At 37.2% G+C, this 288,358-nt stretch overlaps 5 protein-coding genes and 1 long non-coding RNA gene across 8 annotated transcripts in view; 3 read left to right on the plus strand and 3 right to left on the minus strand.

Annotated features, from left to right (window-relative positions):
• The window catches only part of wnt2bb (wingless-type MMTV integration site family, member 2Bb), a 13,369-nt gene extending 11,647 nt beyond the window's left edge, over positions 1 to 1,722 (minus strand). The window contains exon 1 of the mRNA XM_039679066.2: positions 897 to 1,722. Coding sequence (XP_039535000.1) covers positions 897 to 1,255 — 359 coding nt within the window. The 5' untranslated portion in view covers positions 1,256 to 1,722. The remainder of the gene's footprint in view (positions 1 to 896) is intronic.
• Positions 1,723 to 15,362: 13,640 nt separating this feature from the next.
• Positions 15,363 to 28,092, minus strand: LOC148973720 (uncharacterized). Its single transcript, XR_016146509.1, has 3 exons — positions 27,541 to 28,092; positions 24,334 to 24,535; positions 15,363 to 15,514 (listed from the first exon to the last, which is right to left on the minus strand). It is a non-coding gene; the product is annotated as an uncharacterized LOC148973720 (long non-coding RNA).
• Positions 28,093 to 28,225: 133 nt separating this feature from the next.
• On the plus strand, positions 28,226 to 43,410 carry LOC120484020 (Mov10 RNA helicase b, tandem duplicate 1). Its single transcript, XM_039679065.2, has 22 exons — positions 28,226 to 28,631; positions 29,053 to 29,152; positions 31,738 to 31,946; positions 32,037 to 32,275; positions 32,868 to 33,117; positions 33,228 to 33,359; positions 33,493 to 33,655; positions 34,570 to 34,724; positions 35,281 to 35,454; positions 35,554 to 35,701; positions 35,854 to 36,021; positions 36,919 to 37,016; positions 37,110 to 37,207; positions 37,311 to 37,409; positions 37,677 to 37,779; positions 38,853 to 38,970; positions 40,248 to 40,439; positions 41,214 to 41,285; positions 41,378 to 41,503; positions 41,584 to 41,672; positions 41,770 to 41,885; positions 42,549 to 43,410. Exons 1-22 carry the CDS (start codon positions 28,492 to 28,494, stop codon positions 42,608 to 42,610), a joined length of 3,051 nt encoding a protein of 1,016 aa, XP_039534999.2. The 5' UTR covers positions 28,226 to 28,491; the 3' UTR covers positions 42,611 to 43,410.
• A 1,536-nt stretch (positions 43,411 to 44,946) lies between these two features.
• On the plus strand, positions 44,947 to 56,425 carry mov10b.2 (Mov10 RNA helicase b, tandem duplicate 2). The gene is made up of 22 exons (XM_039679063.2): positions 44,947 to 45,190; positions 45,285 to 45,390; positions 47,418 to 47,614; positions 49,069 to 49,307; positions 49,470 to 49,719; positions 49,970 to 50,095; positions 50,862 to 51,024; positions 51,113 to 51,267; positions 51,526 to 51,702; positions 51,820 to 51,967; positions 52,465 to 52,632; positions 52,774 to 52,871; positions 52,952 to 53,049; positions 53,174 to 53,272; positions 53,504 to 53,606; positions 54,386 to 54,503; positions 54,587 to 54,778; positions 54,898 to 54,969; positions 55,068 to 55,193; positions 55,326 to 55,414; positions 55,510 to 55,625; positions 56,206 to 56,425. The coding sequence occupies exons 1-22, from the start codon at positions 45,039 to 45,041 to the stop codon at positions 56,265 to 56,267; spliced, it is 3,054 nt and encodes a 1,017-aa protein (XP_039534997.2). The 5' UTR covers positions 44,947 to 45,038; the 3' UTR covers positions 56,268 to 56,425.
• Positions 56,426 to 58,514: 2,089 nt separating this feature from the next.
• On the minus strand, positions 58,515 to 71,402 carry rhocb (ras homolog family member Cb). Its single transcript, XM_039679056.2, has 5 exons — positions 71,242 to 71,402; positions 61,668 to 61,825; positions 60,874 to 60,994; positions 60,134 to 60,264; positions 58,515 to 59,073 (listed from the first exon to the last, which is right to left on the minus strand). The coding sequence occupies exons 2-5, from the start codon at positions 61,821 to 61,823 to the stop codon at positions 58,900 to 58,902; spliced, it is 582 nt and encodes a 193-aa protein (XP_039534990.1). The 5' UTR covers positions 61,824 to 61,825; positions 71,242 to 71,402; the 3' UTR covers positions 58,515 to 58,899.
• On the plus strand, positions 70,332 to 210,797 carry tafa3b (TAFA chemokine like family member 3b). Of its 3 annotated transcripts, none has more exons than XM_089119577.1 (5): positions 70,332 to 70,507; positions 168,327 to 168,439; positions 202,655 to 202,804; positions 206,506 to 206,630; positions 209,812 to 210,797. In XM_089119577.1, the coding sequence occupies exons 2-5, from the start codon at positions 168,328 to 168,330 to the stop codon at positions 209,821 to 209,823; spliced, it is 399 nt and encodes a 132-aa protein (XP_088975703.1). In that variant the 5' UTR covers positions 70,332 to 70,507; position 168,327; the 3' UTR covers positions 209,824 to 210,797. The 3 variants fall into 3 exon arrangements, with proteins under 3 accessions (XP_088975703.1, XP_088975702.1, XP_039534994.1); XM_089119576.1 differs by lacking the exon at positions 70,332 to 70,507 and adding an exon at positions 91,682 to 91,756; XM_039679060.2 differs by lacking the exon at positions 70,332 to 70,507 and adding an exon at positions 96,703 to 97,198 and having other exon boundaries at positions 209,812 to 210,790.
• The last annotated feature ends 77,561 nt before the right edge of the window (positions 210,798 to 288,358 follow it).

Below are 288,358 nucleotides of genomic sequence, written 5' to 3' on the forward strand. Positions count from 1 at the left end.
GTGTGTTCGTTTTAGTAGCCACTCGAGTTGACTGCCATCTTCCGAGTCCAGACCTCTATCCACCAACAGGGTGCGAATTATGGGGAGTTTGGGGGTTCTGAACCCCATAATTAAAGCTTAAACCACCCCAAAGAAAATAAAAACAAAAGGCTGGGGGTCTCAGTGTATAGCTACTTTCGAAAATAAGTATAACTTTATATTTCAGCAGCGTTGTCAAACAAAAACGGTGTTTTAGTAACCACAAAAGTTAGACAACAAGTTAGTTATTCAGACCGCGCTAGAGAGACGCTCGCAAACAGAAGTCGCTTTCGCCTGAAGATAACCATAGCAACAGCTGCGCGAGCACTCAGGATACGTAGTTACTACCTCTGTACTGTCTTTGTTTATCACTCCATTATGTTTACATGGATAGGACGCATATAATACAAAGACTTTGCTTGCATATAAGACAAAGAGCTTTGTCTAAAATGTATTTAAGATACTTGGCTAACTGTGCGTGCCAATCAATTCAGCGCGCGAGACGAACCTCACCATATTTCGCCCAATAAACTAACGACAGAAATTGCTTTAAGTCAAACACTCTAAACCTAGCCGGCCCTATACTTTAAATGACCATTAAAACACAGACATAATTAAAAAAAACAATGCCCAAAGGTTTAAAACTCTGTTCTTCATTAAACTAGGCTACAGTTAACACACACACTTATAGCCTACCATTGTTATTCAAAGCCATCACTAAAGAAAACACTAGCTATATATCCAACTAACATATCTTTATAAATGTCCAGTCTCCCAAAATGATGGCAGCTCGATCACCAGGAGCAGAAATAACCGCTCGGTTTCTGCGCGCGAGTGTGTGGCAGCGGCGGCGCGCGGGGATGCTGGACGCTACTCACCACCAGGACGAGTCCACGCGCGGCGTGAGGATGAGCAGGAGTAACAGGAACGCGCAGCACAACCTCGAGGACGCACGGGGACCATAGGATGAGCCTGTGCTGTTTCTGATTATGTGTCTTAATCCCGAGCCTCCGGGAGCAGCGGTAGATCTGTTGAGAATCCGGGGCGACCCAATAACTTTACCGCAGCCAAACATAGTTGAGCGTGTCCTCCAGCGGTGATAAGAAAACACGATTCTGTACTGTAGGAAATTGGTATAAAGAACGTTTAGGTCTGCGAGGACCTGCTGAAGTTTGGATTTCTGATAGCCGGACAGATGTACGGAGTTCCGTGCGGACGATGCGCGGACGGATATCATGTATCTGCCCGGATATTAGCGTGTGCCATATAAAAGTATTCCCCGAGATCTGGCAACCGCAGCAGAAATAATCCAAGCCAGACGGCAGGTTCAGAGAGCGCTTTCTTTTCTTTTTTTCACCTCCTCTTGAGAACAGATGAAGTCTCGGTGAGGTGCAATTTGATCAGCAAGAGTGCCAACTTTTCCACTTTTTCTCCCCACGTTTTGCGTTCAGGCAGGGCTGTGAAACACGCGCCTCTCCGTTTTTCCATTGGAGTCTGCGAGCGCTGATAGCAGACTGCGCGAGATAAACCGGGGCGATGAACTGTGCGAACTGCAGACCGAAGGGGTGGGCGACGGGGGGAGAGAGAGAGGGGCGATAGGAATGTTGACAGCCCGCCGTCTCTCCAATCTTATTGGGTAAAGCTCACAGAGACCGGAGCCCCGGGGAAGCTTGAGCTCGCTCGGGATACGCGCCGTTCCCTGGTCAGTGGAGAGTGGAGACACGCGCCACGCTCCTATCACCTGCTGAACAACACGCAGCATCCTTATATACACACTCCGCTGGAGTGCAACCTCACAAACAAACGAGAATAGGGGGGAAATGAGACTACACACTTTAATTTGTACATTTAACTTGTAACATCAATGTCCGTCACTTGTAACAATACAATCCGTTCACTTAACTCGACTTTCGAATTAAATATCCCATAAAGCAATAATAATAATACATTGGTCAAAGGTTATAGGCAGTTAAGACGTTTGCCATAAAATTAATATGTCTATTTTAATGAGTTAAAAAGTTTTACAGTTTGGGTTTGAGCGATGCTCAAATCAATCAATGTTCATTGTTTACATTATAAAGTCAGATAGCTTTTTATTATTTTAAGCGTGCTTTGCTCGTAGGATAGTGTGCAGTTACAAAACCCTTATTATGATAACTGTAGCCAATCTTATAAATTACAATCAAACACTTGAATCCACTCAAGAACGCAGTATTCGCACTGATGGCAGGCGCAATCGTCTGGAGAGATGCGCGTGTCTGAATACACAAGCTCGTGTTTACAGATAAGACTCTAGAGCTTGCACGAGTGCTGCTGTGTATAAACATCGCGCGGATTCCAGTTTCAAAACATCACATAGTTGCCTGTTGCATGACTCTAGATAAGTAAAACCATTCTCTTTATTAATGCAATGTGTAAGATCCACTCACAATGGTCTGTCTTAACTGTTGTAAACACTGCAGAATCCTATGGCGTCACCACTCTTAATGTAAATTATTTAAACCACACAATATAAAGCATTCAAATACCCAGTTCCAACAGTAGCAGCAACTTCAGCTCCAGATGAGGAATCTGAAACACCAAAGACTGCACTTCTGTAACACTTCACTGAGCACTTGAAAGTGAACTGGCGCAGAAATAGGCCCAAATCCCTATTGGAATTGAAACTATTAGCATTATCTGCACTTTCCACCAGGGATTAAATGAACAATTATGTTTAGCTGTAAATCCTGAATTAGGCTAATCTTCTTGCCTGAAATTTTCATTTGTACTTAAACTTCATTTGTACTTAAACTTTAGCCCCTTAGATGCTTTTGTCCACATAAAGCTGGCACTGCTTATAGTCTGTGTGTGAGAGTGAAACAGAGAGGCCTATCCTCTAAACGTGGTGAACATTTGTGCGTGTCAGTTCAGATGGTGATTTTATGGTAAATAAAGAGGAATTATAGAATGACAAAATAATAGTAAATCACATTTTACACTGAAAACAGTGTTTTCACTTTCAATTTGCTAGTCTGACAGTCATTTTTAGAATGAAATGAAACTGAAATGTTATTTGAAGTTAACATTTGAAATTTGAAGATATATACTTTCTTGCTGATGCAGTTTACTCCAGATTATTGGACAGAACAAGGCATTTTGGGAGTTTTCAAATTGAGAAACTATTTAAAGAAAATCAAATATATATATATATATATATATATATATATATATATTGATACACTGCCGATTTTGCAGGTTTTCCCACTTAAAAAGCATGTAGAAGTCAGTAATTTTTATCATAGGTACTCTTCAACTGTGAGTGACGGAATCTAAAAGAAAAATCCAGAAAATCACATGTATTTTTAGTAACATTAATCACAAAACACTAAACAATTTAGTAACATAATCACATTATTATAGTAATTAATTTGCATTTTATTGCATGACATAAGTATTTGAAACTTCATCAGAGAATCAGACCTTAATATTTGGTACAGAAACCTTTGTTTGCAATTACAGCGATCATACATTTCCAGTAGTACTTGACTAGGTTTGCACAAACTGCAGCAGGGATTTTGGCCCACTCCTCCATACAGACCTTCTCCAGATCCTTCAGGTTTCGCAAATACTTAAAAATCATACAATGTGATTTTCTGGATTTTTGTTTTAGATTTCGTCACTCACAGTTGAAGAGTACCTACCTATGATGAAAATGACAGACTTCTACATGCTCTGTAAGTGGGAAAACCTTTTTGGAAAACCCAAACCTTGAACGATTTCTCTTGCTTTGATGGCAAAGCTGAATTGAGCAGCCATTACTCCATCAGTGTAAAATGATCCATCAGAAAATATTCTACATAACATTTCTAATGATCAATGTTTAAAATAGTTGTGTCGCCTAACATTTTTTTTTGGAAATGTGATACATTTTGTTCAGGATTCTTTAATGAATAGAAAGTTCAAAATAACTGCATTTATTTGAAATCTTTTGTAACATTGTAAATATCATTGTCACTTTTAGTGTGCATGACTTTAAGTATTAAAATCTTTATAAAAGATTTAAATATCGTACATACTGTACATACATGCATAAATTAAAGAAATACAAATTAACAAGCACATTACTGTGATTCTGAACATTGAGGTTTGGCTGGATGCAGAATGCCATTACTCCATGAGATCAGCTCTCAGTCATGCTCATGTGTGTCCCTCTCTCTCGACTGCTCTATAATAGACGGAACAGACACTCAAGGTGACCACAGGGTACAGGAACACCTGAGAGAATGAGCTCACAGTTTATTTCTGTACCTGTGTGTGAATCTGAACCTGTGTTTGTGTGACAGGTCTTAACTCTTCATTGTCGTAAGGTTTGGCTCTGTTTCAGGAATGAGGACACTGCGAGTGTCCTCCTGCCTCACTGCTTAGAAGTTCACCGCTGGCTATTTTAGAAAGGGGCTCTGGGAAACTCACACCTGATTATAAAACCTCTCTCAACTGTTCAAGTTCTGTCCAATAAGACATTTAAATTAGTACAGCTCTGTAGGCTACTTTCTGTAAAATGTTGCAGAGTATGTGAATCTTCATCTTAGCTTGTGTGAAGGTTCATGCATGTATGCATGTGTGTTATGAACAACTTGTTCTACCCTTGTTGTACAATTTGGTGTCCCCATTCTTAGAATAGGGAATTTGTTGGGGAGCCTTCCAGACAATGTTACATCAAACAACAATGCAGTTATTTTAACAGCAAATATGTTTTGTTCATATTAAAATAATTTTCAGAAAAAATAGTTTCATTGTTGTGAATAATAGAGATTATTATTGACAACATATAAGAAGTAACAATTTTAACATTTTCTATATAAGGGAAGACAAGTAAATTCAATATTTAGTTTCATCTGCTATTTTTTATTTTTTTTGTCATGAAACCTCTTCAGCATGGTAATGTATATGATGTTATGCATGTTTCTCGTCTTGGCTGAATAGTTCTGCTATGCTACGCTGCTACTGTTGATTTTTACTGCTGCTGCTCATATTGATTATTGGCAATTAATACATTTTAGCTAACTGTGATTTGTATATGTACATTTCTGATTATTTGATTTCCATTACACGAGAGTAGATGTTAAAACTTCATGCTGATTTGTTCTCGGCTTTCGCCAAGAAGATGTCGCCACCTATGCTTCTCCACCCATTTACGCTTCTTTCCAAATGGTGATGTGAATCTCCTTCTGTCCGGCATTAATAGCTGCAGTGTACTCGGCACACACAATGGCTGCAACTACAGTGTGGTCTCCCCAGTGGACCAGCAAGACAACCGTTTGGATTGAGCCGAGTAGGGTTTCTACATCTCTAGTGTCTTCAAGGCACCTTGTGTCCTCAGTGTTTCGTCGATTAGCCCACGACACCTCAAGAGGGCTCACACAGGTACAGAAACAGTGACTCTGGCATCCCAGAGTCACCCCCCTCCGTCCCCCACATAAACAAGCCCAGGTTACTGACCTTTACATCCCTCCTGCTACTGAGGTTGCTCCTTCCACGTAGTTCACATGCGACTAACCACAATCTCTCCGCAACCCAAACATACGCGCCAACCCGTTTGACTAAGGCTGTCGAGTCCCACTGTCTTCATTAAAGTAGGTTCAACGATAAAGTAGGTGGCAACGGTTCCGTATGGCATACTACCTACCGCAAAACGCAATATCTGCCCAAACACCGCCCGTCATTCACGCAATATACACAGGAACGTAATAACTGTAATTAAACTATACAAGTAAACCAACAGACTCTTTGAGTTTTTCAATAATTCTACGAAACCGTAGTGTGGCGGCCTGTACTAACACAGTCTCATCCCAAGACATCATATAACTGACGTCTTTTGACCATACGTCAACATCCGTCGTTTTAGGGTACCCTTTAACGTCAATTACATGACGATCCTGGGACGTCATACAACTGACGCTTTACCTTTAACGTCAGTTAGGTGACGGGGTAGGTTTAGGTCCGGGGTAGGGTTAGGATCCGATAACGTCATCTAACCGACATTAAAGGGTACCCTAAAACGGCGGATGTTGACGTATGGTCAAAAGACGTCCCAAAACGTCAGTTATATGACGTCTTGGGATGAGACTGCGCTGCCTGTACACAGCCAGCCAGATTATTTCCGTCTCAACCACAGCCAGTAGCTGCTCCTCTCTGCTGCTTCACATAAGTTCTTTAATGTGTGACCCAACTCTTGGCCATTGAATCCGATGTCTCTGAGGAAGCGGGTTGTAGAGTGTGCCACAAATCCTAGACAACCCACTTCCACTGAATAAACTTGGACTCTCCATCCTCACTGTTCTGCTTCAGTGGCCAGATGAGCATACCTCAGTTTCTTCCTCTCATATGCCTCAGCATCCTCCCATGGCACTTTTCACTCTATCAATTGAACAATGCGTACTGATCCAGACCACAAAACAATATCTGGTCGTAGGTTAGTGGTGGCAATCTCAGGTGGAAAAATAAGACGTTGATCAAGATCAGCCAGCATTTTCCAGTCCCTAGCAGCTTCCAGTTGTCCTGGGCGAGAATTGGTGTTAACACCTTTTCTTGGTGGTTGCTCACCTGGGCAGAGGAATATATTGTCTTCTGTGTGTAATGTTTTGCTAGAACAGGTGGCAACTTATTGGTCATGTTAACCTTGCCTTCCAATGCTAAAGCCAAACATCATAGTACTTGGTCATGGTGCCAAGTAAACCAACCTTGGCTAAGAGCCACCTTACATCCTGTCAAAATGTCCCGTAATGTGGCATGTGATTAACACAAAGGACAAGAGGGATCTTCTCCTACCCAGAGTTATAAGTTCTGGGGTGATGGGAGATCATCATATTTTGACCTGATAAGGAAACTGATCCTACTCTCTTTCACTGACCAAAGGTCTTGCCAGCCCATCTTGCGTTGTTCCACACTCTCCCATCTCATCCACTCTCCCTACTTGGCCTCGGAAATGGCCTTTATACACCTCATCCTGTCCTCCTGCTTTCGCACCTCGTTGACTACCAATTTCCTCCTTTGAGCTGGGCCTGCCTTGTGCCATTTAGGAGGAGCTAAACTGAGCCCAAAACCCCCTCTTCCAAGCTATACCTGTCCCATGACATCACCAATTTGAAGGGCAGCCTTTGCCTCTACCACAGATTTCTTTGCTGACCACTTTATACCAGTTTTTAACACAGATGCTGCCTCCCTTACACATTTTTTTCGCGTGACTCTACTAAGGTCATTTCCAGTCTTACCTCTACTAAGGTCATTCCCAGTGTGGAACTTCCAACCATTTCCTGATGTATGAACTTATTAACGCTTCCAGCTTATCCACTGTTGTCAAAGAAACCTTTTACATGGAACACCACGGAATATTCAGAGGTTGCCACAGATTGTTTCAACTTCACTGGATGATATTGCCTATTGCTGATATTGACACTTTAAGAAGGCTATTCAAGTTTGTGATTCGTGTAGCCTAATTAAACTGTGAACCTCTTATCTCCGCTGACCAGTTTCTATAGCCTTTTGCTTATTGACAAATTCTGTCATGGCACAACGGATTCTTCCGCGGCCGTACCACGGAATATTCAGTGGTCGCCACAGATTGTTTCACCTTCACTGGACGATATTTGCTGATTTTGACACTTTAGGCTATTCAAGTTGTCTGTGTTTGCTATGAAATGTGGCCTCATTAAACTGTGAACATATTATCTCCCCTGATCAGTTTGTGTATAGCAGTTTTTTGTCAAATTCTGTGATGGCATCACGGATTCTTCCATGGTGAACACACTGATAACCGGATAACTAGTGGCAGGCTTGATCAATCAAACTATCCATCCATCATCGTACTTGTAAACTTCCAAATAGTATATTCTCTACTCAGTTTAAGACATTTTAGATTTAAATCCATTCTGCAGAATTCAGATTTTCCTACAGAATCAGCGAAGAATATGCTACCAAAAAGTCAGCAGTTTTTCACTTGAGCCTGGTTAAATCGTATTGTAGTACATTCTCAATATGAAGCTGCTTATGTTGAAAGTTATAATGCGGAAGTTGTAAATTTGTACATTGTTTGCAAAAAAAAAAAAATGCCTCTCTCACCATGCTGGAATAAGAACCCATCAGCTCACTTTTTTAAAACTAATGCTGATAAAGCAGATGATGCATTCATGACATTTTAATGTTTTTGATAATCATTTAAGTGTTAAAACATTCTGATCTTCTGACCTAATCCAAAATCACACTGGCTCTAAAAAATGCTGAGTTGTTTTAATCTAAATTTGTGTCAATTGTGGACAAAATCAGCCATTGGGTTACATTTTTTAATTTAAAAAAAAGTAACCCAAAGGTTAGGTTTGTCCAAATGTGACCCAAATTTGGGTTAAGACAACCGTGCATTTTTAAGAGTGTACAAATAGACGACCAATGCGATGGATGAGCAGAGCGCAAGTGACAATTAACATGAATCAGCATGTATTCATGGGCATTAAATGAAGTAAAGAACAAAGCATCTAAATATACCTCCACTAGAGAGAAGGGAGAGAGAGAGAGAGAGAGAGAGAGAGACTGTCCATACTGTCATTTGACTTAGACTTTAAACTAATTTATGGTCTTGTATTTTTGGATGGTCTGACAGCATGATGGAATCTATTCACATTCAGACACTCTGAATCTAAATCTCTTTCCAGCTACTGTGCTCACATACAGACATTCAAAGACATTTGTTATGAACCACTTAGTAACCTAAGTGATATAAACAGCCAAGTTAATATTAAATTATAGATTTACCACCACAAATGTACATTTATGCTGTAAATTTAAAAAGATTTACAGCTTAGACTTAGTCAGTGTTGGTGTCTACATGACAGTCAAAAGTTTAGAATATTAACAATGTTTTTGAAAGAAGTATCATGCTCAAATTATTATAACAATTTATCTTAAATAATTTCTATTTTAATATACTTAAAAATGTAATTTATTCCAGTGATATCAAAGCTAAATTTTTAGTATCATTCCTCAAGTCTTCAGTGGCATGATCCTTCAGAAATCAGTCTAATACACTGATTTGCTGCTCAAGAAACAATTCTTATTAATAGCAATGTTGAAAACAGTTGTGCTGCTTAATATTTTCGTGGGGTCTGAAAAAATATGTTTTCAACATTGATAATAATAAGAACCATTATTAATAACTGAACACCAAAAATAATTGATAATAGCCAAGTACTATCAGCATATTAGAATGGTTTCTGCTACTAAAGCCTGTAGTAATGATGCTGAAAATTCAGCTTTTTAATTTCACAAATATATATATATATATATATATATATATATATAAGATTAAATAAAGATAAAACAAACACACATAACATCTACTATTTACTTTAATATATAATAATATTTCACAATATAGATATTTGTTCTGTATTTTGAACAAATAAATCCAGCCTGTGAGTAGAAGAGACTTTTTTAAAAAAAAACATTAAATTAATTTTTAAAATATTAAATATTACTATAAATATTTAAATATTATTTAAAAAGAATTCAGAAGTGATTTCAATTGTTTCAATAATTTGTGAGACTGTGTTTATGTATGTGTGTCGGATAGGATACAACTCAGCATTGGGAACCGCAGATGAGGAAATGATGCAGGAGAGACTCTCTGTCTCTTTCTCCGTCTGTCTCTGAGTCATGCAGGTCACATGTCATGACACATCACCATTTGAGCATTATCTGTCCACTGCTAATTTCTGACCTTAGACTAGCTACTGCAAAAAAGGTGACCAACATTTACAACACACACACACACACACACACACACACACTCACACACAGGATCTGACTAGGCAGGAGAACGCAGCCTAAAATAAGTTCCCATTTCCAGACTGGGCCCCTCACTGTCTGCATCACTGTCTGTCTGCTGAGAGGAGAACAGATGCATATGAAGGAGTGTCAATGCTTTATACTGGACCTCCTCTCCTCTCTGTTTCATATGGGGAAATCTCTCTCTCTCTGGCATGCCGCCTTCCTGCTCAACCAGATTAATGTGTTTATAACTAATTCAGCGATTTCAGTAAACAAGCCCTGGCCCAACCTCTCTCACTCTCGGTCTCTATTTGTTTTCTCTCTCTTACTTTTCCTTGCAAGAGTATTACCTATCTCTATAGTGATACAATAACAAAATAATAATAATTAATTTAAATAATTTAAAATGCACAGAAACATTAGAAAAAATGCAAAGACATTTTCTTGTCCCGCACTGTCACATATAAATGTTACATGTCAGATGCGGTTATTCTGAACTATTCATTGTAGAAACTGGAAAAATGTATTGTAGTTTCCACACAAATATTAAGTGCAACACCTGTTTTCAACATTGACGATATTAAAAAATGTTTCTTGAGCACTAAATCAGCCTATTCAAACGATTTCAGAAGGACTGATTGATCCATCTAAGGACATTGGTTTCATTTCGACATTGGTGGGGACATAAAAGCGGCAGCTGGAACAAATTAAATTGAAAATAAATTCAGCATCAGTGTCATGATTCAGGTCTGTGTTCCCGTTATGTTTATTAGTCTTTTCAGGTGTTTCTAATTAGCTCCGCCCGGCCCCTTGTTATCTTGTTTAGCTTGTTTGCCTATGTATTGAAACCTCCGAGCTTCAGTTGTTGTTTGTCGGTAGTTGTTTCTTTTAGCTGTTTCCTATGTTCCTGTCCCAAGTTCAGTTGTTTGTCCTGGATTACCTTTTTGCTTTATTAAAGTAGTGCTTGCATGTGGATTCTCTCTCTGCTTCGTTCCTACCTCATCAATAAGAATAGCCTATATATAGGCATGCATGCCGTTTTCTTACGTACAGTATTTACTTTGACTTATTGAGAATGTCAATAGTATAACCCATTACAGATGTGTCCAAAATTACAACAGCAGTGGTTTCATAAAAACATTTTTTTTTTCATATAAAATTATTTAGGGACAATTCAGTGTCATTAAATATTGTTAGGGACATGACCCTAACGTACGCTACTAAATTCTATGGCCTTGGATCCATCCACCCATAGTGTATTGCTCAATGTAATGGTGATATTTAGACATGGATCTATTACAGACCACCTCTTACAGCACACCAGGAAGTAACAACCCCAGTGATCTGTATAAGATCACATCTCCTCATTCACTACTCATGTCCAACATGTCACAGAGCCTCATGGTGTATAATATGTGTGTGTGTGAGTTAATGTGTCTTCGTCAGCAGTGCTGTCAGCTCTGTGCAGGGTCAGTGTGTTGATGTGTCTGTGCCTCACTTTCCCTTTCTGTCTCTCACTCGCTCACTCTTTCGCACGGTGCAGGCCGGTTTGTTGAAGCGGAGCTGTTTATTTAGCAGAATTTGCTCTGATCTCTTGCACTACAGGAGAATGCTGAATTCTAAACTGCTGCACGGTCATGTGACGACCTGCACATTTAACCGAGGAGCGAATCTAGGGATATGTGGACCGGACGCCAGCTGGTTTTGAAAGCTGAAACTGATGAATTTTGATCCGAAGTGAATTTAGGTTAAGGCTTTGTTCACACTGCACTCAATTCCGATTTGTTTTTAGCCCCGATCTTTAATAACTTAAAGGGGTACATAACCACAGGGAAAATTAGCTTTCAATAAAATTTGGCTGAAAAGACAGGTGTTTTTTTTTAATCGGTGCTTTAATAGAAAAAGGATGTTGTTTTCCCATGTTTGTAGACGACAGGTAAGAAAACCGTTGCCATATGTTCCATTACACGTTGCTCAGTCTGTCTGAAAACAGACGAAAAAGAGACACGTAAGCTCAATGCCCTGACTGGGCAAAGGAAGCTTGCGTCCTTCTCCTCACTGTAAACAGGCAGGGCAGACAGGGAAATCACCTGAGCTCTGAACGGTGTGTTGATTTAGGCACGCATCTGTGGGATGAATATACGTAATGCCGGAAAGCTTTAGAAGGAACGGCGACTGAAGGCGGCGAGATGTAGGCCAGCGGCTTGCTTCAGGTACAAAGGCTCGTCCTGCAGATGGCTTTTAATCAGACTAGCATTTTCCCCTAGTGTAATATTACACAGTACGAGAGAACCTCTCGTAAGAAAACCCTCTACCGATCTGATCCGACTGTGGGCGGGGATAAAATATGCAGAAGTATAAACTGTAGTTTTCAAGAAAGTCCTGGTGCTGTCAAAAATACGCAGCACGACACGTTTTTGCATCCTCCAGCAGACTTTTGATGCAAAGTGTGCCAACATTTTTCATTACATTATACCAACATTGTAAAAATACAATGCGGGTTGAAAATCGGTGAAGTTACACTTTAAGCATCAACACTGTGCCAAGGCGCATCAGTTGGCATTCAGTGTGTCCACCTTCTTGTGGTATTGAACTAACAAAGTGTGTTAAAGGAAGTACTGAATTTACACATTAATGTTAAACAGGTACATTCAGTTACCACCACTGAATGTCATCATGAATGAATTCAGCTTTTTTTTGTGTATGGCATCATAATCACATTTTTTTTTTTTTTTTAAAGATGAAAAACCAACTTGAAATGTGGTCACTGATTTAGATCTGATCTCAAACCTCATATAATGTAAAAATCTAATGTCATGTTTTTGCAGATTTAGACTGAAAACATCCAAATGAATCTGGATTCCATCCGAAAATATGATTTTTTGCTGCCTGTATGAACAGAGTATTAGATAAGGTAGTTACATTTACAATACATCACTTCATTTCCAGCCATTTATTCAGAAGACCTATAGCATATGACCTATAACATATTATTGATCTATTGAATTTCGCTTGGACCCTACGATTTTACCCGCCCTCCATATAACCCTATTTAGTTTTACTTTATTTAGAGATGCTTTTTCACCATTCTTCAAAACATCTTTTGTATTATGCATAACGAGGTTTGGAAAGTAATGAGGGTGAATGGTGAATAAAACAAACAAGAATTTCCATTTTTTGGGGGGTGAACTATCCCTTTAAGCACAAAACTACCAAAAAAAAGCACTTGGTTCAAATTGAAGTACTGTTTGTAACATGTATGCTTGTGTTTTTGTGTGTGTACACACTCAATAAGGGTTGCACATGATGTTTCAGCCTGGAGGGGGTCAACATGAGAAGGCAGAGTGAGGGAGAATGAGAGTACCTCACTATTCTCTGAGCGATGACACCATTTCTAACTTGCTGCAGGTGTTTGTGTGTGTGTGTGTGTGTGTGTGTGTGTGTGTGTGTGTGTGTGTGTGTGTGTGTGTAGCTTGAATGTAGAACAGCCTACAGGAAAGCTTTGATATTCAAGCCAGGACGGACCTGCTCTACACTACAGATCAACCAGCCGAAACATATTCTGTTTCGATTTATACAAACTCTCTGTCTCTTTTGATGCCTGTTTCTCTCTTTCGCGTGTAAAAACAAATTGATAAGGCCGTATTGGCATGACTATCAAAGAAGCAAAGGATTATTCATTACAATTATGGTTGACTAAAGTAATACGACTGTTGCTGACTTATTTGTTTTCTGTGGTAAATTATATCTCCAATCAGCTGAAAGTTAAATCTGCATTTGTTTATGGCAGTGGTTCACATTTTGTAATCTCTTCCTGTTTTACATTCATTCTTTACAAGCTGAAATATTAGATGAAGTTTTTGTACATATTTTAACAGAAAGGTCATATATGTCTCGGCTCAAACTTCCATGCGGTTTTTGCAGTGGATTTTTGGCATGGTCATCGAGTGAAGTCAATGCTAAAAAAAGATTAACCAGCAGCATCATGAATATGACAACATCATGAAATAACCAATATGCTTTACCAAAACTAAGATTTTAAGTTCTTGACATATCTGGAATGGACTTAATGACTCATTTACAGTTTAATTGTATGCAAATTAATTACTTTTACAAAGTTCAAAAGCATTCATATTTCTATGGATTGGATCTGATAGAGAGATCTGTTCTAACTGCTCATATTTCATCAGTTCTGCCAAATAACACTTCAAGAAGTCATTTTTCCAAAAAAATCAAACTGTTATTCCTCTGAACGATCACTACATCTGAATGATTTGTGTTTCTTTCATCATTCTCCAGAGACAAATGCTGAGAGAGAGAGAGAGAAAGAGATAGGGGCAGAAAGAAAGAGAGATATCGCATTTGGCCAGATTTCTTTACCGTGTGTTAAAACTATTGGCAGGTGATATTAGAGGATTGCAGCACCTTTGTTTCCTGAGATGGTGATATTTCTCTGCTGATGTCATTTTGATGTGATGGAACAGAGTATGTTCCTTTGTCTTTTTCTCTCCGTGTGCTACACATGAGTTGGAAGAACATTCACACCAAAGGTCAACACCCAGAAAGATAGAATGACAGACAGACAATAGAACAGCAGATCAATAAAACGATACATAGATATATAGATGTATAGATAGTACATAAGATTGAACAAAATACAGAGCGACAGATAGAAATAGAACAAAGAACCATAGAACCATAGCCAGAACGACAGAAAACTACGATAGACAGAATGATTGAACAAACAACAAACACAATGATGAAACAAACGGTAGACAGAATGATAGAACAAACGATAGACAGAATGATAGGACAAACGATAGACAAAATGATAGGATGATATAACAAATAATAGACAAATCGATGGAACATGATAGACAGAACCATAGACAGAATGTTAGAACAAATGATAGAACGACAGATAGAATGATAGAACAAACATTAAACTGAATGATAGAACAAATGATAGACAGAATGATAAAAGATAGATAGATAGATAGATAGATAGGACGATAGATATCGATAGATCGATATAACGATAGATGATAGATCGATAGATAGATAGATAGATAGATAGATAGATAGATAGATAGATAGATAGATAGATAGATAGATAGATAGATAGATAGATAGATAGATAGATAGATAGATAGATAGATAGATAGACAGTGTGTTTGTGTGAGTAAGCAGGTTGGACCCTCTGACCTGAGCTGGACTGGTGTTTTCTGTTAGATCGATAAGATAGATCGAGCGGTAGAACGATCTATAGAATGATAGATCGCTAGATAGATCGATAGAATGATAGATAGTTGCAACGATAGATAGAACGATAGATAATTAGAATGATAGATCAATAGAACGATAGATAGAACGATAGATAGAACGATAGAACGATAGATAGATAGATAGATAGATAGATAGATAGATAGATAGATAGATAGATAGATAGATAGATAGATAGATAGATAGATAGACAGTGTGTTTGTGTGAGTAAGCAGGTTGGACCCTCTGACCTGAGCTGGACTGGTGTTTTCTGTACCTGCAGAGAAGACTGACTGAGCATCTCGAATCTCTGGGCCTCGTTTCTGGCGTCTCCTCCTGCCTGCCTGAGTTATGATTTTGCAAGCAGCGTGAAACCGTTCTCCATTTCAAATGAAGTCAGCCGCTGAGAAGGCCAAAAAACTTTTACCCAACTCTGGCCAGAGAGAAAAAGAGAGTGAGAGTGAGCGAAAGATAGGCCACTGACCAGATCACTCTACCATGCCGATCTGCACCTCATACTTGAGTGAAAATCAAATATCTGCAAGATTGATATGATGAGAGGTAATAAATCATTATCATGAAGGAATCATGAGAAAAAAAATGGTTTAAAATGACCAAGATGTGTTCTAAGGCGAGATTAGACTAAGAGAAGAGAGGAAGATGAAAGAGAGAAGGGGGAGGTCGGAGGTTTAGGTGGTCTGGTCTGTTGTAGATTACACAGATCTTAGAGGCCTGGTCGTGCTGTTCCACAGCCCCTAAACCAGAATATAGTCTGCCCCCCACCCACCATGTGCTTTTAATAGAACCCTCGGTGGTCCCTCGGTACGGACCCTTTTTGTCTTGTTCTCTCTCTTTCTGTGATGTGGCTGTTGTGATTTGACAGCTTGTAATGTCAGGCTGCTTTTGCTTGCTGTGTGTTCCTCATTTTCACATACACTTACCGTCTCCTGTCCCGGCTTGATATACAGAGACAAGAAAAAGTAAGCTGTTTGTAGGTTGATTTACCTGAAAAGGGTAAACACTGTGGCGCTATCAAAACACCGCTCTGTTTGTTTGAGCATCTCAACAAGCCAGAAGCAGCAACGTCGGCACAACCAATGGTGTGAGTTTGGGCGGGACTCTCTTACATTTTGAGAAATATATTCACAATAACAAGAAATAATGTGTGATATACACTGATCTATATAAATGACTGGATTGCTAAATGACGTCAAAAAGTGAAGCCACCGCACCATCATATTGGTATTCACTCATATTCTTTTGAATTAATAGGAAATTATACGATTTTAAAGAGAAAACTTAAAGGGGTGATCAACTGAGAAATCAAACTTTCCTTGAGCTTTTGACATCTAAGAGGTCATCATATTATAAGAATATCCTGTAAGTTTCAGAACTGAAAACGGCCTTGTTAGCACCAGCCCCAGCAAACGACTCGTTTTTAAAAGTGGGGAACTATGACGTCAAAGAGGATAAAACACCACCCCTGCAGAAGAAGATCAACGCCTGGTTCAACACGGTCAGTTTAGCCCCGCCCGCCCACCGATTTGCGCATTTCACGCATAAATAACATAGATGCCTACCTCGTGATGACAAACCGGATCGAGCTACCGAGCAATACAAAATATTGTGCAGCGCCTGGTTGCGGAAGAATACAATCGCTGTATATGCTTCCTCTGGATTCAGGACTGCATGGATAAACTTTATTTTTAATGACGTTCCAGCTGATGAGGTAAAACATTGTCCGTCAGTTCGCTTCATTTCACTGAGGATTGTTTTGTAAACAAGACTGGATTTGCAGACCGATTAAGAGAAAAGAACGGTACTGTGCCGTCTATATCGAATCTGACAGGAATTGTGCAACACACGAACTCTGGGTCGAACATGTATGGGCGAATCATTCCGGTTAACATTTTACAACATTGGACGTTTTCAAAACAACTTCCCCCACGTGCACCGACGGGTGAGTTGAAACTCATTATAATATGCAAAACGGTTATCCAGTCACAGCATGTTTTCTTTACCGAGTCCATCAGAGTCAAAGCAGAGGCTGGGTTTGTTCACTCTCAGAAAAAAAGGTACAAAATCTGTCTCTGGGGCTGTACCTTTTCAAAAGGTAAACTTTTGTCCATTTTAGGTGCTAATGAGTAAATTTTAGGAGTCAATATGTACATTTTAAGAGTTAATATGTACATTTTAGGTGTTAATATGTACATTTTAGGTGCTAATATGTCCATTTCAGGAGCTAATATGTACATTTTAGGTGCTAATATGTACATTTTAATTGCTAATATGTACATTTTAGGTGCTAATATGTACCACTAAGGTACCAATATGCAGCCTTTGTTACAAAAGTGTACCTTTTGAAAAGGTACAGCCCCAGTGATGGCTTTTGTACCTTTTTTTCTGAGAGTGTTCCTGTGAGAGTGTTGTGCCTCTCAGACGCCTCCGGTCAGCGTGCGGAATGTGGCTCTCCACTTATCTGCATCTTTTCAAACACTCCCCGCTCTCTGCCGACTCCTCTCGCCCTGGGTCAGTGTCCGCCAGCTTCGATGGAACGCAAAACACAAACAACGAGAGCGTCGCCCTGTCAAGCCGCACGTCTGTTTGTAAACAACTGGCTGCGTTACTTTACACCTCATCACACCCACGAACAGCAAACTGAGAGCACACAGAGAGACACATGCAACACACAACATAGAACAGCACACTGCTTATGTGTGTTGGCATACTTGTGATCAGTGTAGTTTATGTCTAGCAGGCATGTCCATTTCCTCTCTGATCTATGCGGGTTTATGCCGATTAGTGCTGGTTTGGTGCTGTTAAATGTGCTATTTAGCTAGCGAAACTGCTCGACCAACATGCCCAGCAATATTGATGCTTGACACGCACACACACACGCACTCCAGTAGTGTGTAAATCATTTTTCTCCAGCTGTTCTGATTTCTACTACTTGACATTTGTTTCTTTTCACCTGCCAACTCTCACTTTTCACACCAGCCCTTGCTATCAAGTGAGTGTTTGTGTGTGCAAATGTGTGTGTGTTTGCCTATTTCAGGTGTTGTCTGACCCTGTGGCCTTGCATTGATAACAGCAGCATATCTTTGCATGCAGGCGTGTAACACATCAGTTCTAAGATAATGAAAACTCAGTGATCAGTCTTCAGGCAGTCTTTAGCTTATCCTACTCAGTGCAGCAAAACACACAGTTGAGAAAAAATAAAATAAAATGCTGTGCAGCACATCAATCAGTGATTTTTTTTTTTATAAATCTGTTAATTTACCTAAACTGACTAACCAATTCACTAAAACAATTTGGTTTCTAACATTGCCTTGCAGTTTTGCTTGAGTTCAGTCAGTTTTAAATATGCGTGCAATAAAGCACAAAACAGAATATCAGTAAAATATCAGCAAAAAAAGTTTCTGGTCTCATTGACTTCCATGGTATATTTTGCATTATGGAAGTCAATGAGACCAGAAACTGTCTGGTTACTGATATTCTTCTAAATATCAGAAAATCGGCTGAATGGATTCGGATACGGTAAAACTCAACTGTTTACCTCTGGGGGAGTTGTAAAATGAGCCTATTTCCAAAATAAAGTGGAGTGTCCATTTAAAATCAGTTGATAAAAGTATTATTTTACCATAAAACCTGCTGTGATGCTACTGAAAAAATGTTAGTAATGTTGTTACTTTAAACTATTTACTTCAGAAAAATATAAACACTGAACTCAACAAGTATTTTGACTTGCTTTAGTCACATTTGATCACACATTTTCATCAAGCTGATTTGTAGTACATTAATGTACTAAAAACAAATGACAATGTTGTCAAAGCGAACACCGGTCCCACGGATCTGCAAATACAACAAAAATGCTGTACTATGCATGCCAGGCCAGTAGTTGGCGATGCCACTTAGTACAGAGAAACCATTTTCACAAATTCACGGTCATAAAGGTATCTTGCACATTTTCAAAAGCTTGCATTTTCAAACCCCCAAAACGGTTGTTCTGTAAATGAACGGCCAAAACGCATACAAAGTTTTCAGTTTTTAGTTGTGTAAACATACCTTTATTCTATTGCATATATGATAAAATAGCTCTGGGCCTTCTTGGGATCTTTGCTACCTTATTGGTATGTTTATTCTCTTTTAAAGCAGCTCTATGCAGTTTTTTTTACCTTAACTGAATAGCTTCAGAGTTATTGCAATGGTTATATGACTATTTTCGGGTTGAATGTTGTGCGTCTCGAAGTGGCACCGTATACATGCGGTGGTCGAGGCACATACAATATAGACTGCCGACAGTTCAACAGGGCGCAGCTCTTAAAGGGGCCACACCTTATTTCCACTCGTTACAGCTTCCATCCTACTGAACAGGTACCGGTATACATGGGGAGGGGATCCGGCCGTGAGTGCAGAGACATCTCTGCGTGAATGCTATTTACGACTGTACAAGTACTCCACAGCGACTCTAGGGGTCACAGTGTGACAAAAACGAAAATCTTGCAAAGTGCTGCTTTAACAAGCAGATGTTTTGGCATCTCTGTATTTTGCTTTTTATTTGTTCGAGTTCTTCTACCCTCGTGTTGTTGTTGTTTTTTAATCTTCCCATACCTTAGGCTTAAGAATCTCCTCCCTCCGCGGGCCAATTCAAATCACTTATACCAAATCAATACTAATACCAGTTCCTTTGAACTATTTGATCATTTTTCAGGCCTTGTATCTTACAGTAATAAAGATCTTCAATCATGCTGGATTTTACAGTAAAACACATGGTGAATTCTGTGGGTGATGGCCTCTGATTTTGATATGATGTTTTTGTTTTTTTGTACTCATTTGTGATATGTTTGGAAAAAAAAAAACTTTAAAAACTAAAACTAAATTGTGAAATGCCCTACCACGAAGCTTTGGGTCCAGCTGCACTGAATCACTGCAGAAATCATTAGGCCTATTAGCTTTGAGAGCATCTATGCTAAATGACTAAATAAACATCCAAAGATATAGGCCTCCAGATATAAAATGTTCAGTTTTAATGATAACTATATACAGACTTTTCATTTTTGGGTGAACTAACCATTTAATAATTCTGAGCCCTAGTTATGCTAATATGAGTCAATCCACCTTACTCCACCCACCAACACAGACAGACAGGCAAGTCACACATACACTTAAAAAGAGCTCTGTCTTATGTAATGACATTTCTGTAATCTAGAAGCAATCCAACCATTCCAGTAGTACACATATATACTAAACACACACATGCACAAAGCACTCAAATTTACACTGGTGAATCCATCATGCAGTGATATTCTCCATGGTGTGCAGAGTTATGCTGAGATATGTGGGTTGGCTGCTTTAAGCCTGTTGTTAATGGTCGATAGATCACAGTGTTGTAAACATTTTTTTCTGCTCTGGATCCCACTGCTCTGTTCACACAGACGTTTACCATCTATTAGAGCAGAAAATAGTCGAGAGAGTTACATAGAAGAGGGATCAGTCATTGCCACAGAGAGAGTCTGAACTATGCAGGAAAAGGAGCACTGTCACTAAGAGAGGGATCAGCTAAAGTCACTGTCATACAGAGAAATCAGCTCAAATAACTGTTCTTGTCTGTCAGTCATATAATGGAGGTCTAGGGTCACCACCTCAAAGAGCATGCACAGACAAGTCCAAATTAAACACCATTTAATGACTCGTAAATGCAAGGACACATTGATGGCCTAAGACACGAAATGAGCAGTTTGTGTGAGAAAACGAACAGTATTTATGTTGTTTTTACCTCATTACCACGGCCACAAAGCGCCCGCGCCCTCAGATCACTTGGACGTGGCTGTAGAAAAGGTAAAAACGTTATAAATCCTGTTAGTTTTCTCACACAAACCGCTCGTTTCGTGTTATCCTTATTGTCTTATGTTGTTGAATGATGATTCTTCATACAACTTTACTATAGTTCAGAGAAGATTGTTAATTTCTGGTTTCACTTCTGCGAAAGAAAAAAAACAATTATACAACAATGGTTCACTCCTGACATGGATCTTAGAAGATTCTGGCTGCTGTCTTTTCATTAAATTGCCTGTTTAGAACGCAGCACTGCAAAGATTAATGGGGCTAGATAGAATACAAACGGTCTCTCATTGGAGTAGTACAGCCCAAGCTCTAAAATCTAAATTTTTTTGTTTTATATTGATGATGCATTATCCTGTGCTGCAATTGGCTGCTGGGGTTTATTTGTATGTTCCTTTAATTTACCCTTGTGTCCTTTGTGTTTTCCTGTTATCCGGACCCCACCATATAAAATTTCAAATACGTGCCAAAATCACTGTTTCCAACTCCCGCCTAATAAGCAGTATTTTTTTCCTGTTATCAAGGTTAGGGTGGGTTAGGGTTAGGCTACAAGACGCAGGAGCTGGAGGCGGCCGGGTTCGAGCATTTCAAGGTGAACCATCGCTACAACAAAGTCATACCTGACGGAATTCATGTGGAGGAGCTCAATTGGAGAAGAGGACCCCTTCGATGCTATCCTGGAAGAAGTGAAGATCCATTGGCCACCACAAGTATTGTCATGATCTTATATTGCTTTGTTGATTGCTTATTGGATGAATGGGGAATAAACTATTTCCAAAAAATTCTATTTTACTGTTTTTTTGAGGTGGGGTCCGGATAACAGGAAAGTAGCATTTTTTTATTGGTATTCATGCTGTCATCCGACTTGTTATTATTTTAAAAAAAACACAAAAAAATTAGTTCAAATAGAGAGATCAGCTGATCTTAAATCACTGTCACTGAAAAAAGGGATCAGCTCAAGTCATATATAGGATTGGTTCCGATAGAAGGATCAGCTCAAAACAAATTAATTTATTATAAGGGGGATCAGCTCAAAAAGAGGAATCTGCTTAAATACAGATATTAGCAATAGCTCAAGGAGAGATATCAGCTCAAATAGCTGCAGAAATAAAGATCCACTCAAAAAGATACTCCATCCAAAAATGAAAATTCTTTGTTTACTCACCCTTTATGTTGTTGCAAATTCATCATTTACTCACCCTTTATGTTGTTGCAAAGCTGTATGAGTATCTTTCTTCTGATGCACACAAAGGAAGATATTTTGAACAATGATTGGAACCAAACAGTTGTGGGGCACCATTGACTTCCATAGTATTTTTTTTTCTACTATGGGAGTCAATGGTGCCAAACAACTGTTTGGTTCCAGTCGTTTTTCAAAATATCTTCCTTTGTGTTCATCAGAAGAAAGATACTCATACAGCTTTGCAACAACTTGAGGGAGAGTAAATGATGACAGAATTTTTATTTTTGGGTGGAGTATCCCTTTAAATCATTGTCACTCAAATAGGGATCAGCTCAAGTCACTGTGGTAGAGTGATAGAGATCAAAATGACAAAGTTCTGGAGACGCAGCACGGGAGGAGGCCTATAGCCGACTCACCTCTATCCCATGTCAGTTTACAACCCCAACTCCTCCTCATGAATATGGAGGAGTACTCTGGATTCGGACCAAATTCCGATCTAGCAGCCGTCTCCTCAAACAGCATGCCAATATGCATCTACACTATGATTATGTGAACTCATGAGTCACTGTATTGAAAGGGGATCAGCTCAAGGAAGGACAGAGATTTGCTAAATCATTTATAGAGAGAGATATAGTTCAAATCAGCTCAATCAATTCAGCTCAAATCAGTCACTAAAAATGCGTCAAAACTGAAGAAGATGGATGGAAAATCAAATCACTGTCATGGATAGATTATAGATAGATCAGCTATAATCACTGTATCAGAGGACAGAGATCTGGTAAATCATTTATAGAGAGAGATTAGTTCAAATCACAGTCACTGAATGAGGAATTAGCCCAAGAAAAGAGTTCAGCTAAAGTCACAAGCACAGATCAAGAGAGAGATAAAAGAGAGAAATCACCTCAAATTACTATCAAGCTGCGTTCACATTGCCAGTGACACGCAGCAACAAAGCCACATGATCCCATTCATTTAAATGAAGAGCTGGCAATTCCCGGCAACACAGGCAAATGTGACCATTGGCGACAGGTTGTAGGCGTGTCAAGCGATGCGACAAAGTTGAGATTTAACTTTATGCAAATGAAGAGCCACTTTTGGGAGTGACAACCAATAGGAGTGATCCGTCAATAGTTTATATTGTCAGTAGCAAGTTATTTTAGCGGTCAACAAGTTTTCTATAATTTATTATGTCTATGGTACTTTCTTGAAAAAAAAAAAATCACAGTCAAATTAAATCACTGACACTGACATAGAGAACAGCTCGAATCACTCCTCTGAAATGCAGATCAGCTCAAGTCGCTGTAATCTAGAGAACTTCAGGTAGAGATCAGCTCAAATCACTTCACTGAAAAGAGGATCAGCTTAAGGAGAGAGGGATCAGCTCAAAACAGAGTCATTGAAAAGGGTCAAAATGATTAAGAGTGGTCAGCTCAAAACACTGTCACTGATAAAAAGATTGGATTAAATCCCTGTATTTAAAATTGAGATCAGCTCAAGGACTGGGATCAGCTAAAATCGCTCAAATCCCTATCACTGAAAAGGGGATGAACTCACAGCTCACAATTTAGAAAAAAAAAAAATTGCTTAAATCATCATTACTCAAAAAAGGGGATCAGCTTAAATCAGTGTCACTGATAGAGATGAGCTCTAATCACTGAAATTGGGATCAGTTCAAGGAAAGATACATAAGCTTAAAAGCTGATAAGCTCAGGGAAAGGGATCAGCTCATGTCACTGTGATGGATGAAAGTTTTAGTTATGCAAGAAAGAAATCAGCACGTCACAGACAGAGTTACACAGAAGAGGGACCAGACAGACCCCCTTTGATCTATCATGAGAATTTTAGGCAAGTACAACACTGCTCTTAACCTTCTCATGACTCTCCTAGTTTTACTATCTACAATACACACTCACTCACTCAAACACACATAGACACCATAACCTGCACATCACCACTTTGCATTCCTCAACAAACACTCTTTCCTCTCCTCTCATCTCCCACTCTCCCTCCCTCCTCCTTCCTGCTTTCTTTCCCAACACTAAGAGGAAGAATAGCTCGTAAACAGCGCTGTAAATAAAGGTAAAGCTTGTAAACAGAGATTATCAGTCCAAACAGTCTATAAAAATGGAGTCTTAAAGCATCAAAGCCAGAAAGAGATGAGAAGTTTTAACATCTTTTCAGAGGAAGAGACCCAAAACAGACACACACCCTTCATTCAAACTACTTACACGAATGCCTACACACGCATTCTCAGATGCTATACAGCACACTTGGCCTCATCTGTCGTGCACACAGTAGTAGGAGAGCGGCATATATGGCTGGAGAATTCCTCCGCAGGTGGAGATAAGGGTGTAACGATGGAGTGTTGGCCCGGCAGGGTGCACTCATCCTGGGGAGGGCAGGCAGCTGAAGAGGGGCTCTCCAGTCTGTCTGGGTCATAAGCAGGAACTGATAAGAACCTCAAGCATCCTCTTTACCACAGACGGACATACTCTTAACGTCTAACCACCCATGTCACCCGTTATCACAGTGAGAGGCAGATAGGGGGTAGAGAATAAAAAAAAAAACTACAGCATAGGCCCCTACTGATACTCATTTTTAACTGGTCAGGTTTTAAAAATTATATTAGACATGGTAAATAGCATAAATCGCAAAGTGCATTTAATGGGAAATCTTTTATGATTTACAAAACTTCTGGCTACATTTTCTTTTTTTTAAGGTTAAGACTGACATCTAGTGTTTAATATGAGTAACACATCCCTATATACAGGTTCAAGGCAAAATAAAAAATACATTTAGCAGTTGAAGCACTTTCTTTTCAGAAACAGCTTTTACATAAGTTAATGTTTTACATGTTATAATGTTTTACATGTTATATATCAGTAAGCTCATATAGACATAGGGGAAAGATTATTGCTAACACATGTTGTTTTTTGTTTTTTTGTTTTTTTTAATGGCTATTATTGTCACAACCGGCGTGTCTGGTAGGCTATACCTCCAAGTACTCTACCAGGGTGTACAACATCTATTTGACATCTGACAGAAAATGTCCTATAGACGTATTGCAGATGAGCAAACACTCTTAAAAATACGTCTTCCAGATGTAAATATCCCATCAAATAGACTTGCTAGCATTCCTGTAGGCCAGGGGTCGGGAACCTTTTTACCAAGAAGAGCCAAAAAAACTAAACAAAATTGAGAATTTTTTCAAAAGAGCCAGAGCAAAGTTTACACTCGTATATTAGACAAATTTACAACAGTAATAGGCCTATAACAACAGTAGTAATATACGACTTGCACTAGTAGCAGTTCTGGTAGTTATATAACGTTACAACAACACTTTTTTCCACAAAAAAAAATAAAAAATAAAAAATAATTGTGTGTGGGGTGGGGCTGACTAGCTTTCGCGAGACACATAACATACGCGCGTGTTATGCGCGCAGCATGTTCTATGTCGCTCTATTCCGGGAGATGTTAACTAATTTTCGGGCATCAGGGAGACCGGAGACGCTCAATATGCTTCCGGGAGACTTGGGATTTCTGATATTTTGTTCACTGACATGCTGGTTTCTTAGCACACTGGACGAGAAGCGCAGCGCCTCATTTAAAATTCAAACACTTTATTTCCTATGACTCCGCCGTTTACACCTGGCCACTTCAAGCGTTTTCTGAGATCGGATAGCGATCCGATCGTGAAAAGACCAGGTGTAAATCCCCCCCGAAACGCATTTGAGACGGATTTGAATCCGATCGCTCAAACCACTTCAGGAGGTGGTCTGGGCCGCATTCCAGACGAAACTGGACATGTGTAAAAATGCATCTGGTTGTTGAAACCACATGTAAATTTTACTCCTCCCAAAAATGCTAAGAAATAAACGTGTGAGAGCGTATTATAGGCTATATGTCATGCTATTTTAGTCAGATATGACGACGCTACTGCGACACGCATTACCTCAGATGAGCAGCTGAACGCCAAGCCAACGCGCCGCATCGCAAATCAAAGTGAAAGTAAGATGCAGACGATTAACACTACCATAAAAGTAGTCTAAAGAAAAGAAATGATCTTACCAGGACTGTTGCCGCTCTCTTTATTGCTGTCTTTGCTTTTTTTGAAATTAGCCAAAGATCAAATTTCGGCTCATATCGGTTGCTTTCGGTGACGCGCACTTCATTAAATCTGCATAGCGCGTGAATTGAAGATCGGATTTATATCCGTTTTGCAAAAACACATTTATGTGACCAGCGTGTAAATGGAATCGTTTTGATAAATCAGATAGCTATCCGATCTGAGAAAACGCATGAAGTGGCCAGGTGTTAACAGCCCCCTAGGAGTGGTGACCGGCGGCACATTCAGTGTCTGTCCGCGGCGCCCAGCAACGGCTCAGCAGAACCTTGTTCGAAATCCTGCTTTGCCACAGAGCGCCATTTACATAGTTTTATATAAAATGTACTTTTATTTGTATCAAACCGTCGTTAATGTAGGCTACATACTGACTTCACTGTGTGCTGCAATTTATATTTACTTTTACATTCATTTTCAGAAATCAGCTGCTTAAATGAGAATTGCTGAGGTAAAGTGTTCTGCAGGCTTCAACGATTGTATTTAATTGTACAGTACAATTATAACATAGTACAGACATTATCTTAATTCCATAATGTCTTTAGTTTAAACATTACAATATTGCCGGCCATAAACTTGCGCGTCCGGTGTTCAATACCTCTTTAGACGCGGCGCGCGCTTCTCGTCCGGTGTGCGATACTTCTGTCCTAACACGCTTCTCGTCCGGTGTTATGACACCACACAGATTGAGAAACGGGCATCATAAACAAGTGATTAACAAGTGCTGCATGGTGCATCTTAAATTGTCTCTTAATATTTTACTTTTTGAGAGACTTTTTCAGTCAGCATTTGAAAATTGGGAGAGCCATATAAAATCCTGAAAAGAGCCATATATGGCTCGCGAGCCATAGGTTCCCGACCCCTGCTGTAGGCCAAATTGGCGTTCCATGTAGTCCAAATTGAACTTTGAGCTTTATAATTTTACAGATACTATTTATACTCTAGCAACAAAATTACACTAAAGTTTGAAACATGGGATCACGAAGAGGGACCTTTAACAGAATGAGATGAGATGAACACTTTAATCAGTAGGTGGCAGCAGAAGAACAATTATTTTACCATTTCCACTTTCTAAATAGGCTAGAAGTAGAAAAAAAAATGTTGACCCATGGAACAATTGTGTTGACTCTTTCCTTTATGACAATCAAAACTATTTTATTTAAAGTGTGAATAGATTATAAAGAAAGTGGACAAGTATGTGTTTTTTAGTTAGCGACTGATGAAATTACAGCGAAAACTCCTTTCTTTAAATAATAAATAAATGGACTAGGCAGGCCGACACTCAAAACATATTCATAGGTTGTGTAAAATTTACCTGGAGCTTAGACACTGCATTGGTTCGCCATACAGCTGGGGTTAGGTGTCTTGCTCATGGACACCTCGACTCTTCCTCAGTTGGAACCGGGGATTGAACCACCAACCTTCCAGTTTGTAGGTCCACCTAACTTCCACATATATACACACCGGGGACATTAAAGGCTTGTTTACCTCTTGTGAAACGGATACCAACCCCTTTAAGAGATGGCGTGACCACAATTACCAACTGCCACCGGAGCAAAATTGCTGGGGTATATAGCGCTAGGCCTACATATTCCCAATTAGTTTTCGCTGCACTAGTTTTTAAAATAAAACTTATATTTTACCTGAGTTTATCTGCGAATGGGATGCAAGAACATATTTGTGGGAAACACGCACAAGTTACCAGAGTAAAGTTAGCCCTCATGAAATCTTATCAGTTAAAAAAAAAAAAAAAAAAAAACTTGTTCCAGTGTTGTCTTTTTTCAGTTACCCGCGGCGTGAAACACCGTATACTAGGCCTATTTTGTGTAATTGCCTGAATTCCTGTTTATAAGCAAAAGCAAAAGCAAAATGGACAATAGAAATGAAACAGCCTACAGCCATCAGAAACGAACACCGACTTTTCAAGAATTGGTGTATATCTTTGATCTGACCACCAGAGAGCGCACCATGCGCCTGTATGGAGTTTCATAAAATAATGTGCCTTTTTACTTCTTTAATTTATCCTACTAGCGCTCCGGACATCCTGAAAGGTCTCTCTTTAGCAGAAGTAAACGAAGTGTAGCCTATATGTTACGTTTTCATTGTTGAAGATCAAACCGACCATAGATCTTAAGTTTCGTTTCCTCCGTCTTACTTCCGCTGAAACAGCTGCGCTTTCATTTTTAAAGCCACTGTGAATCATAACTGACTCTTACTGTAGGCTACATTACCACATAGCTCACGATACCAACCAACGGCAAGAAGCATGGTACAGAAAAAGCTTTCTAAAGCTGATTTGCGTGCAGTTGGATTTGACTTTATAGAGTGGCTGGAGGAAAGCAACAGGAGAGCCATTACTGATAGAACCACGCTCAAAACAGCCTACAATGAAGAGTTCCGAGACAGGTAATCATTTGACATGTTTTATTTATTTGTATTTATTGCAAATATTAGCCAACGTATTCTTCTTACGTAGGCTACACTGAAATGATCGATATTTGCATTATAGCCTACATTCAAACATTTAAAGAGGAAGTACATACAGTGTAAAAAACATAGATAACTTTTTCTTTCTTCAGAAATTAAATTAACGTTACATTTTTAAATTCTTGATTTGTTTATGTGAAATCAAAGTTTCAACCTGCAATGATCACTTTGAATTTTCTGATAGCCTAGCCCTACTGAAAATTTAGTTAAAACCGTGAAAATGAAATGACCGAAATTAGTGATACATAAGATTAATGGACAGAATTAATGATATTATGAGGCAATTATGAAAACACACAAAGCCTACTTATTTATTTATTTAATGCATTTTTATCCACAGGGATGGAGTCAGAGACCCAAACTTCTCTTCTGTTCTATTTGCAATGCGAATGTGCAAAAAAGCGCGCGTCACCAGAACAGATGTTTACTTTAGCCGAAATGTAAGAAACCTCTTTTTTTATTAACCACTGGCTGACAGTTTGTAATGCTATCGTTGATGTCCATTAAGAGTGATTTAGCTATGTGGTCAATGGCAGTATTATAGTGCTGTTCAGTAGCTAAATTGTGTGTTTTTATTATTATTCTTTTTTTTATTTTTTTTTTATTTTTTTTATAGCTACACAACTATGTTTACTTTTTAAAAAGAGATCTTCTCATGATATCATGCGGTTTGTACTTGTAGCCTAATGCTAAGATAAATTGGGTTTGGAAAGCATAACAGAGGTGCCTGAATTTGAAGCCGGAATAGTTTCATTTTCATCAAACTGCAACCTTTGATCAGAGTTAGCCTAAATGATTCACTTTTATCTCTATATGGCCTATATGGCCAGCTGATGGTACACTCCTTCAGATACATAGTACACCGAGTCATCTATAACCCCTTGCAGTTTTTACATTAGGGTTGATTATCGTTTTGATATATCATATTGGAAGATGATACCAGAAAATCAGTTCTGGCAAATTTATGATATGAGATGTTGTAATAATACCATGTAAATGACCAATATGAGGCTATTGGTGCACAGATGTTATGGAACTCTATTCAGTTTAGTCCGATTCTTGCTTTGTCTAGTTGGTGATTTATTTATTTATTTTGATGCCATAGCTTAGTTTAAAACACATTTTTAGCTAGCCTACCTATAATTATATCTGTATTTTTATTTGCCACTTAGAATAGGTGCTATTTTTATATTATGCCATTCTTTCATAAAACAGCGTAATTTCAGTGTCTTGCGTCAATTCAAGTGTCATATGCTAGGATGTGCTAGCACTGCAATTTATCACTCAAGATTTAAAGATTTAATCAAGACAGTCACAGCACATCCTGGGCATAAACCTCTCTGCTGAATGTTAATAATAAAGTGAGAAAACCACAACAATCTCCTCTCTGCCATTTCAGACTAGGTCAACGATGCCTCATGAGAAATAGTCACGCTAACTGTCTTTGAGGAATCTTTGGAGAGGGACACAGTGAAAGAGAAATACACAACGTGCACTCTGTTGTGTTTTATAGGGACTTTACAAAGACATTTTATTCGATCTGTATAATCCCCTAAACATACCCATCACAGAAAACTTTCTGCATTTTAAATTTTTCAAGCTGTTTTCCTCATCTTTCCTCATCTCATCATTTCCCCATAATGTAGGATTTACACGCACTGAAAACCAACTAGCATGAGTTATTGTTTTTAATAATAAAAGATATAATACCTGCTATGTTAACTTCTTTGATCAATAATTAGTCATGAAACTGGTCATGGCTAACATGAAACCGTGATTAATGGCTTATTGAATCTGGGGAATTTATAACCCTGCAATTAAATATGATCAGATAGTTCTGTCATAAATTAGCTGGTTATACAAGGCTCAACAATAAGGATAGCCTGCTAGTGTGGGGGAATTGTGAGACAAGTAAGTTGATGCTATACAGTCACATGCATTTGCTGGATAGCTGCTGATAATTTTACATTTGTGATTTTTTTTTTTTTGTGAATTTTAATATTTAATGAAAAATTGACATTTCTAGCTATTAAGTTACTGTCAATCAATTAAAAAAAAATCCTGATTAAAGGGATAGTTCACTTTGAAATTCATTTTTGATATGTTTTAGCTTACCTCAAGGGCATCCAAGATGTAGGTGTCTTTGTTTCCACAGCAATTTCAATTTTGACATTTTTCACCTAAACCGTTGTTGTCATATAATGGGTCTATGGGGATCTCCCAAAAGAGCATGCACAGAGAAGTCGAAATTAAACATGATTTAATGACTCGTAAATGTAAGTACACACTGATGGCCTAAGACATGAAACGAGCGGTTTGTGTGAGAAAACGAACAGTATTTATATAGTTTTTACCTCTTTTTAACAGCCGTCAAACTGATCTGAATCAGATGCTCAACTGAACCGAACTGAACCGTCTCCACATAGTTACGCCGGAAGTGATCTCTCACGCGTCTACGTCACACATTGTTTACACGGAGATTTCGTAAGTTTTACCTTTCACTAAACATATTTTGATATATCGAAATCGACTTCCATTGCGATTTCGCGTATATCTAAATATGTTTAGTGAAAGGTAAAACTTTCATCTTGAACATGTTCAAGTCTTTATATATATAATATAAATATATTTATATACTATCAGTATTTATATAATATTTAATTAGTTATTTTCCATTTTAACTTTACTTTTTCAGTTATTTTGATATGCTTTTGTCATTTTTATTATTTTTGATATTGTCATTTCCATTTAACTTTAATTTGTTTTTATTTCAGTTTTAGTTTAATTTTAGAACTTTAGCTTCAACTTTTTTATTTCTTTTTAGTTACCAAAGCAACTTGTATAATGTTTTTCAAGATTAAGTTAACACAGCCTATTTCATTTAAATTTTTATATTTTATTGTATTTAAAAAATAAAAATAAATAAAATACTGTTATTGTTGTATCATAAATGTTGAGCCCTGTCACACTGTAATGTTTTACTGAGAATGGCCAAAGACTGACAAACCTATTGTGGCATTTCCAGGTCCGAACGAGGCCACATGATCAATGGGCCAGACCCCATCGCAGACTGTCAATCCAAGCTAATCCCCTTACTTTGAGTAATGGTAGCTTACCACCATCCGCTAGTGCGCAGGGTCCTGACCCACCATCAGTGCCAGGGCCAGAGAGTGGAGTCAGAGCCCGGAGAAAACTGGCAAAAGACATCCTACGCCGACTGAACAGTACAGAGAGGTGAACTGGCCTCTTTGAACAGTGGATAGAAACCAACCTCTGAAAATAAATCGAAATATCAAAACAGTGTTGCTGCTCTTTCCTCCCCAGGTCCCATTTTATAGCTGATAAGAATGGGGTGCGGGTGTCCTCAGATTTGCAAATAGAGGATGGCAAGATCCAGCTCTCTGTGGAACGGGCAGAAGTTTATGAGCTGAAGCTGTTTGTGGAGAACACGGGTCAAGAGGCCGTGTATTTCACTTACTACACTGCTCTTCACTGGCAGCTGTGTTTCACTCTGGAAGACCGCAAGAAAGTCACACGCAACAATGAACTCCGCCTGGAACCACGTGAGTGCAACCAAACCGTACAGCAAAATGAGAAATGGGTGTTGGTGTTTTTTTGAGGGTACTGTAGCTTGCTAGTGATTTTTGTTGTGACTTTTCCTGCTTCCGAATATGCCTACTTCCATTTTAGATAGTAGGCAAAAAACAGCATGTGAGCTGACCAGTATGTCACTATTCATAAAACAGTACGTGGAAAGTACTGATGGCTGGCGAGATTCCGAACTGTGCATCTAATGTGCACTTTACTATCCCGTGAGGCCACGGAAGAGGATTTGTGAATTAAAGTGAAGCAACTAAACTGGCGCCATAGGTCACATGACAGTCAAGACGCATGGTGGATGTAGTACATCCAGATTAACATTCTTATTACATTACTATATAGAATGTATTTTTTTGTCAGTGGTCCACATGTAGTGTCTACTATACAGTATGTGATTTGATTTCAGACACAGAATTTAATTTGATATATTAGAAATGTATGAAAAATTTGTTTGGTGCAGCGGTTGCCACATGTGCCTATGATGAGTTGGGATGTCATGTTAAGGAGGTTTGAACAGGTTTGAACTCAAACTGTTTCTTTCTCTCAATTTTAAAGGTGAAAAGTATGAGGTGACCTTGAAATTCCAATCAGATGGTATAGGAGTTCATTCAGCCATTCTGGCATTTGAGTTTAAGGAAAATACCCAGGTCACCACCCGTCCTTTCCACATTGTGCGCTTCATTGAGGCAGAGTACAGGTCTGAGTTTACAGCACTACTGGGTCCTACAGCACCATTTAGACATCAGAAGCTTGAGACCTATGAGCCCATGAGGTGCAACATAGATGAGGGCTTTCCACCCGAGAGGTGAGAGGAAAATCCCTCTTTTTAGGAATTATATACACTTCTGTTTTCCCCTATGTTTATTTGTACAGAAATCAATCACTTGCATGTTTTTTTTTTCTTCTCTTTTGCAGTTCTACCCAAATCTTTTTGAAATTTGTACTGCCACTGGAGCCTTACCATCTTCCTTCTTACATCTCTGACTTAGTTAAGATCCTGAAAGTTAACAGTTTCCTGGGTCTCAGAACACAGCTCCAGGAACAAAAGTTAGTGGTCTTAAGCTCCAATTGTGCTTTTTACAGTTGATCTGAGACCTGTTACTAGTCCCTGAATGGTACAGAAAATATGTATAGTAAAAGCCATTGTGACTGTTTTCTCTGTACTTTTGGTGGTTTGTAGGTCACTACTTGAAAGTGATCTGGATTTTCTGAACTACGATAAGCGCTTTGATTTACTTTTGTACCTGGAGGAGGATCAGATGCGTCTGGACATCAAGAGATATAACAAAGAAGATGTGTCCATGGTGAAGGACCGTGAGAACAAACGACTGCTGGTCTTAGAGGTGAGTGGCAGCTCTCTGCCGTGCGTGCGCTATGTATGTTATGCCCAGAGTAGATTCCGGGAGATTTGAACTAATTTGCCAGCATCAGGGAGACGTTATCAATATGCGGGAGACTCCTGGGCCACAGACAATTTGAGGATGTGGTGGGGCCGGGGGAAGTGACGTATGCCGTAAAGCAGTCAAATTTTGTAGTTCTTTTTGTGCTCCGGTTACTACACGAAACCCGAAGTTACATAGTGAAAGTAAAAGCGATACAGACCACGTCAAGCTATGACAGGAATGTTATTTAACCTATTGTAAGTCAATGTACAAAAACAGGGGGCTTTGAAATATATTATGAAGATTGAAAAACTACATAGTGTTACTTTAACTTCACATACTTTTGAAAATCCAGCATTTAGTTGATCCTTATAAACACTTAATTTCACAGTTGCGAACACAATGGCTTTCTTCTTCCTTGAGGGGGTTTGGCGTCACAATGGATTTGTTTCCATGCGGACTGTTAAAGAACGTGAAACACACGTCTCCCGGAAATAGTTTTGAATTCAACCAATCAGATGATGATTTCAAAACTCCTGTAGTGTTTCCCATTTTGTGTGTTTTAACCATCAGACTAGTGTTGGGCACATACAGAGCCCATGGGCATGGCTCTTCATCCAAAATTGAAAATTCTGTCATTATTTACTCAATTGTATCTACTCAAAATATGATGTTTTTCGCTGATAATTTTCAACTCCACTGAAGATATTAAATGGATTACAAAGAAAACAAATATAAATAACAGCAAATGGTTTTGGAACAACATTATGCTTTGTCATATTGGGGTGAACTGTCCCTTTAAGAAGTATTTACGTTTATATTTGTTTGAAAGTGATGCCGTTTTGAGGTCTGTTTGTGTATCTCTTGTGTTAAAGCTTCCTGGCGTATCAGAGAACAGGCCATCAGTCCTGAGGGGAGATCACCTGTTTCTCACCAAGAGTGAGGAGGTCAAGTTCTCAACTGTCACCAAATACAAGGGCTACGTCCACAGAGTGGAACTGGATCAAGTCAAACTGGGCTTCTCCAGAAGGTATGAAGTATGAGGAGTTTATATAAGCCTTTAGGCTAAAGAGCATTTTAAAGGGTCACACTTAAAAATTCCAACACTCAAGGCTTTGTTTTTCCCAAATTAACCTCAAAATGAGAAAGATACATCATCATATTCTGCCCATGTCTTGTAAATTATATAAAACAGAGCATTCAAAACCGACCAACCTATATACATTTAGCGTAACAAAACTCATTTTTGAATAGTAAAAGTTATGTTTGTTACTCTTGTTCAGCAAGGTTTTATAAAATTGATCGCAGTAAAGCAATTTCTAATGTTACAAAAGATTTCTATTTTAGATAGATGCTGTTGTTTTGAACTTTCTATTCATAAAAGAATCCTAAAAAGTGTTTTCCAACAGTTTCAAACAAAAAACATCAGTTTCCAACAAAAACATTAAGCCACACAACTGGTTTCAACATTGATAATAATAAGAAATGTTTACTGAGCAGCAAATCAGAATATTAGCTCATTTTGCATATTTGTTTACAGACCAGTTTATAACCACTTAAACTTTGCGTGTGTTTTATGTGTAAAGGCTGCTTGACGATTTCATAGATAAGATGAAATTCCGTGTGGAGTTCACGGTGAATCGTCTTCCATTGAGACTGCAACACAGAGCTGTACACATGGCGGTCCAGCACAACCTCAGAGATGTGCTGTTCCCCGTGGGCTCAAGGAATGTGACCCCTGTGTCTCCACCTACACTCAGGTCAGTAAGACCCATCTGGACTGAATCTGTGCTACTAAATCATTTTTTAGTGTAACATTATGGAGTATTTCAGCTGGATGTGTGTGTGTGTGTTTCTAGACTATTTGATCTACAGCTTGAGAGGAACCCTGAACAGTACAGCGCTGTATGTAACATCGTGGCCGGTACGTCCAAGCCGGCACCATACCTGGTGTTTGGACCTCCTGGCACTGGTAAAACTGTCACGATACTAGAGGCCATCAAACAGGTAAAACTGATTATCATTTTTAAGTAAACGCACACCCGACAGACACACCTACATGCAAATCATCACATCTCATTCTGTCTGTATGCAAAATTTAATAAGCAGAACGGCTATTGTGATTGCTTTTTTCCCTCGCTCTGTCTTTTATCTCTCAGGTGGAGAGGAATACACCCGATGCCTATATCCTAGCTTGCGCTCCTTCTAACAGTGCAGCTGATCAACTGTGTGAAAAGTTGATCACTAGTAAACATGTTGATGCACGTAAAATATACCGACTCTACGCTAGTTCACGCAATCCAAATGAAATCCCTCAAGTTTTACAGGTTAGTGCTTGTGTGACTTGATTTATTAATTAAAGGTTTAATTGAATTAATACAATAAAAATATATAGAAAATATAAAATAACAGTAGTATATTTTTACTTTTCATTTTTAAAATAAAAACCTCAAACAAAAAAAGTTCCATATGGATTCAATATGGAAAAAGCAGGCTGAGGTACGGATCTAAACCCAGAGTTTTTAATAAAATAACACATTAAACAGATAACACAGAATTCAAGGAACAAAAACTCAACAATTACATACACTGTACAACAACTGACAAAGTAACAAGTGAAACACGAGGGCTATAAATACACAGGGGCAGACAAGCTTAACAAGGTAATGAGAAAACATGGCATGGCACATGACGGAACATACCAAATATCCTCACACACAGGCTGAGATTGTGACAAATATAAATATTTAAGCTTCATATAGCTGAGCATCACTCAGTTTCTAGTTTAACTCAGCTAAAAAATTTCAAGTTATAATTGAAAGATTTTAAATTTTAAAGAATTTTAAATTATTGTTGCATCGCATCATGTTATTTGCAAATTTTTCGCCAGGCTCAATGTTTAACATTTTGAAGAAACATTACTTCAGTTTGAACCACTTGTTCAAAAAAGACTTTATGTCAGAGAGATCGATTCATTATAAAAGTGGGGGAAAGACATGCATGCAGCATTATTAAAAAAATATACAGTGGTATATATATATATATATATATATGAGTTTGACATTGTTTAAGTTGTTTAGATATTCAACCAATTTAAATCTATCAAATGATGTGCTATATTTAATAATCTTACATTATAATTTCAGTAGTACGTCATGGGAATACAGAGAGAGGGAGTTGTTTGTAGTTTTTTTTTATTGTTGACTGTGTTTTTGTGTGTTTAGAACAACAGTAATGTGGACGGAGGAATGATTATCTTCCCATGTAAAGAGGATCTAATGTCCTACAAGATCCTGGTCAGCACTCTAGTCACCGCTGGCAGGTGAAGGGCGTCATCTAATACAAACACAGTACTCTCTAACATGCACACAGCAGCCAATAGGTAAAGACTGTTTATGTGTGTCTGTGTTGGTAGGCTGGTCAGTGGGGGTATTCCTGTGGATCATTTTTCTCACATCTTTGTGGATGAGGCAGGACATGCTGTGGAGCCAGAGACCATCATCAGTGTGGGAGGTGGAACACTTTACAGAATAACACTGAAAACCATCAGACCTTTCAAAAGAGATCAGTCTGTGGTAGCATTTCTCTATTCTAATCATTGTGTGGTTGTGTTTAGGACTGCTGAATGCAGAGACCGGGCAGCTTGTTTTGGCTGGAGATCCCAAGCAGCTGGGACCAATCCTGAGATCTCCTTTTGCTATTAAATACGGACTGGGTGAGATACAAATGAATGCACATACAGTGTACTCTGAGGTAGAATTCCCCTATGCACCCGACTTAAGTTAATTATGATTGGTTCTTCACACTGTCGCCTGAAAAGAAAAGGCACCCTTTTCTTGAATTGAATTATATGGTTTTATGTATCAGGAGGACATAAAATCTGGTCCGTAAATATAAGTTTATAAATGTTAATCCTGCAATAAGAAATGTTTGGTATGTTTAAAGTTAAAAATGTCCTTCACAACAATAAATGTGGTTTTAGGTCTTTCTTTGCTGGAGAGGCTGATGACACAAAATGAACTTTATCAGAAAGGTACTACAGGATATGACAATCGTTATGTCACCAAACTGCTGCGGAACTACAGGTAAAGTCTGAATAATCCAGAGACATCATCTAAAAAAAAAAAAAAAAAAACTATGAATTGACTAGTTGTCTGACTGACTAGCTGGTCTCAAGGAAGCACTAAATAATTGGGGTCCATCAAAACATGTTCACACAATATGTGTTAAATAAAACAGTAACATTATACAATACGGTTTCAATTGCTAATCTTAGCGAACTACATTAGTTTACATGAACTAACAGTGTGACTTGTAATAAAGCATTTATTAATCTTAGTTAGTCAAAACTTACTAATACATTATTAACATCAAAAGTTGAATCTATTAATATTATGTAATGGACGTGAGCTAACTATGAACACAGTTACATTTTCTATTAGCTAACATTAACAAAGATTAACTGCAAACTGTGTTTATCTACTGTAACTATGGAACATACATGTAGTTGGAACAAGCACACTGGCCTCAAGGCTGAACTAACTATTTTGAACTTGTCTGGGGGAAGATTTTGATATACGTAGAGAAAGTTTCCAAAATGTATACTGCAGAAAAATTCCTAAACCTCTGTGTGGAGAAAGGACAGATGGTTATGAATGAGGCACACATACCAGCTAGAGCCATTTGTCTTTTTGATTAAGTAGTTTTGACTTGTAGCCAGTAGTAAAAGACCTTGTCTGCTTAGTAACAGAGAGCTATGCTCAGCAAAGATAGAGGCACAACCCATTACTAAGAAGAAAGACAACAGACCTTGAACTTAAATTTCACTTCCGACCATGAATGAACATGGGAAACGGAGAAAGCTGCTGTGCGTTGCAATTTTTGCTATGTAGACTGGAAAAAGGTTGTGCCTTGGAGAACTTTTAGTCGCAAGTCTTCGGACTCTGAGGACAGCATGCCATATGAAAACTTTGGGAAAGGGCCAATCTGAGTAAAATAGGTTGGGAGATTTTTTTTAAATATATTTTCTATGTAACCCTAAAGTCCTAAAGTTAGACTTGTGTCCGAATTACATTTTAGGGCCACTATAATAAGTCTATTTTTTTTTTTTAAACTCTCTATTAACCATTTTTCATTCATTCTCTATCTCTCTCTCTAGGTCTCATTCATCCATTCTGAAGGTTCCTAATGAGTTGTTCTATGATGGAGAGTTGCTGTCATGTGCAGATGTGATCAGCTCTAACCAGTACTGCAGTTGGGAGCCCCTCCCCAAACCAGTAAGACATCCCAGACACTCAAGCCTGATGAAAAACATTTCAATATTTTGATTTAAAACATTTGTTTTAAATATTTTTTAGAAAGAATAAAGTAATTTTATAAATAATAAAGTAATTTCATTTGCTGGAAAAAACTAAACAAAACAGAAATCTTACTTTAAAATAAATGAAGTACTTGAATTTAAAGTCTGAGATCTAGAATCTGAGATCTTAGTTTAATAATCTTTCAAAGAGAGAGAAAACTGAAGCGCCCTTGAAGCAAAGAGCCAGAAGAAGAAGTGAACAAGGGCAAGAGCATACATACCAGTGTTTAAGTCAGATAAAGAAGGTCAAGTCAACTATCCATTATGTCATACGGTTGTGCAAAAGCTGTGTCGGTATAACCTGGTCAAGGGCAACAGCTGCAGAAATAGATAGACAAAAATTATTGATATACAGATATACATCTGTGCCAATACCCTCACCATGTCTATTACATGATGTATTTCCTGTATTTGGCTGTATTTGAGAGACTGAATTATTGAGACAGACTTATTTCTGCTAAAAGTGGCTCTACAAGCAATTGAATCACTGAAAATATATATAAACAACACTTTTATTTTTGCCCCAGTGAATGATGACAGAAGTTTCATTTTTGAGTGACCCTTTCCTTAAGGTTTTACAGTTGTAGCGCCCCCATCAGTATTTAAGTATAGTTTTAGTAAACATACAGTATATCTTGCTTTTGTCCATTTGTTGTGTCTTTGCTTCATTCTGAAACTCAGGGACATAAAGCATGATTATTTGTCTATGTCACACAAATCTCTTTTCTGGGCATACATGAACGAGGAAAGACTAGTCCCCAATTGAGTCGAGTTAACCTGCATGCGTGTTGTAGATTAAACAAACTACTATAAATGTGTTGTTTTGAGCTTTTCAATTTCTCTCATTCACTTTTTACATGTAGTCAACATAGATTATGGGGCCACACGTGCCTGCAAACATAGCAGTCATTCATGTAAGGAATGTGAAGGCCACAAACTGAGATAACGGTCTTCTTGAACTCGGTTGTATTTCATGGCTACACTTGCTGATTAAGGATGTTTTTATTCCAGAAGAGCCCGTCTCCACATTTTTGTAATGCTGATGTTACTCTGTTAATTTGTAAAGTTCAAAACCAAGGTCCCTTTTTAATCTTCTTGTTGGGTTTCACTTATAATTTTATCCGATTCTTTCCTTTCTCCGATTTTTGTACCTTTAGAGATGACACATTCTGCTCTGGTCTGCTGTTTTTTTAGGGATTTCCTGTGATTTTCCATGGAGTAGTTGGAAAGGATGACAGAGAGTCAAACAGCCCCTCCTTTTTCAATATCTCTGAGATCAATATCATCTTAGACTACCTGAAGAAGCTGCTCCTGACACAGGCCAAGAAGGGCATTGCAAAAATCTCCCCTAAAGAGATTGGTATTATCGCCCCCTACAGGAAACAGGTAAAAAAATACCTTTTTAACAGCTCAGCCACATCAAACCTGGTGCATACCACACACAAAATTCTGCCAATATAGTAGCAAGTAAACCCTCGAAAAAAGTTGTTTGCAGAGATGCATTACCATTGGAAAATTTTGCAGTCAGTATGTTTTTTTTTTTAAATGACATTTGATAGAAGTCTCGTATGTGACAGTAAAATCTCTAATATTGTGAGATGTTACAGTACAATTTAAAATATATATTTTTTATTTTGATATATTTTAAATTGTAACTTATTCCTGTGAGGGCAAAGCTGAATTTTCAGTTTCATTACTGAACAAGTTTACAAGTTACATTACAAGGGTTTTTTTTACGTGTTTGAAAGAAGTCTCTTCTGCTCACCAAGGCTGTCTTCATATGTCTTCAGTGTCACATGATCCTTCAGCAATCATTCTAATATGCTGATTTGGTACTCAAGAAACATTTCTTATTAGTATCAATGTTAAAAACAAATGTGCTGCAAACATTTTTTTGTGTAAACTATGATAATATAACGGTGATAATATAACAAAAAAACAGCATTAGTTTAAAATGTGTATATATATATATATATATATATATTGTAACTAGTCTTCACTACATTTGGACAATCAGAAATGTATACACTTTTTTGTCTACTGTTTTCTTTCAACATAGATTGATCCCCATTATTCAAACAAGTTTTGAATAGGAAACAACTTTGATTCATTTTTTTTTATAATTGTATACCATTTTTCAATATTGTTTTAATTGTACAGGTAGAGAAAATCAGGCAAGGTATCAAGATTGACAGGGAACTTAGATCCTACATTGGCATTGAAGAATTGAAGGTCAGTGCGAGTCTGAGCACTCCTTTATCGGTTCTCATCCTTGTCAGGACACGTGAGCAAAAAATGACTGCTGTACGTGTTGTGTTGTGTAGGTTGGTTCCGTGGAGGAGTTTCAAGGCCAAGAGAGGAAAGTGATTATGGTGTCAACAGTTCGCAGCAGCAAGGAACACTTCACTTTGGACGAAACATTCAATATTGGGTTTCTCAAGAATGAGAAGGTAGTATCTCTCACACACAGTAGACAATACAACACACTGAAGCCCAGAAAATAAAGTTGACTCACAACTCTCTCCTCCAGAGATTCAATGTGGCGGTGACGAGAGCAAAAGCCCTGCTGATCGTGGTGGGAAACCCCATCGTTCTACAAACAGACACAACCTGGGGGAGGTATGTTCATTTCCAACTAACATGAAATGAAATTTTATTTGAATTCTGGACTTGGGAGTTCATTATTATTTATTTTTTTCCACGATTGTGTTTGTAGGTTTATTAGTTACTGCACTGAGCAGAAAGGTTATACTGGATATGATATGTCCAACTTGGAGGGAACGGAGGAGGTTGTTCAGCGTCTGATCGCTCTAAACATCCAGGAGATCACAGGTAAGAGATGGCCTTAAGTAAAGTGCAGTCTTTCGTTTAAGTTCTAGTGTCGTGAACTCGTCTGTGAATTTGCAAAAAGATATATTTGAATATTTTAAATGTATCGTATTTATAATTGATTATTTATTTAAATGGCCCACAATTGTGACATCACATGCTGTTTCCAATGTTTATTCAGTGTCTGTAGTCATTTTGTGTACCTGAGGCATAGTGTGACCGCATATTCATAAATCACCATTTATTGACTTGTCTTTTTTACATAGAGAAAAAAAGAATACATGTGAAATCGATCAAAAGGACAGTAAAGGCATTTATAATATTAAAAAATATTTCTATTTCAAATAAATGCTTTTCGTTTGATCTTTTTATTCATCAAAGATTCATGGAAAGATGTCTCACTATTCCCACAAAAATATCCAGCAGCACGACTGAAAATAATAATAACAATAAATGTTTCATCAGCATCAACTCAGCGTATTTGAATGAAGGATCATGTCAAAGATGAAACTTTTAGACAGTTGTGCATTTGAACCAACACAGCTCTCCTGTTTTGTTTATAGCCTCTTTTTTCAGGACAATTTCTTCTTTCTCTTTGTTGGGATTAAATATGTACAGTAAATCATGTAAACCAAGTGCTCACTATCATATTCTTTCTCCCCCTAGTGGAAACAGAGGAGAGTGTGGTCCAGCAATATGAGAATCCTGCATGGAGACATGAACATTAAAATAAAATGAAGTATCATTATTAAAGCCCCTCCCACTCAGGTTTTCATTGGTATAGCCACACCCCTTTGTGAAGTTACACTGGAAAAGTCTTAAACTTAGATTGATTTTAAAGCTAAAACAGTACTATGAGATATAAACATTGCATTAAATTGGTAATTCATTGTTCTCAGGATATGCTTTTAATAAAACGTATCTGTCTATGCAATAGAAACTAGAAATGAACTTTTTAAAATGTACTGTATACATTATGATCAGAGCCAGACAGTAACGGAGTACATTTACTTGAGTAGATTTTGATAAATCTGTACTTTACTCGAGTATCATTTTTGGGGAGTACTCATGACTTTACTCAAGTACATTTGAGAGGCAAATATTGTACTCTTTCCTCCACTACATTTCTATCCATAACCGCGGGTACCCGTTACTACTTCTAAAAAAAAAAAAGGGAAAAAATGAAAATCTCGGAAACCCTCAATTTATTGTTTCCCTCTCAAACGTGATTGGATTGTGCTGGCGCCACTGATTTGGACAGCCTATAAGCAATCACCATCAGCTTTCCGCCAAAGTCAACTCCATGGTCAGATTTAGATGAGACGAAACCATGGACGAACACGCATTAGGTCCATCCCGGGAATGTGTCAACCCGTTTATTGATTTGATTGATGAAAAAACAGAGAAACTGATATGTACACACAATTGTTAGCTGAATTTTCTTTTCTGATATTTCACATTAATGTAAGCCAAACATTTGCTTTGGTGTTCTTGAGAATGCGGTGTGTTTAACACAATCAGGTTCAAATGTGGGTGCAAAAAAATCAGATGTTTGTCAGAGAGTTGCCATTGTGCTAATTGCCTTTTGGGCAAGTGAGAAATGTTAAATAAAGCAACATGGTAAAAAGATGAAAATGACTTGATTTTACATTCTTCATGGTATTAACATTTACATTTTTCATAACTTCATATTGGACGTTTCTGTACATAAATGTAAGCACTGTGGCAGTATGCAATATTTAGAAAATGTACTGCTGATACTCAAGTAATTTAAAAAAAACAAGTACTTCAGTACTTTTCCTTTAGTAGACATCTGACTGTGTTGAGTAAAATTTAGCAAGGGCTATTTGTACTTTTACTCAAGTAATGAAGCTGTGTGATTATGATTAGAGAAAGCTGAGAAAAGGAGCTGTAGCGGTAGCCTTTTGCCTTGAAAGAGATGGAAACTCCAACACCCATTAGTGCACTGTAGTTTTAACAAAAGCCCTAGAGCTGTCAAATGTTTGCTGACAAATAAACAGGGAGATCTGGGTAACATTAAAAAAGTAAACATTGTTCATTTACATATCGACATGCAACTGAAAATACGGTTGAAAATCTGCAAACTTGTCCTTTCAACTCAGGGCTTTATATGCAATTTTGTTTATATGTTTAGATACATTAGGCTCAATAAATATGAGCACATAAAACATGATTGATAAATCACTGATTACTAAAAATGAAGGTCTTTATTTATTAAAACGTTCAGACAAAACATAGCAGCATTCATTTAATAATGCTTAATAATTTATGGTGATAATGGTTTTGATTTTGTTCCCATTGGTTTGTTTGATTGGTTGGTATAATTGCATTAATGAGAAATTGAACAGGTGTACCTAATAATGCTTTAGGGGAGTGTATATCAATATGGAATTGTTCAAATTTCTAATAGGTTTCATATAAAGCTGTGCATATATGTTTTTATATTAATAAGGATACTTCATACATGTCAAAATAAACATAGCCTACATAAACACATATTTGAATGGGATATATATATATATATATATATATATATATATATATATATATATATATATATATATATATTAATGGAATTGTTCAAATTTCGAATAGGTTTGCTATACAATAGCTGTGTATATACATATCCACATGTTTTTACTATATGTGCATAAATGTCATATATGTTTATATTTTATACATGTACATAGGAAGACAAGCTGGTCTGCCTTCCTTGGCCAAGCCAGTTTTTGGTGATCTCCAAATCAAAGCTGACTGGTGTCTTTAAAAACCAGCCTGTCTTGTTTAAGTGTTTTTATTTTTCAGCAGGGCAGTCGTGTCCAGTATTTGTTATCTATCTGTAGTGCTGCTCTCTGGTCCAAAGGTGGCGCGGAATAAAAAAAAAAGTTGTTTTTTTTAAGTGTATTTATATAATTCTGCAACTTTTGTTTTGGGAGTATACTATCGTCTTATACACTTCATATCGTATTTTCCCATGTGGGACGGATGCGCATATCATAAGTATTCTGTTAACACATACATAGCCTAAGCTTAAGTTTCAATTTCCCTGGAAATAACTCTTCCGCAAAATATCCTGTGCCTGCGGTTCATATCAGAGAGTGTGTTGACCTGCGAGCTCTTTGGGTATTCAACAGAATGAACAGAAGAAACAGGAGTAATTATCTCTCTATAGCCGCTGTGCGCGCAATTGGATTGGATTTCATAGAGTTCATAGAGGAAACAAACAGGAGATCCATTACTGACAGAAACACACTCAGAGACATCTACAACGAAGAGTTTCGAGACAGGTAAAACACTGAAAAATGCACATCAGTGGACGTTTTTATTTTACATTGTCAGTTAAATGAACAAGCATAATCAGTTGCACATTTGTCTTAACAGGGACGGTCGTATCAAAGATCCAAACTTCTCTAGAGTCATCTTTGCATTGAGAAACGGCAACAAAGCGCGTCTTTCCAGATCTGGTCACGTTTTCTTTAACAGCAACGTAAGAAACCTTATTTACCACAAGTCAGCCAAATGATTTATGCCCGTTTGAAGTGGCTTGGACTATTACAGTTGATTATTCTTGTAAAGGTAAACCCGTATGTGACGAAACGTAACTACTAGTAGCCACAAGGACGACAATATTGCCAATACAACAAGAATATAGAATTTAAAATATATTTCTTTCTTTCTTTCTCTTTTTAAATGCAGAAAGTTTTCTGGTTCAGGCGGTTAGGATATTTGATAGTTACATTAGCCTACTTTTATATTATTTAATAGTTCATGTCTATGGAAATTCCCCATAAAACAAACTGTAACACAGGGTGAAATCAAGAAGGGGAAGGGAGAGTTGGTCTGGATCCAAATGAAGGAGGCTTTATGGGCTCGTTTGCTGCGGTCCGAGCCCGAGCGCGTTTTTTCCCGGCGAACCTTGGTGCGTTTGCGTGCATAGCCTATTAGAAATCAGAACGCGTCAATGTAGTGTTTTATTATTATTATTATTAGGCTATATTATCTGCAGTTGGATGAATACAGGTTTAACTGTGCGTGTGTGACATAAGGTGGCGTTCTGCACCGCAGTACATTTTGCGGTATTGCAAACGGACCCTTGAGGAGACAGTGGATTTCCAAATTTGGTGCCCTGATTTCACGCTCAAATTCAATGCAAGAATAGACGGCAGGCTCAGTTTTGTCTAAATCATCAACACTTTCACGTGTTTTATTTAACTGAATACATCACAATAAGCTAAAACGCATGCGCCGGTTACTTTACTTCCTGAACAAGTGCGCACCCTAGTCCGTGCTGATTTCACATTCACGCGAACCGCGGCACGGTGCGGGAACAACCGAACTCAGACCACCTCCTCCAGTTACCTATACGTTCACTTGTCTTGTAGTGTAGGCTATTTGCAGTACAAAAAAAAAAAAAAAAAAAAACTTTGTTTGTAGGCTACTGCACGCACAACTAAGTTTTAAACTAGTTAGGCCTATCCACTCAAAAACTACTGTTACACTTAAAGTATAGACCTACTTTTATACTCTAAAACGTGGGTCAATTTAGTCCCAAGTATAGTACTTCTAGTACTTATAAAGGAGAGATTAATCACAGAGAATTCCACCAGCAAAAAAGTAGCCTACAGCATTTTAAATAATATAGGAGAATGGCCATTAAAGGTGACATGATTCTTACATCATTTTTATAAAGTGATTGGTTCTTCATTTGAATAATTCAGCTAACCTGTCTGTTACTAGGTAAAAGTCATGCGTTTATATTTAGACAGCTGTCTAATTTTGTTTCCCTTTTTGTTTTGTTCAGGCATGATTCAGACACACTTCGGCCCAAGTGTTGGGGACTTTTCCAAAATGTAGTTTTCAGAAGCATAAATGTAAATCCTGTGAGGAAAATAAATTATAGTTATGACTAATTTAAAAAAAACAAATGTTCTGGTAACACTTTACAATAAGGTTCATTAGTTAACATTATTTGACCTATTAACTAACATGAACAATGAGCAATAGGCCTACATTTGTTACAGTATTTGTTAATCTTTGTTAATGTTAGTTAATAAAATACAGCTCTTCATTGTTTGTTCATGTTAGGGCAGTGCATTATTTTTAGCAAATACAACCTTTGATTTTAATCATGTAGTAAATGTTGAAATTAATTAATTAAAATGATTACATGCTGTAGAAGTATTTTATTCTACGCGGTAGTTAACTTAATGATTGTGAAGTGTTACCAAAATTACCTAAAAGGAATTAGCTGAAAAGCATATATTTATTTGCCGATTCCCCATATAGTGTAACAACTCACCTTGCCATAGAATAGGCCTTCAAGGAAAGACAATACTGTTCTCACTGCCTGGAAGTTTTGTGTATGGAGAGTTGAAGAACATACATTTTTCTGTGCTCAGTTTAAAATGTATTACGTATGTAAAGACTTACTTTTATTGTTTAATGTGCTTTGAGATTATGCAAAAAATATGATGCAGCTTAGATGTAGTGCACTCAAGAAAAAGGTCCATCCAGGTCCGGGTGAGGCTGCATGATCAATGGTTCAGACGCTGTGGAAGACAGCAAAACCAAGCTACTCCCGCTCCGAGTAATGCTAGCTCACCGCCGCCTCCTAGTGGCCAGGAGGCCTCCGGTCCAGGCCCAGAGAGTGGAGTCAGAGGAAGGAGAAGATTGGCGAAAGACATCCTACAACGATTGAACAGTACAGACAGGTGAGCTGGGACACTTCAAACATTTTGTCCTTTAACCAGACTGGATGTAAAACACAGGCAAATAGTAATTAGGATTTATCATTATTATTATCTCATTATGGGAAAATTGCAAAAGTGCTTATTTATATAATAACATCTCAAAACCGTAAAGGCCCTTTCACACTGAACGCGATTTTGACGCGCGAATAATTCGCGCGATGGTTTTATTTTTTGATCAGCTGTTTGTGTAATGAGTGCTTCCACACCGAACGCGAATCTGCTGCGGCGAAAAAACGACTTTTATTTTTTTCGCTTCGATGTCGATTTTTGAGGCGAAAGAAAAGGCTTCAGCCAATCATATACAGGGAAACAAAGGTGACGTGACCGCAGCAATGACGGACGGACCTTCTGATTGCTTGTGTGTCGAGTCTGTGAATGAATATCTGAAACAAGGACTGGTGGGACGTTGTGCTCGTTCGTTCGTATCGAGCCCAACCGGGTGTTTACAAGGCTTTTCAGTCCATTTGAGCCTTCAATACGTTTACTAAAAGTGTTTATTTGATTGCATGTAAACGTAGCCCCTGATGAATGGGACAGCTCACCTTCTGCCATATGTTTCTAGCTCCGGTAGTGGGTGCCCCAAACCTTCTTTTCTGCTTTTAAATAAAATAAAAAGCTTGTCTTCACTGGATGATAATGATAGTGATGAAGAAGCTGTGCCACGTCCCGCAAGTCATAGCACTGTACCGCATTTTTTTTGTCTGCATCCTTTTATTTAATCGTCCTTTAAATAACAATTCTACAATTTAAAAAAATGTAATAAGAAAACATAGAAAATGCACAGCACAGACGTTAATGGAGCCATCACAAACAAACAAACTCTTCGTGGAGAGAGTGTTTGCTCTGATGAATGCTGCGTGGACAAGGAACCAGGCAACTGTGGACCTAAAGTGAACTGGTGAAAGTGAGCTCCACCTGCCAGTAGTTACTGCGAGTTACTGACATGCACATAATTAAAAAGAAGGTCCAATCGAAGCTGCCAGATCATCAGACAAACAATATAAATTCAAAATGCACTGATCGAATCCGGTAAGAACGCATTCATCTTTATCTTTCCTAATGGACTTATGTGCTTATTTGAAAATGTGCTATTTAGAGATTTTTATTAAGCCTATTAAAGCATCATGTTAACATCACTTCAAAAAGACATCTAATATAAAATCTATATTTATTCACCTATAGGCTATAATAATAAGTATAGAGTAGCCTACGTTTTCTGATGAAAATCAGGTCTGCTTTTCATCGGCGCGAATGTTTTGGAATGTTTAAGTTCTGAACGTCGCAAATTCGCGTCGCGGCTGATGTGAATGGTTTTGACGCGAAATATTCTCACGCGAACTATTCGCTTTTTCGTTTCGCTTTTCCGTTACGCATCCGGTGTGAAAGGGCCTTAATGCTGCTCTTGTCTTTAACAGGTCCCATTTTATAGCTGATAAGAATGGGGTGCGGGTGTCCTCAGATTTGCAAATAGAGGATGGCAAGATCCAGATGTCTGTGGAACGGGCAGAAGTTTATGAGCTGAAACTGTTTGTGGAGAACACGGGTCAAGAGGCCGTGTATTTCACTTACTACACTGCTCTTCACTGGCTGCAGTGTTTCACTCTGGAAGACCGCAAGAAAGTCACACGCAACAACGAACTCCGCCTGGAACCACGTGAGTGTGGCCGACACTTGACGTACTGATCCATTTGCACCATGTTGTTTAGAGGTTACATTTGAATATATAATATATTCTGGTTTGACTCCTTAAATGTAATCTATCAGAATTGAAGGTTAACTCTTTGTTTTTTGTTTTTTTTTTGTTTTTTTTAAATAGGTGAAAAGTATGAGGTGACTGTGAGATTCAAATGCAGTCATTTTGGAGTTTATTCACTTACTCTGGCATTTGAGTTTAAGCAGAACACCCAGCCCACCACCCGTCCCTTCCACATTGTGCGCTTCATTGAGGCCGAGTACAGGACTAAGCTTGCAGCGCTGCTGGGTCCTACTGAACCATTCAAACCCCTGAGACTCAACATCTCTGAACCCGAAAACTGTAGAGTGGACGAGGGTGTTCCACCTGAAGGGTAAGAGAAACCTCACACATATTATCATGTGATGACTGTTTAATTGTAAATAAAATATCAAATATTATCAAAGTTATTCTTTTAAAATAATAATAAAAAGGAAAATGAAATAAATAGTAATTAAAAATAATACGACATTGAAATATTTAGTCCTGCTCTTTAAAGTTATGGAAATGTAAATACATATTTTAGCTTTATTTATGCTTTTATTTATATGTGAGTATTTTCATGTGTTTTTTCAATGCTGTAGTTATGTTCAGAACTATCTTGAAAGTGTTCTGCCACTGGGGCAATACACTCCTCCTCTTGACATCCCAGTGCTGGCCAAACTCATGAAAGTTGACCGGATCCTCAGAGGAAAGTTGCAGGAACTTCAGTAAGTGTCATTCAAGTGAAATAGTATTATTACCATTTAAAATAACCATTTAATATATATATATATATATATATATATATATATACACTCACCGGCCACTTTATTAGATTAGCATATATATACAGTATATATATATATATATATATATATATATATACACTCTCAGAAATAAAAGGGACAAAAGCTGTCACTGGGGCTGTACCTTTTCAAAAGGTAAACTTTTGTCCATTTTAGGTGTTAATATGTACATTTTAGGTGTTAAAAAGTACATTTAAGTTGTTAATATGTACATTTTATGTCTTAATATGTATATTTTAGGTGCAAATATGTCCATTTTAGGTCCTAATATGTTCATTTTATGTCCTAATATGTACATTTTAGGTCCTTTTATGTACATTTTAGCTGCTAATATGCATATTTTAAGTGCTAATATGTGCATTTTAAGTGTTAATATGTACATTTCAGGAGCTAAGTACATTTTGGGTGCTAATATGTACATTTTAGGTGTTAATATATAGATTTTAGGTGCTTAAATGTACCACTAAGGTACCAATATGCAGCCTTTGGGTACAAAAGTGTACCTTTTTGAAAAGGTACAGCCCCAGTGACAGCTTTTGTACCTTTATTTCTGAGAGTATATAGTATATATATATATATATATATATATATACTCGCTGTGTGTTTCATATGTTCCATACTTATTTTTTGTGTTCCTAGTGTGATGTACTATATTATAATATTCCTTAATGTGTTTGGTGATGTCTAGATCATTACTGCAGAGTCCGCTGAGCTTCCATAATTATGCCGAACGCTTTGATTTACTGCTGCACTTGGAGGAATGTCAGATGCATGTGGACATCAAGAGATACAACAGAGAGCAAGTCACTTTATACAGGGACAAAACTGACAAAACACTACTGGTCTTAAACGTGAGTGGAAATGTCTGTTTTAAAGCACTTCCTGTGTTGGAGATTGTACGTTTTTTTGAGGTCTCTTTGTGTATCTCGTTTGTTAAAGCTCCCTGGTGTATCAGAGAACAGGCCATCAGTCCTGAGGGGAGATCACCTGCTTCTTACCAAGAGTGAGGAGGTCAAGTTCTCAAACGTGACCAAATACAAGGGCTACGTCCACAAAGTGGAACTGGATCAAGTCAAACTGGGCTTCTCCAGAAGGTATGAAATTCAATACTTGGTTGTTGTTGGTTTTTTGTTTTGTTTTTGAACTCAAATTGGGGTGCTGATTCCAAAAATGACGCCTGCTTTGCTCTAGCACACACACTTCCTCACAAAATATGATATGCATTTTGAAGCATTAGGTCTTTTTTTTTTTTGCAAATAACTAGAATTTTTTTCAAGAAGCAGGGCAGTGTGATCAGTCATTTCATCATGAGATGTCTATTCATAGAAAATGTGTTTGTTGTGTGTGTTAAGGTTCATTGACCATGTATACATAGATAAGATGAAATTCCGTGTGGAGTTCACGGTGAATCGTCTTCCATTGAGACTGCAACACAGAGCTGTACACATGGCGGTCCAGCACAACCTCAGAGATGTGCTGTTCCCCGTGGGCTCAAGGAATGTGACCCCTGTGTCTCCACCTGCACTCAGGTCTGTAAGATCCAGAAGTGCTATTAATATGCTATTATTATTATTATTATTATTATTATTATGTTAAACCTTCAGAGGGAAACATTGAGTGTTTCAGCACAATGTGTGTGTCTCTAGACTCTTTGATCAACAGCTTGAGAGGAACCCTGAACAGTACAGCGCTGTATGTAACATCGTGGCCGGTACGTCCAAGCCGGCACCATACCTGGTGTTTGGACCTCCTGGCACTGGTAAAACTGTCACGATAGTAGAGGCCATCAAACAGGTAAAACTGGTTATCAAACACACCAAAGTAAACACACCCCCACCGGGCCTGCATGAAAATGTTATATGGTATTAAACTTGCCTGCATGAAATATTTTAGTGTAAAATATGTGTGTTTAGTGTATGCGTGCTATCAACACGCATAATCGCTTTTCGTGTTTATGAACGCCGTTGACTTAACGTTATTACTGTATATATAAATATATGACTTACCTCAACCCTGTCCCTAAACCTAACTGTCACTGGGCTAATGGCATTTATGACTGTTCCCTACCATCCTAGGAAAGAAAAACATAGATCCCCAGATGTAGATGTACAAGACACGGATGTTAATGGCGTAGACATACACGCGGATAGCTCAAAATGCGTCGAGATAACACGCCACTTGACTCGAAATTGGCGTGTATGTTTACGCAAAAGTCATGATGTCATGTTGGTAAAAGCTAATGCATTCAGTCACTCCTTCTGTTTGTTTCTCTGTTTCTCAACATCTCTCAGGTGGAGAAGAATATACCCGATGCCTATATCCTAGCTTGCGCTCCTTCTAACAGTGCAGCTGATCAACTGTGTGAAAAGTTGATCACTAGTCAACATGTTGATGCACGTAAAATATACCGACTCTACGCTAGTTCACGCAATCCAAAAGAAATCCCTAAAATTCTAAAGGTTAGTGAATACAGAAAAAAAAATTTAGTCACCCTTTATGTAATGCAGTGAAATTCATGTATAGGTGACCAAATGCTATATGGAGTTACTATATGCTAGTTTGCTTTTATTTTGATTGTCTGTGTGTGTGTGTGTGTTTAGAACAACTGCAATGCGGAGGGAGAGATGATTATTTTCCCATGTAAAGAGGATCTAATGTCCTACAAGATCCTGGTCAGCACTATAGTCACCGCTGGCAGGTGAAGGGCGTCATCTTATACAAATTCTATAAACTGATATGATTTTCAGCGGTCAGTAATCACTGTATCTGTGTTGGTAGGCTGGTCAGTGGGGGTATTCCTGTGGATCATTTTTCTCACATCTTTGTGGATGAGGCAGGACATGCTGTGGAGTCAGAGACCATCATCAGTGTGGCAGGTGGGCAACCACTCTCACTCAAATGCGTGTTTACTCTATTTGCCAACAATATGTACTGTAATAAGTCTTATAGTAATGCGATCCGTTTTTTGAATCATTACATTGTCTCATTGGGTGTGTTTAGGACTGCTGAATGTAGAGACCGGGCAGCTTGTTTTGGCTGGAGATCCCAAGCAGTTGGGACCAATTCTGAGGTCTCCTCTTGCCATTAATCATGGGTTTGGTGAGATGAACATACAGACACATCACACACTTGACCTATAAGCTAATTCATTTCATGTTGAAATTATGTTTGCAATGGATTATATTCCCAAAAAATTGCATTATTGTTTACCATCTAAGCTTTAAAGCGCTTAATTATGACTGTTGTAAATAAGAAAAATGGAGGGATAAGCAAAGTGGTGTGTTTTATCGTTTTGTATTGTAATCTGGAGTTGTGTGTCTTTCCTTATAGATGTCTCTTTGCTGGAGAGGCTGATGACACAGAATGATCTTTATAAGAAAGATGACATTGAGTTTGACAAACGCTACGTTACCAAACTTCTTCTAAATTACAGGTAGGACACTTCGGTGTGCGTAGTTCTTACTCACCATCAAATCAAAATTGATAATTCTTATTTTTATGGAGTTTGGCAGTTTATTCAAAAAAATAATAAGAGCGGGACCGCCTGTCAATCACATGCAATTGCAAGAAAAAGAGTCAAAATTGTTTGATAAAAAGTTGCAATTACATATCTTTTTTTAATCCATGGTAGAAATAAGCTTTTTTATTTATTTAGACAAATTTTCAATTATTTAGACTACATTCTAGGTGTCAAGACCAAGAATAAATACAAAAAAAGAATAATAATACAGGTTTTAGAATAGTATGGTATATAATTAAATAAATAGTAAAGATTTTTTATATTGTCTATTTGTTAGTGTTGTGGCAAATAATATATCACTGAAAGAGAGACACATATTTCCAATTGTGTCACTGTTAACTCTTAACTCTGTTAACTGTTGTGTCTTAACTCTCAGAATGTTTTTTAGGCCAATGATGGTAATTTCAACCTTATGTGGAACATTCTTAGACTTGTTCATCATTTTTTAATTGAGTGGAAGTCACATATCAACACTCTTTAACATTCCAATAGAATTCCATATTAGAATAAGGTTTGTGTGTGCTCTCTTATGATGGTCACAAACATATTAAAGATAACATTTATTTCACATTTGTTTTCAGATATACCATGACAATTTTAATATTGTGCATTTGTAGGACCAAATTTTAAAATTACATAGACCATAGTGTGCACTTATTTTATTCTCTCTCTCTCTCTCTCTCTCTCTTCAGGTCTCATCCATCCATTCTGAAGGTTCCTAATGAGTTGTTCTATGATGGGGAGTTGAAGGCATGTGCAAATGAGATCAGCTCTAACCAGTACTGCACTTGGGAGTACCTGCCCAAAAGAGTATGAGACAAATTAAACAGCACTTTAGTGACTATAGTTAAATCAGTTTCCTGGAGATTACCCAGTTTTTTTTCCCCCCTCAGGAATTTCCTGTGATTTTCCACGGAGTTCCTGGGAAGGATGAAAGAGAGTCGAACAGCCCCTCATTCTTTAACATCTTTGAAATCGATATCATCATAGATTACCTGAAGAAGCTGCTCCTGACACAGGCCAAGAGGGGAATCTCTAGAATCTCCCCTAGAGAAATTGGCATCATCGCCCCCTACAGGAAACAGGTGGAGCCTGCTCTTGGACAGCCCTATTCTGTCACCAAAAAATAGCAGTTAAAACACTTCTCTTAAATCTCTGATGGTCTGTACCATCACTTAACTTTCTCTGGGGTTTCATTTCCTAGGTGGAGAAGATCAGACAGGCCATCAGATCAGAAGAGGACCTCCAAAAGTGCATGTGCATTAATGACCTTAAAGTTAGTAGAGACTCTGGTATGGATTTTTATCTTTAATTTAGGACAGGTGAAAACAAAATCATATCCGTCTCCCTTTGTGCATTCTGTGTGTTGTGTAGGTTGGTTCCGTGGAGGAGTTTCAAGGCCAAGAGAGGAAAGTCATCATGGTGTCAGCTGTTCGGAGCAGCAAGGAATACATCACTTTCGATGAAACATTCAGCATTGGGTTTCTCAAGAATGAGAAGGTACAGACCCCAAACTTTACAAGGGTAGTGTAATATAACAAAATGATGTGAACTTGAACTAAGTTGTGTGCTATATTGTGAATGTGCTCTTTCTGACACACTTTAGTCTTGAATTTATGCCTTGTTCTTTAGAGATTCAATGTTGCGGTGACAAGAGCAAAGTCCCTGCTCATCATGGTGGGAAACCCCTTCATTCTGCGCACAGATGAAATCTGGGGCCGGTAATTACTGTACACTTGCAACTTACACATGGATGAAATACAAACCCTGATGAGAAACTGACTAAATGACTTGTGTCTCTTTTGTATTTTTATAGGTTTATTGACTTCTGCTTCGAGCAGGGAGGTTACACCGGGCTTCCTTTTACTAGTGTAGAGGGCATAGAGGAGGTTGAAAAGCGGCTTCTTGCTCTCAACTTTGACGATGAGAATGGTGAGACAAGCTGTAATTATAAACCTTTGGCAGTCACAACACGGCGTTTGACTTAAACCTGTTTTTCATGCCACAACTTTAATGGCTACTGTAGATTTCAGAAATGATCTTTCTTGGGTTAAAAATAATAATAACTTGATTTAGTGTAATACCCTCAAAATACCTGGGAAGTCTTCATTTAAAAAAAAGAAAATTCATTGAGTAGCATGCATGTCTTGATGTTCTGCCAAAAACATCACATTGTGTCAAATTACAAATGCATTGCAAACAGGAATCTTCTTTCCTCCATTTTTTTTTTCAGAACCGGTTGTCAGCAAACAAAAACATATACATCTCCTGATCATAATGCTTCCCACTTTCATAAAGGAAGATCTTGTAGGGCTTTTAAGACTTTAATGAACTAGTCAAACTGAATTCAATCACAGTTAAAAAATTATATCTCAAATAAATATATAACTTTTAATATGGTTATAATTGGCTTCTGCTCAATTTGAAAAGTTACCAGCAATCTTGTTCTATGGTAATTTATAGTTTATAGTTGTGAAAAAAAAACTGACTGTTGTGTTCTTTCTCCCCCTAGTGGAAACTGAGGAGAGTGTGGTCCAACAACACCTGAATCCTGAATGGAGACATGATTACTAAGAGCCAGTCTTCACTAGCCACATCTGTTCTACACCCACCTTCTTTTGAAGCTAGCATTGAAATCCTGGATCTGCCCAATCTAAGCATGGTGCACACTACGATTTTTACTGTACAAAAATACTTTAATCTACTCTAAAAAAAAAAAAAAAAAAAGACCACGTGGACTGATTTTTAAACCACTGTTTTTTTTTTTGTTGATGATATAGTTCATTTTTATTTCTACTTTAAATTACTCACCCCCATGCTGTACCAACCCCGTAAGACCTTCGTTCATCTTGATGAATGAACGAAGATGAACGAAGGTCTTACGGGGTTGGAACAGCATGGGGGTGAGTAATTAATGACTTAATTTTCATTTTTGGGTGAACTAACCCTTTAACAACAAAATCAACCATTTCAAGTCAGACTGTATGATACACTTGTACCCAAAACATTGACTTGGCTTAAATTTCTGTGAATTTAAATGTGTAAATTTCAGGGCTTGCACATAACAGAATTTTAATCATATATATTGATAAAAATGCTTACTCAATTTCGCGTTTTGACGCGAAAAAACAAAGTGACGTCATAATTTTGACACTCTATAAGGGCGTGGTTAACTTTGATTGAAAGCTTGATTGAAAGCTGATAGCGGGGTGTGCCGAGTGACGTCTCAGCCATAGGCGCCATGTCGGACTCGGGTATGAAAGTGAGGCTGTGAGGGATAGACTTACTGTGTTTCCAAATAGGCATCAGCTGTAAAAAGCTGAATAAAGCGGCTAGATTACTTACAATTTTCCACAGCTTACATTGTCGGGAGTTTTTTGTCAACTGACATTTCCTGAAAATATATTTTTCCAGTGTTTCATGAGCTGAACAATCCGAAAAACACATTAAATAACAGTACAGCCCATTGAAGAGATGCAAGTCTATCCCTCAGCCTCGCTTTCTCATTAAAAATCAAAGATGGCGCTGCCGTGAATTAAATAACAGTACAGCCCATTGAAGAGATGCAAGTCTATCCCTCAGCCTCGCTTTCTCATTAAAAATCAAAGATGGCGCTGCCGTGAATGACACAACACATCATACCACCTCTGTATCCTTTCTGAACATTTGTATTGAAATATAAATATAAACTGCACTTACCGACCCTGTAGGAGTTCGCTCCATTTTTTTTTACGGTAAGTTACATTCCACTACTATTTCACGTAGTTTGCACTATTTAGCATCAATGTTTGTGGACAGTGGAATTGCAACAGTTAGGATTAAATCACCTCAGATAAGTTAGCGTCCGAGGTAGGTGGGGGGGTTAATAATGCTAAATCATAAATCAGATGTACGTACTACTGTAAATACCGATGTCCAGAAAAGATTTAAATAGTACGTTGTGTTTAATTTGTCGTTTAATGAGATCTAATATGTCATTGTTGGTGAGAATTCGAGGTTTGTGAAGAAATACATAAATCCAACCATTACATGCACTTTAATGGTCCAGAGGCAGAACTTGCCAAGCCTGTTCTGGGTTCTAATCCGTAGCTACTCGTATAGTTTTTTTCTATCCCATTAAAACAGATTATGTTTATCAGTGGTTGTATATCAAGCAGGGACATTGTGTGCATTACTTTAGGATTTCACTTGAACGAATACAGTGAGTCTCCGCAACGGATTAAAGCACACGTCCGAGTTCAAAATTGGTAGGGACAATATTGACTGTAAAAAGTAGCCTAGTCTGCCAGTCCATCTTGTAACGTTACAGATTGCAGAGACTGCTTGGCTAAAGTCCACCGGGCTCTGTCTCACACAAAGCCTGCCCTTTTACCCATATATGGATTGGCCACTTTTTATCTCATAGTGCATCTCTCTCTCTCACACACACACACACACACACACACACACACACACACACACACACACACACACACATCATCCTGAGCAGACCAGCTAATTTAGTTAGCACTTAATGCTAATTTAGTTTTAGCCTGATAACCATTAAAAAATGATTTATACTTGGCACAAAATTATAAACTTGAGCATTTTTGTCCACGTATATATATATTTTTTTCTTTTGCAAAGCAAACACAAATATGTATAACAGTAAACCTAGTGATCAGACTACATCTATTCCTTACAGCCTAAATTTCATTCACGTAAAATAGATATGCAATCGATCCTTACTAAGGGCAACTCCATTGGACAAAGATGAAGAAAGTTTAACAGTTGAACAGTCCCAAAATCAGCAGTCAAAAAACAGACACACAGAGTACAGGCTGGCAGTTTAAATGAATGATAAATGTATTTTTGCTTCTTTTTTTCAAACTTAAATCACTGAGCATCATATACAGAGGCATAAGAATAACTGTAAACCAGAGCCGAGAGATACAGAGATTTATGTACAAATACAAAATTAATAACAGCCTTTCTTCCAGAGAAGGAAGAAAGGAAGGAAAGTATGCTGGTGAAAAGAAAAAAAGAGAGAAAAAGATGGCAAGGAGGAGGCATTGGGTACTGACACACACTTTGGTTTCTTTATAAATATTTTTCTGTCATCCACTCCTGGATTGCGAGACATGTGGTGCGCAGCAGGTACTGTAGCTTTTTCCTTGGGTCAGTTGCAGAAAGGAACATGGAGGCGTGTGTGTGGGGTGGGGGGGACTCATAACAGTAGGCAACCGCCTCTCTTCTTCCGCTTGCGCACCTGCAGCGCTGCCCTGGTGGCCATCTCAAACACCTCACGCACTCCATCCTTAGTTTTAGCCGAACACTCCAAATATCCAAATGCACTGATCCTGTTAGCCATGTCACGGCCCTCCTCTGGTTTTACAGGTTCCTAAAAACATGTGCACGATGAGAGGAAGCATTCTTTTAGAAAATAAACTACTCACCCTCTCACTAGATTCATTTGTACACTAACAACATATAATAGTGAACACAATGTCTACTAATGAACTGCATTTAATTGATCAAAAGTGCCAATAAAGACATTTATAGATGTTACAAAAGGTTTCCATTTCACTTTCTATTTCAAATAAATGCTATAGACTTCTATTTCAGCTAATAAACATAACTGTCAACATTGATAATAGTAAGAAATGTTTAAGAGTAAATCAGCATACTAGAACTTCACCCTAATGTTTTCATAAAAAGCAAATATCCATTTCAGCTGCCCTCTTATATTTGAATTCTGTGTTGTTTATATTTATGCACCAAATCAAATCATGTAGTTAGATTAATATTAATTTAAAATGTAACTTTTGTAATTGCATACTAATTCAAAGCGAAGGTTACAACACACAATGAACGTCAATAAACATTTCATACTGTAGAAGTATAGTATTCTGAATGTCACATGACTTACAATCTGCCACATTCCTGTAGAGATAAAATCAGGGTTTGAGCTCAGTGAGCATTCCAAGACACTAACAACAATGTTTCTTAGCTACCTTAAATGATCCCCACAACAGTCCCTTTCAACACAAAGTGGCTATTTAAAGTGGTTAAAAGTAGACGAACAATTTGGGAGAATATGATGGATCATTACAGTACAAATAGTGTATACTAAAATCTTCCTCATTAGAAAATAACTTAAAAATGATACATGTATACATTTAAAAGTAATATGACGACTAGCATGGAAGTTTCACTACTGTTTTTTTTTTTTGCCTTACTCTTACAAACAAACCTTCAGCATGATGTAATCCCTGAAGGCAGCTTTTTCCCCACAGGAAACAGCTGCTTTTCCATTTTCCTTTGTGGTTTTAAGAGACAGGAAGTGTCCTGTTTGTTAAGGCAAAGGCCAACAAAAGGCCTCTGCTGTGTCTTATAAACCTCTGTTTCATGTTACTATGGCAACATCTGCGTGTGCACACACACACACACACCTGCCATACCTGTTTCATCTTGATCAGCTCCCTGCGTGTATGTTCATCATTCCGCAGGTCCTTTTTATTGCCCACTAGGATGATGGGAACATTGGGACAAAAATGTTTTACCTCTGGCGTCCATTTCTCCGGAATATTCTCTGGAAGAGGCCAGAACATAAATTATGAAACCTGATGCCAAAGTTAAAATATTTTTAGAAATAATTTAATACAGAAAATTAATGAAATTTCAATATTTAATCATTTTACTTTAATGTAATATGTGCAAGTTGAATTACTTACACTCAGTTAAAACTGAATTTGCTGTGAATCAGGAATTGGAAACTACCAATAAACACTACCATTCAAAAGTTTGGGCTCTTTACAATTTTTTTTAGTCTCTTATGCTCAACAAGGCTGCATTTATTTGATTAAAAATACAGTTTAAAATAATTGTTTTCTATTCTAATTTAAAAATGTAATTTATTCCTGTGATGTCAAAACTGAATTTTCAGCATCATTCCTTCAGTGTCCGGTGATCACGCTAATATGCTGATTTGGTTGTCACGAAACATTTCGTATTATTAACACAGCTTATTTTTGTGGAGAATTTTGATGCATTGTTATTTTTTTCAGGAGTCTTAATAGAAAAATAGAAAGGTAAATAGAAAGTTCAAAAGAACAGCTTAACCTGAATGTCTTTACTGTTCTGAAGTTTGGAGTCAGTAAGCATTTCAATCAGTATTGTGTGTGTGTGTGTGGTTAGGTACCTAAACTATCTGGACTGTCTATAGAGAAACACATCAGAATAACATCTGTGTCTGGATACGACAATGGCCTCAACCGATCATAGTCTTCCTGACCAGCTGTGTCCCATAGAGCCAACTCCACCTGAGAGAGAGAGAGAGAGAGAGAGAGAGAGAGAGAGAGAGATACTTCAGTATTGTTTGTCATCTGAAGGATTGTCACTGGACTTGTTGTCAATGTCAGTGGTCATAAATATAAAAACCATTTATAAACCCAAAGCTATTTAAAGAGATAACTGCAGTTCAAACTGGTGTAGAGGTCTTCGACGACAATACAAGAACATTCAAGTGTTAAGAGGTCTTTTTTTTGTGTGAAATAAAATGTGGGTCCTTGAGCATACAGGATATAGAAAAATAAAATCAACAAACTTCAAATCTTTTAATTAAAAGTTCTGGAACACTGGTCTGGCCAAATTTAACTCCTGAAATCATATTCTTCCTTAACTTATAGGTTCATTTCAATACCGTCGTCCTCTATTTCAAAGAAGCTTACAAGTCCAAACATGAACAAAAATCGTAAACCATTTCCTGTAGTAGTAAGTTCAGATCAGAGGAGCACTCACTCTTGCTGAACCTCTCTTATATTATATCCAGCATGTCTGATCAGGATGACCTGACATTTGGGTTAAAAAGTTGCAGGAACACCCAATTCCCTCTCTCAAACAAGCATACACAGACACAACACATTCTCAGTGCTTCAGTCCACAAAACAAGGAAGAAGGACTGTGTGTGTACAACACTATTTTGGGATAACTGACCTGTTTGCCGTCCACCTCTATGTCAGCAATGTAGTTTTCGAACACTGTGGGCACGTAGACCTCTGGGAACTGGTCTTTACTGAACACAATGAGCAAACATGTTTTTCCACAGGCTCCATCTCCCACAATCACCAGCTTCTTACGAATAGCTGCCATCACTTAAGAAAAAGAAAGAAGACTACCATGAGACATGGTTAAAATTAAATTCACAAAACAAACAGGCTACAATATTCATATTCTGTGATGATGACCCACTGGCTGTAGATTATCCCATTTAGTGCATAGCTATTGAGCAATTAAAAATAAAACATGAAAATTGTATACAACAACAATGATTGCAACAATATTACAACATAATATTTTACCCAATCCAATAAACTTTTTCTAGAGACTGGTTAGCCAACATGTTTAGCTACAGTACATGTTTTATTATTACATCCGGTAATTGTAACTATTCGGAGAAGTTAGAGCCAATTAGCCATTTTAAATATCATAGAAATGCAATGAAATTAAAAGATTGAGACTGAAGAAATTAAAAGACGTGAAAGAAGCAGCGATACGTTGCCATTGACTGCGTGCGATGAGATGTCCAGTTTCGCAGTAATTGTAAACAAACATTTAACAAATAAAAATCAAGTATTCCAAAGAGCCACAAAATATGTCCAAAAATCATTATAATAATTGAGTGAGTGAACCTCTGTTTGAGGAATGAAACATAATAGAGGTTAGCAGGTCCATGATCTATCCACCATTTATGCAGAATCAAGAGGCCAAAATGCTGATCAAAACTCAAACTCAACCCCTAAATAGAATGAAAAAAGTACATTTTGTTTAAGGCCTTATTTGGGAGAAGTTCTTGTATCCACAGAAAGTGAGAGCATGAAGAGTATGGAAAAAATACAGTAAGAAAGACTTTCCTGTCCCACCCTTTTCCTCTTTCCCACAATTTGAAGAAAAAAAAATAAGGACACGATGGCCCAAAAATGTCACAGCCAAACAGCATACACTCACAGACATGCATTTTCTTTAAATAGTGCCAATCTAACCAGTTGTCCACATTTAAGCACAAACACACACACACACACACACACACACACACACACACACACACACACACACACACACACACACACACACACACACACACACACACACACACACGTACAGTAGCCCAGTTAATGCAGACAAGATTTTGGGCTTGCGTGCATGATTCATGTGTGTGAGAAAGTAGGTTGTAGGCTGTGTAGAAATTTAAACTAACACACATGCCATCTTCCAACACATCAGCACTCAGGCAAGCAAGTACAAAACAAAAATCATAGTAATATCACAGAAATAGCCTACTGTTATTTTAAACGTGGTATTAGTCCCGCCCCTCCTCCACTGTGATTGGACCACCAGTAAAAACGCTGGCCGCTCGGCGCTTCAGCGTGAAAAAAAAAAAAAACTCAGTGCCTTGGTACGCTCATGGCGTTTAAAAAACGCGGCACTCCCATTGAAAACAAATGCCAGGCGCATACGACACACGGCCTTAGAATGATTTCTATTTTTAAATAATATTAAAATAGAAAACAATTTGTAATAATAAATTGTAATAACTCCGTAATATTGTTTCTACTGTATTTTTTAACAAATAAATACAGCCTTTGGTGAACAGAGACTTTCAGAAAAAAAAAAAAAAGTGAACAACTTGCAAACCCCAAACTTTGGAACAGTTCTGAGTGTACATTTAAAATACTATCTATAGTAATGAAAGTGTGTGAGGGACAAACACATTACAAAGGTACGCTTTTGGTGCTCTAGCGGTTAATAAACAAAACTGCATGCGTCTTGCAGAAGTCACGCAGGGCACCATAGTTATTTAGAAGACAAAAACACATTTTGGAAGGTAGATTGATGGACTTGCTCATAGAACATTTTTTTTTTAAATTTGAAAAAAAATAAAATAAATAAAGTTACATAGGCCTAATGTAAATGACTCATCATTTGATTACTTTCAAACTAGTTAGGACTGCAGTTTCATAATCAGACATTTTGATTAGAAGTTGTCAGCTTATCCTGAAACAGAGACACCCACACTCTGAACTTGAAAAATCAAAGCGGACAAGTTCTGAGAGAGAGAAAAGAACCGAAGCAGGTCAGTGCTATTCTTAAACGTGCCTCCCTGTAGAGAGAAAGGTTTTCTTGGTGACGGCAGCCTATATTCTCACATGCACAGACATTAATCTCTGTTGCCTTTATCTTAAGCCCTTCAAACACACATTCCCGAACACCACTGGCTTTTTAAAACAGTTGAGAAGAAGTCGAAAAGTTACAAAGCCGACCTATCAATTCACTGAAACTGAAATCATGAGGAAATTCATTTTTTTAGTATAGATGAGAAAATCTGTGATACGTCACACAGGGAATGTCCCACATGCTTGCTCGGGGAATGCTGTCACGTCTCTGAAGGCACAATGTGGAAACATTTCCTTGTCCTCTGGTGGCAAGAAGAGAACGAGCCCACTTCCTGTTCTGACAACTCCCTTCCTGTTCACATGCAGGCTCCTAAAAACATTGTATCTGGTGAAATTTAAAAAAAAAAAAAAAATCCCACAGCTGCTTCTGGGTATAAATGACTGTCAAACCGGAGTAGTGTTTTTTTTTATTTAATAATATTAATTTAGATTATATTTTATAGTTATATATATATATATAATCATATCCATCCATCCATCCAAGTCCATACTGACCCAGGTGTATGTAGTATGTATTGTGGGAAAACATGCCTCGATTATTTTTAACTTTATTTTCCTTGCCTTAAACAATAACAGCTATTTAATATATATATATATATATATATATATATATATATATATATATTGTTAAAAGGCTATATCGTCCAGTGTGAGGGTTCCGTGAAGCGTCTCCACTTAAGTCTGCACTCATCTATCAGACTGCTTGTTCAATGAATTGCTCCACAAAGACCTCAGAAAGGTAGGGTAAAAAAAAAAAATGATATTGTGCTGAGTGATGCCCACTGGCATGGTTCCTGTGAGTCTCCAGGAAGTAACGGATGATGTGAGCACTGGTGAGATTGTGTCTGGTGGACGATGTGAATATATGATGCCTGCAGTGGGAGCCGCAGCACAGAGATCTGTGAAACGTGTCTGAACCTTACAGGCAAGCTGTAAAATCACGCATTCCCTCTCTGCCTGAAGCTCAAACCAACTGTTTGCACGATGACCCTATTTAGGGATGAGCAAAATTACCTAACCTAGTTGGGATAAGCAGTCGCCACTATGTTATTATTGTGGCCAAAAGAAATCACGATAACAATATTATTGATATAACTAGTATAGATTAATATTGAATAATGTTAATAATGCCAACAGTCAAGTATTTTTGTTTGATTGTGTTTTTTGATTTTCTGAGAAATTAATGCTCATAAAAAAAGAAAAAAAAAATAGTGTACAGAGGTGGAGGGAGAGTTTCACAAAAATCACAAAAAGAAAAAGGCACACCACAGCTCCATAAATAGAGAACATGCAATAAATATTTTTTTCTATTCTATTTTTGCCAACTGGATGTGTGCACTTTTGTCAATTTTTTTGCTGTAACCATATGTGTTCAAAACCATTTTGACTGGCCCTTTCTGTAGTGTGGGGTGTCTAACACCCTATTTTTAAAAAAAAAAAAAAAAAAGAAAGAAAAGAAAAAAACTCCCACAATAGCGAGCTGACTTAACTGTTTTTCGGTAGTGTTTCGGTAGAGCTTTCGGTGTGAAACAACACAGCATCATCGCAGCCTTCTTTTTGCCGTTTTATGATGGGTGGTAACCAGTTTTAAAGAGCAATACTGCCACCTTCTATGTTGGACTGTCAACCAGAGTTACTGGAATTGAATTTATAAGTCCAGTATTAACGTTATATAAATATAAAATAATTAAATAAATTGTATCACAATTATCATCAATACCAGCATATTGTGACACGACACCCCTAGTCCTGTATGATTTAGGCTTGTTCACACCAAGAATTATAAATAAAGTAGAAGCACCAATATATATATATATTTCAAAATCAAAATAAAGTTCTATTACTGAGCGAACTACACACACACACACACACAAAGTAATGTTGAGAATTGGGTTTTTACATTATTGCACCGGTAATACTAGATGTATTAGGCTCGAAAACGAACCATGATGACCAATATTGACCAATTATTTTCAGCAGGAATCTTACTGCGCTCGCTGTATGCGTCTGTATGAACAGGTAAAGATGATGAATCTCTATCTCCAGGGAATCTGACGGGAGCTTCAATATACTTAAACCCACTGGAGCACATTAGAAATATTTAATGGGGTATAAGTATTCATTTAATAAGGTGAAGCTCTGCCATCAATTCACAGCTAATCTCACAATTAATGACCCGCAGAGATCATCAGGGGGTCTGTAAGGCCTGAGAGTGAGACACCTCACAGAAACGCACCTATTCTTTTCCCCACTGGATCGCAAACATGTAGGCAAAACTGAAATGAACCAAAAGGGCTTTGTGTTTGCTGATGATGTGTGTCTTCAATATTCCTGAGAGGGGGTCAACCTAGGGGTGTGCGATATAATGATATCAGATCATATCAGTTGTACCTGTTAAGCTTCACCAGAGCACGGACGCACTGAAGCGTTTTTCTGTTTAAATAGTTCAAAGTTACTATATCAGATTTAATGTTATTACATATATAGATAGATTTCTATACACAGGAATAATATTTATTGAATTTATACCCAAATGCGTCAATGTAATAATTATGAGCGCTGGATACTCTGATTTACTCTATGGCATATCATACTTGTTTCTATGTTATTTATATGGACTGAACATGTTTATGTATGGCAAACAAAGCCTGGTCTTGGAATTAAAGAGTACAAAGTCTCTGTAAAACAGAAAGATAAACAGAGATTAAAATCAGAATTTATGATTCAAGTATGAGGGATACTTCTGCTACAAAAAAAAATACTACAAAAAAAAAAAGAAACTATGAAAATAACGCTTAACCTGAAGCCGTAATTTACTGTACACTGTTAACCATAGTCCAGCTGTACACATCTGTATCACTTAGAGTGCAATAGTCAGGTAGTAAATAGGGGAATAGATTTTTTAACTAACTTAAACCTTTAAATATAGACCTACTGTAAGCTACAAAGTTGTTAATCAATGGTATGTGCTTTTGTTGAAGCCATCAGCCTGCATGATTTCAACTTTTTAAATAATTGTGTTTAACATTGGAATTCTTGGTGAAAAATTAAATCTCCACCAATGTGTATAGTATGTCACCAGATGACACAGTGTGTTAATGTGAAAGCCAAATGACAACAACTTGCTTAAACACAATCCCAGTGCCACTTGCTGCAGATTGTAAGATTGCTACAGCAACACTTAAGCTATATTACAGGATTCATTGACCCCAAGGGTGACAGGCAGCCAATCAAAAGCAAATGCCAGACACAAGAACATAACAGCCTCATACTTCTGAGCAGCAGCAGGCCCTTAGATCAGATTCTCCACACGGAAGAAGAGACGAGCACAGAAGATTAAACTCTAATTTAAAGGCCTCACTAGTGTTTGGCTTCCTTATCACACTGAGAGATTAATCAAGGCAGAAAATCTGAAACAAATATAGCAAAACTTTAATTAAAGTTCTTACGCATAAATTTAGGACTATAGAAACAATGATTTTACACTTTTAAAAAAAACTGAGCATTTCTGAGTGCCTCCGATTTCAACTTTCATTCAGTCAGGAATGAAGCAACGAACGAAAGACGGAAGGAAAGAGTCACCCTAGCAAAATGAAAATGTAGCCTACAGATTTTTCTAAGCTAAGGACAGAAGAAGCAGAAGTGTCTGACCTACTTGAATGTTTGTTCATGTTCCTAGAGAGGGTGATATGGAGAGGAGAAAAAAAGGGTGTCCTAATTAAAAACTGTGTCCTCTCTTCCTCCTCCTCATATTTTTTGTCCCTCTTTCTCACACGATGAGGTTGTCATCGAAGACTAAATGAACTGCAGCCCAGAGGGCTCACACTAACCTGAAAACAGCTTTCCATGCATAACCACTCAAATTCAGTGACATAGCACACAACAAACTGATCTTTGAACAGTCAGAAAGTGAGCGAAAAGGTATGGAGGCTGCTAGTTTGGACATGTTTGCTCTATTTTTTAATTTCATAAAAAATGAAATCATTCATCTTTTTTTGTATAAAGGATCGGCTTTCCTTTTCAGCAGAAAAACGCTTGGGAATCCAGGTGTATTGATGCTGACCTCTGTGAGATCAAGGGTCTTTAAACTTATTTAGGACACTTATTTAGGGATGCTTCTTGGTGGTTAAAGAGACAGAGCAGGGAACCCAGAGGGGGATGGGATCAGAAAGAACCATGAGCTGAGATTCAAACTTGGGTCATCCAAAACGCAGTGTTGCCCACAAGACAGCATTCAGATACTCGAAGCAAAGGAACACTTGGATCCACAAGCAAGGACACCGATTTGTTAGTTAGAGGTCATTGTGAGGTCAAAATATTTCAAAAGTACCATCAAAAGTTTGGGACCAGCCTTAAACTGTACTATATTGAATGGCTAATAAAATAGTACAGTTTAAACAACTGCTTTATATTTTTTTAATGTTAATTCTAGGGCTGTCAGTTAAACACATTATTAATGGCGTTAACGCAAACCCATTTTAACGGCAACAATTTATTTTATTGTGCGGGTAACGGCCTTTTTGACCTGACAAATTTGTAACTTTGTTTCAATGGCTTGCACCGCACGAGGACGTTTTGTTGCTTCCGCTTCGTCGACCAAAGCGCAAGCGGATCTAGCTAGACCGGAAACAAAACAACAGGCATGCCGCACACACTTGTTTATATATAGTAGGTTAACGTTACGTTTTGAGTGGATAACGAGCATGAGACGCCGAAATGGATGCCAATAAGATTCTGAGAAAGTTTACTTTTAAAAAGTTGCCAAATGGTTGCCAGAGTTACATTGAGAGGTTATTTGCTCCAAGTGAGAATGTTAGTGTAAAATTGAACACAGTATTGTCAACGTTGAACAATAAAAAAACATTTGCACAAAGCAAACTGATCCACTTTTCCATGTTGATAATAGCATTAAAATGAGAAAAAAAGAAAATGGGACAAAAAGAAAATCAAGAGACATTTAGAATAGATAAAAATGTGTGATTAATCGCAAGTTAAATTACATTAATGTGAAGTGATTAATCGTAATTAAATATTTTAATCGTTTGACAGCACTTTTATCAAATTAGTATCCTTGCTGGTGGATTAAAGCATACCTCTACTTCTTAAATGTGTGATACCACAGGAGGAGAAAACAGCCCAGAGGACACAACAGCATACAGATAGTCCTCCAGGACATCTAGGCCTACTTGTTTTTAGCATGCAGGAAACCACCCTCAAAAACATTCTGCTTATAAAGGCAAACAAACCAACCTCCCTATTCGTCAACACTCAGTAAACACATTTAATATTTCATTTACAAATGTCAGTTCTGTTTTGATTATTTTACTATTTCATTTAGCAGAGTTTGCATCACAAATGTGCACACTAAAGGCTAAAGCACTAAAGTCTGCTTCTGAATCAAACCAGTGTGCCTCACTTTGATTTTTGAACAGCAAGCTGAATAATGACCCATATCGACCTGCACCTCTCATAAACAGAGAGAAGTGTGGCTGCAAGCCCACACCTGTTGGCACTGCTGAGGCGGCACAACAGACGCAGCCTTCCTAGTCCCTACTAGCAAGACTGGCACACTCACTCATTCTTATCAGGTGAAACTGATGCTTCAGACCCTCCACTCTTTTTCTGCATCACAGTCACACTCATCATCAGATTAAAAAAAAAAAAAACAAGTAAATATTACAGTCCTCAGTAAGCCCGATTCTGTCTAGGTAGCTCAGTATTTTTCAAGCCATGGCAGTTGGGATGTAAACACTGTCCTTACATGGAGGAGGTGGTCTGTTTCAGAGAGAATTACTCAGAAATTCCTGCTGAAATGTGGCCTCTTCCTTACCAAACACATTGAGGTAGATTTCCTATAGGCGACTGCTTCAAACACAAACACCTGGATCATTCCTGTTTAACAAGTTTTTATATGAACTAGATGAACATTTCACTTTCAGCAGCCTACAAAACAGACCAAGACCAGCGGTTTCTGTCCAAAACGCACATGGTTCAATGACAAACAAGAAAATCTAATACAAAGTTCTTAGAAATGTTATCATTTACACAAGAGATGGTTTTATATATATATATATATATATATATATATATATATATATATATATATTTTTTCAAAAACACTGATTTTGCTTTCAAAAAACAATTTGGCATGTCACAAGTCGGCATGAAACAGAAATTCTGATACAATAGTGCTTTCTTCCCTGTACATATCCGAGTGAAAATAGCTTTCCAAACAAGACTAAATGTAAAGAAGTGGGGGGGTCATAAAGTACTATTTTTTTCCTTGGTGAATTTTTTTTTTCTAAGAAATAAGTTTTCAAATATAAAATAAAATGAAAATGTTTGTTTATTTGCTTATGTATCTTACAAATGAAACAATAAGAACCAATAATCCCAACCTTCGTTTCATTTTTTTTTCTTTTTTAAGAATTACATTTTTCGTTCCATACTCTCAACATTCTTTGGAATTTCGGTCAGCTGTATTTCGAGGCCCGGTCATGTGACGTCGTCGACATGGCGGCGTTCAGGAGGAGGCGACCAGCTCCATGTACAGTAGAAAAACAATCTTCCCCTCGAAAACTGGAGTAATGTTATTCATCTCAGGTAAGCGTACTTTAATAGTCCTTCAAAGTTATTTGAAAACTTTTACAATTAATGAAAACGTAGTAAGTACCAATTTTATCAATCCCTTCAAAATAATTACCATCACCTCACTGACCCAAAACAAAAGTTTGGCTTGAAACTTTGGCATTACACAATTCTTTAACACGAACCCACACTAAGAGCTGCTCAGACTTGGAAAAAACATGAGCTGAAAGTTAGTTATTTTATTTCGAGGCGCGGTCTTTCGTCATCTTCCAAGTTTCACCAATAAACACTCGGTGTCTGTGTCTACACGAGCGGATTTTAGTGTTAACGTTGATGTCTCTGAAATGATCTACGACATTGTGAGCCTAAACACAACGATGTAGGGAATTCAACAGGGGTGTTGTCTTACACTCCCAAGCCAAATCCATCTGAATCTTGTGCTGTGGTCTAAAGCAAACACTGCGATACCGATCTCTGTGTGAAAACAGGTGGTGTGACCATCTTAGTAAACACACCACAACTTCAGCGACGCTTTTGTGTCCTCATAGCTCACAATCAAAATATTTTCCCTGGCTTTTTAAGAAACACGTCAAGTTGTTGATCTTCATAAAATACGCTTTTCTGAAGCCAACACCTACTTCTTTTCTCCCCGAAGAAGAGTTAACCTTAAACCGTGAAAGGGCTCTTGCTTGTTCCACTACCTAATAAAAACTAATAGCAACGCAAATGCTTTCGAAATCAACTCTTACCTTTTGATCAAACTGAAGTTTCACCGCTGAAGGTTTCCTTTTTTCTCTGGCGCAGTGTGTGTGTGTGTGTGTGTTCAAATGTTTGGCTGTCCGTGGAGAGGACTAGGAGCGCTGCCGTTAGATCCTCCCACAGACTATGGACACGCGCTACTGGTCTGGAGTTGTCTATGCCCAAATGCTATTGGCTCGAAGGGAGGAGCTGGCTGTCACGGCCACGCCCCTCAGCCGTTGAAATAGAATGACATCATTGGCACGAGCGGTGGCAGGGGGTTGAGGTGTGAGCGCAATGCCTGCGACTGCGAGGGTGACCTATGGCAAGCCATTTTTAGCATTTAAAAGCTAAGTTTAACTATCCGGAATTAACATTGCAGATATTTACAACGTCATTCTAATTAATTACATTTTGGATAGTTGGAATTGTCATTCACGATATCGGTAATGTAATTGTGACTAGTCAAAAAGATAGAGATTTCTGTAATTTAGTAATTCACGATATGGGCGTGGGCGCAAACTGGTTGGCAGAAAGAACCAAAAGAATTTAGTTGCGGATATCTGAAATGTTCTTTTTGACAAGGCAAAACTGAATTAGCCTAACAGACATCTGCAACACAAATCCAGTCTAGCTGTTAAATGTTGAAATGGCTTGCCATAGTGACCAGTTGATTGAAATCCAAATGCACCATATGCAGTTCTGTAAGATTCTTCAACGAATCAGTCTATTCAGTCGGTTCCGTTTACTGAATCGGCTTACCAATGTTCGAACATGCTCACAAAACCGGTTTGAATTAAACATTCACGTTTATTGTGTGAACAACTCATTGACCCACTGAACCAAGACAGATCCGATTCGTAATGAGGTGAGAGCTGATCCATATCCACCTCATTTTGCAACGCTGTTTTCTTTGATTGTGCGAGATTTCAGATTTATTAGCCGCCATTTTTAAATAACTAAGAACAGTGCAATAAATGGTCAAATGTGTGCGCTACAAACCACTGTTTATAACTACGACAATAACTTAAAATAATATGAGAAATACCAGTTTACAATATCAAGCAACATAAGCTGTTTTTGTACAGCTAAAAATAACTAGAAGTGAAGGACACCAGAAGTCTCGCACATGTTTGTGCCAGCTCGATTGAAAAGAAAGTGGACATTTTCAGTCAAATAATTTGAAATTTAGAACAGTTTATTGTAAATACAAATATGTTTTTGTTTTTAAAGGAATAGTTCATTTTTGAAAAAGGCATTATTTACCAGAGTAGGAGAACTCGAGTCGCACATTTAAAGCCTAGTTCACACTACATGATCTTAAAACTGTACGGTTCACACTACATGACTTGCTCTCTGTGAAACCAGGAGTGTTCAAGTTGTTAAGGTGTTCACACCACACGACACAATGTGATAGATCCGCGACAGGAGGTAACACACTACTCTGTCACCCAACGATTCTATCTTGTCTACAAACCACGTTTTATCACGAAAAATCCCGCGATAAAGCGAATTGGAAATGATGAGAAACAGCACACGCACCAAAACCCAGCGAAGAAGAACACAACACGCGAATATGGATGTCAGACAGAAACTAGTGCTGCAAACTGTTTGCCCGATGATGTGCTCTGAGAAAAAACGCAAAAAAAAAAAAAAAAAATACAAAAAAGAATAAGAGAGTATGGGCGAAAGAATGGACCGCATACGCGAACAGCAGGGATTGTCTGTGCTACAGAGAGAGTTGGAGGTGAATATAGCATGTTTATATCGGAGATGTAGCTGCATGTTTATGTTTGGCTGACCTGTGTATTTAACTCTGATTGGCTGTAGCTCATGACATCACGTGAGGTTGAGTCGTGCGACAGCTCTGGATATCTAGCATGCTAGATATTTTTCTGGGCTCGGCGACGCGTCTGCGAGGCATCTGCGAGTGTTTTTGATGCGTTGTTGGCGCTTTCATACTAACAGATTGGCGAGCATTCATCACCCACTAATCCCCCACAATTTGCACGCGATAACACCTTGACCTGTCGGCGAGCTCAACAATTTTGCAAATCGGGCTTTAAATCATGTAGTGTGAACTAGGCTGAAGGACTTAAGGACCAAGAGGCAACCTTCCTGTCTCTTGAAACCAACACGGAAGTGCATTAAACTGCAATTCATCTACTGACCACTTGAGGCATTCTGCAGAAGTGAGTCAAATCTGCATCTCTCCCAAGTTAAAATACCCAACTTTTACAGCAGAAAAAAAAACGTTTACAGCCTGAAGCAAAAAGTGGTTTTGGTCAGCTTGTTTTGCCCTTCATTACAATTTTTTTTTTTTTCAATCCGTTTAAATTAGGGAGACCGGGGATGGTTGTAACATGGGTCAGTTATATTAATATATGGCTGATTAATATATAGAGAGACTGTGAATTGAATATAAAAACTTTTCTCCTCTTTTCTCTTTCTCTTTTCTCAGCAAATGCCGAGACCCTGTGCGTGCAATTTTATGAAACTAGATTGTATAACACTACATTATTACAGCATGTCAACTAACACTATTTTACACAATATACAACAGATCATCGAAAGTTACAAATATGTTAATAGTTGCAAACATTTATAGCCTGTAACGTCTATACAGATCACTGCATGAAAACGTTGCTCAGTTCTAATAGTCTGCAAGATCTCAGGTTCACTATTTGTCTGGATACGCTTCATTAATCAAGTTGAGACTGGGATAAGAATCGTAAAAGAGTAAACTGGGAGAAATGATGGATGTCTATATTTAGATTGCCTATAACATGATGTTTAATCACAATGTTGTGAAATTAATTTGGTCCTGCTTTTCTGTTTGATGACAATTGGTAACCTATGATGAACCAACCAGATCTATAGCCATAAAATGACAACCTGGTGTGTAATAAGAAGCAGGAAATTGAATTTGGTCTCAATATTGTTGTAAATAATTAGTTTTAATGCATTGTCTATTTATAGCCATACAGGAAATAAAGTTTCCTTGCTGACTTAGAAAGATAGGCTATTATAAGTTTTCTTATGTTTTCCAGGTGAGTCAGCTTTAAGGATCTTGGTTGCCTGTTTTCTTGGTATGTGACTTGTGTTGCTATGACCACAGGTCTAAACTAAAGCCTTGCCTGTTGTTTGTGTAGTCTATAGCTGATCCTGATGATGAGTCAGGCCTAAAGATCTGCTCTTTTGTTTCTCAGATTACACAATGACGTCATCCGCATGTGTTTCGAAAAGTAGAGTCATGTGTATCACTGAGTGATTGTCTGTTGTGCATCTTCTCTAACTCTTTCTCTGAGATCACAGCTCAACAGAAGCATATGAGCAGTGATGAACTCTAAATCTGGACAAGAAAACTTCTTTAAAAAATAATTTGTCGGGTAAACAAATGTTAAGATTACTTTTTGTCTGTCTTTGCAGTGTTCTAATCTTGCATGTGTGTGACTCACTTTCCCATCATTCTTTAAAATAGTGACACCTAGAGGACATAATACTTCATTACAAGCTGGTGCATGTGCTAAATTGTTACTTATTGCTCTATATTTGTTTGTTATTTTCCAATGAATTGTAGTAGTTCTGTTGGCATGATGCAACACCAGGTCATTACATTGTAACTGGGAGATTTAGTTGATGCACTTGCATGTTATTTTGTTGTAAATGTGTTGTCTTAAGACCTGCAGCTTATAAATATTCATCATGAGTGAATGATAATAAACACAGTAGGGATGTTTAATGTGAAATGATTAAGAGAAATATAAAAAATAGTGCTGTATGTGCATGGTGTGTGTTTGAATATGGCTGAGACGAATTTTAAAATGAATAAGGAGCTGATTATTTGTAAAGCATATTTCTGTTAAAGTATGTATATTTATGTATACAATATTTAATTTTGTTGTCTATAGTTATATACTCTACATTTTCTATGATGTCAGATATTTATGATATTATATTTGCACTTTTTTATAAAATTAAATATATATTTATTAGTAGAGCATTTTTTTAATTTTAATCTAATTTTACACGCAGAACTAAATTGTAATATGCCAGTCACTGGATATTTTTATTGGACTTTTTTGCTCTGTCACACAGAAAAGTAACATTTTTAAGAATTTGCATTTGAGCCAAGTCAATATTTTCAGTCAAATTGTGGGTTATTACTCAAACTGCAATAACATTTCAAGAATAAAATATTCTCTCGTTATTATTTTAAAAACATTATTGGTTTATGACGCTGAGTGTGAGGAGATACGGCCAATAACTACGAACAAAACAATATTTACTTCAGTTTGTTGTCTTCATTATTATTCATTTCCCATATAAAACTCCCACAACAATACTGTGCATATTTCTCTCAGCAATTCAATTGCAATTATCAATTTAAATGTCTGAAAAATGTCTTTGTTCAACTTTAGGCAGATATTATTAAGATATGAAATGCAGAAAGCATGTGATGCAGGGAAAGGATTGGCAGCATCCCTAGGGAAATGAGAATGTAAATAAAATAAAACATTTGTACAGGCAAGAAAATATTACAAAAGTATAGTGCTGCTGCTGACTCAATATGAAGATGTTCTCTGCTTATATGTGACTCATTTGGTTAAAATTTAATTAATTAAATTCTTTTTCTACCATTTTCTTTTTGTACCATTTTCTGTTTAATATTAGTTGTAAGCTTTTGCAAATTAGGGATGTCTTTGTATGATAAATAGTTTTTTTCTGATATTATCCTATAATGTAAAACAAAATAATCCGGTACTGACAAACATCTGTTTGAATGTCCATTATTCTTTTTTCTGTGTGTTTGTGTGTGTGTCTTTATTTCTTCAGCTGAACACACACACACACACACACATAATATTTTATATATATATATATATATATATATATATACTTAGCTCAACTAAGTGAGCTAGAATTGTGAGATATTAACAGAGTTGAACAAACTACACAACTTCGTATATTATTACTCCATATTACTCCTTTACAAGTAAAAGTTAAGACAGATTTTCACTTAAGTTACAGTACAGAAGTAGGCCTACTTGTTTTTAAAAGTACTCAAGTATCAAAAGTAAATAGTGGCCTCAAGATACTAACTCGTGGCCTCAAGATAGTAACTCGTGGCCTACGAGTTACTATCTTGAGGCCACAAGATAGTTATAATTAATTTTTTTTTGCCAAAGTGGGACTAGGGGGGCTCCGTAATATAGTGAATTCCAATGCATTGTTTTATTATTGTTGCGTTGTTGAATGTAATACTTACAGTACTTTATGCCTCTGAATGTCTGCCTACCCTCAATATCAAATTTATTTCTAGAACACAGTTCGAGTAGTGGGATTGAATGTGAGATTGAATAAGTGCACTCACAATGGTTTCGGAAATGGTTGTTCCCTCAAATTGTGCCCTATTTAAAGTGTTTTGGCTTTTATGAATATGTGAGCCTTACTGTTATCTATAAGCTAGTGTGCTCCAAAACAATGACAAAATTTACTTTTAAAAGATCAAACTAGTTAAAAAATATATATAGGCCTATATGGGGGATGATTTCCATGATGTTTTTGATTTTAATGGATCATTACATATTTGGTCTCTATAAAAAGAAACCATGACACAAACCACTAGGTGGCAGTAGGTTGATACAGAACAGGTGCTTTCTTTCTCTTCCCCCCCTCTCTCTCTGTAGCTTTAGATGCAGATGTTTCGAAAGTGTACCTGATATTTTATATGAATCAAATTAAACAGTTAATCTGGCTTGTATAATTTCTTATTAAAGATTAATACATATTATTTCGGGATTATGTGCTGCTTATATATAAATATGGCATTTGAGGTGCCAAAAGACTAATATTAGGAGCAGGTATTTCCCTAAAAATGAGTAACATTGCAACATATGGTAACTGTTAATTGGTGAGCAAAAACAAACAAACATATTTTCCAAAGTTCATTAATATTGTTGTTTAGCAGCTTTTTCAACTTTGGACAGTTTGGATTTCCTCTTTGTCCTTTAGAGTGCAGCTGGTTAGAGCTCATATAATTGCCTATTGTTAAGTGATGATGATCCAGCTGTATGCAGTGCTGTGTGTGATATTATTTTGCAGAACAGAAGGGACACATTAAATTAGGGATCCATAAAAGCAGTGCAGGCATAGAGGGCTGGGAACAGATGTCTGCCTTTTTCCTGAGATAAAAAAAAGCGTTGCTGTTCTATTGTGTTGATACTGATGAATGCCACACAGGTGGGTTTATTGTGAGAGCTCTGCACAGAGAAGAGGAGCGTGTAGTTGACTTTCAACAGCTGGAGAATATTTTTGGACAGCAGAGGATTTGAAGTGATCCTCAAGTGCTGTGTTTTGTGTGAAAGTGTATGCATGTTTTCATTGACATTATGACCTCAATGATATAATGGGAGCCGGCAGATACTTTTGTGAAATTCAATTTTTCAAGGTTTACAAGTGCTTTTATTAGATTATTATATGGGTTCTTTTAAATTTTCTAGTTAAAAGTTCTTGTAGATTTGCTTTTTGTATTCATAAACAGTGGATTTATGTGGGGGGGCCTATACCATTTTCAAGAAAATATTAATTACCCAGTTCTGGCATGAAACTCTGAATGGTGCAGGCTGATATGTCTTTAACTGGTAGCAATCATGTCCTTATCTATTTGGCACACCTTATTGGTTGCTTTTGCATCAGCAGTCAATGAGCTTGCTGCTCAAACATTCAAATTCCTGGCATTGTTTGCTGTTACCGTCTGCAGTTAATTCATGTCTGTTACATGTGCAGAAGCAGTAGCATGTCTTACTTGCTCACAGCAATGTCTGTGAATGTATTCGCAGTAGCAAGTCTCGGTTGCTCTGTAGCGGCAGCGTTGCAGATCTATTCCGCCAAGACCAAAATACATTAAAGCAGCACTTTGCAGTTTTTTCAAACTGTGACCCCTAGAGTCGCCGTGGAGTACTTGTACTGTCGTAAATAGCATTCACACAGTGTCTCTGCACCATAGACAGTATAATAATTGGACAGAGCCATCATTGGAACTCAATTGAGACAAGTGAAGCCCATTTTTAGCGTTTTTTTAGGACTTCCGTTCCTGACGCCCAGACTCAAACTGACTCAAACGGAGCTTGACGACGTAAATGTGACGTGAGCAACCTGTCTGTCTTCTAGTGGCTGTGGCATTAGAAATCTGAATTATTCCCTTCCGAAACTTGCAGAGGCGGAGAGTGGGAGTAGGAGCTGTCCATGAGCTAGGAGCAGGAGAAACTTTTGCTAGGTATTCTGATGAATTATTTTGTCATTTTGCCTCCATGTTTCCCCGATTGTCCGCGGAGCTTCTCCTCTTGTCCATACGGTAATCTCTCTACTGTGCGACAGAGAGTCGCATGGTTATGACGCAATCGTTAGCCTACTTTTACAAAAAACTGCTTCTACTGGGCCATAACATAAGCTACAAACAAGGTAATGGATAATTTTACTCCAAATAAATAATGGACAAATGGGGTCTTCAAATGCCTCAGATGTAAAAGTTATTCACTGTCAAAGTGACGCCAAAATGAATTGGAGTCAATGGAAATGCTAACTCAAGTGACAACATGACATGACTTTTGCGTAAACATACACGCCACTTTCGAGTCAAGTGGCGTGTTATCTCTACGCATTTTGAGCTATTTGTGAATGTACATATTTTAATAACTATTTTCAAATACATTTTCAAATACATTTGCATTTAAAAAAGAAAATAAATAGGACCACAAAGTGAGTTTCACGCCATTGCATATTGCTATGGTTGAATTAAAAAAATGTTTGCTCCTAAAATACCAAACTGACCTTTGTTGTCTGTTTATCTTGACTAGCAGGGTTCAGATCGTAACTTCTGTTATTGTAAAAGCCCCACATTTCAACCAATTTATCCAATAAAATAGTATGTTTGTCTTTGATAAAACCGTTAATCCTTCTTTGGATGGATGTGCTCTTTGTTTCCAATTCTTAAAAGAAAAAAAAAATCCACTAGCATCTTCTTTTACTAAAAGCTGCCTGTGTGAGTCCCATAGGACTTTTTTTTTGCATCACCCCCCAGACTTTCAAATGCCTTGGCTTGATTTTATCCTGATAAGTACAAAAGCTGCTTTTGTGAAGAAAGCAATGCGATAAACAGCGAGCAAGAGAGAGAGAGAGAGAGAGAGAGAGAGAGATTTGTCTTCCACAAGGCCACCGAAACTTAATCCCAGATTTTTGTTGTTTTTTCCTGAAATGCTTTGGATTATGGAGAAATCGGAAACGCAAGAACAGCCGCTGCATGCCACTAGCCGGAGAACAAGAGAAGGATTAGGTAAACACATAGAATTAGAGGATAAGGAAAAGAAGGAAGGATGCAGCGATGGAAGAATGAGACAATAGAAGGATGGATGGATGAAAGGGGCAATAACAGGAGCTTAGTCTCTAAATGAAAATCCTTTTGGAGTGGAAAGCCTGTGAGATGCAGGGATCATGACTAGGAAAATATGTCGTTCACCTAAACCTGCATTTGAGTTAAACATTCATCTTCATGAGGCAGTGAAGATTGACAATCTCAAAATTTTATGTTGTTTTTAATACTATTATTACTTTGTAATCATCGCATTTTGTGAATCATAATGTTTTGAAGATGTGGGAGAGAGTTTGTTGGAGTGAGACTGAAAGTATATGCAATGTACAGTTTCCACTGGGATTGGATATACATTCCATTGTTAATGGGAACCACATGTTCCTCTGGTGTTATGTGTTACTATGGTGATGTAGTTTTTTTATTGGTCAGTAGTATAAAGACTGAGCCCTTTTGTCCGGAAAGCAGGAAGAGATGGCAACGATGCTGAATGAAGACCTCTGTTTGTCTCCTATGTCTTGATAAAAAATGATAAATACATACGAGAGATCTCTTGGGAAAAATCATCTGTGTCTCTTTTCATGAAATGAATTAACAACAAGGGGAAAGCTATTTTTTAAAATCTACAAACTGATCAATCATTTCAATTTATTACATAACTGAGCCATGTCATTTTAAGATGACCTTTCATATTCCAAGCCCTCTGTAAATTGGGTGCTCACTCAGATTGTAACGCCGCAGAGGAAGCCTCTCGTCTCCTCTAATAAGCTGCTGTGCATTTGTTCTGTACAGAGAACAGAGAACTTCTTTTCCGCCACGACCTCATTGTCTGCTTTTCTCTCTCTCTCTCCCTTTCCCTCTCTTACTTCCTGTCTGATTAATACTTCTAAAAAGGCAGAAAAAATTGGAAAATGTCTTGAATTTTGAACTGTAGTCCGCCAGTCTGTCTGTCTTCTTCGGTAACATGTGTCTGTTTTCTGATTATCATTGCCTCTGGTTCTCTGCACATCACCACAGTAATGACCCAGAGCTCATTTCTGCCACAGAACCTACTTACACATTCAGAGTAACTGTGAGTGTGTGTGTGTGTGAGAGAGAGAGAGAAAAAGAGAGAGACTGGGTGAATATAAAGAGGTCTTTATACTGTTTGACAGTGTTGAAATAGTTGACTAAGAGAGGGATTGTGGGTAATGGTAAAGCAATGCTGGGCAATAGTGTAACTACATAACAGGGAAGAGAAGAGTGAGTGAGTGTGTGTGTGATGTTTTAACTAGATTTGGACATGTGTATATACTCCACCATCAAAAATATTTTGAAATGTAATTACAATTTGAAAGAACTTGTTTTTTTTTATTTTAATATATTTTGAAATAATATATTTTAGTCTTGTGATGGAAAAGCTGAATTTTCAGCATCATTACTCTGGTCAGTGGCACATGATCCCTCAGAAATTATTATAAAATGCTGATTTGGTGCTCAAGAAACATTTCATCAGTGTTGAAAATAATTGTACTGTAATATATTTTCAAAAATGTTATTATGTTTTTTTTAATTTTCAAAGTAAACATTAAATTAAGTAAACAAACTTTAAATCTTTTATATATATATATATATATATATATATATATATATATATATATATATATATATATATTAAATTTGAGACTATGGAATGTTTGTGACCTGCCAATTAGCCACTTTAATCCAGAAACACAAGAAGAATGGATCTTTATTAAAACCAGTCATTGATTCGAGTAACTTTTTTGACATTTGTTTATAAAATGTTTTATTTCTACAATATATGGTGTAAAAACGTCTTAGTGCTGCCCTCTTCAGGTTGAACGGTGGCTACTGCAGTTGAATTTTCCTATTGGATGTTCCGTACTTCGTGACGTACCCAGGTTTCAGCTCACCACGCGAGCTACGCCCTTGGCAGTATAAAAACTATCTTGTGTCGTCAAAAGCACTGTAGGGAGTCAGGAATTGGAATTGTGAGTATTGAAAACAATCAGGATAGAGTGTTTTAGCATCTATTTCATCCCCTCTATCTCCGCTGGGGTCTGCCCACTTTTTCAGCATTTTCAAATATTGCCAGTGGGTGGAGTCAGGCTCCGACCAGGGGTTTAGTTCCCCAGGATTTTTTTATTGGTTAATAAAACTCAATGTGTGTTTCTTACGGAGGCGTATTGCATTTACTTGAAGAAAAAAAATCTACTCTGTTTTTCTGAATTAACGAGTTAATTTTTCATGAGAAAAAAAAATTTGCTCTGTTTTTCTGAATTAATGAGTTAATTATTCATGAGAAAAAAAATTTGCTCTGTTTTTCTGAATTAACGAGTTAATTTTTCATGAGAATTTTTTTTGCTCTGTTTTTCTGAATTAATGAGTTAATTTTTCATGAGAAAAAAAAAGTTTTGCTCTGTTTTTCTGAATTAACGAGTTAATTTTTCATGAGAAAAATTTTTTTTGCTCTGTTTTTCTGAATTAATGAGTTAATTTTTAATGGATTTTTTTTTTGCTCTGTTTTTCTGAATTAATGAGTTAATTTTTCATGAGAAAATTTATTTTTGCTGTTTTTTCTGAATTAACTCATTAATTCAGAAAAACAGAGCAAAAAATAAAAATCCATTAAAAATTAACTCATTAATTCAGAAAAACAGAGCAAAAAAAATTCTCATGAAAAATTAACTCGTTAATTCAGAAAAATAGAGCAAAACTTTTTTTTCTCATGAAAAATTAACTCATTAATTCAGAAAAACAGAGCAAAACATTTTTTTCTCATGAAAAACTAACTCGTTAATTCAGAAAAACAGAGCAATTTTTTTTCCTCATGAATAATTAACTCATTAATTCAGAAAAACAGAGCAAATTTTTTTTTCTCATGAAAAATTAACTCGTTAATTCAGAAAAACAGAGTAGATTTTTTTTTTTCTTCAAGTGAATGCAATACGCCTCCGTAGTATGGTCAAAGTGACTCAAAATAATGGAGCAGGTCATATTTGCATATTTAAAAAAATTGTCACATCAGATAACTTCAAAAATATGCTTAAAACTTTAGAAATATTATGACCAGCTATAACAAAAACCTAAGCGCTCCCTTTGTACAGTTTTATAACATTGGCCTATATTGATGGAGGAAATAAGGCTTTGCCTGCCCTTCATAGTAACCATTCCCTGACCATGCCATCACTGCAGGATCCTCCTGGAGAGTTTCAGCACCACAGTACAGAGGACAGCTCCCGCTACTGACTCAGGAACACATGAATTGACATGATCCTGATGCCAGAATAATTGGACATAAGCCTGGTTTGCCGATGAATGTCTATCCTCCACAAATGCCCTTTTGTCAGGCAGATGTTGGCATGGTTAATGTGTGTGTGTGTGTGAGCGAGTGGACCGGCTTTTGAGGAGTCCCAGAGGACATCACCTTTAGCTCACTGTGACTCATTCGCAGCCATGTTCAGCTCAGAGTAGAATATCACTACACACTCCGCTGTGTCTCATACAGCAAACCGCCGTACACAACGCAGACACAAACAGACACGCAGATGCAGCTTTCATATGCTAATGCTGGTATTTTAGCAGTGCCAGTCTCCCCCTCTCACTCTGTCTGTCTCTCTCTGTATGTGTGTGTAAGAATGCCATTATGTCAGTTTTTGGAGGCGGTTTGTTGAATATCAAACAACGTGAGTCATATAAATGGAGAGAAAGATTCTGTTTGTTAGAGCAGAAAGGAGCCGTCATACACACAATGATAGACTTTCAGACCTCATATGTCTTTTAAATTGTCACAACTTGTTACATCATAACATACAAATGTGCAAAGGGGAATATATGAGATAGGATATCAGCATGAATAAATCTGCTGAAAGCATCATGATACAGAAACGACGGATTTCATAATATCCTTACTTTCCTTTTTGAGTAATATGTTGCTCTGAAAATATTTTCGTGGATTGGGGTCTATACAACTGTGTGTTCATCACTGGGCTTTACACTGCTGTTTTATAATGGTGTGGTTTATCTTGACATGCACATGGTGACTGTCGACACGAGCTGGTGAACGTTGCTAATGAGAGACGAGTGAAAGTCAGTGAAGTCATAAGTTTGAAGTATGCTACCTGTAACTGATTTGATGCATCAACGATCAGTTATCAGACAGAAACACACATACAACTTCTCGTTCCTTTTTTAAATGCACACACACATAGGCTTTTAATCTTAGACCTGATCCTATCTGTGACATTAATGAAACATTTTCAGTATCAGACTGTGTGTGTGTGTGTGGCGTTGGGGGATATGCTGTTTATCTCGACAAGCAACTGGTGTAGTAGATCCGTCTGAGCATCACATCATTCCTTTATAAAACACCCATCTGCACTTGCCACACATAGATCTGTTTGGAGAGAACAGAACTGCTTTCAGTGTGTGTGTGTGTGTGTGTCTGGTTTTGCCCACACTGTGGGTACCAAATATCTGCACAAGCAGAGTTAAGCCTGAAATAACTCGCCATCCTACAGTCCTCAGAGGAAAAGTGCTTAATAAGGGAATTGAATAACATCTTAATGAAAATGTACTGGAGCAATAAAGTAGTTTTACATTTAGCAAATAAATAGACGTGGTCATTAAACATCAGATAGAAAGGATGCAGAATAATCTGTATGATGATTGTTGTGTTCTTCACCATCCCTGAGATCAATGGCATTTAGGTATTCTTTATTTCTAAACACCTTTTAATAAAAATATATATAAAACTCATTTGTTTAAAAAGAAAAATTGGCATAAATGCTTTAAAGTTATTTTACGTCTTGCTCACAATTGTGCATACCTGAACATAAACCTTATTTCACATTTTTTTCTTCTTAAAAACAAAAAAACTGACCCTGACTTTTAAACAGTTGTGTATCATGTACTCTCCCTCATGTTTTTCCAAACCTGTGGAACACAAAACACAAAATTACAGATTTTGTAACACAGAATTACATAATTTTAATCTTGGAACACAAAATTACAGATTTTTAGTATTTTAACACTGTTTTACACTGTCCAAAGACAACAATGGACCCAATCATTGTATTGAGAGAGAAAACATGTTACTTGTTTACACATAAGAAAACAAGTCATAGGTTTGTTGTAATTGCGATTTCTCTCTCTCTCTCTCTCTGTGCGCATGCGTGAGCGTCTGAGCTGAACGAGTGTGGAGTGCGAGAGTGCTGGCCTGCGGGCTGTGTGAGTTTTCTAACTTTTCTTCTTTCTTTGGCAAAGTTGTTGGTGTATTTGTGGAGGTTTTTTTGGAGTCAGGGAGAGTAGGTCGCTGTTGCTCAGCGTGTGCTGTCCGAGATGGCAGCAGCATCGGAGAGCATACAGTTTGACAAGCTAACGCGGAGGAATGGCATTAAAATCACGCCCGCGGAACGCTGTTCTATAGAAGACTGCAGCATAGCAGTTGCTCAAGTTGTGGGGTATAAGAGTATTTTGTCAGCATCTAGGATGAACAGTGCGTTTGTTTTTTTCCTAGATGACGTGAACAAAGTAAATGAAATAGTCGCGAGTGGAATTGTGTTGAATGAGTCGTACACACCAGTGATGCCTTTGATGCAACCGGCGAAAAAGATTTTGTTGTCGAATGTTCCACCTTTTATAAAGGACGAAGTGATCCAAAGGGAATTGGTCAGGCACGGAAAAATTGTTTCACAGTTTAAAAAAATCGCATTAAATTGCAAATCGGCACAGTTGAAGCATGTTGTTTCTTTCCGGCGGCAGGTGTACATGATTCTGAACAATGAGAGTGCGGAGCTGAATCTCGCGATGAAGTTTAGAATTGATGATTTTGACTATGTCATTTATGCTACATCAGAGACAATGAAATGTTTTAAATGTGGACAAGGAGGACATCTTGCGCGTTCGTGTCCTGAGAATGTGGAACATGATCCAGGACAGAATAACATTGAAAGTGAGGGACAGAAAGATAATGTGGAGGATGAAAATCAGGAAAAAGGTGGAGAAGTGCTAGAGAATGGTGAACAAACTAATCAAACAAAAATTGTAAGCAGGAGTAATGAGGAAACAGTAGGAGAAAGGGAGTTTGAAAGAGCAAATGATGCTGCTGGCCCTGTAGATGTCTCAAGAGATATTGATATGACGGAGGATGACAGTCTGTTTAAAACACCGACTTTAAAGAGAAAAACAAGTGGAAAAAGTAGAGGGAAAAAAGCTAAGAAGGAGCAGGTTCAGGAAGAACAGACAGAGGAAAAGATGGTTCAAGAAACAATGCCTAACACTGAATACAGTAATTCAGATGATTCAGTATCAGGAAGTGAGTGTGAATCTGTAAGTTCAGTTGACTCAGTGTCTCTGAGAAGATCTGGGAGGAGTGCTTACACCCTTGAAAAAATTAAAGCTTTTTTGCAGAGTACAAAAGGCATGAAGGGAGTTCAAGTACTAGAGTTTTTTCCAGATCGTGAGTTGTTTATAGAGTCTGCAAAGATGTCAATGAAAGAAATTGGGTTGGGGGGTCTCACAGAGCAAGAAGTATACAGGTTAAAGAAAATAGTTCATAAAGTGAGATCCAATATGGTAAATGATGAAAAGGAGGTGTTTTAATTTTTCCTTTTTCTTTGTTAAGTTCTTGTTTTTGTTTTGCTCAGTCTCTTTTTTTTCTCATTTATTTATGAGTAATTTAAGGATGGGCAGCCTGAATGTGAATGGTGCAAGGGATTTTAGGAAAAGAGCAATACTTTATGAATTGGTGAGACAGAAAAAAATTGATGTTATGTTTCTTCAAGAAGTACATAGTGATATAAAAAATGAAAGTGGATGGATGATGGAATGGGAAGGAAAGGTGATAATGAGCCATAAGACTACCACTAGTGGAGGTGTAGCAATCTTACTCAGAAAAAATATCAATCCAGTCTCGTGTGAAGTAGAGCATGTAGTCGGGGGACAGTGTTTGAAAGTACGGCTTGAGTTTGAAAAATTTTCTGTTGTATTTATAAATGTGTATGCACCAGTTTTGGGCCCTGAAAGAGTGTTGTTTTTAAACAAAGTTAGAGATACTGTAAGAAGTTGTAAACCTGAAGAGTTTTTATTTCTAGGGGGTGATTTTAATTGTACGGAAGATGATAAAATTGATAGAAATCACAAAGAACCACACATGCCTTCACAGTGTGTTTTAAAACAAATTCTGAAAGAATGTGAACTGTATGACATATGGAGGGTGTTGAATAAAACACAGAGACAGTACACATGGACACAAGTGAGGGAACGATATGTGACAATGGCTAGACTAGACAGGTGGTATTGTTTTAAACATCATCTTAATATTATTAAACAATGTGCAATTTCTCCTGTAGGCTTTTCAGATCATGGTTTAGTCAGTTGTAATGTTTTTATCACTAATGTAAAGCCAAAAAGTGCTTATTGGCATTTTAATACGGTTCTTTTACAAGATAATTTTTTTCTTGAGGTGTTTGGTCATTTTTGGCAACAGTTTAGGAATAAGAGGTCATTATTTGATTCTTTGCAACAATGGTGGGATATTGCAAAAATAGAGATACAGCAACTGTGCCGTATGTATACTTTCAATGCTTCGAGAGACATTTCCCGATCTCTAAAGGATCTAGAGAAAGAGATAGTTGAAATGCAAAATTTAATTGAATCTGTTAGAGACAGAGAATGTGTCAAAGTTTTAAAAGATAAAAAGAAGATTTTAGATGATTTGTTGGGGGTTAAAGCACAGGGTGCTCTGGTACGCTCGCGTTTTCAGAGTATAGTACAAATGGATGGCCCAACCAGTTTCTTTTTTGGACTTGAAAAGAAAAATGGCCAAAATAGAAGCATGCATTGCTTGTTATCTGAATCAGGCACAGAAATTATAGAGGCTAAGGAAATTAGAAAACGAGCGGTAGGTTTTTACTCAGAGTTATATAGCAGTGGTCACGTGGAGGAAAAGGATATAGCCAGTATGTTTTATGTGAGTCTGCCTAAAGTTTCGGATGAAGCAAACACTGAGCTGGAAAAACCTTTTACGAAAGGTGAGCTGTATAATGCCCTAAAGAGTATGGAGTGCGGGAAAGCTCCGGGGATCGACGGAATTCCTGTTGAGTTTTATAAGGCACTCTGGGCAGTTTTGGGTGATGATCTTCTGGAGGTCATTAATGACAGCGTGGCCAGAGGGTCACTGCCAACAAGCTGCCGGAGAGCAGTGATCACCCTGTTACCGAAAAAAGGAGACCTCACGAATATAAAAAACTGGCGACCAGTGTCACTCTTATGCTCTGATGTAAAAATCCTATCTAAAGCCTTAGCAATTAGGTTGAAGGAGGTGATTGGTGGGGTCATCCATATAGACCAGACATACTGTGTTCCTAATAGATCGATCTTTGACAACATTCATTTAATTAGAGATATTTTGGACGTCTCTAGATCATTGGGTTTAGATTTTGGCCTTATTTCCTTAGACCAGGAAAAGGCTTTTGACCGGGTTGAGCATAAGTACCTCTGGAGGACTCTGAGTGAGTTTGGTTTCAGTCAGGGTTTTATCAAAATGATCGGAGTGTTGTATGCAAACATTGAGAGTATACTCAAAATTAATGGAGGGTTGAGTGCTCCTTTTAAAATTACAAGAGGTATCAGACAAGGGTGTGCACTGTCTGGCATGTTATATGCTTTAGCCATTGAACCGTTGCTGGTAAGAATTAGGGCAAACATTGATGGGTGGAGTATACCGCAATCTGAATGTAAAATTAAGTTATCAGCTTATGCTGACGATATTGTGGTTATGATTAAAAATCAAGAAGAAGTAAACACTTTACAGGTAATTATAGAAGAGTTTGGTAAATTGTCTTCTGCTAAGGTAAACTGGTTTAAGAGTGAAGCCATAGTTGGCGGAAAATGGGAAGGTAGAGGTTTTCCTAAACTACCTGGTGGACTTGAGTGGAAGAAAGGTGGTTTTAAATATTTGGGTGTTTATCTTGGAGACGACTCAATGATGCAAAAAAACTGGGAAGGGGTTTTGGAAAAAACAAAAGGACGTCTAGAAAAATGGAGATGGTTGTGGTCAAAAATGTCTTTTAGAGGACGAGTGACAATTATTAATAATCTGGTGGTTTCAATGTTCTGGCATCGGTTGGCATGTATTGAGCCGCCAAGTGGACTTCTTGCAAAACTGCAGGCTGTAATTGTGGACTTTTTCTGGACTAAGCTTCACTGGATTCCCCAGAGTGTACTCTATCTTCCTAGAGAAGAAGGGGGACAAGGACTGATACACTTGGTCAGCAGAGGAGCAACTTTTCGCTTACAGTTCATTCAAAGACTTTTAACAGGTCCAGAGGATCTAGTTTGGAGAAATGTTGCTGGATCTATATTAAAACAAGCTGGAGGTCTGGGATTGGACTTTACTTTGTTTTTATTGGATTCTAACAAGATTCAACTGAATGGACTGACACCTTTTTATAAGGGGGTTTTTAGAGTGTGGAGTTTTTTTAAAAAGAGAAGAGGAGTTTCTGAGACGTCTTTATTTTGGTTATTAAAAGAACCGACTGTGTTTGGAGCCAGGTTGGATGTATCTAATGAAATTGCATGTGGTTTTGAAAATGTATTGATTGTTTCAAAAAAGGTTAAATTGTGTGATCTGATTGCAGCTGGGGGTCCTGGTTTAAATAACTCACATGGGGTAGTAGCTGGTCTAAAATTAAAGTCAGAAAGATTGGCAAGTAAATTGCTGGAGGTTTTAAAACAGAAACTTACGATGGAAGAAAAGTTTCTACTTGCAAGTTACGGGGAAGGGAAGGTTTCTCCAAATAATAAAGATCCTTTTCCTGAAGTTTTCTTTTCTCCTGATCTTAAAGGAGCAAATGGGTTAATGTTAGAGGACTTGGAAGATGTAAGTATTCACAAGGCTGACCGTAAGAAACTGTATCAAAATTGTGTTAAAGTATTAAATAAGAAAGTTTTAAATGGAAGAGTAGACACTGTTTGGAGAGACAAGCTTTGCTTGGATCATAGTATAAAGCCTGTGTGGAGAGTGTTGTATAAACCTCCTTTGGAAAAAAGAGTTGGGGATCTTCAATGGAGGATTTTACACGGGGCAGTTGCTGTCAATGCTTTTATAAGTGTTATTAATCCTAATGTGTCAAATGGGTGTCCTTTTTGTAAAAAAAGGGAGACCATCTTTCATTGTTTCATGGAGTGTTCAAGGTTGGGTTATTTTTTTGATTTTCTTAAATTGTTGTTTAATAAGTTAAATGAGGTTTTTACTGTTCAGAGTTTTATTTTTGGTTTTCGGTATGTTGCAAAAAATAGAATAAAATGTCAACTTTTAAACTTCATCATAGGTGAAGCAAAAATGGCAATATACCTGAGTAGAAAGAATAAAATTGAAGGATCAGAAGGTTGTGAAGCTGTTTCTATTTTAAAAAACAGGATAAAATCAAGAGTATGGATTGATTTCAAATTTTATAAAATGATGAAGGACTTGACGTTTTTTTCAAATCAGTGGTGTTATAATGATGCAGTTTGTCTTGTTGTAGATGAATTTTTATTTTTTTCTTGTGTGTTACAATAAGTATTAATACATGTGATGTGTGCTGTGGTGACATTTATATTGGAATTGTTTTTAATGTCTAAAGAATTGTAAAATAAACGTTTTGTTAAAATTCTCTCTCTCTCTCTCTCTCTCTCTCTCTCTCTCTCTCTCTCTCTCTCTCTCTCTCTCTCTCTCTCTCTCTCTCTCTCTCTCTCTCTCTCTCTCTCTCTCTCTCTCTCTCTCTCTCTCAGCACCCATACATCAAGTTTTATTTCCATAGCAGTTTTCACAAATCATATTTTTTGTAAGCTGCTTTACAGAAAATAGTGCCTTTATCTTCAGTGAGCAAACCAAAAGTGTCTGTATGGAAAATAAATCATGTAAAAACCACATGGCATGTAAATATTCTACATACCAAAATGTCAGTTTCTTTCTTCCACTCTATGTTTGTGTGTGTGAGGAGGGTATAAGACAGATGGCAGAATGGGACGTGTTGAGGTTTGTTAAATTGTTCATGTCAACACTGAATTATTCTGGTCTGGAGTTGCTAACACTAACAAAGGTAAATTGCTAAACAATCACTATCAATCTGTCCTGAAGCTCCTTTCTGAAAATAATGAGGTATTAAAGAATGTCTAGAATAACATTTTTTTTTTAATTGTCTTGTTGAGGGAGCATAGAAACCTTATTGTGTCTTTTGACATGATTTGAGACATTGTTGGTCATTATAACCAGACAGCAGGATATTGGAATCTAGAAAACCTTCAGTGTGAACAGTTCACTGTTGAACTAAGAGGTAACATTTACAAGTTCAAGAGACTTTTCTGCTTTCAGCTTAAGGGTTGATGCTGCTTGACTGAAATGATGTTAAAGTGATACAATTTATTATCAAGACAATGAAAGCTTACAGTTTTTCTACTAAGAAATGCCTTTAAAAAGCTATATGGAGCTCTTTTTTGATTGGACACCATCTGCTATTTACACATTATGTTCTTATTTATGCAAATGTGAAACCTTGACTTACTGACAGAACAGCCTGCTCATTACTAATGATCAATCCACTGTTTAAAGTGCATTATAAATTCCAGGCTTTTTAAAGCAAATTAATAAATAAATTTCACAGTGTTATTTTTTTTATTAGTTTTAGCCAATTTACAGCTATATAGAGCTCAGATCTGAGACCTGAAATACGGATTTACGTTATCAATGTTATTTAAATAATACATGATCCAATTTCCACCAACAGAAAAGGATGTTTGTTTGGACATACTCAATGTACATTATGAGATATTATTTTCTATTTTCATATATTTTATACTGTAATTTATTCCTGTGATGGTGAAGCTGAATTTTCAGCAGCCATTACTCCAGGAATATTTCTTATCAATATTAAAAACAGCTACATCAAAGTTGATGTCTAATATATTTTTTTTTTTGTTGATGAATTGTGATAACTTTTTTTTTCCAGATTAAAAAAACGAACGAAAAGCGAGCAGAGTCGAGCCGAGCCGAGTTGAGTCGAGCTGGTACTGGTAATGGAAAAGCGCCATCTATCTGCAACCCCCATGGGTAAAGTCCGCGGGCAGTCTCGGAAGCAGCGGGATCCGAAAAAGTCCCCTGATCTACAAACAGGGTGAGGCGGGAGCGGGGCTTTCTCATATTAAAATGCTCGCAGTGCTTACAATCAGCTCCCTTGAGTTCTGATCTAGCATGCCCCACTTCTAAACAAAGAACACACAGCTCATGTCCTTCGTCCCCAGTAATGGAATGGGGCACGGCGAAATACATCTCCTAAACTTTGACATTGTCTTCACAAGTTGTCAACTCCTGGGCTAAAGACAGACTGACAGACAGTTTTGCACACACAGTGATTGACAAGCGGCTTCTGAAGAAAATAAGCTGGTGACACTCTCACGCTAACACAGTCTCATCCCAAAAAGTCATATAACTGACGTCTTGGGACGTCTTTTGACCATATGTCAATATCCGCCTTTTTAGGGCCCCCTTAAACGTCGGTAGATGGCGATCCCGGGCCGTCATACAACTGACGCTTTACCTTTAACGTCAGTTAGGTGACGGGTTAGGTTTAGGGTTAGGTTTAGGTCTGGGGTAGAGTTAGGATCCCATAACCTCATCTACCGACGTTTAAGGGGGCCCTAAAAAGGCGAATATTGACGTATGGTCAAAAGACGTCCCAAAACATCAGTTATATGACGTCTTGGGATGAGACCGGGTTGCTTGCGCAGGTGTTTTTTTATAGAATTAATCACACTGCGTCACCTGACTTTGTCCTAGACTAACGTTTTGCCATGTACTACACCTGACCCAGACACTGGCACATTCCCATTCCCAACACCATGATGCGGCTTACGAGCCGGAACACTAACCAGGTGGCCCTCCTGAACCTGTTTAGCGTATATTGGGAGGAGCAAAAGGGGAACACAAAGAGAATAAATAGAGACAAGCACCACATCTTACCCCAGCAACAAAAAAAAAGCAGACGTCCCAATGGACATAACAATGTAAGTCATCAAATTACTGTAATTAAACTGTTTGAAAGTGAGATCACAAACACAGCTTTACTCTGATGACCCCTTTCAGACCTGTGAAATATACAAGGGCTCAGAGAGTGTGTGTGGTTAATTAATTGTGTGTATAGTTCACATTTAGAAGTGTGTTAGACACAGAGGTGTAGAGGTTTATGTGTTGTGGACTCTGATGAGTGTTGACAGATGAGTTGACACACTACATCACCATCCTTATACTGTCTCCAGGGGTAAAACTGTCTACTGTCATTTTCACTTGCTATTTGCTCTTATGTTTAAATCAGAGGGTGTAATGTTTTCCTAATTTTGTTTTTTGGAACTAAAGGTCCACATTAATCGGTCATTAATTCAGCCACCATATCAGTATCGGACGATATTTGCTCATTTTTATGTTATCGTTATCGGCCCGATAATAAAATTTGGCTGATATATTAAAGCTGATAAATAATGAATTATTTCCTTCAACACTTGACACCTGAGACACTTAGAGTGCGGACTGTTTAACATGATTGATCTTAATTGCTTGAAATATGATTGGAATATAAAATATAGTTAAGTGCAAAATGTGCTGTCATATCGGCTACATGAAAATATAATGAGAACATTATAATTGTGTTAGGGAACGGATTTTAATTGTGAGACTTTTGTTTTTGCAATCAGGCTTTCGAAAATGATATAAAAATTGGAAAAATTTGATTTATCGGCCGATATATCGGTTATCGGCTTTCAAAGATAAAGAATTATCGGTATTGGCCAAAATGTTCATATCGGTGCATCCCTATTAAATAGCACAACTGTACATCAATAATAATTATTTATTTTAATGGTTTTGCAATATAAGGTCACAGAAATTCAGTTGATCAGTCAGAGCATTCAGCGGTCTGACCAGCAGTGCTTATATACGAAACAATTGGCCAAGCAACATTAAAATGGCAGTTTAAGTTAAAATTATTGCTCACTATTTTTTTGTGTGCGTTTTTTACCAAAACACTGAAACCGAAATTTAAGCTTATGTAATTAAATTTGGGTAATAAAACTTTTTATGCTGTTCATGGTGTCATGATAAATGAAACCAGTCATAGTAAAGTTCTTCAGCAACTATGCCTAGCATAATTTGTGGTCACGTGACGTGTGTTCGAGCCCGTTCACATCCCAAAGCGCCATATAGGACGCTTTTGCAAAAGCGTAAATATCCAATGCACATGGCACCCTTTAACGTGAAATGAGACGCAGATATATTTGGGCAGAAGGCGCCCCCTAGTGGTCTAACCCTTACCCAACACCATACCTAAACTTAACCATTAACCGAAGCGTCTCATTAGACGTTAAAGGGTGCCATGTGCGTTGGATATTTACGCTTTTGCAAAAGCGTCCTATATGGCGCTTTGGGATGAGAACGCGTTGTGTGTTCACATGTTGACGTTTACCTGTTGTTAAATAGGTAAACGTCACATTGTGCGACACAATCACTGACACAGTCGAAATGCATCATCGGAGAAGGACTAATTAGTTAGGTAGATGCTGTGAAATGCTTAAAATGAACAGATTATACATTTGGCGAGAAGAGTAGCAGTTCAACCTGACTAGCTGAAATGCTGTCTTGATAGTGTTATATTAAAAATGTTTCCCTTTGGTTTTTACAAATATGACCTAATATGTTGTGTTAGCATATATTTTTGTATTGTGTTATATTGTCATGCTATAAGTGGTGTTAAAAAATATTCTGCATATTAATGAGCCAATTTGTTATGATTTGGGATGTGGTTGGCTGCTGTGGGCCAGAAAGTCCAGGGCCACTTTTTGGTCCCAGTCCGCCCCTGGTAATGATTACAATATAAGGGAAAAAATTGACAGGTTTGTGTGTCAATCCAACACTATCTCACAACCAATTCGTACGAATTTGACGCATGATTAAAAAGTGTCTAATTCGTACTAATTCGTACGACCTCACTCGTACTAATTCGTACGATTTGTCTAAACCCACGTGATGGTTAGGTTTAGGGGCGGGGTCAGGGGTAGGTCATTCGTACGAATTCATACGAATTAGTAAATTCGTAAAATATGTACGATTTAGCAAAATCGTATTAATTCGTACGAGTGAGGTCGTATGAATTGTTACGAATTAGCCACTTTTTAATCATTCGTCGAATTCATACGACTTGGTCGTGAGATCGGGTTGGTCAATCCAAAGATGGCATCAGTCACCCTTCTCTCTCCATCTTTTACTGTCATTTTTATGCTTCTACTGTATGTCTATCTCTCTGACACAGCTGTTAACCCAGCATGGTCCCCCCCTGTTAGCCTTTAGCCCAGTTGTGTCTGTCTAGCAGCGCCCCTGCTGTGAAAGGGTCTAATGCAGACCAAACAAACATGTCAACAGTACATTGACTCTGTCACACATATCGGTCTGTATGATAGGAGATGCCACTCACATAAGATATCAGCAGTAAAAATAGAGCTCTGTTTTGGTCTGAATCACATGTGGGAGATTGCTGAGCTTTATAAGCTTTAAACAATGGCTGACACTCAGATTCAGGTATCCTCAGCGGCTCAACACGACAGACCGGCCCATAAAACCCACTTTGACCCAACAGATGGATTTGATTTTATTGCTGTTCTGAGACCTTCCGGCCTCATCTAATGCTGTTACAGGAAGAGCACGCTCAACTGATCTTAGATCAGACCAAAGACACACTCCGCCAAAGACTCTGGGGAAAAGAAAGAGTGAGAGCAGAGATGGTAAGATGTCTCTGAAAAGCTTGGCTTTGAAGTGTAATGGGAAGCATTAGTTACTTTCAGGTGTAATAAACTTGAGCCAAATGTATCGACAACAGCAAATGCCTTCTGAAAGGCTTTTAACAATGTCTGCCAAATGTCTTTCTCTCTTCTTCTCTCTTTCTCAGTCTGTTCACCTCTCTCTTTCTGTTCATCTCTTTGCCCCATCTCTTTATCCCTCATATCTCGTTCATTCTCTCACCAAACATCTCTAGTGGCAACTTGTCCACCCTACACACAGCGAGCGTTATAAATCACTTAAGAAGTCCAACACATATGTATCATTCTTTGTGACTTCTATTGAATTTCAGCTGCGGGGGAGGCGCTCAGATGATAGAGCCAAGAGTGCTCTGCTCAATCTTCATCTACTGAGGGGGGCTCATTTTGTCAAATGCCTCTTTGGTGCCAAAATGAGACCCAGGTGCAATGGACATTTCACACGATTCAGTGGCAATCATTTCAAATTGTACATTTGACTGAAATAATCAATGATGCTGTCATGTACCTCCATGACCCTCAATTAAAATACATACTTCGGACAAGGCTAGCAAAAAAATAAAAAAATAAAAATAAGATGAATTAATTTAAAATGAGGAGACACAAACCTGTAATTATGACAGATATGGAATTGCATATCATTTTGATAAGGATAAGTTATAATTTTAACTGGGTTAACACATCATGGATACAAAACTTTAAATCTTTTTAATCAAATATTAAAACTGAAGTATACAAAAATAAATAAATACAAACTTATTTATTTCCATTGAGTTGTTATTTTCTTGTGGAGAAATAGAAGAGAAGAGAAGTTTAGGGTCAACTCTCACTTTTAAGTTGCTTAGCATGCATATTACTAGGATATTGGCTTTTTATTAATACTTATAAAGTACATATTAATACCTTTTGCATTAACATAGTCCCTTAATCCTATGCCTTACCAACTATTAAGAAATTAGGAGTTTATTAATGTGTGACTTGAATGTTTGTTCATGTGTTAAAAAAAGTTTCACTATTTAACACATTGTAGTTGATGTCAGCTTTTTATTGTTAAATGTAGTAGGCTAGTTGTATGTAGTTATCAGTTTTTGTGCGTTTAAATAGCAGGTTTAGCTAAGTCGTAAACCACTCAGATGAACCTGTAAAATGTTCAAAAAGAACATAAAGGAAAGAACCGGTCGGCAGGATAGCTTTCACACACGCCGCTGGGTGGCGCTGATTCACTGTGCCCTGTGTTCCTTCTGATATCCCTGGAGAGCACGCAGGGATCGAGTCGGCGCAGCACAGCGATCCAGACCTTTGCCTTCAGCACCGGCAGATCCTGCACAGAGCGTGCACTGTCTCCAGCGCCGACAAACACCGTGACAACAAGCCCAACAGGGTACTACGTAGGGTGATGGCTCCGTTAGAAACATTTCTGTGCTTTTTAAACCAGAAGCGAAAGCTCTGATGTGAAGTTTCACACCTCTCCGTTGAGTTGAGATGAAGATCTGAGACGCTGCGAGAGAAGGAACTTTGCGTCTCCGCGCACCCGGACGCCCTGCAGGGACATCGGGCGCTTGTGTGATCAGAGGACTGAACTTCTTTGCTGTATTTGTGGGTTTCGGACTCTCTCTGACATAGTTGTAGATATAGCAGGGATCCTTTGTTGCGGATTGTTGAAGCCTCTCCGGTTCGTGGATGGAATAACTCATAATGGACGGGTAATGAGACCCCTCTCTCCTACTGGGCAATAATCCGGACCACCGCACTAACAGGTATATGCAGCTTTCATTATTCATTTTGGTTTGACAGAAATTGACTCTTAGATTTGCTTAAATGTTTTGTTCCCCCTCAAAACGTAGATATCCACAAAGAAGAATAAGGTGTTTAGTAGTCCACTGAGTTAAAAATCATTGATCAACTTTGTAAAATAAACAAGTATTGCCTGTTTTAAGTGATCCATGACTATTGCTTCAGTGAGTCATGCATTCGGATCGTGACCGGACGCGGGTCACTGAAACTTAATAGGCAGGCTATAGTCTGTGTGTAAACCCGAGAATCACCCTGGGAGCTTTAAAGCTGGACTATTTTGTGTCAAGCGTGGTTAAGAAGTAATACTAGAGTAAAAAAGGGCATGAGCTTGATGAGTTTGCGTGTGCGCGCGCGCGGGAGAACGAGGGTGTGTGTTTGTTGACGGTGCTTGTCTTCTTACCGCATTAACAGTATATGCCATGTAAAAGTCAGGCTTACCCCTGTAAATCAGCTTACCCTGGTGGTTGGGAACAGAGTAAAAGGTCTCCGGTCCCTGTACAGTGTACACGGAGCCTGGCAGGCTGGCACGCGCATAGATGCGCCGTAACGCACACATACGGCCACCAACGCACTCATGTGAGCTATAGCTACTAATGGCAAGTCCTTTTCATTTTGTCCATCCGTTCCTTTCAAATAAACGGTTCAGCTATCATTAACGACAAATAAGTAGCCTAGTTGGCTGCTATTAATATTAAAGTGTTATTATCGTAATTTCTTATTTACGAAATGTTCCTATTAATAAAATAGTTTTTTTTATGTCATTTGTCCCAGTGTTACAGGCCTGATTTACCTGTCTAAAATTATCCTATATTTTGCGTTTTAGTAAATAATACATTAAACCAGTCATTTTGATTTACACTTGCACTTTACATTTGTTTATACATTTCTGTGCAAAAGTCTTAGTCACATTTGTATTTTCACCCCCACAAAAATGTTTTTTTTTTTTTAAACCAGTTATTTATATCTTTTGCTGTAGTGTGTTAGTAGGAAATTTCCAAACATTCATTTTGCCATAATATTTCAGTTAGTTTTTTGTATGCAGTCTCTGACAACAGCTGGCGCTCCACATTGAGATCTGATCTCACCATCATCATGTCTGTCTGGGATTACATGAAGAAACAGAAAAACTGAGACAGACTAATTTCAGAAGAACAGCGGCAAAGTATCCAAGATGCTTGAATAAACCTACAAGCTAAAATACTAACGTGCCTATGACTTTTGTACAGTACTGTATATCGTATTTATAATGTAGTAGGAACTATAATTTGCCCAGTAATTGCGTTGCTTTGACTGATGTGGTTGGCTGATATAACTCCCTTTAGGCCACAGTGCGCATTTATTCTCCTCCTAACAGAGCTGGTTATGTGTTTGCTGTGACTATGAGGGAGGATGTTGTCGGGAGCAAAAGGCTTAGGAACACACAGATGCCCCGCTGATACTGGCTGCTGAAATAATCCTTTGTGAATCACAGCTGAATGTAGAAGTTTATTTGGTTTGGCTCTGTTGTGTGCAGGTCCTGGATCTACTGTTAGTGTGAGAGTGTTTAACCCGAGCACTGGTAGCGGGATAGGCCTCGCTATGCTGATAAACTCATTCTCACTCACAGGATGGATCTGAAAGATGTTGCCAATGGTTGAAAAGGGGCAATGGCGGTGTGTGTCTGTCAAATCCAGTGATCTGCCAGTCCTGAGACCCAGATAAAGTTTAATTAGCCCGTAGATTGACAGGAAAGAGAAAGATGTAGACAGAGAGGGGCAGAGAAAGAGAGAGAATGTGCTAATTACATTTGATTTGCACCGTCTGAGGTGGAACAATTGGAGACCTTTAAGGGCGGTGTAGTTTTAATGCCCTAAACCTGGTTTGAAATATTTCTTTCCAGTCATAATCATTCTCTTTTTCTTTAGTGTGCTCATCTTTCTTGCCAAGAATTTGTTTGCGATGCTAATGTTTTGTTTACCTGCTGCTAGTTGTTGCTTATTTTTCTCTCATTATCTCATTACCAACTTCATAGACTCGAACTGCACGTGCATTGTGTGTGTGTTTGTGTTTATTAAGATGTTTGGCTGCATTATTGTGTGTGTTTTCACAGGCTATTAACTGTGACAAATAACTGTTACTTGTTGGAAAGGCTGATGTCTGGGTCACAGTGGGAATCTCGGGTTTCTGCAGCTGGTTTGGGTTTCAGTTCAAATGATTTGAGTGTAGTCATCTGACCAGACCCTGTTCGTTCAGTCCCACTAATTTATCAAGTGTGGTTTGAATAATTCATCAAAGCCTTCACAGAGAACCAATGTGTGTAATTATATGTTTGTGTCATTGCGCGTGTGTGACTATCCAGAATACAGTTGTCTGTCCATTTTTATAGTGCTAAAATTAGTTACATTTACACAGTGGAGGTTCACTGTAAAAAACAACATACTGTATGTTTCTACATTGCAAGTTAAGAAATTTTCCATTTTTTTTGTTATAAATTATACAAGATTTAACCAACTTTTTAAAAAATCAGTTTAATGTAATTTAAGTTGAATTACAAGTTGATTGTACTTAAATGATGACAACAGCATTTTTTTTTTCTTGGTGATTATATTTTTTCCTGCAAATTGATTTAAAGTTTTAAATACAGAGTTTTTGCACCTGTTCTCCTCTCATAAGTTAAATTGTTTGATGTGTTTGGAGTGCAATGAAAAATGAAATGAAGAAAATGATTGCTTGATTTTTTTCAGTATGGCATCCGAGTCTGAATAGGAAGTTATATAAAAAGAATGACTATCAACTATTAAATATACATGACAATGGTGTCAAAACATTGGCAGAACAGTCTGTTGTGGATCTGCAGTTACTTGAGAGTGATGACTGTAGGTAGAATTGAGGAAGTGTTCAGTTTATTTGGCAGAACTGGTCTAAAGTTGCAATGAGGTCGATTTTTTTATGCATTAGTTTTCAAGTTTTCCGTAAATGCTGAATTTGTAAGTTTATATACATTGATACCTTCATAAAATGGGTCGTAAATGGATTGATTAAACAGAATTAGTTATACAAAATGTGTTGTTTAGAAGGTAATTTGGAAGAAAGAATGGAGAAGTTTGAAACTTCTGAATATTTATGCATGAAGGTTTATTGGTGATTGGTTATTTTCCGTAAATTGCTTTGTGTGCAGCTGAGCCGTCTGCCAAAGTGTTGATTAATGAGAGAATAACAAAACACCAGACAGATGAAATCTGCACCTTTCACAAAAACAAACACCCTCTGCGTCAAATCCTACATTGTGATCCTATCAAGTGGAATCACACAGAGATGATCTCCCAATGAGAAAATAAGGGCAGGGATGACCACAGCTTCACTCGTCACCTCAGAGTTCACCAGACCTTGTCTGAGAGACGGAGAGAGATAGAGAGCACTTTATTACTGCAGTCTCGCCCTCCTTTCTTTCATTCGATCATCATTTCTGTCTCACAGGACAAGATTAACATTACTGTCATGACACAGCCTCTGCGGGAATCAAGAGATAGAGAGAAAGAAAGTAATAGAGAGTAAGTGACCCCCAGTGTTTCCTGAGGTGAAGCGTATAAATGGATGACTTGCTCAGTCACAGGGTGAGCTGGGTGGATAGGTTGTGTGTTAGCATGTGTGTGTGTGCTGAAGTGTTTATTTATTGTTACAGTGAGAGACAGTGCAATAACTGCCTAAAGAAACAGGTAAACAAACAAAATAAAAAAAATACCCAAAGGAGAATGCTACTCTTTTATGCTCGGGAGACTTGATGGAGTTCTCAGTTATGCTTCATTTTAGTTTCAACTTTATCCAAAGTGTTTCTCCTGAAACGAAAACAAAAATAGACGCAGATGTGGCATACATCTGCAAGAGCATAGAACTTTAAAATGAAAGAGTATAGCATCCCAGAAACATTTGGTCTTTGGGAGAATTCAGTGATAAATAATTGTGTTCATACTGAAATATCTGACATTTCATTGCAGACTTTGGTATGTTATGCACAGTGATGTGAAGTTGTGTGAGTCTTTTTCTCAGGAGAGAAATCAGAAGGAGACGTCAGCAAAGTCTGCATTTGATATCTGAAATTAAAGCTAAAATTGGCTAAACTAAATGAGAATCTAACTTAATTTATCAACCTAAAAATCAACATATAAAACATGTTTGTAATTCTGAGTGGAAATGGACACTACTTACCATTGCTACTTGCTACTTGCTACTTACATACCACAAGCTACTAACAATTACAACAAAACAACTGCAAATAAATGGACAAAGTGAATACTTGGAACCTTATTCAGTGCATGCTGGGAACACAAGCATTTTAAACATAATCACTTAATTTTATACCATTAAAATGTATTCAGATATAAATAAATACTACAAGGCATTTCTAATTTGTGATTGGTACTTGAAATCTTAACAAACTACTTACTAATTACTCCTTATTTATGTACCTTTAAAAACTGTACTTGTGTTTTTGAAAGAGGTCTCTGTTCGAAAAATGTTCACCAAGGCTGAATTTATTTGATCACCATTATGGTACAGTAATGTTGTGAAATATTATTACAACTTCAAATAACTGTTTACTATTTTAATATATTTTAAAATGTAATTCATTTTTGTTTTGCAAAAGCTGAATTTTCAGCTGCCATTACACCGGTCTTTAGTGTCGCATTATCCTTCAGAAATCATTCTAATAAGCTGATTTTCTGCTCAACAATAATTTATTATTATCATCAATGTTGAAAACCTTTTTGTGAAAATGTGATCAATTTATTTCTGTAACTGAATAGCGCACTATTTATATGTATTAAGTTAAAGCTGTAACTTGAACTAAATTATTTAATATAGAAATCCAAAATACAATTCTATTTATTTAACAAGAAAAAAAAATCCCCCCCCCCATTATAGCCATTCACTGTTGCTGTTGATGTTTGAGTGATTTTCAGATCAGCACACCTTACATATGGCCCCTCTGTCCCTGCATCTGTCAAGTGTGTTATAACACATCTGTACACTTGTGATCTAGTTTGAGTTTGAGCATGTGTGAGTATCATAGTGCTTATATAGTGCTTCTGGCTGAGTTTCAGTCTGTGGGTCCCTGATGCCGTGGAAATCCCGAATTCAGGCAAAATAAGCACATCTGAGCCTAATTACACCCAACCCACTGTCTGATGTGAATTTTCACATTAAACACATGAACAGATCAGCCAAAATGAAAGCAAACAGTGGTTAAGGTTTGCTGAAACCCTTTACATAAGAACAGATCCACTTTGAGGTTTATTTTAGGACAAACACGTGTGTGTGACAACCATCAATCATTCAGTTTGAGGTTTTCGCTGGACTAACCTGGACTCAGTCAAGCAGCAACAAGCAAACCAGCTAACGGGGAACATTCTCTGAACTCAGGCTAACGTTCTGGTGAGGTTCTCTCAAAGTTACGAGCAAACATTCGTCCAGTAACATTAACTGAATGTTGAACCTGAGTTATTGGGTCTGAGGTCCTAAAAATTTTAAAACATTAAATAAAACATTAATACATCGTTCATGGAATGCTTTTGTCCTGAAACAATTTAGTTGCACTTTTGTCTTACATTTTTTAAAATGTTACTAATTATCAGGGATGCGTTTCCCGAAAGCATCGTTAGCCAACTATGATCGCAAGTTCCATCGTTATCAGCATAGTTCAACGAGTCGGTGTTTCCCGAAACCATCGTTCCAATGAACATTCGCAAACAGCATCGCAAAGTTGTGTGGTTTGAACAACAGCTCTCGACCTGTGGTTAGAGGCATCGTTTCTATATTGCATCACATTTGGAGGTAATAAATCCTTATCTTGAGCAAAAGAAGCAAGCTGACATTCAGTACAACTGGTGCCTTTTATTTAGAATAAATACAAATGGAGTTTACGTCTTTTAGTTTGTCAAAAGTACCGTGTTTGAAGAGTGCGCATGTGCGAACGTGCTCTACTATGCAAGAACGAGCCAAATATCGGGTCTGGTAATAAAGCAAAATAACTGAGAACAATTAGAATTAGTCCTCAGATTACATGTTTGTAATTTATATTAAAAAATCTAGCCGTAATTGGATCTCAAACAGTTTCATTAAAAGCAGTTATTATTCCACCATGTGCGAAACCAACGTGGTTGAACGATACTTTGCGACAATGGGTTTCGGGAAACAGTCGTGACTAGCTAGTTGATTTCTCCAACGATGCAATCGTACTATGGTAGTGTGGCAGCGAACTATGTCGTTGTACGGGAAATGCACCCCAGAATTAGAGATGTACCGAAATATATATGCAGATACTGATAATTCTTTATATTTGAAAGCCCATAACCGATATGTTGGCCGATAAATCTAAATCGAAATTTTATATAGTTCTTGAAAGCCTGCTTACAAAATAAAAAGTCTCACCATTAAAAGCTATGTCGCAAGCACACAATAAAATGTTTTCATTATAATTGTAGCATATGGCGGACTTGTGCTGCATATGTTGCACTTAATTGTATTTTCCAAACATGTTTCAAGCAATTCAAAACCAGTATGGCGAACAGTGCGCATCTGAATTCACGAGTTCACACTTACATCAATTAAACAGAGAGAAGATTACACGTATTTGGCGTGCTGTCCGGGGGTAGGGCTCCGAGCTCGGAATTTTTGCCCAAGTTGTTGTAAGAGTATTTAAGACAAGAAGTGAGGAGTTGGGGTGGCGGAGGGATGCTGTTAAACTGTCAATGAACTGAGGTAAGTTTGCTGTATATATACCTCTTAACTCGTTGATTGGGTTGATTAACAGAGTGTGCTTCACTCGTGTCTAATTAGGATTGATTATCTGAAAGTGCTCCACATGTGTTTAATTAGGTTTAATTATCCACTGTAAAAATGAACTTTATCTAATCAAAAAAAAAATTGTGGCAACAGATTACAAGCAATATTATTAATTACATTTAACAAATTAGAATTGAGTAATAATTAATCAAATGAATTCCTTAAAAGTTAACCATTTGAGTAAAACTTACAACAACAACCAAAAAAAAACAAATTTAAGTCATCATTATGGTGATCGGTGTTTGTTTTAGGTTTGTTTTAAAATTATGGTTTTCTCCTTCAGATTCTGCTTGTTAACATCAGGTGTCTTCAATGTTGGCAATAAAAAATAAATAGTTCTTAATTAATCTTTGATGTCTGTCTGTTAGTGAGATATTTTTGTTAAATCTTTTGGTGTACACTTTACTCATTTTAAATGGTTAACTTTTAAGGAATATTTTGATTCATTATTACTCAATTCTAATTTGTTACATTTAATTAATAATATTGCTTGTAATCTGTTGCCACAATTCTATTGATAAGATAAAGCATATTCATTTTTACAGTGTCTGAACGTGCTCCTCACGAACTTTTTTAATAAAACATAATGTGTCTCAGTGAAGAGAAATATTTGATTATTTATCGGATTTAATACAGACACATTTTCCTATTGGCCGAATAATGAAAAATGAACCGGTGGCTGATAAATCGTGCATCCTTAATCAGAATTCTCAGAGAACATTAAAACGTAAAGTTGTGTAATGTTTGCATAACCAAAAGGTTTAAATGTTTTAAATGTTAAGAGAACATTAAAAAAAATAACAACATTTACATAAATAAATGTCAATGTTAGCAAAATGATCTTAGAAAATATTTGTGTCAGCTGCAAAGGAAGCGTCCCACTGCACCTCTGTTAAATTGTTTGCTATAATACTTCATTGTTGCATTCTGTCAGTGTTCCCTATTTTCTTTCTTATCTTTCTCCCAATCCTTTTTCTCCTCTCATGTATCTTGGTAAGAGACATCTTTCACTCAGAACAATTTGTTTTCAGTGAACCACTAGGTTTTTCTCTTTGTCTCTTACTGTGTCTAGTTTTTAATTTTCTCTCTCTCTGTCTTTTCTCTGTTGTGAGGGTGTTATGGGAATTCATGCTGGAAAGAGGACTTTCTGCTTCAGGGCTGAAAAAACAATGAATGTCAACTCTTTTTTTTCTCACCTTCCAACCCCCCCTTTACATTCAGTATATTTGAAGTGTACTTGTCTACCTATCTAAGAGGGGACTTTGGTGTCGTTACACACTCACTAACAGGGGACCGCCGAGGGAAGTGGGGACATTTTTCAAGTCCCCTGTTAGCTATGCCTTAAAACATGTTAAAATCAACTAAAAAACGCTCTGGTGAATTTTTTTAACTTTTGACCAAGTGGGGACTAACACATGTGTGTGTGTTTAAGCCCATACTCAGCAGCGCTCCTGTAGGCTGGAGCAGGAACTGCAGTGGCCCATTAACACACGTCGTTCACACTTCTCTATTGTCTGAATGGCTGGCTGTCCCAAAGCCTCTGAGACTGTAGAGCTGCTTAGTTAAGGTACTTTCAGTAAATTTAATAACCCCACGCTAGTAATCATTAGTTAAGCAATAGTAAATGCTTAACTAATGAAAATACAATTATTAAAACACATTATAGATATGCTTTTAAAACAATATTAAAGAATTTATAGCTTTATAGCTGTCTTTATAAATTGCTGATTATTGGTTTAAAAGCATATCTATAATGTGTTTTAATCATTTTAATTCCATGCTTTATTAATGAACAATTTATGATTTCTAAATGAAGTATAGCATTATAAACCATAATAATAAACCAATATAAAGTTATTTAGGAGTTGTCAGTGGTTTATAAGATCACTTAGAAAGTGAGTAAATGATTAATAAACTATTTCAATGTGCATTCATGTATCTTATTATTCAGACATATAGTAATAGTTACTTAGTGTGTAAATACATTTTTAACATGTATTTCTACTGTAATCCAAGGTTAATTCAGGTAGTTATCAACCATTTAGTAGTGGTCAGTTTACTATTTTGTGAGCTCATCTAAAGTGAGGACCTGTTATGCCTTGTAATGCATTTATAAAAGAGATTTCAAAGGCTCAGTTAAATATTTGTATGTTCTTTTATGTTCAAAGTGTTGTGTTTGTTTCCTTTTTCTGTTTAGAAGAGAACTGAGCCTTTAAATCTAATTTATGAATGCTTTACAAGATATAACTATTCCTCACTTTAGATGAGCTGCCAAAAAAAGTTAACTGACCACTACTAAATGCTTAACTTCTTGCATTTACTACATTTAAATACACTTAAGTGATCTCATGAATCACTGACAACTCCTAAATAACTGGTTTGTAAATAATGTTATTCTTCATTAGGAAATTATAAATTGATCATTAATAAAGTATGAAAATACAATGATTAAACACAATATTATGCTTCTAAATAAAGAATAAAGTATTTACACAAGAATAGAGCATTTATAGCTGTATTTATAAACTTCTTATTAATGTCTATTAATGCTTTATAAATTACAGATAAACTATTTACTAATGATTAACTAATGATTAATAGCATGCAGTTATTATGAAGTGCCCAGTGGCAACAGTTCGAAAGCAGAGGCGAGAAGACGCCTCTTATCATTCATAATATTATTTTTTTCTTATTTAACGCTCTCTCTTCATAGATACTGTCTATGCTTGGTTATAGCAGTCCCTAACAATTTACTTGCCATTGTTACTTTTCTTAATAATTTTGTCTGTACCTCAGTAGCAATTCCATACTAACAAATAATACAGAATATCATAACACTTTCGATGAAATTCCTATAAAACATCAGAAGCTTTATGTTGTGGACAATACAGGAAAGTTATTGCTTTAAAAAATTAATTCTCTGTTGTGGCTTTATACTTACAGTATATGATTGGTCCACATATCCCATTTAAGCTTATTGCCTACTGATAAGTTGTATTTGACAAATATACAAATAGTTGTATTTGACTATATTTTACATTTTACAAGCAGTTTTGACTGATATGTGTGCACTGTAAAACAATTATTGTTGGTTTAACTTAAAAAATGAAGTTACCTGGTTGCCTTGAAACTTTACGTTCATTAAAATTGAAAAATTGACTTAATACAATGAAGGAGATTGATTTTATAATCAGAAACTCAAAATATTATGTTATCTGAACCACATACATTATCTAAGTTGATTTGACAGAAGAAACAACGTTATGATAACAAATCATGATTTTTTTTTTTTTTTTTACAGTGTATATTACTTAGTTTGAAAATTACTTCAATTATCTTTTTAACAGTTAACTGGTTTCAATCTTATTTATGGAACAGAAAGTTTTTGTTCAGGATAGGTCATTTCTTCTGTTCTGTCGCTCACCTCCACAGGGATCGATCTCGGCGCCCTCCCTTTACTCGTTCTACATGCTACCATTGGGTTCTATATTTTAATAAGACATGGTGTTGCCTTCCATTCTTATGCTGAAGACACCAAAATATATATACACCTATTGAGAGAAATGATCCGTCTGCTTCCATTTCTCTTTTATTATGCTAAGATGAGGTTACATCTTTGCTTGCAAAAAAATTGTGTCTTTAAATGAACACAAAACTGAGGTGATAGTTTTCCCCACTGATAATTTTAAGACCACCAGCATCGCTTTGAGGAGCTTCTCTGCATTCAGATCTATGCGGGATTAGGTGTGCTTTTAGATGGGCCTTCAAAACGTGATAAATATGAAGAGTTCAGATGCAAAAGCCTCTAAATGCCATTTGAAATTTTCTTCTTTAATGATGAGTTTTATCAAACTTGTATATTTTAGTTTAGTAATTTCACTTAAATAACAATTAATAGGTAATTATCATTGCCATTTAAGTGAAATCACTGAACTTAAATATACAATCTTGATAAAAATGATCGTTCTAGAAGAAAATTTCAAATGGCATTTAGAGGCTTTTGCATCTGAACTCTTCATATCTTCCGTAACTGCATCTAGTTTATCAACTCAATAAAATCAAGCAGAAATATCTCTTTAAGGTATAATTGCAGGTCTCCACACAAGCTAAACTGTACATGATCTAGACTCTAGATAAATAAAATGCAATGGCAGCAGCAAGTCTGGGGAATGCTTATAATTCTCCTTTTGGTTTCAATTATGAACATGTTTCAATTCTTTTTAACAAGGCATATATTTCATAATACAATTATAAAAAGATATAACATTATTTATTAGCATAGCAGCAGTATATAACAGTATATTAGCAGCAATTACACATTGTTCCCTTTACCATCAAACTGGAGAGCCTCTTTTCTGTAATGAAAGACCAATCTTATGGGTTGTGGTCCCTCATATTGGCCAATATCAGTAAAAAAAAAAACAACAACCTTGTTTCCCTTAGGGCTTAAATTACCCAGATTTGTTTATTTTTTTATCATTACATTTTTATCCTGACTGACATCAGGTGATGCTTGTAACCCAATCATAATCTGTTAACCCACAACATTAGAATGTTATATTCCCATTAAATTAAATTAAATTAGAATGCATTTATTTCTAAATACTTATCACTTTTTTAAGCTCTTCACTTCAGCTTCACTGCAGTACATTTCACATTCAAAACGCATTAAAACTACCAAAACACATCATTCATATATATAATAAACCAGACCGTTCTCATCCTTTAACGTCATAGAACGCTATATGCAAAAATGGCGCTATACTACACACATGGCACCCTTTATCATTAATATAACACGCGAACCCAAGTCGTCATAAATCCTTTAGCGTAAATATGATACGCAGACCCTACCCCACACCTAAACTTAGCTCTCACAGCGCGTGTTATATTAATGATAACGGGTGCCATGTGCGTAGTATAGCGCCGTTTTTGCATATAGCGTTCTATATGACGTTAAAGGATGAGAATGCGTTGAATAAACACACACACACAACAGGCAGCAATATGCACTATTTTTTGCTGTTCAGAATTCGTTGGTTCATGTTTATATGGAAGACTTAGACTTGTTTACGTGTTTAGTTAATTCTTAATTTTTCTGTTTTTTTTTGTTTGTTTTTTTAGATTCAGAATATGTTTCAGTGTAAAATACGGTAGAAATATCTTATTCGTTTGTCTGTTGATAAGTTTTGAACTTAAATAACAGTCTTGGAAATAATATCTAAGCATGTGCAAATTGGCCTGTACAGTAGATCAAGTTTTGTTTGCCAGAAATCAATTCATGTAAATTGAAAGATCTCAGTTTAGCGAAGACTGATCGTGTGATCACTGAGTGAAGAGTTTTGAGAAGTTGTTCAATGTTGTATTATGTTCAGAGTTTTAGCAGTGTTGTGTCGAAGTGAAATATGTAGTTTGGAAGATGTAGTCACTGAATGCATTAATACAACTCTAAAAAGAAAAACAACAACAAAAAAGCAACCTGTAATAGCAGCTGCAAATGGGGCCTTATTTATCACTCAGAAAGAATTAGCGTTAAACACATTTACACAAACTCTAGACACAGAAGGATCATATGTTCCCCACATCACACCAGGATATTTCACTCAAAATTGTGAAATATTTCACTCATTAAGTGTTTGATTTACTCATTCAACTGATGTTCAAAACAACTGTGTAGTTACAGTGCTGCAAAAAAATGCAGACATGTTTCTTTATAAAATAGCAGACACAATACCACTGATATTGAAAAAAAAAGATCTAAATCAACTTCTAGGTTTGGGTGAAGTGAGAGGGTCACAAAGACAGAACTAAAAACCTAATTTGTCAAATAAACTCTAAAAATAAAAGATATTCAAGACTGTGGTATAAATAATTGGATGATCTGACCATAACTCATACTATCCTTGATTTTCTAACTTAGGACATTTCCTTTGTGTGGGATTACACCGCCCTCCCCCACACTAATTAACATATCAATGCAGGATGGCTTGAAGGTGTCTAGGTGAAGTGGCCTGAGCGCTTACAAATACAGCTACCAATGTTCAAGTATCTGTGCAACTTCTCAAATAAACTACAATAAACTAGAGAAAACGTTGGGATTTACCCTTCCAAATTTATTTTGTAACATATTCTTTTGTAAAAATGTATTTAATAAATAAATAAAAACAAGAAGTAAACTACTGTTAACTGCAGTTTGTTACATTATCCATGTTTACAATACTGTAATCCCTGGTACTGTCGATGAACAGAAATCAAAAGATCAAGGGACAAATTATCAGTATATTTTCTAGAATCTCGGAGTGAAATGGGCTTATGTGACAAACTGTGGATCATTTAATTTTGCTTTGGAATTTTTTTATTCAATGGCGTCTTTCAATTTACATGAATGTATTTCACACTTAACACAAACACCAACAGAACTTTATGTTCTATAAAGACCAAATTGCACATCTTTACATTCTCCAATCAAAACTGATGTAACAACATGAATAAGACCAAAATTTGCAATATTTATACAGTAATACCATTTTGAAATATAATCTGAATTAAAAACAAAACAAAAAAAACAATTATATTTAACTAAACACCTCCACAAGTGTTTGTGTTAGTCTCAGTTTAATCACCAATTTAATCTATACAAAAGGGGAAAATTAGGAATAATTTTGTGCAGTATTGTAAACATGGATAATGTAACAAACTGCAGTTAACAGTAGATAGTCTAATTCTTGTATTTATTTATTTTTTAAATACATTTTTACAAAAGAAAACATTACAAAATAAATGTGGAAGGGTAAATCCCAGCATTTTCTCTAGTTTATTGTAGTTTATTTGAGAAGTTGCACAGATACTTGAACATTGGTAGCTGTATTTGTAAGCGCTCAGGCCACTTCACCTAGACACCTTCCAGCCATCCTGCATTGATATGTTAATTAGTGTGGGGGAGGGCGGAAAGGTCTCACACAAGGGAAATGTCCTAAGTTAGAAAATCAAGGATAGTATGAGTTATGGTCAGATCATCCAATTATTTATACCACAGTCTTGAATATCTTTTATTTTTAGAGTTTATTTGACAAAGTTGGTTTTTAGTTCTGTCTCTGTGACCCTCTCACTTCACCCAAACCTAGAAGTTGATTTAGATCTTTTTTTTTCAATATCAGTGGTATTGTGTCTGCTATTTTATAAAGAAACATGTCTGCATTTTTTTGCAGCACGGTAACTACACAGTTGTTTTGAACATCAGTTGAATGAGTAAATCAAACACTTAATGAGTGAAATATTTCACAATTTTGATTGAAATGTCCTGGTATGATGTGGGGAACATATGATCCTTCTGTGTCTAGAGTTTGTGTAAATGTGTTTAACACTAATTCTTTCTGAGTGATAAATAAGGCCCCATTTGCAGCTGCTATTACAGGTTGCTTTTTGTTGTTGTTTTTCTTTTTAGAGTTGTATTAATGCATTCAGTGACTACATCTTCCAAACTACATATTTCACTTCGACACAACACTGCTAAAACTCTGAACATAATACAACATTGAACAACTTCTCAAAACTCTTCACTCAGTGATCACACGATCAGTCTTGGCTAAACTAAGATCTTTCGATTTACATGAATTGATTTCTGGCAAACAAAACTTGATTTACTGTACTGGCACATGCTTACATATTATTTCCAAGACTGTTATTTAAGTTCAAAACTTATCAACACAAAAATGAATAAGATATTTCTACCGTATTTCACACTGAAACATATTCTGAATCTAAAAAAAAAAACTGAAAAATTAAGAAGTAACTAAACACATACACAAGTCTTAGTCTTTCATGTAAACATGAACCATGTAAAATGCTTGACATTCTGTCCCCCTCACTTTTGAAATGATTGCTACGCCCCTGATTCCACACCCCCCCACACTCATTTACATGTCAATGCAGGATGGCTTTTTGAAGGTGTTTTAGGTAAACTGGTCTGAGCGCTTACAAATACAGCTACCAATGTTCAAGTATCTGTGCAACTTCTCAAATAAAAACTAGATGCAGTTGATAAACTAGATGCAGTTACGGAAGATATTTATCACGTTTTGAAGGCCCATCTAAAAGCACACCTAATCCCGCATAGATCTGAATGCAGAGAAGCTCCTCAAAGCGATGCTGGTGGTCTTAAAATTATCAGTGGGGAAAACTATCACCTCAGTTTTGTGTTCATTTAAAGACACAATTTTTTTGCAAGCCAAGATGTAACCTCATCTTAGCATAATAAAAGAGAAATGGAAGCAGACGGATCATTTCTCTCAATAGGTGTATATATATTGTGGTGTCTTCAGCATAAGAATGGAAGGAAACACCATGTCTTATTAAAATATAGAACCCAATGGTAGCATGTAGAACGAGTAAAGGGAGGGCGCCGAGATCGATCCCTGTGGAGGTGAGCGACAGAACAGAAGAAATGACCTATCCTGAACAAAAACTTTCTGTTCCATAAATAAGATTGAAACCAGTTAACTGTTAAAAAGATAATTGAAGTAATTTTCAAACTAAAGCAGTGTTCATTTTGACAACAAATTTTGATTTAGTTTTAGTCTTTTGACTAAAATGCCATTTAGTTTGTCATATTTTAGTCATCTGAATTGTTTTAGTCTAGTTTTAGTCAACGAAATTCAATATGATTTTAGCAGCCTGGTCTCATTGTTAATACGTAGGTATTTTAAGTTTTTTGCAAAGATAGAAAACATACTTTTTTGTACGTTTGGATAGATGCTGAAATGTATAATATATATGTATTTGCAACATTTAAAAGTAACATTATTATGTTTTTACAGCTACAAAACGTTAAGTATTTACGTATATTCTATGTCATAAAGATATCTGTATATATCCCTTTTTACTATTTTATGTAAGATCCCGTAACCCTAATCCCAAACCTAAACATAACTACACTGTAAACGATTTCTGTTGTTTTCACAGGATTATACAGTTTTTGTCAACAGTTTCTTACTGTATAATCTATGTACAGTAAGTTACAGTAGAATTTAGTTGTTTTCACAGTATTATTTTGTTTTTTCAACAATTATGTACTGTGCACACAGTTGACAGTATGTTACTGTAGAATTTCAATGCATTCTGGAAAAATTATCAGTTACTGTTAATCTAAATACAGCAGTGCAAACTGACCGCGAAAAACTCGACACACAGTTCCACGGGTAAAATTGCTAGACCTCTAATGTTATTATTCTTACATTAAAAAAAAAGAAATGTAGCACTGGGCCAGTGACCATTAACAGCCTTAATTCAGTGTGCATGAGAGCGCATTTGAATTTTGAAAGAGTTTGTCGTGTCAGTGGTGCCGCTGTCTTTTCTGCCGACCAGGAACTTCTTCATCTGGTAAGTAATAATTATTATGGATTCTTGCTATAACTTTAAAGTTATATAGAATAGCTGACCACAATTTCTGTATTCAATTTAATCTATTCTAGACATTTTACTATAAGATGTACAATTTGACACTCTTCAATGTAACCTAGGGACATGTTACTGTCAATTTAAATACATAAGTACGAAATGACTGCGAAAAATAACCACAACAAGCTGCCATTTTATGAAGAACTCTTCAGTTCCCTTATTCCCTCTGTGAGAGCGTGCAGGCTGTGCATCGCGCCGCTGTCGTCTGCAATGTTTTCGCCATAGCCTACATATGATATATCTGGTTAGTAATTTTATATTTTATGCAAACCATATCAGTTACTTACATTAACGGATTAAGGTTAGAACTGGCCGCGGCATGAACTATATGAAGTTACTTGATTAAATGTGATTTTATTAACATGTATATCATATATAGCCTCTTATAAGGTCAAAATGGTCTAATCAGTTTTGTTATTTACCACGTTATGTCGGTGGAAACGCCTGCACGTTCATTATTCACGTAACTTTATAGGGTTGGGAATTGAAAATCGATAAATGTATCCTTAAATCTGATATCCAAGGTTAGGATTCGGATTAGCCTATTGTTATAAAATTAAAGTTTCGATTCCTCTTATTGATTTTTTCACGCTTATTTTTGTGTAAATCCTGACCTGGAAATCTGCTATTTAAGTTAACGTTAATGTTTACCTCAGTGACAGTCTCTACCGCAGCGCCCAAAAAGTGCAGTTTTGTCCAAATACAAAGCTATGTGTGACATTTACAGTATTGTCTGATATCGTAATTGTTTTTATAACTATGTGTAAACTGACATGTAACGTTACTTATTTGAAGGGAAAGACGCCCTGTCAAGCTTCTTTTGTCATACGATGTAACTTAGTATCACACAAGCAAGATTGACGTTTTCACGTGACCGTAAATGAATTGATTTTAAACAGTCCAACAAACAAGATAGTATTAAGTGAATTACACTTTAGACATCATTTTGTCTGTTTTTGCTGTTTAGCTAAAAAAAAACAACAACAACAAAAACGCTTTTACTGTAAAAACGTCTCGTCTGTTCTCCTTTTCCACAGGTGTGAGCTGTGCATATTAAGAAGACCCCATCCATCTTGACGACCGATGAATTGTAAATCTAATCTAATTGAATTATTCTATTTATCCAACTACTACTACTATACCTTGGCCAAATACTGACCCACTGAGAACATTTTAAACAGATTATTTGCTATCTGTGAATTTTGAACAGATAATTGCCTATCTGCAAGTTGTTAAGAATTGTTCTGGTTCAGTTGCATAAAAGCTTGGATAGAGAACTTCCTATTGCAAATGTTAGAACATTAAGTCTGCATATAAATGATTATTAATACCGTAATGCAAGTTTTTCATGGCACATGTGCATGATGATATTGTTTTGTGTTTAGATTTTTTTAAAGGACACTGGATAACACACTCTAAAAAATGCTGGGTTGTTTTAACCCAACTTTGGGCCAAATATGGACAAACCCAGCCGTTGGGTTAAATTTTTACATTGCATTTTTAAGCCAACATTTGGTTTTGTCCATATTCTACCCAAAAATTGGGTTAAAACAACCCAGCATTTTTTTAGAGTGCAACTTGTCATTTTGTAATACTCATCTGGATTGGTGGTTTACTCGTCAAAGCTAGTTTATACATTTCTCCCAGCCCTGCAAATCTGGTCATCTAGTTATAAAGGAGCCCAAAACCCTTTAAAATCAGCAACAGACCAGTCTGACCAGTTAGACAGTCTATCTCAAACCAATAGACTATCTAGTTTAAGCCCCCCCCCCTTTCTAATAGATTGATCAGATAGCGCCCCTTTAATCTTTTCTATTTTACCTGTTCATAATCATTTTTGCATGAATTGAAACGCATGATTGTTCATGATTTTCATGCATGATTTAAATTGTATTATATTACATTATTATTATTCATGTATTTAATTTTATTCATGTATTTAAATGTATATATGTAAATGTAATGTGTTTGAAAATACACAATAAACCTTGAGCAGTTAAAGCTTCAATTGTTCTTTTTTCTATTTCCTATAGTGCTACTGTGCAACCTGTAGAATATGTAGAAAATCCATAGAAATATTATTTTAACTGTTAAATAATACTCTATTTCTACGGATTTTCTACATATTCTACAGGTTACACAGTAGCACCAAATAAATACAATAACATTTCATAACTGTATAATACTATACAGTATTATTAAAAATTAACAGTGTAATACTGTACTTTAATATGGTAAGAAATTACAGTAAAATAATGTTATTTGATTTTACAGTATGCTTAACAGTACTGTAGTTAGTGTTAAAGTAATTTTATTGTTGAATGAAATACAGCAAGTACTGGATAATTGTTGCCAGTAAGTTACTGTTAATTTGACAAGACATTTTTTTACAGTGTATTTTATACAGAATATAAAAAAGGATAAAACATAATGGACAGATGTGTTGGGAAATGGCAGTTCTATTAACAATATGGCATTAAAATATATTTTGAGCCACCAATCCTACTCCTACCCCTAAACCTACCCCTAACAATTCGTTAAAACTACGTAAACTAACGTTACAATGGGCTATATGCACGCATAAGTTCCGCATTTGACGTAAGGATGCTCGTCCATTTCCGGTTGTGTAGATTAAAGCAGAGGAAAACCGGAGAAAACGGGATTATGGCAGAGTCTTCAATATTTACTGTCCTCCCGTCTTTGAAACGAAACGTACATACGTTTAGATGTAATTTTATATATAGTTATGTTTATTTAATATAATTTTAAAAAGAAGCATAAACACAACGAGGGGTGTCTGTTTTATCTGTTTTTGTGACTAACGTTTCATTAGTATAACCATGGAGTATAAAATTCAATATAAATTCTCGGTATTGCATTGGACTCTACGATCGGCGGAAGTTATCGAGCATCCCTAATGCTTCACCGGAAATAACGCCGTGCATAGAGCCCATTATGAAGAAAAACGTGACTAACAGAAAAGTATAATCACAATAATATATTTATTGCGAAAATGTCAAAACCGCTACCAAAAGCCGTTCACATGAAGATGCTTTGCAGTCGCAGTCCTCTCTGGCAACATTGTAATAGTTTTGTATGAAGTACAAAGCAGAATTTAAATTAATAATCAATGAAAATGTTCATCCGGCTTCAGTTCGCAGCTTCGCACTATTTCAAAAGAACTAAACCAACCGTCACAGTCCTTCATGTCTCAATCTGTGATGAGGCAGGGAAGAGCTAATGACCATTTGATATCTCTGCCGTAAAACACGACGTATCGCTTCTCAAGGGCGTGATTTTTGAATTTGAATTCATCACCAGCGCGGGATTTGACGTGTACGGTTGCTGCTGAGAATGGAGGCGAAGATCACGACTGGATAAAAGGTTGAATTAGGATTTTTTTCTTGTAAACAACGTAGGCTATGGATTCTAAAGATTTGGATTACATCAAACTAATAAAATTGATGTCTTTTGTGAATTTATGTTTTGTTTTATAGGAGAAAACACTTTCTGTGCCTCACGGCAAATAAACTATATTACAAAATGGTTAAACGAGTAAAGTTAAAGAATGTATTTTTAAGGTTTTATAGTGTATTGTTTAACACCATGCAGGCGAAACGAGCAAAATGTTAATATTTATGAGTATTATATCAATAAATGAGACTGAAAACGTAATGAATAAGACAGTTGAATGCAATAGAGTCAAAACATAATGCTACGATTTTAATATGCATAAATTGTGATATGTACAAATGTGTACATCGGTGGATTTGTTCAAATGTAAATAAATTACGTTTTTGTGCTGTCAATAACGTAAATATTTTACATTTTAGTTCTGTAAATACGTCAGTATTATACGTTTCTGCGCATATAAAACGTAATTATATGTACGTATGATAGAACTACACTTTACGTACAAATGCATACGTATTCTCATGAGATCACATTGGATTTTAGTCGACTAAAATATAATGGGTTTAGTTAAATTGTAATGCGTTAATTTAGAATTTAGAATAGAATAAAATGTACAAACCCATACACTCCCGAAGAAAACATCTATTAACCTATTAATATAAATGATTTAAAAGTCTGAACATGCAATACAGATACGGATTTAACTACTGTGATTTAAAAAATATCTTAAAATTAAATAAAAACCACTTTTCCTAAAGTACAACACAGCCTTTTCAATGGATGATATACAGTATGCATTCTTTATAACCATGCATACATCCTTCTTTATTCTTTCAAGCAGAAATATTCTTTGTGTAAATTAAATATAATTAATCCTTATTATACTAAAGCTATTAACAAACTGTGATTGCTTTTCTCTTTTTCTTTGGTTGCTTGATCAATATTAAGGACACAGACCACATTATGTTTGATGCCACTTTCACTTTAAGACGTCGGATTATTTCCAATGACATGCGGATCCAATCGCACTGATGCACATCCGATACACTCACAACTGTTTAAGACATAACCGACATAATTTACATGAATACTGTCCAAAGCGGACATTTAAAGCACTCAATAACCTTGCCCCTTCATATTTATTGGACCTTCTTAATATCTATATTCGATCTCGGACTTTAAGATCGTCTTCCTCGCTCACTCTTGTTCTCCCTAGAACCCGCACTACTTCTATGGGGTCCCGGGTTTTTAGTTTTGCAGCTCCTTATTTATGGAACCTGCTGCCACAGGATGTGCGAAACAGTGAAAGTATTCATGTTTTTAAATCTTGCCTTAAGACCCATCTTTTCCGGCAGGCTTTTATGTTTTATGTGATTTATATATATATATATATATATATATATATATATGTGTGTGTGTGTGTATTAGGGCTGGGCAAAAAAATAGATTTTTCGATTAATCGGTTTTTAAAATGTGGCCGATTCAAAATCGATTCTCAACGGCCTCGAATCGATTTTTTCCATATAAAGGGCTCGCGGACGCGGTGCGGCGTCTTCTCGTCTCACTGCACTAGGCAAGCACTAAGCGCTGCAGCTGTCGATACACACTCGCGTTTAGGAGTCTGGACACGACGAAATATTCACTTGCACAATCGGGCCAGCATTGCATCGTAACCTATGATGGTAACTAACGTTTATAATTTTCACGTCTTTTTAAGTTTTAGTTTAAACATTCAAGCGATATTAAACCATCCCGTGCTCGCGCACTCTCAGAGATGTCTTTCACTGCGTGCACATACAGTAAAGCCAATCCGCCTCAAACAGCTCGCCTGAAACAAACGTTTTATCCCTGGATTATATCGCTTTAACAGTTAAAAACACGCGACATAATGTCAAAACTCTGGTATTGGTGAGTAACCTCGTAAAGACAGTCTAATGTCGTAAATAAGCATTAAACGCGTGTGACAGACAGACAGTACAAATGAGACAGGGATCCGTTCTTAAAGTGAACGCAGCCATATGTGTCTGTCATTAATTCTGTTGAATTAAAACAATAGAATATAGCATTAATTCTAAGCAATCAGAATTAATAGCCTTTGTATTTAATTCAGTCTTGGACTAAAAAGACTATCCAGTGTTATTTTACATTGGATTACTTTATTCAGTTTCTGTAGTATTTCTGACATACCAAAAAAACTCTTTATTCTATTCTATTTATTTGCTACTTTTTTCAGTTTAATTCGAAGATTGAAATCAAGCTTCCATGTGTTACTTAAACTCTTAACAAAAAAACAAAACAAAAAAAAAACATTTAGGTAAGATCAACGTAAAAAAAATGTCTAAATATTTTTATTTTTATTTATCTATATCTATCTCAAACATAAAATAACATAATCCTGTTTGATCAAGCTGTGTGACTGTTCTGACTTTTTTTGCATATTGCATCAAAATCCTGTCTTTTCTTTGTCTGCATTTAGTGTATCTAAAATAAAAAGAGTTTTATATACAGGTTTGTGGCTCTTAAAAAACTTTTGCTGGTAATTTACTCACCCCCATGTCATCCAAGATGTCCATATTTTTCTTTCCTCAGTCGAAAAGAAATTAAGGTTTTTGATGAAAACATTCCAGGATTTTTCTCCATATAATGGACTTACATGGGAACCAGACGGTCCAAGGTCGAAAAGACAGTTAATAACAGTTTCAGATGCAGCAGACGATGAATAAGGGTCTTATCATGCGAAACGATCGGTTATTTCAAAACTTATTCCAAAAATGTAACTTTTCTAAGGACAAATGCTAGCCTAGCTCTATTCTGTGAGGCGCGTTTGTAACGTCACGTAATACGTAATTACGTTCAAAAGGTCACGGGCGACGTAGCCGGAAGTACAGAATCAAAATCGTCCGACATCGCTGTTTTACCTTTTAATTACTTTTTTGTAAACAGCGTTTGAGTTAGTTTGCACGTTCAACCTATGCGTTCAACTTGTAAACACTGACTCTGTACTTACGGCTACGTCGCCGTGACCTTTTGAATGTAATCCTGCTGCCGCCACAGAGTGCCATTTAGTTTTATATAAAGTTTAAATTATTTTGTTGTCTCAAATCGTTGATAATGTATACTGACTTTGCCCTATGCTGCAATAAATTTAGTTTTGCATTCATTTACATAAATCAGCTGCTTGAATGACAATTGCTGATGTAATTGGGTTTTCATGTGAGATTCTCAATTCATTCAGTTAACTGATGCTCTGAGGTAGTTTTCAGACTGCAGACTCAGCAACGATTGTATTTAATTGTACAGTACAATTATAACATAGAACAAACATCTTCATTTCATGTCATTAAACATAACAATATTGCTGGCCATACACTGATGAGAAAGTGAGTCCGGTGTGCGATACTTGGAGTTGTCCTAGACGTGGCGCAGCGCTGCGCTTCTCATTCGGTGTGCGACCCCCTTTACGGATGTGTATTTCACTGCCACTTCAATTCACTGTTCACACACACACACAAAGTCCCCACTTGGTTGGATAGATATCATTCAGAAAGTTCCCTCTTGGCTAGTGTGCAGCGACACTGCTGTGTTAATACATGTATATGTTAGTAATATAGACATGTGTGTGCAATGGCACATAACTATGGCAAGTAAATTGTTAGGGACTGCATAACAAAGCATAGAAAGTATATATGAAGAGAGAGCGTTAAATAAGAAAAATAGTATATATATATATATATACATAATGTATATAATAGATATATAATTTAACTGTAATGAAGACATATTTCACTGCCAGTTCACACACACAAAGTCCCCACTTGGTTGGATAGATATCATTCAGAATGTCCCCTCTTTGCCAGTGTACAGCGACACTGCTGTTAGTAGTATAGAAATATATAGTTTTAGATCGGTAAGATTGTTTATGTTTTTAAAAGAAGTCTCTTCTGCTCACCAAGGCTGAAATTATTTGATAAAAAAAACAGTAATATTGTGAAATATTATTACAATTTAAAACAGCGTTTTTCTATGTGAATATATATATATATATATATATATATATATATATATATATATATATATATATATATATATATATATATATATATATATATAATGTATATAATAGATATATAATGTAAGCGTAATTAAGAAAGATTTCACTGCCAGTTCACACACACACAAAGTCCCCACTTGGTTGGATAGATATCGTTCAGAATGTCCCCTCTTTGCCAGTGTACAGCGACACTGCTGTTAGTAGTATAGAAATATATAGTTTTAGATCGGTAAGATTGTTTATGTTTTTAAAAGAAGTCTCTTCTGCTCACCAAGGCTGAAATTATTTGATAAAAAAAAACAGTAATATTGTGAAATATTATTACAATTTAAAACAGCGTTTTTCTATGTGAATATATATATATATATATATATATATATATATATATATATATATAATGTATATAATAGATATATAATGTAAGCGTAATTAAGAAAGATTTCACTGCCAGTTCACACACACACAAAGTCCCCACTTGGTTGGATTGATATCGTTCAGAATGTCCCCTCTTTGCCAGTGTACAGCGACACTGCTGTTAGTAGTATAGAAATATATAGTTTTAGATCGGTAAGATTGTTTATGTTTTTAAAAGAAGTCTCTTCTGCTCACCAAGGCTGAAATTATTTGATAAAAAAAAACAGTAATATTGTGAAATATTATTACAATTTAAAACAGCGTTTTTCTATGTGAATATATATATTTATATATATATATATATATATATATATAAAATGTATATAATAGATATATAATGTAAGCGTAATTAAGAAAGATTTCACTGCCAGTTCACACACACACACAAAGTCCCCGCTTGGTTGGATAGATATCGTTCAGAATGTCCCCTCTTCGCCAGTGTACAGCGACACTGCTGTTAGTAGTATAGAAATATATAGTTTTAGATCGGTAAGATTGTTTATGTTTTTAAAAGAAGTCTCTTCTGCTCACCAAGGCTGAAATTATTTGATAAAAAAAAACAGTAATATTGTGAAATATTATTACAATTTAAAACAGCGTTTTTCTATGTGAATATATATATTTATATATATATATATATATATATATATATATATATATAAAATGTATATAATAGATATATAATGTAAGCGTAATTAAGAAAGATTTCACTGCCAGTTCACACACACACACAAAGTCCCCGCTTGGTTGGATAGATATCGTTCAGAATGTCCCCTCTTCGCCAGTGTACAGCGACACTGCTGTTAGTAGTATAGAAATATATAGTTTTAGATCGGTAAGATTGTTTATGTTTTTAAAAGAAGTCTCTTCTGCTCACCAAGGCTGCAATTATTTGATAAAAAAAAACAGTAATATTGTGAAATATTATTACAATTTAAAACAGCGTTTTTCTATGTGAATATATATATATATATATATATATATATATATATATATATATATATAATGTATATAATAGATATATAATGTAAGCGTAATTAAGAAAGATTTCACTGCCAGTTCACACACACACAAAGTCCCCGCTTGGTTGGATAGATATCGTTCAGAATGTCCCCTCTTCGCCAGTGTACAGCGACACTGCTGTTAGTAGTATAGAAATATATAGTTTTAGATCGGTAAGATTGTTTATGTTTTTTAAGAAGTCTCTTCTGCTCACCAAGGCTGCAATTATTTGATAAAAAAAAACAGTAATATTGTGAAATATTATTACAATTTAAAACAGCGTTTTTCTATGTGAATATATATATATATATATATATATATATATATATATATATATATATATATATATATATATATATATATATATATATATATATATATATATATATATAAAGTATATAATAGATATATAATGTAAGCGGAATTAAGAAAGATTTCACTGCCAGTTCACACACACACAAAGTCCCCACTTGGTTGGATAGATATCATTCAGAATGTCCCCTCTTCGCCAGTGTACAGCGACACTGCTGTGTAGCAATATAGACATGTATATGTTTGAGCATTATATAATGACACACCCACACACACACACATATATGTGTATAAGTATGTATAAGTTACAAAATGAAGACAAGATTTCACTGCCAGTTCACTTCACTGTTCACACAGACATACAGTTCAATTGCAGGCTATATGAGTCCCCTGTTGGTAAGGTAGACATCGGCCAGAGTTTCAGGTCCCCACTTGGCATGTTTTTTTAAAAATAAAAAAATGCATATTTAAAGTTATATTATGAAAAAAGACCTTAAAAGAGAATTTTGTACGTCATTTTTGTTTCTTCAAAATGACCAGAAACACTAGTCCCCTCTTGGCCAGTGTAGAGTGATAGTCCCCTTTTAGTAATATAGACGTGTATGTGTGTGTGTGTGTGTGTGTGTGTGTGTGTGTGTGTGTGTGTGTGTGTGTGTGTGTGTGTGTGTGTGTGTGTGTGTGTGTGTGTGTGTGTGCATAATTCCAAATGAATAATCAGATATATTTTTTATCTATATCAGTAGTAGCATCACTGTATGCTTGGGTAATTTTAGTTTAAGTGAGTTCTGGCATTTCAGTTCATTAATTACAAACACACAATTGCTTGAATCTCATGATCTGGTCTTAATTAACAAATTGTTATTGTTTGATGCCTGTCTCTTTCAAAGTGACTCACAGTACATCTAATGCCCTGAGGAACTTGGGGTTAGGGTTCTTAATTAAGGGCAGAATGGTGATAAACTGGGGGCTTGAACCAGCAACCCATATGTCAGCCTATAGATCCTCAACCATTTGGCTTGCAACATCCTTTCTTCAGAGCTCAAAGCTCTAGTAATTTAGCTTGTCTATCATGCTGATCTTAAAAGATAATGTGAAGTTTGTAGACGTGACTTAATATTATTAGTATTAGTATGAGTATTATTAGTATAATTTGAGTTGATATACTTTATTTTGTTTTGTCTCTCATTGAGAGGTCTGATGCATGTAGATGTTCTGGGGTTGAATGACTCAAGCTCTGGGTCGGTACATAGAGAGTTCTTATGATTACCAGCCCATAATTACGCTGATGAGAGACCGTTATTACCAGCACATTTGTTCACCCGTCTCATCATTGCGGACCTAACAGATCTAAGTATCTGCTAATGCCCAGCTGCCTACAATAATTAAAATAATTTATTTTTAATTTCCTTTTTTTTATTATATTATTTTATTTTATTTTTGGTTTGCCTCCTTTTTGTTGATTTTTTTTTTTTTTTTGTATGCCATTTTTGTTCTTTTGTTGGTGTTTTGTAATGGTGGACTGTAGGTCTCGCTGGAGGTTCCTTGATTTGCAATAAAGAGCATGGTGAAGTGATATGGATCTTTGTGGCCAAATGCTATTTCCTTTTAAAGGGATACTGCACTTTTTTTGGAAATAGGCTAATTGTATAACTCCCCCAGAGTTAAACTGTTGATTTTTATGTTTTTTGAATCCATTCAGCTGATGTTCTGATATTTAGAAGAATATCAGTAACCAGACAGTTTCTGGCCTTATTGACTTCCATAGTATATTTTTTTTTTCAATGAGACCAGAAACTGTCGGGTTACTGATATTCTTCTAAATATCAGAAAAACGGCTGAATGGATTCGAAAATGGTAAAACCCAACTGTTTAACTCTGAGGGAGTTGTACAAGGAGCCTATTTCCAAAAAAAGTATAGAGTATCCCTTTAAGGCAGTTACTGTATAGAATATTAGTCGACACCGTGAGATTGTCTGTCAACCAATCAGAAGCTTTCAAACATACTGTCACTGTTCTCAAATACTATATTAAGTAAATAGCTTCCAACTTATTTTTATTTAATTTTATGTGAGAATCAAGTCACAGAGTTGACAGTTGCAAGATCCCAACAAATCTCCATAGACAATTTCTCATTCTCATTTGACACACCATATTTACGGCCATGGAGTTACATGGTGTGTATGTGTGTGTGTGTGGGTTGTTTAAGCTCTCTGAAATGAATTTGGACGATGCAGTGCTCTGACGTTGCTCAGATCCCTGGGCAGAGTGAGGCGATATCCCATCATCCTCTGCTCTCAGGCTTCGCAGCACATCTGCAGCCGTTTGATAAAACCTCCATGTATCTTTCCAGTCTTTTCTGATTCTCTGACATGTCACACAGCTAGACTTGCTTTGACTTCACTTTGACTAGAGCGCTCACACACATCAACAGAAAGAGCACCAGAGGAAATGGAGAAACATTTTTCCCCCCAGTTTTCTGTCTTTTGTTTTTCTGGTGTGTCGCTGAGAAAGTTTGTTGGATGCCCTACAGTTATAGTGACATGGTGACAGTATGTGCATCATATAATATGAGCTCTAAAAAAAAAAAAAAAAAAAAAAAGCTCTGCAATTAACCTAGCAGTCAGAATCTGGAAAATGAAAAAGTCTGTTTAAATTTGCAGTTGCTAAAGGGCTGTAAAATATTTAGAGGCCAAATTGTTTGGTTATTTTTTATTGTGCAAAAATTCATATATATATATATATATATATATATATATATATATATATATATATATATTCACTCAATAAATATTGAAATGTTTGTTTAATAATTCTTATTTTTATGATAGATCTTAATATTTGAATATTGAAAGGACAAGAGTAAATTAAATAATTTGAAATGTAGCTAAATGAAGTCATGATAAAAAGTTTCCAAGTCAGTTTTAATGTGTTTAAAGAGTTTAATTGAATGTGTTTTCTGTGAGAGGTTCTCATGTTGCATAGTCAGTTATATAATGAGGTTAAATGCTGATGTATTTTATCTAATGTTGAGCTAGTGTTTCAAGACTAATGCAGATTCATTTTTAATTTCCTCTCTACAATGGGCAACTTCCTGCTTCCTTGATTTTAAGGGCACTTAGGGATTCTTCCTCGCGAAAACACAGAACACCCCCTATACCCGTTCATTTCAAATTTGAAAACTTGAATTATTTATATATTACTGTTGCCAGTCGTAACACATTTCTATACTCACACACAGACGCATAAACACACACTGCGATGAGCTGCAGATTTGGGTGGACTTGCGGCCAAACTCAACTCATTAATTGATGCATGAATCGCTGCTGGAGAACTGCTATCTCCTCCTTCTTTTCCAGCACTCTCTCTTTCTTCACATTTTTCTTTTGGGTGTGTTTGTCAGGGAGGTCGCAGAGGAAAAGATAGAAAATAGGTTTCGGCTCCGCTCAAGAAGGAGAGATTTGAGGAACGGAAAGGGAGGGTGAAGGCAAGAGTTTTAAGCTTTTAGTGGATTTAGTTCAGGAGTGAGACTAAAAAGGAGAGCTCAGTATGTAGCAATGCTTCAATGCGTTAGCTAGCCTCTCTCTCTAACTTTCAGCACTCACGCTATCTCAGTTGTTCAATTCAGTATTCTTTATGGCCATGGCTGGCTTCCAGACAATATTGCCAAGCACTCAGTCAATACAGGAACAGTGTATAGGGAAAAAGAAAACAATTGGTTAACTATAAAAAATGGATGATGGGTGGAGTTCAGTTGAGTACAAAGAAACTGCAGAAAATATAAAAGCATTTTTGTAGATTTAATTGCACTAAATGAACAAAAAAAGTAGTTAATAATATTATTCAAATACATTGATTGCAAATAAGCCTATATAATAGACATATTATATTGGATATACTGTATAATAAATAGCATGCACTGTTCAAAATGCATTGCCCAGTCGTGGTCAGAATTATGGGCACCCTTGGTAAATATGATCAAAGAAAGCTGTGAAAATAAATCTGCATTGTTTACACTTTTGATCTTTCATTCCAAAAAAACCCCCCAAAAAACAAACCTATCATTGAAGTAAAACTAATGAATGGGGTGAGGGGAAGGAGGGGGTTGGGGGTAATCGTATTCATGGCTCCACGTATACTAAATAAAGCAAGGCTGTAGAGTTACATGCAAGTTACAGGAAAAAAAAAAACTATTATTAAATATATATATATATATATATATATATATATGTAAACTATTAAAAAATATATATATATTTTTACAATCAAAAAGTCCTATTCGCTCAGGATTAGTATTATCTGATTTATAAATTACCCCGCCACATCTGAATTCCTGCATTCGCATGGGATAACTGAAGCCTGTGATTTTTCCAACTCTATCTCACGACCAATTCGTACGAATTCGACGCATGATTAAAAAGTGGCTAATTCGTACTAATTCGTACGACCTCACTCGTACTAATTCGTACGATTTGTCTAAACCCACGTGATGGTTAGGTTTAGGGGCGGGGTAAGGGGTAGGTCATTCGTACGAATTCATACGAATTGGCCAATTCGTAAAATATGTACGATTTAGCAAAATCGTATTAATTCGTACGAGTGAGGTCGTATGAATTGTTACGAATTAGCCACTTGGTAATCATTCGTCGAATTCGTACGACTTGGTCGTGAGATCGGGTTGGATTTTTCTCAAATTTACTGACTTATCGCCCGGATATGATGTCAATAGGCTATTGCTTGGAAGTTTCTTTTGTTATTGGTCTTGCTGTATGATATAATATGTTTTTGTTTTTGCTCTTCTGATGATTTTCAGCTTTTACTTTCTGAAAATTGTGTTGTTGTGTATAGCGATATATGAACCAGCACCAAAAATACTACCCAAACACTCCAAACCAGCCTCCATTCTTCGCGAAATATGGATAAAAAGGCGCACATGAAACAAAAACCTTGGAAAAATGATATAGGATCCGGGATCTATGATATATGATCACGGAACTAACATTATCACAGGACCTTGGTGTTCGGTGAAATATAGTAGGGAATTTGCGGGGGAATTTTTACTTTACAAATTACAGACATGGCCGATTCCCACGGGATTAATATCACAGACAAACTCCGCAATTATTACAAATTACTATAGGTCACCAGATAATATGAATCCCGTGTGAATAGTTCTTAAATTTAAGGGATCAAATTATTGACTACAGGGGGACTACTTTTAAATGTTGTTTTTTTTTTATCTCATGATGTCATGATTTTTTAGGAATCAGAATGATATGGTAAAAATTCCAAAAATCAACGAATGTGTTAACATTATATTATGTTTGTACGTTTTAGTTAATATTATGAGTTAACCACTTGACTATTATTATTAACAATACATTTTGTAGAAAAAAGATTTGCAAAAGTCCTCCAGTTACTTTTGCAAAACCCTGGTGGTCTTTGAAAACCCATGGTCTGTTCATCTAGCACAATTATGTCTTTGAATTATCTTCATTTGGGGACTTTTCTTAGCTAATATGAACATATGTCATTATTTGGGATTATTAAAAAAATAAAAAAAATCCAATGAGCCCTATATTTAATATGAAATTACATAGACGTATATAAACATCGGAAAAATATTCAAACTAGCTATCAAAGTAATTTTTTCTTCCCTCTGCTCCAGAGGATGTACTGTATATTATTGTAATATAAATGTACTGCAGTGCTTGCATAAGACTCTCCCCTGGAGGCAATAGCAATTGTTCATTTTAAAGTCATTTAAAAAAATTTAGTTTAAGCCTGAAAAGTTTCTCAAAGAATTACTCATTGTGGATCATTCTCTCAGCTTTAACAGTCATGGCAGTGACCAACAATTATTATTTTTTTGAACCCCCAGCCCCCCACTCCGTGTCTCTTTCATGCATATTTTAGTAAATACATTTTATCCTCTCCTCTCCTCGTCCTCTCCTTCCTTTTCCTCTCTTCTCATTTTGAAGAAAAGTGAATCTCTTAAAAGATGTTTCTGTTAGATATTTTCTGATCTTGATTTTGATACAGATTCTTTCCCGGCAGAAGATCAAGGCATTGATCTCATTACTGATTAATGAGGTTTATAAATTCTATAGAAAAATCTGATGTCCACATCTCTCCGCTGATCTTTCTTAATCAGATTACAAGAATAGTCCGGGTTAAACTCAGTCAAGAGTGTTTGTGGCATAATATTGTTAACAACAAAAATAAATTTGATTTGTTTTCTTTAAAATAACCAGCCATAACCATAAATGTAGATTGTAAGATGTGAACAATATAGTTCAACATGATTTTAGTGTTAGAAAATAATAGAGACACAATTTTGATTTCATTAAAATATCTTATTTTGTGTTTCAAAAATTAGCCAAAGTCCAAATTTGGTTTGGAATGACATGGGGTCAGTAAATTGTGATAGGATTTTCCTTTTTGGGCGAACTATCAATTACATATGGTTAGGTGAACAAATTATCTTTTGAAATCAAGTTTCTCTTTATTTACACACAAGACCTTGTGATAATTCAGACATAGGTCAAATTAGGTTACTTAAGTTAGTTTTATAACTTAAATCTAACTTATCACCCCTCTCTCTCCCTGTCTGCCTCGCAAACTCCCCGTCACTCTCTATCTTTCTCTGCAGCTTCAGTTGTGTTTTTGCAGTTAACTTCTATTGGACATAACATTTTTCAGAAAAGCTCTAAAGTAAAGGCCTCCCAAATCCATAATGTGCTCTAAGCCAAAAGGAGTCATAAAACATTGATTTGGCCACATTTTTCAGAAGAAGGTGTCAAGCGTTTCTTTTTCTCCAACTGCACAGACAGCTTACCATACACAACTGCTCCAGGGGCCATCGCCGGGGAAGAAAAGAGAGGGAAAGAGAGAGAGAAAGAGAGCAAGAGAGGGATGAGCGCATCAGAAAGATTCCATTAGAGGATCATCTGTGATCAAAGACATCTCGCCAACAGATACTTAGTCATGATTGGATTCATTAAAACAGGCCAGACCAGTTAATCAATGCGGATCAGGAGGAGTCCTCATTTATCTGAGGATAGAGCACATGAAATGAGAAAGGCATTAAATTACGATTTGAACTCAAAGCGTCCAATTTACTCGCGCATTTGGATGTGTTATAAAGATCACATCAAGTTACTCCTCGCTGATAATTACATCATTAAATTAAATAAATGACATTTCTGACAGTAAGTAATAGTATAAATCACATGTTTCATTGGTTTAATATGTGCTGTGTCTGCCCATACATTTCAAATATAATGACAATTTCGGAAAATGACAAGAAGGTGGCCCTTTAAGATATGCTGCTTGCTCTATCTATCCATCTATCCATCTATCCCTCTATCTATCCATCTATCCCTCTATCTATCTATCTATCTATCTGTCTGTCTGTCTGTCTGTCTGTCTGTCTGTCTGTCTGTCTGTCTGTCTGTCTGTCTGTCTGTCTGTCGGTCGGTCGGTCGGTCGGTCGGTCGGTCGGTCGGTCTGTCTGTCTGTCTGTCTGTCTGTCTGTCTTAGTTTGCCACAGATCTTGAGCTTACTGTAAGGTGAATTTAGCTCTGAATAGTCAATAGCCAAGATCTGAATAGTCATTCATAGCACTGCTATATGTGTTATTTAAGTTATAAGACAAACATCTATTTCTTCTCAGTGTCTTATAATGATGTCTAGGGAAAAAATGCTTTTCTATTGTTACTGTAAGCACAAACATCGTTACAAAACCTTAAAATCTGTGTAGATTGGCGACGTGTCTTTAAAAGGGGTCATATAATACCATTTTCATACAAGTTCATTTGATTATTTAGGGTCTAAATGAAAGGTAATAAAAGTATTGTAAGAAAACACTCATTTTACCTGGTCTAAAACAGCTCTGTTTTCAGCACGCAGTTTACAGTAAGTGCATGTGTCTTTAAATGATAATGAACTCATCTCACCCCGCTGCTCAGTTCTTTTGGGCGTTTTGACACAACACATGTGGAGTTTTGGCTTGACAACAGTTTAGGGTATATTTTGGAGAAAGAATGGCAGTCTCTGAGGACGAGACTGTGCAATCATATCAGTTTGAACTGATCGGACACAAAACAAGATGACGGCCGCGAAGAAGTTCGACAATTAAGACTCGGAATTGTTGGTTAACGCAATGTCACTTTGCTCTATCTTTGTATGTACTGGCAGGGTATTAGTCAGATACAAACAAACAAAATGTGTTACTGATGTATACGTAACACAATAACCATAACGCGTTGTTCATTATAAACGTGGAATTATGAATTATATTGAGAACGTCATACATAGAAAACATGCCGTAATGTACCCTGGGTGTAAACCAGCCGCATTCATTTTGAAGCGTGCAAGCAATTTGTAAAGATTAATGTGAAGGTTAATAAAACTTTACACACTTCTTCTGGAGGTGCAGCAGGGACATGAATAGTTGATACTGATTATTTTTTCAGAAGCAGTTTCTTAGCAAAACCAGCTTTATACTGACCCTCGTTTATAAAGCAGTCTGGTGAGAAATTATTTGCGCAAATATGAACGCACTGACGTTGCTTGTGGGGAATATTCCCTTCGAAATCAAAACTCAGCAGCCACTGAGTCTTCAGCGATTCGGATTTAGGAACATCAACATGACTGCTGTGTTCATTATTACACCAAAGAACAGAACACCACAATCGCTTAGATGCCATTGTTCTCCAGCGTATCAACAATGGCGGACTATGATGACAGCTCGCTCAGGGTGGGTCTGTGTTGAAACGCTGCTGTCAATCAACAACAGTGTGAGGATCGCCCTGGCTCGATTAGAGGCCAACACACATTTCAGTACAATCAACTTGAAAAAGTGCCATCAATGTATCATTATATGACCCCTTTAAAGGGGAAATGAAGCAGTGAATCAAGTTTACATGATTTACAAGATGGATTTCCAATATAATCAACAATTATATAAGAAACATTACAAATGTAAACATTTAGAAGAAAAAAGGAAAAAACTTTGTATCTTTCGCCGCCAGGGCGCCGCCATTGTGCAGTTGACGTCACGGGGTTGGTTGGCTCAAGTTTAACAGGCTTGAAAATCGCGACATCAAACTGTGTTTACACCAGTGTTTTGACCGCGAACGACTAATGTTAGGTACAGTTATTAGACAAAAATACGACGACTAATGTTATATGTTGACAAACTGCACATAGAAACATTGTTCGCGAATCGCGATGTCTGCCGTCAGATATTCCCGTCTCGTCAACAACATGTAAGTTAGCATGTAACGTTATATGTTAAAGGGGAAATGCGACGTCCATATTTTCGCACTGGTAGTGCTAGTAACGTTAGCTACAGCCTACATATACTAGGAAAAAGTGTCTCCACTCTGACATCCTTGAGGGAAAGCATCGCCGCTTCCACACGTCTAACTCCCGGCACAGCATGGTAAACGTGCGCGCCGGTGATGCAGAATTGATCACGCAACACATGCTCACGATCAACATCTTGACAACAGATGGACTCTGACACGGAGGGCATCGCAGTATAACAGCCACACGGACACCTGGTAAGTTAGCGTTGCAAACCCGCTCTTCGCCCCAAACCACCACCGGCTGTTCTACACAGCAACGTAACTTACATTTTGTTGACGAGACGGGAATATGACGGCAGACATCGCGAATAATGTTTCTATGTGCAGTTTGTCAACATATAACATGAGACGTCGTCTTTTTGTCTAATAACTGTACCTAACATTAGTCGTTCGCGGTCAAAACACTGGTGTAAACACAGTTTGATGTCGCGATTTTCAATGCCCAGAGCCAGTTAAACTTGAGCCAACCAACCCCGTGACGTCAACTGCACAATGGCGGCGCCCTGGCGGCGAAAGATGCAAAGTTTGTTTCTTCTTTTCTTCTAAATGTTACATTTGTAATGTTTCTTATATAATTGTTGATTATATTGGAAATCTATCTTGTAAATCATGTAAACTTGATTCACTGCTTCATTTCCCCTTTAAATAAGATTTTTTTTTTTTTTCTGGAAACAAAAAGTTGCCTATTGTTTGTGAAAAGTAACAAAGGCTTAAAACGTGTTTTTTTTTTCTTTTTTTTTCTCAGCATTAACAGTGATAAGGTTATTATCACAGTTAATAGGTTAACACTGGGATTGTGAAGTAGAAGCATTTACCTGTGCTTGTAGGTTCCATACACAAGGAATATTGAAGTGACAAAAGAGTTGATATAATTGATATTCATTCACTGTAGATATTGGACCACAAGAGCATGTTAAATAAGCTAAACACGCATTAGATGATTTAGTCAGTTTGATTAAGCATTACAGTAATGATGCAGGTTTAGCTAGCCGTACAATGTTTGTGCTTTCTTTTTCCTTACTGAGTGTTTAATATTAATGAGTGAATCAGAGTTATATATCTCTGGTCACATCTGAGCAATTTTCATGATGCATTACACTCAACATATATCCCTAAATAACCTTCTAGTACAGAGCTGAGCCCTACAGCAAAACAAGTTTTTGTAGATTACTTCTAATGCTGTTAAAAGCAATAAATGTTTGGTGAAAGCAGGACATCACATTTTCTCATAAATGAGGAGGGTAAAAATGTAACTGTGGGAAGAGGAGCAAGCAAATGATGAGGTTGGACCAGGCCACTGTCCAGCCGTGTGCTGCTGTTTGGGTCACCAGATTGGGCAGATTCTCTGGGTGGATTATACCCCTGTGTGCCCCCCTATGTGTCTGTCTAGAACAGGATACGACAGCACATGGATAGACCAGCCTCAGACATACTCCATTATACCGCTGAAACTCTATTAGTATTTAGCAGAAGGGAAACTACATTACTACTAATGTAATGATTTTAAGGCTGGAGTCTTCATGCAGTTTTTTTGTTTTCTGTAATTCTGTTTGAATACATAAACTGGAACTATAGGCTTCGGCCATATTAAAAAAAGAAGAAGAATTTTTGTGCTTAGTGTTCATAAATTCATTCTCATGCAGAGTGTTTCTACATACAAATGAGAATGAAGCCTTGGGGTGTTTCACTAAAAAGAACTGGCTAATAAACGTTATTTGTTCAGGAATTGGACTGTGCTGGTTGCATACTGGTGTGTTCTGGATTTACTAAATAGAACCTGCATTTACAGTAATATTTATGAATCTGGGGTGGCAATGCTTTTTTTAGGGGGTAACTCTGCCCCTGTCACACTGTTTATTTCATACTTAGTAAACTGTGCTGGAAATGCTTTCAAATGCACATGAGAGAGCCAGTAATGGAACCGAACGTAATTGTAACTGGTTCTGAAAAACAAAAGGTTTTCGGTTTGCAACCCTATTGAGGTCCACTGTACTTTTGGTTTGTGACTGGTGGTTTTGGTCAGTGATTTGAGTACATGTTGTGTAGCCGGTGAAACTGAGAGTAAGCCTGATACATTTCTGAGGATTGCATCATCATATCAGCCAGAGGTTATTGCACGAAATGACACAAAATGTTTTAGGAGGGCAAATGTCTCATTATTCACTGTCTTATTCAAACAAGATTCTGTCACAGGTAAAGTTTACAATATTTTTTACAATCTTCTCATCAGGGTGCTGATGTGATATACTAGCACATAATGAACTGATGATATTTTAAAAGATAGAGCCCAGGCATACTGATATTATGCCACCTTCCCCAAAAAATGTCATCGCTTCCCATGAGACGTTCCTGCTCTATTCTGTTGCCATATGTGATTATATAATAAAATAAAGCAGGGAAAAAAAAGTATTTTTAAAATGCTGTGATTTTTTTTGTGTCTTAGTTTCCACGTAGTTTAAAATTGGTTCTCTTGTGTTACTCCATGGGTCATGCTTAGTCATAATACATTTTTCAATGTTCATTCTTCAGGTTTTGTTTACTTTTAATTCTGTTAATTTGTACTGTATTTATAAATGTGTTAGATGTGCAGGGTTTTAGTTTGTGCTATTTAAAAACGAATTATTAGCTAAAATTAAGAATTGTCTCGCTTTCAGTTCATGAGTTGTCATTTGATTCAAATTCACCACATTTTACAGGAATTTAAATCGGAAAAACAAGAAAAAAATGATTTTGCTTAATGTATTACTTTTGTAAAATGTATTTTATTTACTTGACATTTTGCAAGACCGATTCATTTTTTGGCGCCATTTTGAAGACTCTGAGGCAAATAAGACACATAGGATAGGATAGACACATAGTGTAGCAGTCTTCAATCATTGTTAATGTACCCCATGATGTGAGTTTGATGAGAAGCTCATTGGTAATGTATTATTTAAACTCACATTTAGAGAAATTATATGAATGTCTTTGAATTTCATTCCATAGTCATACTGCTTTCTTAGAATTACAAAATTTGCATCCCATTTGCATCTTCCTTCAAATTCAGGAATTTAAAAGCAATCTTAAAGTGCCCTTATTATTATTTTTTCAAATATTACCTTTCATGGAGTGTGTAATATAGCTATAATAAAGCTGCACTAACTGCCGAAAAGAGTCGTCAGCAATTCCAATCTCGTACATAGCTATGTAACGATGTAACACATATGCATAATGCCTTCCTTTGCTGTCCGTGAACAACGTCTTTTTTGACCCACCCTCAAATATTGTAGGGGAAGGGCACTTTAAAAAAGCAATCTTATTAATCTTTTAATGGTTTGTTGTGTTATCTCATGATTATTGTTTTAGTTGTAATGCGTTTGAGTGGGGGTTATTAGTGTTGGTAGGTGATAGTTGGGTTAGGTTTGGTTTGGTGTGAGAGCTGGTCAATAACAGTGTCGTGTTTGTTGTTGGTTTGATGTGTTTGTTAGCAAGAGCAGCACATCTATAATCCTGTCACCACACACCATGAAGAACATCTGCTGAATGCTAAAGTACCATCAACTGGCTTCAGGACAAGTCTTCTGCCATCCTCTCCTTTTACCCTCTTTAAGGACATCTTCCACACACACACACACAACTGTATGTGAATGGTGTTGCATTCCAATAATTCTAGGAATAAATCTAATGGTTGGAGATCAGAAAGCTTCTGGTTTGTGTTATTCAGTCTGCCACAGACGCCTTGAAGGGAATTGAGTTTGTGTTTCCATTGTCAGAATGTTTCCCTTTGGGTTCAGAGTTCTGAAAATGATGAACTCTCCGTTTGATTTAATGTGAGAAGGTCGCTGAAGCATCTAATAACACTATTAAGAGTGGAAATAAGGGGCGCTGCTCTGTGATTTGTTCCATAATTCACCACGTTTAGCTGGCAAGGAAACCATGGCGTTTTTGTGAATATGAGAAATCCGAAAACGCTGTTTTGAGAGCGGTTTGGTATGGCTCTGTAAGATTGAGGCTGACATGTGGGTTAAACATATGATCAGTAAAAGCATGCCGGCTGATGAAATGGAGATAGGTTTGTGCCCTCAGCAGTGTGAGATCTGTCAGATGTAGGTTGAGCAATGTCCTTGAAAAACAATCAGATCTTTTTTTCCCCATATGTGGCTGTTACAGGCATGTCTTGTGGCTTCATTGCCAGCTGATGTTTTGTGTTTTACAGCTGTTTCTGCAATGACAATGTTCTTGATGTTCTGAGGCGATAAACCTCGCAGCTTGGAGCACTAAAGTGATATTCACTGTTTAATTAAAGATCTTTACAACTAACGAGGTAAAGATGTGTCACAAACTAAACACACAAAGAAACACAACTGTCTAATAGCATTGTCTTTCTCTCTCTCATGTGCTGCTTTTCAAGTCTTCACTGTAAAAAAATATTTTCATGATTTGTAATCACATTTTTTCTTTTGTAAAATCAACTTAGATCATTATGTAGTTCAGATAACATAATATTTTGAGTTTCTGGTGATTAAATCAATCTCCTTCATTGTATTAACTCAATTTTTCCATTTCAGTGAACTTAAAATTTTAAGGCAGCCAGGTTACTTTTTTTTTTTTTTAAGTTAAACCAACAATATTTGTTTACAGTGTTGCTGCCAGACTTTTGAGGTAAACAGTTGGCAGTTTGTGGAAATTAGCTGGCCTTTGCTTTTCGGCTCAATTCAATTCTGTTTAGTTAGATTAGTTAGATTGAGTTATTAGTTTCTTAGTGTGGACGGCTCCTTAGAAAGAAAAGATGCAAACAAGTAAGAAAACATTGTGCTTCCTTCTCTGGCGCCCATTTTGTTCATTGTTTACACTGAGGTGTGATTGTTTTTGAATGTTACGAGAGGTTCTGTGTCTTCAAGCCAGACTCTTGTGAGATTGTCTTGAATTGCTGTTCTGGCAGCTGCTGTTGTTTTTGTGTTTCTGCACGATGTTTGAGATTATATTATACTGAAGCATCAGCCAAACATCCCAACAGTGGAGAAGCTGAGAGGCTGCAGAGAAGCTTTCAAATCATAGGATCAGAAACTCAGAAATGGATAAGCAGCTCAAAAAGGAAGACAGAGGCTGGTGTGGAATCCTTCCCCAAGTGTCTCTGCACGACTGTGTGTTTATTTCAGCCCTTTCTCTCGTATGCTTACTGCGTAAAGCTCTTGATTCTCCTGCACAAATACAGGAAATGCAAAAAAGTGAGGATATTGGCAGCAGTTTGAATTGAAGCTTTGCAGCTGTCTCCTTCATCTTTCTTCAAGTTTAAAGATGGTTTGTCTGATTCATTTTGGAATTGCTGTTGTTTAGCAGTGAGTGTGTTTGGTGTGTGTGTGTGTGGGGGGTGGAGTAAAATGCTTAGTGTGCTTTTTCTTTCACTATTAATGAAGTATTCCAACGCATTCTCATCCCAAGGCGTTATATAGTGATGCTTTTGCCAATGCGTATACATCCAACGCACATGGCACCCTTTAGCGTCAATATAACATGCTTCGGTTGTGGGTAGGTTTATTTCTGGGGTAGGGTTAGGGTTAGACCACTAGGTGGCGCCTTCTGCCCCATATATGTCTCATATTGACGCTAAAGGGTGCCATGTGCGTTAGATGTCTACGGATTGGCAAAAGCGTCACTACAAGAGTATTCTTCATGCTTGTAGACTCCCTGAGACTGTTGGTGATATTTGATATAGTTTCCTGTTTCCTATGAACTACACTGCATATGGTCACAGTAACAGATTGATGTTAATGTTATGTGAGTCAATTCACCCTGGCACATCGACAATGTTTGCAAACATCCTGTATGTGTGTGTGTATCTGTTTGAGGGAGAGAGAAGGACTGAAGTAATATGTTGAAAATGAACAACCAGCTGCTCTCTGCCGAAAGTGTGGATGGATGTATAGAGAGGATGATGGAGGAGAAACACTATGTAAATTAAACACTCTTCCACTTGACTTCCTGCTGTTTAACTGTGGATCGCAGCAATCAATACACAAGTGCTGAAGACGAAATAATAGCACAACAGGCGCTAATGTTTTGCTGCTGCTGCTGGCGGGACCAACAAGGCATAAGCAAACACATTTTAGACCAAACATGTTAATTGTGCAGGTGACAGCATGATAGTGCTCTATAGACTTTTTGGAAAATGTGCATACTGTATGTACTGTAACAGTACTGTATGTACTGTATGTACTGTATGTAGGGCACGGTTTAGGGCACGGATTTAGAATTATTTTTGTTGGTAATATAAAATAAAGTAAGCTTGATTGATAATTACTTGATAATCACAGCCTTTGGTTTAGGTGGCTTTTGGTTTGCCAAAAAGTTTGTGAACCTGCCTTATGAGTATGAAAACATTAAAGGGATACTCCACTTTTTTTGGAAATAGGCTCATTTTACAACTTCCCCAGAGTTAAACAGTTGGGTTTTACTGTTTTCTAATCCATTCAGCCGTTTTTCTGATATTTGTAAGACTATCAGTAACCAGACAGTTTCTGGTCTCATTGACTTCCATAGTAATGAGACCAGAAACTGTCTGCTGATTAGTGCACACACATGCACCCGGAGCAGTGGGCATTCACTGTGGCTGATTGGGAGTGATTGGGGGTTAGGTGCCTTGCTCAAGGCCACCTCAGTCATTTCCTGCCAGTATTGAGAATCGAACCCACAACCTTTGGGTTACCAGTCTGACTCTAACCATTAAGGTGATGATACACAGGGCAACTTTTTTTTTAGCAATGTTGCTGGGCAATCTTGCCGAGCGATTGTTGCTTGGGCACTTTCCTAATGAAAATGGGCAATACATTTCTATCTGGATAATTTAGATCCGTCGTGGGCACTGTGTCTCATCTGGTTGCCCGTTGATGGCAACATTGCTCAAAAAGTTGCGGTGTGTATCATCACCTTTAGGCCATGACTGCCCCTTGTGTGATGCTGCAGCACCAGCGAAGACTTAGCATTTTGTCGAACAGCTTAGACTTTTAATTTATTTTTTAACCCCTTTTTGTAGTGGTTTCCAATGAGTCCTGCCATAACAGTACATATAGAGCCCTAAGCAGATTGTGTTATTGGAGCCTTTGCCCTCGGCCCCTCTAGATCTGACCTGCTGTCACTGCTCAACAGAGGAGTAACAGTCCGAGAATACTAATATAGTGTAGTTTATTGCGCCAAGGGTTTACAACAAAGACCAGATTCTCTAGATTCTCTAATGGCTGTCTTCTCACAGAAGATGAGAGAGAGAGAGAGATCAGAAGGCAAAAGAATCACTACGCTTATGTTAATTTTTTTTGTTGTTAATTACTGATTTATCTTTATTGTTATTTACTCATTTAACTAATATTATGCCAGCAATTTACTTTTCATGTTTATTTCATTGCATTTTTTTCATTTAATTTACCACATTATAATAATATTATTATTACTATTATTAAATAATATATAATAGTACTTCAATAATAATATTAATTATGCATATAAATTATATATATACTTATATAATAACAATAATTACTATTATTATTATTGAATTAAAATCATAATAATTATTATATAAAATTAATAAGACATAATATACAGAAAATAAAAATAAAATAGAATGCATTAAATAAAAATAAAATTGAACAAAATTAGTGCAGAGTAAACTTTAAAACAAAAACAAGATGTATTAAATTACTGAGTATATTATTATTAATGAAACAATAATAAAATAAAAATTCTAATGGAAATAATTTTGTATTTGTATTTGTAATGTGTCTGTCTCATATGCAAAGCACAACAACAGAAAGTGTAACACAAAAGAATAAACATACAATAAAATAAAAATATTACACTTAGCAGAAAAAATAAAATAATAATCACACAAAATGTGTATTAAAGAACAAAAATAAATATAGGCTATAATGCCTAAATTAATATGATTTATATGAATCTTTAAATGAATTAAACAAATTGTAAAGACTGTACCATACAGGGTTTTTTGTTGTTGTTGTTTAGTTTTTTTTAATGCTACTGAAGCTCACTAAATTGAAAACTTTGGTTGGTGGATGTGCTCCATGGGGTTTTCTAACAGATCGGCAATATGATTTGATTCTCCTAAACCAGAGTTTAATGAGGTCCAGACACCTTCAGAGATTCATTTACAGATACTGTTTTTCTCCAGTCACTGCCGCAGTCAAATATCCATGCACGGCTTGTCAGTATACATGTGGTTGTCAGGCCCATCTGGTGATCACCATGTGCTACTTTTACAGTGAGTTCTGTCGCAAATCTGCGTCAGTGACCTTGGAGCGCAGGCAATGGTCGAAGCTTTCTTCCTCTATCTGTCTCTCTCTTTGAATAAAGAGGATTAGAGCAGTTCTGGACATAAGCTTCCACTTATGTAAATACATGCAAATAAGCCGGTGCTATGAACGGATTGGCCATGATCCAGAACAACTTGTGTTTTGAAAGGATAATAAAAAGTGCCGAAGACAAGTCGGGCCACTTCGCTGCTCTGTGCGTGGATAAATGTTTCTATGCTCTCAAATCCGTGATTACAGTTTAAGCTGTAGAGCCATCAACCTGGAGAAGGATTCTGGAATCGGAACAGCTGCAACGATTCATTAAAAAAGCACCGCTCGAGTCCTGAAGGCCATTATAGGGCATAAAGTGGCAGGTAGTGACACACATGTACAGTATTGGCTGTTATTTTAACATCAGAAAAAAATATATAAAAACGCCAATACATAATCTGAGTATATTAATTAAATTGACTGTTCTCATTCTCATCGATTTTCTTCTGGATTATTTTAATGGTTTGCAAAATTGTATTTCTGATATTTAACCACAGGAAAGGGGGAATGTTTTTAAAAAGTTCACTGTAATCACACTTACAGTGATGTGTTAATTGTACTTATGCTCACCTAAAGGCTTATTAGGAACACCATGCTAATACTGTGTTTGACCCCCTTTCGCCTTCAGAACTGCCTTAATTCTACGTGGCAATGATTAAATAAGGTGCTGAAAGCATTCTTTAGAATTGTTGGCCCATATTGATAGGATACCATCTTGCAGTTGATGGAGATTTGTGGGATGCACATGCAGGGCACGAAGCTCCCGTTCCACCACATCCCAATGATGCTCTAATGGTTTGAGATCTGGTGAGATCTGGTGAGATCTGGCTGTCCAATTTTGGTGAGCTCTTGCAAATTGTTGCCTCTTTTTCTTATTTGTTGTGGAGATGAGTGGTACCCAGTGGGGTCTTTTGCTGTTTTAGCCCTTCAGCCTCAAGGTTGTGGATGTTGTGGCTTATAAATGCTTTGCTGCATACCTTGGTTGTAATGAGCGGTTATTTCTGTCAAAGTTGCTCTTCTATCAGCTTGAATCAGTCAGCCCATTCTCCTCTGACCTCTAGCATCAACAAGGCATTTTTGCCCACAGGACTGCCGCATATTGGTTGGTTCTTTGTAAACCCTAGAAATGTTTGTGGGTGAAAATCCCAGTAACTGAACTGATTGTGAAATACTCAGTGGGCCTGTCTGGCACCAACAACCATGCCACACTCAAAATTGCTTAAATCACCTTTCTTTCCCATTCTGACATTCAGTTTGGAGCTCAGGAGACTGTCTTGACCAGGACCACACCCCTAAATGCACTGAAGCAACTACCATGTGATTGGTTGATTAGATAATTGCATTCATGAGAAATTGAACAGGTGTTCCTAATAATCCTTATCATTTAGGTGTGTGTACAGTTTCCTTTAATTCACATGATTAAGCCTATTTTATTATCTCTTTATTAATTGCTCTACATTGAACACTGTTTATCAGCAGACATGCCAATGAAGCTCTTTTAACCATTCTTATCTCTCTCTCTCTGTTAATTATTTAAGCTTAATGAGATATGTTAGTAAAGGAGGTCACATTTAAGTATATATTTTCTGTAAAACAGCTCCAAGGGAAGAGAAAGAACAGACATACTGTAACTTGTGAGGATGGAGTTTCTAAAGTTAATACTTTTTTTTACTGGAAATCATTCTTGAAGACTTTTTATCTTAAAATTGGAAATACAGATATATTATATAGTGTGTAAAATAAAATAAAAATAAAAAATATATATAACAGATATAATTATCGGATGTAAATTTGGAATTCCAAGGGGAAAAAAAAAGTCAAAAGTTCATAAATGATCAGTAATTTTTTAATTGTTTTTGAAATCTCTCATCGACACTGCATTTATTTGATCAAAATTATATTTAAATTTCCAAAACAATAATACTGTGAAATATTATCACAATTTAAAATAACTTTTATAATATATATATATATATATATATATATATATATATATATATATATATATCTTAATATATCATAGCCTATGTTCTATTAATTCCTGTAATGGCAAAGCTGAATTTTCAGCAGCCAGTATAGTCTTAAAAAAAAAAAGAAGAAGAAGAAGATAGAGAGAGAGATAGAGAGAGAGAATTGTACATAAATTCAGAATAGCAAGAAAAACATAAGAATTGTGAGATAAAAAGTTGCTATTTTATTCCCTTTCGTCCTGGGAACTCCAACGTGTCGTCGGGGCGTTCCCTGATGAATTGGGATCCCAATTCTTCAGGGAACTCCCCGATGACACGTCTTCATTCCCTGTACTCAGGGAACGAGGGTTACATATGTAACCGAGACGTTTTGTCAGAAACAAGCTGCCATACATTTTTACTCTACATAGTTTATCATGTGTTTCATAAGCACAGTGTTGGTTTGCAGTGACAAGTAATTTTTCTGTTCACACTGAATGTAAAAATGATACGCAACAATCAGTCAGTTAGAACGTATCTGTTTTTTTTAACACTGTAAACGATTAGTCCAAACTTCAGTCCGCTGAAAACTTACTGTAAAAAAAAAAGGCAGCTGTGGTGTTAATAAAAAGCACTAATGTACATTACTGATAACAAAATGAGAAGAAACAAAGTTATTTCTGCATAATAAAAATTCTGAAATACAGTATAATGCCATGTTAAACCATGTACATTTTTTTATTTTATATAGTAAGGCTCCTAGTCCACCAATTATGAGTGTAGCATTTTTTCCTGTTACAGTTATGTGGTTACTATTTGGTTATGTGATTTTTTGTGTGATTGACATTCTGTCCTCTACATGTCATTGTAGTTTGACTCTATTTGTTCTTGTTCAATGGACTGACTTGTTCCAGAGCTCATGTTTCTTTAAGATTTCAGTTTTCACACATCCTCTAGAAATATTGATCCTGGCACCTGAAATGACCTGAAACGCTGCCAATTCCCTCGCGCTCTTCTCTCTCTCTCTCTCCTTCAGACAGGCCTGGTCTATCAGATAGTGTGATGTCAGAGCTTAGCTGTGTCTAAAAGCGTTCTCTTGTTCTAGGTGTTGCACATAACAGGGTAAAACAGGCAGATGACAGATGAGTAAGCTCCATTAGCCACAAAGACAGATGGAGAGATTGAGGCCAGGCTTTCACATAAGGGGCCCCTGGTGGACATGATACGTGTTGGTTAAAGAATCAGAAACCCTTCATTTCACTCTACCTCATGTCCATGTACACACACTCTCTGAAGCGTCTTCGCATCTCTTCACAGATCTTGACAGGCATCATCAAATTTCGGATCTGTTATGGCTGGATGACCTGTAAGTCTTGTTAGTTATGGTACACAGCTGTTAGCCTCTCACACTTTGTGAGTCAGTGGCATGTTCTGCTAAAGTTAGCCGAGGTGTTGAGTGTCCCGGCAGGTAAAGGTTTGGCTGTGAAAATTTTCATGGCCTTCGGAGAGAAGACTCACATGAGCTGGGCCATCACTTTACCGCAGGCTTAAATTTCTCCCCATATCACCTTCATCACTCATTTGTATATTTTATGAGGCCCATACACTTAACTCACCGCACAATTATTATTTTTTTTTAAAATATGATATTTTTGTATACTTATACCACCGTTCAAATGTTTGTGGTCAGTAAGATTTTTTTTTTTCTAAGAATCTCTTAAAGGGATTAGTTCACTTAAAAAAATTGTATGTTTTAGCTTACCTCAAGGGCATCTAAGATGTAGGTGTCTTTGTTTCCGCAGTCGTTTCAGTTTTGATATTTTTAGGTCAAACCGTTCTTGTCTGTCAGTCATATATTCCAGGTCTATGGTCACTACCTCAAAGAGCATGTACAGAGAAGTCCAAATTAAACATGAATGCAAGTACACATTGATGGCATAAGACAAAAAACAAGCGGTTTGTATGAGAAAAAGTATAGTATTTATACAGTTTTAACCTCTTGTAACCAAAGCCACGTCCAAGTGATCTGGGAGCACGGGCACTTCGGTCTGTGCAAGCTCCAGAAACCCCCGAAAACAATCTCTTGCGTGTGTACGCCACTCATTGTTTACACTGATCAAAGATTGTAGGTAAGACCTGTCTATGGGTAAGGCGGCTAATTAAAATGGTACTAATTTGCGCTTATCCGGGATGTTTCAACTGACATAAAAGAAAACAATTACGTATGCTCACGCAAACCCTTCTTCACTTCCGAATAGATCACTTCCAGTGCTTTCCGGCACTTGCGCAGATGGTGGCTGTGGTTACAAGAGGTAAAGACTATCTAAATACTGTTCGTTTTCTCATACAAACCTCTCGTTTCGTTTTGCATGCTCTTTGAGGTGGTGACCATAGACCTGCATTATATGACTGACAGACAAGAATGGTTTGACCTAAAAATATCTAAATTGAAACTACTGAGGAAACAAAGACACCATCTTGGATGCCCTTGAGGTAAGCTAAAACATATAAAAAATATTAACTATCCCTTTAAGCTCAGCAAAGCTGCATTTATTTATTCAATAAATAATCTAATTTGTAATTACTAAATCAAACAGTTTTGTGGGATGTATATCCAGGGCGTATATCCAGCTATGTATATATGTATATATGTATATCCAGCTCCCGTTCCACCACATCCCAACGATGCTCTATTGGGTCTAATGTCTTGGGCCCTAAGGAAAACAATAGGGCCTTCGCCTTTTCAAGGCTTGCGTCCTAATAACCGTTTTACAATATATTTTCAAATGTATAATGTATTCCTGTGTTGGCAAATCTGAATTTTCAGCATTTTCAGTCTTCAGTGTCACATGATCCTTCAGAACTCATTATATGCCGCTTTAGTGATCAAAACCATTTATTACTATTATCAATGTTGAAAAGTGCTTAATATTTTTTTTGTGGAAACTGAATTTTTTTTATCTGGATCCTTTGATCTTGTAGAGTTTTGTCTATAATGTTTTGGGTTATGTAAAGACCTGTGACAAAAGGAAGCAACTGGCAGAACACCTCTTCCACGTTTCCGCCATTAATTCAGCCTTAATGATCAGCACGAATAAATGATACAGCTCAGACACATGCAGACAAAACACTATAAACCCCTCTATGACAATCTAATGCCAATTCCTGTTATTCAATCTGGCAGCTGCAGGGTTTGCACAAAAGTTATACTAATTACAAGAGCCCAAATTATTTCATAGAGGGATGTGGGATGTTTCGGATATTGCTGTGACTCTCCTCTGTTCTAATGAGACTCTGGAGTCTGGAACCAGATAGCCACATCTTCCTTGATCTTAGTTTCCCTCCCTTATTAACTCACTCCCATATGATAGGACGTGTGTGTGGTAGAGATTGTATCTTTAAAAAAAATGTGTCTGATTTATCATGCATGGCAGAAGTGTGGCAGGAATTATTCAAGAGACTTCCGTGGACCCCGGTTAAGTGTGCGAGTGTGTTATCGTGCGAGTCCTTTGTCTTTTGAAGCAACCACGCCTGTGAAATTAGCATGAAAGGAGATTTAGTCTCATGCACACTGTTTCATTAAGTATTATAGCAGAGACATTATTAGTGCACCATCCAGCCAGTAATAAAAGCCGGCAGCGTTGGCCCGGGTCCTGAAAGGTGGGGTGAGCGTTCTCATAAGCTCTCTGCAGACAGGAGAGCAGACGGACCAAGCCATAACACAGGTAATTATGCAAACTCTAGTGTTAAAGGTTCACAGTGAACACACAGGAAGAATAGGGGAGAGAAAGAAAGGCACAAAAAGAGTGCGCGGGGCAGAATCACACCTAGTTTACACAGCATGCTAATTAACAGCTAGGGAGTGATATGCAGTGCATGTGGAGAGGGTTGGGTTTATTGAGTCCTTGCAGTCTTAAAAGGTTTAATTTAACTCAACTCTGCAAGGTGAGAGGCTGTTGAGGTTCTGGCTTTTTGCACATCTGTTCTTTGCACACTTCCTGCTTCGCAAATGCTGAGGCGTGGCGTGTGAAAGGAAGCAGGGGGGAATTTGGATCAGGCTGCTGTTATGCTGTTGGTAATGTACTAGTGGGAACAGATGAAAGGATGGATTACGGAGGACAGATTTATAGATGATTATTTACTTAAACACAGAGGCTGATCTGTCGCAGCCATCGTGGTATTAACATGCCACACATTCTGAGACTGCTAGTGGCAATGCCTCTATTTTTGTTATTTTGCATTTCATTTGAGTAATTAAAACGTGTATAAGATTATATGTATCAGATGATTTGAGTGATAACATGATCACTCAAATGACAACAAAAAGATAAATCATTCTGAAAATCATGCTATCTTTTTATGAATGAACATAGACATTTAATTTCAAAATAATACAATTTTGAATGATATTGAATTAAGCAGCAAAAACTGTTTTCAACATTGGAAATTATCATTTAAAAATATATATTCGTTGGCAGCAAATCAGCATATTAGAATGATTTCTGAAGGTCGTGTGACAATGAAACTGGAGTAATGATGCTGGAAATTCAGATTCGCATCACAGGAATAATACAGCCTTAGTGAGAGTAAAAGACTTATTTCAAAAACATTGAAATAATCGTAATTATTGCAAACTTTTGACCTTTATTTTATTTGTATGCATTTTTTTAATGTATTTTCAGCATATCAGTTACATCATACACACACACACACACACACTAATGATTTAGCATAATCATTTTTGTGACAAGTGTATTTATTATTGAAAATTAATTTGAATATCAAAATGTATAAGTATTCAACTTGTGCTTTAGTGGAAGCAAGAAATTCTGAACTTTTGCTGTAAAGTGTACATGATTACTGTCACAAATTTGATATGTGACTTAGAAGTAGGGCAGGATCTTCAATATATTATATTTATTTTACATTTTTTTTTTACTTTTTTTTTTTTTAAATCCTAAAACTTTTTTGTTTAGTTTTACATTTTAAATCTCAGATTTTCAGCGTTCAGTTTTTTTTTCCAGTTTTTAGACCGTTAATACCCTTGTACTGTATACTGTGTATGCCAATTTGAGTAAGACAAAGATAGAGATGTAAGGGGAAGGAAGTGTTTTTGTTGTGTATTTGTGTGTAAGTATGTGTGGATAATCTCATGTGCTCATTCTGACCTTTTCCACTCACATTTTCTCTGTAGATGTCATTAGTTTTACCATTACCATATTCACTGCCCCAGATATTCAGAGCACATATTTATGGATTGAATAAAGCCAAATGTGATCTGAATATGTAAATAATATTTAGACTATCTCTACATAAAAGAAAAACATTAATACATACAGTACAGTTCTAAAGCAGTAATATAATCTACTGTATCAATTCATATACATTTAAAGCCCTGCTCGTCAAGATAAAATATATGGTTGGTAAAAAAAAAAAAGGTGACTTATTCAGGTTCTGTTAAGTTTCATTGTTTTGTTCTGTTTAATTTCTACAGTCATGGTTTTCTGTCACAGTTTTGCCTGTGTTCTAGTTAATTATGAGTTTTCATGGTTTCTGATTAGTGTCTCACCTGTTCCCTGTTCTGTAAATTAGCTTTCCTCATTTAATTAAATGCTCAGTTTTCTTTAGCTCTTTGTTCCGTGTTAACGTTTATAGTTTGTGTGTAGTGTTAGTCTATTTAATTCTTTTTTCTGCATCACACGATGTCTCTTTTCGCTCACCTGTGACAGTCCACTTTAGACATTCTACTATGGTAACTTTGCAACTACATGTCAACTAAAGGCCAATAAACTCTGAGTCCGAAATTTTCGTATTGGCTTTTTCGTGTTCGTCAGCCTAAAAACTCTTAGAAAAAAGAAGACCACCAATTTCCGTCAACCAATCGAATCTGAACAGAGACAGTATGTCTAAGGAATGGACACACATGCACACGCGTGGCCCGGCGGAAGCACTAGGCAAACAGAACAGCTGTAGGGTAGACTGAATACGGTTGAGACATAGGTGCAGTTGAGACACCTTAAATAATTTGCGCATGCCGCAAGCACAAGTTGGGATTTTTGCTGTTCACATGAATATGAGTATCCTCTTTGATCGTGGGAAATTTCAACAATGGACACATCTCTGATCCAAAGATATCTGCAAAAGTTTTTTTTTTTTTCTAAGATAATACTTCCACTTCACCTTGTACACTCCACAATGAATAGATTATTATCCTTATGTGGCTGTTAAACGTAACTGGTATCATCACAAACGTTATTCTGTGCCCTAAAAACTGGCATATTTGAGTCTGGAGCCCTGTGAACTTAAAAAATAAAACTGCATCACAATATATGTATGTTAAGTCTATTAAAGAATTTGTCAGTATTACAGTTATTTTGGGGGAAATTTAAATAATTGCATTGCAAGCTGATTTCTCCTCTTGAGTTGTGCCCCTTAAATTTCTGCTTGTGCTCCTAAATTTTTCAGTCAGGGACTATAGCGCTCCTAGTAGAAAAAGTTAGTCTGCAGCCCTGTGCATAGGATCCCTTTAACTGTTTAATCTCTGCTGTCTCAGGCAACAACTTTTCCTGTCGGCCACCGTAACTTCTGTTGGTCGCAATTCACAATTTGCTAGAGGCCGCTAAAAATTACACGGTGCACCTTTAAATACTGTATAGACTATAGAAAAATGGGTAACACATTATTTTGATGTTCCCTTTTGAAAGTCCTGTTGACAATAAGTAACTTTGCAACTACATGTCAACTAACTCTCGTTAGAGTATCAGTAGACTGTCTGCTTAATATCTGACAACTCTTTATTGTGATGCTCCTCCAACAGACTACTGACTATAAGTAACTTTGCAAGTACATGTCAACTTATTCTATCCCTAACCCAACAATCTAGTGAGAGTTAGTAGAGATGGGTGCAACGTTACTTATAGTCAACTGAATGTGTTAAAGGGACCAAGTGAAACCGAAAAATGCATATTAAACAATAGTGTCTCAGTTATGTTTTGTTTGTTTTGTTATTCACAGACTTTTAGTATGTTTTCATGAGTTTCATGTTTCATTTGTTTAGTTTTCCCTGCTTCTCAGTTGTTTACATTGGTTTCAGCTGTGTTTAATTAATTAGTCTTGTTTGTGCTCCTACTTAAGTTGTACGCTCCCATTCATTCTACGTTTGGGCACGTTCACATTTGGTGTATTTTACCTAACCTATATTGGATTATTGCCTGTTTGGACTTAACTTCGTATATATGAATAATCTTCTTCTGAATCTTACTGTAGTTTGTCTGTCTGCTATGGACACATCATGGTATTGTGACAACTAGTGTAGATTTAAAATCTAAATTGAATGTCTCATGTTAAGTGTATCTTTTTAAATGTATTTATATTATATTTTTAATCTTCTTTTAAATATTTTGGTCAGTTCAATAATAATGTATACAATCTTCTTTATTTGAAAGAATTAAAAGAGCAGTTTCATATCTATCCTTGGTGTGATATAGAAGCAGGAATGAAGCGGAGAGTGAATCCAAATGCAAGCACATTTAATAATGATTAAAAAAAAGATACGAGAGGTAAACCGGGGGAAACAAAGAATTTAAGAACAAGGGACTTAGAACAAGAACAACAAAACAATTACAATGACTGACAAACCACAACTGAAACAGAGTATAAATACACAGTCTAAACAAGATAACAAGGGGGTGTGGTACTGTAAATCTGAGACACTTGTGGAGACTAATAAACAAGACAGGGAATACCTGCAAACAATTAATAAAATGACAACAAGGATCACGTGACGGACAAGACCCACACTGTGACACTTGTATTGTTTAACTGCTCAATGTTGATTGGATATAGAAAGTTATAACAAGTAATACAATACTTTTAGAGAGAGTAATTAGTGCAGTAATTACAGTGTTGAAGATGTAATTATTATTAAAAGCTTGTAATTAATTACTTTTATTTTTTGTAATTTAACCGACACTGGTGCTATACTTTTTTTTTCTTCTGACTGATATAATTTTGAGTCAGAATAGGAAAATTTCCATTCATAAATGCTTAGATATTCTCAGGATTTGCTAATAGTGAGATGTGTGCATAGTGTGCTATATGCGTGTGTGAGAGGGTTCCACTGAAATAACTAAATAACATCATAACTATTTAACGTTTTTAATAAATATACAAAAAGAAGATTTTTTATAAGATAAATACTATAAAATGTAATGCTCTGCATTAAAATATTTCACATTGTGAGTGTTTGTGATGCTTAGAATGTATGTGTCTTATTGAAAATATTACACAAAATACACACACTATTGTACATTAGTAAGTATATAAGTAATAATTCAGCAAAATGAATGATTCCTTATCCATTTGTCATGAATGACTGGAAAAGTAATGGAAAACTCACAGGAAATGCATTGATCAAATGGTGTGGGGAGCTAATGGGACCTGTTTTTTTTTTTTATTACTTTCACAGAAGTAAAAACTCATTCAGCTTCATGATCTTGCATAGCGCTTTTGGCATATTCTGTGTGTTTTAGTGCTGATGCAGAGCTTATTGAGGAGGAGAAAGTACTGCTTGCTTGCTTCTAAACTCATGCATGAAATCCTCCTGAGGTTGATTAAAGCGAGTTTGTTAATGTAGGATGGTTTGAGGGAGAAATCCCTTCAAAACAGATACAGTTAAAACATATTTTACACCACTGTTTGATCTCTCATGTTTAACCTGTGTGAAGAATTATATAATAAAAGATGAATTAATGCTATTTAGTCTAATTTTTCATTAGTCAAATATTGAAAAATAGTTTGTCAATCACAGCCATTATTTAGAAAATGTTTGCTTCAGTTATATTCGGTAATGTTTATTTGCATCTTCTTTCCTCTTCTCTCACCTTGTGTCCTCTCCACATCACGCCTCATCTCATCTTGTCTTCCCTCTTCTTGTCTTGTCTCCTCTCTTATAGTCTCATCTCATCTTCCTGTCTTGTCTGATTTCTCTTATCTCGTCTCCTTATCTCATTTCCTCTCATCTCTTCTCCTCTCATTACCTATCCTTTTCTCGTTTCCTCTCACCTTATATACTTTCCTCTCATCTGCTTGTCTCATTTTTTCTCATCTTGTCTCATTTCCTCCATCTCGTCTCATCTTGTCTCCTCTTGTCTAGTTTTGTCTCATTTCATCTAATCTCACCTCCTCGACTCTTGTCTCCTTGAATCTCTTGTCTTTCCTCTCATTTCGCCTCCTCCCCTCTTGTGTCATTTTCTCCCATCTCATCAGCACTCTTCTTGACTACTCTTACCTTAACTTGTTTCCTTTCATCTCCCCTTGACTCATTACCTCTCCTCTTGTCTCATTTCCTCTAATCTCCTGTCCTCTTCTGTGTGCAGTGAAAGTTGGAATGATCTCCCATTGGGATGTTCCTTTCTGTTTTCAATAATTCATAACTGCATGCAGAGTATTTTTTCTTCACCAGAAACAGACACTGAGCTGCTCTTGCATAAATGATTCAGCGTGTGTGCACCTAGCCCCACACAGTCTCTCATTAACTTTTAAAACTACCCTGAGTCCCATGTTGTTGTTTTTTGGTTCTTGAAAAACCTCCATTTTAGGTTTTGTTCTTGAACCACGGCATTCAAGCTCAGCACCTTCAGCACTAACACAGTTTTTACGGCCCATTTTGATGCTTCAGTGGAGTCATAAACCTTTAGTGCATGTTTTTTGACCAAGAAAGTCTACCCTAAATGCTCAGGGTGAATAAGTACCTGCTAGCCTGGGAAAACCCAGACAACTTCCGGCAAATTTAGATTTGCTCTGAAAGTTAGCCTGACAAAGAGCTCATTCAAGCCCACTTCCATTTCGTTTCTATATTGCATGACATTTGGAGGTAGTAAATCCTTATCTTGAGCAAAAGAAGCAAGCTGACATTCAGTACAACCGGTGCCTTTTATTTAGAATAAATACAAATGGAATTTACGTCTTTTAGTTTTTCAAAAGATTTAAAGTACCGTGTTTGAAGAGTGCGCATGTCCGAACGTGCTCTGTAAGAACGAGCCAAATATTGAGTCTGGTAATAAAGCAAAACAACTGAGAACAATTAGAAATAGTCCTCAGATGACATGTCTGTAATTTATATAAAACAAATCTAGCGTTAATTGGATCTCAAACAGTTTCATTAAAAGTATTACTCCACCACATGCGAAACCAACGTGGTTGAACGATACTTTGCGTCAATGGGTTTCGGGAAATAGTCGTGACTAGCTAGTTGATTTTTCAAACGATGCATCGTATTATGGTAGTGAAGCAGCGAACTATGTCGTTGTACGGGAAACGCACCCCTGATTGGTTTTAGGTCTACCTGCGACGTCCGTTGGTGACGCCCCTCTGGAAATGATTTGTCTATGATGCTTTCCCAGACCATAACTACAACTGAGAATGGTCTGGTTTTAAGTACCTGCACCAGCACTGTAGTGCACTGTATGTTTTATCGTGTGATCTTCATGCAACTGAATCGCACACAATTTACCAGGTGTATAATAGGGGTGTAAATATTTATCGATTCGTACAGATCTGTCGATTATACAGCCGCCGATTCGATGCATCGATGCGTCCGCAAGAGAATCGGTTAATGTGTTTATTTTACCGTCTGTCTATTTTCAGAACCAGCTCCGACATATGCGTACAACTATTACTAAGCAGCTGCGGGTGGCGCTAACCTCGTTATTGTCTTCTACTTCACACGGCTTCAAATGCGTTACTTGCGTTTTACAGTCTGTCTGACATACACGCGGATAGCTCAAAATGCGTAGAAATAACACGCCACTTGACTCGAAAGTGGCGTGTATGTTTACGCAAAAGTCATGATGTCATGTTGCCTAGTGTATAAACGACTAATGTGAATTTCCCATTGGAAAGTTTGAATGCTAAAGTAGGGGAAACAGAAAACAGAAAAAGAAACAGAAGGGGAAAAAAGAGTGAGAGAAAGCTATGGAAGCGAGTGAAAGCGAGATGCTCCTAAGCCATTTGATCATTTCTACCGGAGAATTCCTCTAGGAAATATTTTGACTTGGGCCAAGACACAGACAGAGTTCAAAGTAGCACTTGGTCAATCCTATTTGAATCCATGGGACTCATTTTCGAACAGAGTGTGGATTTAAAGTGGATTAGAGGCTGTTTGGGGCACGCTGAGAGGTTTTCTGAGTAAACCTGATATCGGTGGTCTCTCTCCACCTCTCCCCTCAGTCTCCACACGCTGATTGTTTTTCAAAGACTTTCACGCTGTCCTATTTGCATTTCAGATATATTTCTTAAATTCCCGAACGTGTCCCGGAACCAATCCTGCTTTGGTTCAAAGTGTTGGGGGGACTTTTCTCTCCCTGTAAATCCTGAAAGATGAATATAAAGGCTGCAGATGCACTGTGGAGCTTCACTTTGATCTTGTTTTATACTTTTTTATCCTGCACAAAGTCTTCATTTGTGTAAAACTCCTCACACTGGGTTTAAGAATATCAGCGCTTAGCTGTGCTGCATCAGTGAAGCTGCTCCATCACACACACACAAATGCAGTGACAGAGAGAGTCAGGGGATAGTTGCAAAGTATTGTGTGTGTGGTCCTGGTAAACCCTCATGGGGCCTCAGTGATCCTCTAGGGGGGCTGCGAGATAACTTAAAATTAATTTAAATATATTAATATAATTAATTTATTTTATCTTTTAATGTTAAATTAAAAAATGAACAAAGCACCAGCTTTCTTGTCCGTTTGCCATCGCGCTGTGTGAAATAAAGACTGAAAAGCGGTTTAGAATACCCAATTGTTTCATGGACACAGGATGCGCAAAATACATCTCTTAGTTGGATAAAGAAAACTGGTGTCGCTAATAAAGTTTTGATGGATGATGATTGTAATCGAGGTAAAGACGATTACAGTGACATACAGGAGTCGTATGCACCAGTCTATTATTATTGATGCGCAAACAAATGTGTGTGTGAGCTCTCGGCTTAGGCTACTTTTCGCTATAACATTGTATTTCTGCATGAACAAAGTTCAATATATATTTGCGTAGTTGTCCAAATTAATGTAGCCTACTGTCAGTGTTTTATAACGGATGCTTGCTGAAGAAGAATGTTTTGGAGATGTTTGTGAGGATCAGTGGTCGGTTTATGTACACATGGACATCAGATGCTCAAATATGACTGCTTGTTCTGACAGAGGAACTGTTCACTGATGACATTGACCTGCCTTCAGATTGCTGAGATTTCCACACATTCAGAATTTCTATGTTTCATTTCTATTTTTGTGTGTTTAATAACTCTGAAAGGATCCAAATGCAGTCCTTGGCATCTCCCTTGTAGTCTTGTTTGGTATTGCAGGTATGTGTTTTAGCTCAAAATACCCCATAGATCTTTTTATATAGCATGTTAAAGTTGTCACAAGTTGAGGGTTAGCAAAAATACACCGTTTTGTGTCTGGCCCTTTAAATTCAAATTAGCTGCTGATCCCGACACAGAGGGCGTGGAAGAGCTTGTGTGTGTTAGCAGCTCCGATTACCTCATAGAGACACACACTAAAATAACAGAAACTGTTCTGCCTTTTAGGTTTAAACGGAGTCTGACAAAGAAGGAGAGACTCAAGAAAAAGTGACAACACAGAATGCAACAGGACGTCTCTGAATGGTTATTGATGAATTTGGATGGATCTTTACTAATACCAGTCATTGATTCGAGTAACTTTTTTGACATTTGTTTATAAAGTGTTCTATTTCTACAATATATCAGCCCATTCTCACTCCCAAGGCGTCACCTAACTGACGCCTTGGGAAGCATTTGGACATGCTTCAATATCTGACGCTTTAGGCGCCCTTTAGCGTCAGTTAGATGACGCCCTAGGATCGCGTGTACCCTACCCCCACCCCACACCTAAACCTAACCGTGTCCTCTAACAGACGCTTTCCTCTAGCGTCAGTTAGATGACGCCGTAGGATCGCGTCATGTAAGTGACGCTAAAGGGCGCCTAAAACGTCAAATATTGAAGCATGGTCAAAGGTGACGCCTTGGGGTGAGAATGCGTTGAATATATGGCGTAAAAGCGTCTTAGTGCTGCCCTCTTCAGGTTGAACGGTGGCTAGTGCAGTTGATTTTTCGTGTTCTTCGTGACGTACGCATCTTTCAGCTCACCACGCGAGCTACGCCCTTGGCAAAATAAAAACCATCTTGTGTCGTCAAAACCACTGTAGGGAGTCAGGAATTGGAATTGTGAGTATTGAAAACGATCAGGATAGACTAGAGTGTTTTAGCATCTATTTCGTCCCCTCTATCTCTGCTGGGGTCTGCTCACTTTTTCAGCATTTTCAAATATTGCCAGTGGGTGGAGTCAGGCTCTGACCAGGGGTTTAGTTACCCTTTAACTATCTTAAATTAGCATATTTTGTCATGATAACCTATCACTCATATAGGAACTGTTGTGAGATGCACACAGAGTGACTTTCTATTGCATGTGAAAAGACAGATGCTACAGTTTGAGCTGACTCACAAATGTGTTCTTCTTCAACAACTCTTCCTCTTCTCAACATTGACTGCGTGTTCCAGAGGGCGGGGTTTATGTAAATTTTAGGGCTGGTGAAGTCACTAACCTGTGGGGAATGTCAAGTCCATTCCAGCCATTTGTTTTAGTCCTTAAAAATATATTTATTTAAAAGCAAATATCTCCCTTTGCTTTGAACTTTGAGCATTGTAACTTTGCAGATGTTGTCTACTTAGCCCTATCACCTAACGATTACAGCTCCGTTTACCGTTTTTAGGGTACCCTTAAACGTCGGTTAGATGACGATCCCAGGACAGCCAATAGGCACGCGAGCCACTTTGCCTATAGACGAAGCGGGCGCCATTACTGAGCTGTTGCTGGGTAGCGTTGCGCCATTGTCTCCTATTGTTTTAGTTGCAACTTGCGTCCAATAAACAGCCCGCGATTTACGACTGTCACTAACGTTATAACGTTACCCCTTGTATAATGTCGAGAGGGTAAACAGTTTCCATTATAAATTGTTTCAATGGTGGCAGTAAAATTTCAATTTTGAAGAGAAAACATTGTGAATACCCCGGGTCGACTGCCCCTGTCTGGTGCCGCACGGTTTACACAGATTTCCTGGGCGAGTACAAGACGCGGACATTCGCGTATAATAACAATTATTTAATGACATAAGTAAAAAAATATAATAAATATGTAATATAGTGATCAGCAACATCTCCTCTATTGCTATTTTTTCTATTCAATTAACATGCTATGGTCATTAAATGGCTTTCCTGAGCTAAATGTAACGTTATGTGACATAATTGTTCTCCTGCTGTTATATTGACCTCTTTCCATGGTTTAAAAACACTAATTGGTCGATATTATGTATACTTTAGCTGTAACGTTACCTTACCCTTGCCCGTTGCAATGTGAAAATTAGATAAATAATGGACACAAATGAAAAACATGAATTTGTTTATTTGATTTCATTCATTTATTTATTTATTTATTGTTGCCAAATGGACAGATCTTTTTATAGTTTCCTCGTTGGCAAATGTTAGCCTAGCTAGCTTGCCAAGCTATTTTCATAAATAATCTGTAAGATTGTTTGTACCTTCATCTGTGACTGGAGGCCACTGTCTAACATCATCAACCCAACAAGTCATTCTGCCTGGCTGTAGCTGTCATCGAGGGTGCGTTATCACCGAGGTTTGTTTACATACCGGTGCATATGTCTATGCCGGTGTAACAGCTCAGTAATGGCGTCTCCACAAGATGGCAGCCTACACAGAAAGCTCGTCGGATTCGTCTATTTCTGCATGCTGCCGCATCAAGTTTTACATTAATTCAAAATTAAGGATAATTTTTGGCTTTAATATCTTGTGGAAAAGAGGTTTTCCCCTAGCATAAGATATTACGCAGTACTCGTTCCTTCTTCTAGAGAGAACCGAGGTTACGTTACCAAGTAACCAAGTACATTTTTACAGTAAAAAAAAAAAAAAAAAAAAATCATGTCTTAGGAAAAACCTATGAAAAAATGTGTGTGTGTGTGTATGTGTACACATACTTTTGAGGATGTGTGGCTTCTCCTGTGTATTGCTGTAAGAAACATGAGTATTGCATTTTGTGTGTCTACACTTTTCATGGCTGTGTCATGACAGTTGAACAGTAGTCTCATTGCTCATGGTGAGTGGGCAGGACTGTGCATATGTCACATAACAGTACAGTATTGGTGGGTTTTCTGCTGCCTTGTTATACTAAACCATGTGACTTTTCCTCTGTCTAACACGAGTATAATATACATAGTATTTATTCATATTTTTATAAGCATATTTTCATATTTTGGTTTTATTCATTTTTTATTTTTTAGTTTATTTTTTTAGTTCATACATTTTTTTATTATGTGATTTTTTTGTATTTGGTTTAAATATTCCATTATAACTTTATTTAAATTTTACGTTCTGATTTAGTAATTTTAGTACTTAAATGAAGATGAGAAGTACTACTTTGGCAACTAACTGAAATAAGTCTTTCATCTAATAGCATTAGTGTTATGATTCTAACCTGTGTTCCTGTCTTGTGCGTTCCTGGACTTTTATTTATATAAAAAAAATGGTCTTGATCCATGTTTTGCAGTTCTTTGTAGGGTTAATGTTGATTAGTCTCCACAGGTGTTTCTTATTAGCCATGCCCCATTGTTATCTTGTTAAAGTCCCCGTGAAATCAAAATTGAACCTATTTACTTTGTTAGCGCATATTACTAGTCTTGTGGTGAACAATTAATCCGTGCAAGTGAATATATATTAAAAAAATGTTTTACCTTAGTAATCTTTAATCAAAATCTGAAAAGTTACTTCCGGTCTGGAACGGTTTCTTTTTCTGATGACGTAGGCTTCACAGTTTGGGTGGGGAAACGCTTAACCACTCCCCTCAAACCGTTAGTTTGCTATGAGCGAGAGATGGAGAGGAGGAGCGCTAGAGTAAAATCCTGCCCTCTGTTCAATATTCCGTTTCACTTGGAAATACGTCACTGCACTGGAGAAAAATCGTTTGCAACTTCCGGTTCACGGGGACTTTAAGCTTGTCTGCCTGTGTATATTTATAGCCCTTTGTTTCACTTGTTCTCTGTCAATCGCTGAATGGACATTCCCTGGTTTAGTGTGTTTCCTCCTGTTCTCATCAGTTTCTTTGTGGTCAGATTTTAATAAATCTAACCCTGCATGTGGATCCTCTTACCAGCATGCTTCGTTGCTTGTCTCAAATGTTACAAATATATTTTGTTTTATTTATTTATTTTCAATTACCGATTTTTTTTAATATTTTTTTTTTTTAAATAATAACACTGGTGCAAAGAACCATTTATTTGAGAATTATAAGATTTTCTGTTCTGTAATGAATAATCTGTAGGCTAAATTGACAAATATATATGTTTTATTATATTTAGTTATTTTTCTCTATATTTCTATATCATCCTCTTGCATCCCTCGTGTGTTCCCCGACCCTATTTGAGAACCTCTGCAGAAATGAATGAAATGAATTCAACATTAGAACTACTTGAATAGTGTGGTTGTTTTTTCCCGTCTTTAACCAGTTTGTACAAGCCAAAAAATTCTCCACATTTTTGTCTTTCTCAACCAGCTAAAAGTTGTTTTTTCTGCATTGATGTTCATGGAGTCATAGCGTATTTTCAGTGTTTGTTGACTAACGTTGCAGAGTCCTAATGAGTAATTCTTAAAACATGACTTCATTAGGACGTCTTCCATTCTGTTATCCAGGAGCTTCTCTCTTTCTCCGGCTCTGCACTTCAGTTTGGCGTTGGTGTCCTGGCTGCAGTTTTCTCATTTTTAATTGGTTGTCATTTCTAGTGCCAGTGTCTGATTGAGATCAGGTGTGTGTGGGTGGGATTAAATGGCTGATGTAAAGCATCATATTTATTTGCTGGCCAGGTCTGACCACCTGTTTGGCCCACAGGCACAGAAAGTGAGTCACCCTTTCTAGCTCAGATCTTCATCAGATGCCCGTTACTTGACAGAATCTGCCACATGACAGAGAACGGATGCCAACTCATGGTCATTATTTTCACCAGCACTGTCCCTGCCAGCCTCAACACCTATCAGCTATCAGACTAATAAAAATATCCCTGTGTAAAAAAAAAAATATCCTCCGCCCCCTCTCTTACGATGTCTGTCTTTCTCATTTTAGTAAGTGGCTTCAGTCGAGGGCTGATATCCACCAGTGTGCCGGACATGATTTTTTAGCCATTTAAGTAAACTGATACACACTAACTGATCTTATCTACCCACAACAGAGACATTGTGTTTTTGTGTAGGGGTTATACAGATTACACACCCATACACAGATAAAGAGTCTCATAAAAGCTTCGTGCTTCTAGGAGAAAACTCAACAGATTCTTCTACTATTTTGAGACATGGTCTCTCTTGAATACCTAATCAGGTTTCAAGATAATGGATGGAGGTGCTCTAAGGGAGTTTGGGTCAGTTGACTTGCCCTATCTGGATCAGTATTGTTTTTATCTTCTATATCTTATGTTCATTGATCAAGTACATGTGTTTTTATGTATCACAAATGTTTGTGATGTATTAAAGGTGCTAAATGTAACTTTTCCTCTAAAATGATTCCTTCTAAATGATGTGTGAAGGGGTTGTAATCACACATTACAATGATCCACTTGTCGGGTTTTGTTATTACCTCTGAAGGCCAGTATTCCTATTTCTATGTGAAGTCTCCGGGTCGGATTTTCTGCGAAATCCATCGGATGTTACTTGCATGTGCGCTCCCGAGCCTCTCTCCTTTTTACAGTCTATGTGACGGCACTGCAGCTGACGACATGGAGTCTGATAACACCCAAAAAACGACCTGCCTCCAGCACAACACAGACTCAAACACAAACTCAACATAAATGTAAGAAATGAAACAAAAATGTATCTACTGAAGCTCGTCAGGCCAAACGGGAATAGGATTGACTTAAGACAAAAACACGGACCAATATTGGCAGAGCGTTCGAATTATGGAGAGACCTCGACTATTTTTATTGTGATAAATTACAAGTTTTTAGATATGCCGAAATAATGGTAAACTGTAATGAAATTGCAAGGTAAACTACAACATTCATGAGACATGAAATGAATACAAAAGACTGTTCCAGTAACTTTTATTTTATGTACTAGATCTACTGTCTAACGTCACTCATCCCACTACTATCATATTGTTTATAATACAAATACATTTCCAGACTTGTTCAATACAATAATGTTACTTCCTATGATCTACTGTTTCTGATATTGTTCAGTCGAGTTCACTAACCGATTTCGTCATCATATTATACGTTCACCTATGTTGACAGTGCTGATCGTGAAAGATACATGAATAGTGAAATGCCTTATGGAGCATTAGTTCAACGGCAAGCTGACAAAAGTAGCATATTACTGTAATATTGCAGTGGTAGTTTATAAAAGTTTCCAGCATGCTTTCTCCAGTGTGTTGAAAGTCTCATTGTGGCCGTTGTGTACCATGAGTGCTCGCTCTTGTGTTCCAGCACGAGCACGAGCACTCTTGTAAAAATTGGTTGCAATCTGGAACATCACTGATAGAGGCCGCTAAAAATACATAGAGCACCTTTAATTTGTAAATTACGCGGATTTAAATGCCACCAAAGGAGCAATGTTTAGATGATGAAATTGTGAGAATTACTTTGATAGTCTTTATAAACATTTTGTTTTACAATTTTAAAGGTATATATTTTCATATAATTATATATATATATATATATATACAGTCTTTTTCTGACACTGTACTATAAATATATTCATATTATAAAGGAAAAATATTTTGTTTCCCAAAATGACACTGTATTTTATAGACATTACACTAAACTTAAACCAAATGATAAATATTATTCAGAAATTAAATACATTAAAATGATTAAAATACATTTAAATAAATATATAAATATAATTTATAAATGATTCCAATCAGTATTCATAAAAGGGAGATAAAATATATTTTTTTTTATATGTTTATATGTTCATTTTTAATTAATGCCTTAAATTAACGTTAACTTTGATAGCCCTAAAATGCATGTTGTAAAGGCTTCCACCCCCCTTCAAATTTATTCGTAGAATCACTACCACTCCCTTGTGGCCTGTGCACCGGTTTGAAAATTTGATTTAGCATTTTTATGGTTTTGTGGAGTGTGAAAATATTGATAGGTCAGGGAATAATCTGAACTACTAAATATTTAACCGGGCAGGTCAATTCAAAACAGATTTTTATTTGCCAGCATGACCTGAGATGTCAGTATTGATTACTGCACATTAGGGCCATTGTTCATTGATTTTAAAGACTCCTGATAGGTATATATATATATATATATATATATATACTTATGCAGAGTCGGCGCCAGAGCAGATCTACTGGAGGGGCATTGGGTCATCAGCGGGGGGGCACTGCCGTTTAAGCAAAAAAAAAAAAAAAAAAAAAAAACGAAACACCTTTTATTATTATAATTATTATTTAAAATTATTATTTGTGAATTTCCCCACCACTTTTTGCCAGGGTCGATGTTGTCCCAGCACTTTTATACATCTCGCGGCACGGATGTACCAATACAAATAAATATCCGGTTTACAGAGCATTCATTTGTTAAATAAGAGGCGATATAGCACGCTGAAATGTGTTGTTTTTTAAATCAAGTGATCAAAGTGCTCGTTGACTCGATCTGTGGTGCTGATAAAGTGTTCTCTTGTGTCTCGCGCTGCCACAATAAACATCTTCACACGGACGCGCGCTTGATCTGTTGCGGCGAAATCTCTATTCGTACAAGTAAAATGCACTCAAACATGTCCCTGCTTGACAACCACTGATAAACATAATCGGTTATAATGATGGGGAAAAAAAATATCTAAACGAGTGTGGACTCGAAACCACAATCTCATGCATACCAGTCTAAATTTCTACCACTGGACCAACAACACTTGCGATAAAAAATAGAATTGGATGCATGTATTTCTTCACGTGAAAATTCTTGGCACCAACACATTACATCCAATTAGACAACAAATTAAACACAATGTGCTATTCAAATAGATTGCTGGACATTTGGTATTGTATAGCCTACATCTGATTTATGATTTAGCATTGTATTAGAAACTGTGGTAGGAGGGGCATCAATGAGCGCTAGGGGGGGCACGGCCCTCGAATGCCCCACCATAGCGCCGACCCTGTACTTATGCTTGCTGATATATTAATATATGTAGACATTCGTATGCAGCTTTGCGTTCAGATGCAGATTGTTCCTTTGGGGGGAGAGAGAGGGAGAAAGAGAGAGAAAGAAAAAGGGAAAGTAGAGGGAGAACAGTAGAACTACAAACACATTAATTTTATAGTGCACAAAGCAGCACAGCTACCAGCCTGCAGCATTTGTTACAGGACTGGAAAACCTGTCTGAATAGAAGCAGGGAAGATGAAAGGGGCTTTAGGTGATGGCTGAATATTCTTTGATGCCTTTTGGTCTGTCGGTCATAATGAGGTCTACAATGCAAAAGTTGTATGCAGGAAATGTGTGTGTGTGTGTGTTTATTATTTATTTTATTTATAGATTTTTAGCTAGTGTTTGAACCTAAAATGTTACACAGAATGATGTTAGCTCTCTGACATGGTATGATTGTTTCAGTCTTGGACAAGACCATTAGGGCATGATTTTAAAACATTGCATGAGAAAGAGACACAGGGAAAAAGAAACAGCATGCGCAATAGAGGTTTGATGTGGACATATACTGTATTTGGGTAGAAAATGAAACAGAAACGTCTGCGTGTGATGATGTGACCATCTGCAAAAATTCCAGTGGGACTAATTAAATGAATGAAACAGACACGCGAATGGTGAATAAACTACACTGCAGATTTCTGGGTATGATGTTAGAATATAAGTGACAGTCTGTGGGCCCTATTTTAACGATCTGAAATGCAACTATCAAGCGCAAAGCACAAGTAACTTTATGGGCGGGTCTTTAACTTTAAGTTTAAAAGGGGTTGGTCTAAAATAGCTTTATTAGGTGTGATTTGGGCGTAATAGAAAATAAACCAATCAGACCGTCATCCAACTTACCCTTTAATAGCAGGTATGCATGTTGCATGCCAGATTGTTATTATTATAACAAGCAAGGAGCGGTTCGCCGCGAGAAACCGACGTTCTTGTCAGGGCCGTGAAAGACAGAAGTGACGTTGTATGGGGATGGGAGAAACCCCTACAAAGCAGCGTCGGTTAAACAATATATATTACATGTTTGTGTCTTGCCACTATTGGGCAAACAGGTCTGATCCATCATTATTACAATTCGCCTGAAAAATTTGGGTAAATGTGTAAGCTAGATTTAGGCCTACATATTTTTTACATCTTCATGGACACCACAATGATTTCCCTGGAACTGCAAAATAGCACTAGGGAATGTTTGCGCCAAAACACGCCACCTTTTTGTGTCGACACGCCCAGGGAGTGCAAGTTCATTTCCTATTTTACCGGCGTGCATCTGTGGAGTGAAAAGCCCGCTTTGCGCGGGTGCAAAATAGGAATGATAAATGCGTCAATGTACAAAGTCATTTGCACCATAGATATGTATATAAAGGCTAGATGTGTTACGGCGGAGTTTCCATCGTCATTACCGGCGGCCATCTTGTCACAGGCAAGCTGATGTAAGATGAGTGGTCAGCACGAACACAAATACTCTTATCTCGTTGAAATCTTGACGGATTTACAAACGATTTGGTTTATTACAAACGTTATTAACGTGGCTATAATTATCTGGATGATTATTTATTTATACACTTTTTATTCATAAGTATGCAGTGTCATAACTATCTCTGACGTTTATAACAAAACAAACTGTTTGAAAATCGGTAGAAAATTGAGCAAGTCATGGTCATTTAAATAGTGCATGTACCATTAACACAATGTTATGAGTGAGCGAGCTGCCTGTGACAAGATGGCCTCCAGGTGCAGACGTCGACCTCCATTGGCCAGCAGAGTGGACGACATATCTAGCCTTTATATAGATATCTATGATTTGCACCTACTGTAGAGCCCTGTTTCTTTTTGTGTGTTGGTGTCTGTCCATGCTGTCTGTCTGTGCTGGTTGAAAGATAATTAGTACACTAAATCTGCATCTGACACATTCCCACAGCAACTCATAGACTTCCCTGATCCAGGAAAACCATTTCTAAATCACCTCTTCATGTTGTTTATCTCTCGCTTTCTTCCCCACACACTTTTTCTAACGTTTCTGTTTTTTTCCCCACACAAAATCTATCTCTTTCAATCTGCTGAATAGCTATTTGTGTCTGGAGTTTCATTAGTTTATGTGTGTATTGTGTACCATAAATACAAAGAGGCAAATTCATTATTAAACACATTGATACTAATCAAGAGCAACTCACAGACCTCCATTACAGAACTGCTGGGGGAATAATGGGGAAGAGTTCGCTAAGAATGAACTCTGCCCGTTAATAATGTCATTTATTTTCGCATGCTATTTGTGAGTTGTGGTAGCACCCAATACACTAAAGGAATTATGCAAATCAGGAAATGGCGCAAACATTTTCAAAATTAGTGCTGAACGCCATTTGCACAGCACAATTCCCCATCTTGCAGGCCAATTCTGCATGATTTGAGATTGTGGAGGCTGCAGTAACTACTGTACTACATCGCTCCATTACTGCTGTCCAAACACCTGAATCAGCTCTTTAAAATGCAGAGTCTCTTCAATGTCATGTTTTTGGATTTGTGCCCGGTTATAATGCTTTTCTCCATCATTTGATCTTCATTGGATGAATTACTGTTGCCATGATCAGTAGAAATTATACACAAATTTCTCTTGCTAATAAGATTCTGTTAACCATCCGTTTTCCACAGAAGACTTAATGATGAAAGTGTGCTCTCATTGGCTAGCTGATACTATTACATGCTCTCACATGATGTCTTCTGGCTAAAGCTTACAGTAGCATAACAAACATGGCTGCACACATGCTTACATAGAGTTTGTTTGTATCTTTTGCATTTTCCAATTTCAATTCTCTCCAAACAAAATGCTTAAATCTGTCTGTAGGATTAAAACAGGATCAGGAGTAGGAAGATAAATAATGATTTTATTTTGCAGTTTCCATCGGAACCAATGGTCTATGTAGTTTTGCGATTTAATTTCATTAAACCCAACACAAATATTCCTCAGAAGTTTAAATTATTTTTGGTTATTGTGAAATGTGAGGAGGTTAGAGGAGACGGACTCTGATTATTAAGCCATAAATAAATCCCCAATCGATGTCGTATACTTAAAAGCACACCTAATTCTACACATAACATTTCAACAGCTCTTGAAACACACATACACACCCACCCACACACGTTGTGTTTTCATGTTTTAGACTTTCCATAAATATAATGATTGTATACCTTACAAACTGTATATTCTACCCAAGCGGCAACATTCTAATCTAAAAAATGAAGCCTTCCCGGAAGTGCGAAAAACTGCAATACATCGAAAATCCGCTAGAGGCCGGTCCCAAAAGGGAGCAAATGTCCATTTTAAAATGTCTGTTTTCACAGCATAAATTCATGTTTTTACAGTTTGGTCCCATGGACTTTTATTGTAATCTTCAATATTGTCCGCGTGACTGACAACTGTGAGGGGGGTGAATTTTTTTCTAAATCGTTAGTTTAGATCGTATTTAGATATATAATGTATGACAAATAAGGGCGGTTAACTTTGATTGACAGCTGATAACGGGCTGCGCCGAGTGGAATTTGACGTCTCGGCCATGATCTGACACAACACATCATACCACCTCTGTATCCTTTCTGAACATTTGTATTTTGTATTTCCCAAGATATTCCAGTATGGCGCCGCCCATACCCCCCATAAACAGCCTCAGAACTGTTCTTCAGAAAGTCAGTGGATGACGTCACAGACGCTTTGTCCATATTTTTTACAGTCTATGATTCTACCCTAACCCTAACTCTACCCATCACAGAAAACATACTCGCTTACTAACAAAACCTCGGTTCACTCTAGAAGAGGAAAGTCATTTGGCCCAAATTCCATTCACGTCGCGCTTACTGAGAGCGGATGTAAATCCCCTATGCACTTCACTGAAGCAAGAGTCATAAGAAACACTGTCTTGAATGACAGATGTTTCATGTCCGACAAGTGGATTGGCTTTCATGGCTTCCAAAACCATGGAAAGTTCCCACGTTGGGACTGAGGGGGGTCTGGGAAGATTCAGCCTCTAAGCTCCTTTAAGGAAGCGGATGACCAGATTGTTCTTCCCCAGTGACTGGCCAGTTGCGAGTTTTGTAAATGCTGCTATGGCCGCCACATAAACTTGTGGATGTACGTGGATGGGGTTCTGCCCTTATCCAGTAGCTCTTGAAGGAAGGAGAGAATTTCCATAACCCCGCAGTTTAGGGGTGAAAAGCATTGGGATTTGCACCAGCCAGAAAACAAAGACCATTTTAAGGAATATCTAGAAGACGGCACTCTAGCCTTCTTGATCAAGTTTAACACTCCCTCGGGGAGGTTTGTGGGTACTTGTTGATGGCCCATGCATGCAGGGACCACAGCTCTAGTTGAGGATGCCAAATCGAGCCCTGGGCCTGAGAGAGGAGGTCTTTCCTCGTCAGTTTTTGCCATGCGGCAGTGCTTGTCAGCTGCATCAGACTGGGAACCAAGCCTGGTTTTTCCAGAGCGGAGCCACAAGTAGCACTGAGCATCCATTTTCCCTGATTCGTTAGAAATACCTGAGGCATGAGCGAGATGGGGGAAAAGCATAGAGTTGGCAGCAGGGCCAGACGTGGGCCAGCTCATCCCTTGTCTTGGAGAAAAACTTCAGACAGTGAGCGTTTTCTTGGGACACAAACAGGTCTACCTGCCCTCTGCCGAATGTCTCCCGCAGCAGTAGGACCGTCTGCAGGGACAGAGACCATTCTCCTGCTGGTTGCTGGTTTCTGGACAGTCTGTCTGGTCCCAAATTCAGCTGACCAGACACATGTGCTGCTCTCAATGAGCGCAGATTGTGCTGAGCCTAGACCAGGAGGCGTTACGTTACCCTGTAAAGTTTTCGGGACCTGACGCCACCCTGGTGATTTATGTAGGCCATGTTGTCAGAGTGGACCAAGACATGGTCACCTTTTATTTGGGGGACAAAAAGGCCTCAGCGTGTCGACTGCCATCATTTCTAGTCAGTTTATGTGTAAGAGCTTCACTTCACGTGTAGTAGCACCACTGGCCAAAGAGCGGTCTACCCTCGACCCGCACTCCCCAACCCGAGGTGGAGGCATCCGTGGACACAACTCTCACACTCGAGGAAGTCCCCAGTTTTACACCTGACTGGTACCAGTTGAGTGCTCTTCAAGGTTTCAGAGCTGTGACGCATTTCTGATCAACCTTGAGGTGAAACAGACCAACTTATTTGATATATAATTGTTTAATTATAATTCTTATGATTGATTATTGATAGTACAATTGATCTATTTTCGCCGACCTGGATGGAGAACTGATCATAATTCGTTGTGTTCGGCTTGTCCAAACAGGCCGTTGGTAATTTTTCCCTTATGGGTAATTTTATAATTTGTAGGTGATTCCCCGATCATGTTTCAAGTTATTAAATTTATATTCCTGGTATCTGAGCTAATAGGAATATTCCAGGTTCCATACAGTACCAACGTCAGCCACTATCTGTCAGAACACCCAGACTCAGCCTGAAAGCTACTCTCTTTATAAGTAATTGTATATTGCAGTGTTTTGGTGCACTCAGCAGTGTATTAGAACACATTCAGCGAGAGCATGATGACATTTAGATAGTGCTAGAGAAGAGAATGAGATCCCCTCTAGAAACATGCCGTTTAATAGCCTTTTTGATCAGTGTAACACTCCTGTGCTGATATGGTTTGTGTGTGTTTCAGAATGCAGGAGCGGGCTGTACAGAGGGTGTGCGCGTGGTTCTTGCTGGTGTTTTTGACCCTTCTGTCTCTTTGGGGTCACCTGTCTGATGCCTCTTCTCATCGCAGTCACATCGGTAAGTCAAGGTCATTCAGTCAAAGTTCATTCAGTCAAGCCTGTTGTTGTTGTTGTTTTACTTTCATTTAAACCTACAGCGTTGATCATTTTAATGAGCCATCTCAAGTCAGATTTGGGGCGATATTACCATAAATATTTTCCGTCTGTTTTTATTTTGAGGGTCTGAAGTTTTTGTTTGGTGCTTATATTTGTCTGAACCAGAAATTTGAACAACCCAAAGACAGAAAGCAGTGTGTTTTAGACAGCTCAGTGGTAGGTGGATGCTTAGATCAGCTTAAAATAGTCTAGAGGATGTTCTCTATTTATGAGAAGCACTGATGGACCGCAGGACACTGACGTCATTGGGATCATGTGGAGGCCACTGGAATGTTCCAGTAGAAAGTGCTGCTAAAATTATTAGTTTATTTGTCCTAAGCACTTGTTTCTCTTATAATTATTGAAGATGACATTGATTCTGATTTAGATAATTGGCAGACGCTATTAAAGCTTCTGTTTTTTGGCATGTTAGACTACCGCTCGAAAGTAAAGGCTCTGTATGATTTTTCAAACGCTTTTGAAAGGCAACATTTATTCAAATATTTATCAATATTTATCAAAATACAGAAAAAAAAAACTAAAAAGTAAATGTTGTGAAATATAAGTACAACTTAATTTTTTTTTTCTATTTTTACATATTGTAAAATAATATTTTTTAAAAGATTTTGTAATGGCAAAACTGCATTTTCAGCATCATTACTTCAGCCTTCAGTGTTGCATGATCCTTCTAATATCGTTCTAATATTCTGATTTGCTACCCAACTGTAATTATCATTATTGAAAACATTTCTGCTACTTCATATTTTTGTGGAAACTGAAACAAAAAAAATGTTAAATGGAAATGTTTATAGATATTAAAGATATAGAAAAATAATATTTTCTAACAATGTCTTTTGATCAATTTAACGAGTCCTTGCTGAATAAAAGTATTAATTCTTTCAAAAACAATTCCCAAACTTTTCTCCCAACTGTCTTAAATCAGTAGTAAATCAAATGTAAGTTTAGTTATTTGTTCATTTTGATAACCATGTTGCAATATCTACCTACATTTATAGACTAACTTCTGATGCAACACAGTGCAATTCACACTTTTTTTTAATAGTTTATTTTTCCATTATAGCAAAATGGTTTTGATACGAGGGTGGTAGACCTATCTGTCTTTTCCTGACTTGTGCAGTAATTTTAGGCCACTTGCCTGAAACTATTAATATGAGTTGTTTTTAAAAAATAACAGTCTGACAATGCATTGAGGCTTTTCCAAATGCTTTCGTTTGTGGTGAGCAGATTTCATTTCTTAACAACATGACTCTCTCACTGTGCAAACTTCTCTCATCTCGGAGCAAAATGGAGGTTCAGACTTTTTTTTTTGGAGAGGGTGTAAGGCACCATTAAAAGAAAATATTAAAACAAAGGGAATGATTTGTGAATACATTGCATTTATTGTCACTTTAAATATATATATAATTAATTATACAGCATACTACTGGAATGTATTATGTAGCTCCCTAAAATACATAGTGTCACAAATAGTGTCTCTGTTTACAGTATAGGAGTGTGCACTGCCCATTTGTGAATATGAAATCCGCATGCTTTTTTTTTTGGCCACCACCTTCCCTACAAAGTATTTATTTTTTTAGACTGGATAAGTAGTCCAGAAGTTGAACGTGTGAGCCGATCAGAGGGAGGAAATAGTTTAGACAATCAGTTAATTACACACTACTGCTAACAGGTCAGAGCAAGGTGACTGAACACACACACACACTAAACCACTGGGAGGGAAAAACTAATAACTCTAAACTCTTCTTCCCTTCGAGCAGCAGAGGCTTCAGGGACAATGAGCTAAATGAGAGTGAAGTATTTGTTTCACACACACATACACAGGGAATATAGCCAGAAAGTTTGCTGCTACTGTAGGTCATTCTTTATGAGGCTCATCCTCTCAATAAAACGAATATCCCTAGAGAGAGAGAGAGAGAGAGAGAGAGAGAGAGAGAGAGAGAGAGAGAGAGAGAGAGAGAGAGAGAGAGAGAGAGAGGGAGGGAGAGAGAGAGAGTAAAGGAGGGAGAAGGGCTGCAGAGATCCATTGAAGGGCATAAAAAAATAGAAAGAGAATTGTGGAAAGAGAGACCGAGACAGATGAGTGTGTCATGAGATGAAACGCAGGAAGAGACACAGCTCTTGTGGACGACTGCAGTCCTGAGCTCTCATGCCCTTTGAATGTGTGTGTGTGTGTGTGTCCTGTGCCCTTATGCCCTGTAAAACATGAGTCTACCTGACATCTCCTAAACCTTTCCAGTGTGCCCACCCTAAGCAAGACTCTGAGACCAGTGAGATGGTCCAAAACTATGGAGATCAACAGTTAATTTCAGTTGGGATGGTGTGGTGCAAGGACGTAGATGAAAGTTTTAATTGTGAAAATGTTTAATAGCTGAGCAAACTTTGGAGGAAAGTCTGAAAAACTTTGAATTGGTTCATTGGGAAGATCGATGGAGATCAAATTGTTTAAAAAGAACCAATACACCAATTCAAGTTGTTGTGTGTTTAGCATCTTTTAAATAACGAAATAAATAAATGTTGCTTTTTGTGCTATCTATAAATGTTTTTGACTCATTTTATATATTTATTTAATATGTAGCACTGGTCTAAAAAAATCTGTTTCAGTAAATTGGTTCAGTGAGAAGATTTATGGAGACTAAACGTCAAAAAGAATTGATTCAAAGATTTGAGTAAATTTCTATACTAAATAGTTTCATAACTATATATAGGGAAGTTTGAAAAACGTGACTCATGAATTCAGGTCTCACTGCATAGCAGCTTGAGTTTTTTTAAACACTGCTGTTTTTTGTACAAACTATGTTTTTGAATAAATATAGTGGGGAATACAAACCAGTTTTTACAGTTTAGTGTAAATTTATCTGTCAAATGTTTATCTGTCAAAAACATTTGCACCCTAATTGAGAGTCATTCATTCAGAAAGCCTTTTTGAGCTAGGTACTAACCACAAACAAATACTATTCTGATTAAAATGATATAATTTGATAGTTTCAATATGTTTCCCCCCTTACATATAGCTTCAGTGTAACTGCTATTTGTTGCTTGTACCATTGCAAACTTCTTTTCTAATAACAGCTTTTTCTGCCTGATCTCATGAAAGTGCGTATCTATACCACAAATTTTATTTATCTTGCCATTTATACAGCAAAAATGTTTGTTTGGTTTTTTTGGCTTGCATATGAAACGCAGTTTTCACGTATACGCACTTTATGGTGTGTAATATGTACGCACTCCGCACCCCTATAAGCCAAGGGGGTTACGGTGCGTAGCATATGCACCAAAAAAACCCTCAAAAAAAACCCCAACATTTTTGGTGTATAAATGGCATGAGAAATACAATTTGTGGTATGGATCAGCACTTTCATGAGGTCTTGGCTTTTAAAAGTTGCTTCCCCAACACTGTTTGTGTATTTGAGAGTGTGACGGTCACATTGTCACTGACCGATGGTGCTGTCATGTGACGGAACCGTATTGTTCAGTTTTTATGATTTTTGTCGCTCCTGACCTTGTTTTATCTCCAATCTGCCAGCTCCTTTATATACTCTCTGTCTCTTTCTGTGTGTATTTGAACATCAACAAAGAAACCAGATATTTCTGAGTCACATTTGTTGCCCTGATCTTTGAGATGTCAGTGAGGCTTGTTCAGTTATTAAGGTTTACACTTTTGTGTAAAACATATCAACAGAAGAACTTTCACATATAAGAATTTTTTTTCACTCAGTGTTTGTCAGTATGAAACATTGTTTTTTTAGTTTAAGATCATACAAATTAGATTATATACATAAAATACTTAAACATTTCTTACACACGCACATTATTTTATATTCAATAGATGTTGTGTTGCTACTGTACTGATGTATGAGATCTCATTTAACCAGCATATGAGTTTTTCTGTTTGTCATATGGCTTAAGGTCTTTCTTTTTGTTCTGTAATAACTCTAAAAGCAGGCAATTTCTGTCTGACAAAAAAAAAAAAAAAACTCAGAAACTGTTCACAGTCTGTCCAAGACACCCATATGGCCTGTGAGAGACACAGAAGGAGAATTAAAAATGTGAAACTTTCAAGCATGCTGCTCCGTTTTCATCTGTGGGATAAAACATGTAGGTCACGCCACCATCAAACCCTCCCAGAGCACCCCAGCCTCATTCGGTTTTATTCAACCATATTTTTTCATCACTTTTGGGATTTCGTGTCGCTATTTTTGAAATCATGTCACTTCAGTAGCAAACCTATTGTGTTTAGTTCATTACATATCAGTTTAGTGTTGACATGTTATATTTTCTTTATGAATATTTCATCAATCAAGCTGTGTGTCCAGTATTTTACACTATTGTTCAAAATAACAGTTGCATTTATTTGGCTGCATTTAAAAAAGGCTGCATTTATTTGATTAAAAATACATGTAGTAACAATTGTGAAATATAGTATTACAATTTAATATATATATTTTTTTTATTGTTTGTTTTAAAATGTAATTTATTTGATTTTCAAATAAAGACACGTCTTGGGCTTCGTAAGCCAAGGCGATGGCATCCACTATCCAGTGGGCCAACCTCTGCTTGGAGACAGCCTTCCCTTTCTGCTGGAAACAAAAGATTCTCCGCCCGGCCCTCCACCGGGGGAAGGAGTGGCGCGTTCGCCACCTACTAAAGATCAAGTTGATCCACCTCTGGGCCGCCCGTCTCTGGGTCGTTTGTACCGAAGCTTGCCTCCTGGTTTGGCAGCGGCCTGGACGGGCAGGGTCGGCTTCATACGGCTTGCTCCACGCTGAGCCCTGGAAGGATGCTGCAGGGTCTTAGCGGGAGCGGAGGACGCCATAGGAGGCCGACCTCGGCGATGAGTAGACGGAGGGTATGCGGCCGGCGGACGGGGGGGAGCAGCAGCGGTCCACCAGGGCAGGATGTGCCGGATGGCCTCCGTCTGCTTCTGTGTGGCCGAGAACTGTTCTCTCGACCGCATTGCCGAACAACCCAACCTGGGAGAGAGGGGCATCCAGGAACCAATATTTATCGGTATCCCTCATATCTGCCAGGTTGACCCAAAGGTGGCGCTTCTGGACCACCAAGGTGGACATTGCCTGAACGTGTGGTTTCCTTCGTCGCCCGCCCGAGAAATCAATCAGGTTCAGGATGTGGTGGAGGGTTCCACACAAGCCCGACCTTCTCGGTGGCCCGGGAAAGCATAGCTGCCCATTCTGCACAACGCTACATGTCCTGAAGGGGGTAACGCAGCCGAGTTGTTATCTCCAGAGGACGGAAGCTCCCCCTCCGATGCTGTGATCGACATCTGATCGTCAGTTGGGGCCCCAAAGGAAACAACTGGTCGTTCCGGAGAAGGACCAAGCCGTTCACAAAGGGGCGCTGATGGCAACAGCATTTATGAGGCGTGAGGGGCCCGCGGAGATTGCCTCGACGGGGAAGCCCTCACGGTAATCCTCAGATCACCCTGGTCATGCACCGAAGTAGGCCTATTCTGCGGGGCAGAATAAACGCTAGATCGGGGCATAGGCGAGGGGACTGCACCTGCCTTGAGATAAGCGAGTCTTGATCTCAGCGCTGAGATAGTCATATTCCCACAATGGGAACATGAGCTATCCACAAAAGCTGCCTCAGCGTGTTGAATGCCCAAACATGAGAGGCAACTACTGTGGCCATCTGCTGGCGCCAGGGAATGACGGCATCCAGAAACGCAAAAGCGGAATGACATCTTGAAAAAGACACAGGGACACGCTTGTGTTGCTCTTTTAGTAAAAATAAGAAAGATTGGAAACACTCTTTCCGCTGAGGCGCCCAGGGGTATAGCCGCAGTGTGAATGGACACACACAGGAAAATGGCCACCGAACTGACTCACACACAGACAATAGTGCTGTGAGAACAGCAGCTGTGAGCTGCAATGCAATGATCTCTTTTAAGGTCTTCAAAGTGCTGAATTCTCCTAGACAGAAGTCTCCGAAGTGAAAGACAATATGTGTGTGCGCCCGTTTCCTGTTTATACCCACGCTGCGGGGCGGGGGCGCATGATGCGATCACGCACACCAACGTTCATTGGCTTGAGCGTTGTACAGGGTGCATAAGTCAGGGCACCCCTATGTTAAATTCACATAGAGTCAGGCAGATTTGTATTTTTAAAAGCCAGTTATTTCATGGATCCAGGATAATATGCATCCTGATAAAGTTCCCTTGGCCTTTGGAATTAAAATATCCCCACATCATCACACACCTTCCACCACACCTAGAGATTGGCATGGGGTACTTTCCATAAGATCATCTTTCAATGCAAATCAAACCAGCTATTAGGCTAACTGAAGTAAAACCATGCCAATCTCTAGTAGTGATGGCCGGTTCGTGAACGAATCGTTCTTTTGAACCGGTTCTTTTTAGTGAACCGGTCGAACCAGTACACTAAATCGGACTGAATCGTTCGAAACAGTTCGCGTCTTGCGTCAGCGCTAAACCACAAGTTACTAAAGTTACTCACTTTCAGACATGCCTGACAGTCCCTCCGAATCGAAATAAACCAATATCCATTAGTACATTTTATTCAGTAACTCAAAAAGTTCACTGAACGGAGACATATGCTGGTACTGAGAGAAGTGATGAGCACGAGCAGCTGATACTGCGCATGCGTGTACTACCGAACGTACAGGTACAGCGGTCGGATAACCAGTACAGAACCGAGAACTGTTTCTTTCGGACACGTTCGACATATTGAGAACTGATGAGTTGATGAGCTGAGCATGCGTGCATTTTTTTCTGAGGGACGAAATGTACGTTTCCATGTCTTTAGTTGAACATCAGTAAGTGTAACAAAATAAAACATTTTGGAAACATGTTTATCACATTACTGTATCACTGTATTATTTTAACGATTGTAAATAATGATTGGATTCTAAAACTGTCAAACTACTAAACATTTATTATTATACTAAAAAAATATTTTCAGGAACAGCTCATTTAATTTCTAAGTAACAATATAAATCATTGATGTAAACTCTTGCCAATGTTTGGTGCACTGCTTAGTAAATGTTTATAATGTGTTAACATGACGAATTAAACATGTTTAATTCGTTATGTTAACACATTATAAACATGTATATACTGTATAGGCTACAGAAGGCTATATTGGAGACAGACATGCATCGATTTTTTAGTTTTGTCGACTGTATTCAGGTTTCAGCTCAGCACACAGCTATGCTATGGTTCTCGAGTCGAGAACTGGTTGTTGCAGTTCTTGAATCACTAGTACAGAACCGAGAACTGTTTCTTTCGGACACGTTCGATACGGAGAACCGACGAGCTGGAGATACTGCGCATGCGTGATAGCACCGTCTCTGAACAGAACTTTCTTTCGGCCGGCTGATCCTGTGATGATACATGAGCACGCACGGGTGAACCCAGGACTTAAATGAGAGGGCGAATCGGCGAAATGTAAGTTTATTTAATAACAAATAAAATGATGAAGACCATTTATGCATTTTATATATTTAAAACATGTAAAACATCCGCGTTAGCACATCGCCTAGGCTGCAGCAGGGTTCGTTTTCAAAATGTAAATGTAAGAAACTTATCCAAGATGATTCTGACAATGCATGCTTTTATTTAACTGAAGTTGTGATTACAAATGCCTTTAATTTGAAGTATTTTTAAACGCCGGGATGAAAGAATTGACGTCATTACGTGATGACGTAAAAGAACTGGTGAACCGGTTTTTTGAACCGGTTCATTAAAACGAACTGTCCGAAAGAACCGGTTCGCGGAAAAGAACCGGACTTCCCATCACTAATCTCTAGGTGTGGTGGAAGGTGTGTGATTTAACATAGGGGTGCCCTGACTTTTGCACCCTGTATTTTCAGGAAAAACATTTATTTATTTATGATACATTATTCATTCACAAAGAAAATTGGTGTCCTTAAAGGTTGGACTTTTCCTCATTTTTATAATTAAGGCATTAAGATCAATATCCAAGAGATGATTTTTTATTCCTCTTTTTAGGCAACTTTAGCATGGGTGCCAAAACTTATTCATACCACTGTAGAACTTAAAAAAACATTTATTTGAAATACATTTTTGTAACATAAATGTCTCAGCTCTCACTTTTGATCAGTTGAATGCATCCTTGCTGAGTAATTTTTTTTTTTTGAACATTAGTGTATGTAAGCTGTTTAAAATCAGAAATTCCCTAATTAATCACATATTTTAGTTGTTTTGTTTGATAAATCATGTGAACAGGCTACAAAATGGATTCAATTCACAATTCACTCTGAATCATTTAGAAAGCCCACTCGCACACTGAATTGCGTGGTTTTTCACTCGATGAAACTGATCTACAATCAATTAAATCTACTTACAGTAAATAAGCATGTATTAGATCAAATTACATATTTTAAGTTTTTATATAATGTATAATATATATATATATATATATATATATATATATATATATATATATATATATACATTCCTAAAACTCAGGTAGCTTAGCTTAGGTAATTTTCACTGCTTTAATTTATGCACCCCTTTCATTAATTATTAGCATTCACTTTCAATTTCCTTTAGATTGCAGCACCATTTTACTGTAAGCAACTGGCTCTGGGCTCCATTAGTGTTTGATTATTCAAAACAACATTATTAAGTCTTTTATTTATAATTTGCTGACTATAATTTTAGCGAGAAAAGGAGTGCCTCGGGTCATTTTTAGCACTCTTACCTCTGATTGGTCAGAAGAGGTGTGTGTGTGTGTGTGTGTGTGTGCGCGTGCGTGTATGTTTAGAATGCACTGGAGTAAGTGATTTAAAATCACTTTAAAGTGTTTATGAGTGTCTTAAACAGGCTGTTTTGAGCTTGATGGGTGTTCATGTATTCTATCAGAGCATGGTGTTTAATCGCTGAGCAGATGGCAGCGAGCTCACACTCTCCATAAACAAAAACAGCTTCCTATCCATCAGGCATCCTGACTACCACAGTATCAAACATGTGTTCAGCCAGAATTCAGCATGAGAAAAGGTGCTGACACATTATTCTTTTAAAATAAAGAAAATGGTGCTGATAAGTGTGATCCTTGTGTTCACATTGTGGAGGTGTTATTTTGAGAGAGCTGTTGAAAGGGAACTTTTATATAACTATGCAAAATATTATACCCAACCTGTGAACCTGCTAATAGATTGTGTTTAATGTTAGTGCCTCTAGTGCAGTGAAACAGTACTGAAAAGCTAATACCTTTGTCTTGAAACTCTAGATGGCGTAGGCTGATATGTCTTTAACTTATTTGGTAGCGATCACATCATAGTGCAGCTGATTGGTTACTATCGCATCAGCGGCCAATGAGCTGCGGCTCAACATTCAAACAAATACTGTGTGTTGCTGTTAGCAGTGTTCAGTGTGCTTTCAGGAACTTTCTTCCTTGCTCCAGCATCTGCTACGGGGGTTAATTTATGTCTGTTACATTTGCAGGAGCAGCAGCATGTCTTACTTGCTCACAGCAATGTCTGTGAATGTATTCGCAGTAGCAAGTACCAAGTAAAAAGGCAATGTTATGTTTACACGATTATTTAATAGCCTGACTTCGTCATACTCATGTTCTAGTATGTCTAAAGATATGGACGCAAAGACATGGGCGCAAAGACATGCTTGAATCTCCCGTGGAAATCCACCAGTACCACTGGAATTAAAAACATTATTGCGAGCTTACTGTTTGAATCGAGCTAAGGCAAGCAGAGAGTTTTGAACACTGGCTGGATATGTACTTGCTAAAACATTTATTTTGGATAATTTTTTTACCCAAAACAGCTACGGACTGCAGCTTTAAGGCAACATTTTCATTCAAGTTAAACTCAAATAACAAGTTTTCTTATAATATTATTTTATTTATTATATATTAATGTATGTGTTATTTCAAATCATGATTTGTTTTAATAGTTTTAGTTTTAGTTAACAATAACAACACTGCAAAATTAACCGATACGACTCATCTAGTATATTATTTTGCATCAAATATTGAAACATGGACCATGATTTTTTGGTCATGTGATGTGCGAGAAAGATTGAGGTTTGTCTTTGAGTTTCAAATTGCATATTTAATGTAGTTTGCTTATGCGTGCATTGATCAGTGTTTTGATTTGATTTAAAAAGTGAATAAAAGTGTAATTATTCTGAAACAATCACATACACCATGATCTTATACAGTACATCATAAGTATATCATAAAACAGACACCATAATATTGACACTAAACCCATAGACCTTTCAAAAGATGAATAGTTTGTTAACATTATTCATATTTTTAGACAGTACTCTATAGTAAATGTAAACAAAGGTAAACAAAATCCAAGAGCGGACCTTGATGTCAATTACATTTTTGTCCTTTTTGCAGCTTGAAACCTTTGGACCCCATTGACTTTCATTATATGGACAAAAACAGCTCAAACTTTCTCCAAAATATCTTCTTATGTGTTCCACATTAGAAAGAAAGTCAAACAGGTCTGGAATGACAGGATGGAGACCAAATTATGACAGAATTGTCAAATAAAAGCAAAGCAGCCTATGATTCTATTACACATAGCAGTCTGTGAAGGGTTTTTTTTTTGAAGAGCTTTGGTCAACTGACTAGAGTACAATACAAGAGATGGTGAGAGAGTGTGGCATCTCCTGGGACATTTCCATCATATTCTCACTAGATGGTCTCATCAGGGCTCTGTATAAAAGTGCTGACCCCTTCCACTGGACCTGAGGGAGATCGGTCACACCACAAATATGTATTTGAAGATGCAGATGGAGCCAACACTCTGGGACAGCATGCTGTCCTCTGACATTTGATGAGACTCTGGATGACAAGACGGAAATGAGGAAGAGATGATTGCGGAAGGAAAGAAAGAAACAGAAGCGTGGGATGACAGGAAAGGGGAAAGGTTCCGTTCCTCTCAAATTGGAGTGAAAAAATAACATCTTCAGCCTCAACGGGATTGGACAGCTGTCAAAATGCCACTTTTTTTTCTCTTTTCCCCTCCTTTTGTCTCTCTCGTGGGTCTGAAGTGTATTGGAGAAAATTTGTTTGAGAGTTGGCTGTTTGCACTGGGAGTTTGACTGAGGTGTGTAAATGTAGGTCGGGCTGAGAAGGAAGGGACACTGAACTCTGGATTATTGGAAGAGGCCTGACCATAGCAGACAGGATGTGTGATAGTCATGTCTGGCCATGTTTTCTTCTCGTATATCCCCCCAAGCATCTGTCTGACATTTCAGAATATTTTAGAAAGCCAAAGCCTATATGCATTCTGTTAACAGGACAAGAAAAACACAAACATAAGGTTAATTGGCATATAATATAGTAAAACTATAGTGGAATCAAAACTTCAACAGTATAATGTCAGCATTTTGTTTCAGGCACTGTGACATGAAACAAAAATGAATGCAATGACGTGAGATTCATTAAATGTTTATTTATTTTTTTAATGTTATTTAATTAATTTGGCATTAGTCATGTTTAATTATGTGTTTAATCTATTATTGTTAGTAATACTAATTTGTCCATTTAATGATGTGAAATTCTAATTTAGGTTTGTGAAAATGTAAGTACCCCATGATTTCCCTTTTTCTAACTGGCACTGACTGTTTTATTCTTCAAAAGACCTACAGCAATGCTTTAGTGATTAGCTCCCTTAGGATGCTAACTTATTGGGAATGATGTTTCTAGCCTCTCTTCTCAGACTCTTTGTGATTCCTTGGTGATTATGTTGTATATGAGCCCCAGGCACCTGCCCTTGGGACTTTGGTGTTCCAGAACACACAGCGTTTTACACTGTTCCTCTAGCGTAAGATATTACGCACGTACTTGGTTACTAACGTAACCTCGGTGGTTCGAGCTACATTTATAGGCCTAGGCCACGCCCACTTTAGCAAAAGGTGACGTAGTGGGCGCGAAGCTCCCCCATTTAATTTGACGTCACGAGAAACACTTATTTTACATCCTTACCATGTCTCACACTCTCAATAAGTCTCACGTCTTCAGTGTGTCTGTCAGTGTTGGATGGAGCTTTTTACCTCCATTCAGTAGTCTGTAATTAACGTCAATGCTGCTGATGTCCTAATAGAGACTGAGAGGGGCGGGGGGGGGGGGGGGGGAACGGGTTAGAGAAAACTGCTTTCTGGGCAGATTTTGCGCTCGGCCGTCATTTTACATGAACCTCTCCATTTCACAGTTATCTCCTGTCTCCTGCTACGGTGGGAGCTTAAATAATCTAACACCACACTGTCCCAAAGAGAGCGTATGCTGGAGGACAGCATGCTTTAACAGATTGGCAGATTAAAGGGCAGTAGAGCAGATCGCTCCACCTGCAATGCCACACGCAGACCTCTCGCTGCCAGATGCACAGGAAGGAGACAAGACACAAACCAGATCAGAAGTGAGAATAAATATCCCCTACATGGCAGTTGATCTGAAATGTGTGAGAGAAATATGCTTAAGCTGGGTTTATATTTGCTAGTCCTTTAATATTAGAACTTTAAATATAACACAAATGCTACTAAAATACTAATCCGCTTTTTTTGCCCTAATCCGACTTTAATATTACATACTCTTTCTGGGCAGAGAGAGTGAGAGAGCACAATTCGCAATTGTGTGTTTGTGTGTGTGTGTGTGTGAGAGAGAGAGACTTTTATTGCCGTATTTTGATATTTAATGATGCTTCGATATATATCTGCACAGGAAGTGATGTCATTAACAGCACATTCTCACCATCTGTTAGAGATATAGGCTATTTGTGACACATTCTGGGAACAGGATGTCTAAACGATTACTTTCTGTGCAAGAGAGGTCACTATTGCTCCCAGCCGTACAGCTTTTCAAAGTGATGCATAATCACACATGACAGAAATCTGCTTAGGGAAAACAGTAAACAACAACAACTGTTCAGGCTGGTTCAATCGCCTGACAGATTCAAGCTTTAGTCTTATAGAACTTTTGCCTTAACCGCATACTGTTATTGTCTCACCTGTGTGTGTTTTCAGGTATGTCTCTGTCAATGACACACAGATGACACATTAGCAGTGCCGGCGCTATGGGGGGGCATTAGGGGGCAATGCCCCCCCAAATGTATTTTGTGCCCCCCCAAATTGAATTATGATATAATTTACAAAATAATATCAGTTTAATTTAATTCACATTTCAGTGAGAAATAGTACAAATATATGTCTACAAACGGCTCATTAGCTGCAAATACAATAAAGCCAACATAAAAACCAGTGTGACGCTGTGAGGAAACCCCCCTGCCGCCCCCCCAATCACGCATGTTAATACTTGAATGAAATGATTTTCAGTTGGCGCGACCGCGCGAGCTTGAAAACTCTCCAAAAATGGAAATTAGAAAATGGTTCAATACCACAGTTTCTCCTTACACATCGATTACCCCATACAGCAAGACAACGACAGCCCGGCTTTGGTATTTGGTGCTTCTACCGTGCAGTGTTGTAGTCGAGACCGAGACCAAAGACAGTCGAGTCCGAGTCGTAAGTGTAGCTATTTATCTAACTGTACTGTAATGTTCACTATGTGTTGTCACGTGATGAAACTAATAATTTAGTTGGCCTAGTTTTTGCGCTGCCCATTGTCCTGAAATGTCACTCACTCCCGCCGTGGAGAAACAGGTGTTTAAGCCTATATTTTCTTGTAAATGGAAATTGTAGAATAATATCTGTGTATGTTGTGGGTGTTTTTTATTTGTTAAAGGTGTTAAAGGTTTTATTTGATAAAGGTCTACATGATGCTTTTTTAAGGCTACTAATGTAAATGCTTATGTTAGAACATAGCAGAATAAAGATGAGTAACTTAGCTTTTTTTTTTTTTTCTCACTTCCGCCATTGAGATAGCATATAAACGGCTATTCTGTCAGTGAGAGACTATGTACATGTTCGTTAGCTTTGCTATTATAAAGCTGTGTTCAGAGTCGGTCTTGCAATTTTTTTTTTTGTATAGGCCTATTTAACCCTTGATCAAATTTCTTAAGAGTCGCTCGTCTTGCAACAATGTGTAATGTTTTATGTGTTTATTGTGTGGGTTGCATTACTTCATGTTAATAGCTAACAGAAAAGGCAGTAGCAATAATAAATATAGGATATCTAATATCGGAAAAAAAAGTCCCCATACCTACCTAGTGCCCACCCATTGAAAATAAATGCCCCCCTGCTAAAAGCGGTCTGAAGCCGGCTCTGCACATTAGTGAGCTGCCTTGTTTTCTGCTGCCTAATGAGCTTTATAAAACATCAGCCTAAAGGCGGGCATACACTGTGCGATTTTCGTCCGATTTTGAGCCGAATTCTGACTCGTGCGACTCTTTTTCCTGTCGGACCGATTTTCAGCTTTGTCGTGCGTCGTTTGTCGTGCAGTGTTCGTGCAGTGTACAGGGAGAAACGAGAGGCGATTAACCTCTCACGATCGACAATCGGATGGTCGGATGAATTTCTGGCATGTCAGAAATTTTGGTCGCTCCTCGTGACTATATCGCACTTGAAGCAAAGCTACAAACCGATTGCCCTAAACTCAGTGTTTTTTCCCTCACTGCACCTGCGCGAAAACAGAAGTTTAACCATTTCATCTGCAGCAAAAATAAAATTAAAATAAAAATGAAAAGAGGGAGAGCTTTAAGTTCTGTGGTTCAAACTAGCTACAAATTACTGTTGCTTACCTCCAGTACGTGTTGCAAAATGAATAATATTACCCACCGTCTTCCAAGCCACCTGCGATATGTAACATCTCTTTTATTAATTTGTCAAACAATGTTTTTGAAATAAACCTATTTTCATTGATGATTAATTATTTCAATGTTCGGACATATTATAGACTGTTAATAGTTATTTTATATGCCTATAATTCATTGTAATCGACCTAAATGTTTTAGACAATTTTTAATGAGGAGTAAGTTGTAATATTTTATTATCCTCACAGCACGTTGGTTATGTGCTGTGAAAATATTGCGTGGCAAATTAATTATAATAGCGGATCAATTTAATAATAAAATTAGCCTATAGGCCTCCCCTAATAATGATAATACAATAATACCAATAATAATTAAATGTATAAATTGAAAATGCTAAATCATCTTGATACTAGCAGATGCTTGTTTTGACAATATCCCTGGATACATACACGTAAATAGGCGCAATCCAGGGGGTTATCGCAGATATTACACGTATAGTGTGAGCAGTGAAGTCGCAGCTCGACGTTCGGACCGTACAGTGTGAGCACATAAATCCTGAACTTTGGCTTTGCATCGCATGCGATTTACTCGTTCAGTGTGAGTAGGTACCTTGCTGAAATCGCACAGACATCGCACAGTGTATGCCCGCCTTAACTGATTTGGATCAGTCTGGTTTAAATTTGTTTATTTAAATTGTATCATATGGTATATAACTGTCTATAGAGCTCTTCGCAGGAAGCACACAGGAAAATTGACTTATAACTTAGCATGCTGCTAAGCTAACAACATTGGTAAGGTGGTGCAGATGGAATATTATTTACTTTTTTCTGATTTTGGGGGAAATTTAGCGCACAAAGATTGATTTTAATTACATTGAACTATTTGTGAGTATGTCTTGGTTCGCTGTGCTGTATTAAACCAGGACTGTTCATCGCAAAAGTATTATACCATTGCCATTTTTGCAATCAGCTTTGGCTCATGATGCTTTTGGGGTACGCAGCCCAGAACAATTCTTTTCAGAAGACAGGAAAACACAATATAGATCCGTTAGATTTCCAATGTTACCACAAGTACACATATTTTAACCATGTGTGAACAAAAATATAATTGAATAATTTGCAATTAATGCATATTGAATGTTTAAATGCCTTTCATATATAATGTTAAGGGGATATTATTACCCATTTTACTCTTAGTAATAATTTAAAAGTACAGTTTAGAAGTATCAGTATCAGTATTGATATCGACGAGATCAGTATCGTATCGAAAACAAAATAAGTGGGACGTTTTTGGAATAAATTAATTATTGTGATGGCACTTGTCTGTCTGTTGTGTTTTTCTTTAACCTAAATATATTTTAAGAACGTTATGGGTAAGTTTAGTGGTAGGAGTGGGATTAGCAGCTTTTTAAACTTATATTGTTACTAAAATTGTTATTTTCATACACATTTATGTCCATTGTGTTTTATATACTTTTTATATCCTCTATAAAATATGTTTGGTTTTGGAGATATAATTAGCCTGGTTGCCAGTCCGAACCCCGACTACAACATTTTTTGGTCGGGAAGTTCGGTCTGGACTCGATCCATTGAGGAGTAATTATGATCAGTAAAAAAATGGTCGGGCCAATCAAATTGCCAGGACGGGCTTTATATGATGATGGACGGATGATCTGAAGTTACATAATCATCATGTCATCAAAGAGCGCTTGGTTTGAACTGGTTTACAACAAAGATGACTGCAGCTGGAGAATTGAGATGTATAGATTCCGCTATCGCATCTGTTTTAGAAGAAATCGACATTGCATTCATTTTAAAAGACGAACAGAGAACTGCAATAAATTCATTTGTCGATCGTCAAGATGTGTTTGCCTTCTTTCCTACAGAATTCGGCAACTGTTTAATTTGTCAGCTGGCTCCGATGGTCGCTAAGAAGATGGGACGCAATGAAAACCCAGTTGTCATTGTGGTTTCTCGTTTGGTCGTACTCATGAAAGACCAGTTGTAGGTCTATCCAATTGAGTGCAGAGTTTTTTTTTTATTCCCTGGTTTGATTAAGACATGACTCATAATCAAAGCCCTATGGAGCAGTATCAGACACACATTCTGAAAAGAATATGAGTATGACGAAGCCAGGCTAGGGTATAAAATAAAAGATTTGTAAATAATTATCTTTAGATATAAATATGTAATAATGTTTACATTTGAATGTTGTCAATATGTACGTAAAAACATGTAAAAACAATATGTAAAAACAAAAATGTACGTTTTGTACCTGTAAACGTTACACGTTTATACCTATTAACAATGACACCAGACTGGTAATTATTGACAGTGGATGCAGTATACAGTGTTATTTTACTATTATTTATATACTGTTATATGAATAAATTCTAAAATGTTGTCTAGGTAGCCAGCTCACTAAGTGTTGAAACAGAGCTATTATATCTGTGGAACTCGTAAGGGAAAGCAGGATTCATAAGAACCATCCCGCTTTAATCGGCTTTATACATGCTCCAATAGACACTACAACAAAGGAGCAATGGGCTTGTACTTTAATAGAGAAACAATCTCTTAATGACTGAAGAAAAAGCGAGAGAGAGAGAGTGATGGAGAGAGAAAGAGAGAGTGCACTGGTGCAGGTGTAATTCCATTATCCCTCTCAGTAGTGTAACTGCTCCAGGTGTCTTCAGTGCTTGAGAGCAGCAAGGCGTTTCCTCTCATCAATGCTACATAATCATCTGCGCTAATGAATATAATAACTGCACAAGGGCAGACTGTGATTGGATGATAGCCTGAGATCAGCCCCTCCCACAGATTAAAAGCCTCTTAAAGTGACTCATCCTTTCTTGGTTAATGGACCATCCAGAAGTGGCTGTCGTGATAGCCAGGATACACACTATACACACATACATACACTATGCAGTTTCCAAAAGAAAAAATAAACTTGAATACAGCACACTTTGATCTATTTAATGCATTTAATTTTTTTCTATGACAAATACAAAGTTCTGACATGAAACTCTAGATGGCATAGTTGATAGGTTCTTCACTCAATCTACTTGCAATAACATCATTATGTATGGGCAGAGCTGATTCCTGCTGTATCAGTAGCCAATGAGCTTGCTGCTCAACCTACGCTAGCTTCCCCTGTATAGATCTGATACGGGTCATTCATGTATGCTATATTGTACAGCAGCAGCATGCCTTACTTGCTCACAGCTGCGTGTCGTGTGTGTATTGGCAGTAGCAAGTTGCTCTGCATCAGCGTAGCAGATCTATTCCACCTACACTAAACACATTAACATAGTCATATCTATATCATGCCAAACCTTGACAGAACTATTAGATAAACTGTCACTTTAATAAGTTATTGTTTTCATATTGTTTTTTTTTTTTTTTTTTTTACAGTGTTATCTGTATTTAAAAGTCTCAGACTTTGTAAATTTTTTGTAAAAGAAATCATTTCGCAGCTTACTACCTCAGAAAAACAAAACGATAAAAGAGATAAAACCACTCTGGTTATGTGGAGAGAGATGTAGCTGTTAGAAGAGCATGGCATTGTATAGGGGAGAACACTAGAGAGCAGGTTAAAAGGGTTTTTAATGGGACGCACATATTCCCAATCCATCTAGCCTTTGTTTTTAATACATGCCTCCACAGATGCAGACTGCAATAAAGCACACGGCTGGTGAAACTTGCTCTGGCAGACACATATACAGTGGGTACGGAAAGTATTCAGACCCCCTTAAATTTTTCACTCGTTGTTATTTTGCAGCTATTTGCTAAAATCATTTAAGTTCGTTTTTTTTCCCCCTCATTATTGTACACACAGCATCCCATTTTGACAGAATTGTTGACATTTTTGCACATTTATTAAAAAAGAAAAACTGAAATATCACATGGTCCTAAGTATTCAGACCCTTTGCTGTGACACTCATATATTTAACTCAGGTGTTGTCTATTTCTTCTGATCATCCTTGAGATGGTTCTACACATAGATATCTATATAAAGGCTAGATATCTCGTCCGCGCTGCTGGCCAATGGAGGTCGACGTCAGCACCTGGCGGCCATCTTGTCACAGGCAGCTCGCTCACTGGTAACATTGTGTTAATGGTGCATGTACTTTTTAAATCACCATAACTTGCTCAATTTTCTACCGATTTTCAAACGGTCTGGTTTGTTATAAACGGCTGTAGATGTAGTTATGATACTGCATACTTATGAATAATAAGTGTGTAAATAAATAATCATCCAGAATTATAGCCACGTTAATAACATTTGTAAGAAACCAAACCATTTGTAAATCTGTCAAGATTGCAACGAGACAAGAGTATTTCTTACATCAGATACCACAGAGCCCGCTAGAAAGCCTGTCTGTGACAAGATGGCCGCCGGTGATCATGATAAATACTCCACTGTGAGACATCTAGCCTTTATATAGATATCTATGGTTCTACACCTTCATTTGAGTCCAGCTGTGTTTGATTATACTGATTGGACTTGATTAGGAAAGCCACAGACCTGTCTATATAAGACCTTACAGCTCACAGTGCATGTCAGAGCAAATGAGAATCATGAGGTCAAAGGAACTGCCTGAACAATTTAAGGGGGTCTGAATACTTTCCGTACCCATTGTAAATGAAGCATACATGTTTAGAAACCTGCCCTAGACTAAGAGTGATACCAATCCTAATCCAATCAGCATAACTATTCAAACTGAGCCAGGGGCTCCCAGAGCATTTAAAGACAAAGGCCCTCATTTATCAAAAGTGCGTACAGCAAATTTCCAGCGTACACCTTGCGTACACCCAAAACCACGGTGACTTTGATATTTATCGATATTGACATTGGCGTACGGCACGCTCAAATCCTACACCATCTCAGGAGGTGATGTACGCACGTTTTGAGTCAGTGAGGAAATGCGGAGAAAAATTCCTAACACCACATGAAACGCACTGACAAACTAAAAGATATGATTATGACCCACTGTAAAAAAACAAACAAAAAAACAACAACAAAGTAATTATAAACTTAGGTGTTTATTTTTGTGCAACGTGGACTTCAATGTTTAATTTGTGTGACTTTACCAAAGCATTTGATTTGTAAGCATGTGTATTCCTTGCGAGCCAACGTTTCAGGGTTATTCCTGGCAGGTGTGCAGACTGGGTTCGGTAATGAAAGGCTTTCAATGACCAAAAAATAATTCAGACTGACAAAATAATAAAGAATACATTCTTATTCTTTTAAATGATAATAATAAAACAAATAATAATAACGACATCCTTCTTCTAAATAACAATAAGAGTTATTAATACAAATAATAATAATAATAATAATAATAATAATAGGCCTAAAAGAAGAAAAATATTACAAATTGTCATGCAATTATTAATGTGAATGAATGGTACTTCACATCACATCATCATCATCACTATTATACATGTGACGTGATTGGAAATTGAATGCTAATTCAAAAGACGTGCTGTAAAATAATGCATTGTGGTCATTTCGGCTCCAAGTCAGAGAAGTTTCTCTTCTTTGCCGTCTTCCGTGTGTCCATGGCGTAAAATGAGGGTGTGGGGGGAGTGGAGACTTGAATATTTAGGGGCGTGTTATTCTAATGACGATCGGTTTCAGCCGCGGGATTTATCAAGGGCAGGAATTGCGTACACCTGGATTTCAAAGGTACGCACAGCTTCATAAATCAGGCGGTGAGAGGAGTGTAAGCATAATCTGAAGCCAACATATACACCCGTTTCTACGCAAGAATGATAAATGAGGGCCAAAGAGTCTCAGTAATCTGATTCATTTAACTTACAATGGAGAGACCATGCAGGACTGCCGGAATATCTTGAAAAACTCTGATATTATCATCATTTATACTGCAAAATCTAAATTCAGTCTACTAAACTTTCTCAGTTTATATAACGTACTGGGACCTATATTAAACATTTAACCCTCAATCGGTCCCTGGGGTCTATATGACCCCAATCGACTTTTCCTTGATAAAAAAAAATGGTTTCCTTTATCTGAGTGGAATAAGATTTTGTGACTTTTCCTACAAAATCTATCTATACACACACAAAAAAAACTGGGCTTGATTCGGTTGTTCTGAAGGTGTGTAAAAAAAATGTTTACAAATCTGGTCTTCGGGGTCAATATGACCCCACATTGAAATGAATGGGAAATGTGAAAAAAACTAAATATTTTGTATTCATTTGTCCAAAAAATATATATAAATCCATCATAAATCAGAAAATTTCCACACAGAAATAAAGGCCTACTACTAGAGCATAAATGTGATGTAGAAAAAACATGCTCACTCACACACACACACACACACACACACACACACACACACACACAAACACACGCAAACAAACATGTATTAGTGTACTGCCACAGAGAGCATTTTTTAGAACTCACAAATGAAATCAGTCACAAATGCAGAACAAAGATATTAAAGTGTGAGACCTAATACACACACACACACACACTCACACACTAATTATAGTTTTACAATTTGTTTTACATGTTTTTTGTAGCTTTTTATTGCTTTTCAAGTTCAGAATTTTATTGGAAAAAATGATAGATTAGATGTTCACTCATATTGCTTTTGTTTTCATATTATTTATTTTATTTATTTTGCATTCTAAAGTTAATTATTTATTTTTACACTTTGTTCAATAAAATCAACAATGTGCAACTAAAATCTGACTCCAAGTCTTGTCCTTTAGGTGTGTCTTATGTGGCATTTAGCTATCCTTTTTCTGTGGCACTTTGTAAAAACAGACGTTTCAAAATGCATCAAAAACTACAACAATTATACTATTTAAAAAATTTATAATTTTAAATGTCCTTTCTTATGTTTATATATATATAAAAATTCATAAAATGTATTTCAAAAGTTGTGACAGAAGTAGTAGGCCACATGCAGTAAAATGAATGGCTCTCTATTGCCTCTGCTGGTCAAAACTATTTATTTCTAAAACTGTAAAGAATTTAGTTTTATCTCTAACCAGTAGATGGCGTAATTCTACACATAGCACCTAGCTCAATATCCAGAAGCAATTTAAATTAAATTTTGATCATTATTAAAGTGATTTTTTCATAAAAAATTAAGATTTCATTTGCAAGTTTATGGTGTGGTTGAGGAATTGAGTTGTAAATAGGCACAAAAGTACTTCTTATCTCCCAAAACACAGCATTAATGAATAGATGAGAAGTAAACAAAAAAATATATATATTATTTGTATTATTAAAAATGTATAGTTTTTGTACAATTTCTCTATCAATTGTTGGGGTCATATTGACCCCAAAGACCAGATTTGTAAACAGAAACAAAGACCTTTTGAGGGTATTTCTAACACTACAATGGTAACTTAACTCTATCTATGCATTGTGGTGTGTGTGGTGATCTGGTGAACCCTGATGTGGGGTGGAGCTCAATTTGTCCTCTGAAATAGAGCCTGATTGAAATGGCCATAAAATGACACAGGCTTTAATAGCCATGTCATGAAACTCCCCCTCACAAAGCGGGAGGAAAAATCCGCTCGTAAAAGTGAAATATGTCTCTGGGGATGTTTATATGGTTGGATCTCCAGAGGAGATCAGATGTCATCAGACTCACTTTTCAGTCCATCTCGACCAATGAAAGCAAATATTAGACTAACAGATTATATTATATTATATTATATTATATTATATTATATTATATTATATTATATTATATTATATTATATTATATTATATTATATTATATTATATTATATCAATCAAAACCAGCATAAGACCACACAAAAAAAAAATCATACTCGTTCACACACACACACAATGTCAAGTCTGTATGACTTGTCTGAATAATGTGGATTGCATGTTCAGAATATGCTAGTGCCATTTGCGGAGATATTGTTAGTTACAGTACTTTATGAATGACGTACTGTACGTTTGTGTGATTGCTGTGCTCAACATACATAATACAACACAGACGTTAGCAGTAAGCTGTTCACATAAGATACCAGTCCACAATGATCATGTATAAAAGTTGACAAGTGTATACATTTATAGTACCAATAATTGAATACAAAATAGAATACATTCACCATCAGCAAAGATGTCTAAAAGAGCCTTTACAGAATAATCTTAAAATTAAGATTTTTTCGGAAATAAAATTGCAAGCACTTTTTTTAGGCTAAGATTTAATTTGTCCTAAAATGCAAAAGTTACAGCTTTTGGAAATTATGCACAATAAAAAAAATGTTCTGTTTTTCTGTAATTACCCTGATTTGTTTTCTTTATGAATCACGTCTCACATTTCATGCTCTTCAGGGGCATTACTGTCTCCTTGGTAAGCAAGTACTGTACATTAACAGTTTTTTTTTTAGTTTAATGTGGCCTTCATATAACAAAAATACAGTTCAATATATTAGGTCTAATAAAAAATGACCTCCTGGGACATTTCTTGGACTTCTTGATTTTTTTTAGCTCTCTGCCTTAGTGCAGTGTAAGTGTATTGCTGAGAAATATTTTCAATTGAAATGTTTTCAAACCTACTGACAAAGCGAGATTCTCATAAAACCCATTACCTTCAGCAATGCGTCTCTTTATGCATCTGGTCTTATGAAAAGCCTAACAGTTTAATAGAGAACATGTGTCTGTGTTCACTGCATTGTTTTATAATACCTGCCAGCAATCTGCTAACAGTGTATTACAGTGCAGTGCACAAACAATTCAGGGCACAGTGGCATACCTACCATTACTACACACACACACACACACACACACAGTGAATACAGTGATATATTAAAGCCATCCAAAAGATCGATAATTAAATTAAAGCTTTAGACCTGCTAGTATAACACAGTAAGTTCAACAATAGCGTTGTGCTTTTCTCGCTACATTCCTCTATTGGTAGAATATCTCTTTTAATATTCCTGTCTCTCTATCTGTAGGATACTTCTATGTGTGGTTAAATTTGATATAGAGAGAGAGTCAATCCTATTCCTGAAGATCCTCCTTCCTAGCCTGGCCAATTCTCATTGAGACTTGGGTCTGGGAACCACATGCACAATTTCTCGTATTTGAGGTGTGGTTTACGAATGCCCGGCGCCGTTTATTGGGTGCTAAGAATGTCTATCAAATGTGCCTGTACGTAGCTCATAGCCAATCGTTTCCTTTAGAAAAACACAAGTATTATTAAGTACACTTTAACATAGAAGTTGAAGTTGTTATTTGCATTGTAAATTTTTTGCGCTTTTACTTCACAAGTTGAAAAATAAATAAAAATTTAATTAAATGACTAAAGTCAACAACTTTAATCGGGTACGTGTGCACAGCTGAAAGTTATGCTACTAAAACGGTAGCTGTATATTGATATTGAAAAGCAAAAGAAAACTTAGTGGCACTGTGACAACCACAGTAGTGTACAGGTATACTGACAATATGATATTAATAAATATCACTTATCATTTATAAGTTAAAGGACTTCATCGACGACGATGCAGGTACTATACAACTCCGTCGCTAACATGTCTTGCGACTTTGCGCTCATCCAGGCCTCGGGACTGCCGAACAGAAGTTGGTATCGATAATTCTTTATCACATTTTCTTTCTCGGGACACAGCTGAGCGGCAGATATTCCAAGGTTGACCGCCTCCTGAACTGGTCCCCCATTAGGGCGATTAATGGCGAGACAACAATAACGACTGGGGTCTCGCGAAGTTTAACGCCAAAAACGTCTCTTTTTTCAAAATAAACTTGCATTCTAAACTACTTAAAACAATATCTAATGCTGCATCAAAAGGTAGCTTCGCGTCTGCTACCATGTTGAATACATAAATATAAACAAACTGCGTCGTGTGAGGGATAGATGTCGTCATCGTCTTGCTGCTCCCTCCCCGTTCTGTGATTGGTTCCCTAAATGAGGCGAAAAATCTGGCCATGGTATCCAGACTGCCTTTCAGCGTGAATTGAATCGCTCTGCGGTAAGGCAGTATGGGGAAACCCAGACTACCTCCTTCCTCCAGAGTTTAGATTCAGCCATGCACTATAGCACGTGATTTTCAATTGAACCCCAAAGACGTGATTAAAGGGGTGGTTGATTGCGATTTCACTTTTTTTTTTTCATTTTAAATAGTGTGTAATAGGGCTGGGTATTGAGACAAATTTCACAATTCGATTCGATTTCGATTCACAAGCTTGCAATTCGATTCGATTTCGATTACGATTCGATTCGATTTAATATCGATTATTTTGGATATCAGTTACAATAAATGTCAATTTTTCTCAAGGGAATCAAATCTCTTAACTAATGCTGTAAACTATGGTCTATAAATATAGTCTAGTTGTAGCCTACTAGGCTTCATTAACCTAATATGAAGGTAATAATTAACTGTTTTGTAGCTATACAAACACTTAAATAACACTTTTATTTATTTGTATAATAAGAAGATTATATGAAATATAAACATTTAAATGGTGGCTGTCATAAAAACTTGCCAGATTTATTCAAATATGCATTAAATATTGAAGAACACTAACGAGTGTGGACTAACGAGTTTATGTGGGTTTTCTGAGGTAAATATGACGATACATGACATTGATTACAAGCTGTTTAATTGACGTCTTTCCACGGTTGAAACGCAGATTGAGCGAATCAATGTGACATGATACGGATTTAGATAAGTTGTACTCGATCTTTTAACACACTTTCAGATGCTCATTCATGTTTATTTGGCGCTGTGACTGGTATTATTAACCCGGAAGAGCTGTAGCCATGCTGTTGAAAGTGTGTTATTTTCAACCAGCTGTCAGGTCTTCTGTGTTCGGGCTTCCCACGGACGTTGTAGTTTGTCAACAATGGCTAAAATTCATCTTTGCATTTTACGGAACACAGCTTCCAGAATCTCCACGAATTCAATGCCGGATTCAACTGTTATTAAAACATGAAGCAGTTCCAACTTTAAAACCGAAGGAAGCTGTTGTTGTTGGGCCACAACCTGTAAGTAAGACTTGATACTTTTACTGTAAATGTGATTGCATGTATAATTTCAGACGTAATGTTTTTGTTTTATCAAGGACGTATAAACAAATGCCAGCACTGGCTTTAGTAGCAACTTAGTTAGGCTATTTTGTGTGTCAAACGCATACAAACATTTTGGACCTGAATTTGTAATTATGTACTAATTTTATAAATGTATTTTCCAGGTATACTTTATGACGTAATTTTTCGATTTGATCAAGAATGTAAACCAATGTCAACACTGTTTGTTCAACGCATTCTCATCCTTTAGTGTCATATAGAACGCTATATGACAAAACGGCGCTATACTACGCACATGGCACCCGTTATCGTTAATATAACACGCGCTGTGATGGTTAGGTTTAGGTGTGGGGTAGGGTAGGGTAATCTCATATTACGCTAAAGGATTTACGACGCCTTGGGTTCGCGTGAACGATACGATAAAGGGTGCCATGTGCGGTAGTATAGCGCTGTTTTGTCATATAGCGTTCTATGTGACGGTAAAGGATGTTTAACGTTTAACACAGTTGCCACATGTACACCTAAAGAAAACATAAAGAAAAAGTTTTGTGAATAGATAAACGGTTGTTCATTATATCAATAAAAACAATGGGTCTCATTCATGAAATATTCGTAAATATACGAGTAAAAATGAGAGTGATTTGCGCGTAAAGAGACCTTCCCGAAAACTCTTCTCCTGATTCACAAATTCTTCGTAAACGTCAGATGTGAAATGTGTGTGTTAATGAATTCCAACCAGTCGTAAATGGGATGCGCGTGCACGTTCATTCTCAATTTCCATAAATCCCGCTCATTATATCCGACTGACATCTATATATAGGCATAAAATAACGTGAATCTGAATGAAAAAGAAAGATTTCTTGGATGCAGAAATTGAAGTATTATTATCAGAAGTTCATTCAAAGCGCCACAATTTATTTTCAAGCGTACATAGTGGCCTGTCAGCTCCAAAAAAAGGAAGCTTGGCAGCATATTACAGATGCAGTCAATGGAGTTTCATCTGTTAATCGAACAGTCCCAGAAGTGAGAAGAAAATGGTTCGACATTAAGCTTGACAGCAAAAAACGAATTAGTTCACTTTGGAAAAATCGTATTTAAACTGGAGAAGGACCGCCATCGATCACCATATCTGCTAATACTGGCTCTCATAATAAAAGTAAAAAGAAAAACCGAATGTAATTACTATATAAAATATTTTTTTTCAAAATGCTGTTTAAATATGTACACAATTAAGGCGAATTAATGCAGCCTTATTAATGCGCACCATTTACGCGTGACTGGGAGCAGGTATAGATTTCTTGCGTACCAACTAACATTTGGAAAATACGAACATTTTAATGAATCCGAAAATTTACGCCAGAACTACTTTACACACGATTTACACAAAAATTCGTTCTGCTCGCGTTATTGAGTTATTGAGACCCAATAACTTTAAAAAATGGTATTATCTCGAAAGCTAACAAGCAGCAGTAGCATTTTCAAGGAACATTGTATTGAAATTCGTATATAATAATAGTAGAATAGAATAGAATAGAATAATAAAATGTACCATTCAGAAATGTTTTGTTAGAGTCGTGTTTGGGGAGGATCTGCTCGAATCTCTTCATTGCCGCTTTCTGGGTCTGATTCTGGCTCAAACTGATACGACAGTATTGACACCATTATTTACATTTCACCGGAGCACATGCAACTTTCGCCCGTAAAGGTAATGGGCGTGAAGTTTCCAGACAACTACGCAGTTTAGCCAATTACAACACACCGGCCCAACTAACCAATCTGAACCAATGGGCTATATGCACGCATAAGTTCCGCATTTGACGTAAGGATGCTCGTCCATTTCCGGTTGTGTAGATTAAAGCGGAGGAAAACCGTAGAAAACGGGATTATGGCAGAGTCTTCAATATTTACTGTCCTCCCGTCTTTGAAACGAAACGTACATACGTTTCGATGTAATTTTATATATAGTTATGTTTATTTAATATAATTTTAAAAAGAAGCATAAACACAACGAGGGGTGTCTGTTTTATCTGTTTTTGTGACTAACGTTTCATTAGTATAACCATGGAGTATAAAATTCAATATAAATTCTCGGTATTGCATTGGACTCTATGATCGCCGGAAGTTATCGAGCATCCTTAATCCTTCAGCGGAAATAACGCCGTGCATAGAGCCCATTGCCTGTTTCTGAGGGAGGGTTTTCATCGAATCAGGAAGTCAACCGGACGGTCAAATGAAAGAGGAGAAATTTATTGTCTGTTTAAAAAAACAGACTTTATTGTATTAGCTTACAATAAATGTGAGATGAAATGAAAAAGGCTTTAAAAAAAACACGAAGACATGTTATATTGCACCCCATTAACACAATCATGCAAAGGAAAAAGCAGTAAACCACCCCTTTAATGCTTCATGTTTGTTTGATTAGAGAAGAAACCAAAGCTACATTTAGATTCTTGTACCAACCCTGACACATTTTATTATGAAGCTGTTGTATATTTCATGTTGTCTCCACTGGTTTTGTGTGAACCTCTTTTAAAAGCATCTGTGCCCATGTTTGTAAAATATTTTAGCTCATCTTTGTGCAAGTGTATATGAACATGTTTTTGCATTTGAGGGCTCTTCTTCTAAAGAGTCGATTTTAAAGCTACGCCACAGGGGATGCGCCTTCAGAGACATAATGACTGTCAGCTTCCCCACAGACATTTAAACGAGAAACTGTTTGATATATCAGCGTTGATTGTATACTTATACAGATAAACTGGTTCTTGAAGGTTGCATGTTTTTTGGTTGGCATATCGGAAACTTCCCCATCATCATCATCATCATCATCATCATAAACACCAACATAAATTACAGGAATGTATAGTGATACTGTATATGTCTCAAGTGTTGTCTGTGTTTCTTAGTTCCCCCCATCTCTGTGTTTTAGTTTAGTCCTGTGTCTCAGTTTTCCCGCTACTCGTTTGTGTTCAGTTTCTCCACCTGTGTCTAGTTAATTTGCCCCAGCTGTATCTTGTTCCCATGATCAGTTCTCTGTGTATGTAAACCCAGTTCTCCCTCACTCCTGGTCGGTTATTGTATGTTGCACTTCTTGTATGTGTAGGATTCTTCTGAGTTCATTGATCATTGAAATCCTGTTTATTCCTCGTCTCCTCGTGCTTCCTGCCTACAACCCGGCGTGACAATATGTTAGTCAGGATTTAATTAAGAATGCCTTTTAAATTTGAATTCCTTTTTTCCCTAATTTTTATCAAACTTGCATTTCAAATCGCTATAATCTCTGTAATTGTAGTCATTTTTCATTATTCATAAACATGTTATCATATACATAATACAAAGGGCATTTCCAGAAGGATTACATGATATAAATAATGTCTGAAATGCCAACTATGAAAACGTTTTCATATTTTCATTTTACGGCCCATGATAGAAGAAAACTTAATTTCCCAGAATGCCACTTCACCAAAAGTCTTTAAAATTAAGCAAATTATCAACATAATAGATTCAAATTTTGCCAGGATTTATTTTAGAAATTTACATGAAAACAATTTGGTGGAAATAAAGAAAATGAATGTTGACATTTTAAATTTTGTTAAAGAAAAAATGTGAGAGCCGATAGAGTTTCTGGAAACTCAGTGAGCTGTCTATGTAAAGCCACTAAACACCATGAAGATATCATTAACATACTGAGCAATTAACAGCATCTCTTGTGGCTAGTAAGGTGCAGAATACAAATCTTTTTCTTTCCATCCTGATGATTTCTGATGCATCAAGCCTGTCTCCCTGCCGTCTTGTGGTCCCCCGATACAGGAAAGCCGTTGCCCTCTCATTCCGATTACACAAATATTTGCATTTGGCATTTACAACTGATTTTGGCTGCACTCCCTCTGAGCTATGCAAAGTTTCCCACACGAATCGAAGGTTTTCTGTCTGTAATGACTGAGTAATAAAATTCACCCTTCTGAGAGGATCCAACACTCACAATATTTACATCTTGACATTTCAATCAGCAGAGTTTGATAAGTTGGTATTAAAAGAGGCAGAGGGGAGACCTTACAGAATCTGCCTATGAAAGACAAAATATCACTACAAAATAGATTAAAAATGAATGTGAAAAAAACAACATTAAAATAATAACTATAATACTATTACACAAGTATTTATTTATATTAAATAAAATATTAAAAAATGTATACTATTGAATAATAATATCACATATTAATGTGTTAATAAAATTCAAAATCTGTCTATTCATAAATAATTAAATGATAGACGCAGGACAGAGAGATGGAGAAGAAGGAGATAGTGGGTGGTGAGAAAGTGAGAAATGAAGAGAAAGACGTAAAGAAACAAAACTCCCCTTGGACAAACACAAGCTCTCAGACCCCTGACCCAAACTCCTCTCAGACACTGTGAGAGAGAACAACACCCTCCTTTAAACCTTCAGGGGCCATATTGTGGAATCCCATCATGTTGGGAACACAGAAATGAAATGCCCTGTCACTGCAGATAGTGAGATGCATGATGAGAAAGAATATGGTTGAAAGAGCCGTTTCTCAGCTGAGAGGTCGATCTCTTGGGATGTTTGACATTTTCACATTTTGTGCACACACACACAGTACAGGCTGTTGACCAGCAGCGTCAGCCCCCGTTTTGACCCAGTCACGATGGATTAATCTGATGTGAGGTAATGTGTGCAGAGATTGAATTGATTGGCTGTTTCACCCTGTGCTGCCCATCCACTGAAGGACAGAGTCATTCCTTAAAGCAACATAAAGCATGCTCTGTTCTGGAGGATATTCCATTCCAGCACTTTCATGTTTCAACTAGATAAAGGTCATTCCATTCTAACACTTATGTAACATTTGATCATGTTGGTTGGTTCATCTTAGTACTCCTTACAACACAGTGGTTCCATTGCTTAGCCTGTTCCTCGTGCTCTACTGTCGGTTAAGGTCTTTTCGGATGCAATTGAATTACACAAAAGAATAACTTTTTTTTCCACAACAATTAAGTCCAATTCATAATTTATGTTCAATTAAAAAATATATATATTTTATTAATTATTTTTTACTTGTTTTCTAGAAAAAAATATAACTGCATAAGATATTAAGTTAACTTGTTTTATGCAACATATCTTAAAGTAAGTTTATCTATTTTGTGCTTCTTTTTTAAAGTAAACACGCACAAAAAATGTATTTGCCTTTAGCTAAAAAAACCTTTTCAATGGAGTAGGAACAATAAACTTACTGTACTTTATATTGTTTTGAAACTAATTCTAAATCGTATTATACCCAGTTTTACCCAACCAAGCTAATCTTGTTTTAAGGATGTTTACAAAGCTTTACTGCACTAAAATGAGAAATATATATATATTTCCCCCCCCAGGTTTCACAGACATGGCTTAAGTCTAGTCCCAGGCATGTTTGAGCTGTTTTAAATGAAAGCAACTTGCCCTGACAAATCTTAAAATATGTCAGTGCCATTGTTTTGTCTCAACACTTGTTAAGGCACGTTTATAAAAGCTACTTGAATGCCCTAATTGAACTAAGGCTTAATCCTGGCTTAATCTAAGCCCTGTCTGTGAAACCGGACCCTAATGTTTTGCTTGTTGTGAATCGGTCTTTACTTGTACAGTAATTTGCGTCTCTCTAAACTTGTCTGTCCTGTATCTCTATTATTAGTTATTAGAGGAAGTGCAGCAGCAGAACTATGATTGATATCATGTTATCCAAAACCTACATTATTGACTGACTGGAACAAACAGCTTGTTTTTTCTTAGAAACTAAAGCCAAAAAACGAAGGCACAACTTGCTTTCATGGCCAATAAATCTGGAACAAGCAAGTGAGATTTGGAATAGAGGGCGGAGATTTAGAGGTTTTATTTTGGGCGCTATTAAAAAAAAGCACCCCAAAGCTGCAGTATCGATCTGTGTGCAAGTCCGCATAACTGTCCCTGTACTAAAACTCCCTCCACAAACAGGGATCAGAAGCTTTATACTACCTGACAGTTAGAAGAGTATCCACCTGTAAACATGAAGGCTGAAGCTAAAACCCCCTCCAAACATGAAGGGGCATGTTCAATATATAGCTCAGGCTAAATTTCATCTGAAACCTCTGTGTTTTTTTAGGGTTAAACCCACTAAGCTGTACTGATCCACAATAAACTGTTTTGAATGCTCCAGACAAGGTGGGTGGATTGAGAAAGACCAGGAGCGATCTTTGACAAAAAAAAATTGGAATTCAGACATTTGTTTTTTACTCGTTATCACTATTTTTCTCTTTTCTCTAATAGAACTCTGTGTTTTTCTGCTTTGCAATTTCAGTGTTAACGTTTCAAAGGCATGTCTACAAATTTCAAACACTCGGAAAGAGAAAAACACTTTTCATTGATGTGATATTGAGATAGTGAGATGGTGAAGATCTGTGATAGAATTTCAATCATTTTGATGGCCTAACAAGTAGCCGTCGGGCACCCAGAGCAGTTCTGTTATTAATTTTTTGGTTATGTCTTCTTTTCATCTCTGTGACCCTGTGAGGTTTAATTAAAGTTCGCTAAAAATACCGGGAAGCTTGTGTATGTTTCCTGCATAAGAAAAACAGACCTAGATGATTGCTATCATTTTATCTTTTCACTTTAATAGAATTACACACACACACACACACACACACACACACACACACACACACACACACATATACATATATATATATATATATATATATATATATATATACAGTATTTATTTATTTTATTTATCTTATTTAACCCTCTTATTATCTTCAGGGTCTTTTTAACCCGCAAATGACTTTGCATCATTTTTTTGGTCATTGGTCAAAACACTTTGGTCATTTTTTTACAAAATGTTCTCAAATGGTATGAAACTTACTAGGACTCTTAACACTGTCTAGATCTACCAAAAAAAACAAAAAAAAAACATTGGAATGATATCTGTTTTTATGTTAGCATTAAAAAAAAATGCAGACACTTGTTATCTTCGGGGTCCCTGGAGACCCCACATAGTAAATATACAAAATGCATCATCAAAATCAGAAACAACGAAGAAACAACGCAGATCACATAGACAGAAATAAAGTGGCACACTTCCAACAGTGAAAAAAAAATGCCAAAATGCTATACTATGCATACTGAATGCAGTGCACTGACACATAAACACCTTCCACTGTAAACGAGACTGTATTAGATGAACCACAATTAGTGTTCCTATTTGTTCGTTTTTTTTTTGTTTGTTTTTTTTTGCGACTTTTTTATTTATTTATTTTTTATTGTGATTTTATAATATTTAGATATGAATCCATCTGGAAAAACTTGTGAAAAGATATATAGTTTGTTAGTGACATATCAAATAGCTTATAGTGGAGGTGTATGGCCATCTAATGGTTAAAGTGTTGTTGTTTTTTTAATGTTTATCTTACATTAAATGTAAAATTATCCATGTTATCTGTAAAATTAGAAATCTGGGTCCTTTATAAAGTGAATTTTACAAACAGTAACTGGGTCCTTTATAAAGTGCTGTTTTTTTTTTTTTTGTAAAAAGCCTATTTAAATAAATATTTATTTATTTATATAAATTTAAAAGATATCTAAAATCCTCCAAAAACTGCACACATGTTGAGTAAAAACATTTATAAACAGAGTAAAATACATTTGTACATTATATATATATATATATATATATATATATATATATATATATATTAAATGTTACTGTCTGGGGTCCCTGGAGACGCGAAAGATAATGAGTGTTGCCACAAATCAAGATAATAGAAGGGTAATGTTAATTGCAAAATTTACTAATACATCATTAAAATCACATGTTGTGTTAACATTAGATAGTGAACTGTGAACTAACATGAACAAATGAACAGCTGATTTTTTATTAAATAACATTCATTTAGATTAATAAATACTGTAAAAAATGTATTGCTCATTGTTAGTTCATGTTAGTTAATACATTAACTAACGTTATCAAAGTGTTTCTGAGATTTAAAAAACATGGTGCTGAGATACTAAAATGATGGTGAAAAATTACTTAAATTATATTTTAACTGGTTTTAATGTCATTAAATTGAAATGAAATATAATAAAAAATATATAGCAAAATAAAATGTGTTTCACGTAATTAATTTGATTTTAAAGTAAAATATCAAATTAATTACATGACAAATTAAAATATGTTTAAATTATTTATATTGACAGCTCAACTATCGCTAAAACATAGCTGTACCTAGCGTAATAGCATATGTCTATTGTATGTGGTAACAGACTGTGGTGAAATGACTGACTGCAGGTGTGCCTGTTTAAATGAGATGCTGATTGCAATGTCATTCAGAGACAAATATTCTTATGAAATGTGTGTGTGTTCTTTGTTGCAGTGCACGTGAAGGCTGGCACATGTGAGGTGATTGCAGCCCACCGCTGCTGTAACAGAAATAAGATTGAGGAGCGATCGCAAACCGTTAAGTGTTCCTGCTTCCCGGGACAAGTTGCTGGAACGACAAGAGCTGCACCCTCCTGTGTGGATGGTAAAACAGATCTTCAGATAATTTCAATTCTATTCAGGCAAATGGCACTGGCTTTTAATAATAGCCTAATTCACAAATAGTGTTTGTGCTTAAAATGAATGCTGACTAAATTTAAATACTCATTGAGAGAGCTACTTCAGTGCATTAACTGGAATGTTGATGCAGCTAGCAAATTCGCCCCATACACTCACCTAAAGTATTATTAGGAACACCACACTAATACTGTGTTTGACCCCCTTTCACCTTCAGAACTGCCTTATTTCTACATGGCATTGATTTAAAGGGCATATTGCAGGTTAGAGGACCCAACGAGTCAATGCATAGAAAAACAATGTAGGAACTAGATTTTCTTTAAAATATACGTATAAACACGCCACAGAAGCTTCTGCAGTCGTTTTTGTGAGAGAATTTTACTTCCGCGTCTGAAAATGGGCGTGGCGGGCGTGACGCAATGAGCGGGAGAGCGGTCGATTCACACAACAGGAAAACAATGAATCGCAATGACATTTCGGACGCTGAGGAAATACTCGTATGACGGATCAAGCCATAAAGTTATGAGCCTGCTATGCTAAAGAGATCAGGGACAGGCCAGGATAATGTCAGACAGAATGGTCAGAGAAAAATTGAGCTGTGATGTGAGGAGAACCAGTGGAGAACAGGACAGGTGCCTTTTAGGTGAGAGACGTGCTTATAGTATACACGTTCGCTAACGATATACACTGTGCTCACAATATTGTACAGATTATTATGATCCTATAACAGGCCAGCAGACATTAGTATGTTTAGGGTAGATTTATATACTATTAAATGTATAAAAACTTTACTTGAGTATATTTCTATAGGCTACTAAAAGCATAGGCTATACTCGGGTAAATTTTTAATACATATTTTTCACCTAGGTTATAACATAAACAGAACATTAAAGGTTTGAGTATTTAAACAACCAATTTTGTTTTTCAATTACAAGTTTTATTTAGGGCATGACATTTACCTATATAACACTATTTGATGCCATTGGTAGTATACGACGATCAATATGCTTCGGCATACCATGTTGAACTCCATCATATTGCCGGGATGCTAATCATTTGATCTGAAGTGAACGCTACACACGACCGTGTTTTCCGAGCCGAGAGGAGAAATCCCGTCTCTTCACCTGCTCAAACCGCACCAGGAACGAAAGATAGGCTATATAACACAGTCACTTTTATTGTAATGGAAACTTGTGGACTCGATCTTGAAGTCCTGACAGGCTGGAGTTTTTGCAATCTCCACAAACACAATATTTACCATGACGATGATAAATTAAAATACAAAAACTAACGAAAGCACACTGACTGACGAGCGCTCTCACTGAACACCAGCCTGCTCTCACTGAGCCGAGGCTGCGGCTCCCTGCTATGACGTCAAATGACGCGACGTTGAAAAAAAAGCCGTTTTTACTAGCAGTCCAAGAAACGCTCACTTTATCTTCTAAATTAGTGTCCTTATGTTGTTTTAAAACATTTTAAATCCTGCATTAACTTTTCATATGGTATTTTCATACAAGGTTATCTATAAATTTCGATTTTTTTTTTACCTGCAATATGCTCTTTAACAAGGTGCTGAAAGCATTCGGGATGTTGGCCCGTATTGATAGGATAGTATCTTGCAGTTGATGGAGATTTGTGGGATGCACATCCAGGGCACAAAGCTCCCGTTCCACCACATCCCAAAGTTTCTCTATTGGGTTGAGATCTGGTGACTGTGGGTGCCATTTTAGTACAGTGAACTCATTGTCATGTTCAAGAAACCAATTTGAAATGATTTGAGCTTTTTGACATTGTGCATATCCTGCTGGAAGCAGCCATCAGAGGATGGTGGCCATAAAGGGATGGATGTGGTCAGAAAAAAATGCTCAGGTAGGTTGTGGCATTTAAACAATGCCCAATTGGCACTAAGCGGCCAAAAGTGTGCCAAGAAAATATCCCCCAAACCATTACACCACCACCACCAGCCTGCACAATGGATCCATGTTCTCATTCTGTTTACGCCAAATTCTGACTCTTTAGACCAGGCAACGTTTTTCCTGTCTTCAACTGTCCAATTTTGGTGAGCTCTTGCAAATCGTAGTGGAGATGAGTGGTGACTGCTGTTGTGCATGTTGTGGCTTCACGAATGCTTTGCTGCATACCTCGGTTGTAACGAGTGGTTATTTCAGTCAAAGTTGCTCTTCTATCAGCTTGAGTTAGTCGGTCCATTCTTCTCTGACCTCTAGCATCAACAAGGCGTTTTCGCCCACGGGACTGCCGCATATTGGATGTTTTTCCCTTTTCACACCATTCTTTGTAAACCCTAGAAATGGTTGTGCGTAAAAATACTCAGACCGGCCTGTCTGGCACCAACAACCATGCCACGCTCAAAATTGCTTAAATCACATTTCTTTCCAATTCTGACATTCAGTTTGGAGTTCAGGAGATTGTCTTGACCAGGACCACACCCCTAAATGCATTGAAGCTACTGCCATATGATTGGTTGATTAGATAATTGCATTAATGAGAAATTGAACAGGTGTTCCTAATAATCCTTTAGGTGAGCATATGCATGATTATAAAGATGCAATTGTGCCCTGCATCATTCACTCTTTCTCCCTCATCTCTTTTCCTCACAATCTCTGTCTTTCGGTCTCTTTGTCTCCCTCAGCTCTCTGGCTGTTTCATTTAATATTGTGTCAACACTGTCCACTTGACAGAGAAATCGATCGTTATCTTATTTTGCCTGACTGTAAGCTCAGGAAAAAATAGCTCAAGTGTCTCTACACACAGCGCTCTGCGTGAGAGGAAATGTCAAATAAGCCAAGTTTCACCTCATCTCATGCTTCATTCTTTCTCTCTGAATCATCTCAAATAACTCCTCATCTGTTTGCCATTTTCTTGCTCCTGAGCTGATCCATGATCCTCTGTGTCATATCCTATTTTCCTTTTTTTTATTGTATGTCTTTCCCTGGAGTCCACTTAGCTTAAGTCAAGGTACAAAAACATATGGGGCTTTAATTTTAATGGAATTAATTACATTAATTATAATTAATTACGTCTTTGGTTGTTGTGTCACATCTTGCATTATAATTGGCACGTTTTTAAGATCTCAGGACCCCTGCTCTCCTTTCACATCCCATTGGAGTACTCATTCTATACTGCCTGTAAGTGTGACTTTTGCAGTAGTGTACAGTACTTGTCAGGGAGCATGATTAAATTCATTAATGTTTTTTTAATTAAGTGTTCTAAGCGTGTTAACATGTTAAATCGACAGCACTAGTAATTTAGTTTTTCAGGTCAATTTTCCACCCTTTCTCCAACCCTACGAAATTAACAGGCTGCTTTTGCTATGACCTCTAATGCCCTGTTTTATGATTGGCTAATCTTTGTGCATATGAAATTAGGTAGTTACTTTGCAACGCCCACACCACATTGGGACAAATTTACAAAACAATCCACACTGAGTTGGTTCGGGACCTATACATTTGTAATGTTGAGTTTCATCAAAATGATGCAGAGGTATAGGTGCTACACCCAGCCAGGAACAGCACAACCTTTTGCCTGATTTTTTTTTTTTTTCCCATTCCATGATATGACCCCTATATTCACTGGAAGTGACTGTGTCTTTACTGTTATGTACTAACCTAAGTGGTCTTTCTCCATGTTCCCTGTGATGTGTGTGTGTAGCATCTATAGTAGCTCAGAAGTGGTGGTGTCAGATGCAGCCATGTGTGGATGGTGAGGAGTGTAAAGTCCTGCCCGACCTCACAGGCTGGAGCTGCAGCACAGGCAACAAGGTGAAGACCACCAAGGTTAGTATACACACACACACACACACACACACTGTAGCCTACATGATACACTTCAAAACATGGACTGTCCTTTTGTCCTGAGGATGCAGTGACTTTGAAAGCTGTCAGGGTCATTTAAACTCCCATTTCTGAATGAATAAACAGAAAACACACAAGAGATTAATTTTATTAGATAAAATCTTTGACATTACAGCTTATTGCTGATCTTATACTGCAACACTCCAGCATAAAATACATATCACACACAAATATTAGAATCAGAAGCACATGCCCCCCAGGTTTTTGAGCCAAATGGATTTGAATGCAGCTTCCAGAAGACAAAAAATATATATTTTTACATTTGATAATTAAGACTTTGAAACGTACAATCACACAGGTGTGATTAGAATGTTCAATCCACACAAATTGCATTCGCCCTTTGGCTGGCGCTGAGCCAGCTCATCATATATCACAACTGTACAGTGTTTTAACCATATAATTTTTATTTTATGTTTCTGTCTGACATTTAAATACACATAAATACTTGCAAAAAACATTCATAGTTTGGAAAGAAGACAGTACACTGATGTCTATGGATGAGCCATTAATCCTTTCAAATAGTCTAATTTGACAGTGTGTTTTATTGATATTTAATGATACTTATCGGCCAAACACAACATATTACGCTAGGTAATGGAGGACGTTAGGTTTGCAGGACTTCAAAGAACAGCCTCTGGCTCACAAAAAGCTCTTTAAAATGCAAATGTTTGCCTTTAATTGCCTTTAAAATTTATTTCTATAAGCTACTGAATACGGATGCAGGACTTATAGTCCTAATATTCCTAATAATTTGAAATAGCGCCAGTAAATGCGTTAATAACGTATTATTACTCCCTCCAAGTGCCCCCTTTTAAAATAGCAAGTGCATGACGACCCTGATTAGAACTCATAATCTATGTATTTTTTTGTTACAGTGTTTTTGCATTGATTGCCCTCTGTGAAAAATTTGAGCAATCCTGCCTTAAAATGTGGCTAAAAGAAGGTGTTTCTCAGTATTTAAGAATATTGTCTAGGTAGGCAACTCACTAGATTTTGGAACAAAGCCTCTGTCTTTCTATCTCTCGGTGACCTAATTCTTCTTGTTGTGAACACGCTCTGTACCATACCTTAGGAGTTCATGTGGAGAGAGCCTGAAGTTTGTTGGAACTGACATCAAACACAGTAGAGCCTGATTTAGGGGAAAAAAAGAAGAACAAAACAGAGAAAGAGAGACAACCCTTTTTTTTACCCTGCCAATAAAGCTTCTTGAATCTTGACAAAGAGAGACAGAGACAAAGAAAGAGAGAGACAAGCCAAGCAACAAACACACAAACACTTATGTTATGAGTGACAGATGTGAGGTGACTGACTCAGACTCTTCTCAACAGAAAAAGTCAAAGGCAGAACAAAGCACTAAATAAAATGAAGTGACCAGAAGACATGATGTCAAGATTTATTGTGATCTTTATAGTCACTGGAGAGCAGGGTAAAACGAACTCTTGCCAAGCGGAAAATTTGAGGAAAAAATGTTTTAAATCGTTTTTACCCTAGGAATACATATATATACAGTATAGTATGGCCAGAAATTATGGTACTCATTACATCTATTTATGGTAGATAGTTTTTTCTTCTTTTTTTTTTTCACTTTTTATACGTTTTTTTATACATTGCCTTAAAAAGGAGAGGCATGGTGATTTCATTTTTTTCATGGCAAACAGAATTGAAGGAGTGAGTCTGGTTTGATCAATGACTGATAAGCTATTGTGTGCCACCATACCTCTAATAACACACACACAGACAAGTGATCCATATTTCATCACAGTGAATTCATGTGAGCCTACATGTATGTGATGAACTGTACTTGAATGTGTGTGATGTTTCTTTAGATGAAGTGAAATCTTTACTTTCTAAATGAAAATAGCTACAAAATGAACAGAAGTGTATGTGTGTATGTGTGCTCTACATGTGTATGTGCTCTCTCTCTCTCTCTCTCTCTCTCTCTCTCTCTCTCTCTCTCTCTCTCTCTCTCAAACACACACACACACACATTCTGCCTCTTTTTCTGTGGGTAGATTTTGGTCCTACAATGTAGACTGTTAGTAGTTCTTGAAAACAATAATCTGTGCAAAAATAAATTAATAAAAATAAGATAAATCATAAAGACGTTTGTCTCTTTTGCACAAGCAAGCACCTACAGTATGTTTTGACAAACACCCAAAGCTGAAAACCACCAAATTCATCAATTCACCAATTCATATATAGAACACATATATTGTCATTTTTTTTTTATTGAAAAAAAAAAGAACCCAAACAAATTTTTGTACTTCAAAAATCATTTTATAAAGATTTGAGGGCATTCCCAGAGGGCTTATCAGGTCTTTTAAAAGTAGTTACATAAATCCACACAAATACATTAATTCTCATTACAGATGCATCTGTACCTTCAACCTTCAGCACTTTAACTCTCTCCGAAATGCTTTAATATGAACTCAGTTCTCTATATTTGTATACTCAGCATTGGACCACCTGCTGGTCAAAACTTTTAACCATGATTAATAAGTGAACTTATGCACACCTGTTACGTAAAGCTAAAAGAAAGAATCAAGGGATAGAAGTGCAGGTCTGTGAAAATATAAGAGAGGATAAAATAACTAAGAGTTGCTTTGATCAATTATGGATGTTTAAAATGATTGATCAGCATGGTAACTGTTCGTTCTAAGCCAGCACACTTCTCGCAACATAAAACTTGCCAAATCTGAAAGAGACACTGGGACAGAAAGAGGAAGAGTGAGAGGGTGGATCAAGTATCGGGCATTGTGCCATGGCACTCTCCTCAGTCGTCCCTCTGTGCCAACTTGAAAGGCAAGGTGCCAGGCTCTAAATGAATGAGTTTGCTGGGGCGCCAACTGTTTCACCCACTGCTCCAGTGGACCATGCCCATCAGTAGCCAGGACAACAAGTCAGCGCAGATAAATGTCAAGTATTAATGAAATCTGTACTAACAGAGATGGAGAATCAGATGACTTCCTCCTCTGTACAAAATAGGGCATTATAGTTCATAAGGATTTATATTTTGGGGTTATTGGAGTAAGGGGTGCTGGTAAACAAAGGTGCAGGTGTGTCTAATGGGCAAACCTAAATTCTTTCTCGTTCTCTATTTCAGGTGACCCGATAGTTCTATGCTCCATGGAACCATCGGACCCAACTTTCTGGGACAAAAGTGCTGAAAGTGAAGACTAACTATAGACATCATTGAGCTTCAGCTAACAGGAACACTCAGTATTAGTCATACGAAGATTATTTGAAATCAAAACGTTTGAGGAACAGACTGATCTCCAGAAATATATCCACCATAAACATTAGGACTATCCTAAAAAGTTCAAAAAGTTTCCTCCTCAATGGACCCCCTGGCCTTCCGGACGCTTGATCATCTGGGTGTGGATCTATAGCTGCTGGAATGTATTGGCTGGGGGGTCTCGATGTACGTATGCAGTTGTTTCTTTTTTTGTTTGTTTTTGTTTTATACAAAAGATGTTTGGATCATCTACACCAGTGCAACCCAATGGAGTTTAAGCTCTTCAGCAACATACTCTCCTTCCTTGCCCTTCAGTTCTTCCCAAAATTCCATGGTCATTCCTGCGCTACCTAGTCAGAAGATCCAATCATTCCTTGTGGAATCTTTGAAACAGCATTTAAACATGTAAAATCGACCTTGGCCTCTAATGGACTTCTGTATATTGTTTGTTTCTAAATTAAAGCTTTTCAGCCCCACAGTCTGAAATAACAGAATAGATGTACCAGTATATTCTAGAACATGTAAAAGTGGAATAAAACAAGCAGAATAAAGTTTATTAAGGTTATAAGGTTATCACTTTTATTATCAATGTTTTTATCCAGCCTCGTAACTGCTATTGAGTACATGTGTCAGTATTATATTCAATAATTAAAAATGTGGAAAATATTTTTTCTCCATACTCTGATTTCAGAGGCTGCAAGCTTGTGAAACCTAATGGCTTATTGTGCCACAAATAACATGATTTATTTATTCACTTCTCCTCCACTGCTACTGATACACGTGAAAATAACATAATCAGCATTATATATATATATGTATCATGTTTTCTGACCTTTACGTCTGAAGACAAAACCGCAGTCACTCCAAATGCACACCCTCATGTTTCAAAAGGAACTAAAATAATTCTTTGCAGTTTAAACATTATGCTCTCTGTCTTTGCCTTTCTGACACCAAATTGCATTTTGTATTTGTCTAATCGAATGCTTGAATCTGTTCAATGCGCAATGTCGTTTACTGAGAACGTTTTTGCGCATGTTATCAAGAGATTAGAGAAATTAGCCCAAAATAAAATTCATAAATACCAACCACAGTGGCAGCATAGAGAGGCATAAGGATAGATATTTGAAAGTGAAATGATGCATAGGCTGTGTATGGAGATGCATGCTGATATCATAATACATGATATCATGAAACACACACCCACAGGCGCACGTGCACTGAAGCTCACCGCAGCAGAGAGACTGTGATTTTTAAAATTCAACAGGAACATCGTGGAATAATAATAGGCGCAGCTCACTTCTAAAGCATCTGGGATGGCTGGGCTACCTTGAATCAGTAGGAATCTGGTAGAATACAAACAGGTGAACAAAGCTGAATGCATATTGTTAGACGCACTGTCTATCTCTCACTCGCACATACCAGGAAATGACACGTCACTCAGGGATGTAGGTGTTGAGACTTGGTGCCGATTATGCAAATACAACTTGCAGATTTAATGAAGTCTGACGGCAGAGGGAAAAGGCCAGGAGAGATACCATACACACTCTGACAGCACTGACAAAAATAAAATATGAGCTATATGAATAAATAAGAAAGAAAAAAGACAAGGGAGGGGAGGGGATCGTCACACAGTTGTTGCTTGACTGTGTGCGTGCATGAAAGTGAATACATAATACCCAAATACTCGCATGTATAAATGTGCTGAGATATGACTACTGTATTATGGGTGTGCATAGAAAGTTTGCAGGCTAATGATTTAGGTGAAATATATGTTTACCTGCAGCTATTTGCAAAATATTTTACATTAACATTGGTTTCCAATAGTATAGAGGTGTTCCAAGAGTACCTGATTTTTACTGACTCTGGAGGTTACATAGTTACGCCAGTAGCTGGAGACAAGCTGCTGCAGTTAAGAACAAGTCATTGAGTCATTCAACCGAATTGTTCTCGGACAAAACAAGCAAATGTCCTTATCAGTGAGTCTTTGCATCATTCACTAAACCGATGTGTTGTTAGATAATTAGGGCCCAAGTTGAAAATGAAATGCAAGCGTGAAAATGAATTTATGAAAATGAAATTATGGCGTGAAAAGAGAAACAGGAAGTGTCTTATAACTTCTGCATACATTAACTGATCTTGATGAAACTTCAGCAGTGTGTTCGTTGTAAGATGCCGATCACATGGATGTGACTATTGTGAGTCAAAGTTATAGGGCCACCAACTGGCAGCAGGAAGTGTGTCACTTTCAAAATGCTTTGAAATCACCCTCTTATTTTTACCCAATTTGCTTCAAACTTATGTGTTTAAACTATAATGTAAACACACACCAGATGTAGACCTGTGAAAAGATTATTGATATCTTGAATACTGTTGCCATGGCAATGCATCAAACTTTAATATTCTTTTTGGATGCTTTTGAGACTCGTAGCATGCTTGAAATTGCATGAAACTCGTCAGACACATCACATTTATTAGCCAGTAGACATGTGCAAAGTTTCAGAAATGGGCTTGGTGCTCAGTAGCACCACCTTTTGACAAAAGTGGGGCTGTTCGTTTTATCTACAGTGACAAATATACACTTCTGTATATTGTACTACTCAGATTAGACAACTTTCTAATTTACAGTCATTAGCTCCGACCAACAGAAAGCCAGATATTTTGGTTTGAATGTGTTGATTTTGTTCAATTACCGAACATAAACTCTTAATTTAATAAGAGTTAATTCTTAATAATAAAAATAAATTGCTGGTAGAAAACAAAACTGCAAAACTTCGCAGGAACCTTCAGTACTTTGTGGTAGTCCAGAGCGTACTCCCCTGTGAGTCACGCAGCTATATATATGTATCAGTTTTGACTTCGTTTGAAACAATTTTCATGGAACTTGAAATACTGTGTAAAACGCTGTGTAATATTAACCTATTGTTTATTGGACTGTTATACTGTAAGCAATGAACACATTTAAAGTTATTTGGTTGTTCTGAATTCAGCAGGGCTTTGATTATCTAAAGCCAAATCACATGGTGATTCTTGCATTCTTGCTTTTTGAGATAGCTAAATGCTATTCATGTTATAAATTAATTGTATTAATATAAAGGTTTTACTTTTAAAATGCAAATATTATTGAATAAATCAGCATATAATTACAAGTGCATGATAATCAAAAACATCTGTAGATTATAAATGAGCAATATCACCATCACACACACATAGCTACAAAAAGAGGCAGATGACTGCATACTAATCATGCTTTTTCTGGCTGTATCATGTAAGTGTGTCTCCCACTATTCTGAAGTTTAACATCAATGCCCTACATAACTGTTCGCTGATAAAAACGCATCCTTCCTCATTATTTTCATATCAGCCAGGCAGATGAACAATAATGGAGGAAAGATTAGATAGAGATTGAAAATGTTGTCTTTTGCACCAAAACACTGGTTGGGGCTTTAATGCTGTTCGACTAAATTGTGATGCATTAATATCAATTTCCCAGCACACAAGTACACACACACACACCAAATTATATGTATGTATGTGTGTGAAGGAGGGAGGGAGGGAGGAAGAGAGAGATTTTGTCACATACAGTATCCTGAAGCCTTAAGCAATGTTTGAAAGGACATTGATTTTTCAAGAGTATAGCGGAAATGGAAGGTTTCAGCCCAAAATCGGAAAGTGACGATAAATGTTTGTGACCTGCAGTTGGCTCTTAACATTCTCACAGAAGAGTCTTCCCTCCAGAGACCCGAGAGGGTTGTGGTGTTCAGAGCAACAGAGACAAGACAATAGGTGAATTGGGTGTATGCCACTGACAACAAGGATAAAAGAAACATCAAGTAATCCTGAGGAGAAATCTTTCTGTCTGCTTGTGGGTACAAGACCCTGTAGCATAATAATCTGAGAGGACACCAATATCTTTTTGAGAAGAGAAATGCTGCAAAGCTAAATCTAGGAGATCTTAATAATTCAACTGGCATCATGGTAACATTTATCTGACCCCTCTGTCATTCTGTTCCATATTCCACAAGACACAAACATCCCCATCAAACTAACATGTTTGTGAACATTAATTATTCATTAATAGTAGTACTAAATCTTGTACTGAGGTGGGCTGAAAGAATGTTGTTCGTTTTTTTTTTTTTTTTCCTTTGGGGTCATACTCTGGTGAAAACAATATTGTGCCTTATGTTGGCTACATTGTGGGGACCGAATGGCTCCACAAGGATAGAAAACCCGAAATAACCTACATTACGAGGGCTATACAACAATCCTCACAACGAAATTGTTGTAACAAACATACTAAATAATGTCCTAATGCAGAAAGGTTATGTGAGGGTTACATTTAAGATGAAGGGATAGAAAATATAAATAGCTCAGCATTGGAAATCAATGGAAAGTCGCATTATATAAAAAAAAACAACATTTGTTAACATTTGTTAATCGTGAACTAACAATGTGCAACAACATTTTCAAAGTATTTATCAATCAGGTTAATGTTAATTTAGTGTTCATTGTAAATTCATGTTTGTTCAGAATACATAATAAATAATGTTAATTTATACATTTTGATGTTCAAATGTATTAGTATACTGTATGTTGCACATATGGTACATTTGAATAAATAGTGAGACCATTTTTTACTTACATTTCTGCTGCACTGCAGGACTGTTTTGGCCCTTGGCCAAAATATCTTTGAAATAATTGCTAAATATGTTGTAAACAGCATGGCACAGAGAATATATTTTTTTTTCAAATTGAGCATATGTTTATTTTAAAGATAAAGACACTATCAAACCAAAAGATATTACAAAATACATTTCCAATCTTAAAATACATAAAAAATGCATAAGAAAAAATACTTTTAAAATTGAATTACTGTGTAATGTCTCTCTAAATCTCTCTAAATAAATATCAATAATATTTGATTATATTTTGTTATTCACAATACGTGCTATTTCCTCTTATTTTATGCTCACATTATTATTTACAATTTTTCATCAATTTAATACTTTTAACCCGTTTAATCCCATTTATTTTTTTCTTTTTGAGTACATGCATTGTACTCCTTTGACCTCTTGGGGAGATGGTCTTTCTAGCATACTGATAACTATACTGAACAAAATTAAACGCAACACTTTTGTTTTTGCTCCCATTTTTCATGAGCTGAACTCAAAGATCTAAGACTTTCTATGCACACAAAAGGCATTTCTCTCAAATAAAAATCTGTTTTTTTTTTTAGACTGATCTGAATCTGTCAAAATCTGTCTAAATCTGTGTAAGTGAGCACTTCTCCTTTGCCGAGATAATCCATCCACCTTACAGGTGTGGCATACATTCAGTGTCAGCATAACAGCTAATACTTGTGTTTTTAATTGAAGCACTGTGTTAGTAACGATTGTGACCGTTAACAAATTTACACTCCGTACGAGCGAAATATATATGCAGGAGTATAATTCTCAAAATATATCAGTAGTAGACCCTTTAAAGAATATATGTACAAAATATAATAGTTCTGTTAATTAAGATGTTTTACATACTACATTTTGTAGTAGTGTGAGGAAGACATCTTCTTCTACCGTAGATGTGCAAGCAGGAAGTAAACTGAAAGTGATCTGGTCATGTGATCATTCACACTAGTCACAATATATATATATATATATATATATATATATATATATATATATATATATATATATATTGTGAGGGTAATCCATGCTGAGAATGTTGTTGATTCAGTGACAGACATAAAATATTAACAGCACAAGAGGCTTAAAATGGCAAGTCTAAAATAAACAGCCTCTATCTGAGTCACATCTACGGGTTTATAGGCCAGACTGCTGCTGGCACACATGAAGCTTCCCTTCACTCATCTTTAAGTACCTGAGTCTGTACTCAGATACCTTGACGTTTGCCGAATATGTGGCACTGGCATGCAGAAAATAGTTCAGTATGTGAGGGTTTGTAGTTTCTGATACTCTAATCTGGTCCTGTAGGACTCCCGAGCTAATACGACTTCAGTGGTCACATTCCTTCAGATTCTGCCAACAATCTCCTCTGCTGTGATCAAGAGCTGGAGTTTAATCCTGTCGTCTAATCGCCTAATTAATACTGCGGTTTACGCTGAACTTTATGCTATGGTGTTATGTTGCACTTTTAAGTTTTTATGATGCATTAAATTGAGTTCAGTGGTGCATCTTGGTCTGCAGTTGATGTAGTTTAGTGCTGTCTTGTGCTTTAGTTTATTCATGCAGTCCATTGCTCTAGTCTAACCATGCAGTGTAATATTATAGAATAATCTCATTTGCCCAGTGCTAACACATTTACACACCCTATTTAAATTTGTTGTGATTATCATATACCAGGACACTAGTGCTATTTAGCATCACACAGTCAAGAGTGTGTGTGTGAGTGAACAGATGGCCCCGTCACAGAGCCATTAGCACTGAAGAGGATGAGTACAGAGCAAAACCAGATGAACAGACTGACTGAAAGAGAGAGAAAATGGGAAAAACAATGAGAAGATAAGGGAGATACAAACGATTTAACTTCGCAACTGTAAATGTGGTCCAGAGTAAGACATTAGTGTGTTGCCAAAGTTTTCTGCATTCATCTTTTTACTTGCCCAAAAGCTTATGTTTATGGCAACCGCCGTCTGTGGACCCCCAGGGGTATCTGTGTAAAATTTCAGAGGATAAAAAAAGATGTAAATCATTTTTTTAATTAAATAAAAAAAAAAAAGAAAATTCTGTCATCGTTTACTCATTTTCTGTCATCGTTTAAAAACTTTTCTTTTTTTTTTTCTCCGGTTTGGCCTGTTTTAAGTCAATGAAAAAGTAGCTTTTGGAAAACGCTCTCCAAAGTGGATACATTTGAAAATGACGTTTTCGCATTGTATGTAGACTGTGAAGCCGGAGGTATTTGAAAATGATGACGTAAGTTTAGTCATGTGATTCATGTTGTACCAATAGATATTCATATATCGGTATTGTGCCTTTTACGCTGTTGCTAAAATATGTTACTTTGCACACTCTTCATATCACAGTCCTGCAATTACTAGCATTTGCTGTCCCGCGGCAATACAGGAGAGCAGTTGCGTTTTAGACCAAACATGTGGCGATTGAGTGTGACCTGGACGCATCGGTGATGGTGAGATATTTTGCTAAATAAAATTATCCTGTTTGAAGAATTGCGCGATAACTTTATTTATTTTTCCAACAGTATAATTTGAACAAGTTTAATAGTTTTTTTTTTTTTCCATTTTTTAGTGTATAAAGAGATTGTGTGAAAATTTCGACTAAACCGCTCAATTCATATGGATTAGTTCTCTTTCTCTAGATCTGTTTATGATAAAAAAAGTATAAACGGAACATTCTCATACATGTACAATATGTAATGTATATGATAATTCCACGTACAGATCATCCTGACATACGTCACTCGCGGCAGAAGGATCTTGACAAATAACACACTCTCATCCCAAGACGTCATATAACTGATCGTCATATAACTCTTTTGACCCAGCCCATTCTCACCCCCAAGGCGTCACTTAACTGACGCCTTGGGAAGCATTTGGACATGCTTCAATATCTGACGCTTTAGGCGCCCTTTAGCGTCAGTTAGATGACGCCCTAGGATCGCGTGTACCCTACCCCCACCCCACACCTAAACCTAACCGCGTCCTCTAACTGACGCTTTCCTTTAGCGTCAGTTAGATGACGCCGTAGGATCGCGTCCTGTAAGTGACGCTAAAAGGCGCCTAAAACGTCAAATATTGAAGCATGGTCAAAGGTGACGCCTTGGGGTGAGAATGCGTTGTTTGACCATACGTCAACATCCGCCGTTTTATGGTACCCTTTAACGTCAGTTAAACTGACGATCCTGGGATGTCATACAACTGACGTTTTACCTTTAACGACAGTTAGGTGACGGGGTAGGTTTAGGGGTAGGTTTAGGTCTGGGGTAGGGTTAGGATTCGATAACGTCATCTAACCGATTTTAAAGGGTAACCTAAAACGGAGGATGTTGACGTATGGTTAAAAGACATCCCAAGACGTCAGTTGTATGACGTCTTGGGATGAGACTGCGCTGTGACAAATGGCCTTTCTGAGTGTACAAGTGAACTGTGTGTTGTGCAGAATTAAGCAGTGCTTAAACCACAGCCAATCGGTTCAAATTTAGAACTGCACTGACAAAGGCGATCCAAACATAGTGGGATTTGAGGTGAGAAACCAAGGGGAGATTTTTATTTGAAATGAAATAACACAAATGTCCACGGGACATAAAGGTCATGCTGTGCAGGGGGGAGTAGGTCCAGAGGTACGTGACCTGGAGGTCATTGTTTCTTCAGGGGTCTAGCTATGTCACACCTTCCCTGGATCTTGAGGACACCTTGTTTATCAGCCCATTCTCACCCCCAAGGCGTCACTTAACTGACGCCTTGGGAAGCATTTGGACATGCTTCAATATCTGACGCTTTAGGCGCCCTTTAGCGTCAGTTAGATGACGCCCTAGGATCGCGTGTACCCTACCCCCACCCCACACCTAAACCTAACCGCGTCCTCTAACTGACGCTTTCCTTTAGCGTCAGTTAGATGACGCCGTAGGATCGCGTCATGTAAGTGACGCTAAAGGGCGCCTAAAACGTCAAATATTGAAGCATGGTCAAAGGTGACGCCTTGGGGTGAGAATGCGTTGTGTTTATACACGTGGGAGACCCGTGTCCTCTTAGAGAGACGTGCGGGAGCCTTTATGCCATAAAGTTTATGGCAGTGGTGATGAGGCACTATTGAGTTCAGGTGCGCCTCATCACATACGGGCAGAAGTACGCAGAAACAGTCCCCCTCTTAGCCACCTGCTCCTGTGAATCTGCCGAGACCATCATGATGTGAGGGGAGGCAGACCCTTGGTTGTATTTATGGTTTTATGATGCTATTATTATCATTTGTTTTTTTGTCTTGGATGAAGAGTACAGAAACCAAACGTATGTTTAGACATCTGCGCAACTTATTGTCCATTAACAAAAACCTTCAGTTTAGATGCATTGCTTGAATTACCTCAAAGTCCTCTCTTCCCTCTTCCTGTGTGTGCCAGCCCAATATGAATTGTGAGAGCTTGTGACCTGTATTTGGGTGAGAAGAGGGGAAAAAATTGTCCCATGGTGCCGGTGCTTAATTAGTAAGCCAGAACAGGGAGGAAAAAAGAAAAAGAAAAACATGAGAACAGAGGATGGGGACAGCAAGACAAATGGCTAGAGAACAGAATGATAAAATGGCAGCAATTATATCAGTTCACTGACTGTATGGATCCTCAGAACACATTTATACTCAAGTTTGGGATTTTTGTAACGTATGCACTCTGAGAACACAAGAAAAGGGGAATATTTCAGAGCTGGCCGTGACAGTAACAGCACACCAAGTGACTACCATCAGAGAGAGAGAGAGATAAGGCTAAACTTACTGGAACTCATTCATTTTCAATGAGAATCGGCGATTTGTGGCGACACAAGAGACTGAGATCATGGGCGATGGGATGTGGGTAAGTCCAGCTACAGTATTCAACAAATTTGAGAAGTAGGATTCCTGTCATACAGTATGTTTTCAATTCATGTGTCTTACTAAAGATTTAAACCTAACAATATGACCTAATGATAATAATATTTAACCCAATTATATAAAATATTAGTTATATAATCGTAATCATATTTCACAGTAGTACTGTTTTTACTGTGTATTCACTGTAAATCAATGTATTCACCCTAAATGTTGAATGTAGTGTAGGCTAATTCTTTTAAAAAAAGTTGTTCATGTTGAGGGTTGTGTCACTATGAATGATTTCACTGTTCTCTATGATTTATCTTTACCCACATACCACGATTTTATTTTTTTTAAAATGACGTGTTAAAAACCATGTCAGAAATACTTCTTGATAATCATTCATCTTGTTCATGATGCACTGCTGTAATTTATAAACAAACACTTTCCCATGCAGAAGGCCAATTTTTACGGTAGCAGCCCGAAAACTGTTTAATTGTCAAAAAAAAATGGCATCTTATTTTTACCAGCATTTTGAGACCATATTTTTAAAATCTATTGTCAGCAGTCAACTAATCCAGCAGTTCAAGCAACTACTAGTGACAAACAGTATAGGGACCTGACAACTTACAGCAATTAAACTGTGCTCAGTGTGAAAAGGGAATAAAGTCTGTATTCAGTATATATTTATTAAGATTATTTTTTAAGGACACCTACTGTGAGGTAAACTAGGCAGAGCAGTTCAAGCGTGGTTTAAAAGACCAATTTTTCCTTCACTCTGAACCAAAACACCCCACCAAGCACAAGAGACACTCCAGTGAGAAGATACCGCAGCACAGTAATTTCATTTCTTTTTTTTTATCAGCAGTATAAAATGATGCAGCCTCTAATGGCTTATGGCCCATCAAATTAATGTCTGTCATAAAGCTGCATTCACTGAAGGATTTGGGCTAAAACTGACAGTAACAGCTGCAGTAATTGTACCGCGAGTGAACATTGCCCTTCACTCTCCTTAATAAAACCGAAAATTGCTCATTTTTGAAACATCTATTTAAGCATGATTCAGTGAATAGAAACTGGCAGAGAATTAGTTCTACAATAATTTACTTTGGCAAAAGCATAATAATATCCATGTTGAATTGTTTTTAAGGACAACTTTAATAGGGCTAAATCATGTCTCTAAAGGTATACGAATTTGGAATAAGCCTTTTCTCCTCTTTCTTATTGTTTTAATAATGTTTTCTAGCTATGAACTAATTTATTAGCTTGCTTAGAAACATATCAAATTGATCTGTTTTAAGGTTAAGAATAACCTATGTAATCTCCTCAGCTAAATACATTTTTACCTTAAAGGGATAGTTCACCCAAAAATGAAAATAAAGTCATTAAATAGTCATTCGACTATGTCTTTTCTTCCTTGTAGGCCTGAGACGAGAGTTCAAGAGATTTCCATGACGCATGTGCGAGAACCGCGTTCCTATTCCACTACGTCTTGTTCAGTTCTTGCGCACTACAAGGAAGAAAAGAAATAGTCGAATAAAGTCATTATTTTTGTTTATGTTTTCGCACAGAAAGTATTCTCGTCACTTGATAAACTTATAGTTGAGCCACTGTAGTCACATGGAATATTTAAACATTTCCTTCAATGACTTTCTGGGCCGTCAAGTTTAATCCCTTAGGCAGCCTATGTAGCAGTGATCCACCTCTCAAATTTAATCAAAAAATATCTTCATTTGTGTTCCAAAGATGAACGAAGTTCTTACGGGGTTGGTACAGCATTGGGGATAGTAATTAATGGCTTAATTTTCATTTTTGGGTGAACTAACCCTTTAAAACCACACAAACAATTGGTTTTAATACATTAACACTTTCTGACAAGTTCACCTAATATCACCAAAAAAACATTTCTCCAATTTTTAGATAAAATAATAATGAACGTGTCCCAGAAGCACTTAGAATCCTTACTTTTGTGGTTTTATAAGGCTTGGTTGATTTACAGCACAACCAACGGATTGCAACAGGAATGATTGTTTTTATACAGGTGTCCAAAACATTGCTCTCTGAATGCAACAGGTAAAAAACAGGTATTCCATTGGTTGATCCAATGTTGCTAAGGGCTGGTCAGGAATGGTATTTTTTTCCACAGTATCATCATTGAGCATCAGTGTTATACTTTTCAGGGGAAGTCAGCCCACAAACTAGTAACCTACTTATAGTTGTCTCTGTATATTATGCTGGAATAAAAGAAAGTATTTTAACATGCCAAAAAATTTAAAGCAAATCTAAATCTTTAATGCTTAATTTTGATTACTATGCAGCAAAGAAACACATATTCCAGATGGTCTCCAGTTCATTAAAAGGCCTAAATCTTCTGTGACAGCCGTGGAAAATAACTCGGGCGCTGAGTTTCACTTGACGTTTTGAAAGATTAGATTAATTTATAGGTGCCTCCCCCCAGCATTAATCTACACTTCTATCAGACTCTATCTCTCCTTGTGCTCCTTGTGTGTTTGACGGAAGGTGAAACTATCAGTCAGCGTCCGTGCCGATCAATCGCTTCGATCGAACAGCTGCAGTCGGGCCTATTCATCACCTCAACCTTGTTTTTTTCTTCCTTTTCATCCCTCCTTCCCTTCATTGTCCATCTCTCTGCTCCTCTGGGGATAGTTGTGCAGGTGTTTGACCCCTGTTAAACCAAAATAAAAGCTACTTATTATCTCTCTCAGGATGCGAGTAGAATGGTTGTGAAGATGCATGTCAGGAGTTACAGGGAAAATGGCAGACACGTTGGCACAAGTTTCTAATGTTTGTCCTCTATGTGTCCTGAAGGCAACAAAACCTGTTAGGGATGCTGTAACTTGTCATGAGTTTTGCGAGCAGGGCAGGTGTCCTCTTTCAGGGTTGAAGCCATCCATCTCACTTAAGCACGCGCACATGAACACACACAAGTGCACGCACACACACACAGGTTCTGCTGATGGTTGTGGTCAGAGTTGGTGAACTGTGCAGAGATTCATCCAGCATAACCCTGCTGATTTCAGAGCTTTTCTGAATTATTGCAGCCACCCCCTCATGCCTGCATGCTTTGAGCACCAGGCGCTCAGGTAATTTTACAGTTGCTTGCAAATTAAGGCTGAGCAGAATCAAACTGCATCATAATTGCATTAACTAGAACTAGAGATTTATTTGCAAGCCACACTCTGGAGCTTAGTAGACTAGTTTTGCTCGCTGAATCAGCTTTGACATTTAACTCATATCTCTAAAACAATGCTCCACACACACTTCTCCAGCAGTTTGAGAACTAGTCACTTTACATGACATCCTCTTGAGAAACTCCCCAAAAATGCACTTGAAAAATTAATAATTAATGCTATCTTCAACACATATCTGTCCCATGGGAACAATGCTGTGTGATGCATGTTAAATAGAGTTAAGATATATAAATTTAATAACTCTCTTTTGAAAACCTCTATGCTGGCCAAAACTGCATCACTACTTTGATTGAAAATACAATAAAAGCAGTAATATTGTGAAATAGCCTCATTACGATTTAAAATAACTGTTTTGTATTTTAACATATTTTAACATGCAATTTATTCCTGTGATAACAAAGCTGAATTTTCAGCAATCATCAGTCCAGTTTTTAGTGTCACATGATCCAGAAATCATGCTGATTTGGTGAGAAACATTTTTGTTGAAAGTTGAATAGTTGAAAAGTTCAAAAGAAATTAATTATAAATATGAAACCATAACAATAATTACTATTATTTTGCCTGCTTGATCATTAGAGATTTACAGTAAAAAAAAAAAAAAAAATCAACTTTGTGCTGAAAAATGCAAAGGTTCGTGCTGCTTTGAAATTTTAAGGTGTCAACTTGAATTGCGAAGCTGTGCTAAGTGACAACTTGGATATTTGAGTCCAATATAATTTAACTGCAGTCGTTCAACCTGAAGAATGCAGCATTCAGACTTTTTTACATGATATATTGTAGAATTAAAACAATTTATACCCAAATGTCAAAAAAAAATTACTTGAATCAATGAACAGCATTAATAAAGCCCCAGTCTTACAGATCATTGACAAAAAAAAAAAAGTTGTTTTAGGTTTTAGTGATAAGTTCATTTTACATTTGTCATGTTCAAATCAACTCTGTGGATGATGTCATACGTTTCAGGGTGAAAAAGAATTTTAAAAAAAGTCTTTGACAGAAATGCATGCCATGTATGTCTAAACCCTCTCTGTTGTTCATCGGTCATAACCACAATTTCTGGAAGAGCAATAACTATTATTTTATTAGAGCTATTATGGTTAAATCAGTGAGTATTAATCTCAAGGTTGTTTAACTGGAGGGTCAGAGAGTCACAGGTTTTAATAAAAGAAAGGAGAATCGGCTGAATAGGTAACAGCCTTCATAAATACTACAGAAGCAGTGTAGACCTTAGTATTAAATAAATGGTCTACTAACTTCACAGAACTCTCTCTGCTTTATCTCCTCATTTAAATACGAAGCTAAACCCTAAGGGCCCCTCTCTCGCTCACTCTTTAATTTCACTCATCCCTTTTTTTTAATCAATTTGATTTTATCTTGGGAAAGTTATTTTAATATGTCTACATATTATTTCTTTCTCAGCAAGACTGTGTAACATCAATTATTCAATGACTACAGAACTGTAAAATAGGTTAACATTCATTATGCGCTCACTTCATCTAAGAAGATTAAATTTAAACAAAAGCAGGGACAGAAATTTAGACCCCACCCAGAGAGACATGTTCATTTGCGAACGCTAAAACACCTGTTTTCATTGAGACAAGAATGAATGGGGCAGCTCTGGCCAGCTGACTTCATTAGGCGCTATACGTTATTTTCTGGAACACAAGTTCCCTTAGACAGCTAGGTTAGTGTACCTGCTAATTAGTGTGCTAGCAAAGTTGAGCCATGAAAGCTGAGGTTCATGTTGCCATGGTGCGTGTAATATGTAATGTGAGTTTTGCCACTGGAGTCTCAAGCGGACACGCTCGCTCTGCAAGGGTGGACACAGTGGAGAATCACAGGCAAAGGCCAGGCTAATCACAAATGCTGGCACATGAAGAAGAAAGCACCAAGGGAATGGAAAAAGAGATGACTATAACTGGAGGGTTAACACATCAACACTGGAGCACCACTGATTTGCCGGCATCCGATAATTTACAGTGAGCTGTGTCTGGCTGGCTGATATACCGAGTGGAAGCATAATTCTGTCCGATCAGCCTGAAAAGCCATGGCTGACAGCTTATTGCTGTTGACCAATAGGGGATGTACATCACTCTCTTACTTTCGCTTGTTTACCCTACTGTTTGAGTTTCTGTGCGCTCTATTGTTAGCTTTACCAGCTTTACTGTTTACAATCATTCTCATATTCTCAGTCTTCCTGTCATTGTCCATAAATTACTTCTCTAATTAAATCAAAACACTTCCCCCAGTGTTTACATGTCATTTATGCATTTTACACATTTAAAACATGTTTAAGCTTAACTTGGTATTTCCTTAACTTAAAGAACTTTTTATGTCCTATGGGTTGGATTTTCATTAAAGGGCACATATTATGGAAAATTCACTTTTACATGCTGTTTGATAGATGTGTGTTGGCAGTGTGTGAGCAAAACCACCCTAGAATGATAAAAATCCACCCAGTGTTTTTTTTTTACAATCTCAATAAATCATATGCACTGTCTCAGAACGAGCTGTTCTAAGATTCAGCGCTTTGTGACGTAGAATTGAGCAAGGGGTTTGATTGACAGTGTGGTTGTGGCCTAGACCCCGCCCTCTGTGATCTGTACACACCATCCTCCATTGTTTCAACGACAGCCGCTAATTTCTCTTGGAAACATAAGTGTTCTGTCGTGGACTTGTGGGTTAATCATGTTGTTGTGGCTGAAAAGTTAATCCTCAAGTGTGGATCATCGTCTACTGTTTGCGATCCAACGTCACCTCTAGTAAGTGTATTTTATGATTTTTGAGCAAATAGTAATTTCAGTCTGTCAGCCAATTCAACAACAAATGCGTCTGAAGTTGTTGTCGTCGTAGGATGTCTGTGTATATAATTTAAACATTATTTGTATAGTGTGTAACCACACGTTTATAATTAGGGCTGGGTATTGAGACAAATTTCACAATTCGATTCGATTTCGATTCACAAGCTTGCAATTCGATTCGATTTCGATTACGATTCGATTCGATTCAATATCGATTATTTTGGATATCAGTTACAATAAATGACCATTTTTCTCAAGGGAATCAAATCTCTTAAATGCTGTATATGGGAGTCTAGTTGTAGCCTACTAGGCTTCATTAGCCTAATATGAAGGTAATAATGAACTGTTTTGTAGCTATACAAACACTTAAATTACATTTTTATTTATTTTTAGAATAAGAAGATTATATGAAATATAAACATTTAAATGGTGTCTGTCATAAAAAACTTGGCAGATTTATTCAAATATGCATTAAATATTGAAGAACATTAAGATTATAATGCATATGTAATATGGTGTATATATTTAGCAAAATGCTCCTCTCTGGAGTTATTTAATCTAGCTGACTAACGAGTTTATGTGGGTTTTCTGAGGTAAATATGACGATACATGACATTGATTACAAGCTGTTTAACTGACGTCTTTCCACGGTTGAAACGCTGATTGAACGAATCAATGTGACATGATACGGATTTCGATAAGTTGTATTCTATTTTTAACACACTTTCAGATGCTCATTCATGTTTATTTCGCGCTGTGACTGGTATTATTAAGCCGGAAGAGAGATCAGCGCTGCTGCTTCTCTTAAGCTCCGCCAGAGCGATCTCACGCCACAGCGCCAAAACGCTATTTATGTTTTTGAATTTCTAAAGAAAATAGACGTAATTTGAAAATCGAGACTTTGTTTCATAACAATAGTAAAGATTATTGAGATTTTTTGGATGCGCGCAGCCGCGATACAATGTCCCCAGATAGCAAACTGACATTGAATCAACGTGGAAATATGACATCGAAACAACGTTGATCTGACATTGTTTTGCTCATCGAATTAACGTTGAACCAACGTCAGACGCGTCATTCTTTCAAAACTAACGGAAAATCAACTTGAAATCAACGCGTTGTTTCAACGTTATGAAAGCAAACCAATTTTCGATTTTCATTTAGCTTTGAAGAATGCCGCGTCTGACGTTGGTTCAACGTTAATTCGATGAGCAAAATCAACGTTGTTTCAATGTCATGAGAGACGTCGTTTCCACGTTGATTCAATGTCAGTTTGCTGTCTGGGTCCCATTCATTCAAATGAAACAGGACGACTAATCGATTCTTGAGATTTAAGAATCGATATCGGTTCGTAAAAATGAGAATCGATTAATATCTAGAAATCGATATTTAGGGCCAATCCCAATTCTACCCCTTACCCCTTCACTTTCCCCTACCCCTCCGTTTTGCGCGTCCACGTGAAGGGGTAGGGTTGTCCCAATTCTCTTTTGGTTGGAGGGGGAGGGCTAGGGAGAAGGGCCAGATAGCCCTTCAAACGACGATTTTTCGGGAGCACACTTCAAACGAAGGGGTATGAGAAGTGTCACTGCTAACCCAGGCTGGCTGCCCAAGCAACAAAGGAGACCCATAAATTTAAGTATTTGTGGCTTTAATAAGTATTGTAACGACAAACAATGATTTGCTTTATGTTATATTCAATATTGTGTTCATATTTACGGTCAGTTTCTTCACAGAAACGTTTGTTAAAAAAAAAAAAATCGCTAAAATTACTGTAGTTTGCTAACGATAGTCCCGCAACATATTTTCGTCGTCTCCGCTGTTTCCTGCGAACTTCACAAGATGCAAGAAAATAGCTGTAACCCACGCGACTGAGATAACTGCAGCTGTCGACGGCATCTTGGAAGTTGTGATAAACATCGGCGCATCTCCTGTGACGTAGGCGCTAGCGACGACTTATAATGACGTTTAACGGAGGCGTAGTGGTGTCCCATTTCTTAGGGGAATATTTTCACCCCTACGCATTGCCACTCTGTTTCAAGGGTCAAGGGGAAGGCGAAGGGGTAGGGCTAGGGGAAAGTGAAGGGGTAAGGGGTAGAATTGGGATTGGCCCTTATTACCCAGCCCTAGTTTATAAATATATATTTAAAGATATTGTATTAAAAATTTCATATATGTTGTTCTTTAAGTTAGCTATCTTCTCACATTTGCCACAGAAGCACCCGTATGACAAGTAAACATGACGCTACAGGTCCCTTGCATAAATTTAATTTCGCTTGTACGTAGCAAACTTTATCACAGAATGTCTATGTAGTTTCAAAAAATTGCGCCAGCGTTAGTGTTTGTGTGTCTGTGTGTGTGTTGCACATCCATACTTGCAAAAAGACGCGATTACAACTCTATAAGTACATAAATGTATCAAATAACCATACCGAGACATACTGGTGCATTCTCATTTGATGATAAGTTAAAGGCAGTCGATAGATTACTGCACATCAAATAGAACAGGGCAGTGTGAGTACAAATACTTGAAATACTGGAATACTCTCTAGTGAGCAACTGATGGCACTTCAAGAACTGTCTGTGTGCTGTAGCTATCCCCCACCCCCTACCCGTTTTGTCGTGGAGTGTTTAAGCAAAGATAGCCAGTGGGGATGAGTTCCGTAAAGGCACTGACGTCACCTGGGGGAAGCCAGGTTTCCGTGAGGAGAAATAAATCCAGACTGTAAGACAAGATGACATCATTGAGAACAAATGTTTTGTTATTGAGCGATCTGGTGCTACAAAGAGCCATGCTGAGCGTGGTCGCGTTGACATGTGATGGTGTCACATGAGGAATTGGACAGAGGTTTCCTTAGACGCAGCTCAGGGTGGATGTATTTACGCGGCGGGGGCACCAAAATGGGCCGCCATTGTCGGAGCCAACTGGTCGAAGCCATCGATAGCATTCCCACAATCTTCTAACACCCCCAAGCCCTGATCAATCTCCACTCCTTGACGATGGAGGATCCAGGTGAGTCCTCAGCCTTACATATAATCCGCCTCTCCGACCGCATCTTCTTCGGCGCTTACCGCTTGGTACCAGGCAGACAGGGCATATCAGGAAAGGAGGAATTGATGTCAATAGTGGTGGTGGATGTTTGAAAGACTGGGCATTTAGGAGGCGATTAGTTGTACTAAAAAACTGGTTCGGAACTGGTGCTGGTTCAAAGTTGGTTCAACTTGCGAACCTTCTAAGATCGTGTTTGTTTTTCCACTCACTAGAGAGCCCAGTGAACAACATCGTTACATCACTGTGTATGTCGTCACATGTCTTTGCTTTCCCAGGAAACACTTGTGCCATCTTCAAGCATAACAATTACAATAACCTCGACCCCAGACCCTGATGTAAGCATGATATGATAAAAGAACGGTTCTAGTCTGCTTTGGAACCAATTTTCCTGGCCGAGAACCGTTAGTCGAAACACAAAGAACTGGTTCGCGATTAGGCACTGCTCTGAACCGGCTCTCAAAATGATTTGGTGGAAAAGATTTAATACTGTAATATTGAGATTAGTGCTGAATGCCTGTTAAACACACGATCTATTGATAAAATGAGTAACTGATCTTTGAATAATGACATATTGGTGTTTTCTATCCAGCCATACTTATTCAGTCAGTGACACTAAACTCAAATTATTAAGTCATTTTCCAGAAGCATATACGGATATGAACATCCAAGAGTGATGTTTAAACTGCACCAGAGAGACTGCTGCTATATCTACAGTAGGAGAGAAAGTCTCTTTATATGTAGATGAACATGGGCTGCTTGTATCGTGAAGTATTTATTTTATGTTTTGCCTTGTCTTTTAAATTGTGTTTTGCAGTGTTCAGAGTCAAATCTAGGCCCTAGGCAGAGAGCGAGAGAGAGTGAGGGAATATGAATGGAGTGTTTGTTAGTCAGTACGAGCTCTCTCTCCTCAGAGATCAGACATCATTTGTACGTGGTGCAGCAGTTCATTCATCATTAATTAGCAGAGCCATGTGAAACAATGTTTCTCTGTATTACTTACCTGAGCAGATGCAAGTGTGTGTGTGTGTCTGTGTGTATCAATCTAAGCCTAATTTACCCCAACATGTTTTTGTTGTCAGTGTAAGTGTTTAGACAGGCCTCTGTAAGGATTTCGTAGTCCAATTACACATGCTTGGGTAATTTTAAATTTTTACGCAGAAGTAGTATGTTCGCATTCACACATGCACACACACATAAAGCCTTCCTAACAAATATGTTTGTGACTGTTTTGTGGTTGTGGTGAGTTTTTCAGTGCCTGTATCTTGGTCTAAAATTAAAGAGATTGTTCAGTCAAAAAGTTTAATTCAATAGCCAATATAGCCAATTCATTAATATATTTTATGATACATTGATGAAACACACATTTTTTTTTTTTAAATGAGAGTGAGTAAATAAAAACTTGGTTTATTTCAACATACTGCAAGGGCCAAATGTAAATTTGCTTTGGAAAGAACGCTAGCTGTTTGTAAGCCATTACGTAAAGATGCTATATGTAACATTTCTTCTAAAATGTATCCTTTTTTTATTTCCTGTGTAACATTACACAGGATCACATTACAATGATCCACTTGTCGGGTTTTGCTATTACCTTTGAAGGCCAGTATTTCTATTTCTATGTCAAGTCTCCGGGTCTGATTTTCTGCGAAATCCATCGAATGTGACGTGCATTCGCGCTCCCGAGCCTCTCTCCTTTTTATACAGTCTGTGACGGCACTGCAGCTGACGACATGGAGTCTGATAACACCAAAAAATGACCTGCCTCCAGCACAACACAGGCTCCAACACAAAATCCCAACCCAATCTCACGATCAAATCATACGAATTCGACGAATGATTAAAAAGTGTCTAATTCGTAACAATTCATACGACCTCACTCGTACGGATTAGTATGATTTTGCAAAATCGTACATATTTTACGAATTGGCCAATTCGTATGAATTCGTACGAATGACCTACCCCTTACCCCGCCCCTAAACCTACTCATCACGTGGGTTTAGACAAATCGTACGAGTGAGGTCGTACGAATTGTTACGAATTAGACACTTTTTAATCATTCATCGAATTCGTACAAATTGGTCGTGAGATAGCGTAGCAAAATCCACATAAATATAAAAACAAAACAAAACAAAAAATGTACCTATTGAAGCTTGTCAGGCCAAATGTGAATCGACTTAGGACGAAAACACAGATCTACATCGGCAGAGCATTTGACTTATAGGGAGACCTCCACTATTTTTATTGTGATAAATTACCAGTTTTCAGATATGCTGAAATAATGGTAAACTGTAATGAAATAGCAAGGTGAACTACTACATGAGACATGTTCCGGACAGTAATGCTACTTCCAACGATCTCACTGTTACGCTGAAATTGTTCTGTCTAGTTCACTAACCATTTTTAAAAAATCATTTTATACATACAAGCTGATAAAAGTAGCCTATTATTGTAACGTTGCAGTGGGAGTTTACATGAGTTTCCAGCATGTTTTGTGACGCTTTCTCCGGAGTGTTGAAAGTCTCAGTGTGGCCGTGTACCCTGAGGACTCGCTCTTGTGTTGGAGCACGCGCAAGAGCACGAGCGTTCTTGTAAAAGTTGATTGCAATCTGAAACATCACCGACAGAGGCCGCTAAAAAAATACATATAGCACTTTTAATTAAAATCATTGCAAGAACTTTAGTCAGAACTTTTTTTTTCAAACTGTCCCTTCAATTTTTTTTCTCTCGAACTTAGAAACCAATCAAATTTAAATTTAAATTTAATCCAATTTAAATGTTAAGTGTTCAGTAGTCACAAGTTGCTTTGTGAAGCAACTTCATCAATCACTAAAAATAAGTCTGTCTTAAAGGTAAATGTTTTTTAATCAATTCTGGAAGTCAAACCTAACTCCAGTGTACTGTAGAGTGTGTGACTGATCAACACACTTGATGATCTGTGATCTGTCTATAAACAACTGTATTTAGTAAATAAGCTAAAAAAAAATATCTGCTGCTGAATTCAAAGTTTGAAACAGAGTAAATAAATATAAAGCAGCTTTGTGGCAATACATGCTTAGTACTGTGTGTGTCTGTGGGGGAGCAACAGTGTTTGACTGGGACTGTGTGCAGCATTGAGACTGATTAAACTCAGAAATGAGCAGCTGAGTTTGACCTCTCTTCCAAAGCCATTATTTCACACTATAGGGCTTGGTAACCAATCAATAAACACAATGCACCCAGAGAACTTCAACTGCTCCTTCACACACATGCTCAGAGATTGTAGGTTTGCTACTTTATAAACTATTTATGTATTGTAGGAAGGGTGACACAAATGATTAGATTTGATGTTGCTACCCAAACTCTTGAGGAACAGGTGATGTCAGAGGTGGAACTTAAGTAAGGACTACAGTATGTCCTTATTCACATACTTACACCAGCTTGTCAGGGCTTGGCCAGTTCGGCCTGTCCGGCAGTTAAGGATAAGGATAGGATAACGAGAATTGGATAAACTTTATTAACAAAAAAGCTGGTAACCTATCTGGCCCAGTAGCCTTATTAGTGCACAAGTGTCTAAAAAGGTGGTGCACATCACGTGGGTCTACTTCCACCCAGGGGATGTCTTTAGTATCAGGCACTGGTTGTAATATTTTATGACACTCCTCTAAATCATTTTGTGCCTGAGATCTCAAATAAAAATCGTTTAGCTCATTTGCTCTTTGTAAATTGTCTAATGTTGTAAAAAAAAATTATCCAGGGTTCATGCTAGTGACCAATTTCATTGTTTCCCAAAGTTTTCTTGTGTTGGAAGTATAAAAAAAACGTTTCCAGTTACTATCGTAACCTCGGTTCCCTGAGAGGCGGGAACGAGACATTTCATAGCAATGCTACAAAAAGCCCTCCCTTCTATGCTTTTGTTGAAATCTTATGGGCTAAGACCAGCTTGGAACAGCTGGCCAGTTGTTGTGAAGTATGCAAATACTGACAGGCTTGCGAGCAGCATAAAATGCACGGACACGACAAATGAAGTTTTAGTTCGGGAGGAGCACGTTCAGATAATTAACACGAGTGGACAGCAATCAGCAATCAATGATAAGAGGGTACATATAGACTCAGCAGTCTTACCTCGATCCATTGACAGTTTGCAGCATCCGAAGCGCATTCGAGATGATTTAAACCCAATCAAACAAACCAGTTCTTTAAGAGGAGATCTGAGACGAAATTCCAGACGAAACTGCACAAGTGTAATAAATGCATCTGATTGTTAAAACCACGTACCTAAATTTTACTCCTCCCAAAAACTCTAAAAAATAAAAGTGTGAGAGCGTGTTATAGGCTATGTAATGTTATAGCAAGATGTGATAACAACTGTAACACGCATTCCAGCAGCTGAGCATCTATATAAAGCCAACGTGCAAAGTATTGCAAATCAACGTGAAAGTATGTCACAGAAAATACTCAATCAATCAATCAATCATTTTTTAATTTATAAAGCGCTTTACAACAACCATGAGTTGATCAAAGCGGTGGACAGGGAAAAGAAACAACAACAACATTAAACACAATACAGAAAAGACAGAAAAAAAAAGAAGAAAAAAAACACTTCTATAAAATCATTTTGCTAACCAGCTGTCCGTCCAGTGTCAAAAGCTGATCTAAAAAGATGGTGCTTCAACCTGGCCTTGAACAGGGGCAGCTCCATGATGGCGCGTAGTTCCAGAGGCAGCACATTCCATAGTTATTCCTCATCATTAAAAGTAAAGAAACGAAATGATCTTACCAGTTCTGTTAAAGCTCTTTCTTATTGCGGTCTTTTGATTTTCAAATTAGCTCATCTATCAAATGCAGCTCATATCTGTTGCTTTCGGTGACGTGAACTCCATTAAATCTGCATATAGCGTGGGAATTGAAGATTTATATCCGTTTTGCGAAGACGCATTTGTGAGCAGATTTAAATAGAATTGTTTTGATAAATCAGAAAGCTTTCCGATCTGAGAAAACACATGAAGTGGCCAGGTGTAAACAGCCCCTAATGTGCATTCAAGTTCATCGTAACGTACAGCCAATAGATGGTAGTAGCTGTGACATAGCTATCATTTAGTTCTGCTAGTGTAACGTTTTTTTTTTCAACAACTTTATTGAAAACGAAATTGACGTGAAGAGCATGCAACCAGGGTCTGAAAAGTGACGCCAACAGTACTTTCGAGGAAGCTCTTACATGTAAAACACTGTATATGATTAGTTACTAGCTCGTTACCAAATCAAACTCAATATATTTTAAACTTTACCTTTACCAGTATCGATATGCTAGCTTGATAGTGAGTACTACCAGCCATGTTAGTTGCTTATATTAATAATGATAAAGTTAGGCATTTTATTAAATGTGGTTCGGACATGATGTCACTATGCACTACTCCTCTCTGCGGCGCTGGTAAACACGTCGGTAAAAATATTTTTTTTTAGAAAATTTCTACCTACCATACCTTTGAGGCAGCAAGAATCGTTCACTGGCAATGCAATCCCAAAATACAGCAAAGCTGCAACAGTGGGGAAAAAAATCCAAGATGTCAGAGAGGGAAAAGTTATATTGAAAAAAGTATATAGTATCAATAAATACATAAATGTTTAAAATGGATGTGAGGCATGATATAGCAGAATATGCAGTGAGACAGCTTCTTTCGTTGTGTGTGTTTGCGCTTAAGAGAGTGTTTCATTCATAGTAAAATCCGAAGAAACCTCAGCTCTGTATGGTGTTATTGATCTGATGAGAAGTGTAAGGCTGGACAGAAGTGAAACTGAACCTCAATCAGAAGTGAGTGTGTGGGATTACCAGATCTTCACATCAGAGAGCCGAGAGCTGTAACCAATCAGAGTGCAGTCAGAGGAGCAAAGCCAGGAGTAAAAGATCATCTGGGGAGCACGTCCAAGGAGCAGAGAGCAGTTACTGGAGCACAGAGAAGCAACAGAGGTGTCAGAGAGCTCATGGCTTCAATAAAGCATGAATGAGACTGAATACACCGCAATAATTTAATGTTGCCTCACGATTCTGCCTTCAGCTGTGGAAGTAAGTCTAGATGTCTCAGTGAGAGTGTAATGATGTTTCAGTGACAGTGTGAGCGTGCACCTAAAATAGATCTATTGATCGCAGCACAGCTAGTGTGTTACATTTCACCCCACAACGAGACAGGATTTTATTATATGTAGCTACTCCACAACCTCTTCTTTAATCATCTCATCTCATCTTGTTGCCATGTCTAAATATGTGTGTTTTCTAATGTCAAGAAAAATAAGAAAGTTAAGAGGTAACAAGCGCCGCAGGTCACAGATGAGTCATAGAATCTGATGAGGTCTAACCAATAAATCAGCCACAACGGGCGCTGTCTGCAGAGCCGGAAGTTTTCCGACTTTTTTTACAGAAAGTAAATATCAAGAGGCAGATATAATGGCCTGTGAGGTTAAAAATAAAGTTTCAGAATTTTAACATGGTCAGAGGATTTCATGTCCATCACTGGGAGAAACCTTAGGAGACACAAACAAACAAAACCCCGCTAACAACTGATAAACAGTCATACGAGAGAGAGCAAGAGACGGAGAGATAAATAAAGATAATAAAAGAGATGAATAAAGTAGATAATAAAACAACGATTTTTGAAGTAGCCTACGCTTTATATGAAAACTATTTTTCAGTTTTTCATGCATAAATAATTCAAGATTATGCATGCAAATTCATACATTGATCATAAAAAAAATGGAAATCAATATGTTAAGGTGTAAACAGACAGACAGAGAGACCTTATCCTGAAATAGTTCAAATGATAATGAGGTTTCAAACTCCATCTCCATTGAAGCTCTTCAGTTCCACAGCATTACTCTCTGTCAAACATCCACAGCTGTAAATGTGTGTGAAGCACTTTATCACTGCTGAAAATTTGATACTGGTCCAATGTTTTAATGCAGAGCATGGAGAAATACATCAATAGCACTGTGAAAAAGTGTTAGATTCCAAAGGGACTGTCTATGTGTGTGTGTTGTACTTTAAGATATGTGCTCTCTATCTAAGATAAAGCTTGACACAGCAGATTACATACATCACACAACATCTTCAAATCTAATCACACAGAACTATGACTCGCACACACACACACCATGGAGGACTGTGTGACACTGTGTCATTTTCCTGAACTATATAGGACTTTTAAAACATAGCTTGGAAAGAGAGGATGGCCTCCTTCCCTTATTCTGTAAAAAAAAAAAAAAAAAAAAATCTTTGCTGAGCTTGCCTTTTGGAGATTGTGCTTTCTAATCAGTTTGAGTGTGGCAAGAACATGGTACTTCCCTCTGCCGAGATCTAAAGCTCTGATCTACAGCTTTGAGAGAGAAACAGAAGGGCAATTCACTTTCTTTCTCTCTTCCTGTGGGAGTCATCTGCTTTACACTGATGTATTAGGGGGTTCTGGTGTTGTTGCGAAGTGAATACTCTCTGCGGAGCGTGTATGGGTCTCTGGAGTCTGAGGCTTTGTGATGTGAAGTGGGTCAAACAGGGCTGTTACTGGGAGCAGTCCAGATCTCCGCTGGGGATTCTGCTCCCACGGCTCAAACACAACAGGCTACTGAAGCTAATACCACAAGCAGCACGTCGCTAACACTAACAACACTAACTAACACTAAGTTGGATCACTCCTCCATAGGCTTCTTAAGGGATTGAAACTTGCCGGCGCAGAAAAGTTAAAGATATCGTTAAAATAGTCCAAGTGACTACAGTGGCTCAATCTTAAGTTTATCAAGCGAAGAGAATATTTTTTGAGCGCAAAAAAAACAAACAAAAATAACGACTTTATTCAAGTATAAATTTCCTTAGATTTCACGTAATGTAACTGTACAACTATACACTGTAAAACTATACAGTGCAAATTGGACTGTAACAAACAATAATAATACAGTGCGCAACCACAGTGGTACTGCATCGTTAACATTAAGACTACACACAACTAAATAGTAGTCATTACATTGCAACGCTAACAATAGTAACCTATGACACAGCTAAACAGTTTAAAGAGCTGCCTCAATAATATTACTACCACTACTACTACATACACAGCTAACATGGATTAGACTGCATTGCTAACATTACTACTGATGGTTTAACTTAAAAAAGTAAGTAACCTGGTTGCCTTAAAATTTTAAGTTCATTGAACTGGAAAAAGTGAGTTAATACAATGAAGGAGATTAATTTAACCATCAGAAACTCAAAATTATATGTTATCTGAACTAAATAAATTATTTAAGTTGATTTGACAAAAGAAAAAATGTTGTGATTACTACACTGTAAACAAAAATATTGATGGTTTAAGTTAAAAAAGTAAGTAACCTGGGTTGCCTTAAAATTTTATGTTGATTGAACTGGAAAAATTGAGTTAATACAATGAAGTAGATTAATTTAACCATATCAACTAAATAAATTATTATAAAGTTGATTTGACAAAAGAAAATATGTTGTGATAACAAATCTTGAAAATATTTTTTACAGTGTAATATTACACAGAGCTAATGGCACCAAATAATGTATACCTTGCACCAATAGCACTACAAATACAGACTTAACAGTATGGTTTTACAACACACTGCATATCGCAACAGAACTACTAAACATTACACACAGCATGAGTGTCTATTAGAATGAAAACACTCTGCAGCTAATATGCTTTATGCTTTACTTTAAGTATAATATTAAAATGGTCTGCTGCAAATCCTTATTTCATAAAAGTGAATGTTTCAGCTGGGTGAATTTTCAGTCTTTTATCTTCTGGAATTTTCTGTCTATGCCTTTGATTGTGTTTAATGGAGCTATCTCTCTCTCTCTCTCTCTCTCTCTCTCTCTCTCTCTCTCTCTCTCTCTCTCTCTCTCTCTCTCATGTTTGAGAGCATTTTATGAAACGCTTTTATGGAGGGTTAGCTCCTCATAATGGAGGTGTTTTCCCTGTTTCTCCACGGTCCACGGAGAGTCATTAGTTTACGTAAAGCTCTTGCCATGTGCATTTAGGCCGACTCCCCTACCGAGTTATCTCTGTCCAATTACAGAGCCACTGAGGGCCAATACAGGCATCAGCAATCTGTAATCCTGGTCATACACATCCTCAGCAGGCAAGAAGAGTAAAGGTGATGATACACAGGGCAACTATTTGAGCAATGTTGTTGGGAAATCTTGCCGAGCGATTGTTACTTGGGCACTTTCCCATTGAAAATACATTTCTATCTGGGTAATTTAGATCGGTCATAGGCTTTGTGTCTTATCTGGTTGCCCGTTGACGGCAACATTGCCCAAAACGTTGCCCTGTGTATCATCACTTTGAGTGGACTAGGATTACCGAAATATTTTAATAGGTTAACCAGGTTAACAACCCTTCCAAAATTGATGCTCATAAAGACTTATTAAAAGTTTTAAAGGTCACTGTGAAATTGTCATAAATTTGTCATTGCTATAAATTGTATGGAATATTACCGCTTTTTTAAATTATTTCATTATTTTATACAGCTTTTATTATTTTTTTTTATTTTTGAATGCATGTGCCCTTGTAATGTTTAATTAAAATAACTTGCAGTGACATCTCTACTCTTCTCTAATGACGTTTTTACTGGTGCGAGGGTGGGACAAACTGTCACTCACATGAGATCACAACAATAGCAAACCACATCAAACTTCATTAAACTGCAACTACATCATGACACACAGCATAGATCTCTTTTTTCTTAGCTCTCTCTCTCTCTCTCTCTCTCTCTCTCTCTCTCTGTCTCTCTCTCGGATAGAGCTGCAGATGAAGGTTCTCTTTCATCATTCTTTCTGAATACATTTAGTTTGAGAAGAGATGATTCTGATGAGCAGCAGATAGAATCAAAGACGAGTTTGACTTCACTTAGTTCTCTGTTATTTCATCTTGACCTGACCTCTCATGCAACATCAGAAGCATGCGAATTTTAACACATTTTAAAGATGTTTCTGTTGGAATGTTATGGAAATGACATTCAAGCCATGAGTCATGACTGCTTACAGTGAGCTGTTTATTTCGTTGAGATGTTATGTTGTACAATAAACCAGCTGGAGTATCGGCAGAGCAGGTTTAACCTGTAACTATGGAAACAGCGAGAGTGGTGTGTTTGCAAAGGTGTTTGCTTGTATGGGGTCGGTGAGAGTCGGTTCTGTCCTATTGCCATTCTGTCAATACTCTGCTGTCAGCTGGGAGCTGTAAATCCATTCATTAGTTTCACTATGTGATTTCCTTTCCAAACCTCAGCTACCAACATACACATAGCCAACAATTCAGCTCATACTGAATTATCCAAAAACACAAAAGAGAAAAGTTCACTGCAAGAAATATAATAATAATAATAACAACAACAGATAAATAAAATAAAATATAAAGTGAAATACGTCTACTCTGTTCCACATACCTGAACTTCCTTAAACCAAACAAACAAGCAAACAAACAAAAACTATGACTTCTCCAAGAAGACAAAAGAGAAGTGCACTGCAAAAATAATATCTGTACCTTCTTAAGGCACGTAAAAATTCATAAATTATGTTTATTTTATTCAAACTTCATGGAAAATTGTTTGTTGTTGTTTATTGTTTTAAGTATAAATATCACTAGGATTCTTCAATGCAAAAAAAACATATTGGTTACACTTTATTTTAAGGTGTCCTGGTTACATTGTACTTATTCATTGAAGTACTTAGTAATATTACAACATGTACTTACTATAGGGCTAGGGTTATAAAGTTGCATAATGCATAATTTACTTTTATTACTACAGTAAGAACATGTAACAAGGACACCGTAAAATAATTTGTTTTCAAAATATTTTCCAATGAGGTAATAAAACTAAACATAATTTTATAGGCTAGTCTTTAAAAACTAGCAATAATTGTCATGATATGGGTTTTGTGTCGTCTTGTCTTTTTATGTTCAGTGTTTCCCTGTCCTGTCTGTTAATTCTCCCAGGTGTTTTTCATTATTCCCGACGCCCCCTTGTTATCTTGTTAGCTCGTTTGTCCATGATTATTTAAGCCCTGTCTTTGTGAGTTGTTCAATGTATGTCAGATGCGAACATCGGTTCTTTCTGAATCCTTGTATCCTGTTCCTGTCTAAATTTGTAGTTTGTTAATAAAGCCACACTGCGTCTGGATCCAGCCTCATCGCTATTTCTACCGCATTATGTTACAATAATATTTTAAGCAGTTTTACTTATCAATCTAGCTTTAAGAATATGTAGATATTGCATTCGAAATTTTACTGCAAAACAAACAAAACTAAATATTTTTTGCAGGGTGTAAGGGACCAGATGAAATGTAAAATCTCAAGTCGATTGAGCTGAGGATACTGATGAGCTGAATGGACAGCTGTGAGGTGTTGGGAATGTGTCTGTGTCCATGTTGTTGTTTGTTTGTTTGTTTGTTTGTTCATGCATATGTTTGTGCATTGTGATAAGGAGGAACATAGCAGCTGTCAGCATCACTCCCAAAGCAGTGAACATGGACAGCTCCACAACACTTCACAGGAAGTGAAGTGTCAAACACAAAACAGAGGCATGGCTGTCGGCTCATCATCACATTCACATTGCATCAGTCCCCGTGCATCAAAGCTTCCAGACTCTGGTCTTTTAGAGCAAAGACTACATGCACCACATGTTGCATCTCTAGACAAGAGGATTTGGATTGAAATGCTATGTTTGAAATGGAATAGTGTAATGCTTATAGATCACAATACACATACTTTTTACTTCAGTCGGGTTGATTTGGACATTTTAAATATCCTATGTTATTTTGATTTGAACAAAATTAGCTGAAGTATACTTTAAAGTTACTGGGGAAGAGAAAATATATATTTTGTAAAGGATCATCTGGGATTTGGGTTTTGCACATTTAGTTCTGTTTTCTCAAATTTAGTTAGTTTCTCATTGTGTTACACCTGTATGTTCTGTTTATTTAGGCCCTATAGGGACGCTCCCTTAGCGTGTGCCTCTGAGGTATAAATTAAACTAATCCAATTCTGATTGGTGTTGCGTCAGGACGTAACATGTGACGGCAGTGATGCCAGCACACACATACATTAGCTTTCGCTCTTCAGCAAGCGCTCTCTGTGAAACCATTTGTCTTATTTGGTGTTGCACTGTCTGTTGCAAAAAAAAAAAAAAAAAAAACTCGCTCTAAATGGCGAGTGAACAATACACAAAGTGTGTGCACTGCTGCCCTAGATATATTATGGGTGGGTACACGCATCAGTTGTGTATGTATTGTTGAGGAGCGCAGCACGCACAGGCAGCTCTTGAGAGGGATGCCTGTGAACACTGTGAAGCACTTCAAATTACAATGCTGCGCTCCCGCTTGGCTATTTTTATGATGGCCAGGCTCTCGATCCCCGCCGTTCCAGTAGTACCTCATTGCAGTACATGAGATCCAGGGGGCGGAGTTGGATCCAGATCTACTGGGTGAAGATGGGTAGGATTAGGGTTGGGGTTAGGGATTAGGGTTGGGGTTAGGGATCAGGGGGTGGAGATGGGTAGGATTAAGGGTGGGGTTAGGGATCAGGGGGCGGAGATGGGTGGGTTTAGGTATATGTAATGTGGGAGGAGTTGGAGTTGGATCTGAACACGAAATCCAGTTCGGGTCCCACATCCGGGTTTGCCATTTTTCTCAGATCTTCATAAAGAGATCTCTATCCCTTTAAGAGCCATAGTGATAAGAGCTCCCACATAATAAACATCCAGACTAGAATGTGTGCAATAGAGGCCATTGAGTAACTCGTTAGCACGCTCTAACTGATAAGATAATAAATAACTAAAATAGTTAAGTAAAAACTACCAAACTAAACATTAAAACATAGACTCCTGTAGCCAGACCCCGGAAGTCCAAGTCCTACAGTTTGTTGTAGCAGCAGGAGCCCTCAGGAAAAAGATACTGTCCCACTGTATCTGATGCTTCGGGCCAGTCGATTTCAGATTTCATCTGAGGCCAATTTAAGATCTAAGGCATTTGAATCGTTCTTTGAGGAGGTTTAGGTTCAAAATGCTTACTATACCTATCGTGAATCAAATCAGAACCGAGGACTGGTTTGTCACGATAGATCTAAATGACGATTATTTTCATGTCTGGGTTGAGACTCAACACTCAGAAAAGTGTGTTAGAACCAGCTCAGAAAACTACTTTTCTGGACGTGGTATGGAATTCAGTAACAATACGGGCACATATGTCTCCCGCACTTATTGAATCCATCTGTGGAAATTGTAGGTCTGGCCTCTGAGTGGGCTTAGTACCTAGATGCTGGTCTATCATGGGGTGGTCGAACCCATACTTATCTATAGGGCTCCGTCTATTAGGAGATTATATGACCTCAAGTGGAATGTTTATTTTCCGTTTGGTGTAGAGAACATGAGTTAGGTCCAGTTAACTGCCCAGTGGCTTCAGTTCTGAAGTTTCTTCTAAATAGTTTCTCTGCAAATTTCTCCCCATCCACATGTAAGGTGTACGTGGCAGCCATTGCGGCGTTCCATGCACCACTAAATGTTGGGCCTTTTTGGAGACACCAATTGGGTCATACTATTTCTCCATGGTACATGGATGTTATCACTGACAGCAGGTCCAGGGTTTACATTTACATTTCCTTCCTACAGATTTCCTTCCTAAGACCTGGCGGTATTTTTTAAAGGGCTATACCTAGCTCCCTTTGAATCCCTCCAGTCGTCTTCGCCTAGGACCTCTCATTCAAGATGGCCTTTCTCTTAGCTATTTCTTTAAGGAGACTGGGAAATCTCCAAGGTCGCTCGGGCATTAACGCCAGCTTGTTTGTGGTTTGCCCCGGGCGGAGTTAAGGCCATCCTGCATCTGAGACCCAGCTATATGCCTTAAGTGCAATCTAACATGGCTAGGTCCATGGTTCTGCAAGCATTTCATCCTCCACCTCTTGTGTTGGCAGAAGAAGAGAGGTTCCTTGCTCTGCCAGTCAGAGTTCCGAGTATTTTACCTTGAGAGGTCCTCTTCTTGAAGAAGGTCGACCTTCTGTAGTGTGTTTTGGGTCACCTAATAAGGGGCTTCTGACTAAACAACTATAAGTAGGCCGGTGCGCAATTTGCCTTCAACTTTGCCTGAAAGAGCTCTTTCTACTAGAGGCATGACATCCTCTAGGGCCCTCCACTCAGGAGTACCCCTCCAGGAGATCTGTGAGGCAGCCGGTTGGGCTACCCCGCACACTTTTATCAGGTTTTACAGTCTGCACCTCCCTAGTACGACTGGTGCACGTGTGTTCTCATCCTAGCTGAGTGACTGAGATCAGTTTCACACTAGAGCAGGCCTTTTTCGGTGCGTGGCCTAGTGGTCATTCTTTCCCCAAAGAGTCATTTTCAAGGACGCAGGGCGAGTTCCGTGGAAAGGGAACATCTCAGGTTATGACTATAACCCTTGTTCCCTGAGAAAAGAACGAGACACTGTGTAATTTTCCCACGCCACTCAATGCCTAAAAGCGGCTTGCTTCATTGAGAGGCTAATGTGTGTCTGCTGGCGTGGCGTCACTTTTATGTGCCGTCGCGTTGCGTCATGATCAATCAGGATTGGATTAGTTTCATTTATACTTCAGAGGCGCACACTAAGGGAGTGTCCCCAAAGAGCCATTTTCAACAACTCAGTGTCTTGTTCCATTCTCAGGGAACAAGGGTTATAGTCATAACCCAAGACGTTAGGGATCATCATCCATTTTCCCAACATATAAAATCCTCAGACAATTACAATTCTATGCCTGAGACACTGATACAAATTTGTCGGTTGCTGTTGAGGTGTCACTGAGAGAAATCCAAGCACATCCAAACAAATACACAGATGTCCAATGCAGATCTGTGATCAAAGAAAGTCCATGGAGCAGGACTGTCATCGCATATACTCCGGTGGATATTTTTCCACCATAAGGGACCCATTAGGGACCCGTCTGGTGTATGTGTGTGTGAGCCGGTCTAAATGTGCCTAATTTTCCCTCTTAATTGCCTTGTGTGAAATTCTGTGGGCTTGTACGAGACTCTGATCATGGCTCTTCTCAGGTGCTAGATTAATCTCCCTGAGGTTTCAAAGAAAAGAACTAACACAGCTTACATGTCTCCCAATGTCTGAGTGTGTGCGTTCCTGGCTAAATTGAGCCAGCACAGATAGAGAGTATGTGAGCAACAGCACAAGAGTTTTACGAGATGATAATAATAATTTAATGTATTACTATAACACAAAACAGCAAATATAATTTCACAAACCTCATAAATGCTCATATTAATATACTATGGCACAGTTTGATCAAATGCACTGGACCTGGCGCAAAGAACCCTCAAACATAAACTTGATAAACTCAAAGGGTAAAAAGATGAATAAGCAAGAACACCTTCTTGATGAAATAAATAGTTGCTTAAGTAATCATATTAAAGAGTTCTGTGACTTTTAGGCCATAAATATTAGTTTTGTGTTCAGTAGAACAAAGAAATTCATACAGAAATTAAACAACTTTTCATTTTTGGGTGAGCTATCCATTTAAAGATTTTTACTATAATAAATTATTAAATGGTAGCCTGATGAAAATAAAAACAATAACAACAACATTAAAATATGTTATATAATGAAAAATACAATCATGGTTATTGTTTAGCATAATGTTCATAATGAGGTCCAAATAAGTAAGGTGGAATCAAATTAGCTGGAAACTTAATCACAGCAAACAGCAGTAATGACTGTTATTAAAAGGTAAAACAAAAGCTGTACTCAATGAATTAAAACACTTCTGAAAAACTTCTGAAAGCAAAGCTGCAATTAATAACTAAAAAGTAATTGCTTCATTATAGGAGCCAAATGCTCCCTCCATTAAATGACAACTTCGACTGCAATGTTGACATTATGATTATGTGTACTTTCCCTCCCTAAAAAATCTTTGCTTTGCTTTGATAAAATAACACTTTATTTGATCTACAACTAATAAACTGTAAGAAACTGTAAGAAGCCATGTTTTGGAGCTGCCTCACACGTTTCTATGTGAAATTAAAGTGACATCTGAAAGCAATCCAAGCACACCTCTCTCTCCCCTCAACTAATCTGAGGAAGAATATTGAAAAGGTCATGAAGCTCTATGGGACTTTATTAGTAAACCATGTCTGAACTTCGGCAGACCCGCTGTCTCATTTTCTCTCTGTGTCGAGAAGACTTGGGAGGCATGAGAGCTGCAGGGAATAAAGAGAGATATACAGAATAAAGATTCAACACGTAGCCCTATTTTCGAAGTATATTTCGGGAGGCTGGGAGAAACATTAGCCTCAATTTTCAACAAAACAACTAAACTCTAAGCGAAACCGGTTGACACCAAACACAAATTAATTAATTTCTTCGAGGCCAGGTCTTTTATCCGTGAACAGAAATGCTAAATGAGATTCAGCTCTCGGAGGAAGATCACTGCCTCAGTCAGACCACCAAAAATTAAATTCAGATTCAAGAACAACAACAACACTGGCACAGAACTCCTTGCAGATATTGAAGGAGAAATTACTTGCAGATCAATGGCATCTCCTGAGAAAAAGTTGGCAAATAGCTCTAGATTAAAGGGCTGTGGTGTTTTATTTGACATTTCGTGGGTATTGCTAATTAATTGATAATGATCGAATGCAAATCATATTTAGGATTACAGTCACAGCGTGAGTCATTCAGCTTTAACAGGTTTTTTTTTTAGACGACTCCCTCATTATCGAGTGAGGAGAGGCCAAAGGTAATGCTGAGGATCTCCTGCATAATCACAGCAGGTCAGATTTTGTAAGACTTGTCCTGTGAAAGTGGTTAAATTAAATCCAGGGCTCTCCACTTGCCTCCTTCATCCACACTCTCAGCCTTTCCGTATCTCTCCAACCCCTTTCATGCTCCACGCTTGGGATTATCATATCAAACAGAATGACCTTATTATGAGAGGTAGAAGGATTGAGAAAGGGACACAACCAGAGAGAGAAAGAGAGAGACTGCTAAACCCATTCTGACTCATACCTGTGATCTTTTAATTCTCAAGTACCCAGCCCCACCACACACATATGCATTTACACGTATACATTCTCTCTGCTCTTCCTAATGTGACATAATAAATGGTAAACTTTTACACTTAAAATCGTTAGCCCTGTGTTACCTTGTTCCATTTGTCACACTGTTTTTCTATTCTATCCTTGGTTAAGAATTAATCAACGTAAATTTGGCATTGTGCATTTGCAAACCTTGGGTTAACATTGTTATTTTCATATTTATGGTGGTAATACTGGTAATATTGATTGGACATGTGCAGCATGCAATAAGAAAGCAACCTAAGTTTTAATAACAGCTTGTTACTGTTACTCTGGTCCTAAAACAGTTTGGGGTGAGTAAGTTGCTGTTGCAGTGTTGTTGTTGGTTTAAATAGATTAACCATTTTATTCAGCTGCAATTAATCTTAATTTTTTAAGATGCAATTAATAAAAAAAAAATACAGTAAAGATATTTTTACATTGTAACAAAAGCTTTGCATTTCAAATAAATCCAGTCTTTTTGATCGAATAAATGCAGCCTCGGTGAGCATAATACATTTTTTTGGCCCCTAAACTACACTACTATGTTAGTGTAGTTTAAGCAATCTGTCATGCTTCATGCAAAAAAAAAAACAGAAGTTTTCAAAATATTTCTTTTTGTTTTAAATTTTTTGGGGTAAAACATACCTAAGCTCTTGTAAAACACAAGCATCCAGCTAACACTTCTTTTTTCAAACACTCCAGTTAACACATCTGTCATTCCTTTTCAGCATCAGTTTCCAGAGCAGCATTTCATCATAACCGAGGGTAAAACTTGGTGCTAACCGCCTTCTTCCATTTGCATCTGTTTTATTTTAAAATGACTTCAGTGAAACATTATAGAGAACTCCATCAAATCTCTCAAGCTATAAAAGAGCAACCTCTGAGTGCTAAAATGTTCCTCTGGGAAAGGATGTTAACCTAGGGTTAAGTGTAATGTGAAAAGCCCTTAAGTTCACTTCACATTGCATGCTGTTTGTGCTGCCTGGCTGAGTCTGAACTTTAGTACATTTTACTCTGAATTGGAATAGAGAAAAAAACAATCACTGGCACATTAAAAAAATAAAATAAATAAATAAAAAAAAACTGAAATGTTCAACTAGCTTTATCCAGTCGTTTTTCACAAAATATTGCATTCCTTACAGACAGGGCATTCAACCACACATTTTTACCTTCAGCAAAACAAACAGCAAAACAGCTTCTGGCTAAACACTTCCTCAGCATTTTTAGATTGTCTCAGTGGAGGGAGTTCAGTGTATTCCCATTCAGTCTTCATCATTGGGCAATTATTGCTGGGAGTTGCCCCGGGCAACAAAGCTGCGATTTAAACATTCCCTAAAGTGGGGACACTTTAGCAGGCTCGGATACACACAGCATCAGATGTCAGACTGCTGAGGAGCTTATTTTTTTTAGGAATGGGGAACTATGTCCAATCTCTCCTGCGGATCACACGCCCGTGAGCTCTTGTCCTAAGGCACACATGTTGGCTGCAAAACAGGACACTCCATGAGGACAATGACCAGACCAAGCAGAAAATGATGCAGCAAGGGCTACGTGATGCAATGTGCACTCAGCCGCTGTGTGACCCTCTTCTCTCACAATAGTTCACAGCACTTTATTTCATTTCTGTTAAAGGCTGTATCAGCGATTTCAGACACCGAGGTAACACTGTTTCTTCTGGACAGGTGAGTAGCTTCTAGTTCTGACTCTTTTGTTTGTGAACTGTGTGTGAAAATATAATTCTTTAAAAAATATGAGTGAAGCTCGACTAAACTTGGATAGCTCTAGAGTTTGATCAGATTGTGGGGATTTAGTGTGTGAGTTGCATTTGTTATATGTGTCTACTATGTGGCAACTACATTAGCCTATCGGTGAACCTGTGTGAAGTCACATGCAATGAGAGGCGCTCACACCCTCATGGCATCATAGCCCGCCAGAATGGGCTTGGCTCATGTGTATATAAGCGAGGTTCGGAGGTTCTTTACGCCTTCCCACCTGTCGTGCTGTTACCACAGGTAATATAGAGAATCAGGGAAACGCGCCACTCGGTGCTCCTTGTAGCCCCACGTCATTCCCCCTAAATGCTTATGTACATGTACTGGGCCGCACTTCTTCCAGCCACATATTATACCCACTTATAAGGGCTCCCCGGGCTCGCTAGATAGCCCACTCTGGCAGCTGCTGCAATGCGTTGACAATGATACAAAATTAAGGATCAGTTTTTGGCTTCAATATCTCAAAAAAGATTAATCTTTCCCATAGCATAAGCTAGCTTACGCAATACTCGTTCCCTCTTCTGGAGAGAACTGAGGTTACGTTAGATAACCAATAAGTTTTTACATATTACTATTTTTATTAAAATTTTTCAGTAAAAAGTCCACACACACACATACATGTCGTCAGGGTAACACATGACAAATACAGTGCTGCAATAAACAGAAATGTAAAATAAAAGCAAATATATATTAGCTATAAAACCTATTTTAAATTATACACAAAGTACTTTTTTTTAACTAAACAAGATTTTTAACATAACTTATAGAATTATTTGTACAAAAAAAAAAAAAGAAAAGAAAAGAAAAAAAGAAAACAGGTAAAAGTACTGTTAAATCTATTATATTTCACTGAATATGGTAAGATAATTAATGAACTAAAAGGTTCTTACTGTAATATATATATATATATATATATATATATTTGTTTTCCTGTAAACCCTAATACTAAAATAAGGAATTGGTTTGAGTAGGGTAAAATTAAATTAAACAAATTAGTTCAATCAAATTAACTTATGAGTATTTAGAACTTTTTTTTAGTTCACAAAACTGACACATTTCAAACAATCTGAATTGTTTTATTGTTTTTAGTTTTATGAACACGTTTACAAACTTCAATTTAACTGAAATGGGGCTGGGATTTCTATTTCCCAGCATGCTTTGCCATGACACTCAAAAGGGAGAGTACATGAAATGTAACGTGTGTAAAAAAAAACGTGTGAAAAAATGTGAATTCTCCAAAAATGCATTTAATACCAGTATATTGAAACGTCTTATCTATATCCCCTTTAGCCAGTAGAAAAATATCAGTCTACACATTTTATATTTAAGGGAAAAACACATCCATTACAGATGTGACACAAAAAAATTAACTTTTAGGTGGCAAAATTATAAAAGTAATACTACCCACCGGAAAGAAGGGTTGGCTTTCCAGAGAAAATAAAATATTCATTTTGTCTTATTTTTCGTGTACGCATGTATGAGGGAAAAACAATGATATGTGACAGTTCCCCGTTATGGACACGACTGCTCTGAAAGCGGCACTGAAAGACTGCTTTAAATCTTTTAAAGCACAAAGCCTTTCATTAAGGTGAATTTCGTTTTGTATTAACTGTATCTTAATTTTAATCAATGTTTCATCAACCAATTGACTGGATTTAATAAATAAGGACCCGACTGGAGCTCGTCTCATAAATGAACCGAAACACAGTGTATAAGGCAGGCCTCAAACTTGCCTCAAACACCTGAGAAATATATAGAAAGCTCGAAATTTGTACTTTTAAACAGAACAATTCAAAAAGAAAGAAAACAGACTATTCTCTGCTTATGAAATGTGCATTTCTCTCTGGCGCATTCACTACTGAAAGGATCGCGAGTCAGGTCAAGAAAGACTTTCTTTTGTTTTATAAGTATATATGTTATGTTTATAAGTATAAAATAAGTATTTTTAAGTGAAGACTGTCATTATTTTTATTTTTTTATGAAAACATGTGTTAAGTGAAGCCAAGAAAGACTGTCTTTATTTTATTTTTTATAAAAACATTTATTTTTTCAGGAATTAATTTTAATTTAATTAAGTTAACTTAATGTCAGGAGATACATAACAAGGTTAAAAAGGGGTGTTTTCAGCAGCTGTTGTAACTAATAAAGTAACTTGTAAAGTAACTAAGTTACTTTTAAAATCAAGTAATCTGTAAAGTAACTAAGTTACTTTTTCAAAGTAACTCTGGCGACACTGCTACTGACACACTGATTTTACACAGAAATGAAAATATAACAGTTGCCTTCAATGTCTTTATATTCATTTTTATTTTTGGGCTGAAGTGAAGCAGTTTGCATTTAGAGGCAGCAAAACAGCATGCAGCAAAGCAGCATGCTAAAATATTCTCAGCAAGCTGGGTAAAGCTCCAATTCGCCTGTAACAAATTACCTCGCTCTCCCCTCACACACACAGACACGTTTACGTACACGCTGTGCATTTATTCACATACTGTTCTTTTAATACGCGGGGGTTATCTTGTAAATGGGAGATACGGTATTCATATGCACACAATATCATGTGGAGAATACAAATCGTGAGTCCAGAGAGCCACATGGTCCAGGTCTCATTTGCTCTGAGCTACAGCTTGATTCTGTGAAGGTTTCTGCGGTGAAGGACGGGTTTGAACAATGTTTGTGCGCGAGTTTTAGTGTGACTATAGTCAATAACAGAGTGAAGTGGATATTGGGACAGCAGGAATGAGTGACTGTGACAGTGAACAATGTGAGACCTTGGATAGAGAAACATCCTCTCTCTCTCTCTCTCTTTCTCTCTCTCACACACACACACAAATATTTCACTGAATAATAAATATAAAATAACACTGATTTCACAAATACTCTAGTACGTGCAGTATAGAGACACCGCTCACCATCTGTTAAAGGGATAGTTCACGCAAACGCAACGCATTCTCACCCCAAGGCGTCACCTTTGACCATGCTTCAATATTTGACGTTTTAGGCGCCCTTTAGCGTCACTTACATGACGCGATCCTACGGCGTCACCTAACTGACGATGAAGGAAAGCGTCTGTCAGAGGACGCGGTTAGGTTTAGGTGTGGGGTGGGGGTAGGGTACACGCGATCCTAGGGCGTCATCTAACTGACGCTAAAGGGCGCCTAAAGCGTCAGATATTGAAGCATGTCCAAATGCTTCCCAAGGCGTCAGTTAGGTGACGCCTTGGGGGTGAGAATGGGCTGGCAAACAAGAAAATTCTTTCATTTATGGCATTTAAATGCCATAATGAGAGTTGAATGAAAAATTTTAATGAAAATGGATTTTTCCCCTAGCATAAGATATTACACAATACGAGAGAGCCTCTCGTAAGAGAACTCATGTGACTTTTTTTCTTATTTTAAACTACACTAAAGAAGAAATTGGCTTCCATATACCCTCATGTTGTTGAAAAAAAAAAAACCCTTTGACTTTCTTTCTTCAATTGAACAAAAAATGAATCTCAAAAAATTGTTTTCCGAATCTCAAAAAACCTGTCAAACTCTAAAATGTCAAACCAGCACAATAAAAGTATCATAGAAGTCCACATGACTCATGCACAATATACAATACTTCTTTAATAATGTAAGTAGTGACAATTTTCATTTGTGGTGCATTGTCCCTTTAAGGTATCAGCGCTCGCTCTCTGAGTCCATAACTCAAGTGACAAAACTGATTTAGTGCAGACAGACTTTACTCCCTCAGCCCAGATGCATGGGCTCCGTCAGCGCACACACATGCTCAAAAATGCTCGATGTATCGCAGACTTAACCACACCGACATACAAATCATTCAAATACACCCATCACGCATCTCCTTCAGGCCACTGACATACAAACCCAGCCCAAAATAGATTCTTTCTGCCAGGGATTGTAAATGAGAGCCCGCTCTTTCCTCACAGTGTTGGTTTGTAAACAACTTTATATTCATAAAGATTTTAGCCTTGGAGCAGAAGAGAGAGGGGTTGAACATGAAGGGTGATGCGGCATCAGTGATGTCAGGATTACAAATGAACACAACCGCTCTGTAATGGACATGAAGGGAAGCAGGGCGAGAGAGAGACACAGTCAGCATGTGTATGGATCACTCGTCTAGACCGTGTCTTTTCTGTCTTTGAGCAGATGTGATATTTGTCAAAGTCAGTGGCACTGGGTAGGGCAGTATGTCACAGGAGGTGCGGAGCTGAAGGAACAATCTTTAAGATGAGGCAAGTCCTTAAAGGAAGACACACTGAGATCGTGATGCCTGGATTTATAGCACTTGACCTGCACAATTCCCTCCATACTGAGAAGATCTATCCACTAACCATCATTCTTTACATAAGGCTGCGGGTGTCTTGACCTTTGACACTGATCCGCAGGTCACGTTTGTTAATGGTGTTTTAATAGCATGTCCAGCATGTAAGTTGGAGGCCTAGAGCTCTTTTTTTTCTTAACAATCATCACTTGAGGCGCAAAATAATCATTGCTCTCGTTTAAAATATTATGAAGATGAAAAAATGTCCTACCTTATAATTTCATTAAAGGCTTAAAGGGATATTCCATGCATGTCAAGCTCAATAGACAGCACATAAAATAACAGACACCAAACAATAATTTTCTCTCATCTCTCATTGATAACAAAAACACTGGAAGTAAATGGAGTACAGACTTCATGAAATACTCACTATTTTAATTATACAGCAACAAAATATAAATAATAAGAGTGTTAACATGATTTAAGGTTGAAAAAATCACTTAGTAACCTTTTCTGTGTAAAATTCTATCAAAAGTTCACATGATAACCATGTTGTTCCAACTTCGTAAGACTTTCGTTCATCTTCGGAACACAAATTAAAGGGATAGTTCACTTTGAAATTATTTTTTTGTATCTTTTAGCTTACCTCAAGGGCATCCAAGATGTGTCTTTGTTTCCACAGTAGTTTCAATTTTGATATTTTCAGGTCAAACCGTTCTTGTCCATCAGTCATATGATGCAGGTCTATGGTCACCACCTCAAAGAGCATGCACAGAGAAGTCCAAATTAAACATGATTTAATGACTCGTAAATGTAAGAACACATTGATGGCCTAAGACACGAAACGAGCGGTTTGTATGAGAAAAAGAACAGTATTTATACAGTTTTTACCTCTTGTAACCACATCCACGTCCAAGTGATCTGAGGGTGCGGGCGCTTCAGTCATTATTTTTGTTTGTTTGTAGCGCACAGAAATTATTCTTGTCGTTTGATAAACTTAAGATTGAGCCACTTGGACTATTTTAACAACGTCTTGATAACTAATGGGATGACAAGTTTCAATCCCTTAGAAGCCAATGATCCAGCTCTCAGATTTAATCAAAAATACCTAAATTTGTGTTCTGAAGATGAGGGTGAGTAATTACTGACAGAATTTTCATTTGGAGTTGAACTATCCCTTTAACCTTTTAACAAGGCAAGACATCTCTACATCTCAAATAACCCAGTAGAATGTAAGAAATTTAATTAAATTATAAGCTTCACAATTTATGCTTTTAAATCCTGTAAAAAAAAAAGGCCCTATTCAGTTTTAAGTGGTCCAAAATAACCTCGATTTTGGCTTTCTTTCCTTTTTTGAAGAAAACAAAAGTCGAAATAATTTTTTTGTGGTAATCAACATTATGCCACAAATGCTGCTGTTTTAAACCCATAATATTCTTTAATGCTTTCGCTTTAAGACGGCATGGTGACGCTTATTGATGTCATAAATATCCAGAAATGTGCTCCCAGGGACATTGTACATTACACATTGATGGTCAACTGGTTTCATGGAAAATATTTAGGTTTCCAATCACACAAATAACCTCTTCTGATGATGTTATTCTAACTCAGATGTCTATTATATCTCAAAGTCTGGTGCAAAGATAGGTGATTGTGTGCTCTCGCTCACTCAATTCCAGATGGTGCTTTTCTCTCCAGCTGTCTCTGCCACATCAGCCTTAATGAAGGCCAACGGCCAAATTACAGCCCTCCTCCACTTGTCTATTTTTCTTTTTCCCTCTCTCCTCTTTCCCCCATGCCTTGTTATCACCTCATGTTTGACGCATCCTAAATTTGCCTGTTAACACCTTATACAGAGGGAAATATATATATATATATATATATATACTCTAGTTATCTCCCTCACTTTCCTACCTTCCATTACTCTCTGTTCAATTGTTTTGTACATAGAAACCTGACTGATTTTGGGAGACAAAAGTGTGTATGTTTTTATGGATTCAAAAACTAACTTGCTGGATTTTGGTCTGGTGAATAGTGTTAATTGCTTATTCTTCTCCCGTTGCAGAGCGTCTTTTTGTTTCTACAGCTGTACAAACATGAATTATTTAAAAATAATGAACACATAAATAAATAACCCCCAGTCTGCATTTCAAAGTGATTGATTCACTAGAAGGTGAAACAATAAAATACCTCCCCTATCCAATAACCCTTTATCTTTCCTCGTAAACCTCTTGCTTTTCCCTGGATGAATAGAGGAACCATTTTAGAACAAGTTTGTAGCTCAGCTCAGATTTTATGGATTGAATGAATGGATGAATTTTGGAATGGACTGAGGGGCAACATATTAAACCTTATTTCATACAAGACGGCTGAAATCATTACTAGGATGGAATTATATAAATATCGATATATACTACTGTTATTACTGAAAATTACACATCCTGTACTCCAATTAGGACATACCAAATTTTTTTTTTTTTACATGAGATCAGATTGTACATCTGATGACAGTTTAGGACATGACAAGAGTCAAGAAAGTCTTGCAGGATTCTGTGCTCATGTGCAATGTGTAAAATCTAGAGCAAATCAGGAAACAACAAAAATGTACAGTACAAACACCAGGGGAAAAAATACATTCATGTGGATAAATAAATATAAAAAATAAATTACAAAAATAAAGCTGTTAACTTTTTATTTAAGGCTGCTTAGTACATCACAATCTGGCTTATACTGGGCTTAAACAGCCTATACAGGGCTTATAATGCTAAGAATCTTTTCTAAAGATAACCAAATTACAGGCAATAACACAAATAAATACAACAGAGCATAGAAAGAAATTACTGTAAATAAACAATGCTTTGAGTTTTTCAGGGTTTTTTTTTTTTTTTTACACCGTCCTGTATTGTGTCAGAGGACATATGTTTGTTCGGAGAATATGACCGCAGCTCATTTTGCATTATTTTGTAAATGAGGCACAGTGCAATTTCATAATGCTTTGACTGTTTTCCATATATTGGTGTGATTTTGTGTGTGTAAAACTTTATTAACTTAATTAAGTGAAAATGAAGGAACATATTAAAATAATAATTTAAAAAAAATCTGTCATGACCCCCTTTAAACTCTGAAAAATGGTTAAAAATGTGGCATCACCAGTGAAAATGTATCATCTAAGGTTACACATGCAGCTACAAGTTCCTAGTTAAAATGTGATCTGTGAGTAACATCACGACTCACACATAGTATCACATTGAAACCTTGACACCACAGCTGCCAGTGGATGTGGGTGGAGAAGAATGATGTAACATGCTGCAAAATGACAGCATTGATGAGGTCGCAGAGTTATGGAGGTCAGAGGGGAGATGAGCCTTAAAATAAGGGTTGTAAACTGGTGACTGCTAAAGGATTGTGTATCAAATAGCATTGGTCCTAAATGAATAAAGTAAAAAAAAAAGGTCTCATTTACCATTTCTTTCTCTATCCCTCTCTCCTCGGTTGTTATATTTGTGTACTTTTCATTACTCTGTTGCCTCTGATGACAGGGCTGTAATAACTTTGGTCAAATGTTGGTAAACACTTCTGACAAATGAAATTCACCTTGCAGTGGGTCGGCTGGCCGTCTGCCAGCGCAGGGGGAGGTCACACACCCCCCCATTGAGGAGAGAAGAATGTCAATTCCATCCACAGAAAATGCTTCTTCCATCAGGAAACTATATACCCCACCTCGGCCAGGTAATAAACATCAAATTGTGTGCCGCTCATTCGCTTTTCCACTCTCTTTCTCCATATAGAAAACACACACACACACATTATCATGAGTGAGGGAGCAGTTTATATGACGCACTGAGAATTTGGTTCTGGATAAATCGCCACGTTGGCAGTCAGGCCAGATGAACAAGCTGAATCCAGCCTGCTGTTTAATTTCAACCGTGTCTCCTCCTGCTCCTGCTTCACAGGACGGCTCTCACTGCTGGGCTCCTAAAGACATTCATTCTGTTTGAACATGGGCTTGAGAGGACTAGAAAATTCACAACACTGCTCTGAAACCAAATGAGACCATGGATTTTTGGACCAGAGCTACTGTATGGAAAAATAATAGTGATGACCTCTCATTAACTAATTTTTCACAGAAATGAATTGACAACTTTTTAGACACAGAAACACCATTTTAAAACATTATATATTAGGATATATTTGGGTTTTTCTTTTCATGAAATGTACATTAATATTAGTCTGTAATGAATGTAATTATTCATTATTCATTGTATGAATACTTCAATTAATAATGATAACAATAACATTATTAGAATTTAAGTTCTTCATCTTCATCATTTTTTCTGGGAAAAAGGTGGCTAAAAGTCAATGACTAATTTGACTTCTTGCACTGGTTTGAACTAAAAGTTACTGTGATCCATGAACTGGAGAGTTGAAATCCCTATCTTGCTCCATCACCATTGTGCCCCTGAGCAAAATACTTAATCCCAGTACGCTTCAGCAGGGCTTTCCCTGCAATTAATCTAATACAATGGAAAATCAATAAATAGAAGTAAAACTGTGGATTAGAGATGCGGAGTGTGCGGTTACAGCCACGGACTCCGCGGATCGGGCTGATGACGTGACGAAAAAAATATTTTAATTAAATTTGGGCTGGTGGCGGGCGGTTGAACCAATAAAATGAAATATTGTTAAATATTGCAGCCCATTCTCACTCCCAAGGCGTCACCTAACTGACGCCTTGGGAAGCATTTGGACATGCTTCAATATCTGACGCTTTAGGCGCCCTTTAGCGTCAAATAGATGACGCCCTAGGATCGCGTGTACCCTACCCCCACCCCACACCTAAACCTAACCGCGTCCTCTAACTGACGCTTTCCTTTAGCGTCAGTTAGATGACGCCAAAGGGCGCCTAAACGTCAAATATTGAAGCATGGTCAAAGGTGACGCCTTGGGGTGAGAATGCGTTGAATATTGTTATCTGACTATACCTAAATCCAAAAAAAATCGAGCACACTTTAAAACAGTCAAATTTTCATCAGGCAGATAGTCGAGTCTATGCAGAGACTCCTTGTTATTATCAGAGATGGCAACGCTGGCGAATCATTTGAATCATTTTTCACTGTTGTTTCTTTTGGCATAGATTATAGGCATTGTCTGATAGAGATATCAATAAAGGTTCTTTATTAGTTGTTCAAAATCTGTGTCGCAGATTGTTGTTGTTTCCGATTACCGATTCGATAATTACAAATGTGAATCCACTATCCAATTCTATCTATTTGCTAAAAAATAAAGTGAAATAGGCATTTATTAGTAGTAGCCTAATTAGTTTAAAATAGGCAAAAAATATTTAACTTACAGGCCTACACAAATTCAAGTTTCACTCGAAAAATTTTGATTCAACATTTACATTTAGATTTAACATTTAGGTGTAACATTTAATATTTGGATTTAACTATTTAATATATCTCTTGATATAACTTTATATATTGAAGTTGACAAATATTGTTGTAAATGTGCTGAAAAGACTGTCAAATTTTTTAACCAGTTTTTTAAACATTGTTTCAAGCTAAATGTGACAAAATTTTGTTATTTTCAGCGTGAGCTGCTTTACAAATGGCGCCCCTACAATGGAGAGTGAGGAGTCACGTATCGATTTGGGCAGGTTCTGAGCCGGTCGGCCATGACGGTAGGAGATGCTATCGGTTGCCAGGCAGAACTTCACAGAGGCGCGACTAAACATTCCAGAAATAGCGAAAGAGAGACAGCGCAGCTCTGTATTTGTTTACATTTTGGGGATATGCTGTAGTTTCTTTGAAAGATATGGAGAGGAAAGATAAATTAAAGGGGTTCTATATCAGGAGATACTAAGGGCCAATTTCATTTCTCTGACTTACCCCTTCCCCTACCCCTTTGTCTGCATCTTCCCCTTGCCCCTCGATACCGAATGAAAGGGGGTAGGGGTGAGAACATTCCTCTAAGAAATGAGACACCACTCGATTACCGTTTGCGTCATCTTCCCTTGCCGCTATAGCTGTCAACAGGCGTCAACAGAGGCAACAAGCGTTGACATACCGGTAAACAAACGAAGATGCTGTCGTCTCATTGTGTTATTAATTGCCTGGGCTCTCTCTTTGCACGCTTGGGTGCCATCCAAAGAAAATTGTTTCTCAGATGCATACGACTGCTTACGGATCAAATGGTACGTATATTTCATTGTATTTAACAGCGGCGCAAAGTTAATAAATCAATATGAAGTGTCATATCAAGGATTATTAGATAGCTCAGCTCGATAAATAGTGCATAGCTGCTAGCGACTAGTTTACTACCGATTAAAAAAAAATATTACAATTAAAACCGCTTGAACAACATTTTCTTAAAAGTATCATAAAACTCGAGTGTCATAATACTTACATTTGTGCGACTGCTTAACAGTTCGACGTTCAGCCATAATAAAAAACTTGATGCCGGCACTTTTGTTACCCCTCAATTTCAAGTGTGGTCCTCCGCAAACTTCGTTTCAAGGCCTATGTAGCCCTACGCCTTGGCCCTAGCCCTTAATCAAAATGAGAATTGGGACACCACTTCCCCACCACTTCCCCAATTTCTTATCACAAAAATGCAAACAAATATCAAGCTGCTCTCTCTCTCTCTCTGTCGCTATTACTCTTGGTCTCACTGCCGAAGTAACCATGACAACGGATAGCGTATCCTACCAAGATGGTGACGCCTTCCCACAATGCAACGCGCGTGAGGTCACATTCCAGCCCATTCTCACTCCCAAGGCGTCACCTAACTGACGCCTTGGGAAGCATTTGGACATGCTTCAATATCTGACGCTTTAGGCGCCCTTTAGCGTCAGTAAGATGACGCCCTAGGATCGCGTGTACCCTACCCCCACCCCACACCTAAACCTAACCGCGCCGTAGGATCGCGTCATGTAAGTGACGCTAAAGGGCGCCTAAAACGTCAAATATTGAAGCATGGTCAAAGGTGACGCCTTGGGGTGAGAATGCGTTGCACATTCACATTCTCATTAGTAGCATGTTGAAATACGTGCAAAAATGCATTTTCTATTAGGCTACATTGAAAATATTGTACAGTCGCCTTCCAGATAAGGCCAGGTTTGCCGATCGGGGACGGAGTTCACTGCTGATATTCTGAGAGCTTTCTAGTCTCGCGACTGTCATCAGCAGTGCCTTGTATCGCCCAGTCAGCGGATGGCGGGGATATGCGGTTTTGAAAATTGGTCAAAACCATTGGTGCGGATGGATGGCGGATAGATGAATTTTGTGATGCGGTTGCAGATGAAATAATAGCCCATTCGTGCATCTCTACTGTGGATCTCGGCTTATCTTAACATGACATCTGTTTCTCTCTATGTTTAAATAGCCTGTCTAAAAGTCTGCAGCTAATAATTGAGTTAACAGTGTCTACATTAGCTGATCCATAAGATTAGAGAAGGTAGGATCTCACCTTGCCATTCAAGCAGCCCAAAGTCTCTAATAAAGTAAAACAACCTGTCGTGAACTCGGGTCTGATTTTTATTGGGAAAAAAACTACAGCACACACTCTCCCCTTTCCTTCCTTCCTCTCTCACTCCTCCACTTGTCAGAACCATCAAACTAATTTGATGGATTCAGTCTCACAGTTTCCCATGCATGACCACATCCCTCTATTTAAACATTTGGAGAATACAGTACAACTTCAATGGTGTTCAATATATATTTTAGTTTAATTTATTAAACTGTTTTAGTTTAATTTATTTGAAGTATTTTATACATTATTTCATAAGCTATAGTAAGCTAGTAAGGAGCTGAAACTGCACTTCAAAGACTACTAAGCCTAAGGTAAGATATGTTAATTGTTACTAATTTTGTAGCTATCCAGTAAAATTTTCAGTTTACACTTTGGATGCTTTGAGCTGATAATGAAGTAAGTGGACTCAGCTGTAAAGCAACTAGACGAAGTACATCAGTTTCAAATAATGAAGCGTAAGCGGCAGCCCTTGTGTCCAACCCTCCTTGTGAGAAGACCTGCGACTAAGTAACTCCACCGAATAAGGACACTGAAAAGACACAACATGCTTCTTTAAGTATATCCTTATCGTTTTGTTACCACTGCCATCATTTCTCCTGTATTTCTCTTACTATGTGCACCAAGGCTTTTTATGTTCCTTGGCCACGTGTCCTCTTCACACTGTTAGCCTTCCTGTTGGACTGTCAACAAAGCTTACTTCATTCCAGCCTTTGCCAGTAAGTCAACTTTTTGACTGAAATATGGATCATAACAGGCAACACCGCTAATTCTTCAGCCCACTCCACTGTCTTCACTTTCTCCTAAAAACCTCCTCCAACTGGCCGGAGTAGGGGAACAGGTCTACTAATTTCCAGCAACTGGAAATTCCCTCCTATCTTTTCTCCCTGTAATTACTTTGAACATCATGCAATCACTGCCACTAATCCAGCCACCAACTTCATATTGGGGCCATATACCATCCACCAGGTCAAATAGGCAACTTTCTGGAAGTTAGATGTGCTGCAATCATCTTTTCCCGAGGACGCCACTCCTGATCTCACTCCACTGGATCCCAGCTGTGGCTAAAATCAAGTTTAAAGTTCTAACGCTGGCTTTCAGGACAACCACTGGAACAACTCCCCCTACCTCAACCCACTACTACAAATGTATGCTTCCCTCCTGCCAGCTCAGGTCACTGAATGAGTGACGTCTTTTTGTTCCTTCACAACGAGGCAAAAAGTCACTCTCCAAAACCTTTCTCTGTTCCTCTCTGGTGGAATGAGCTGCCAACCTCCACCAGAACTGCTGAGAATATCACATCTTTTAAGAAGCATCTGAAGATGTACCTCTTTGGCAAGCATTTAATGACCTCACACTCTTAAGCAAATCCACTTGTGTGTATAAAAAAGAAGAATTTCTCCTCTCCTCTAGATGGTTTCCTAATCTAGTTGTGTAATACACCAAGCAATGTTCACTACAATGGTTGTTGGCTCTTTGATGTATGCTTTGTTATTCTTCTATAAGTCGCTTTGGACTGTGGAGGCCATTTGAGTATTGTCAGTCAAGAAACTAATTTGAGATAATATAAGATTTTTGACATGTCACGTTATCCATCACAAGCTGTATACACTGTGTTCATAAAGGGAAGGACATGGTCAGAAACAATACTCAGGTGGGCTGTGGCATTTAAACGATTCTCAATTGGTACTAGGGCCTAAAGTGTGCCAAGAAAACCACACCATTACACCACCACTTCCAGCTTGGGATGCATTTCCTGTATGATGAAGTAAATCACTGCTTAACTGTAGTACGATGCATTGTTGTAGAAATTAACTAGTCACCGGCCGCATCTTTGTCCTTCAAACCACGTTAATTTAACAATAAGACTGTCATTAGTGATGTCACATACAAATCGTACATTTTTTAATCAGATTAACATGCAGTTTTTGGCATACACTCTACTACTCCCAGATGAAACATCTATGTATAACATTTCTGGAATTTTTCCAAGAAAATGGATCCATACACAAAAATGTAGACACAAAAATGTTACACTTCCATCCAGACCATCAAAAAATATTTGGGCTAAGATTTCATCTTAACGCCCTTAAAAATACTTTTTTAAAACAAAGGCATTTTTTTACCACAAAATTAGACTTGCCCAACACTATCTCACGACCAATTCGTACGAATTCGTCACATAATTAAAAAGTGTCTAATTCGTACTATTTCGTACGACCTCACTCGTACTAATTCGTACGATTTGTCTAAACCCAAGTGATGGTTAGGTTTAGGGGCGGGGTAAGGGGTAGGTCATTCGTACGAATTCATACGAATTGGCCAATTCGTAAAATATGTACGATTTAGCAAAATCGTATTAATTTGTACGAGTGAGGTCGTATGAATTGTTACGAATTAGCCACTTTTTAATCATTCGTCGAATTCGTACGACTTGGTCGTGAGATCGGGTTGACTTGCCTGAGATGCCTGTCTGTGCTTAAATGTAAAAAAATAAAAATAAATGTGCTGGGAAATTGCCACAGTTGTTTAAAAAGTGCCAGGTCAAAATCCAGCTTGCCATCGTTGTTGCAACAGCCCTGTTCCAAAAGCTGTACTGTATATCTTATGTTCTCTGTGTCCAAATAATAAATGCATATGAAATGCACACAGGGGTCTGTTAAGTAAACACTGCCCGACATCATAGTAAATAAGAAGAAAATAGTCTCTGGCAATGTAATCATCTTGTTTATTTCTGTCTTAGCTGAGTTCAGTAGCATTAAACAGTCAATTCTCCTGAGAACCATTCATGGGACATCTCAGGTCTCATTTTATGTATAACATCAAAATGCCTCAAAAAGATTCAAAATACTAGAAAATACTCTTTTGAGTTCCAACAATGCCACAATGTTCCCCAAATGACACCCTCAATAGGAAAAAACATCCCCCAAAAACAGTTTCTGCACAATATTCTCCCACCTCTGCTAACACCCTAACAAGAAACCTGCATTAGTAGAGCGTTCTTTTAACACTCCAGTAATGCTCTCTGGACGTTTCCTTAATCCTCTAATCCTCCCACAGCGCTCCAGTAACATCTGTCGAGCACCATGGTCATATCAATCACACTGAAATAGCCTCTCGCAAGCTGCATGTAACTGTCCAAAACATCCAATTCCCACAGAGCAACACAGACCTTGGGTCAAAGAGACAGATCCAGGTCACAATGTATCCTCACTGACCAGCCAAAGTTCAACACATGATTATTATAATGAGTTTAGTATGCACTGGTAATAGTCAACAGGTCACAAGAAACAAACAAAGAAAGAGACTGGCAGACAGAGAAGAAAGCGAGAGAGCTATCTATTATAGTGTCACTCTTGTGTGCTCAGTATCCTCATGGGTGTCTCCTTTCTGTCTCCATTTCTGCAATTAAGGACTGTTTCCCTCACTTACTCTCATTTGAAAGACAAGAGGTGCTGCATAGACAATGACAGGCCCTACTTTGTGTGCGGATGGTAAATGGACTGCATTTATATAGCGCCTTCATATAGACCTAATGGCCACCAAAGCGCTTTACATTTTGCCTCACATTCACCCATTCACACACTCATTCACACACCGACGGCGGTGTCAGCCATGCAAGGCGCCATCCAGCTCGTCGGGAGCAGCTGGGGTTAGGTGTCTTGCTCATGAAAACATCCTGCAAAGATTTATATCTGAAAGTGCACCATATATAAAGTTATTGTCTTTCAAAATTGAGAGTCGACTATGAGAGTAAATGAATTGTTTTTGAAAAGAGTCATTAGCTGTTTCGTAGTGACGTGGATATGAAACATTGGCATATTGACCGCGCCCAGTTACTGCGCGCGAAGACGGAAGTGTAAACTTGAAGTGTAGAACACATTCAAATCTATGATTCAAATACTTGAGCTGAATAGCATCATGTCGAAAAGACGCTGTATTCTACATTGCAAAGACACTTGTTTTCATTGCCCAGGGACGAGCATGTGAAGAATCAATGGTTAGTTCATTTTCTCATCATTTTAATGACGAATCATTCAAAAACATGAATTCAAATGTGGATTCGCAAGCCGGTTGTTCCTGAAGGAGGGCTCAGTATCCAGTATATATGGATCAGGTTCGTCCTCCTCCGAATCACAATCTGTAAGTATTATTAATAATGTTTGCTGTTATGTATGTAGCATGCCCAATATAGTTAGGCTATTTTGTTGTGTGTTGTGTACACTCCGCGCAACTTCTAACCAACTTCTAAGTTAGTTTTGTTTTTGATATTCCCCAGATATTCACTGAAAAATGGCAATTACCTCCTAAACGACTTAGCCAAAAGTTATTTAAACCCCATTGCCGGTAAAAAGGCAAGCCTAACAACGTTTTACAAGCTTATTTTTTCCATATTTTCGCTCTATATAATAAGCACTGCCCCTCAAAAGCCGCCGCTATGTGAGTTTCGCCGGGAAAGCTTGCGTTCCATTTCCGACTGCCTATTTACCAATAACAACTGACTGGGTCATTTGACCAATCGCCACAGATTAGCGTCACTCAAAAGTAGTTGTTTGGGAAAATGAATCGTCGAGCGAATCATTTCGGAGTCGTTGAGCAAATCAGGTAAAATAAATGCATATTATAAGACAAATATGGTGGTTTTTATCCTTGCATGCACGTTAAACTCGTTTTGGGAACTCCCAAAACAAAAAATAGGAACATTTCAAATGCTTTAATATTGTTCCTCTACTTTAAAGTAATGTTTCAATGTAATGTTTGCAAACCTGCTGTCAACTTAACACAGAAACATAATGTGATAACACAATGTCTAAACCCCTATAAACAACCCCTATAAAAAACTGTCAAGATCAGCTTCACAGCTCAAATATATGGAACAGAAGAATTAATGTAGCTAGTGCTTTTATAAAATAGGCATAACATTTTAACTTTTTTCAAACCTCCCCCACTTTCTTCTAAGTGCCTCATTGCTTTTTTTCTTTACGCCACAAGGGCTGTCGATTGAGTTCAACATGTATTGAACCCAGATCCCAGAATATTATGGAGTTTAATTGATGGTCTTACACTTTAATTTCTACACCCATAAAAACTCACAAAATATATTCAGGATTTGCAAAGCTTATACTGAAAAAATGTTCACAGTGTAACTTATGGGTCCTTGAGGCAAATTTGTTCTCCATGAGTTGAGAAACTCTCATGTGAAAATTTTAGTCTCTATAGCTCAAATGGGGTAGGGCCTGACGTTCTGTCAGTTGCTAGGCAACCATACATCCCATCCACACTGGAATGACATTAAATGCAATTAGCCACATACCCTTCATGCATGCAAAGTTTGTTGAGCTTCTAGCATAGGGATAAAAAGTTAAAGCTGTTAAAGCCGTAAAGTGAGGAGGAATAATAAGAGGACAGTGGGAACCCTGCATACACTGGATTACTAATAATCTACAATGACAGCCTTAAATATATCATTGAGAATGTGTACCTATTTTTGTTTTAGAAATTATTTTATATACTGTACATGAATATAATTGTCATGTATTAAAATGTTTTATAATATCATTATATGTAATGTCAGCCAAATGTCATTAGAAATTAAAGAAATTGAGAAAAAAATCAGGACAATACATATGTTGAGGAAAATGTATGCTGCACTGGTCGTATACATATTTTCATTTATGTACTGAGAGATATTTATTATGAATTTGTACAAACAACCACTTTTAAGCTCAAATTGTTAAAAAAAAATAAAGAATATTAATTAAGAATAAATTTGTTGTTTATGTAGCTTAAATTCAAAAAGCTCTTTTAATTCAGTAAAACGGTCTATATTTGAGAACATGGCAGATGCAAAAATAAAGTTAATGTAAATAAAAATGAAGTTTTATTAAAAACTATCAAATACACATAAAAAGACACATCATGCACACATAAACATGAATTTAATGTTATTTGAATGCATCTATTCCTCCCATTGCATCTTATCTAATTTCAATAAACGCACACACACAGAAAAAATTTTGTGGAGAAAATCTCCACAACTTAAAGTCATCATTAAACGAAAATGGACAAATCTTAATTTTATGGAAAATTGCAGAATCTATTATAAACAGTTTATCCGTGCACATCATTAAAATAATAATAATAACGTGTCTTCATATTTTTTAATCAAAATAGCTTCCCCCTCCCTCTTGCAACAACTTCTCTTCTCTGATGATGTGTTGTCATGGCATGAGGGCTAAGCGGTCACTCACATGAGGCTGACCAATAGCAAAACCAGTGGTGGAGGAAGTACTGAATCTCAGTACTTAAGTAAAAGTACAAATATCCAGATAAATATTTACTTTAGTAAAAGTATAAGTAACACAATGACAACCATACTTAAGTAAAAAGTAAAAAGTACCTGATTTTAAATGTACTTTAACTCTTAAAAGTAAAAGTACTTGCATAACAATTTATTCTTTTAATGTCTATTTTCTAATGATTAATAAAACATTTAATTCTAACGCATTCAATTTAATACTCCTATAATCATGTTCAATAATGATGGAAAAAAAAATCTGAAACAAGCTTGCAATTAGGTAATATAGCTACACATCATGCTTATTACTATATGTTAATAACTATGTTTGGCAGTAAACGCGATTCATTTATGGTGTAATTCTGAACCTCTTGGCTTGCCATAATCCTAACCAAACGTATATTACGTTCCTATGCACGTAAAATCAAATTTTCGCGTTTAAATTGCACGATAAACACACTGCGTGCGAGACGCATTATAGTTGATGTATCTATGGCAACCAAACGTCACTGGTGAGACAAACGTGCAACGAACGGACGGTCAGATTACGTTTTGGCAGGGGAAAAACTGATCAGAAAATGTAATGAAAAAGTAACAGAAGTTGTAGATATGTAGTGGAGTAGAAAGTATAATAATTTCTGAAAAATGTAACAAAGTAAAAGTAAAAAGTATGCACTATTTATTTTACTTAAGTAAAGTAAAGATACATGAAAAATGTACTTAAGTAAAGTAACAAAGTATTTGTACTTCGTTACATTCCACCACTGAGCAAAACACAACCATCCAATCAATTCCTAAAAGACAAAACCAAGTCTCACCCTAATTTTTTTTTTTTTTTTTTTTTTTTCTGGTTTGAGAAGTGGGAGAAAAGACTACAACTTGTGTTTCATGTTAACTTTATAAGATTCTCCAGAATCTCTCTTTAAAAGTTTGGGGGACGATTTTTTTAAAAGAAATTAATACTTTTCCACAATGACAAATGTGACCGTATGTTCCAAAAGATATAAATGCCGTTCTTTTGAACTTTCTATTCACTGAAGAATCCCCAAGAAAACGTATCATGGTTTCCATAGAATGGATCAGCACAACTGTTTTCAAAATTGACAATATGAAGTGCTTGACCACCAAAACAGCATATTAGAATGATTTCTGAAGCACCATAAGACACTGAAGACTGGAGTAATGATGCTGAAAATTCAGCTTTGCCATCACAGAAATAAATTAGTAGTGTTAAATTGGTGGTGTTAAAGTGGGCAAACTGTGCAATTTCAGTGCAATTTCAGCAAGGTTACCTACTCACATTGTATAAGTAGATCACATATAAAGCCAAAGCTGAAGATTTATGTGCTCACACTATACAGTCCAGTCGTTGAGCTGCGACTTGACTGCTCACACTATGTGTGAAATATCCCCCCGATAAACCCCAGACAGGTTGCGCCAGTATTATCGTGAATCCAGAGATATTGTCAAAAGCATCAGCTATCAATATCAAAAGGATTTAGCATTTCATGTATGTATTAAAATAATAATAATAATTATTATTATTATTATTATTATTATTATAGTTTGCCTAGGACTAATAAATAGATTTTACAATTAATTTGCCCCGCAATTGCATTACCGTATAATAACGCAAGGACAGTAAAAGATCCTTAGGTTAGCTTAGATTAGCTTACTTCTCATTGAAAGATAATTTGAATTCATTTAGGTCAATTATACAATGAATAATAGGTAAGGCCAGCCAAGTTAATTTATATATACATTTCATTCACAATGGTAATTAAAGGTGCTTTAACAAGAAGTAATTAAAATAATCATGTTTATAATTAAAAAGGAACATTTTGGCACATCCAGCTGTTTACTTCATCAATGCATTGGCACAGGGTGTCAATGGTGCTCTGGTCGTTAGGCGATAGGGCTAAGTAGATTTACGGATCGTCTGCATAGCTGTGGTAAGCAATTTGGTTCTCATTATTTGGCTCAGTGGGAGCTTACTGTATACAGGTTGAAAAGGAGTGGCTCAAGAATTGAGACAAGAATTGGGACTCTGCAAGTCATGGATGTCCACTCAGACTTATGCTCTCTTATACTCACATAATAACCTAAATTAAAATGATTAAAATGAAACTGCCCTTGTGTCTATGGTCTCTCAGAGTTTTGTTTCCCAGGCCTTTTGAAAGCAGTTTGTTAAATTGCAGCTCGTTTGATACAAACAGAACTTCAAGAACTCCCTCTTTTTGTTTTCTTTCTTGCTGCATTAGAGATACAATGGTATAACTTATTTCTTCGTGCAAACGCAGTAAGGGAAAAGACACTAAACCCTGAGTTTAGGGCAATCGGTTCATAGCTCCACTTAAACTGTACGATATCCTCACGAGGGCCAGCCAAAATTTCGGACATGCCAGAAATTCATTTGACCATCCAAATGCTGGTCAGGAGATGCTTATCGCCTCTTGTTTCCCTCTGTACACGCACGACAAAGCTGAAAATCGTCCGACTCAAAAAAGAGTTACACAAGTTAGAATTAATTATTCTAACTTGTAATAGATACATTCTAATAGAATTAATAAATTAAAATCGGACAAAAATGGCATCGTGTAGTGTACTTGGTACTCATTATGTTATTCATTTTGCTAGTCTAGCACCAAATGACTAGCAAAAATTAACAGTATTCTTCACCTCACCTCTTGCTCTTGACCCTCTGTCAAAAATATCATTTTATGTAGGCCTATGATACATAGCTCCAGCTTCAATCAGAATGAAAGGCATGATATTGATGATGTAGTATTTCCCAGCTGATCATCATTAAGCACCACCAGGGGCAAGGTCAGGACAAACACATACAATAGTGAAGATGCTTCAAGCCCTATTTCAGACTAAATACATCTGTTCACAGCATGCACAACAACACGCACACACACACACACACACACACACACACACACACACACACACACACACACACACACACACACACACACACACACATATGATCTGATGAGATGATCTTATGAGATATGAACAGTGTTGGGAGTAACGCATTACAAAAGTAATACATTACAGTAACATATTACTTTTTGCTGTAATGCAGTAGTGTAAGGCATTACTAAACAATTTTCAGTAATATTTTACTCGTTACATGTTCAGTGAGGCTTGTATTACAGTTGTATTACAGTGTATTGTCTGATTTTACTTCTTAAAGGCAACAGACTGTGTGAAAGTTTTAAAGCAGTCTTTTAGTGCCAGTTCAGAGCGGTCGCGTCTGTAACATTGTTTTTTCCTCATAAATGCGAACACGAAAACTAAAATAAAATGAATATTTTAGGTTCTATGGAGACTGCAGAGCCAACCCTTCCTCATCCGATTTGCGCAGTGTAATTAACAGAATTACAAAAAATCGATTTTGCCTCCTATTTTTTTGTCACGTATGAATGTGTGTCTTTTCCTTAATATTAAAAATAAAACATAGACTGATATTTGTCTAATATCTGGAGTCCTTTAAGGAAGTAGCCTATATACGTTTCAATACATGTATTTTCTGAGAATTTTTATTTCAAGTTTTGACTGCAAATGTCATGTCCATAATGCTGGACTTCCCCAATTTTAAATAATTTATCCTCAACTAGTTTTGTGGTGTAGGTCTACGTATTTTATAATGTTAACTTCAAATAATACTAATAGCCTAATTTTAAGATAAGGCAGCATTGGATATGGACAGTAAGGAGAATAATGCTGGAGTTGGAAGAGGTGTGTCGCGATTCTGTAGGTTCGTGGATCTGAGTCGTGTGGCGAGTCGCGATTTCGGTTTCATATTGCATATCGTTACAGTCCAAAAGTTAAGTTCTACTTAGTTATTTTGGTGAAAGTAACTAAAAAATAATACAAGAGTAATGTAACGCATTACAATTCTGGGACAGTAATATTGTAAGGTAATGAATTACTTTTAAATAACAGTAACAAGTAATACCTAATGTATTACAGTTTGGAAGTAACTTGCACAACACTGGATATGAATATCCTATTCTAAATCTTCTCTTCCTGCGTTGAAATATGACAGTCATGTTTAATGGAAATACACTCATCTATAGAACGAGCGTGACAACACAGAGGGTGCTTCTCAATATTCAAATTTATGCTTCCTTGTTTCCTCGCTTCTCCGCCCCCCTAGTCTGTGACCCGAAAACCAATCGAACTTAGCCGTCTTGAAGGGCATCTCAATTCTCTAATTGCACAGTAAGGAGGTGAGGAACGATGAGTGAGGAAGCTTTTTGAGGTGGCGCACATCTTAAGGGTGTGGAGCTAAGACTAAACAAGGAAAGGAAACGAAGATGCACAAAACAAGAAATGAGAAGCATCCAGACGCTGTGATCAATAACTCATGGCAACATGTTTGTTTGTTTTTTAATTAATTTTTTTACAGTTTTTTTTTTACTAGTTTCACAATCACACTTAGACTTTCTCAAGTGAAGGCAATTCATTACTACTCAAGGTTTAACAGTTGATATGACTGGACAATTTTTTGGATTATAGGCCTACTTAATTTAATGCAGCCTTTTTAAAAGAGATTAGTCTAAGTAGTACAATTTACCATTATGTAGAATATTCTAGTACTTCACTTTTATGTGTTCCCAGATTCTAGTAGTGGGTGGTGACTCTGACATTACAATGAACAAAGTTATTAATTATTTAGAAATTATTAAAATATAAAAATATATACAGCAATCATTGATAAAAAACATCTAATATGGTCACCACAAACTTAATTTGTCTGCTAGTTTTGGCAAACCCTCTCTCCTGGCTTTTGCACACTTTGAGGTGTTCCCTTTGAGGTGCGCTCTTTGGCCACGGTGAGCAACCAATAGCAGCATTGCTGATCAATTTTTCTACTATCGATACATACCCCCTTTTAAACCAGCGCATGAACGCGCAATTATCTCAACTCAATCCAGCTATACTAATCATAATCGGCAGGTGTGTTCGAAGAACCTAATTAGCCGGAGCATGATGATGATATGATATTATGGATGCCTCGTTTGATCATGGATGTTTTAAGCAAGGTATGAAAAACTGGCCCCCTGGGGTGTCAAATACCAAAACACATACCAAACCAAAAACAGTAGTGGTGTGACGAGACGCTTATCTCATGAAACGAGACACAAGATAGGGTTCACGAGAATGAGACGAGATTTTTGCACAATTTTTCAGAAATCCTCAATGACAAAATTCATGACTGGAGGTTCATTTTGCAATGTTTTAACCAATAATCTTCTAATACATGTCATTTTAGGTCTGCTTTATGAGTATGAATTAGAAAGAAAACAATATACAAGCACTGTAAAAGGTTTTTATTGACTGGCTTTTCTCCTGATTGATTTCACATGAGTCTCTTCAGACCTTACTGTACATTTAAGAGCTTTCAGAACTTCTGATTGAGGCTGTGTGTGACCTCCTAACTGAACTCATTGAAGTCTTAAGTGCAAACAATAAGTGCAAGTGCAACCGTAATCAAAGTTAGCGCACAGACTCTTTATAATTGTTTTGAAATTGCTGTTTTATTTTGCACCGGAGGTTATGGGGTTGATGCGGTGAGTTCGGAAAATGCCGGGTAGAGAGACATGAGGCTGGTGTGTTTGTCTGTATGTTTGTTGTTCTTGTGTTCCGATTATAAGTTCAGAAACAGAGCCTCCCTTGTAGTCCTTAAGACATTACACTCTCTCAATATTCGAAGTGCAAACAGAGACCATAGCCGAAAATAAACAGTCCAGAGATGGGTATTGGGAGACGGACTATGAAGCCTAATTTGTGTGCAATGCCTATCAGGGAGCTTGTGTTTCACTTTTAAAAAGGTGATCACGCGTACTTTGTGTAGAGAGCAGCGGTGCTGAGCGTGCAGTCTACAAGATAAGACATTTATCAGATGTTTAGTCTGTGTTGCGCAACGAATCCTCCGCCATCGTCACGCGATCAGTGAATTGTGATTCGTGCTGCACTGATTGCAACGGCAACTCGTGCTAGATGAGCCGAGCAGACTTTTACATTAGTTTAGAATGTTTTTTTATTGTTTTATATAAACAGCAAAACGAAAGTTTAGGCAAATGTGAGTGTAGTGGTGGAATATTCAATTGTAATCTCTACCTCACGTTCAGTCATGGCGATATCGCGAGACAGCTTTTCACTCAACGGGAAATCTCGTCATATTTTAGTCTCGCGAGATCTTGAGCCACGAGATCTCGTCGCACCCTTAAAAAACAGACATTCTGCCATGGGACATACGTTTCGGAGTAGAGTAACTAGCTGCAACATTGTTTTGAATTTAGCATGTTTCCTAAATCTGTTCATACCTATGTTATTTTTATTCTTAAAGGGATACTTCACCTCTTTGTATTTAAAATGGGTCATTTACATAGAAGAAATGTTTTTTTGTGTGTGTTTTTTTCATTTTTCATTTTTCATTTGGAGCTTTTTAAACTGAGAAAATCCAGAAAATGTATTTTTTATTTATGTGGATGAAAGATAACAACTCCCAGAATACACTTGCTTCGCTGCCCTAGGAGGCCACGCCTACCGGTAACAGAGCGCAGTAGTTAAACAACAAGTCTAAGCTACTTGTGAGTCTCCATGTTGAGTCTGCCCAAAAATATGTTTCGAGATCTCCCAAAATGTCCGGTATTCGGCATTTGCGTTCTACAGTCGCCATTCATTATGTTTACTGTGGCAAGCAGGACGAAACTGCGGGCCGCGGGAGAATGGCGCGAGGCCGGTGGCGTGATTACTGATGAGCGACACCTGTGAGACGCACCGGTCTTATATCTCTTTCTCAGATTCTCAGATTCACCAATTGGAATGAATTCAGTTAGACTGAAACAAAAGGTGTGCATGTAAACAATGAATGGTGCCTGCAGAAAGCAAAAGCTGAATCCCGGACATTGAGGGCCGGACATATCCGGGAAAAAGAGGATGGTAACCCCTACTACTCAGCTTTCTCCACAGAACAAGAGCCTGCTAGGGTAACACTTTAGAATACGGTTCCATCGTTAATGATTAACTACACAAGAACCAATGAGTAACACAATTTTAACAATCTATAGTAACTATTATTAACTGACAAGAAACTCTGATTAACAAACTATTAAGTACAGTAATAGTGCACAGATGAAAGTGGTGGTTCATTATTAACAAATAAATAACTAGGCTACTATTTTTTCAATGCTTCCCAGAGAACTACTAAAAAAGTTTATTAACATTCTATTAACTACTCTTAACTAAAATAAAACTCTGATTAACGAATTAGTAAGTAATAGGGCACAGATGAAAGGGGTACTTCATATTTCTATGGGAATTACTAATAATGTGGATCCTTAAAGTGAAGAGAGAGATGAAATGGAAATGTTTTGTGGAGAAGTGAAAATGCCAACAATGTTCAAATCACTCTCTTCAATTTCTTTCTGTCCAAAAGATGACAGAGATTAGCTTAGACACAGATTTTAAAATGTCTTGCACACAATCAAGGAACTCAGTTCTCACAAAAACTAGAAGATCAGGATGTCATGCACCATTTTATTTTAAAGGGGTGGCAGTGGAAGTCCTGGTTAACTCGTTGCCCCAGGCAAAGATAACAGATGACTAGACCCAGATAGAATCTACTGAATTTTTTTTTTTTTTTTTTTTTGTGCATTTTCTGTGCTGATTTTTTAGAAATATTTGCAGAAGTATACAAAATGGATTTAAACATGGTAAAATGCATTCAACGTAACTAATACAACACTCTTATAGTCGAACTAGCCAAGAGCCAAGATTTTTTAATAAATCTGATTATGAGTGACGTTAGTCAAGTAGAAATTTTTATTTAGTCATTTGTTAATTTATTTAATTATTTTTATTATATTGAACAAGGTGACAAGGGATCAAATCATGACTGTTTAATGAACTTAATTAAATTAGTTAGGTCAACAAAAATGATTCATGATTTTTTGGATGCGACACAACAAGCAATTCATAGCCTATTAAAGAGGCAAGTAACTTTAAAAGTTATTCAATTCAAAGTTTAAATATTGCCTAGAAAATAATAACATTTAAAACACATAGTTTAAGGAATAGTAAAAGCATGGAAGATTTTCAATATTGTTAGGCTATCTATCAATCCTTCTGTTCTAAGCTTTAAAAAACTGCATTAAGGTCATAAATAAGCTATTAATAAATGAATTAAAAAAAAAATTGGAAGATGTGCCCCAGCACCAATGAGACCTCATATGATGCATAGACATTCAGACATCCCATGTACACCAGTTAAATGTAAACACAAACAAGTTTAAGAGACAGACAGAGAGAACAAGAACAAATGGGAGGTATGAGATTGTCCCAGAGAGAGCATTAGTGTCAACAAGATGTAATCTGTCATATTACGGGAAACTCACGCATGTAAACATACACAGACAGACATGCCATCCCCAAACCACATGTTCACTCGCAACCTATAGTTGGATATAATGATTCAGCAGTCAGCAAGTATTACTTCACGCCCTGTGTGTGCAGTCTGAATGTTTTGCGTAGCGTTACATTAGGCGTCATTCATAAGATGAAGGAAAAGACAAACAAGTAAATGTAAAAAACATGCCGTCAGATACACACGTCGCAGTCATATATCCATACACATAAATCTCCCCGCCTCCTCCACAGTTAATGATTATAAATGAGAAGCTGAGGTGGTTTAATTACCGTCACGCTGACTAATTCATGAGATTAATAAAGATATCTGGATCTCACATAACTCATTCATTCTTTCTGAGCAAACAACTTTTCTGTTCCTTTCACATGTCGTATTTGAAATCAGGGAGCTAATCTAAAACTAGCAGCGGAGAACTATCGAGTCACATGACAAATGAGGTTTGGCAAAATTAGGAGTGAACCAGAAAGCAAACAGACTCCCCATCACGCAAAGTCTTCAGAGTCCCTCAGCAGGCTCTTGAAAAATTAAACACAATCAGTATTTAATTCAGCATTTTGATGATACGCAGCTGCTGAATTCTTAATGCATCTTTTAATTATGTTTGTAGTAAAATATTTATGTTTACACACTGACTGTTGAAATTTTCAGTGTTCTTTTCTGAAATATTCCCTTCCAAGTAAAGATTCGTACAGATATCAACATAATTCTGGAAATTTTGTCTTATAAAGTTGTTTTAGCGTCAGTATGTGTGTGTGTGTGTGTGTGTGTGTGTGTGTGTGTGTGTGTGAGCCAGTCAATACATTTTGAATGAAAATCTAGGCATATCAAGATGGACTGAATACATTTATGAAATTGCACAGCATCTTTCTGCATCGAATCTCAAACTTGAGCTCCATTCAGTTACTCATGAAACAAAATGATTGGAAAACAACATTATTGATTGTAAGAACACTATTCAGTCAATTAACCTCATCTGCTTTTAAACAAAAATATTGTATCATTGATTCATTATTGGGCTTGATTTAAAAGAGATTTACTTCATGCCGCATGTATAAAGTTGTGTGTGTATTTGCAGGATAGTTATATTATTTCTATTATTCCAACGTATCCATTGCATGAACTGGCAGACAGTTTTATTTGAGATCATCAATGCTGATTTACATACCATATGTCCAACCAATCAGTCAAGAATAACTGTTGGACAACACCCCTGCCCCCTTAAGCCACAAGTAAAGGTGATTGTGCTGTTTATGATGTGACTGAAATATGTTCTTTAATAAGCCTGAGACAAAAGTCACTGCCATTCTCTGAATTATGGGTCAGTGTACTGAATCCAGGGTCATAAAATTGTCACCAGCTGCATTACAGAACCGGTCACAATTTATTTGTGCTATAATCACAGCAGCTTAAAAGTTTTCCCCTGACATTTGCAAGAAGCACCATGGAAGCAAGAGTGCAAAAACAGGATCTTTGAAGACTCTAGGGGTAAGATTGTATTCATATTTGTAAATACTTTTGGATACTGAAGTCACATTTAAAAATACCTGAATGTCATTGCATCGGAAAACAAAATATCAAATTGGCATCTGAAACAAATGATACTAGATTTTTGCAACTTTTACTGGGATGAATATGTGCTCTCACAAACACAATGATGAATACATACTCGACATAGGCTCTGTGACGCAATCCCACACTGTAAAAAATTTCTTGTCAAATTAACAGTAACTTACTGGCAACAATTATCCAGTACTTGCTGTATTTCATTTAACAGTAAAATTACCGTAACACTAACTACAGTACTGTTAAGCATACTGCAAATTAAATAACATTATTTTACTGTAATTTCTTACCATATTAAAGTACAGAATTACACTGTTAATTTTTAATAATACTGTATAGTATGAAATGTTATTGTATTTATTTTATAGTGCTACTGTGTAACCTGTAGAAAATCCGTATAAATATTATTTTAACTGTTAATGGGAAATAGAAAAAAGAACAATTGAAGCTTTAACTGCACAAGGTTTATTGTGTATTTTCAAACACATTAGTACATTTACATAATATACATTTAAATACATTAATACAATTAAATACATTAATAATAAAAATGTAATATAATACAATACAAATCATGCATGACAATCATGAACAATTATGCATAAATACATGCAAAAATTATCATGAACAGGTAAAATAGAAAAGATTAAAGGGGTGCTATCTGATCAATCTATTAGAAAGATAGTTCATAACAACTCATCCACCCACTCCCTGCTGGGGTAAAACAGCTTAAACTAGTCTAAGATTGTCTATTGGTTTGAGATAGACTGTCTAACTGGTCAGTTGCTGATTTTAAAGGGTTTTTGGCTGCTTTCTATCTAAGGGACCAGATTTGCAGGGCTGGGAGACACATATAAACTTATAAACTATAAAAGCTTTGACGAGTAAACCACCAATCCAGATGAGTATAACAAAATGACAAGTTATCCAGTGTCCTTTAAAAAAAAAAAAACGAAACACAAAACAACCTCATCATGCACATGTGCCATGAAAAACTTGCATTACGGTATCAATAATTATTTATATGCAGACTTATGTTCTAACTTTTGCAATAGGAAGTTTTCTATCCAAGCTTTTATGCAATTAAACCTTAAACTGTACAGTAACGTTTATTTTCACACAATTCTAAACAACTTGCAGATAGACAAAATTCACAGATGGATAAAAATCCGTTTAAAATGTTCTCAGTGGGTCAGTACTGGACCAAGGTATAGTAGTAGTAGTTAGATAAATAGAATAATTAAATTAGATTAGATTTACAATTCATCGGTCATCAAGATGGATAGGGGTCTTCTTAACATGCACAGCTCACACCTGTGGAAAAGGAGAACAGACAAGACAGTTAAAATATAGTACGTTTTTGTTGTTGTTTTGGCTAAACAGCAAAAACAGACAAAATGATGTCTAAAGTGTAATTCACTTAATACTAAAATCTTGTTTGTTGGACTGTTGTTTAAAATCAATTCATTTACGATCACGTGAAAACGTAGGCTAAATCTTGCTTGTAAGTTACATGACTTAAAAAAAGATTGACAAGGCATCGTTCCCTTCAAGAGTATGTCAGTTTACACAGTAAAAAAAAAAAAAAAAAAATGATATTATAGCCGACAATACTGTAGTATATGCAGTGAATGGTTCCTACCGGAACACCCCCAGGCAGTTTGTGTAGTTGGTATGACCCGGGTTTTTTTTTGTTGTTGTTGATTCTAAGTTCGCTAGTAAAGTGTTCAACACCAGGCTAACTCCCTCGTGTATGTATCGTTAATGATAACCAAAGATTAACAAAGACCACAGCAAATACTGTAAATGTCACACATAGCTTTGTATTTTGGACAAAAATACACCTTGGGCGCTTTCCGCGGTCCAACTTTATCACTGAGGTAACGTTATAATGGCAGAACGCCAGCAGGATTTACACGAAAATAAGCGTGAAAAAATCAATAAGAGGAATCGGCACTTTAATTTTATAACAATAAATCCGAATCCTAACCTTGGATGTCCGATTTCAGGATACATTTATCGATTAGCAATTCCTAACCCCTGTAAGTCATAAAATAATGAACGTGCAGGCGCTTCCACCGACTTAACGTGGTAAATAACAAAATGATTAGACCATTTTGACCGTATAAGAGGTTACATATGAAATATATGTTAATAAAATCACATTTAATCAAGTAAGGCTATCAACATAAAAGAAATCCGCGTCTGACTTATACAGACGTAGAACATTCCGCGGCCACTTCTTTCTAACGTTAATCTGTTAACGTAAGTAACTCATATGGTTTGCATAAAAATATGAATTACTAACCAGATGTATGGCGAAAACGTTGCCGAGCGACGCGATGCACGGCCTGCGTGTTCTTAGGGAAGGGAACTGAAGAGTTCTTCATAAAATGGCAGCTTGTTGTGGTTATTTTTCGCGGTCATTTCGTACTAATGTATTTGAATTTACAGTAACATCCCAAATGGCTACATTGAAGAGTAGCCTATCATATACATATTATATTAAAATGTCTAGAATATATTAAATTGAATATAGAAATCGTGGTCAGCTATTCTAAATAACTTTAAAGTTATTAGCTAGAATCCGTTTGCATACACATTATAAGAATTATTACTTACCAGATGAAGAAGTTGCAGGTCGGCAGAAAAGACAGCACCACTGACACGACAGAGAAACTCTTCCAAAGTCAAATACTCTCATGCACACCCCACTGACATAAATTATGTCATAAATTATAACTGTTAATGGTCAACCAGTGCTACATTTTTATTTTAAATGTAAGAATAACATTAGTAGGCTAGCAATTTTACCCGTGGAACTGTGTGTGGTGTTTTTCGCGGTCAATTGCACTGCTGTATTTAGATTAACAGTAACTGATAATTTCCCAGAATGCATTGCAATTCTACAGTAACATACTGTCAACTGTGTGCACAGTACATAACTGTTGAAAAAACAATTTAATACTGTGAAAACAACTAAATCTACTGTAACTTACTGTACATAGATTATACAGTAAGAAACTGTTGAGAAAAACAGTATAATCCTGTGAAAACAACAGAAATCATTTACAGTGCAGCGGTCCGACGTTATCTCATGAAAGGGAGCTCAGAATTTTACTGTTATAATAGTAATACAAATTTACTTTATGTATTTAAATGTTGTTGTAACTTCATCAAAATTATGTGGATTGAAGCCTTCATAACCTTTAAATAAATATTATGCTAAGGTAAATTGTATAACACTAAATTGTATAACACTAACACTTTAAAACAAACCCACATTGACTGCTCTCAATTACTTTTCCCTGTGGAAACCAAACCAGCTCAGCTTTGTTTTCTGTTTTCTTTTTTTGCTTTTACTTGTAGCATTTAAATATATGTTGATGCTGTAGTGCTGTATCATAATAATGCTGTGTTGAGGGCTAATTATTTTGTTTGTTTTACAAGTGTTTTTGTGCTGCCCAGGGCCACCATACTAAAGGTTATACTGTATAAAAATGAATTCAATTAGACACACACATGTACACACACAATTACTGCTCTAACCCTACCCAACACACACATGCACTGTGCCCACAGGGAAACACAACAGAAACGTTCACTCCACTTGAGAGGGAGAGTGACAACACAATCATATTTCCTTTTACACACACTTTACACCAAGCCAAGAATCCACATAAATGCATCTGTTCTGGGTAAAAATCCAGCAGGGTTTTGTGATTCCCCCTCTCTTATTCCCTCTCTCCTGCTCTCTTTCTCTGTTTGGGGACTTGAATCCCTTCTTGTGCTGATTACACACAAAGCTCTTTAAAAGCTTATTTCAGCTGCCTGTACATTTCTGCAGATTGATTTGACTCTGTATTATGTTAAAATGGGGAAAGAATCCATCATGAGACTTCTTCAAAGACTTTTCAAAAGCTCTCTCTCCATCAGGTTAACGATGTATTTGCTTTGTTAAGAGGTCAGTAGAGCAGTTGTGTGACCGGAATAGACCAGGGATAATCTGGGTTTTCAAACACATCACTATTAAAACAGACGTGTCCTAATGGTTAACTGTTCTTCATTAAACCGGTTAACATACTATACTAGCAGTATACAGTATATGACAAAACATACTCATTGACATTAACTAATAGGTCTAATCATTGGGAATGTGTAAAGTGTGTAATAGAACACATTTCACATCTAAAGTACATTTTTGTGTTTATGATGCTAAAAATAAACATTAACAGCATCTAAACATAAGCATTTCATAAATTATCTTTAGAGAAGTTTTTTACAAATCCTTTTAGATTCATAGAATACTGAAGTCATGGTTTTAATAGAATCAATACTGTAGGTTGATTGTATTGTATTGATATATGAGATTAATTGTTCAATGTCATAATGTTTACAATATTTCAGCCCATTCTCACTCCCAAGGCGTCACCTAACTGACGCCTTGGGAAGCATTTGGACATGCTTCAATATCTGACGCTTTAGGCGCCCTTTAGCGTCAGTTAGATGACGCCCTAGGATCGCATGTACCCTACCCCCACCCCACACCTAAACCTAACCGCGTCCTCTAACTGACGCTTTCCTTTAGCGTCAGTTAGATGACGCCGTAGGATCGCGTCATGTAAGTGACGCTAAAGGGCGCCTAAAATGTCAAATATTGAAGCATGGTCAAAGGTGACGCCTTGGGGTGAGAATGCGTTGCATATTTACAATTTGCCACAAGTTTTGCTATAAACGACATACATTATAAAACTTATAGTTGTGTCATATCAGAATCCATAAAATATGTATGTAATTATGTTGTAAATAATGTTATTGTAAGGTTGAAGGTATATAAGTGTTACGTCCCAGGACGTATTCATTTGTTATTGTTATTATGATTATTTTCTCCCAAACTTCTTTGATTTACTTTATTTCTGAAAGTGTGCGTGGTTGTGTGCCCTGTGTTTTTGTTTGCTTGCTCTCTCTCTCTCCTTATCATCAGAACTTGTAACTCATTTGTGAGTGTGTCTGAGATGGAATATAGCCTATGGGTGCTGTCCAGTGTTTGCAGAGTGAGACGTACTTCTCTCCTGCTCCAAAATGAACCCTGTTGTGAAATGTGTTTGCTTCTGACATTCAGAGACAGAAATTGTAAGTTAGTGGTCCCTAACTGAGTTTAGCAATCATCTGTGTTAAGTGATCTTGACCTCACTTCAACTAAAGAGTACTTTAGTATATACTGTTGTAAGGGAAGCTGTTGGGGGTGAGTGCCTGTTTTTGCCCCTTTTGTATAGTAAAGGAGCTGAGGGAAGTTTATGTTGTTTATTTCTCTTTGTTTAACCTTTCTTAGGTTAATTAGGACTTCTCCCAAAATTAGTTTTGCTTATTTTAGGCCTTGCTCTCCCACCATTGCGCCCTAGTAACCTGTGTTCTGTCTTTTCTCTGTGTAGTATCTTTTTTGTAAATAAAATCTTTTTTTTTGACGGATATCATCTGGTGTCGTCTTCACTCTGGGACAGATGACTGAAGTTGGCCTGACTTCGTCATACTCCTATTCTAGTCAAAATGTGAGTCTGATACTGCTCCATATGGCTTTGATATTGCCGTCACACCAACACAGAGAATCTCGCTCGTCTGAAGAACCTGACAATTCAGAGATGGCTTGTGGAACGAAGAATGAACTTGGCTTCGAAGCGAAAACATATCTGCATTCTGCCGGCGTCCTCCTTTTTATACCCATGAGGTGAGGCGGAGTTATGCCATGCAAATTCCGCAGACCCATTTTTTTTGCCATTCTTTTTTGTCATTGTTTCGTTTTATATTGATCGACGCTGATAGGCTTTCTAAGCGAAACCCCATTCGTCATCATCCGACGGAACTCGGAATGACAACGAACGGGAACTGTAATGTCACTAAAACATTAAGCCTAATTGCAAACAGAACAAAGCTTGTGAATAAGGCTAACACAGTCTCATCCCAAAAAGTCATATAACTGACGTCTTGGGACGTCTTTTGACCATACGTCAATATCCGCCTTTTTAGGGCCCCCTTAAACGTCGGTAGATGGTGATCCCGGGCCGTCATACAACTGACGCTTTACCTTTAACGTCAGTTAGGTGACGGGTTAGGTTTAGGGTTAGGTTTAGGTCTGGGGTAGAGTTAGGATCCCATAACCTCATCTACCGACGTTTAAGGGGGCCCTAAAAAGGCGAATATTGACGTATGGTCAAAAGACTTCCCAAAACGTCAGTTATATGACGTCTTGGGATGAGACAGGGTTGATAAGGCAGAACCTATAATAAATTATATAGAAAAGATGCATATTTGCACTGAAAAGAATGAAAATATGAAGCAGTGTTAGTTGCATGTTTTGCAATTTAAATCATATTGTGAAAAAGACGCAGGGATTTGTCCACATTTTAGTCAATTTGCCCTCGGCCAGTGCGTTAACCCCTCACCTGAGTTTTACGGTGTGCTTTGTAACCGCAGTGGCCTGCAGCGGTTGGACCCGGAGGCAAATTCATCTCTGTGAAAGAAAAATTGTCCCATCTAAATCAATCATTTTAAAAATAGGATATACCCCCAACCCCCCCCCTCTCTCTCTCTCTCTCTCTCTCTCTCTCTCTCTCTCTCCTATAATCGCATAGGTCAGTGCTTAGTCACTTATTTCATGCCCCACTGAAGCGTAGACAACAAGAGTGTGTGTCTGAGGGTGTGTTTGTACGTGTGTGATAGAGAAAGTAGGAGAGACAGCCTTATACATTTTTCAAGACCAGTCTATTATTAGTGTGAAACAGCAGCAAAGAACAAGCAGTCTAATCAGTGAGTAGTGTAGGACGGTGTTTTGTGAGCCCTGGATACAGGCTACTGTGGGATATTTGGTGCAATGGATGCTGGATAATATACACTGTAGAACATAGGCCAGGACCTGCATCTGTATTAGCACATAGTGTCAACATCATATCTGTAACACATTCCCCCTTTACAAAACAACAAAGTAATGCAGGTGTTATACAGAGTTGATATATTTAATTGCAGATTATCGACGAATTTGTAGCATAGCTTGTCTCTGTTTGGGTCTTCCGCCATCCATTTACCCTTTCCCCATGCAGGCATGATTTATACCTCTTTTACTCAAACAGCATGGTCTTTTGTTCTCAGTTTCATGAGTTGGTCTTGATTTTCTTCCTCTCAGAATGATCTCACTGCAGGTATTCAATCAGAGAGAGAGAGAGAGAGAGAGAGAGAGAGGGAGAGAGAGAGAGAGAGAGAGAGAGAGAGAGAGAGAGAGACATAACTTAATGCAGGGGTCTGTATATGGAGTAGCCTACAAACAACAGCATTATGAAAGATACAGACATTTTACCTTCCGAGAAATGTCTGCAAAATGTTTACTAATCCATAAACATTAAAATATTCGCTCAGTTATATCCAAATTTCCAACTTCATTGCCATGATAATGCAATGGTGATTATGAGTCGAAATATAAATATATATTTTTTGTCAATCTTTTTGCCACAAATGCCAACATGGACTGATGGAAAAACGTGACTCCACCTAGTTTCCAGCTGAAATGAACACTGGCAGTAAATCGCCAACATTTTTTTCAATTTTTAACAAATTTCTAATACAAATTATGACAAATTATGATTACATACAGGAGCTAATCAATTTATAAACACTTAATTTTGCATGTCCTCAATATTATGTTATGACTTCAAAGCACTTTTACCAAAGAGCATAATTTCTAAGCTTTTTCATATTTGCAAATTACATCACATAACCATCTCCATATGTATGGCTTTTCAGATCAAATATGGTTGGTTTAACCTACATAATAATTGCCTGGTTGCCTTAAAAGTTTTGCCATGAGAATTTTGAGTTGGTTTAATCAACAGAAACTCAAAATATCAAGTTATCTGAACCACATTAATTATCCAAGTTGAATTCATGAAAGATCATGATTTTTTTTATTTTTTTTATTTTTTGCAATGTGGAGAGCTCAGATACAAGTCCTAAACAGGAATCACAATAAAAAAGCTCAAAGACTTGTAGCAAAAGTTCTGCAGTGTAAATATGTGGTCAAATTCTGGGAAATTTTGTATAAAAAAGTAACATTGTCAATTAGTCAATGCATAGTGGTGTATGAAGCACTGCAAACAGCTTTCTATTGGTCAATGCAGCAACTTTGCATGACCAACTATAGCCTGTTTCAAAATCTATGTGGGGAAACCTTTCCCTCTCCCATGAAGTTCACATTGAAATCACATTGATTGCTACATAAATGAACGGATTTTGCTATTAATCAGAAAAGCAGTAAATGTGACCATAAGACAAGTATTCAGTTAAAATGTTTCAATACTACTCAAAGTACAAGCTCTCAAAAGAAATATAGTAATACCATTTAAATTCTAGGAAAGCAGAGAGATGGAGCCCAGCGCTCTTAACACCTGAAACAGTCCAGTAATCTTTAAAAAAAAAAAAAAAAAAAAAAAAACACGCTACACCCGAGAGAGCAGAAATAAACCTCATGTTATTCTGACTTAAAATTATCCCGGGCGGCCTTGGTTTTAAAAGCACAAAGGAGCTTGTGCCGCTAATAAAAATCCCAATCTAAACCGGTCATCCAGAACACAGCTCAGCCCGGGGACAAGTTATCTCCTGTAATGCACTTGTTTGGGGCAACTCAGCAATATAAGATTTCCGCCAGCCTTCCAAACTGTTTTTCTTCAGTCTCCAAATCTGCCATCACACATTCACGGTGGGTGAATTTCTTAACCGTATGTTTATATGCAGAGGATGTTGTAGCTGAGATCAACAGAAGTCAACTGCATATATTTTAGTGCTGACATGACAGGGGTGTCTATATGCCTAAGGAAGTGAGAGAGCAAGAGCGGAAGAGCTCGGAGGTTAATGAGGACGGACAGGTTTGGCATTTGAGCAGAGGAAGAGGAGGATACTCATCATCATCGCACTCCTGTCTCCATGGAAACCTGACCTTGTAGCCTCTGATTCTCTCTGCTCTTTCTGGAGGGTGTCTCATGTACACGTCAGTTCATATGCAGAGGGCTGAAGCAATGGAGAAATAGAGTGGCATCTTCACACTTCATCTACTGCTCACTTGTTTCAAACATGATGCGAAAATGGGCGAAAAAAGTGTCAAAGCTATTACAGAGCACACGTGTGTGTGTGCGCGCACACACATAGACTCACACACACACAATCACTCTAACCATCTTCAAACAGCCATAACGTAAGATTATATCAGGACGCCTTGTGTCCACTCGTGAGTTTTCAATCCTCCTCATCTCGGAAAAAAAAAGAACCCATTTTCCCGCGCTCTCCCTGGAGATCCCAGTATGCACTCGCCCGGTCTTGCTCCCCAAAGGAAGTGCACAAGAGTTTTCAGAGTGATTTGGAGGGTGGAAGTGTGATTGCTGAACTCGGAGCAGACAGCATGTGGGAGTTTGGTTCACGGAGAGAGTTTGACTAGTTGTAATGCGAATATCTCGCCTGGCCAGACCGTGTTTCCTGTCTCCTCATCCGGAGCTTATAAACGAGACGGCACAGCTATATCTGCACAATCAGACAGTGGGCAGGGAGAGAACATCCCTCAATAACACACACACACTTGGCTGATAGGTTGGAGAACATATCTTGTTAACTAGTTTGGAATCAGATGTGCTTGTTATTTCATTTCATGGGTGTTTTGAGCGGTCAAGGCGTACGCAGATCACTTTATAAGCACAAATCCTTGTTAGCTAAACACATTTAGTGGAAACCGAGCTAAATTAGCTGACCATATCTGCTATGAACTGCACGGGCTACTCGTCTCATCTAGAATTCAGTTTAAAATAATTCGGTTGACCTACAAAGGCTCTCAGGAATCTTGCAGCGCAATATCTCACAGAGCTTATTCAAGCGTACACTGAGGTCTTCTGGTTCAGGTTTTCTCGGTCCACAATTTTAGGCTCCAAAACCATGGAAGTCACTGGCATAAAATATCTCCTGAATATCTCAGTCTTTTACTTTTTAACTTTTACTTTCTATACACCTTGATTTGTTTTATTGTTTATATAGACTATTTCCAAAAAAAGGTTATTTCGAACCAGAAGGAGGACCCAACTACCGAGCAACAAGGACCTACTTTTAATTTTGATATTTTATAGCAGGATTAAATAAATGATCACAATCCCACTGTACATCAAGCACATCCCACCATTGTTTTGAATGAGCTCGACAACTAACCGGAAACGTCCAAGGAACAAAGACGTCACTTCTGTAGAAGAAGAATATATAATATGTTATTAATATTAATATAAAATTAATATGGGTATTAATTAAACTCAAAGATAATTTATTATCATATATATATATATATATATATATATATATATGATAATCAATTATCTTTGAGTTTTATTAATATCCATTTCTTATTTTTCCTAAGTTAGTTGATTACAAATACTAATTTAAATAACAATATGAAAAGACTGATTTTATTGAAATCATTATTTGTATTAACTAATGGGTAACACTTTACAATAAGGTTAGAAAGAATGAACATTACTTCTACCGCATTTATTAATCTTAGTTAACATTAATTTCAACATTTACTAATACATTATTAAAACAAAGGTTGTATTTGTTAACATTAGTTAATGCACTGTTAACTAACATGAACAAACAAAAAAACGGATGTTTTCTTATTAGCTAATGTTAACAAAGATGAACTAATACACTACCAAATGTATTGCTCCTCTTTAGTTCATGTTAGTTAATACATCTGTTAACTAATGAACCTTATTGTATCATCAAATTAACTTAATAATAACAACAACAACAACAACATAATAGCTATAGAATTAAATAAATAACAATAATTTAATGTGTAATTAATGAATGTTAGTGTCACAGTCCTTCGTCTGCACCATCCTGTCTGCGTCTCCAGCACTACACTTCCCATGATCCTCTCGTCTGCACACCTGAGCTCACTCCCTCATCAGCCTCCCGTTCAGCGTCCTGTTCATCTGTTTCACCTGTCTTCACCTCATTATGTCTGATTCCTGCCTGTATTTAGTTCCCTCTGTTTCATTCTGTCCTTGTCGGTCAATGTTTAATGTTGTTTGATGTTACCCCGTGTTTCCCTGTATCATTGCCTTGTATTTTTTGTAAGTAAAAGTCATCGTCTTCTGAATCCGGACCCTGTCTCCTCTTCTGCCTTCAACATGCCGTAACAGTTAGTATGTGTTTATATATATATTTTTTTTAACTATTAAGGGGGGGGAGGAGGCTGCTGTTGTTATGACCTTCTTACAAGGCTCAATACATTTATCTACACACACACACAGCAAGGTCAGTCGACATCATAACAGATATTTCTTCATTAGTGGCAGCATTGTCACAGCAAACTCAAGAAACACTCCAGATAATTACACAAACAGTGTTAAATAAAATTTGAGGTTCATGGGTTCAGCCTGTCTTTTCTACTTTGTCACAACAATATTCAGACACTTCAGAGGCTCTACCGGGCACACAAACTTGGGTTGGAATCTGAATCTAAAGTTTGAACTACCAACACATGATTAAATTTTATATAATGTAGGGATTTTAATCCGTAGCTTTGGGCTTCAGTTATTGGACTCGGATCCACTGGGGTGGACAATCAAGAGTTCTCATCAGAGAGGAGATGAATGAGAGGATCCTGCTAGGACATTTAATGAATAAAGGAGGAGAATGATCTGCCTATAGAAGAGTCTAAGAGTCTGTGGAGGATTTTGAGCATGTGTGTGTGTGTGTAGGTTTGCGATGTGTGAACATTCTTCGACAACAGTATTTGTTATTACTTGTTGTGGTTGTGCAGAGAAACCAATCAATAACAGTAAAACATCCAGGACCAAGCAGGCATAAATGAGCTTTCCAGGATGCTGTTTTTAACATCTTATTAAGCTCTTTACAGGGCTCCTGACTTTCAACTGATTGATTGAGGGTTTTTTTTTTTTTTGGCTCTCTCCATTGTTTTTACTGATTAACCTCTTATAAAATCCCTTTAAAAGAAATTTTTTGCAATAACTTTTCAAACATCACATGCATTTTCTCTTGTTTGAATCATAACTGTTGAGGAATAACGAACTAAACATATTCATACCAATATGAACTATTTTATTTTTATTTTTTGTTTTTTTATTTATTGTATTTTATTATTTTATTTATATATACATTTTAAAATATAATGCAGCGCCTGAAATAGTCCCCAGCTGTGTATTATCATTGTGCATACGGCAGCAAAGTTTCTTGATTATTGCGCAGGAGTAAGACCATAGTTCCAATAGCCATATTGGCCTAGAAAATTGCAACTTTTCATTTTCCGTCAGCCTTAGTACACGATGTAACTACGGAAGAGTCAAGTTTTAAATAGGAAAAATATTGAAACTCTTTGCCACATGTTGTCTGTGTGTGACTACACTCGCTCAAAACATTGTGTGCACATGGTTTTTATACACCTTCAGAATACATGATCATATTAATGTTATTGGTGTTGATACTACAGTTTCACAAGGTGAAACGTGTGCTCGTCCATGTGCTCGTCTGATTCAGAGACTTCCTCCAGGAGAAAATGCCATTGTTGACATTCTCTGCAGCAGACGGTCTCTATCAATATTCGTAACGTTAGTTCACAGCGAGAGCACAAGACAAGCACCAGCAGTCCGCCCAGCTCGAGCCAGTCAGGGCTCCTCGACCGCGTCAGGCAGCCGCCTCCTGTTCCTCCAGCCTCAGCTGCTCTTCACTATCCTGCGGCTCGTAAAGATTGCCACGAACATCGGATTTGAGCAGCAGATTTTCAAAATCCTCTTCTTCCATATCATATATAGTTTCTTCCGTCATTGTCATAACTTCCCATCTCCACAGCA

This window comes from Pimephales promelas, chromosome 14 (genome assembly GCF_988280905.1).
Source record: "Pimephales promelas chromosome 14, fPimPro1.hap1.1, whole genome shotgun sequence".
In the NCBI taxonomy this organism is placed as follows: domain Eukaryota; kingdom Metazoa; phylum Chordata; class Actinopteri; order Cypriniformes; family Leuciscidae; genus Pimephales; species Pimephales promelas.

Excerpts from the sequence above, each read along its gene's own strand:
- mov10b.2 (XM_039679063.2), top strand. The coding sequence starts at position 45,039 with ATGAACAGAAGAAACAGGAGTAATTATCTCTCTATAGCCGCTGTGCGC. Across the intron at positions 49,308-49,469 it reads CGAACTCCGCCTGGAACCAC|GTGAAAAGTATGAGGTGACT; the intron begins GTGAGTGTGGCC and ends TTTTTTAAATAG. Across the intron at positions 53,050-53,173 it reads GACCATCATCAGTGTGGCAG|GACTGCTGAATGTAGAGACC; the intron begins GTGGGCAACCAC and ends GGGTGTGTTTAG.
- rhocb (XM_039679056.2), bottom strand. The coding sequence starts at position 61,823 with ATGGCAGCTATTCGTAAGAAGCTGGTGATTGTGGGAGATGGAGCCTGT. Across the intron at positions 60,995-61,667 it reads TAGAGGTGGACGGCAAACAG|GTGGAGTTGGCTCTATGGGA; the intron begins GTCAGTTATCCC and ends TCTCTCTCTCAG. Across the intron at positions 59,074-60,133 it reads AGCTGATCAAGATGAAACAG|GAACCTGTAAAACCAGAGGA; the intron begins GTATGGCAGGTG and ends ACATGTTTTTAG.
- LOC120484020 (XM_039679065.2), top strand. The coding sequence starts at position 28,492 with ATGGTACAGAAAAAGCTTTCTAAAGCTGATTTGCGTGCAGTTGGATTT. Across the intron at positions 33,118-33,227 it reads GAGGGCTTTCCACCCGAGAG|TTCTACCCAAATCTTTTTGA; the intron begins GTGAGAGGAAAA and ends TCTCTTTTGCAG. Across the intron at positions 37,410-37,676 it reads TGCTATTAAATACGGACTGG|GTCTTTCTTTGCTGGAGAGG; the intron begins GTGAGATACAAA and ends ATGTGGTTTTAG.
- tafa3b (XM_089119576.1), top strand. The coding sequence starts at position 91,689 with ATGGGTAAAGTCCGCGGGCAGTCTCGGAAGCAGCGGGATCCGAAAAAG. Across the intron at positions 91,757-168,326 it reads TCCCCTGATCTACAAACAGG|AATGCAGGAGCGGGCTGTAC; the intron begins GTGAGGCGGGAG and ends TGTGTGTTTCAG. Across the intron at positions 202,805-206,505 it reads TGCACCCTCCTGTGTGGATG|CATCTATAGTAGCTCAGAAG; the intron begins GTAAAACAGATC and ends GTGTGTGTGTAG.